The following is a 285,324-nucleotide window of genomic DNA, read 5'->3' as shown; positions in this document are numbered from 1 at the left end:
TTAACCAATTAATTATGCAATCTTTCTAACATGATTCTATACTTGTATCTTGCATGAAACTTGACAATTTGACTCACATGCTTCATAATCGAGTCGTAACGAGCCATAGGACTAATTGAACATCTTTGACCGTTTGTGTTTACCGTTATTGATATAACCTATATGTTTAGGTCAAGACTAGCGTTGTCTTTGCACGCATTTACTTGTTGAAGTACTTTTATAACTCTCGCTCTCAAGGTGAGATCATAGTCCCACTTTTACTCTTTTTGAACTTATATTTGGGATGAGAAAACATAAACGATTCTTTTGAACTAAGTGAACACAAGAACGGGAAAACAAACATTCTACATACGAGTTTAGAACAAAAATCCTCAATTCGATTATCATTAGTTACACTTGCCGGGTGTAAGCGAGAACTTATGTTATATGGCCATATGGGTTGACAACCCTCATCTTTGACGGTTCGCTACCGTCTACGGATGAAATATATTTTCGAGAATCAGTGTTTGTTCTAGCACTATGGATGGGGTATACAATGGATGGAATGTTAAGCTTTGATAATTGGGTGCTCGTGAATATTAACTTTTAGAATGTGTTACTATTATTTCAACTTTGCAAACCTTGTGGTTCGACTTACTTACTTTTACTCACTTACTTACTTAAACCTATGATTTCACCAACGTTTTCGTTGACAGATTTCTATGTTTTTCTCAGGTCTTACACGATATGTGAAACATGCTTCCGCTCACTATTTGATACTTGCATTGGATGTCGAGTATACATGCATTACTTGGAGCGTCTTTGACTTTACTTTAAACCGTGTCGCCTAGATTTCAAATGTACTTATAACCTTGTAACTTAACTTTTGGTTGAACAATTCTTGAAAACTTTGGGAACAATCTTTATTTTGAAATGAAGGCGACATATTTTGGTCAAACTTTGTCTTAAAGACTTATGACCATGCAATGGGACCTACGTAGACGACGCCGTCACTTGACGATTTGTCGGGGTCGCTACAAGTGGTATCAGAGCTTTGGTTGTAGGGATTTAGAGTTCATTTGTGTCCACCCCGAGTCATAGGGTACATAGGTGAATCTAGACTACAACCGGCATATAGACTGAAGTAGGAATTACTTGACTATTTGTGCATTTATACTCGAACTCTTCAATCATATCTAACTCGTATTCGATCTTGATCTTACGTTGATAAATTTTGTTGACGCGCCACCTTGACTTTATGAAGTAATGTTAAATGCACATGAGAATCAGGGTAATATAATTTCCGAGATTATATTACGGTGATTCACATGGACGTTCCGACATTATGACATAAAAGAATTTAAGGCGAGTCAAGGAAAATTCTCTCTCTATCCTTATTCCATACTGCGGTTAGTATTGTTGAAAATACTAACCAACGATATTCTTGTGTCATGAAGGAACAATGGCTCACCAAGGTCAACACAATACCCCTCTCGAAACTCTAGAACAAGCTCTTCAACGAATGATAACCACCGCCGTGGGTACGGCCGTGGCCGATCACTTTTCCAACAACACCAATCGTGGAGCCGGTAATTCAAGCGAAGGTTGCTCCTACAAGAACTTCATGAAGTACAACCCTCCCACTTTCGATGGAACCGGAGGACCGGTTACTCTCACCCGATGGTTTGAACAAATGGAGACCGTTTTTAACACAAGCGGCTGTCGAGACCAAGATAAGGTCAAGTTTTCCACCCTCACTTTCACCGGCATTGCTCTCTCGTGGTGGAACAAGTACGTACAATCAGTGGGTATCGATGAAGCCCTTACACTCTCTTGGGCCGAATTAAGAGAAAGAATGATCACCGAATACTTCCCGCGCGACGAGACTCGAAGGCTCGAGCAAGGGCTAAGGAATTTGAAAACGGTCGGGAATGACCTCGGAGCTTATAATCAACGGTTTACCGAACTAGTCTCAATGTGTCCGAATCTCATGACTCCCGAATCACTAAGAGTCGAACTTTACATGGATGGCCTCCCTAAGAGCATTCAACACGGGGTAATGGCATCCCAACCCACTAACCTACAAGAGGCTTTAGCAAAGGCCCACCAAACTTTAGAAACGGTAACTGAAATGGGAGCACCGGCACCAATGATCGAGAACCAATCGAGCGGCAATAAAAGAACATGGGAAGCCTCTCAATCAAGCAACCACAACAATAACAACAACCCCGCCAAGAAGCCTTTCACCTCCAACGACAAGAAAGGCTATGCCGGAAAACTACCTTTTTGTAACGAATGCCACAAGCATCACTTTGAAGGATGTGGCAGGTTTCGCCACCGGCGCCAAGGAAGTGGTCACATCGCCAAACATTGTGGAAGTGCCACCCCCGTCACTCGGAAGGGACCCAACACACAAAAGTCGGTCACTTGTTACGCATGTGGCCAATCGGGTCATTTTAGGAATGAATGCCCAAAGAATAAAGCAAAAACCAACGCGCGCCGTTGAACTTACAACATCGACACCTAGGATGCCCGAGACGATGATGGACTAGTCACGGGTACGTTTCTTCACAACAAACCGTATATTTCATACTTATTCGATTCGAGTACCGTTAGACGTTTTATAACCAAGGATTTGACTCGTGCTCTTTATATTCCACCTTTTTCCCCTAGACACTACTTAGGCAATTTAAGTGACCAACGAAAAATATTGTGTGCCTATAAATTTTATTGGAGGATATACGTTAAGACTTTTGACTTGACACCTATAGAACTAGGGAGCTCGGAACCTATTCGTTTAAAAAAAAAAAAAAAAAAAAAATGTTTCCCCATCATCTTGTATAGATTATTGTGAACTGAGTAATTTTCGGTTGGAAACCGATACCCTCTCCCTCGCATCCATGACCTCATGATTTCTTGCATGAATTCCGTGTGTATTCCAAAACGACCTCCGTTCCGGTTATCACCAATTGGGGGTTAAGGGAGACGATGTCTCCTAAGCCATCTTCCGAACTCGCAACGTTAGTTGTAAATCTCTCTTAGTACCGTTTGATTTATTTAGGACTCCGTCCGTATTCATGAACCTCCTAAACCACGTATGCAACTTATCTAGACAAATCTGTTATCGTATTTATGGATGACATCTTAACTTATTTAAGTAAAGAAGGAAAACGAACAACATCACCATCTTACGCTCGAACTTTTGAAAAAAGAGCAACTCTATACCAAATTCTCCGAGTGAGAATTTCTGTTGAACGAAGTCCAATTTTCTAGACCATGATGTTAATGGTCAAGGCATTACAATCAATCTCGAAATCAAGCCACATGTAATCAGGAAACTCTACCAACTCGGACTTGTATTCGTAAAAAAAAAAAAAAAAAAAAAAAAAAAAAAAAAAAAAATCTTAGATCTCGTCTGTTATTACCAAAGATTCATTTCTGACTTTTCTCGTGTTACCCGACTTTTAAACTCGTTAACTCACTAAGGGAAAACTTTAAACCTCTCCGTGTTCGAACCTTGAGCGTGATTCTTCACACCAACATTTCTAGCTAAATTCGTACAACACCAGATGAGACTCAAATATGGAAATATTTCTAGTTGGACGCCGAAAGGCATACTCCCTCGACTCGAAATCAACGGAACGGAAATTCGTTATTTTGCACGAAGGATTCAAATACTAAATTGTGGATCCGATCAATATTCTCGTCATCACGTACCACACTACATACCTCTGTTATTTCACCGTTACCGTCTGATATTACTGGAATTTAAGATAACACACAATCCAACGATACTTCACTCTTCTTTGACTTAACGCCCTTGTGAATTCTGATAATCGGCCAACTAATATTCAACCCCGAACTATACAACTACGTGTACTACCTCGTTTCTCTTTCAGACTTCAACTTTTGACAACTAGAGGCACGTTATGGCAACCTCGAGATGTAAACTCATCCTATTCTAAGTCCTCATTTCACTTCTATATTTATCGCTCGCACTCCCGTATAAGGAAACTTTTTGTAAAATTTCTCATTGGATAGAGAAACTCCTCATATTACATTAGTATTCGCCACGAGGGTGAATAGTCCTAACGAACATTTTTTTTTCGAACCCTAACTGACTTGTTCAAACATATCTCAAGAGATTCTATTCCAACACGGTGTATCTTTGTCAATTATCCCGTATCGAAATACTCGTTTCACTTCTAGTTTTGCAAGAAACCTTGGAGACCCGCTTAGACATGAGTACCGCGTACCACCCACAAACCGACGAACCGAGCAAACGAACGATTTACGTCTTGGAAAGACATGTCACAAACTCGTATTGTCACCTTTAGTAGATCACTCTTACAACAGTAGTCACCACTCGTGTGTTCACACGCGCTTTCCGAAACCCTATATGACCGCTAATGTCATACCCCTGCTCATTTAACCAAAGCATCAACCACCGAAATCTGAACTCCATCAAGAAACAATAATTGAGATCGTTCAAGTCCGAGAAGGGCTCGAGACAACCCATTGTCGCCAGAAGAGTTATACCAAACTTAGAGGAGAACCTCACCAAACCCAGTGTGTAACCGCGTAATATTGGGAAACCGCACCTTGGAAGGGTGTAATCCATTTTGGAAAATCGAGAAAGGCTATATCCGCAATATCGAACCTTTTGAAACCTTGGGGCGTATTGGAACCGCTTCCTATCGTTTATAACTTCCGACTAAATTAAGTTTCCGTTTACCCTACATTTCGTGTAACAAACTTAGAAACGTGTCCTGCGGAACAGGAACGTGCAATCCTTCTAGATGCACCAACTATTGATGACAAACTCCTCCTCGTAGGGAAAACCGGCTGAACTTGTGGATCGTAAAACCAAGCCCTAATACAACGTAACACCCCGACTATCCGGATTCGTGGAATGTCCAAGAAAGTACCTTCAATCATTCGTAGAGTTACTACACTAGGTCTCGAGTAAGAGACATCGACTATTACTTCCAACTAAATTTCGGGACGAAATTTCTTTTGAGGTGTGGATAATGTAACATCCCGCATTTTTTCCATTAAATTTATTTTAACACCGTCTTTTTTTTAATAAAATCTTTCGTCATTTAATTTGGTATCTTTCGTTAACTAACGTTCATAATATCCTCGTTATTTAATTATAACGTCACCCGTTTACTCGAGCGTTTTAAAATATTCGTTTGGTTATTTTCCGCACCCGACTACAAACTCGAGGGACTAAAATTGACACGGGGCAAACTAGTTGACTAGGTCACCTAGTCTACCCCAATCACCACCATTCAATCACCTCCATCTCTCTCTCTTTCTCTCTAGCAAGAACACACACACAAACACCCAATTCAAACATTCATCATCTAAATTCGGATCGGGAAGCAAACTTCAAAACAAATTACATATTCGTGATCCTCTCATCATTCTCTACGATTTGATACTAACTACACCGAGTTTGGGTAACTTTCTAAAAACACTAAATTTCTCTAAATTCGTTTTATATACTTGAAATTGTGTTAGTTAGTGTCTATGGCTCGTGTCTAGCATGAATATATGAATTACTTGCTCGATTTGTTGTTTTGAGTAACTAGTTTGAACATTCGAAATGGGTTTGCTTAATCTTGCATTTTGGAAGATTAAATGTTGTTTGATTGTTAAAGTTCATGTTTTAATTGTGTTACTAGTATCACTAGCTTCGTTTTGATGTGTAGGTTGATTTGTAAAACTTCATAAACTTGATTAGTGATTTTGGTGATTTTGGATTAGGGTTTGATAAGCTTTATATGAACTTTTGGTGCATCAAATGCTATGAATTGTTGTTGATAAGTGTTTAGTTTCAATGTGTGTTTGATTACCTTCGAAACGGCATATCATACATGTAAATTGGTTGCCCGAATCATGAAATGCGTTTTTAGAACTTGAAACTTTGATTATGAACGTTTAATGCGGTTTTTGGTTGTTTAAAGTGAAAGTTTGATTGATGATATGTGTTTAGTTGCATTCCTCGTCAAAATACCTTTCCAACGATGTATGATAGGCGTTATAAGCGTTTGCGGGTCAAGTGTTGTGTTAGAATAGGTTTTGGCTCGTGTACACTTTTGAAAAACAGAAAATGCCTGCACAGAGGGTGGCGCGGCGCGCCCCTTCCCCGCGCGGCGCGCAATCTGGCCTGGCCAGATTCTGCCCACTTTGTCCCTTTTCACGTAAAATGTTTGACTAGCTATCGACCTCCGGTTCACATGAAACTTGTTTTAATATACTTGTATATGAATATTTAGCATAGAAAAATAGTCCGGGACCCGACCCGAACATGTTGACTTTTTCGTTGACTTTGACCAAGTTTGACTTTTTGTCAAACTTAACCAATTAATTATGCAATCTTTCTAACATGATTCTATACTTGTATCTTGCATGAAACTTGACAATTTGACTCACATGCTTCATAATCGAGTCGTAACGAGCCATAGGACTAATTGAACATCTTTGACCGTTTGTGTTTACCGTTATTGATATAACCTATATGTTTAGGTCAAGACTAGCGTTGTCTTTGCACGCATTTACTTGTTGAAGTACTTTTATAACTCTCGCTCTCAAGGTGAGATCATAGTCCCACTTTTACTCTTTTTGAACTTATATTTGGGATGAGAAAACATAAACGATTCTTTTGAACTAAGTGAACACAAGAACGGGAAAACAAACATTCTACATACGAGTTTAGAACAAAAATCCTCAATTCGATTATCATTAGTTACACTTGCCGGGTGTAAGCGAGAACTTATGTTATATGGCCATATGGGTTGACAACCCTCATCTTTGACGGTTCGCTACCGTCTACGGATGAAATATATTTTCGAGAATCAGTGTTTGTTCTAGCACTATGGATGGGGTATACAATGGATGGAATGTTAAGCTTTGATAATTGGGTGCTCGTGAATATTAACTTTTAGAATGTGTTACTATTATTTCAACTTTGCAAACCTTGTGGTTCGACTTACTTACTTTTACTCACTTACTTACTTAAACCTATGATTTCACCAACGTTTTCGTTGACAGATTTCTATGTTTTTCTCAGGTCTTACACGATATGTGAAACATGCTTCCGCTCACTATTTGATACTTGCATTGGATGTCGAGTATACATGCATTACTTGGAGCGTCTTTGACTTTACTTTAAACCGTGTCGCCTAGATTTCAAATGTACTTATAACCTTGTAACTTAACTTTTGGTTGAACAATTCTTGAAAACTTTGGGAACAATCTTTATTTTGAAATGAAGGCGACATATTTTGGTCAAACTTTGTCTTAAAGACTTATGACCATGCAATGGGACCTACGTAGACGACGCCGTCACTTGACGATTTTTTCGGGGTCGCTACACTGTTGCTGTACATAAACACGTTATATACATACCTCCTAACCTAATTCATGAGGAAAAACAGAAAGAAAATCTCTGAAACAAACCAAACACCCTGTACGCGTTTTCATTTTTACAAAAGATCGAATTCAAACGAATTTTAAAAATCTAAAATTGCAGTTATGTTAAAAATCTCCTAACCAAACTTTCTGCAAAGTTTCATTATCCAATTCCTTATTTTGATTGAGAATTTTGGAGTCAAAGTAAATGTTCAAAAAGTCAACTGATTTGTTCTTTGGGAAATTCAAGGTCGTGTTTATGTTTCAGGCTAAATTGGGATTACATAAAGTTTATAAGTTCAATTTGAAACCATGTTCATGTAGAAACTTCGAGCTAAAACATTCGAAATCTTTGAATTTGATTTTGAGTTTATAAAATAAATAACGGGTTATGTAAGTCGAAATATTTATGTTCTTTATCTGTTTTAATTGGTTACAGAACCTAATAAATTTCGTTTATATATCAGTTAAATGTTTTAAAACAAGTTTAATGATTTATTGAAACACAAAATCACTCTGTCGATTTGGGTTGTGAGTGGGAAGAAGATGACACAGTATTGCGGTTTATATATATATTCGGGTGTAACATATATCAGAAAAACAAAAGTGCCTGAGTGGTTTGAGGTATTGTGGTGTGAGCGAGGGGTCTCGGGTTCAATCCCGGCTTTGGGCATTTTTCTTTTTAAAGGATTCTTAAGGTAGTTTTTATTTCTAATTTTGATATTATTATTATTATTATTATTATTATTATTATTATTATTATTATTATTATTATTATTATTGTTAATATTATTATTATTAAATATTATTATTGTATTCATAACCCTAATTGCAAACATAAATATTATTAATAGTGATATTACCAACATTATTATCAAAATAAGTATTATTATTAAGTTGTATTATTATTAATATTATAATTATAATTAGTAATAAGATTGTTATTGTTAGTAGATATTAGGAATTATTATCAAAAGTATTATTATCACAATTCTTAAACTTTTCTTTTTATTAATAATTTCTATTATTAACATTATTATTATTATAAGTATTATTATTATTGTTAATATTATTATCACTACTATTAGTAAAAGAGTTAATATTATAGATACTACAATTATTACTATGATTACTGTTGTCATTAAAATTATTAAGATCAATATCATAACTATCAGTAACTGTAAAATTAATATTTTTACAAGTATTATTATTAATATCCTCGTTATTATCAATAATAGAGTTATTATTAACATAAGTATATTATCAACGTTATTATCATTATTTTTATTAATATTAACTTAGTATAATTAGAACTACTGTTTTGTTAAACAAATGAAATACATAAATATATATATTTAACACATATAACATAATAAAATTTAATATTTTATATACAAAATAAGCATATAAAACATATATATATTATTAACATAAAAATGATATAACTAATACATATATATATATATATATATATATATATATATATATATATATATATATATATATATATATATATATATATATATAAATATATGTGTGTGTGTGTGTGTGTGTGTTCAATTACAAATATGAATATTAAAAAATATATAAATGTTTTAGGTTCGTGAATCCGAGGCCAACCCTGCATTGTTCAGTTGTTTAATGTCGTTATATGTATTTTTACTACAAAATATATTAGGTGAGTTTCATTTGCTCCCTTTTTTAAATGCTTTTGCAATATATATTTTGGGACTGAGAATACATGCGCTGCTTTTATAAATGTTTTACGAAATAGACACAAGTACTTAAAACTACATTCTATGGCTGGATTATTAAACCGAATATGCCCCTTTTTAGTCTGGTAATCTAAGAATTAGGGAACAGACACCCTAATTAACGCGAATCCTAAAGATAGATCTATTGGGCCCAACAAGCCCCATCCAAAGTACCGAATGCTTTAGTACTTCGAAATTTATATCATGTCCGAAGGAGGATCCCGGAATGATGGGGATATTCTTATATGCATATTGTGAATGTCGGTTACCAGGTGTTCAATCCATATGAATGATTTTTATCTCTATGCAGTTTGCGAAATGCCTGATATGAGAATGATGTTTATGAAATATGAAAATCTTGTGGTATATTAAAATGATGGAAATGATTATTTATGTTAAACTAATGAATTCACCAACCTTTTGGTTGACACTTGAAAGCATGTTTATTCTCGGGTATGAAAGAATCTTCCGCTGTGCATTTGCTCATTTTACTTGGAGTCATTCATGACATATTTCAAAAGACGTTGCATTCGAGTCGTCGAGTTCTTCAAGATTATTATTAAGTCAATTATAGTTGGATATACTATGAAATGGTATGCATGCCGTCAACTTTCGATGTAAAGCAAGTTTGTCTTTTAAAAACGAATGCAATGTTTGTAAAATGTATCATATAGAGGTCAAGTAACTCGCGATGTAATCAAATATTATGAATCGTTTGTAATCGATATGGACTTCGTCCGGATGGATTAGGACGGGTCATGAAAACCAGCCCCCTCTTATTTTATTTTTATAGTAAAAGAACGAAAACTTTAGAAAAACCTTTCACGAAAAGAAAAAAATAAACGCGTACATGGCTTGAAGACAACATAATCCAAAATATAATTTGCAATCAACTAATCAATAAATGTATATTTAATTTCTTTTAACTTTTTTATCAGTATTAGATTTTTTCTTTAACATCAAACATACACACTCATTTTTGTCCACGACGAAATTCAAACTCATAACCTTAAAATTAATGAGATTTCTTGATACTGACCATTCGGTTCTTATTAGATATTTTTGTATTAGTTACAAATGAAATGGATAAATTAATAAAGTCTTTTGGATAGACTCTCTCTAATTCAACTAAGCTTAAAAGAACTGAATGTGAACGTCTCGTTCGCCTTCTTTCTTGACCTCCAAACGACTTCACCAATTAGAATTTTTGAAACATTTCTATTCAATACGTACCACGATTTACAAAAGCCTTTCCAAGATGGGACCTCGCAATCACAATGAATTCTACCACTACAACCAACCAACACCGATAATGACCTATCTTCATTCGACTCCTTGCTTACGTAAGTTATAAGGTTTTTTATGTCTGGGTTACCCGGAAGGCAATAACGTTAATAATCTAACCTCATACTCTATTGTACGCAGTCTATCAAGATTATTCATTATCTGTTTCTAACCTTTACTTGATTGCCACAAGTTTCAAACTTTAAATCTCTTACAAGGATATTATAGTCCTAACCAATGGACTATCTTGTATCTTTATTATCCAAAAAAAAAAGAAGTTGGTCCACTCTTTTCGGTCTCCCTCACTATTTCTACAAATTCTTGCTTCTCATACCATCGAACTAAAATTGTAGACAAAAGTGTTGGGAATTTAGAGTGTCTAACAAGAACTTGATAACCCTAGTTATCACCTCTCTAAATTCCCAACACTTTCGTCTACAATTTTAGTTCGATGGTATGAGAACCAAGAATTTGTAGAAATAGTGAGGGAGACCGAAAAGAGTGGACCAATTTTGAGACTTAGTGACGAAATAAAATAGTTTTATTAATATGAAAATATTAATGGGAGATTAATTCGTAAAGTGCTATATAATATTAACAAAAATTAATATCAAGAAAGTACGAATATTTTCATAAAATATCATATAATATAAAAAAATTATTATTAATTCAAGGTTTAATAAGAAAGACTTTCATAATGCAATAGAGAAAAATTATTTTTAGATGATGAGACGGAGATAGTGAAATAAGACCCGCCACCCAACAATTATTGTTATTGTTTCATTTTTTATATTATTTTTTTATCTACTTATTATTTCGTTAAAATAAATATACAATTTCGTAGTATCGCGAGGACCTACTTACTAGTGCCTTAAAAAACAGTAAAGTAATGAGTATCATGTGGAAATAGAAAAATGAAGCACTTGAAAGAGACTCGGCCTTAACCGTTAATAAATGATATTTGCTTAAACGTGACAGCTTTTAGGAAAGTTCGAGAACGACTTTAGAAAGCTAAAATAAATATTTTTTAATGATTGAATATGCAAATTCTACTTTTAATTAAATGGCTAATGGCTAATTAAACATCCATTTAGAGAAGAAACCTGTACATCTACAAACACAAATGATTGTTACACCCGACGCATGTGTTTTATGACTTTTGATAAACATAATTTTCTGGGTTATGATCAGTGTTGCAGATCTCGGAATTTCTCGGCGAGATCTCGGGGAGATCTCGGTTCAAAACTCAGCCGAGAATATTTTCTCATCTCGTTGAGATTTCTCGGTCAACGGTTAAAATCTCGGTCAACGGCACGATTTCTCGGATTTTCTCGGTGAGATCTCGGATTTTCTCGTAATTTCTCGGATTTTCTCGCAATTTCTCGGATTTTCTTCTAATTTTTCGCTCATTTCTCAAATTTTCTCGTCAAAATCCATATAAATATACATATATTTATATATTTATACATATTTATATTAAAAAAAACTAGAAAGTCAACACAAGTCAACGTCCGAGATCTCCCCGAGATTTTTCCGAGATGCCGAGATCTCCTCAAAAATGTCCAAACGAGATCTCCCCGAGATCCGAGTTCTCCAACCTTGGTTATGATTAAAACGAGACTCTTACAACCCTTCAATTATTAAATGATTACGATCTCTAATGGTTAACTCTACAAACGTGGATGTCATAAACATTGGTTAATCGTGACAAGATGAAACTGTTTACTACAACTACGAGTAACTGTACACATAAACAAAGCACGGTAATGTAACAAAAAACTATGTAAAAGAACATGATTAGAAAAATCATCTCAGTATTTGAATTCTAGATGACAAATTTGCTTTCAAGGAGTTAAAATAGTCAACATCAATTGTTCCGTAAAACCTTAATAATAAAAGAGTTTACTCGAAAAGTATAATAGATCGGTAGAAGGATGAAGTTTTCTCCGAGAATAACAAACATTTATACTAAAATATATGAGGTCTAATCGGGTTATCTCATAGATTATTTATGAACGATCTCTAAGCACCCCAAATCCCCAATATGTGTTGCTAGGAAAATCCGAACCCAAACTTCTTGTGAGAATATGATCGCTCATTGTGTCCTCTTGTCATAGTTAACTTAAGAGTATGATACAATTAGTAACTCAACTAGAAAAGCCACATGACAAAAAAAAAAAAAAAAAAAAAAAAAAAAAATTAAAAATTAATAAAAGTATACAACTATACAAGAGCTTAACTAAATCATCAATTTTCTAACCCAAACAAAGTGCAATTGTAACGACCCGAAATTTTTCGATCATTCTATACTTATGAGATTAATATTTACATAAATTAAACCTTACCAACATGATAAGAAATCCAAACTGTTGAGATTTATATTTTTGAAAAGAGTTTTACACAACGTTTGACCGTCCAATTTGACCGATGATATCACGAACTATATAACACACGATAATTATACGATTATGTATATGTACATATCTATACATATTTAACATGATTTAAGGATGGTTTAACATTTCATTGTGAACTAACAACAATGAGTTATAAGTATACTTTGAAACCACTAACTTAAGTTTTCAAAACGATAACTATATGTAACGTTCTTTGACATATATACTTACAATCTATAATGTGTTGTGATTTATGTCACCAATATGATTTAAGTGTAATGGGATTAATTTGTAACCAAAATAGTCTTGATAAATATCGAACAAGTTTGGGGAAGTGTGGAGTGCACACTTGTTTGAACTTATCTTGATTATGACGGGGGTTCGGGGGCAGCGCCCCCGATAAGCGGGGTCCAAGGGGCAGAGCCCCTGGCTGGGGTCGAGCTGCCAGGTCAGCTTGGAAATTTTTTTTTGGGCTAACATTGCTTTATTAAAAATGTCTTAAAATTTTATTTTTGACCCGGTTGGACCCAAAATAAAAGCCCGATTTTGAGCTTCTTTTACCGTATCATACCCATCATCCATACGTATTTACTATTGGTAAATACACATCAAATCAATATCCTTATCAGCTTTAGATCTGCCCTAGATAAGAGGGAATCTTATTTGTAAGCTAGCATACATTATTACCCAAAAATTCAACACAATAATTTGTCCTTGTTCCCTCAACAACCAGACTGTCCTATAAGTATCACCATCACCTTGGTTTTTCATTTCATTCTTACAACCATCTTTCTCTAACAAAAAAAAAAACACACTCTTAGGAACTCTAAGTGTTCTTCACAATCTCAGCAAATACTCATGAAGAACTAGCTTCATGAACAACCTATAATCATCATAAGAAAGTTTGATCAAGATTATTTTCTATCTTTTCCAGTAGCTTTATCCAAGTAACTTGAGGTAGTAACCTTATTCATAATCTTATTTGATTCATATTTATATAGCTATCTTATTTTGTGTTATAAAATTTTTAACAACAAGAACATAGTTTGAATGATTTCAAACCTGTTCGCAAACTAAATAGATCATTCTAATTTGATTTTTAAAACACTTCAAAACCTGTAATATATCATATTATGACAAAATCGGATTAATCATATCTTGGCTAATTAACATAATATTTAATATATATTTACTTATGATTTGATTTTATATATTCCAGGACCACCCGTAAACAACACGAGAAGATTAATCATAAGACCTCATGATTGTACGCAACATGTCATCTGACAACACGGTACTTTATGTACGCAACACGTCATTTGACAACATGGTACCATGGGTCGAGATTAATTCTGATCAATACGAATACGATGGGGTCTTTATTTATTTTATTGAGCAACTAATTATGGACCATTAACAACAGACTGCTAACTACGGACTAAGAAAATATTAAAAGTATTATAAGTATATATATATATATATATATATATATATATATATATATATATATATATATATATATATATATATATATATATATATATATATATGTAACGATTACTTGAAAAGAAAATATGTTGATATATTATATATATGGTTAGGTTCGTGATATCTATCGGAGACCAAGTCGAGTTAAATACCTTGAAGGAAAAGGTGAGTATATAGTCCCACTTTTAAACTCTAAATATTTCGGGATGAGAATACATGCATTTTATGATTTACGTTATGGACACAAGTGATTAAAAATATATATTCTACGTTGAGTTGTACCACTGGCATACTTCCCTGTAACTTGGTAACTATTATTTACATGAGGTATTGTAAACGAGAATCCTGTTGATAGATCTATCGGGCCTGACAACCCCAACCGGACTGGACGACCAGTATTCAACGGTTGCACAGTACTTCGTTTCGGTAACTACACTTGGTACGGTGTAGTAAGATTTCATAATAAAGGGAATATGCGACGTTGATTAAATGTTAAGTATGGTTATCAAGTGCTCAACAACTTAGAATATTTTTATTAAAACGTTTATATATGAAATCTTGTGGTCTATATTTATAACGCTGCCGGCATTAAACCTATATCTCACCAACTTTATGTTGACGTTTTAAGCATGTTTATTCTCAGGTGATAACTAAAAGCTTCCGCTGCAACATGTTGAATTTAAGCAAGATCTTGAGTATGCATATTTGTGTCAAAAATAAAACTGCATATCGGAGGATTTGTAATGTAAAATATGTTGGAGGTCGTATTGTTATTATCACATGTAAAGTTTGTAAGTCTAAGATTATCGCTAAACGATAATCATTATTAAGTTGTTTAAACCTTGTATTTGTAATAAAAGCTATGGTTTGTATTGTAAAAACGAATGCAGTTTTTGAAAAATGTCGCATATAGAGGTCAATACCTCGCGATGAAATCATATGTTATTGTATCCGTCCTTATGGTTAAGGTCGGGTTATGACATGTGGTATCAGAGCGTTGGTCTTAGAGAACCAGAGAATTTGCATTAGTGTGTCTTATCGAGTTTGTTAGGATGCATTAGTGAGTCTGGACTTTGACCGTGTTTGATTTCGAAAACTATCGCTTATCCTTGTTGGTTAAAAATTAATATGTAAATATTATGTAGTATTAACGTGCTAGTTGTTATGTGATAGATGTCTGGCTTAGAACTTATTATCACATTCAGCGACTCCGAACCAGACTTTTCAGATGGTGTTCCAGTCATTAATCTATCCGATGATGAAAACGACACCTTTGGGGAAGACTCACAAGTTCCGGATGAATCAATTGAAGAGGAACCGGAAAGTGATCCTGAGGAGGAAGAAATACAGGAAATTACGAAAGATAAGTTCGAATGAGGAAAGAAACGAAAGGCTACTGAAATGGAAAATCTAAATCCCGAGTCTAGAGAGGATGTTGTGGAACCAACTCCACCAGATACTTCCACACCTATTCCCGCTATTCCTATTAGTTCTATCCCGACATCCAGTTCTTCGGTTCCTCAGCCAAAACGCAGGGAGACAACCAGGATAACCTTTAAGCGATTTCTTTGAACACAAACGCTTTGGGTTAAATGATGCGCTGTTGTTTTAAACCATGAGATTATATAATGTTTTGTATAATATTACTAGTGTGGTTTGCTTAATGTTTGATGTAAGATAAGCATATGTAAAATAGTGAAGTGTGAAATGCAATAATTTTCCATGGTTAAGTATTATTTGGGTGGTAGTAATTGATTTTCGTACTAAGCTATTAAGTATGAACTTTAACGGGTAGGTACTACCCTAGATATAATTATTAAACGCTAATAAGAAGAAAAGGCTTTTATAATAATAACTGGTTCATATTATTAATAAGCTACGATGTACTGTAAATACATACTACATCTATAATATTCCATGTGAATAATTATTTTTTTCATTCTTACTGAAGATTATGGCGCGATTGAACCGAATGACGGAACAAGAAATCCAGGAACTCATCAATCAGCGAGTGAACGACAGAATGTTATGGGTCGAGGCTACAAGAGGTGCTGCAGTTAACCCAAATCCTCGTGTGGGGTGCACTTACAAAACTTTTCAAGGTTGCAAGCCCTCATCATTCAGTGGAACAGAAGGACCGGTCGGTTTAACCCGGTGGATCGAAAGAATTGAGTCTGTGTTTAAAATCAGTGGTTGTATTGAGAAGGACATGACCAAGTATGCATCGTGCACCCTACAAGATAGTGCACTCACGTGGTGAAAAAACTATGTGAAGGCCGTAGGAGGAGATGTAGCTTATGATACTCCTTGGGAAGAATTCAAAACAATGCTAATCAACGAATATTGTCCAAGGAACGAGGTTAGGAAGTTGGAAGCTGAATTAAGAAGCCTGAAAGCTGTTGGTACTGAACTCACCAACTACAATCAGCGATTCATGGAATTAGCTTTGCTATGTCCCGAATTGGTACCAACCGAAGAACGAAAGATTGAACTGTACAAAGACGGTTTGCCTAAAAAGGTCAAGGCAAATGTTACAGCATCCAAACCCAAGACTATTCATGAAGCTATCACCATGGCGAATGAATTGATGGACCAGATTATTCTGGATAAGAACACTGATGTCAAGACATCGGGAAACAAAAGAAAGTGGGAAGGTAATCATCAACAATTCAACAAGAAACAAGAAACCACGCAAGGTGTGGGTAGCGGTTCAAACTCAGGTTACAAAGGACGAAATCCTTTATGTAACAGATGCCACAAACATCACTCTGGTTATTGTAATGTGGTGTGCAACAATTGTAATCGAAAAGGTCATCTTGCTGAAGATTGTAGGGTTCCTGCTACAAATACAAACGGTACCAAGACTCCTACCACCAATGCAAATAGAACTGTCTTGGCCACTGTTACTTGTTATGGGTGTGGGAAACAGGGTCATTATAAGAGCCAGTGTCCGAATCCAGAGAAGAATAATGGATCTGCACGTGGAAGAGCATTTGTTATTAATGCTAGAGAGGCGTGTGAAGACCCGAAGCTTGTTACGGGTACGTTTACTATTAATAACTTATCTGCATCTATTATATTTGATACTGGTGCCGATAGAAGTTACGTGAGTAGAGACTTTTACGCTAAATTGAATTGTTCATCATTACCTCTAGATGCTAAGTACATGATTGAGTTAGCTAATGGTAAACTAATTAAAGCCGATAAAATTTGCCGTGATTGTAAAATAAATTTAGCCGGAGAAATATTTAAGATTGATTTGATACCCGTAGAATTAGGAAGTTTTGATGTAATAGTCGGCATGGACTGGATGTCCAAAATAGGAGCTGAAGTTGTGTGCGCCAAGAAGGCAATTCGCATTCCTCGTAAGGATAAAACGCCAGTAATGATTTATGGAGAGAAGGGTAACTCAAAGCTAAAACTCATTAGTTATTTGAAAGCTCAAAAGTGCTTGAAGAAAGGGTGCTATGCTATCTTAGCATATGTTAATAAAGTCGAAACGAAGGAAAAAGTGAAGAGCATCAACGACGTGCCTGTGGCAAGAGATTTTCCTGAAGTATTTCCGGAAGAGTTACCAGGATTACCTCCATTTAGATCTGTAGAATTTCAAATAGATCTAGTACCGGGAGCTGCACCAGTGGCTCGTGCTCCATATAGACTTGCACCATCTGAGATGAAAGAGTTACAAAGCCAATTACAAGAATTACTGGACCGTGGTTTCATTCGACCGAGCACTTCACCGTGGGGAGCTCCGATTTTATTCGTCAAGAAGAAAGACGGATCTTTCCGAATGTGTATAGATTATCGTGAATTAAATAAGTTAACTATCAAGAATCGGTATCCACTACCGAGAATTGATGACTTATTTGATCAATTGCAAGGATCATGTGTTTACTCGAAAATCGACCTAAGGTCGGGCTATCATCAACTACGCGTCAAAGAAGAAGATATTCCGAAAACTGCTTTTCGGACACGCTACGGTCATTATGAATTTTTGGTCATGCCGTTTGGATTAACGAATGCGCCAGCTGTATTCATGGACCTCATGAATCGAGTTTGTAGTCCGTATTTAGATAAGTTTGTTATCGTTTTCATTGACGATATTCTTATCTATTCCAAGAGTGAGCAAGAGCATGAGCAGCATTTAAGATTGGTATTAGAATTGTTAAGAAAAGAACAATTATACGCCAAATTTTCTAAGTGTGCGTTTTGGTTGAAAGAAGTGCAATTTCTTGGCCATGTTGTTAGTAGCAAAGGAATTCAGGTTGACCCAGCTAAAATTGAGGCCATTGAAAAATGGGAGACTCCTAAGACACCAACGCAGATACGCCAATTTTTGGGTTTAACTGGTTATTATAGAAGGTTTATTCAAGATTTTTCCCGAATAGCTAAACCATTAACAGCGTTAACACAAAAAGGGAAGAAGTACGAATGGACTTCTGAGCAGGAGAGTGCATTTCAATTACTGAAGAAGAAGTTGACTACTGCACCTATTTTATCGTTACCTGAAGGGAACGATGATTTTGAGATATATTGTGACGCTTCATGACAAGGTTTTGGTTGCGTCCTTATGCAACGGAAGAAAGTTATAGCATACGCATCCCGACAATTGAAGATTCATGAGCGGAATTATACGACACATGATTTAGAACTGGGAGCAGTAGTGTTTGCATTGAAGATATGGAGACACTACTTATATGGGGTTAAATGCAATGTGTTTACCGATCATAAAAGCCTTCAACATATCTTCGATCAGAAACAGCTGAACATGAGGCAACGTAGGTGGGTCGAGCTTATAAACGACTATGATTGTGAGATTCGCTATCATCCTGGGAAAGCGAATGTAGTGGCCGACGCTCTAAGCAGAAAGGAACGGGAACCAATTCGAGTACGAGCAATGAACATAAAAATTCGCATGAATCTCAACTCACAAATCAAAGAGGCTCAACGAGAAGCTCTTACTAAAGAAAACATAGGAAATGAAATAATGAAGAAGTATGGGAAACAGCTCGTTATACGGGAAGATGGAATTCGATATTTTGCAAACCGTATTTGGGTACCAAAGTTGGGTGGATTAAGGAAGTTGATATTGAATGAGGCACATAAGACAAGATACTCGATACATCCTGGAGTTGGAAAAATGTATCAAGATCTTAAGATGCATTATTGGTGGCCTAATTTGAAGACAGACGTTGCAACATATGTTGGGGAATGTTTAACTTGTTCCAAAGTCAAAGCAGAACACCAGAAGCCGTCAGGATTACTTCAACAACCAGAAATCCCAGAATGGAAATGGGACGGTATTACCATGGATTTCATCACAAAATTACCTAAGACTGCCTGGGGTTATGACACCATTTGGGTAATAGTTGATCGTCTCACCAAATCTGCACATTTCTTGCCTATAAAGGAAACGGATAGAATGGAGAAACTATTACGATTATACATAAAGGAAATTGTTTCAAGGCATGGAATACCTATTTCCATTATATCCGATCGTGATAGTAGATTTACATCAAAGTTTTGGCAATCACTACAGGAGGCCCTGGGAACTCGTTTGGATATGAGCACCGCATATCATCCACAAACTGACGGGCAGAGTGAAAGAACAATTCAGACTCTTGAAGACATGCTCAGGGCATGTGTGATCGATTTTGGAAACGGATGGGATAAATATCTACCATTAGCAGAATTCTCGTATAATAACAGTTATCATGCGAGCATTAAAGCTGCACCATTCGAAGCACTGTATGGAAGGAAGTGTAGATCCCCTATCTGTTGGAATGAAGTAGGAGATCGACAGTTAACTGGTCCCGAGATCATACACAAAACGACTGAGAAGATAGTACAAATCAAGGAGAGATTGAAAACAGCCCGTAGTCGCCAAAAGAGCTACGCCGATGTCCGAAGGAAACCATTAGAGTTTCAGATCGGTGACATGGTTATGTTGAAGGTGTCACCTTGGAAAGGTGTAATACGTTTTGGAAAAAGAGGTAAACTGAACCCAAGGTATGTAGGCCCGTTCAAGATCATCGAACGCATTGGACCGGTAGCTTATCGACTCGAATTACCACAACAACTCGCCGGAGTACATAATACATTTCACGTTTCAAACCTTAAGAAGTGTCTTGCAAAGGAAGACCTCACCATTCCTCTTGAAGAAATCCAAGTCGACGAGAAACTACAATTCATAGAAGAACCGGTCGAAATCATGGACCGTGAAGTTAAACAACTCAAGCAGAGCAACATACCAATCGTTAAGGTTTGTTGGAATGCTCGAAGGGGTCCCGAGTTTACTTGGGAACGAGAGGATCAGATGAAACAAAAGTACCCACATTTGTTTCCCGAGAACGCAAAATAGGTACAATTTTAAAATTTCGGGACGAAATTTATTTAACGGGTAGGTACTGTAACGACCCGGAATTTTCCGATCATTCTATACTTATGAGATTAATATTTACATAAATTAAACCTTACCAACATGATAAGAAATCCAAACTGTTGAGATTTATATTTTTGAAAAGAGTTTTACACAACGTTTGACCGTCCAATTTGACCGATGATATCACGAACTATATAACACACGATAATTATACGATTATGTATATGTACATATCTATACATATTTAACATGATTTAAGGATGGTTTAACATTTCATTGTGAACTAACAACAATGAGTTATAAGTATACTTTGAGACCACTAACTTAAGTTTTCAAAACGATAACTATATGTAACGTTCTTTGACATATATACTTACAATCTATAATGTGTTGTGATTTATGTCACCAATATGATTTAAGTGTAATGGGATTAATTTGTAACCAAAATAGTCTTGATAAATATCGAACAAGTTTGGGGAAGTGTGGAGTGCACACTTGTTTGAACTTATCTTGATTATGACGGGAGTTCGGGGGCAGCGCCCCCGATAAGCGGGGTCCAAGGGGCAGAGCCCCTGGTTGGGCTAACATTGCTTTATTAAAAATGTCTTAAAATTTTATATTTGGCCCGGTTGGACCCAAAATAAAAGCCCGATTTTGAGCTTCTTTTACCGTATCATACCCATCATCCATACGTATTTACTATTGGTAAATACACATCAAATCAATATCCTTATCAGCTTTAGATCTGCCCTAGATAAGAGGGAATCTTATTTGTAAGCTAGCATACATTATTACCCAAAAATTCAACACAATAATTTGTCCTTGTTCCCTCAACAACCAGACTGTCCTATAAGTATCACCATCACCTTGGTTTTTCATTTCATTCTTACAACCATCTTTCTCTAACCAAAAAAAAAAACACACTCTTAGGAACTCTAAGTGTTCTTCACAATCTCAGCAAATACTCATGAAGAACTAGCTTCATGAACAACCTATAATCATCATAAGAAAGTTTGATCAAGATTATTTTCTATCTTTTCCAGTAGCTTTATCCAAGTAACTTGAGGTAGTAACCTTATTCATAATCTTACTTGTTTCATATTTATATAGCTATCTTATTTTGTGTTATAAAATTTTTAACAACAAGAACATAGTTTGAATGATTTCAAACCTGTTCGCAAACTAAATAGATCCTTCTAATTTGATTTTTAAAACACTTCAAAACCTGTAATATATCATATTATGACAAAATCGGATTAATCATATCTAGGCTAATTAACATAATATTTAATATATATTTACTTATGATTTGATTTTATATATTCCAGGACCACCCGTAAACAACACGAGAAGATTAATCATAAGACCTCATGATTGTACGCAACACGTCATCTGACAACACGGTACTTTATGTACGCAACACGTCATTTGACAACATGGTACCATGGGTCGAGATTAATTCTGATCAATACGAATACGATGGGGTCTTTATTTATTTTATTGAGCAACTAATTATGGACCATTAACAACAGACTGCTAACTACGGACTAAGAAAATATTAAAAGTATTATAAGTATATATATATATATATATATATATATATATATATATATATATATATATATATATATATATATATATATATATATATATATATGTAACGATTACTTGAAAAGAAAATATGTTGATATATTATATATATGGTTAGGTTCGTGATATCTATCGGAGACCAAGTCGAGTTAAATACCTTGAAGGAAAAGGTGAGTATATAGTCCCACTTTTAAACTCTAAATATTTCGGGATGAGAATACATGCATTTTATGATTTACGTTATGGACACAAGTGATTAAAAATATATATTCTACGTTGAGTTGTACCACTGGCATACTACCCTGTAACTTGGTAACTATTATTTACATGAGGTATTGTAAACGCGAATCCTGTTGATAGATCTATCGGGCCTGACAACCCCAACCGGACTGGACGACCAGTATTCAACGGTTGCACAGTACTTCGTTTCGGTAACTACACTTGGTACGGTGTAGTAAGATTTCATAATAAAGGGAATATGCGACGTTGATTAAATGTTAAGTATGGTTATCAAGTGCTCAACAACTTAGAATATTTTTATTAAAACGTTTATATATGAAATCTTGTGGTCTATATTTATAACGCTGCCGGCATTAAACCTATATCTCACCAACTTTATGTTGACGTTTTAAGCATGTTTATTCTCAGGTGATAACTAAAAGCTTCCGCTGCAACATGTTGAATTTAAGCAAGATCTTGAGTATGCATATTTGTGTCAAAAATAAAACTGCATATCGGAGGATTTGTAATGTAAAATATGTTGGAGGTCGTATTGTTATTATCACATGTAAAGTTTGTAAGTCTAAGATTATCGCTAAACGATAATCATTATTAAGTTGTTTAAACCTTGTATTTGTAATAAAAGCTATGGTTTGTATTGTAAAAACGAATGCAGTTTTTAAAAAATGTCGCATATAGAGGTCAATACCTCGCGATGAAATCATATGTTATTGTATCCGTCCTTATGGTTAAGGTCGGGTTATGACAGCAATACAGGCTTGCCACTACTAAAAATATGGGAACGGGTGACGAAGTTTTTTACGGCGCTCAAATATCGCCGCAAAAATGGTACTAGACGAAAAAAATTTCACCTTTTTGACCAACAATTGGGTCCACCGAGCAATTGCAGCGAGATATCGTCAGGGTGTCACTGCAATTGAGTAATTGTTTTCTATTCATTTTCTTTCCATTTACTTTTAGTTAAACGTTGAAAAAATTCATACCCAGCCTTTTGCGGTGAGGTGGTCGCCGCAAATAGTAAACGCAAAAAGAGATTTTATTTAATTTTCATTTTAATTTTCACTCCAATCTTAATAATTATCCATGGTGAGTGGCGGAGCCAACAAATCTGATGACTGGTGGCACAAATAATAATTAACTTTTTCTTTTGTTAAATTGTGAATATCTTTTATATCATTGTTTTTAAATATTATTATTATGTTGCTTTTAAGATACCGTAATTCTTTTGGTGTAAATCTATATCCTAATATACATTTCATCACATCCTTAATAACTATTGGTCTATTTTAACAATGGGGGCTGATTCGTGAAATGTCCCGTTCTTATTGATTAAAAACGTTCCATATTAATTGATTTCGTTGCGAGGTTTTGACCTCTATATGAGACGTTTTTCAAAGACTGCATTCATTTTTAAAACAAACCATAACCTTTATTTCATAAATAAAGGTTTAAAAAGCTTTACGTAGATTATCAAATAATGATAATCTAAAATATCCTGTTTACACACGACCATTACATAATGGTTTACAATACAAATATGTTACATCGAAATCAGTTTCTTGAATGCAGTTTTTACACAATATCATACAAACATGGACTCCAAATCTTGTCCTTATTTTAGTATGCAACAGCGGAAGCTCTTAATATTCACCTGAGAATAAACATGCTTTAAACGTCAACAAAAATGTTGGTGAGTTATAGGTTTAACCTATATATATCAAATCGTAACAATAGACCACAAGATTTCATATTTCAATACACATCCCATACATAGAGATAAAAATCATTCATATGGTGAACACCTGGTAACCGACATTAACAAGATGCATATATAAGAATATCCCCATCATTCCGGGACACCCTTCGGATATGATATAAATTTCGAAGTACTAAAGCATCCGGTACTTTGGATGGGGTTTGTTAGGCCCAATAGATCTATCTTTAGGATTCGCGTCAATTAGGGTGTCTGTTCCCTAATTCTTAGATTACCAGACTTAATAAAAAGGGGCATATTCGATTTCGATAATTCAACCATAGAATGTAGTTTCACGTACTTGTGTCTATTTTGTAAATCATTTATAAAACCTGCATGTATTCTCATCCCAAAAATATTAGATTTTAAAAGTGGGACTATAACTCACTTTCACAGATTTTTACTTCGTCGGGAAGTAAGACTTGGCCACTGGTTGATTCACGAACCTATAACAATATATACATATATATCAAAATATGTTCAAAATATATTTACAACACTTTTAATATATTTTGATGTTTTAAGTTTATTAAGTCAGCTGTCCTCGTTAGTAACCTACAACTAGTTGTCCACAGTTAGATGTACAGAAATAAATCGATAAATATTATCTTGAATCAATCCACGACCCAGTGTATACGTATCTCAGTATTGATCACAACTCAAACTATATATATTTTGGAATCAACTTCAACCCTGTATAGCTAACTCCAACATTCACATATAGAGTGTCTATGGTTGTTCCGAAATATATATAGATGTGTCGACATGATAGGTCGAAACATTGTATACGTGTCTATGGTATCTCAAGATTACATAATATACAATACAAGTTGATTAAGTTATGGTTGGAATAGATTTGTTACCAATTTTCACGTAGCTAAAATGAGAAAAATTATCCAATCTTGTTTTACCCATAACTTCTTCATTTTAAATCCGTTTTGAGTGAATCAAATTGCTATAGTTTCATATTGAACTCTATTTTATGAATCTAAACAGAAAAGTATAGGTTTATAGTCGGAAAAATAAGTTACAAGTCGTTTTTGTAAAGGTAGTCATTTCAGTCGAAAGAACGACGTCTAGATGACCATTTTAGAAAACATACTTCCACTTTGAGTTTAATCATAATTTTTGGATATAGTTTCATGTTCATAATAAAAATCATTTTCTCAGAATAACAACTTTAAAATTAAAGTTTATCATAGTTTTTAATTAACTAACCCAAAGAAGCCCGCGGTGTTACTACGACGGCGTAAATCCGGTTTTGCGGTGTTTTTCGTGTTTCCAGGTTTTAAATCATTAAGTTAGCATATCATATAGATATAGAACATGTGTTTAGTTGATTTTAAAAGTCAAGTTAGAAGGATTAACTTTTGTTTGCAAACAAGTTTAGAATTAACTAAACTATGTTCTAGTGATTACAAGTTTAAACCTTCGAATAAGATAGCTTTATATGTATGAATTGAATGATGTTATGAACATCATTACTACCTTAAGTTCCTTGGATAAACCTACTGGAAAAGAGAAAAATGGATCTAGCTTCAATGGATCCTTGGATGGCTCGAAGTTCTTGAAGCAGAATCATGACACGAAAACAAGTTCAAGTAAGATCATCACTTGAAATAAGATTGTTATAGTTATAGAAATTGAACCAAAGTTTGAATATGATTATTAACTTGTATTAGAATGATAACCTACTGTAAGAAACAAAAATTTCTTGAGGTTGGATGATCACCTTACAAGATTGGAAGTGAGCTAGCAAACTTGAAAGTATTCTTGATTTTATGAAACTAGAACTTTTGGAATTTATGAAGAACACTTAGAACTTGAAGATAGAACTTGAGAGAGATCAATTAGATGAATAAAATTGAAGAATGAAAGTGTTTGTAGGTGTTTTTGGTCGTTGGTGTATGGATTAGATATAAAGGATATGTAATTTTGTTTTCATGTAAATAAGTCATGAATGATTACTCATATTTTTGTAATTTTATGAGATATTTCATGCTAGTTGCCAAATGATGGTTCCCACATGTGTTAGGTGACTCACATGGGCTGCTAAGAGCTGATCATTGGAGTGTATATACCAATAGTACATACATCTAAAAGCTGTGTATTGTACGAGTACGAATACGGGTGCATACGAGTAGAATTGTTGATGAAACTGAACGAGGATGTAATTGTAAGCATTTTTGTTAAGTAGAAGTATTTTGATAAGTGTATTGAAGTCTTTCAAAAGTGTATAAATACATATTAAAACACTACATGTATATACATTTTAACTGAGTCGTTAAGTCATCGTTAGTCGTTACATGTAAGTGTTGTTTTGAAACCTTTAGGTTAACGATCTTGTTAAATGTTGTTAACCCAATGTTTATAATATCAAATGAGATTTTAAATTATTATATTATCATGATATTATCATGTATGAATATCTCTTAATATGATATATATACATTAAATGTCTTTACAACGATAATCGTTACATATATGTCTCGTTTAAAAATCATTAAGTTAGTAGTCTTGTTTTTACATATGTAGTTCATTGTTAATATACTTAATGATATGTTTACTTATCATAGTATCATGTTAACTATATATATATCCATATATATGTCATCATATAGTTTTTACAAGTTTTAACGTTCGTGAATCACCGGTCAACTTGGGTGGTCAATTGTCTATATGAAACATATTTCAATTAATCAAGTCTTAACAAGTTTGATTGCTTAACATGTTGGAAACATTTAATCATGTAAATATCAATCTCAATTAATATATATAAACATGGAAAAGTTCGGGTCACTACAGTACCTACCCGTTAAATAAATTTCGTCCCGAAATTTTAAGCTGTTGAAGGTGTTGACGAATCTTCTGGAAATAGATGCGGGTATTTCTTCTTCATCTGATCTTCACGCTCCCAGGTGAACTCGGGTCCTCTACGAGCATTCCATCGAACCTTAACAATTGGTATCTTGTTTTGCTTAAATCTTTTAACCTCACGATCCATTATTTCGACGGGTTCTTCGATGAATTGAAGTTTTTCGTTGATTTGGATTTCATCTAACGGAATAGTGAGATCTTCTTTAGCAAAACATTTCTTTAAATTCGAGACGTGGAAAGTGTTATGTACAGCTGCGAGTTGTTGAGGTAACTCTAGTCGGTAAGCTACTGGTCCGATACGATTAATAATCTTGAATGGTCCAATATACCTTGGATTTAATTTCCCTCGTTTACCAAATCTAACAACGCCTTTCCAAGGTGCAACTTTAAGCATGACCATCTCTCCAATTTCAAATTCTATATCTTTTCTTTAAATGTCAGCGTAGCTCTTTTGTCGACTTTGGGAGGTTTTCAACCGTTGTTGAATTTGGATGATCTTCTCGGTAGTTTCTTGTATAATCTCCGGACCCGTAATCTGTCTATCCCCCACTTCACTCCAACAAATTGGAGACCTGCACTTTCTACCATAAAGTGCTTCAAACGGCGCCATCTCAATGCTTGAATGGTAGCTGTTGTTGTAGGAAAATTCTGCTAACGGTAGATGTCGATCCCAACTGTTTCCAAAATCAATAACACATGCTCGTAGCATGTCTTCAAGCGTTTGTATCGTCCTTTCGCTCTGCCCATCAGTTTGTGGATGATAGGCAGTACTCATGTCTAGACGAGTTCCTAATGCTTGCTGTAATGTCTGCCAGAATCTTGAAATAAATCTGCCATCCCTATCAGAGATAATAGAGATTGGTATTCCATGTCTGGAGATGACTTCCTTCAAATACAGTCGTGCTAACTTCTCCATCTTGTCATCTTCTCTTATTGGCAAGAAGTGTGCTGATTTGGTGAGACGGTCAACTATTACCCAAATAGTATCAAAACCACTTGCAGTCCTTGGCAATTTAGTGATGAAATCCATGGTAATGTTTTCCCATTTCCATTCCGGGATTTCGGGTTGTTGAAGTAGACCTGATGGTTTCTGATGCTCAGCTTTGACCTTAGAACACGTCAAACATTCTCCTAAGTATTTAGCAACATCGGCTTTCATACCCGGCCACCCAAAATGTTTCTTGAGATCCTTGTACATCTTCCCCGTTCCAGGATGTATTGAGTATCTGGTTTTATGAGTTTCTCTAAGTACCATTTCTCTCATATCTCCAAATTTTGGTACCCAAATCCTTTCAGCCCTATACCGGGTTCCGTCTTCCCGAATATTAAGATGCTTCTCCGATCCTTTGGGTATTTCATCCTTTAAATTTCCCTCTTTTAAAACTCCTTGTTGCGCCTCCTTTATTTGAGTAGTAATGTTATTATGAATCATTATATTCATAGATTTTACTCGAATGGGTTCTCTGTCCTTCCTGCTCAAGGCATCGGCTACCACATTTGCCTTCCCCGGGTGGTAACGAATCTCAAAGTCGTAATCATTCAATAATTCAATCCACCTACGCTGCCTCATATTCAGTTGTTTCTGATTAAATATGTGTTGAAGACTTTTGTGGTCGGTATATATAATACTTTTGACCCCATATAAGTAGTGCCTCCAAGTCTTTAATGCAAAAACAACCGCGCCTAATTCCAAATCATGCGTCGTATAATTTTGTTCGTGAATCTTCAATTGTCTAGACGCATAAGCAATCACCTTCGTTCGTTGCATTAATACACAACCGAGACCTTGCTTTGATGCATCACAATAAATCACAAAATCATCATTCCCTTCAGGCAATGACAATATAGGTGCCGTAGTTAGCTTTTTCTTCAATAACTGAAACGCTTTCTCTTGTTCATCATTCCATTCAAATTTCTTCCCTTTATGCGTTAATGCAGTCAAGGGTTTTGCTATTCTGGAAAAGTCTTGGATGAACCTTCTGTAGTAACCAGCTAGTCCTAAAAACTGGCGTATGTGTTTCGGAGTTTTCGGGGTTTCCCACTTTTCAACAGTTTCTATCTTTGCCGGATCCACCTTAATACCTTCTTTGTTCACTATGTGACCGAGGAATTGAACTTCTTCCAACCAAAATGCACACTTTGAAAACTTAGCGTACAATTCTTCCTTCCTCAATACTTCTAACACCTTTCTCAAATGTTCACCGTGTTCTTGGTCATTCTTTGAGTAAATAAGTATGTCATCAATGAAAACAATGACAAACTTATCAAGGTATGGTCCACACACTCGGTTCATAAGGTCCATGAACACAGCTGGTGCATTAGTTAAACCAAACGGCATGACCATAAACTCGTAATGACCGTAACGTGTTCTGAAAGCAGTCTTTGGAATATCATCTTCTTTCACCCGCATTTGATGATACCCGGAACGTAAGTCAATCTTTGAATAAACAGACGAGCCTTGTAGTTGATCAAATAAGTCATCGATTCTCGGTAGTGGGTAGCGGTTCTTGATGGTAAGTTTGTTCAACTCTCGGTAGTCGATACACAACCTGAATGTACCATCTTTCTTCTTGACAAACAAAACAGGAGCTCCCCACGGTGATGTGCTTGGTCGAATGAAACCACGCTCTAAAAGTTCTTGTAATTGGCTTTGTAGTTCTTTCATCTCGCTGGGTGCGAGTCTGTAAGGAGCACGAGCTATTGGTGCAGCTCCTGGTACAAGATCTATTTGAAATTCAACGGATCGATGTGGGGGTAATCCCGGTAATTCTTTCGGAAATACATCAGGAAATTCTTTTGCGACGGGAACATCATTGATGCTCTTTTCTTCAGTTTGTACTTTCTCGACGTGTGCTAGAATAGCATAGCAACCTTTTCTTATTAGTTTTTGTGCCTTCAAATTACTAATAAGATGTAGCTTCGTGTTGCCCTTTTCTCCGTACACCATTAAGGGTTTTCCTTTTTCTCGTATAATGCGAATTGCATTTTTGTAACAAACGATCTCCGCTTTCACTTCTTTCAACCAGTCCATACCGATTATCACATCAAAACTCCCTAACTCTACTGGTATCAAATCAATCTTAAATGTTTCGCTAACCAGTTTAATTTCTCGATTCCGACATATATTATCTGCTGAAATTAATTTACCATTTGCTAATTCGAGTAAAAATTTACTATCCAAAGGCGTCAATGGACAACTTAATTTAGCACAAAAATCTCTACTCATATAGCTTCTATCCGCACCCGAATCAAATAAAACGTAAGCAGATTTATTGTCAATAAGAAACGTACCCGTAACAAGCTCCGGGTCTTCCTGTGCCTCTGCCGCATTAATATTGAAAACTCTTCCACAGCCTTGTCCATTCGTGTTCTCCTGGTTCGGGCAATTTCTAATAATGTGGCCCGGTTTTCCACATTTATAACAAACTACATTGGCATAACTTGCTCCGACACTACTTGCTCCGTCATTACTCGTTTCGACACCATTTGTTCCTTTCGTTTTATTAACCCCTGGTCCGTAGACCTCACACTTCGCCGCGCTATGACCATTTCTTTTACACTTGTTGCAAAATTTGGTGCAGAACCCCGAGTGATTCTTTTCACACCTTTGGCATAGCTGCTTCTGATTGTTGTTGTTGTTGCGGTTATTATTGTTGTTGGGATGATTGTTGTAGTTGCTGTTGTTGTTGTTGTTGTTGTTGTTGGGCCGTTTGTTGTAGTTGCGATTGATGTTGCGATTGTTGGGATAATTGTTGCGATTATTGTTGTAATTGCTGTTGTTGTATTGGTGATTCTTATCACCGTTTTCCTCCCACTTTCTTTTGACTTGCTTCACATTGGCCTCTTCAGCAGTCTGTTCTTTAATTCTTTCTTCAATTTGGTTCACGAGTTTGTGAGCCATTCTACATGCCTGTTGTATGGAGGCGGGCTCGTGTGAACTTCTATCTTCTTGGATTCTTTCCGGTAATCCTTTCACAAACGCGTCGATCTTCTCTTCCTCATCTTCGAATGCTCCCGGACACAATAGGCACAATTCTGTGAATCGTCTTTCGTACGTGGTAATATCAAATCCTTGGGTTCGTAACCCTCTAAGTTCTGTCTTGAGCTTATTGACCTCGGTTCTGGGACGGTACTTCTCGTTCATCAAGTGCTTGAATGCTGACCACGGTAGTGCGTACGCATCGTCTTGTCCCACTTGCTCTAGATAGGTATTCCACCATGTTAACGCAGAACCTGTGAAGGTATGCGTAGCGTACTTTACTTTGTCCTCTTCAGTACACTTACTTATGGCAAACACCGATTCGACCTTCTCGGTCCACCGTTTCAATCCGATCGGTCCTTCGGTTCCATCAAATTCCAAAGGTTTGCAGGCAGTGAATTCTTTGTAGGTGCATCCTACACGATTTCCTGTACTGCTAGATCCAAGGTTATTGTTGGTATGTAGCGCAGCCTGTACTGCGGCTATGTTTGAAGCTAGAAAAGTACGGAATTCCTCTTCATTCATATTCACGGTGTGTCGAGTAGTCGGTGCCATTTCCTTCAAAATAGTTAAATGGAACAAGTTAATCATACAGAATATTAAGAGTAGTTAATAGTATTTCGTAGCATAATATGAACTCATTTATAAAAGCTTTTTCTTCATATTAGCGTTTTATAAGTTTAAATTCGGGTAGTACCTACCCGTTAAGTTCATACTTAGTAGCTAATATACAATTCAACTACTACAATTCTATATGAAAAACTGATTATAATAATATTTCGCGTTCAAACTTTTATACAATATTTTACAAACTTACAATACCGCTTATTTTACATAAAGCATGAAATATAGCACACAATAACTTTGATACAAGATAGTTGTGAAGATAATTCTAGCTAGTACACAAGTCGTTCAGCAAAGGCAATAAAGACACGTAATTCATACGTCCAGAAACAAGTCATGCATTCTGGTTTTACTAGGACTACTTCCCATCCTTGGTCTTGTGCAACATAACCGTTATGGCCGTTGATAAGACAGCGTGTTGTAACGTTATCAAAGGGACGAGGGTTACGTAATGTCCAACAGTCCCGTAATAATCTAAAAACCTCATTTCTTACCCCAATTACCGACTCCGTCACTTGTGGAAATGTTTTGTTTAATAGTTGTAGCCCGATGTTCTTGTTCTCACTTTGGTGAGAAGCGAACATTACTAATCCGTAAGCATAACATGCTTCTTTATGTTGCATGTTAGCCGCTTTTTCTAAATCACGAAGTCCAATATTCGGATATATTGAGTCAAAATAATTTCTTAACCCGTTACGTAAAATAGCATTTGGGTTCCCCGCAATATATGCGTCAAAGTAAACACATCGTAACTTATGGGTTTCCCAATGTGATATCCCCCATCTTTCAAACGAATGTCTCTTATAAACCAAGACATTCTTGGAACGTTCTTCGAATGTCTTACAAACTGATCTCGCCTTAAATAGTTGTGCCGAGGAATTCTGGCCGACTCTAGACAAGATTTCATCAATCATGTCTCCGGGTAGGTCTCTTAAAATATTGGGTTGTCTATCCATTTTGTGTTTTTAAACTGTAAAATAGACAAGAGTTAGATTCATAAAAAAAATACTTATTAATACAAGCAATTTTTACATATATCATAAAGCATAAGAACACTATATTACATATATTACACCACACGAATACAACTATCTTATTCCGACTCGCTCGTTTCTTCTTCTTCAGTTTTGGTTCGTTTTGCCAAGTTTCTAGGGATATATGATGTTCCCCTAATACGAGCCGTCGTTGTCCACATTGGTTTAGAAAAACCTGGTGGTTTAGAGGTTCCCGGGTCATTGTTACAACTTAAGGACTTCGGGCGTTGACGATACATATAAAGTTCATCGGGGTTGGAATTAGATTTCTCTATTTTTATGCCCTTTCCCTTATTATTTTCTTTTGCCTTTTTAAATTCAGTTGGGGTAATTTCTATAACATCATCGGAATTCTCGTCGGAATCCGATTCATCGGAGAATTGGTAATCCTCCCAATATTTTGCTTCCTTGGCGGAAACACCATTGACCATAATTAACCTTGGTCGGTTGGTTGAGAATTTTCTTTTACTTAACCGTTTTATTATTTCCCCCACCGGTTCTATTTCTTCATCCGGTTCCGATTCTTCTTCCGGTTCCGACTCTTCTTCCGGTTCCTCTTCGGGAACTTGTGAATCAGTCCACGAATCATTCCAATTTACATTTGACTCTTCATTATTATTAGGTGAGTCAATGGGACTTGTTCTAGAGGTAGACATCTATCACATAATATCAAACGCGTTAAGAGATTAATATATCACATAATATTCACATGTTAAAAATATATAGTTTCCAACAAAATTTGTTAAGCAATCATTTTTCAAGTAAACACGGTCGAAGTCCAGACTCACTAATGCATCCTAACAAACTCGATAAGACACACTAATGAAAAATTCTGGTTCTCTAAGACCAACGCTCGGATACCAACTGAAATGTCCCGTTCTTATTGATTAAAAACGTTCCATATTAATTGATTTCGTTGCGAGGTTTTGACCTCTATATGAGACGTTTTTCAAAGACTGCATTCATTTTTAAAACAAACCATAACCTTTATTTCATAAATAAAGGTTTAAAAAGCTTTACGTAGATTATCAAATAATGATAATCTAAAATATCCTGTTTACACACGACCATTACATAATGGTTTACAATACAAATATGTTACATCGAAATCAGTTTCTTGAATGCAGTTTTTACACAATATCATACAAACATGGACTCCAAATCTTGTCCTTATTTTAGTATGCAACAGCGGAAGCTCTTAATATTCACCTGAGAATAAACATGCTTTAAACGTCAACAAAAATGTTGGTGAGTTATAGGTTTAACCTATATATATCAAATCGTAACAATAGACCACAAGATTTCATATTTCAATACACATCCCATACATAGAGATAAAAATCATTCATATGGTGAACACCTGGTAACCGACATTAACAAGATGCATATATAAGAATATCCCCATCATTCCGGGACACCCTTCGGATATGATATAAATTTCGAAGTACTAAAGCATCCGGTACTTTGGATGGGGTTTGTTAGGCCCAATAGATCTATCTTTAGGATTCGCGTCAATTAGGGTGTCTGTTCCCTAATTCTTAGATTACCAGACTTAATAAAAAGGGGCATATTCGATTTCGATAATTCAACCATAGAATGTAGTTTCACGTACTTGTGTCTATTTTGTAAATCATTTATAAAACCTGCATGTATTCTCATCCCAAAAATATTAGATTTTAAAAGTGGGACTATAACTCACTTTCACAGATTTTTACTTCGTCGGGAAGTAAGACTTGGCCACTGGTTGATTCACGAACCTATAACAATATATACATATATATCAAAGTATGTTCAAAATATATTTACAACACTTTTAATATATTTTGATGTTTTAAGTTTATTAAGTCAGCTGTCCTCGTTAGTAACCTACAACTAGTTGTCCACAGTTAGATGTACAGAAATAAATCGATAAATATTATCTTGAATCAATCCACGACCCAGTGTATACGTATCTCAGTATTGATCACAACTCAAACTATATATATTTTGGAATCAACTTCAACCCTGTATAGCTAACTCCAACATTCACATATAGAGTGTCTATGGTTGTTCCGAAATATATATAGATGTGTCGACATGATAGGTCGAAACATTGTATACGTGTCTATGGTATCTCAAGATTACATAATATACAATACAAGTTGATTAAGTTATGGTTGGAATAGATTTGTTACCAATTTTCACGTAGCTAAAATGAGAAAAATTATCCAATCTTGTTTTACCCATAACTTCTTCATTTTAAATCCGTTTTGAGTGAATCAAATTACTATGGTTTCATATTGAACTATATTTTATGAATCTAAACAGAAAAGTATAGGTTTATAGTCGGAAAAATAAGTTACAAGTCGTTTTTGTAAAGGTAGTCATTTCAGTCGAAAGAACGACGTCTAGATGACCATTTTAGAAAACATACTTCCACTTTGAGTTTAATCATAATTTTTGGATATAGTTTCATGTTCATAATAAAAATCATTTTCTCAGAATAACAACTTTAAAATCAAAGTTTATCATAGTTTTTAATTAACTAACCCAAAGAAGCCCGCGGTGTTACTACGACGGCGTAAATCCGGTTTTACGGTGTTTTTCGTGTTTCCAGGTTTTAAATCATTAAGTTAGCATATCATATAGATATAGAACATGTGTTTAGTTGATTTTAAAAGTCAAGTTAGAAGGATTAACTTTTGTTTGCGAACAAGTTTAGAATTAACTAAACTATGTTCTAGTGATTACAAGTTTAAACCTTCGAATAAGATAGCTTTATATGTATGAATCGAATGATGTTATGAACATCATTACTACCTTAAGTTCCTTGGATAAACCTACTGGAAAAGAGAAAAATGGATCTAGCTTCAATGGATCCTTGGATGGCTCGAAGTTCTTGAAGCAGAATCATGACACGAAAACAAGTTCAAGTAAGATCATCACTTGAAATAAGATTGTTATAGTTATAGAAATTGAACCAAAGTTTGAATATGATTATTACCTTGTATTAGAATGATAACCTACTGTAAGAAACAAAGATTTCTTGAGGTTGGATGATCACCTTACAAGATTGGAAGTGAGCTAGCAAACTTGAAAGTATTCTTGATTTTATGAAACTAGAACTTTTGGAATTTATGAAGAACACTTAGAACTTGAAGATAGAACTTGAGAGAGATCAATTAGATGAAGAAAATTGAAGAATGAAAGTGTTTGTAGGTGTTTTTGGTCGTTGGTGTATGGATTAGATATAAAGGATATGTAATTTTGTTTTCATGTAAATAAGTCATGAATGATTACTCATATTTTTGTAATTTTATGAGATATTTCATGCTAGTTGCCAAATGATGGTTCCCACATGTGTTAGGTGACTCACATGGGCTGCTAAGAGCTGATCATTGGAGTGTATATACCAATAGTACATACATCTAAAAGCTGTGTATTGTACGAGTACGAATACGGGTGCATACGAGTAGAATTGTTGATGAAACTGAACGAGGATGTAATTGTAAGCATTTTTGTTAAGTAGAAGTATTTTGATAAGTGTATTGAAGTCTTTCAAAAGTGTATAAATACATATTAAAACACTACATGTATATACATTTTAACTGAGTCGTTAAGTCATCGTTAGTCGTTACATGTAAGTGTTGTTTTGAAACCTTTAGGTTAACGATCTTGTTAAATGTTGTTAACCCAATGTTTATAATATCAAATGAGATTTTAAATTATTATATTATCATGATATTATCATGTATGAATATCTCTTAATATGATATATATACATTAAATGTCTTTACAACGATAATCGTTACATATATGTCTCGTTTAAAAATCATTAAGTTAGTAGTCTTGTTTTTACATATGTAGTTCATTGTTAATATACTTAATGATATGTTTACTTATCATAGTATCATGTTAACTATATATATATCCATATATATGTCATCATATAGTTTTTACAAGTTTTAACGTTCGTGAATCACCGGTCAACTTGGGTGGTCAATTGTCTATATGAAACATATTTCAATTAATCAAGTCTTAACAAGTTTGATTGCTTAACATGTTGGAAACATTTAATCATGTAAATATCAATCTCAATTAATATATATAAACATGGAAAAGTTCGGGTCACTACAATTCGTACACCATAAAATTTAGCCATACACTAAATATGCATTACAGTGTTGTACAGTACAATATTTATATACACCTTTGGTGGTATATGGCTAAAATCTAGTGGTGTATGAATCAGCTCCCTTTAACAATAGTGTACAAAAATTTAAAAATTTGTTATGTTCCCTGTTGAGTTACTTGGTATAATTTCTATAATCGGATAAACAAAGTACAAAAGAATATATGTACAAAGCTCTAACATATAAGCATAAAAAATCAAAGCTATTAACATAGAGCATAAACACTATATATGTTTCTTAACATTACATCACAATCGAAGCCGTTCAATAAAAAAAATTATAACAAAAAATCACAATTGAATCATATAAACAATAAAGTACTTCCCTTCTTTTTCTTTTTGTTTTTATGTGGCCGACAACACAAAGTACGAGTGTAGACTCTATTGTTAAGTCACGTTTCAAACATGTCTATTCATATTTGAACTACCACGTGTAATGAATAATCTAGAACAATATATTCAGCCAATAGTTTATCTAATGGACCTTAATGGCCTGGTAGCAAAGTAGCACAGAAAAAATTTAATGGATGCACTGGTTATAAAAGCCCAACTATAACCTCAACTTAACCCATTGAATAATCATTTGGACTGGGCTGACTGGTGGCACGGGCCACCATAACATATATGAGTATTGATGAAAATACACTTTTTTAAGGCTTTAAACAAAATACACTTTTTTAAAAAAAAATTGCCTTTTTACACCATTCGGTAGACGGGATTTCTGTCTACCACCTTTATCTGTCGTCTACTATTATTTTTACAAAGTAGTAGACAGCTTTTTCGTCGACTACTTAATAAATGTGGTCTACTACGTAGTAGACGAAGTTATAAGGTAGTAGACGTAACCCTGGTCTACTACGTAGTAGACGAAGTTATAAGGCAGGGTTACGTCTACTGCCTTATAACTTCGTCTACTGTCGTCTACTATTATTTTTACAAAGTAGTAGACAGCTTGTTCGTCGACTACTTAATAAATGTGGTCTACTAGTAGACGTAACCCTGATCTACTACGTAGTAGACGAAGTTATAAGGCAGTAGATGTAACCCTGATCTACTACGTAGTAGACGAAGTTATAAGGCAGGGTTACGTCTACTGCCTTATAACTTCGTCTAATACGTAGTAGACCACATTTATTAAGTAGTCGATGAAAAAGCTGTCTACTACTTTGTAAAAATAATAGTAGACGACAGTAGAAGGTGGTAGACAGAAATCCCGTCTACCGAATGGTGTAAAAAGACAATTTTTTTAAAAAAAAAGTGTATTTTGTTTGAAGCCTTAAAAAAGTGTATTTTGAATAATTTCCCCATATATAGTGGCTCCGCCTCTGCCCATGGTATATTTTGCGGTCAGCGTCGCCGCAATTGGTCAACGCAAAAAAGTTCCTGTTATATTTTTCCCTCGAAGAGAGTGAGTTCACGCTAAATTTTTCCCTCCAAGAGAATAAATTTTCCATTTTATCTGATATAAAATACAAAGAGAATCACCTAGTTGTTAAAATTCTTCATCTATAGCTTACTGAGTAATGATGTTTTCCTTTTTATTATTATTATTTTTTTTTTGAAAGGCAAGATATTCAATAAGAAGAACACGAGCAAACAACACGGGAAAGCTACAGAACGGAGCTAACCCAAGAACGGAAACGAAGAAACAACATGGGAGCCTAGAAAGCAACCCAACACGAGAAAATTAAATATTACATATTACAATACACAGATGGATTTGAGAGCCACGAGAGCCAATCTATACTATTCTTCTTTAGTTTTCTCGAGACCCAATCGAAGGACATGACTTGAATGTCGTTGAAAATCACCGAAGCACACGAAGATTGATTCTTGAAGACCTTTGCGTTACGATTCTTCCAAAGCAAGTAGGCACTCACCAATTCTACGGCTTGCCAAATTTGAATGCCAAGCGAAGAAGAAGTGAAAGGAATAATACCATGAAGAATATCATTGAAGCCACGATTTATGCCATTTCCAATACCCCACCAATTGTAAATCCTTAACCAAACTTCTCTGGAAAGCTTGCACCCTATAACCGCATGGTCAACCGATTCAATATCATCGTCACATACGGGGCATCGAACCGAATGAAGGTCAATTCCCCTTTTGTCAAGTTCCACACGAACCGGTAATCTTTTTTTCATAACCCTCCAAGTGAACACTTCAAGTTTTGTTGGAACGAGATTGTTTTTCAAAGTTTTTTGAACTACACCCGATTGACTTGGAAACATAGCCGAAGTAATGATATTTGAAAGTTTTTTAACGGAGAAAATACAGTTATTAGCTAGATTCCAACTCCAAGATGTCGGACGCGTGAAATCAAAAGAAATCATCGATAGAAGATTGCTGAGTTCGACCAATTCATCGTGGGTCCGTCCGGTTGGATTACGCACCCAAGACCACTCGAATTGAAGATGATCCGCTGGCATAGACTGATTTTGATTGGCGTTAGCACCCTGACCTGCAGCAGCAAATTGAACCAAATAATTCTGACCTGCACCCGCTGGATGGCCCAAACCGAACAGATCTGCAGCAGCTGCATTCCCGGACCCATTTTGACCTGCAGCAGCCCTCTGATCCGCACCAAACTGACCAGCAGCAGCCCTCTGACCCGCAGCAAACTGACCTGCAACAATTGGACCTGCAACACCTTGCTGATCCGTAACAATCTGACCTGCAGCAACTGTTTTGATCTTTTCATTCACGTGAACTGAAGGATTCGATTCCAACCGAAATAGCCGCTGAAACATATCACAGAAGCGCACCGACCCACACCACGTTTCTTCCCAAAAAGATGTTGTACTGCCTTCACCCAGAGATTTCTGAAATGAATTTTTAAAAGGTATATGCAACTCTTCAATGTGATTTCCTGCAAGAATAATGTTACTCCAAATGCCCGCGGACGGAAGATGGGCAAGCCCATTATCCGCCCGAAGGCCACCGTCAATTCCATAAATACTTTTGATAATTTTAGTCCAAAGACAGTCGGTTTCGGTTTCGGTTTTCCTTTTTATTATGCATTGGTACTTCATAAATTCACACATCGTGATATAAGCTGTATGAATTATATATTGTGAAGAGTTAATTTGTCGCTAACTTATATTATTGATTATACCGTGTATCGAATTAGTAGTTGTGAAGTATGATTACTCTACTTATACGTATTTCAACATTAAGGTAATAGATGATTAAGGAAATTTTATCTTTCATGAATATGAAAAGTGAAATTTGGTGACCGCTAACACATCTGAACCATTCCCTATCACTTTTGATTTCTATTAGTATACGGTATCCTGAATGGGCTTGCACGTTCGTAAATGGGTCTATATTGCCACCTTCAATTCTATAATGTTCTTCGGTGATGGATTATAAGCTAAAACTTTTCTGTGGATGGAGGACTTGGTGCTAGGCGATTAATGTGGCAAAATTCACCAGGTGACTGTGTATTTATACGAACATGCAAGTTTTGATGTATTCGTCGAGCGTACATTTGTAATATATAGTTTCCATGATGTTTTTTGCACATTCCAATGTATAAATGGTATCTACTTTCTTTCATTTTGTGGTTCTGATGTTGTTCAATGATGTACAAAAGCTTAGTTTTCAGGAAGATACTACGAGCATCAATGAGAAAAACTGTGCAATCCCTTGGTTACACGAAAGTCCTTGTCCCCCAAAGGTGGTTATAGATTTAAAAATTAATTTTAAAATAATTTTATATTGATCTTAAAAGGTCCAACTGATGTTAATTCTTTTAGGTAAGATTCGTGATAAATACTAAGAAAACTGTGCAACCACTATCTTTTGTTTCAACTTTGAACAAACTTGGTGTTACATAAAAAGTTACATAGAAGACTTGCGATGGTTTAATATTATTCACATCTAACTTTTGCTACCTTTTGTATGATCTATTATAAGTTTTGCATCTATTAATCGATTCAATAACAAACGTCGATTTATTAACGACTTGACTGTCACATATATATAGCCTAAATTGAAATTTAGACAGATTTAAAACCCATGAAAATTTGATTCTATCATTTCCATGACATCTCATATTTTTTTTCTTTTTTTCCAAACCTACCTATTGACCGGAGGTCCATTAAGAAGCAATCTCTATCCATAAAACATTGAGAAGGGGATTTTTGCTATTCTTGGAGTGTTTCACTATTATTGAATAAATGACTTATCTAGAGAAATGATTGTCAACATTTTACTTTCCTCACACCTCATTTTTGTGGAATTGAAATTTTTGTTGTTGTTGTTGTTGTTGTTGTTTTATTATATTTTGTTAACGTCTCAACTAAAATGTGTTACCCCGTGGCCCTTATAGCCTTGTGTGAATTTACTTAATAATTTTTATTCTATAACGTCTAAACTTAAATGTGTTACCCCTTCTAGCCTCGTGTGAATAAATTATTATAACTCACAAAAGTCATCTTAAATAATTTTGCATCCAAGAGAGATTATGCTAGATTTTTTTCACCAAATTAACACTCACGCTAGTTGCTCGCCACAAAAGACTCGCCACAAACTGGTACGAAACATGTTGCGAAAAAACGCCCAGAATTCCGGGCGGGGAGCTGCAAATACAGCAAAAAGGTGTTGTAAATTACCAGGCCTTTTGCAGCGAGCGTCGTCGCAATAAGTGGAAACAAAATTAAGTTTTGATGACCAGTTATTGCGGCGACGCGCTTCGCAATTAGTCGACTCTAAGAAACAGCCCAAAAAACTGGCCAAGAGATAGGATTTTCTATCGCGGCGACGTGCGTCGTAAAAGGTCGACACCAAAAAAGAAAGCCAGAAAAGTTCGTTTAAAATTTGGCTCTTTTTTTTTTGCGGCAATGAATCCCACTACATCGCCACAAAAAGTCGGGAAAAGTTAGTTTGTTTTTTTAAAGAATGGGCCCCATGTGAGTGCGTCGTAATTAATCGTCACAAATGACATAACACGGTGAACCTTTAGAGACACGGACTTAATCTCGTCACATAAAGTTTTTGTGGCGAGAAACGAGCCTTTTTGTAGCGCGTTTTTTTTTCTTCTTCACAAAAGGTGTTTTTCCTATAGTGTGCATATGTCAAATACAAAATGGAAGTAGTAACCATTAGTTTATGAAACATTATCGTTTATGACTCGTACATAACAAACACATATAAGATTTATGGTAATTAATAATTAATATCTCAATATGCCTTATTGTTTAAGGTAATCAAAACAGTCTTGTCCTCGTAATCCTGTTGCAAATGAAGGTGTTTCCGAGAGTGATTCACACTAATCCTGTTGCAAATGAAGGTGTTTCCGAGAGTGATTCACACGCTCCCGGGTTCACTAAATTTAAAGGATTTTATAACACTAATAATACTGGCGGCTTGAATTGTCACACATCTTTAACTGTTGATGATCTCGGGAACATAAATTTACAAGCCGATTACCTTCGGCTCGGCTTTGATAATTGTTTTAACGTTGGTGATTTACTCGGTCTCAATCTTAATGGTAATAAGTTTGAAGGGGGTTGCGCACGTGATTACTACAGTTTCTCATGAAGATCATCTCCATCAATAGTTGCGGATCCAAAGTTTTTTCGAAACGGAAATGGATCAAAGATTTATGTGTCACGGAAAACGTACAGTTTCTTGCTCTTCAAGAATCGAAGATGACCCGACTTCAATTGTTTCGTCTTGAGTCCATGTGGGGTAACAATCAATTCGATTATGCTTTATCGTTGGCTCGTGGTTTCTCGGGGGGTATCATTTCTATGTGGAACCCTCATTCGTTTGTTAAAGAAAATGTGTGGTGCTTTAACCACTATCTCATCGTTAAAGTTCTATGGGTGCGAGAGAATATTGATGTGTACATGATAAATGTTTATGCTCCACAACGTCTCTCGGACAAAGTTTGTGTATGGAATTCGATTACAAACTTTATGGCTTCGAATAATGGTGATTATATTCTTTTTGGAGATTGGAATTCGGTCCGAGAGGAAAGTGAACGATGTGGTACTGAGTTTTCGGCCCGAGATGCTCATTTTTTTAATGATTTCATCGAAAGATCCTCTCTTCATGAAGTTGTTCTTGGCGGCCTTAAATATACTTGGAGGCTTAAAGATGGAAGTAAATTTAGCAAATTGGACCGTTTTTTCGTTACTAATAACATCATGTCTTCTTTAGAAGACCTTAAGGGCAAGGTTCTCCCGAGGGGTTTTTCAGATCATTCTCCTATCATGCTCTTTCAAGACAAGATCGATTTTAGCCCTACTTACTTCAAAGTGTTCGATTCTTGGTTCGAAAGACATGATTTTGATTCAAAGGTTCGTGAGGAATGAAACTTTATTAACTCAAGTTCTAATAGAGATATTATCGCTAAACTTAGATCTTTAAAGCAATCACTTAAAAGCTAGATACATCATTCGAGAAGCACTGAATTCACCCATTTACGTGATCTAAAACAAAGTATTATTGATCTTGACTTGATCATTGACACAGGTACTGCTACCGCTGCTGAGATCGAATCACGCCATAATTTTTTTAAGGAACAGGAAGATCTTACACGTCTTGCCTCACTTTATGCTCTCCAAAAGTCGAGGGTAAAATGGGACGTAGAAGGTGACGAGAATTCTAAATATTTTCATTGCTACTTAAAACGTAAACAAAAACAACAACACATTCACGGGCTTATGATTAACGGCACATGGGTCACCGATCCTACTACTATTAAAGATATGTTCTTTGACCTTTTTAGCGCCAAATTTGAACAGGCCCAATCGGCTGTTTTTTTTGAACCTGTCAGCCCAATTCGTTCATTAACAGCAGATGATGCTTCGTTGTTGGAAGCTGACTTTGATGGGGATGAAATTGAAAAAGCCGTGTGGGATTGCGGGAGTTCCAAGTCTCCTGGTCCAGACGGGTATTCATTTCGCTTTATAAAACATTTCTGGGACATCCTTGTGATAACCCGGAAAATTTCCGATTAAATTTAAACTAACTTCGACTGTTTCCAACGATTCACGAACAACCGGCTATAAAAAGATATTTAAATATATATGTGTGTATATATATATCATTTACCATCATTATTATTATCAGTATTATTATTAATATTATTAATATTAATAATTATCATTATCACAATTAATAATATTATTAGTATTATCACTTTGACTAAAATTATTAAAATTATTATAAATATCATTATTGTTAAATTAATACAACTTATTATTAATAATATTGTTATGATTAATAATTATCATTAACCTTGTATTTAACATTATTATTATTATAAGTATTATTATTATTAATACTACAATCTATTATTATTATTATTATTATTATTATTATTATTATTATTATTATTATTATTATTATTATTATTATTATTATTATTATTATTATTATTATTATTATTATTATTAATATCATTATTATTACCATTAATGAAATCATAAACATTATTATCATTATTGAGTATTATTATTATTATTATTATTATTTTTATTAATTATATTAAAAGTAATATTATTATTATTATTATTAATATAATAATAATAATAATTATTATTAATATTATTATTAATAATATTATTATTAATTATTAATATTAATTAAATTAAATGATTCAGACATTTACCTAATTAGGTATCGGCTTTTGGGATTATTTTTTCCTTAGTGATCGAGCTTTAATTTTTTTATCCCAACTGAGTAATTCCATTGTCGACCACATTCATTAAACAAACATATGTACATCTTAAATCATTCATCATTATCATGTATATATGTTACTACTGCAATTCATAAACAAAACACAGAAATTTTGAGAAACAGAAGCTCGATACCTCTGTTCTTAAACTCTTGAGCCAAAAAACGATTTTGTATTGATTTTCAAAATCCATAAATGCAGATGTGTTAGAAATCATTTACTTAAACTACCTGTAAAGTTTCAGAATCAAATTCTTTGATTTGAATCATAATTTTCGAGTCAAACCTTTGGAGTAAAAAGTCAACAAATTTGTTCTTCACGAAATTCGTTTTTATCTTGATGTTTCTGTTGAAATTAAGGGTTCACAAAGATTCTAGGAAGGATTTAGAACTTATTTCGTTTAAAAATCGTGGCCTAAAACATCCTTAAATCCAAAATCAAGTTTGAGTATTTTTTTTTTCGACGAACAGCAGGTATATATATATATATATATATATATATATATATATATATATATATATTGTTCCTGTTTAACAAAGATTACTCACTACAGGATCATTTTTAATTCAATTTCAAGTCTAAATTCAATTTAATAATACGCTGTTGTGATTATATTGGTTTATGGTCGATTGATATATAAGAAGAAGATGAAGAAGGAAACATAAAAGTAATACGGGTTTATATGTAAATAAAGATAGATTAATAATAGAAAAATAGAGATGGGTCGATGGTTAAGTTGTTGTTCGGGTGGGCGAGAGGTCGCGAGTTCGAGCCCCGTCTTGGGCATTTGTTTTTAGAAAAGCTTGTCAAGGTAGTTTCCTTTATCAAAGTTTTTATTTTAATTATTATTGTTATTATTATTAGCATTATAATAATAATAATAATAATAATAATTATTATTATTATTATTATTATTATTATTATTATTATTATTATTATTATTATTATTTTGACTATTATTATTACTAATAAAAGTTACCAAGTATTATTAACATAATTAAAATTAAAATTAAAATTACTATTATTACTACTACTAAAATTATTATTACTAGTATTATTAGTAAGTATTATTAATATTATCATTAGTATTATTAAAAAGTATTATCATTATTATCATTTTCACAAAAATTATAATTTTTGCTATCATTAACACTATAATATTATTATTTTTATTACTAGTATCACTATGAATAATACCATTATCATTATGAATATTAATATTATTATTATTACAAAATAATACAACTATTTATTCATTATTATTATTAAAATCATTTTATCAAACAAATACTTATACATATAATATATATATATATATATATATATATATATATATATATATATATAACAAATGAAATAATATATATAAACTTATTCGATTATAAGTATATGTGTTAATATATATACTTGATATAGGTTCGTGATTTCGTGGGCAACTCTACACTTGTTCAGTGCCATCCTATGCATATTTACTACAAATTATCGTATCGTATCATGAGTTTTCATAGCTCCTTTTTTATCTATATTTTTGGGCTGAGAATACATGTACTATTTTTATAAATGATAGATACAAGTACAAACTATTATGCGACCAACATGAGTATTTTTATTGTGTTCATTTGAAACATACAAAACCCTGCTTTGTAATATCATTAATTGCTAGATAATGAAGAGGCAAACGGAATTATTATAAATAGCGCTATTGGGAGTAATGTGACGACCTGGAAATTTCCGACCAAATTTAAACTTAATCTTTATATGATTTCGACACGATAAGCAAAGGCTATAATCTCAAGTCTTAAAATTTTTGAACGGTTATCATGAAATCATTTGACCTTCGACAATTTCCGACGATTCACGAACAATTGTGTGTAAATAAATATATAAATATATATATATATATATATATATATATATATATATATATATATATATATATATATATATATATATATATATATATATATATATATATATATATATATATATATATATATATAGAAAAATAAAAATGTATATATAATTGTGAATTTATAAAGTACACTTTAAAAATGAAAAAAAAAATATAAGAATAATTAAATTAATACTAGAATGAATATATAAATATATGATATTATTTTTTAATCTACATATATATGAATAATATATATAAGTAATAATATATATATTGTAAAATACATAAAATGTATAAATATTGAATATTTAATATATGTAACCTATAATTATTAATGATTACTAAATTATAATATTAATATATTTAATTACAATCTAAAATATGAATGTTATATTATTTACTTTCATTATTAATATTAGTATATAATTATTTAATATAATTGATACATCTAATTTGTGATATCATTATAATTAGTGATAAAATTATACTTGTAAGTTATTATTATTATTATCTTTATCAATATTATTATCATCGTAATTATTATTATAAAATAATACAAATTATTAATAGTATTACTAATAATAACATTATAAACACTATTATAACTATTAGTATTATTATTACCTTAAATATTATGATAATTATTATTATCTGTATTAATATGTTATTATTATTAATAATAATTTAGTATTTTTATTTTATTATTAATAGAACTATTATTAACACTAAACAAATATATAAAAGATTATATACAGAGAATTGGAATCAAATCTGTTACATGTAACTATCTAACTGTGTTTAATTTGTCCTTCATTCACTAAACTAGTACAAATTACGAATTCAATCACCAGATCAATCCAAAATCAAGTTGCATATCATAATCAAACTTTATGTAGTTTTGTTTTCTGCCTCTCTGATCTTGTTACATATCAAAATCATTTCACAATACGTACATAATTTGTTTCCAGTCATTTTCTGCTTCATATTTTTTTTTGTTTCTTCCTTCTTGGCTGGAATATTTTTTGTCGACACCACAATCATATAAGTGTGATTCTTACTCTTGCTCTCTACCTATATAACCACATATACATGCATCTTAAACAAGAGCATCTAAATGATTATATCACAAAACCACCTAACCTGATCACCTTAGGATGACCATGAATCGCCATTGTAACGACCCTGGATTTTCTAACGTTTATTTATTAATAATTGTTATTATTAATACTTGTGATTAAACGAATGTATGTTATTACATTTACATGTTGCCATGATTAACCGTACTTGACTTTTAAATGCCCGAAATGTCTCTGTGACACACGAAACTTTCACGCATAATATTTTTAGATATTATTTGCATTCATGATTAAGTTTTATTAATCATTTTAATTAACTAAAGTTATTAGTTAATTACTTGGGCCTTTATTAGTGTTAATGGACTTTTACTTGGATTAATTTGTTAATTAATACATACTTGGGCTTTATGATTGAACATGGGCTTATAAAGCCCACCCTACCCATATTAATGGACTTAGTTAGACCACTAACACTTGTAAGTATCACTTTTTAAAATGAACTAGTTAGTTTAAGAGACTTGGAATCTTGTTACTACACAATCCCCATGAAATCAACTCCATTAACCAACTTTTAATACCTTTACCATGCATGAACTAGTGGTTTTTTTGCCTCCCCCTTTGTTGAGCTGCAGGCCGTTGGCCTTGGGGACCCTTTAAGGGTGTTTTGGTTCAAATTTTCTTATTACAAACTCACTAGTTTTCTCTCATTCCATAACACACATACTTGCTTTTATTTTCTCTCTTTTCTCTCATAGATTTGTAAGTAACTTGAACACTTTTCTCTCTTTTCTCCTTGCTTAAAACCGAACCATAACAACCCTTAAACATCATCATCATTTGTTGTTCAATGTTGTTTTGTTACATGTTCTTGTTTAATGTACAAGTACTTACTTGTTGTTGTAGTTATTCTTTACTAATTTCAAGAATCAAACTTACTAGTTTGTTCTTCATTTATCTTGTTCATAACAAGAACACACAAGAACTAACTTACTAGTTATGTTCTACAATTATTGTTTTAAAAAGATTGTAAGTTCATGGTTGTAAATCATACTTGAAGCTCATGAAGTAAACTTAAAGTTTTCTTTCTAAAGATCAAACTTTGGTTTGAATCTTTAAAGTATGCAACCCATGAACTTATTAACTTGTTTACCTAGCTTATTTACTTCATTTACTTGCACTTTAATTTCATGATTTATGTTCTTGTTGGTCAAGTGTTACTAGTTAACATTGATCTCATTAATCTTGAACTAAAAGTTAACTTTAAAAGTTCAAGAACATGTAAGTAAGTTTTCTTTAATTATAACTTTGTACACTTATGTTAGATCTAGACTTTTGAGTCTTAGATCTTCAAGATCAAACTAAGAACTATGTTCTACAACTTAAGATCTTGATTTTATAAGTTTATTTTCAAGTTGTAACTTATTATTAGTTTTAAAGTTCATGTATGTGTTAGATCTAAGACTTTGATGTAACTTTGGTTCATCAAAACACTTGCAACACTTAAGTGAGTTGTGCTTCATGTCTTAGACTTACACTTGGGTTATGATGGTCAAACCTTGGTGAAAATGATGCAAACAAATCAACGAGTTGTACACTTGAAGCTATATGCATCAAGGATGAGAACCATGATAAGCATCGAGCACCAAGAACCACCGGAACCTACTGACCCTACTGTTTTACTATTTCTGTGTCTGACCCGTACAACCTGGGCTACTGTAAAGATGATTTTCAGATAGCTCTGTTCGAGTAGATAACTTTTCATATAGGACTCGTCTTAATCCGAGTTACGGTTTAGGATTTATGGCCCTCCGATCGTCACTATGTCCATTTAACGTTGTGCTAAAAATTCTGACCTACTCGCACTTAGACCGTCGCCACGGTCAAACGAAGACGATTTTGCTTCTGTAATTTTTACCATAACTAAAGGACTCATATACGGAGCCACGGCCACTGGTCTCACCTTATTTCAGTAGGTATAGAGGCCGTGGTGACTGACCGAACTCAACCTTTGTTTTAAACTACTTTCATAAACGAAACCTACTTTACACCTTTTGTTTGATGATGAATGATGATGACCCTTAAGACCTTATTTACATATTTTTAAACCTATTTGGATAATTTACTGACTTAGTACTATTTAACTTAGGTTGAGGACCCGTTTGGACAACCTTCATTACTTGCTTACTTTCCGAGTCATACTTTACCGCTACTTTATCATTGTGAGTTATAGCATTCCCTTTTTACTTTAACTTATTTTGGGAACTGAGAATACATGCGGATTTTATGTTTTACATACTAGGCACGAGTACTTAAACTTATATATGTGTGGGTTATACAACAGCATAAACATTCCCTTTAGCTCGGTAACGTTTAATCATTGGTTTTTGAACCGTGAACGCGAATCTTAGATATGGATCCATAGGGTTTGACCTCCCCACTCGGGCTAGTAGCGCTAGCATTTAACGAGTGTTTAATACTTCGTAAACATAAGCACTTGCCAAGTGTACTTTCAGGGAAACGTTAAGTTAGTTACCAAGTGCCCACGGTTAACATATACTTTATCATACTGTTTTGAAACGCTCTTTGTAGCACTGAAATCTCGTGGCCTACCTTACTTACTGTTATACTTAAACTATATCTCACCAACCTTTGTGTTGACGTTTTTAAGCATGTTTTTCTCAGGTGCTTAAGGTTATTTGCTTCCGTTGTCGTGCTAGTCTTGCTGTAGACACCCGCTGCTCTAGAGTTATCACTGCATGAACTGTTTATATTGCATTCGAACTTTAATACATTTGAAACTATGTTTTGTAACGACCTAAGGGTCACATACATTTATTCATGCTTGCTATTTGTGGAAGCATACTGTTGGTGTAAAACAATTGACGTCGGTTATGACGTCATCTTTTTATCGTGAATGCAACTTCTTTTATTATAGCATATAGTACTTAACCTTGTAATGATCCTGTTGTTGATGATTCGTACACGATGGTTTTGTACGGGGCATCACATTTGGTATCAGAGCATTGGTTGTAGGGAATTAGGTTGTATTAGTGAGTCTGAGACCGACCCGAGTAGGATTCACTAATAGGACTAATCTACAACTTGCTAGTTTACGTGTTTTTGCTGAACTTACTGCATGCTGCTGCTTACTTTTACTGCTACATGCTGTATGCTACTACATGATTTCACTACTGCCTGATATTACTTGCTTTCGATTGCATGCTACTTCTGTACGATTCGTTATTATTGCCATGCTACTTATTGTTATACATGATTTAAACTGTTGGCCTAATACGTGCTTGCTTTATGACTTACTGACATGAAAAAATTTATTTTTCCTTGTTCAGATGTCGAATACTCCACCTGCTATAATTTTGGGTAGTTCAAACTCGTCAGCCACCCCACCTGCTAATGCTGCCGACACACCGATCCCGCTACCCACGAGTGACTCCGGCGCTTCATCTTCCGGGACTAGCAGCCAGGCGCCTACCCCAGTGGTTACTTCTAGCGGAGCCCAGGACCCTTCGGAGATTACAGCTCCATCTGCCCCCGGACCTTCAGGATCACAGCCCCGCTCCGGCGAGATTGTGATTCCCGCAGAGTTCGGGGAAGGTCCATTCCGTAACCGGTATCGCCATTGGTGCCGACGCGCCCCTGATGGACGTCTCATTCCGATCGGACCTGCTCGTTACCAACAGATGATGGCTGCTCAAGGACGACCAGTTCAGCCACCCGTACAACCACCACATGATTCGGACGACCCGTCATCCACTGATGCATCATCCGACGACACCTACTCAGACGACTCCAGTGATGATGAGGACCCTGCTGATGTACCTATACAGGCACCCTCCACCCCGCCGAAGAAGCGGTACCATTTTGATGGCACCGTCATCCCAGGGGTGAATGGAGGTCGTGCTTTCACTGACCCATTTGGTCGGCATCGTAGGGTTATTGCTCGTAAGCGGCTTGTGTCGTACCCTGCCGACCCACAAGTGCATAAGGCACCCCGTTACGTACTGACTATTTATGGAGCCGGAACATCTGCACCCCATTATGTAATGTCTGCACCACCGGCACCGCCCGCACCGCCAGCACCGCCAGCACCGCCTGCCCTACCATCTCCCACTGTCGAGGAATTGATAAGGGAGGTGGAGATCCTCCGAGCTCGAGTTGCTGAGCTAGAGGACCAGATGGCCCATGTATGGACATCCTTCACCCACCTTCACCGTAGAGTTTTTGTATTTTAGATTTCATTATGTAATCTAGTTGTAGTTTTATGTTTCACTTATGTATTGTACGGACTTATTCAGATGTATGAAACTTATTATTATTAATGGAACTTTGCGTTATTAAATTCTTGCACGATGTTCTATTTACATTACTGTACGATGATTCTGTGGTATTTGTACCTAGATGCGTTATTTAAATAACATGTGATGTTTTGATTCCATGTTGGTTACTATATATACTGTATTATTACTATTTGAATACTGGATTTTGACTTGAGTCAAAATTTTTGTTTAGAACATCATGGCTAACGGTCGATCCACACCTACTGCTGCTCAAATTGAAGAGATGATCCAAGAACGTGTAGCCGCAGCCATTGCGGAAATGCAACCCCAAGCTCCACCGCCACCGCCACCACCACCGGTTATTCAACCCATTCGAAATGGGTGTACTTACAAGGAATTCCAGAGCTGTAAACCACATAACTTCAGCGGCACTGAGGGACCGGTTGGTCTCACTAGATGGTTTGAGAAACTTGAATCAGTATTCCGAGTTAGCAACTGTTCGGAGGACAACAAAACCAAATTTGCTTCTTGCACGCTGTCTGACAGCGCGCTCACATGGTGGAACACAATGGCACAGGCACAAGGCATTGATGAGGCGTATGCTACGCCATGGGAAGAATTTAAGTGTGCCATGATTGAGGAGTATTGTCCGAGAACCGAGATACAAAAGATGGAAATGGAATTCATGCAGTTAAAGGCCGTTGGGAACGACCTTGATGGTTACAACAGGAGATTTTTGGAACTAGCCCTGATGTGTCCGACAATGGTCACCCCAGAATTCAAACGAATGGAAAGGTACTTCTGGGGACTCCCTAAGAGCATTAAGGGAAACGTCACCTCGTCCAAATCACCAAATGTTCCTGAAGCGATGTGCATGGCGCATACTTTAATGAATCAAATAACCATTGATGAACCGGAGAAAACTAAGTCTGAAGCGGGTACTAGTGAGAAGCGCAAATGGGATAACAACAACAACAACAACAACAACAACAACAACAACAGGGGAAGGAACTATGATCAAAACCCTGCGAAACGACATGAGGGTTTTAGGGGAAACAACAACGGTGGAAACCCCAATCCGAACACCAACATGAACCCAAACTACAAGGTAACCCTACCTCAATGCAAGAGGTGTTACAAACACCACACTGGGTATTGCAATGTTGTCTGCGAGAAGTGTCAACGGTCTGGGCATGTTGGAAAAGACTGCAAGGTCACCACTTTGAATGGGAAGCCGAACACCAACGGGCCGAAGAAGTGTTACGAATGCGCGCAGACGTGCCATTTCAGAAATGCGTGTACAAATAAGCGAAAAGATGGCGGACCACCGCGCGCTAGAGCTTTCAATGTTAATGCAAGAGACGCACGCGAAAACCCCAACTTGGTGACAGGTATATTCAAAATCAATAATCTTTTAGCTTCTGTCTTGTTTGATACTGGTGCGGATAGGAGTTATGTATGTAGACATTTTTGCGATAAGATAAATTGGTCATTAGTCCCATTAAAAGAGAGTATGCTTGTCGAGGTCGCAAATGGAAAACTTGAGAAAGTTGGCCATATCAGTCGAGGAGCTATTATCAACATAGCTGGTGCAGATTTCAAAATCGATTTGATACCCATCAAACTGTAAAGTTTTGACGTGACAGTCGGTATGGATTGGTTGAGCAAGATAAAGGCTGACATTATCTGTGGAGATAAAGCTCTTCGTATACCACAAGGAGACGGTGAGCCACTGGTTATTTACGGAGAGAGATGTACCTCGAAGTTGAACCTCATTAGTTGCGTGAAAGCGCAAAAGATTATGGAGAAGGGACGTCGTGCTGTCCTAGCGCATGTGAAAACAGTAGAAACTGAGGTGAAGAGCGTGACGACGTTCGAATTGTGAACGAATTTTTCGATGTCTTCCCTGAAGAATTGCCTGGATTACCGCCGCCGAGAGCAGTAGAGTTTCAAATTGATTTGGTACCAGGAGCTGCACCTGTAGCTCGCGCACCTTATAGACTTGCACCTTCCGAGATGCAAGAATTATAGAGTCAACTACAAGAACTGTTAGACCGTGGATTTATCCAACCAAGTTTCTCGCCTTGGGGGCGCACCTGTGTTTTTTGTGAAGAAGAAGGATGGATCCTTCCGTATGTGTATCGACTACCGTGAACTCAACAAATTGACAATCAAGAATCGGTATCCTCTTCCCCGAATTGACGATCTTTTTGATCAACTACAAGGATCGCTCGTTTACTCAAAGATCGATTTGCGATCCGGTTATCACCAGTTGAGAGTAAAGGAAAGTGACGTAATGAAAATCGCATTCAGGACCCGTTATGGTCATTATGAGTTTCTCGTGATGCCATTCGGTTTGACAAATGCACCTGCCGTGTTCATGGATCTCATGAATCGTGTCTGCAAGCCGTACTTGGATAAGTTTGTTATCGTCTTCATAGATGATATCCTTGTGATGACCCGGGAATTTCCGACCAAATTTAAACTTGAATCTTATATTTCCGACCAAATTTAAACTTGAATCTTATATGGTTTCGACACGATAAGCAAAGTCTGTAATGTTGAGTCTCGAAAACTTTAGAACAATTTACATGAATGCATTTGCCCATTCGACCATTCCCGACGATTCACGAACCGTTGTTTGTAACTAATTATGTATATACATATATATATATATATATATATATATATATATATATATATATATATATATATATCTATATATATATATAAATTAAAGTATATATATATAATAATTTGAAAGTTTAAAATATAAATTAAACATTAAAAATTAAAAATGTAAAGTAGGACATAAAATAATTAAGTTATACTTAGATTAAACCTATATTTAAATATATGATTTCTATAAGTAATTATCATTATATGTATATTGTACTATATATAAAGTTTATAAATAATAAAGAATCAATAAAAGTTGTTATATAATATAATAAATGATTATTAAATATTACGTAATTGATAATATATATAATGTTAATGTATGTAAGTACAAGTGAAAAATGTAGTTGTTATACTTTGTTATTACTCTCAATATTAATATTAATATCTGTATTAGTTATATTATTAGTCTTAACATATAATTTATATAGATATGAAAATTTATACATTTAAATTGTTATATCACTAATATTATTGTTACCATAATTAGTAGGTAAATTATGAATTTAACTATCATTATGATTATCTTTATTATTATTAATATTATCGTTTTTATCAGTAAAACCATTATTAATATTATAAATATTTATATAAAAATAACACAATTTATTATTATATTATCATTAGTAATATCACTTATAATATTGTTATTATCATTTGTTAGTAAGATTATTATTATTATTATTCATATAATTATTATTATTAGTATTAGTATTATTAATATAATTATTAATATTAATTATATATATAGAATAAAATACAGATGTATAACCCTTATATTAAGGAATTCAGTTTCATTTCATTATCATGCTTTATCTAAATCCTACTTCTGTCCAAGATTGATTACATATCAAAAATCAAATTAGTACGATTGTGTTTAAAGGGGTTATTTTTTTAAATATAATTTGGTACGATTGCAAAATCTGTCGATAATTAATCTGCTATCAAACAAAGGATGACACTGATATACTTTGACATTCAATGAACTTGGCATACTCACTTTTAATTATCAACTCTTTCATCCCTATAATATCGAATTAAATGAAAACTGAGGAAGAAAAAGCAGTTTACTGCTCTGTTCGTTTTATTTTTTAATTCCATCGAATTATCAACAATTTCAAAAATCTATTAATACAATTCAGTTAGAAATCCTTTATTAAAACTATCTGGAAAGTTTTAGCTTCCAATTCCGTTTATCGAGTTGTAATTTCGAAGTCAAGGGTTTTGAAATAAAAAGTCAAAGATTGTTCATCAGTGAAATTCGAGTTTTCTGTTTTGATTTAAGTTTAATTGATAACCCAGATAGTTTCTATTAGTTATTTGGAACCTTTTTCATGTTATAATCATAACTTGTAACAGCCTCTATTTCCAAAATGGATTTTGAGTTTTTAATATTTTTTTTAACGAACAGCTACTGCTGTTCTTATTTTTTTTTTTTTTTACTTTCTTCGCTTCTGTTAATTTAAAAATAACCAATACATTTATGTTTCAAATCTATGGCATAACTTGTAAACATTGTGTGAATTGATTTTGGTCTGTCGATTTGGGATTTGAAGAAGATGAATATGATCACAGAAGAGTACGAGTTATATAGTTTTGGGTTTCTTATAAATCAGAAAAAAGCTGGGCAGCCCAGCTGGTCTAACGTGTAACAGGTTTATGAAGGGTCGCGGGTTCGAGTCCCGACTTGGACGGTTTGCTATATTTTTTTGAGCCTTTAATGACTTTAAGGTAGTAATCAATTTCTGTTTATTAAAATTATTAGTATTATTATCATTGCTATTATAAATTTTATTATTATTATTATTATTATTATTATTATTATTAAAATTATTAGTATTATTATCATTGCTATTATAAATTTTATTATTATTATTATTATTATTATTATTATTATTATTATTATTATTATTATTATTATTATTATTATTATTATTATTATTATTATTATTATTATTATTATTATTATTATTATTATTATTATTATTGTCATTGTTATTGTTATTATTGTTAGTGTTACAAATATTATTATTTTTATTATTATTACTAATAAGTAATAGTTATCATTTATCACTATTATTATTACAATTAGAGTTATAACTAAAAATAATGTTATTACTACTATTATTATTATATTTATTAACTACTAATAGATGTATTATTATTATTATTATCATTATGTTAACGTAAATACTATGCCTAACATTATTATCATTTAGATTAAGTAAAGTCATTAATATTATTAATGACATTATTAGTAATCTTCATATCAATATAATTAGATACAACTATTTATATATAGCAAACATTATTATCTATGTAAAATATATTTATAAGTATACTACATGTAAGTATAAACTAATAAGATTACCAATCCTTATATGAATATCCATATATAATAAATTAAGTATTTTTAATATATATATATATATATATATAAATATATATATATATATATATATATATATATATATATATATATATATATATATATATATATATATATATATATATATATATATATATATATATATATATAGACATATATAACTAAATAGATAATAATCATTATCAAAAATATATACAAATAAATTACATAAAGTTATAATTATTTGATTATGAGTATATGTTTTAATATATATATGAATGATATAGGTTCGTGAATCCGAGACCAACCTTACTTTTGTACAATGTGGTTATATGTATTTTTACTACAAAATACATTAGGTGAGTTTCATTATTCCCTTTTTATATATATTTTTGGGACTGAGAATACATGCGCTGCTTTTATAAATGTTTTACGATATAGACACAAGTAATCGAAACTACATTCTATGGTTAAATTATCGAAGTCGAATATGCCCCTTTTTATTAAGTCTGGTAATCTAAGAATTAGGGAACAGACACCCTAATTGACGCGAACTCTAAAGATAGATCTATCGGGCCCAACAAGCCCCATCCAAAGTACCGGATGCTTTAGAACTTCGAAATTTATATCATGTCTGAAGGAGGATCCCGGAATGATGGGGATATTCTTATATGTATATTGTAAATGTCGGTTACCAGGTGTTCAGTCCATATGAATGATATTTTTGTCTCTATGTATGGGACGTATGTTTATGAGAAATGAAAATCTTGTGGTCTATTAAAATGATGGAAATGATTATTTATGTTAAATTAATGAACTCACCAACCTTTTGGTTGACACTTTAAAGCATGTTTATTCTCAGGTATGAAAGAAATCTTCAGCTGTGCATTTGCTCATTTTAGAGATACTACTTGGAGTCATTCATGACATAATTCAAAAGACGTTGCATTCGCGTTATCGAGTTCATCAAGATCATTGTTAAGTTAATTATAATTGGATGTATTATGAAATGGTATGCATGTCATCAATTTTCAATGAAATGAAAGTTTGTCTTTTAAAACGAATGCAATGTTTGTAAAATGTATCATATAGAGGTCAAGTACCTCGCGATGTAACTAACTATTGTGAATCGTTTGTAATCGATGTGGACTTTTTCGGAATGGATTAGGACGGGTCCTTTCAGTTGGTATCAGAGCGGAGGTCTTAGTGAACCAGGTCTGCATTAGTGTGTCTAACTGATAAGTCGTTAGGATGCATTAGTAAGTCTGGACTTCGATCGCGTCTGCATGTCAAAAAGTTTTGCTTATCATTTTTGTCAGAAATCACCTGCTTATCATCCTTAGGAAATTACCTACTCATTATTCTTAGTCTAGACACGTTTTACTGCATTGACTGCATGAATAGTGTATAGACAAAATTCATATCTTAGAGTATCTGACAATTCATATCTTGGTGTATCTGTTACTGTAGACCTTGCCTGATATCTCTCGTAAATTTCTCCTTAATTTAAGGGATCCTGGTACTATATATATCTATGTAAATTATGCAATGAGAATACCATTCAACTATCAATTACTGTCACTAAACTCTTCATATCAAAAATCTTTCCTGAGATCGCGTAAGATGGCCTCTACGAATCGACCAAGTTCCTCTGACTCCAAAGACAGTGTGACAGGAGCACATCAATCAATCAACTATCATGATTACTGCAGAAAATGGGGGTGGGTTCGCGACATACTCACCCTATGGAGAAGGGAAGAAGGTACTCCATATCATGAATCGAATCTACCACCTAACCTTGGAGTACTCGACCCGCTCACCGGCGAACCTGTTCGCAACACCGTTTATACCCTTTTTGCCAGAATTTTTGGTCTTGAGACTACCATTAACGGAACTAGAGAAGATATCCAATCTCTACCTCACACTGATAACCAACCCGGGTTAGTAGAAGAAGTTAAAGAACTCCGAGCTCGAGTGTTAACTTTAGAGAGCACGGTACACAGTTTGCAAGCACCAGCAGTATCATCAACACCAGTTACATCACCAACCTTAGCACCAACAGCACTAGTACCACCAACAACAACATCCGCATCACCAGCTTCGACATCTCATTCTGTACCTCGAGTATAATCATCGTTCTACGTATCGTTCTATCTATTTTATTTTCGTTCGACATGGTGATTCTGTAATCTCTAATGTTTTAGAGATTATATATTCTTGTTCTAATGGTAAATCAAATGAGATTAATATCACATTAACTCATTAAATTCATGATTACATCTGAAGAAAATATATACGTATATATGTTTCCATAAAGATTGTAATTAAAAATTCTTTTGTACAAACTGTTAATGGTGAAAATATTTTAACGGGTAGGTAATACCCGAGGAGTATTTAGATTTCACATTAATAAGTTACACTGTACATTCTTCGGATTTGATTCAACGATCATTTACTATCTTATTTACAACCACCGATTTACGTATCCGTTCACCAAAGAATAACTATTTTTATTCAAATTCAATTTCATATTTGGATTTTGATCTATCAGAATCCAAAAAGTGGCATAATGAAGAAATATTGGACACAATAAAAATTGATTAGAAACAGACTAATTAACAATATGAAATTTTGTTAAGAATCCACGCTAACAAAATCCTAGCTAACTGTTCCTAGCTAACTGTTAATTCTGTATTACATTTTAATTATCGCAATTTATATATCGCAATTTATATTCTCGTAATTTTATTTATCGTCATTTAATTTGTGTTATTTACTTTACTCATTTAATTTATTATCATTTAATTTCTGTTATTTATTTTACGCACTTTAAATATCGGGACACGTATACAAGGTTTTGACATATCATATTGACGTATCTATATATATTATTTGGAATCACCATAGACACTCTATATGCAGTAATGATCGAGTTCTCTATACAGGGTTGAGGTTGATTCTATAATAATATATATACTTTGAGTTGTGATCGAGTCTGAGACATGTACACGGGTCACGATACGTATTAATTAATTTGAATATTATATATTAAATTATATATGAAAATGAATTATTGTACTATCAACTGTGGACTATCGACTGTAGACTAATAACATTGGACAATTAAAATGAATTAAAATATTGATTATAATATATAAAACTAAACAATTCTTCAAGTTTGCCACTTGATTTCATCTTAAACCTCATTTGTATCTTGACGATTCCAATCTGCGTTCAAACATTTCATAATTCTTGAAAATACCTCAATCGAGAGGATGAACCAACCACACATCATCTACAGAAAGAAAAGATTGATGCGTATAGTAATGAACCTGAAAACACTCAGAACCTGAGTAAACGTTTAACACATATCTATGCTAGCTCCTTTGGCATTGTTATTACCGAAAATAACATTGCAACTATTTTTTTTCAAATTAGCCAATTTTGTCACAGATTCAGCAAATCAACTCTGACTTCCATTCGGATTAGTCTTATCATAACCTTGATATATAAGTTTATTTTTCATCATCGTTATCGGAGAACCGTTTATATTCCATCACATTAGTAGTAAACTTACCAGCAACTTTATTACTCATTGGATTACATCTCCCCGACAAATCACTATATTTATCCATTGAAGTCTTATCATATACTCATCCGCATCCGGTAATGAGAACTGCCATACCAATTACCGGGAATCAACAATCAGTACTTTGAAAACTCACAGCATATCTACATCAACAGTTATATGTATAACAGTTATCTCTTAGAATTATGATCTTTTATTTTGAAATTCTGAAAAGCACTCAGTCTACAAATCAATACTCTGAATGTTGAAAAAGCTGAATTGTGACGATCGCTCCAAATCCATATGGACGAACACGTCATTCATTGATTTCATTGCGAGGTATTTGACCTCTATATGATACGTTTTGTAAACATTGCATTCTTTTGAAAAGGCACACCATAAATGTATATTTAAATCAAAGGTATTCGACATCTGATGATTTCTACATATAGACAATCACCGTATATAATAGTTTACAATAGTACTTTCGTTGACAATGCAGTCAAAATAAGGTACATGGTGATGATTTGGTGAATGCAACGTTTTCTTGAAAAATATGCCATGTAAGACTCCATGCACATAGCTTGTATATCATAATGGCAAACAGCGGAAGACTTTTAGGGAACCTGAGAATAAACATGCTAACAAGTGTCAACACAAAGGTTGGTGAGTTCATAGTTTGTATGTTTCGCATAATCTGTATATAAAGATGGATCACAAGATTTCAGCTGTTTCATCCAGAAACGTTTATCAAAATATTCTACGAAATTGAGCACCCTGGTAACTAAACTTAACGTATATATAATTTGTACCCTTTGTATAATCATCTTAATAATACACGCAAACCAACGTGTAGGCTTCTCAAATAGCATACGTCCGTTAAAAGGCTAGTGCTCTAGCTCGGACAGGGATATCAAGCCCTATGGATCCATATACTACTACTTGCGCCCACCAGTTCTTATAACCGGCATTTACTAGTTACCAAAGCTAAGGAATTTTCGGTTCAAACTCGGTGTAGAATTAAGTATGTACTTGTATCCATTGCGTTTAAAATAAATTGCATGTATTCTAAGCCCAAAAATATATATTGCAAAAGCAATTAAAAAGGGAGCAATGAAACTCACCTTAGCAGCACATAAAGTTGTTCATCGTAATGTGACCGAAACTCGGAATATCAAATAATCGTAGATCTCAACCAAGAGAACATATGTTGGTCAATAAATGTCTATCAAGCTAGGTCAGGTCATAGTGTATCACAATCCTAATGCTCGAGATCGACATATAAAAGTTATCCAAAGTCTTTTCAAAAAGTCAATTTTGACAATAGTTCAATAAAACGAGATGTACCTTGTATAAGGATTCATTTACTCGGTTGGTAATATTCAAAAATCCATTTTATCAATCTCGTAAACAAGTTGTTTAAATCTTAATTATAGATTCAAAAGCAATTTCAATTAACGTCAGTCATAATTCAGTTGATCATATCTTTTAATTCGTTCATCGAAACTATTCGATATCTAAATAAAAAGTGATTGATTTTTCGTTAGCTTTCCAAAAACATGCATATCATATACCTTTTACCAGTAATATATGTATTTAATTCATGATTCATTATAAACTGTTTAACGACGAAATTTAGCATACTAGCATGTATAAATATATAAACTCGAGCACTAGACATGGATACACTATTAATTTATAAAAGATAAAATATAAATGCTTACGTATCAGTATTGAGATTCAATATTTCAGAAAAGTACGTAGACGTAACAGAGATGATAAACACTAGGTTTGATTCATAAATATACCCCCGAACATTACCTATAACCTCCTTGGCAATAACCCATAATTTCCTTAGCTCTATCCCGCTCGTAAAACTCATTTTTAAAATGACACGCTCATGACCTCGTCGTAGTATTTTATGTATATATACTACTAATAATAATATTAGGATTAATAATAATATTAATCTTAATAATAATAATAATAATAATAATAATAATAATAATAATAATATAAATTATAAGTTACAGAGAAAAGAAAAAGAAATGTGGAAGTGTGTGAGAGTGTCGAGCAAACTGGCCAATTTATAGTATCTTTCTGAATCCTGACTGCCATGCGATCGCATGGGTTTTATGCCTATTTCTCATGCGCTCGTATGGCCCCAAAATCCAGCTCACAAATTTTTGTTGTTTTGTTTGTCGACATAATTAATAATAATATATATAATATATATAATTTAAATAATTAATTATATATTATATTAAATTCATGTGCATAGTTGACTTGTAATTTTTGTTCCGATAAGTCGTATGTCGTCACTCGACTTACGTCCCGGTTCCGGTTTTTCGAACGTCCTTTCGTACGCTGAGAAAACTTGCATTTTACGTTTTGGGATACGTACCTTTGTCAAAATATAGCCTTAAATTATCCCTAAACTATATCACTCGAAATATAATTTATACATTTGAGTGTTTTGGTCATTTACTTCTATAAATCATTGTCTCGTTATTTATTAATATAATAATATTTATCAAACGTTTCATAACCAAGTTAATATCTATTCTCAATATTTATAAACACGTTTTAAAATACATATCGCAAGTTATTCATATAATTAATTCTTAACAATTAATATTCTAATTATTGTATGTGTCCAAATTACGTTATTTAAACAAACACTTTATCATTTATTCCGAATACCGTTAAAAAGGAATAATTTCTCAAATCAGTGTGGTCCTCACAACAGAGACCCGTAACAATATCATAATCATTAAGAGACTTAATAAATATCTTTTCATTCAATCGTTTGGCATTATCTTTTACTTCGTAGTTAAATATATCAATCAGATAATCAAACCAATACGGTTAATGCACATTATCGTTTTCATAACACTTTGTTACGTTTTCAAGTTATAATATATGTATCTATTTACATATAATTGTTCGTGCATCATCGTGAATAAACGAAGGGTAATTGAATATTTTAAAAGTTTGAGATTTAACTTCATAGACTTTGTTTATCGTGTCGGAAACGTTAATCATACAAGATTAAGTTTAAATTTGGTCAGAAATTTCAGGGTCATCACAGTACCTACCCGTTAAAGAAATTTCGTCCCGAAATTTGAGTGAGGTCGTCATGGCTAACAATAAAAATGTTTTAATGATGAATATGAGTTGGTAATAGAGTTTTATCTATGTTTGAATAATATGGATAAAATAATCCAATTACTCGAAGCGTATGAGAGAATTTATCGTAATCAAGTGAAATAGAGAATAGAGATGCGTCTTATCTCTTGATGTAGTAACGATTGATTTCTGGATTTTAAGGAATAGAAAATCTTCATAATTTAAATAAGATTTGATTTTTCGGAATTTGCGGAAATTAGGATTTTCTTTGATTAAATGCGTAATCTGCCTCTATTGCTGCGTCCGATATTTTGCTATAAATTGACCTCTTCCGTTTCATTATTTTCACTACTCCTACATCTTCTTCCTCATTTCATACTTTCAAAAGATTGTGAAATGCTTCATCCAGTTCTGATTCTTAATATACTCCTAACTTTCATATCTGTCATTCTTCTTTTTCATCTACCACCAGAGGAAGTTATTTTCTTCTACCATTACCTTAGGGTTATAGTGTTTTTCATTCTCCCGTGTCTTTATATTGCTATACGCATTGATATACACGGTTTGTAATTTATGTGTTGTCATCAGACTTTATATCTTTCCTTATTTTTCAGAGTCCCTACTTCTGTCTTTTTATAATCATTGACATCCACAATTAATGCTCCCTCCTATTTGCTGCGATTTATACTCCAATTTCTATTTTGGAGCTTTGTCCCTTCGTTTCTTCTTCTTGCGATTAGACATCTCTTGTAATGGTCCAGAATTCGTAGGTATGGAGTTTTGGATGAACATAGTTAATGTTCTGAGAAGGTAATCGTAATGGCACGATCTTGATTTGTCAAATTACCAGAATATCCGAAAAACACCGAATCATTAAGAAAAATATTTTCTTGATATGTTTAGAGGTTAAATAGAATAAAAGAGTTATGTAACATGGGTCATGATGAGGGTGTGATCTGCAAACATTTATCAAGTTCCATTAGAAACTCAGCATGACTTACTGTAATATAATCACGTTGATCAAGTGTCATTATATTATACTAATTCATGCTTCAGTTCCCAACATTACTTTAAAACATTCATAATTTGAGTTCAAATTTTTCTGAATTTAGAAACTAAAACAGTTTCTTTTATGACGTAATACAGATAGCGTGAAGGAATGAATAATTTCAGATAGTTACGAAATTATCCTCAGAAACATTGAGGATATTTATAATGAAAAATATGATGATATCTTAGAATATTTAAGATAATGATGATGATGAAGAATATTGTCCGTAGAGGTTTAGGAGTAAGGAGCAAGGTATTTGCTAAAGATTTCAGCAGATACTGAATTATTTGGATTCTTTGAAGGTAGGTTCAGTCTTTGTGATTTATCCACAGCCTCCTTCATACTTTGCTCAATCCGTTTTCCAGTTCCAAACCTTCTCTTTTTCTCAGCTTTACCACCATACCATTCTTTATCATCAAACTTTTGATTGTTAAAGTCGTTTACAGTTTTTGCTGCTTCATCAGCATTTTTCCAAAATTCGGAGGGCTAGTTCACAGTTTGGGATGTTTTTCAGAAACTTCACATTCAAAGTATGTAAGTCTGGGAGATAGACATTATATGTGTATATATAACTGTTGGCGTAGAATTGCTGCGAAATTCGAAATACTGATTGCTAATTCCCGGTGGTTGGTATGACAATTATTGTTACAAGATATGGATGAGTACATGATAGGGTTTCAATGAGTATAAGGATTTTTTGAAAGGTCAAAGATCAATGGAGTTGTTGGTAAATTTACTGCTAATGTGGTGGAACATAAAAGGTTCCCCAGTAACAAGAACGTATATGTCAAGGTTACAATAAGGCTAATCTGAAAAGTCAAAGTTGACTAGACTGGATACTTTGAAAAGGAATTGCAAGATTATTTTCGATATTAACAACGCTAAAGGATCTTGCACAGTTTTGAAGTCAAAGTATAGCTTTGAAAGATGTAGAGATCTAAGAATGATGTTACTGGTTCAGAGTTATGACTTGGATTCTGATTCGTCAATATCAGAATATGTAATTGAACTTGTATGAAAATGATTGTATATCGTTGTAAAGATAGTGAGTATAGTTAATGATTTTTGAATCAAAATTGAAGAATGTACAATGTAACATATTAATTGTGAACTTATATATTTTACGAGTATTACCTACCCGTTAAAGATTTCACAATTAATATTTTGTACAAAAGAATTTTCATTACAGTCTTTATGAAAATATCTGTATGTATATTTTCTTCGGATGTAATTCGGATTTAATGAGTTAATATCATATTAAGCTCATTTGATTTTTGGCTTGAATTAGAAATGAATAATCTCTAAGACATTAGAGATTACATAATCTTCGCGGAGTATTTCCCTAATGAAATCAATACTTCATTATTTATTCTTATTGATATTCCTTGGTAAAGGATGTTGTTGCTCGTGGAATTCTTGCGAACTTTGCAAGGTACAAATGATATTTTCTGGAAAGTTTCGAGTATATCGAAAACGAAAATGTAAAATCAATTATGTAATTGAATAATATACTTGATTTATTATGAAATGAAATTCATTGAATTGAAATAGAGATTGTAGTTAACGATGATTAAGTTGCTAACGAAGAATGTACATCATAGCATATTAGTAATATGAATTAACAGAGTAGTTAAATTCCATACATAATAGCTTAGTACAGAAAGATTTATTATGGTTTAAAAATTTATATATATAAGATATACATATAAATTCTTCAGAGGGAATGAGTTAATATTTCAAAACTCGTTGATACAAATATACGCGTTGTTGACTTGTAATAATATCCACGGTTCTTTCTTGAACTGACGGAGTTTGTGATGTTAGAGATGCTGACGATTCTAACGATGTTTACAGCACTGATTGTGTTGGTGAAGCTAAGGGTACTGATGATGCTGTTGGTAGAACAAGTCTAGCTTGTACATCATACACCATTCTGATCAGGGTTTATAATTTATCTGATTTATGGTTAGAACTGGGATAAATAATCTCTAGACTTTAGAAATTACATAATCGCCGTAGAATGTTTCTCCGATGAAGTTATGAATTAATACTTCATCATTTGTTGTTGTTGATAATCCTTGGTATCTATGGTGTGTATGATGTTGATATCCGAGGTACAAATTGTGATATTGAGGCGTGTGATGCTGATGTGGTTGTTGGTAGTGGTAATGATCCTGTTGGTGTTGATGATGATGGTACTGGTTATGCTGCTGGTGCCGCTGCTGATTTTTGTAACCTTCGCACCATATTCTCCAAAGCCACTACCCGAGCACGAAGCTCGTTGACTTCTTCTATTATACCGGGATGATCGGTGGTTCGGACGATCGGGTAAATAAGATCCGAAATTTGAGATAGTATATAGTCATGATGAGAAACTCTAGAAATGAGAGAGAAAATGGTATTACGAACAGGTTCACCGGTAAGTGCTTCAGGTTCTTCGCCAAAAGGGAAATTTGGTGGATGGAAAGGATCACCTTCTTCTTCTCTCCAATGATTAAGTAGGCTACGAACTCATCCCCAATTCATCCAGAATAGATGATGGCTAATTGGTTGATCCATTCCGGTTACGCTGTTTCCGGAGCTTGAGTGGAAATCCATATCGGAATAGCTGTCGGCATTTGAGGAATTCGAACTAGATGCGGAATTCATCTTACACGGTTTGGATAAAGGATTTTTGATATGAAATAATTTTTGGATATCGGATGATATTCTAATTACATAGAATACTTATATAGAACAAGGAATCCGCAAATTACGGAGGAACTTTCGAAAGCTGTCAGGAAAAGTTTATAGTAACAGATATGCTAAGATATGAATTTTGTCTATACACTATCTATGCAATCAATGCAGTAAAACGTGTCTTGACTAGAAATGATAAGCAGGTAATTTCCAACAAGAAATAATAAGTAAAACTTATGACATGCAGACACAGTCGAAGTCCAGACTTACGAATGCATCCTAACATCTATCAGTTAGACACATTAATGCAAGACCTGATTCACTAAGACCAATGCTCTGATACCAACTGTGACGATTGCTCCAAATCCATATGGACGAACACGTCATTCATTGATTTCATTGCGAGGTATTTGACCTCTATATGATACGTTTAGTAAACATTGCATTCTTTTGAAAAGGCACACCATAAATGTATATTTAAATCAAAGTTATTCGACATCTGATGATTTCTACATATAGACAATCATCGTATATAATAGTTTACAATAGTACTTTCGTTGACAATGCAGTCAAAATAAGGTACATGGTGATGATTTGGTGAATGCAACGTTTTCTTGAAAAATATGCCATGTAAGACTCCATGCACATAGCTTGTATATCATAATGGCAAACAGCGGAAGACTTTTAGGGAACCTGAGAATAAACATGCTAACAAGTGTCAACACAAAGGTTGGTGAGTTCATAGTTTGTATGTTTCGCATAATCTGTATATAAAGATGGATCACAAGATTTCAGTTGTTTCATCCAGAAACGTTTATCAAAATATTCTACGAAATTGAGCACCCTGGTAACTAAAATTAACGTATATATAATTTGTACCCTTTGTATAATCATCTTAATAATACACGCAAACCAACGTGTACGCTTCTCAAATAGCATACGTCCGTTAAAAGGCTAGTGCTCTAGCTCGGACGGGGATATCAAGCCCTATGGATCCATATACTACTACTCGCCCCCACCAGTTCTTATAACCGGCAGTTACTAGTTACCAAAGCTAAGGGATTTTCGGTTCAAACTCGGTGTAGAATTAAGTATGTACTTGTATCCATTGCGTTTAAAATAAATTGCATGTATTCTCAGCCCAAAAATATATATTGCAAAAGCAATTAAAAAGGGAGCAATGAAACTCACCTTAGCAGCACATAAAGTTGTTCATCGTAATGTGACCGAAACTCGAAATATCAAATAATCGTAGATCTCAACCTAGAGAACATATGTTGGTCAATAAATGTCTCAGGTCATAGTGTATCACAATCCTAATGCTCGAGATCGACATACAAAAGTTATCCAAAGTCGTTTCAAAAAGTCAATTTTTACAATAGTTCAATAAAATGAGATGTACCTTGTATAAGGATTCATTTACTCGGTTGGTAATATTCAAAAATCCATTTTATCAATCTCGTAAACAAGTTGTTTAAATCTTAATTGTAGATTCAAAAGCAATTTCAATTAACGTCAGTCATAATTCAGTTGATCATATCTTTTAATTCGTTCATCGAAACTATTCGATATCTAAATAAAAAGTTATTGATTTTTCGTTAGCTTTCCAAAAACATGCATATCATATACCTTTTACCAGTAATATATGTATTTAATTCATGATTCATTATAAAATGTTTAACGACGAAATTTAGCATACTAGCATGTATAAATATATAAACTCGAGCACTAGACATGGATACACTATTAATTTATAAAAGATAAAATATAAATGCTTACGTATCAGTATTGAGATTCAATATTTCAGAAAAGTACGTAGACGCAACAGAGATGATAAACACTAGGTTTGATTCATAAATATACCCCCGAACATTACCCATAACCTCCTTGGCAATAACCCATAATTTCCTTAGCTCTATCCCGCTCGTAAAACTCATTTTTAAAATGACACGCTCATGACCTCATCGTAGTATTTTATGTATATATACTACTAATAATAATATTATGATTAATAATAATATTAATCTTAATAATAATAATAATAATAATAATAATAATAATATAAATTATAAGTTACAGAGAAAAGAAAAAGAAATGTGGAAGTGTGTGAGAGTGTCGAGCAAACTGGCCAATTTATAGTATCTTTCTGAATCCTGACTGCCATGCGATCGCATGGGTTTTATGCCTATTTCTCATGCGATCGCATGGCCCCAAAATCCAGCTCACAAATTTTTGTTGTTTTGTTTGTCGACATAATTAATAATAATATATATATATAATATATATAATTTAAATAATTAATTATATATTATATTAAATTCATGTGCATAGTTGACTTGTAATTTTTGTTCCGATAAGTCGTATGTCGTCACTCGACTTACGTCCCGGTTCTGGTTTTTCGAACGTCCTTTCGTACGCTGAGAAAACTTGCATTTTACGTTTTGGGATACGTACCTTTGTCAAAATATAGCCTTAAATTATCCCTAAACTATATCACTCGAAATATAATTTATACATTTGAGTGTTTTGGTCATTTACTTCTATAAATCATTGTCTCGTTATTTATTAATATAATAATATTTATCAAACGTTTCATAACCAAGTTAATATCTATTCTCAATATTTATAAACACGTTTTAAAATACATATCGCAAGTTATTCATATAATTAATTCTTAACAATTAATATTCTAATTATTGTATGTGTCCAAATTACGTTATTTAAACAAACACTTTATCATTTATTCCGAATACCGTTAAAAAGGAATAATTTCTCAAATCAGTGTGGTCCTCACAACAGAGACCCGTAACAATATCATAATCATTAAGAGACTTAATAAATATCTTTTCATTCAATCGTTTGGCATAATCTTTTACTCCGTAGTTAAATATATCAATCAGATAATCAAACCAATAAGGTTAATGCACAGTATCGTTTTCATAACACTTTGTTACGTTTTCAAGTTATAGTATATGTATATATTTACATATAATTGTTCGTGCATCATCGTGAATAAACAAAGGGTAATTGAATATTTCAAAAGTTTGAGATTTAACTTCATAGATTTTGTTTATCGTGTCGAAAACGTTAATCATACAAGATTAAGTTTAAATTTGGTCAGAAATTTCCGGGTCATCACATGAATGAAGCAGCCGAAACCGTAGACAGCCGTAAATGACCTTAATCATCGGAAATTGATGATAAAGAATAGTATGTTGGAAAAACTCAGAAAAGTTGGAACCAGAAAACAGATTGAGCTAACCACGAAGTAGACCAAGGACAAATACAAGGACCAACCCTATATTCAAAGAATTTAGGTAATTCTGGATCCGATGAAACCTTCAGCGAATATCTTGCTCTGTATTCATGTTAAAATCTTGCGAAAAATCTTTCTCCATCAACCATCAAACTTAGAAATTCCAAAATATCATCATCAATATCTTCAATATTTCTGAGGATATTTTCATACATATTCTCGTCCGAAATTATATACCTCCTCGTGCTTCCTGTGTATCATTATATTGGAAACATTCAATAGAAAATTTAGTACCGAAAAGCAGATTATGCGAAACTATGAAGAAAGCCGTGGACAAATCACAAAGAATAAGTTTGACTTCAAAGAATCTAAATGATTCAATGTCTGCTGAAGTCTTTAGCGAATATCTTGTTTGTTACTCTAAACCCTTGCAGACAATAGTCTCTATCATTCTCTGATCTTAGATATTCAAAGATATTATCGTATCTTTCATTATAAATATCCTCCATATTTCTGAAGATTATTTTTATAATTATTCTTATCTGAAATCATTAATCTCTTCGTACTATCAGTGTTACATCATATAGAAACTGTTAGTTTCTATATTCTGTAAACTTTCGAGTCTAAAATATGAATGTATTGAAATAATGTTGGGAACTGATGCATGAGTTAGTATAATATAATGACACTTGATCAACGTGATTATATTACAGTAAGTCATGCTGAGTTTCTAAATGGAACATGATGATTTACAGATTATAACGTCATCATGTGCCATGTTACATAACTCTTTCATTCTGCTTAATTTCTGAACATATCAAGAAAATATATTCTTGATAGTTCTATTCTCAGTGATACAGGTAATTTGACAAAACAAATCATGATACTACCTTTCCTTTCTACCTTGTATATTATGATAATTCGAAACTCCATACCTATGAATTCTGGACCGTTACTTGCGAAAATTAAACAAAAGCATGAAGCTCTGAAATAGAAAGGGGGCATAAATCGCAGCAAATTAGAGAGCGCATTAACTGTGGATGACAATAATTATTGGAGACAGAAGCAAGGACATTGAAATATAAGGGAAGATATAAAATCCAATAACAACACAGAAGTTATAAACCGTGGATTTTGATACAAATAGTAACATAAAGACACGGTATAATTAAGAATAGTATTCCCCCCAGGGCACTAGTAGAAGTAAACAGATTTTCTGGTGGAAGATTGAAAAGAAGGATGATAGATACATAGATAGGAAAATATCAAGAATCAGAACTGGATGGAGCATTTCCACAATATTTTAGAAGTAGGAATAGAGGAAGAAAGTATAAGAATGGTGAAAGTAATAGAACGGAAGAAGTTCATTTATAGTGAGCATACCAGACAAAGAAATCAAGGCAGATTTCCGCATTAATTATAGAAATCTTAATTTTCTTATTCGCCGGAGAATCAAATCTTTTAGATTTTGAAGATTTTCTTTAAATCCCTTGAATTCCGGAATTCAACCCTGACTCTGTCAAAAGTTAAGATGAATCTTTACTTTCTTATTTCACTTTTTGGTGATAGCTTCATTCGTGCTCTTCGAATAATCGAATTATTTTACCTATATTATTCATTAATGATAAAACTCTGTTTATCAACTCATATTCGTCAGGAAAGCATTCTAATTTGTTAGCCATGACGACCTCACTCAAATTTCGGGACGAAATTTCTTTAACGGGTAGGTACTGTGATGACCCGGGAATTTCCGACCAAATTTAAACTTGAATCTTATATTTCCGACCAAATTTAAACTTGAATCTTATATGGTTTTGACAAGATAAGCAAAGTCTGTAATGTTGAGTCTCGAAAACTTTAGAACAATTTACATGAATGCATTTGCCCATTCGACCATTCCCGATGATTCACGAACCGTTGTTTGTAACTAATTATGTATATACATATATATATATATATATATATATATATATATATATATAAATTAAAGTATATATATATAATAATTTGAAAGTTTAAAATATAAATTAAACATTAAAAATTAAAAATGTAAAGTAGGACATAAAATAATTAAGTTATACTTAGATTAAACCTATATTTAAATATATGATTTCTATAAGTAATTATCATTATATGTATATTGTACTATATATAAAATTTATAAATAATAAAGAATCAATAAAAGTTGTTATATAATATAATAAATGATTATTAAATATTACGTAGTTGATAATATATATAATGTTAATGTATGTAAGTACAAGTGAAAAATGTAGTTGTTATACTTTGTTATTACTCTCAATATTAATATTAATATCTGTATTAGTTATATTATTAGTCTTAACATATAATTTATAGAGATATGAAAATTTATACATTTAAATTGTTATATCACTAATATTATTGTTACCATAATTAGTAGGTAAATTATGAATTTAACTATCATTATGATTATCTTTATTATTATTAATATTATCGTTTTTATCAGTAAAACCATTATTAATATTATAAATATTTATATAAAAATAACACAATTTATTATTATATTATCATTAGTAATATCACTTATAATATTGTTATTATCATTTGTTAGTAAGATTATTATTATTATTATTCATATAATTATTATTATTAGTATTAGTATTATTAATATAATTATTAATATTAATTATATATATAGAATAAAATACAGATGTATAACCCTTATATTAAGGAATTTAGTTTCATTTCATTATCATGCTTTATCTAAATCCTACTTCTGTCCAAGATTGATTACATATCAAAAATCAAATTAGTACGATTGTGTTTAAAGGGGTTATTTTTTTAAATATAATTTGGTACGATTGCAAAATCTGTCGACAATTAAACTGCTATCAAACAAAGGATGACACTGATATACTTTGACATTCAATGAACTTGGCATACTCACTTTCAATTATCAACTCTTTCATCCCTATAATATCGAATTAAATGAAAACTGAGGAAGAAAAAGCAGTTTACTGCTCTGTTCGTTTTATTTTTTTAATTACATCGAATTATCAACAATTTCAAAAATCTATTAATACAATTCAGTTAGAAATCCTTTATTAAAACTATCTGGAAAGTTTTAGCTTCCAATTCCGTTTATCGAGTTGTAATTTCGAAGTCAAGGGTTTTAAAATAAAAAGTCAAAGATTGTTCATCAGTGAAATTCGAGTTTTCTGTTTTGATTTAAGTTTAATTGATAACCCAGATAGTTTCTATTAGTTATTTGGAACCTTTTTCATGTTATAATCATAACTTGTAACAGCCTCTATTTCCAAAATCGATTTTGAGTTTTTAATATTTTTTTTAACGAACAGCTACTGCTGTTCTTAATTTTTTTTTTACTTTCTTCGCTTCTGTTAATTTAAAAATAACCAATACGTTTATGTTTCAAATCTATGGCATAACTTAAACCTGTAAACATTGTGTGAATTGATTTTGGTCTGTCGATTTGGGATTTGAAGAAGATGAATATGATCACAGAAGAGTACGAGTTATATAGTTTTGGGTTTCTTATAAATCAGAAAAAAGCTGGGCAGCCCAGCTGGTCTAACGTGTAACGGGTTTATGAAGGGCCGCGGGTTCGAGTCCCGGCTTGGACGGTTTGCTATATTTTTTTGAGCCTTTAATGACTTTAAGGTAGTAATCAATTTCTTTTTATTAAAATTATTAGTATTATTATCATTGCTATTATAAATTTTATTATTATTATTATTATTATTATTATTATTATTATTATAATTATTATTATTGCTATAGTTATTAATATTGTTATTGTAATTATTATTGTCATTGTTATTGTTATTATTGTTAGTGTTACAAATATTATTATTTTTATTATTATTACTAATAAGTAATAGTTATCATTTATCACTATTATTATTACAATTAGAGTTATAATTAAAAATAATGTTATTACTACTATTATTATTATATTTATTAACTACTAATAGATGTATTATTATTATTATCATTATGTTAACGTAAATACTATGCCTAACATTATTATCATTTAGATTAAGTAAAGTCATTAATATTATTAACGACATTATTAGTAATCTTCATATCAATATAATTAGATACAACTATTTATATATAGCAAACATTATTATCTATGTAAAATATATTTATAAGTATACTACATGTAAGTATAAACTAATAAGATTACCAATCCTTATATGAATATCCATATATAATAAATTAAGTATTTTTAATATATATATATATATATATATATATATATATATATATATATATATATATATATATAAATAGATAATAATCATTATCAAAAATATATACAAATAAATTACATAAAGTTATAATTATTCGATTATGAGTATATGTTTTAATATATATACGAATGATATAGGTTCGTGAATCCGAGACCAACCTTACTTTTGTACAATGTGGTTATATGTATTTTTACTACAAAATACATTAGGTGAGTTTCATTATTCCCTTTTTATATATATTTTTGGGACTGAGAATACATGCGCTGCTTTTATAAATGTTTTACGATATAGACACAAGTAATCGAAACTACATTCTATGGTTGAATTATCAAAGTCGAATATGCCCCTTTTTATTAAGTCTGGTAATCTAAGAATTAGGGAACAGACACCCTAATTGACGCGAACTCTAAAGATAGATCTATCGGGCCCAACAAGCCCCAACCAAAGTACCGGATGCTTTAGTATTTCGATATTTATATCATGTCCGAAGGAGGATCCCGGAATGATGGGGATATTCTTATATGTATATTGTGAATGTCGGTTACCAGGTGTTCAGTCCATATGAATGATATTTTTGTCTCTATGTATGGGACGTATGTTTATGAGAAATGAAAATCTTGTGGTCTATTAAAATGATGGAAATGATTATTTATGTTAAATTAATGAACTCACCAACCTTTTGGTTGACACTTTAAAGCATGTTTATTCTCAGGTATGAAAGAAATCTTCCGCTGTGCATTTGCTCATTTTAGAGATACTACTTGGAGTCATTCATGCCATAATTCAAAAGACGTTGCATTCGAGTTATCGAGTTCATCAAGATCATTGTTAAGTTAATTATAATTGGATGTATTATGAAATGGTATGCATGTCGTCAATTTTCAATGAAATGAAAGTTTGTCTTTTAAAACGAATGCAATGTTTGTAAAATGTATCATATAGAGGTCAAGTACCTCGCGATGTAAATAACTATTGTGAATCGTTTGTAATCGATGTGGAATTTGTCCGGATGGATTAGGACGGGTCCTTTCAATCCTCATCTACTCTAAGAGCGAAGAAGAGCATGAGCAACACCTCCGACTAGTACTTGAACTCTTGAGACAAGAGCAACTTTACGCCGAATTCTCCAAGTGTGAATTTTGGTTGAAGGAAGTTCAATTTCTGGGTCATATTGTGAGCAACCAGGGTATCAAAGTTGACCCCGTCAAGATTGAAGCTATCAGCAAGTGGGAGACCCCCACTACTCCGACGCATATTCGCCAATTCCTAGGTCTCGCCAGTTATTATCGAAGGTTTATTGAAGGATTTTCTCTGATTGCGCGTCCTCTGACCGCACTGACTCACAAGGGCAAGAAGTTCATTTGGGAACCCGCACATGAATCAGTATTTCAAACTTTGAAGAAGAAGTTAACCACCGCACCTATCCTATCACTTCCTGAGGGCAGTGACGACTTTGTTGTTTATTGTGATGCATCGAAAAATGGTTTTGGTTGTGTACTGATGCAACGATCAAAGGTTATCGCTTATGCCTCTCGACAACTGAAGATTCACGAGCAGAACTACACTACTCACGATCTTGAACTTGGAGCCATTGTCTTTGCACTCAAATTGTGGAGACATTATTTGTATGGAACTAAGAGCACTATCTTCACCGATCACAAGAGTCTCCAGCACATCTTTGACCAGAAACAACTGAATATGAGACAGCGTCGATGGATCGAGACGCTCAACGACTACAATTGTGAACTTCGCTATCACCCTGGAAAGGCCAATGTTGTAGCTGACGCTTTAAGCCGAAAGGAGAGGACGGCACCTCTTCGTGTTAGGGCTCTGAACATCACCATTCATTTGAAATCTCAACAGCCAGATCAGAGTAGCCCAAGATGAGGCTCTCAAGAAGGAGAATATATCTCACGAACATTTGAACATACTTGTCTCTCGATTCGAGGTTAGGGAGTCTGGACTCCGATGTTATGCCGGAAGAATTTGGGTACCTTATTATGGAGATCTACGGAACCTTATACTTGATGAAGCCCACAAGTCGAGATATTCGATTCATCCCGGCACTGGCAAGATGTACCACGATCTTAAAGAACAGTATTGGTGGCCGAATCTTAAGAAAGACGTTGCGACTTATGTTGGTAAGTGTTTGACTTGTTCGAAGGTTAAAGTTGAGCATCAGAGACCTTCTGGGTTACTTCAGCAACCGAAAATCCCACAATGGAAGTGGGAAAGGATCACAATGGATTTCATTACTAAGCTACCAAAGACGGTGGGCGGATACGATACTATTTGGGTTATTGTTGACCGCCTTACCAAATCTGCACACTTTCTAGCGATGAAGGAGACGGATACAATGGAGAGACTTGCTCAACTATACATTAAGGAGGTTGTATCTCGTCATGGTGTACCTTTATCGATCATCTCCGATCGCGATCCCCGTTTTGCTTCTAGATTTTGGCGTTCTTTGCAAGAAGCCATGGGAACTCGTATTGACATGAGTACTGCTTATCACCGTTAGACTGACGGGAAAAGTGAACGAACGATTCAGACATTGAAAGACATGTTGCGTGCATGTGTCATTGATTTCGGAAAGGCCTGGGAAAGGCATTTGCCACTCGCCGAATTTTCTTACAACAACAGTTATCACTCGAGCATTAATGCTGCACCTTTTGAAGCATTGTATAGCCGTAAGTGCCGATCTCCTATTTGTTGAGCCGAAGTAGGCGAAAAGAAAATCACCGGACCCGAGGTAGTCCATGAAACAACGGAGAAGATTGCTCAGATTCAAGCTAGACTTAAGACTGCCCGTGATCGTCAAAAAAGTTATGCTGATCTTAAACGTAAGGACTTTGAATTCAACGTGGGCGACCGTGTAATGTTAAAGGTTGCACCTTGGAAAGGTGTGATCCGTTTTGGAAAACGCGGAAAGTTAAACCTGCGATACATTGGCCCTTTCGAAATTTTGGAACGTGTTGGACCCGTTGCTTACCGTTTGGATCTACCAGCACAATTGAGCTCAGTTCATCCTACCTTCCACGTGTCAAACCTGAAGAAGTGTCTTGCTGCACCCGAACTTATCATACAATTGGAAGAACTTACGATTGACGACAAACTCCACTTCGTGGAAGAGCCTGTTGAAATTATGGATCGTGAGGTCAAAACTTTGAAACGCAACAAGATTCCGATCGTCCGAGTACGATGGAATGCCAAACGAGGACCTGAGTTTACCTGGGAGCGAGAGGATCAAATGATGCGGAAGTATCCTCACTTTTCCCGACTCCTCCATCTACCTCAGCTTAAAATTTCGGGACGAAATTTTCTTTAACAGGTGGGTAATGTAACGACCCTGGATTTTCTAACGTTTATTTATTAATAATTGTTATTATTAATACTTGTGATTAAACGAATGTATGTTATTACATTTACATGTTGCCATGATTAACCGTACTTGACTTTTAAATGCCCGAAACGTCTCTGTGACACACGAAACTTTCACGAATAATATTTTTAGATATTATTTGCATTCATGATTAAGTTTTATTAATCATTTTAATTAACTAAAGTTATTAGTTAATTACTTGGGCCTTTATTAGTGTTAATGGACTTTTACTTGGATTAATTTGTTAATTAATACATACTTGGACTTTATGATTGAACATGGGCTTATAAAGCCCACCCTACCCATATTAATGGACTTAGTTAGCCCACTAACACTTGTAAGTATCACTTTTTAAAATGAACTAGTTAGTTTAAGAGACTTGGAATCTAGTTACTACACAATCCCCATGAAATCAACTCCATTAACCAACTTTTAATACCTGTACCATGCATGAACTAGTGGTTTTTTTGCCTCCCCCTTTGTTGAGCTGCAGGCCGTCGGCCTTGGGGACCCTTTAGGTGTAACATCCCGTTTTCCTGTACGTGTCTTAAGGTACTTATTTTATTGATTTAGAACATTATATATTGCTCGTATATGTGTTTAAACGCTTCAAAGTGTTAATTGTTATATTACGCATGAGAATGTATAGGTGTACGAGTATACACATGGTTTAGGTGAGGTATTAAGCCTTGTGGGGCTTAAAGTTGGAATTTAGTGTATAAGAGAAGCGTGAACGAAGCTTAAAAGTCGTATAAATTGATATTTGGTTTTTCATAGTCGAAGTGGTCAGGTGACGGCTAATGCCGCACCGCGGAGGCCTTTATCGCGCCGCGACAAACAACGCTAACCAATTTCAGAAAAAGTATTAAGACAGCTCGAAAACTTAGTTAAATGCCGCGCCGCGGCATAGAAGGCCGCGCCGCGACACATAAAGCAAATCAAGATCAGAAGTTGGGTTAAGAAGGGTTCATTTTCCTTCGATATGTCGCGCCGCGACATTTGTGGCCGCGCCGCGGCAATTCTGCTGGACAGATTCGGATTTTAGCTCAATTTAAGGGATTTTAAGGGGTAAAATGGTAAATTCATATGTGGATCTGATGGGAGCTTTAACTCTCAACCACATACTCATTTATTTCATTTTCTTTTCTATTTTCTTTCCTATTTCTCTCCCAAAACACAAAACCCACCTAGCTTGATCTTGAGATTTGAAGTTGGAGATTTGTGAATCGAACCTAGGAGCGAGATTTAAAGTTGTTCTCCTTGTTACTAGCTACAAGAAGATAGTCTCGGTAAGTTCTAACTCTAAGTTTTGAGTTTTAATTGGTTAATGACTAGGGTTTGGGTACTAGAGATTTGTAAGACCCATTTGGTGGTAAAATGGGCGAGTTTGGGTTATGTTGTTGCAATGAAACCCTAATAGCCATAATCTAGGGTTTTAGCCTTGTGATTCGAGGTTGTAAGTGCCAATTGGTGTGTTAGTCACTAATGCACTTTAAGATTTATGAAAGAAGTGTAAATGGGTAAGTTTGACTTGATTATGAGTCTAAGTAATGTAAAATGGGTCAAAATGTACTAGTTGACCTAATTAGATGAAATGGGTATGGATTACCCTAAGTTTTATGTTAATTGAAGTTAATAGACCTTGATTCACTAGTTTTAGTGATTTAAGTCGAGACTTGGCCATTTATGGGCGGTTGTGAGTAGTTGAGTCATTTAATGCAATTTGGGTCATTAAATGCTCAAGTGGGAGTATTGTGGTTAATCCCACTAGTTGTGAAATTGAATGTGCACTTAATGATTTAGGTACATTGCGTTGAAGCTCGGAAGTACTAGATCATCATCCTTGTGACAAGGTGAGTGGAATAATTATATATGTATATATATGATTTATTTATTTGTGGGGTAAGGGTTTAAAGTTCGTTGTTGACGATACCGTACCCTAGAGTATATATGTGGGTTTAAAGTTCGTTGTTGACGATACCACATTAATATAAACGTATGGAATTTAAGTTCGATGTTGACGATGCCATACGACTATAGTAGTGACGTTGGATGAGGGTTTAAAGTTCGATGTTGACGATACCTCATATGTGGGTTTAAAGTTCGGTGTTGACGATACCACATTATTATAGGCGAATGAGTTTTAAGTTCGATGTTGACGATACCATTCGTTAGGCTAGCCTTGAGATTTTGAGTACTATAGATATTGTGAACATCATCGTTATACTTGTATTATAGCATATTGTATTGTTGTGTTATATGCTATTGTTATACTAGCCTTGTTGTCGTGGTACTTAGCGTTATACATGTGAAAGGTATGCTAATTACGTAACTAGTATGTATGCGGATTTGGTAAGTGTTTGCAAGTAAGTAGGTTATATATATGTATGTATAATTGTTGCACTCACTAAGCCTTGCTTACCCTCTCGTTGTTTACCATTTTTTAGGTTCCGGCTTGGACAAGGGTAAGGGCATACGTTTGGACTAGTGGTCTCCCGCTTATGTTGTCGGGGAGTGCTTGTGGTGTTGGCTTTTTGATGTTGGCCTAACGTTTTGGGTAGTTTAGTCCCAAACCATGCTCATGTGTCGTTTGGATTATAAACTATCATTTGTAGTAGGTCAAACTTGTATCACATTTATTAATGGCCTTCGTGCCTTTTGTAAACACTAAACTTGATGTATGTTTTAACGAAATGTGTGAAATGGTTTACACATTTAATTGGCGCGTAAATGTGTATTATTATTATAAAAAAAAAAAAATTATCGTATGGAATACGGGTTGGGTTGTTTCAAGTGGTATCAGAGCATGGTCTAAGGGATTTAGGCGACTTGAGATAGGTGCCTAGACTTAGACTTTATTGTGTATGCGCTTTATGCGGGACTTGTAGGAGGCGGGTCGGACCGGGGATCGGTTAGTGCTTAGGTTTATGTGAACTAACCTTGCACTAATTGTTTTGTGTTGTGTTTAGCAAATCATCAAGCGAGATAGACGTTGTACTAGCAAGTTAATGCGACGTGCTCGCGTAACAATGATTAGCTACCATTGTTACGGGTTCAAATCGTGTCAAACAAGCGATGTACGATGATTTTTGAGCAAGATGGGGTAGTGTGGTGTATATGTATATACTTATGTGTTAAGTCCTATCGATTCGTTGTTTAATCTTTTCCATCTTATAGAATGAAGATGAGAAACGGACATGATATTAACGGCGGAGGTACTAGTGAAGACGCCGGGTTCACGGCCAAGGTTGAGGCCATTATTAAAAGGCAAAGAGTGGAATTCCTTGAGGATGTCCGAAAGGTTTTTCAAGAATCGGTTGATGGGCAAGTAACCGAAATGATAAATGAGCGAATGAATCCGCAATCGAGGAGGCATTAGAAGCTAGAAACATTCATCCTCGTGGTGAAGGGGGTGATGGTAATGGTGGTCATGGAAGGCGAGATTTCCACTACAAAAACTTCAAGGATGCTCAACCTCCGATGTTTAATGGAGTACGAGATCCGTTGAAAAACACATGTTGGATTTCCGATATCGAGGGAGCTTTCCGTACCGCAGAATGTCCTCCCGAGAAAAAGGCAAGGTATGGTTCTAGCATGTTACGAGAAGAGGCGAAGTTGTGGTGGGATGATAAAATCCAATTATATGGTGAGGAACAATGCATGAGCTTGACGTGGGAGGAGTTTAAGAAGGAATTCTTCAAAGAATAACGAACTTCTTCCGACCTCGATAGAATCCGGGACGAGTTGCACAATTTGCAACAAGGTTCAATGGACTTGGTTACTCTCAAGTCTACCTTCTTGGCAAAGACTCGTTTTTGCCCGGAATATGTTGGTGATGATCACAAGCTAATGAAGGATTTTTATCGTACTTTGAATGACGAGTTCAAGGGTAAGATTAGTCGGGGGATGGCTAAGACTTTTGAAGAGCTATACGAGTTGGCTCGGGGTTTTGAGCCGGAGGTTCCAAGAAAAAGCGATTTCATTTTTTCAAAAAGAAAGTTTGAAGGTTCGAGTCATTCGAATTTTTCAAATAAGAAGAACAAGAACAAAAAGGGTTCCGAAAGTGTCAATAGTGTGAAGAAGGGCGCTACCGGTGGTTTTGGGAACTTTGTCCCTACTTGCTACAATTGTGGGGTACGTGGACATATGGCTCGAGATTGTTCGAAGCCAAATTCAACAAACAAGCTCACTTGTTTTAATTGCAACAAAGAAGGACACCGAAAGTCAGAGTGTCCCGATTTGAACAACGATAATGTTAAAAGGCTAGAGAAGTCGGCGGGTACGGCTCGAGGGCGAAACTATTTGATGACGAATGACGAAGCCAAACAATCCCACGATGTTGTCTCAGGTACTTTTATGGTTAACTCTAATCCAGCAAGGATTTTATTTGATAGCGGTGCAAATTTGTCGTTTGTATCTCCAAAATTTGTGCCTAAACTTGATAGACCGTTAGCTAAGTTAAGTCGTCCGGTAGAAGTCGAAATAGCGGACGGCAAGACGGTGCTAGTGGTTGATGTGTGCAAGAACTGTGACGTTGTTTTTGGTGCCGAAAACTTTAAAATTGATCTTATCCCTATGATGTTGGGCGATTTTGATATCGTTGTTGGCATGGATTGGCTCGATCAGAATAGAGCCGATATTTCATGCCATGATAAATTTATCCGCGTGAAGACCCCAAGTGGGGGAGAGTTAGTTATTCACGGCGATAAACGAAGAAGACTTGTGCCGATATGTTCTTTTGCACGGGCACGTCGTTTTCTTGTTAGTGGTGGCATGGCTTTTCTTGCCCATGTTGTTGATACTCGTGATGAGCCACCACCTATTCGTGAAATTCCGGTTGTTAGTGAATTCGAAGACGTTTTTCCGGACGAATTACCGGGTGTTCCGGCGGAAAGACATGTTGAGTTTCGTATTGAGTTGGTTCCGGGAGCTACTCCCATTGCTAAAACTCCTTATTGTTTAGCACCAACGGAAATGCAAGAGTTGTTAAATCAAACCCAAGAGTTGCTCGAGAAGGGTTTTATTCGACCAAGTGCTTCGCCATGGGGTGCTCCGGTGTTATTTGTGAAGAACAAAGATGGTAGTATGCGTATGTGCATTGATTACCGTGAGTTGAATAAAGTGACGATCAAGAATCATTATCCATTACCTAGGATTGACGATTTATTTGATCAACTTCAAGGTGCAACGTATTTCTCTAAGATCGACCTACGGTCCGGCTATCACCAAATGCGGGTCCGTGAGGAAGACATAGAGAAGACGGCTTTTCGAACGCGTTACGGGCATTACGAGTTTGTAGTTATGCCCTTTGGTCTTACGAATGCACCGGCGGCATTCATGGATCTTATGAACCGAGTATGCCAACCTATGTTGGACAAGTCGGTAATAGTGTTCATTGACGACATACTAGTCTACTCGAAAAGTATGAACGAACATGAACATCATTTGCGTGAAGTATTGAAGACGCTACGAAAGGAGAAGTTGTATGCAAAGTTCTCCAAATGTGAATTTTGGCTAAGGGAAGTTCAATTCCTTGGTCATATTGTGAATGAGAATGGTATTCAAGTAGATCCGGGGAAGATCGAGACGGTGAAGATTTGGGGATGACCGACTACGCCTACGGAAATCCGAAGTTTTCTCGGATTGGCCGGTTATTATCGTCGGTTTATCCAAGACTTTTCTAAGATTGCTTCTCCATTGACGAAGTTGACGAGAAAGAACACGAGATTTAATTGGGAGAACGAGCAAGAAATTGCTTTTTAATTGTTAAAAGAGAAGTTGTGTCAAGCTCCGGTGTTAGTGTTGCCGGAAGGTGTAGAAGACATGACGGTCTATTGTGATGCGTCTTTAAATGGACTCGGGTGTGTTCTAATGCGAAGAGGTAAAGTCATCGCTTATGCCTCTCGACAATTAAAAGAACACGAAATGAGATATCCGACTCATGATCTTGAGTTGGCGGCGGTAGTGCATGCGTTGAAAATTTGGCGCCATTACTTGTATGGTGTCAAGTGTACGATTTATTCGGATCATAAGAGTTTGAAACATCTCTTTAATCAACGAGATTTGAATTATCGCCAACGTAGGTGGATGGATGTGGTGAAAGACTACGATTGTGAGATACTTTATCTTCCGGGTAAGGCGAATGTGGTCGCGGATGCGTTGAGTCGAAAGAGTCAACATCCGCCGATAAAAGTGGGGTCGTTACGTTTGATTATTACCAACGATTTTCTTGAAAAGCTTGGTGAGATTCAAATAGAGGCTTATGTTCACAACAAGCATACGGAGCGAATCGTGGGCCAAACGGAGTTTATTACTATGGGTCCGCGTGGTTTGTTGTCCTTCCAAGGAAGGGTGTGGGTGCCTAAGATGGGTGATTACCGACGAGTGCTACTTGATGAAGCATATAAGTCAAAATACTCCATTCATCCGGGCGCGACGAAAATGTATCTTGACTTGAAGAAAGATTATTGGTGGCCGGGCATGAAGCGTGATGTTGTGAAGTATGTTGAGCAATGCGTCACGTGTTTGCAAGTAAAAGCCGAACACCAAAAGCCGTATGGTAAATTACAACCGTTAGAAATCCCGAAATGGAAATGGGAGCACATTACCATGGATTTCATTACAAAGTTACCTAAAACGGCGAGAACCCAATTCGATTCGATTTGGGTTATAGTTGACCGATTGACAAAAAGCGCTTTGTTTCTTCCCATTAAAGAAGCGATATCGTCGGAGACCTTGGCTAAGTTGTTTATCAAGGAAGTGGTCTCTCGACATGGGGTTCCTATATCTATTATTTCGGATCGAGATACCCGTTTTACATCTCGGTTTTGGGAAAAGTTTCATGAAGATATGGGTACGCAATTGAAGTTGAGCACGGCATATCATCCTCAAACGGACGGTCAAACCGAACGTACAAATCAAACATTGGAAGATATGTTACGGGCGTGTATTATTGATTTCGGTGGTAGTTGGGACGAGCATTTACCTTTGGTGGAATTCTCGTACAATAATAGTTATCATATTAGTATCGGGATGCCACCGTATGAGATGCTTTATGGGCGAAGGTGTCGAACTCCGATTTGTTGGGGTGAAGTGGGACAAAAGGAAATCGGGAGTACCGATTTGGTCTTAGAGATGAATAGTAATATTGCCGTGATTCGAGAGCATTTGAAAAAGGCTCAAGATAGGCAAAAGTCGTATGCCGATAAACGTAGACGAACGATCGAATTCCAAGAAGGTGACATGGTGATGCTTAAGGTTTCGCCATGGAAAGGTATTATTCGATTCCAGAAACGAGGAAAGTTAGCTCCTCGGTTTATTGGACCGTTTAAGGTTTTAGCTCGTGTTGGTGAAGTCGCGTATCGTTTGGAATTACCCGAAGAGCTTGCGGGGATCCATAATACATTTCATGTTTCCCACCTCCATAAGTGTCTTGTGGATGATTCATCTTGGGTGCCTTTAGACGAGATCGAGCTAAACAATAAGTTAGAATATATTGAGGAACCGATTGCCATACTTGATGAGAAGGTCAAAAGGTTGAGACATAAAGAGGTAAGGACTTTTAAAGTTCAATGGCGTCGTAGTAAGGGTTCCGAGTTCACTTGGGAGCCCGAAGAGTTTGTTTTGGTTTATCTTCCTTCTTGTCACGCGGCTTGGATCGCGAGGACGCGCTCCGATTCAAGTGGGGGAGAGTTGTAACATCCCGTTTTCCTGTACGTGTCTTAAGGTACTTATTTTATTGATTTAGAACATTATATATTGCTCGTATATGTGTTTAAACGCTTCAAAGTGTTAATTGTTATATTACGCATGAGAATGTATAGGTGTACGAGTATACACATGGTTTAGGTGAGGTATTAAGCCTTGTGGGGCTTAAAGTTGGAATTTAGTGTATAAGAGAAGCGTGAACGAAGCTTAAAAGTCGTATAAATTGATATTTGGTTTTTCATAGTCGAAGTGGTCAGGTGACGGCTAATGCCTCGCCGCGGAGGCCTTTGTCGCGCCGCGACAAACAACGCTAACCAATTTCAGAAAAAGTATTAAGACAGCTCGAAAACTTAGTTAAATGCCGCGCCGCGGCATAGAAAGCCGCGCCGCGACACATAAAGCAAATCAAGATCAGAAGTTGGGTTAAGAAGGGTTCATTTTCCTTCGATATGTCGCGCCGCGACATTTGGGGCCGCGCCGCGGTAATTCTGCTGGACAGATTCGGATTTTAGCTCAATTTAAGGGATTTTAAGGGGTAAAATGGTAAATTCATATGTGGATCTGATGGGAGCTTTAACTCTCAACCACATACTCATTTATTTCATTTTCTTTTCTATTTTATTTCCTATTTCTCTCCCAAAACACAAAACCCACCTAGCTTGATCTTGAGATTTGAAGTTGGAGATTTGTGAATCGAACCTAGGAGCGAGATTTAAAGTTGTTCTCCTTGTTACTAGCTACAAGAAGATAGTCTCGGTAAGTTCTAACTCTAAGTTTTGAGTTTTAATTGGTTAATGACTAGGGTTTGGGTACTAGAGATTTGTAAGACCCATTTGGTGGTAAAATGGGCGAGTTTGGGTTATGTTGTTGCAATGAAACCCTAATAGCCATAATCTAGGGTTTTGGCCTTGTGATTTGAGGTTGTAAGTGCCAATTGGTGTGTTAGTCACTAATGCACTTTAAGATTTATGAAAGAAGTGTAAATGGGTAAGTTTGACTTGATTATGAGTCTAAGTAATGTAAAATGGGTCAAAATGTACTAGTTGACCTAATTAGATGAAATGGGTATGGATTACCCTAAGTTTTATGTTAATTGAAGTTAATAGACCTTGATTCACTAGTTTTAGTGATTTAAGTCGAGACTTGGCCATTTATGGGCGGTTGTGAGTAGTTGAGTCATTTAATGCAATTTGGGTCATTAAATGCTCAAGTGGGAGTATTGTGGTTAATCCCACTAGTTGTGAAATTGAATGTGCACTTAATGATTTAGGTACATTGCGTTGAAGCTCGGAAGTACTAGATCATCATCCTTGTGACAAGGTGAGTGGAATAATTATATATGTATATATATGATTTATTTATTTGTGGGGTAAGGGTTTAAAGTTCGTTGTTGACGATACCGTACCCTAGAGTATATATGTGGGTTTAAAGTTCGTTGTTGATGATACCACATTAATATAAACGTATGGAATTTAAGTTCGATGTTGACGATGCCATACGACTATAGTAGTGACGTTGGATGAGGGTTTAAAGTTCGATGTTGACGATACCTCATATGTGGGTTTAAAGTTCGGTGTTGACGATACCACATTATTATAGGCGAATGGGTTTTAAGTTCGATGTTGACGATACCATTCGTTAGGCTAGCCTTGAGATTTTGAGTACTATAGATGTTGTGAACATCATCGTTATACTTGTATTATAGCATATTGTATTGTTGTGTTATATGCTATTGTTATACTAGCCTTGTTGTCGTGGTACTTAGCGTTATACATGTGAAAGGTATGCTAATTACGTAACTAGTATGTATGCGGATTTGGTAAGTGTTTGCAAGTAAGTAGGTTATATATATGTATGTATAATTGTTGCACTCACTAAGCCTTGCTTACCCTCTCGTTGTTTACCATTTTTTAGGTTCCGGCTTGGACAAGGGTAAGGGCATACGTTTGGACTAGTGGTCTCCCGCTTATGTTGTCGGGGAGTGCTTGTGGTGTTGGCTTTTTGATGTTGGCCTAACGTTTTGGGTAGTTTAGTCCCAAACCATGCTCATGTGTCGTTTGGATTATAAACTATCATTTGTAGTAGGTCAAACTTGTATCACATTTATTAATGGCCTTCGTGCCTTTTGTAAACACTAAACTTGATGTATGTTTTAACGAAACGTGTGAAATGGTTTACACATTTAATTGGCGCGTAAATGTGTATTATTATTATAAAAAAAAAAAATTATCGTATGGAATACGGGTTGGGTTGTTTCATTAGGGGTGTTTTGGTTCAAATTTTCTTATTACAAACTCACTAGTTTTCTCTCATTCCATAACACACACATACTTGCTTTTATTTTCTCTCTTTTCTCTCATAGATTTGTAAGTAACTTGAACACTTTTCTCTCTTTTCTCCTTGCTTAAAACCGAACCATAACAACCCTTAAACATCATCATCATTTGTTGTTCAATGTTGTTTTGTTACATGTTCTTGTTTAATGTTCAAGTACTTACTTGTTGTTGTAGTTATTCTTTACTAATTTAAAGAATCAAACTTACTAGTTTGTTCTTCATTTATCTTGTTCATAACAAGAACACACAAGAACTAACTTACTAGTTATGTTCTACAATTATTATTTTAAAAAGATTGTAAGTTCATGGTTGTAAATCATACTTGAAGCTCATGAAGTAAACTTAAAGTTTACTTTCTAAAGATCAAACTTTGGTTTGAATCTTTAAAGTATGCAACCCATGAACTTATTAACTTGTTTACCTAGCTTATTTACTTCATTTACTTGCACTTTAATTTCATGATTTATGTTCTTGTTGGTCAAGTGTTACTAGTTAACATTGATCTCATTAATCTTGAACTAAAAGTTAACTTTAAAAGTTCAAGAACATGTAAGTAAGTTTTCTTTAATTATAACTTTGTACACTTATGTTAGATCTAGACTTTTGAGTCTTGGATCTTCATGATCAAACTAAGAACTATGTTCTACAACTTAAGATCTTGATTTTATAAGTTTATTTTCAAGTTGTAACTTATTATTAGTTTTAAAGTTCATGTATGTGTTAGATCTAAGACTTTGATGTAACTTTGGTTCATCAAAACACTTGCAACACTTAAGTGAGTTGTGCTTCATGTCTTAGAATTAAACTTGGGTTATGATGGTCAAACCTTTGTGAAAATGATGCAAACACATCAACGAGTTATACACTTGAAGCTATATGCATCAAGGATGAGAACCATGATAAGCATCGAGCACCAAGAACCACCGGAACCTACTGACCCTACTGTTTTACTATTTCCGTGTCTGACTCGTACGACCTGGGCTACTGTAAAGATGATTTTCAGATAGCTCTGTTCGATTAGATAACTTTTCATATAGGACTCGTCTTAATCCGAGTTACGGTTTAGGATTTATGGTCCTCCGATCGTCACTATGTCCATTTAACGTTGTGCTAAAAATTCTGACCTACTCGCACTTAGACCGTCGCCACGGTCAAATGAAGAAGAGTTTGCTTATGTAATTTTTACCACAACTAAAGGACTCATATACGGAGCCATGAACACTGGTCTCACCTTATTTCAGTAGGTATAGAGGCCGTGGTGACTGACCGAACTCAGCCTTTGTTTTAAACTACTTTCATAAACGAAACCTACTTTACACCTTTTGTTTGATGATGAATGATGATGACCCTTAAGACCTTATTTACATATTTTTAAACCTATTCAGACGATTTACTGACTTAGTACTATTTGACTTAGGTTGAGGACCCGTTTGGACAACCTTCATTACTTGCTTACTTTCCGAGTCATACTTTACCGCTACTTTATCATTGTGAGTTATAGCATTCCCTTTTTACTTTAACTTATTTTGGGAACTGAGAATACATGCGGATTTTATGTTTTACATACTAGGAACGAGTACTTAAACTTATATATGTGTGGGTTATACAACGGCATAAACATTCCCTTTAGCTCGGTAACGTTTAATCATTGGTTTTTGAACCGTGAACGATCCCCACTCGGGCTAGTAGCGCTAGCATTTAACGAGTATTTAATACTTCATAAACATACGCACTTGCCAAGTGTACTTTCAGGGGGTATAAACGTTAAGTTAGTTACCAAGTGCCCACGGTTAACATATACTTTATCATACTGTTTTGAAACGCTCTTTGTAGCACTGAAATCTCGTGGCCTACCTTACTTACTGTTATACTTAAACTATAGCTCACCAACCTTTGTGTTGACGTTTTTAATTATGTTTTTCTCAGGTGCTTAAGGTTATTTGCTTCCGCTGTCGTGCTAGTCTTGCTGTAGACACCCGCTGCTATAGAGTTATCACTGCATGAACTGATTATATTGCATTCAAACTTTAATACATTTGAAACTATGTTTTGTAATGACCTAAGGGTCACATACATTTATTCATGCTTGCTATTTGTAGAAGCATACTGTTGGTGTAAAACAATTGACGTCGATTATGACGTCATCTTTTTATCGTGAATGCAACTTCTTTTATTACAGCATATAGTACTTAACCTTGTAATGATCCTGTTGTTGATGATTCGTACACGATGGTTTTGTACGGGGTATCACAGCCATGACCTCGAACCACCATTTTAAACCGCCACCCTACAACATTTTGCAACACCACCACAACTACCACCGTAAGCCACCCCCTCTTCACTCATCTCTCTCTTAAATTTATAAACCATCATAACCGATACCAAAGAACCTAGCTACTATTCTGTTATTGATCCCGTCTGAGCCACAACAACAACAACCCATCGTTCTATTTCTTTTTGATCGAACACCAATCAACCCGACAACCACCTTCTGATAACCGTTACATATTTCTATTTTTCAATTACTGTTGTACCACCGTAACACATAAACCTTCACCCACAACCCCATCATCGAATACTTACACCATAAACCTCCTGTTCCTGTCCGGTTTATAATACGATAAAACCACCATTCCACCACTTTAAACCCATAATCATGATCACAAAATGGCTACAATATTCTGTTTTACTGTTAGATGCAACAGTTCGGTTGTTTTCTATTTCAGTCCAAGAATGACCCAAACAAACACCACCTGCAACTCTTAGATTGCTGCTACTATTTCATTATCAAACCGCAACCATAACACCACCGTTTGAACACCAACATCACTGCTGCTATTGAGCTCTTGTTACGACTAAAAAGAACAGTGTATACCCACGAAACCTACTGCAGAAACTCACTTCTATTTCTATTCAGCGAACAAAGTGAATGAATAATGATGACCTGTGATGAAAGGAATTGATGATGAAGAGATTCCATGATGAATTATACATGAAAACGATAATTATAATAACTATGATTTTATGTGGATGTTGGTGATGAAATCACGATGAGTTAGATGATTATATACTTTGATACAATACAAAGGCTGAGGATAAACTGATCGGTGGAATAATAGTGGAATCGTGATTTTAAAGTAAGATTCTTGGCAAAAAGTAATGATAATGATGTAAAAGCACTGAAAGAGTTTTGATTGATTGCCATACGTATACAGCAGGAACCCCACCAGCTCCTTATTGAATTAAATTAAAACGACTCTTGGGCTGGTATATGCTGGGCTTGAGTATTCGTAGTTGGGCCGAAAAGATGAAAGGGGAAAAGAGAAACCGAAATATTACGGGTTATAAATATAGGTGTGTGAAACAAAACAAATATATTGGAACAGAGGAATGGATAAGGAGCGTAGGGTGTAACCGAGAGGTCGCGGGTTCGAACCTGGGCATGAACATTTATTTTTTTAGGCTTGATACATTAAGGTAGTATTATTATTTTATTATTATTATTATTATTACTATTTTTAACATTAATATTATTATTTTTACATTATTAATATTATTATCATTTTTAGTATTAATAGTATCATTATTATTTTTATAACAACCATATTACAATTATTATTATTATTATTATTATTATTATTATTATTATTATTATTATTATTATTATTATTATTATTATTATTATTATTATTATTATTATTAGTATTATTATTATTATTATTATTATTATTATTATTATTATTATTATTATTATTATTAATATTACTACTAATATTAGTATTATTACTACAATAAAAATTAGTCATATAGAAATATACTTAACTAAACTATATTAACATTTTTTTAATGTAAAGTATATATAAGGTAAATACATTTAATTAAGTGATTAATGAAACACATAATTTATTAAAATAACAAGTATATCACTAATAATATATAAATTCATTCGATTACAATTATATGTGTTAATATATATATAAATGATATAGGTTCGTGAATTTGAGGCCAATCTTGCATTGTTCAGTTTCGCCGTATGCATATTTTTACTACAAATATCGTATTGTGAGTTTCATTTGATTCCCTTTTACTCTTTACATTTTTAGGACTGAGAATACATGCGCTGTTTTTATTACTGCTTTATTAAATGCTTTTGAAATATATTTTGAACTGAGTGTAGCGACCCGACCAAACCATGTTTGACGGCGCCGACTACTTAGGTCCCGTTACGTGGTCATAAGTCTTTAACATGACGTTTGACCGAAATATGCCGCATTCATTTCATAAGTAAAAGGATGTTTCAAGTTTACAAAAGTAGTTCAAAGACTAGTTACATTACAATGTTTAACATACAAATGAAACCTATGCGACACAATTTAAAAGTTGTCAAAAGACGCTCCAACTATGCATGTATACTCGACATCCAAGCAAGTATCAAAAAGAGTGCGGAAGCATGCATCAAGTAGCGCTCAAGGACCTGAGAAAACATATAGAAAAACTGTCAACGAAAACGTTGGTGAAATCATAGGTGTTTTAGTAAACGTTGCATTTGAACCACAAGATTTAATATAATATGATTATCAAAATCATTTGCATTCCAAAGTTGTTATTTGTTTCGCGGGCACCCAATTATCAAACTTAACTGTTTTGCACCCTTTGCGTAGTGTTAGAACATACACTAGACCCGAAAATATATTTCATCCGCTAACGGTAGCGAACCGTCTGAATGAGGCTCGTCAAGCCCATGTGATCACATAATATAAGTTCACGTTTACACCCTGCAAGTGTAACTAATGATAATTGAATTGAGGATTTTTGTTCAAACCCGTACGTGGAATGTTCGTTTTTGTACTTGTGTTCAAAGTGTAAAAGCATGATACGTATATGTTTCTCATCCCATAGTTTAAAGCATAAAAGTTGTTTGAAAGATGGGACTATGATCTCACCTTGAGTGCACGTATGAAAAGTACTTCACAAAGTAACGTGTGAAAAGAACAATGCTAGTCTTGACCTAAACAAATAGGTCGTATCAATAACGGTAAACGCGATAGGTCAAAGATGTTCAATTAGTCCTATGGCTCGTTACGACTCGATTATGTAGCATGTGAATCAAATTGTCTAAGTTTCATGCAAGATACAAGTATAGAAACAAGTTAGAAAGATTGCATAATCATTTGGTTAAGTTTGACAAAAAGTCAAACTTTGGTCGGTCAAAGTCAACGAAAAAGTCAACACGTTCGGGTCGGGTCCCGAACTATTTTTCTGAGGTTTTTATTCATATATAAGCATGTTAGAACAAGTTACATGTGAATTGGAGGTCCAAAGCATGCCACACATTTTTCGTATATTGGACAAGGTGGTCAGAAGCTGGACACGCCTTATGTCGCGCCGCGATAAAGGCTGGCCGCGCCGCGGCATTACACGCGAGCTGGTACCTGGCCAGTTTCAGTTTTCTAAGTCTCAAATCCAAAACTCTTTCAAGTATAAATCACAAACCGCTAACACTTAGAAATCGTATCTTATATCGTTGGAAAGCTCTTTTGACAAGGAAAACAACTAAGCACATTTCAACAACCAAAAACATCATTTGTAACAATCGGCTTTTCAAAATAAATGATCAATTAATGTTCACCATAAATGCTCAAGTTCATAAATGCACAAAATAGGATTCGGGAATTAAATGCATCCATATAACGTGCCGTTTCGTAGGTTATCAAGCATACAATACAACTAACTACTTACTAACAACAATTCATGGCATTCAATACATCAAAAGTTCATTTCAAGTTCATCAAACCCTAACCCTAATTCACCAAAATCACTAATCGAGTTTATGAAGTTTTTTAAAACAACCTACACATCAAATTGAAGCTAGTGATGTTACGAACACATTTAATACATGCATTTATAACATTTAACAACATTTAAGCAACCAAATCATCAATCAAACACATCAAACTTTCAAGTTCATGCTAATTATCAAAAATAACAAGATCGAACCTATAAATCATATATTCATGTTAGACTTGAGCCATAGACACTAATTAACAACTTTATAAGTTTAAAACATCAAGAACACAAAATCTAGTGAGTTTAGAAAGTTACCCAAATGAGATGTAATCGGTATGGAATCGAAGAGGAAGTTGCAAGGAGTTCAAATATGTAATTTGTTTTGATTGAAGCTTGCTCGGTTGGAATTAGATTATGATTCTTTGAAATGAAGATTGAGAGAAATTTGGAAAGTATTAAATGAAAATGGAAATGAAATGAAAAAGGAAATGGGGAGGTGGGGTTGACTAGTCAAAGCTAGTCACCTCTTTGGCACCTTGGCAAAATTAGTCCCTCAAGTTCGGTTGCGGGTGCGTGTGTTACCTAAACAAGATGTTTTAAAACGCGTATTAACGAAGGATGTTATAATCATATAACGGACTTTAAATAATTAAACAGAAAGTAAACGGAAAAAGGCGGGATGTTACATTACCTACTCCTTAAAATAAATTTCATCCCGAAATTTAAGTAGGCGTAGTAGTCGTTGTTTTTTCCTCGGAATCTTGCGTTTCCGAAACCGGGAACAGATGAGGGTATTTCTTTTGCATTTGATCTTGTCTTTCCCAAGTAAACTTGGGTCCCCTTTTGGCGTTCCAACGGACTTTGACAATCGAGATTCGGCTTTGTTTTAACGTCTTGACGGAGGTGTCCACAATCTCAACCGGTTCCTCCACAAAATGGAGTTTGTCATCAATAGTAAGCTCCTCGAGAGGGATGACGATATCGGGTTCGGCAAGGCACTTTTTCAAGTTAGATACATGGAAGGTAGGATGAACGGAACTCAATTGAGGCGGAAGATCTAAACGATAAGCAACGGTTCCAATACGCTCCAAGATTTTGAAAGGACCAATATACCTTGGATTTAGCTTCCCGCGTTTCCCAAAATTGATTACACCTTTCCAAGGCGCGACTTTTAACATTACTTGGTCACCGACTTAAAATTCGAGGTCTTTGCATCTTTTGTCGGTATAGCACTTTTGACGACTCCGGGCCGTCCGAAACCTATCTCGGATTTGTACGATCTTCTCGGTGGTTTCGTGAATGAGTTCGGGTTCGGTGATTTGCACGTCGCCTACCTCGGCCCAACAAAGAGGTGAACGACATTTTCGGCCATATAGCGCTTCAAAAGGTGCGACTTTAATACTCGCGTGATAACTATTGTTGTAAGAGAACTCGGCGAGAGGTAAGTGCTTGTCCTAAGCTTTTCCAAAATCAACCACGCAAGGTCATAATATGTCCTCCAAGGTTTGAATTATGCGTTCACTTTGTCCATCAGTTTGAGGGTGATATGCGGTGCTCATGTCTAAACGCGTTCCCAACGCTTCTTGCAAGGTACGCCAAAATCTAGAAACAAAACGGCCATCTCGGTCGGAGATAATCGATAAAGGTACACCGTGTCGGGCTACGATCTTCTTGATGTAAAGTTGTGCAAGTTTCTCCATTTTGTCGGTCTCCTTCATGGCGAGAAAGTCTGCGGAATTTGGTGAGACGGTCAACAATAACCCAAATGGTATCATAACCGCCCGTCGTTTTTGGTAGTTTGGTGATAAAATCCATTGTTATTCTTTCCCACTTCCATTGCGGGATTTCAGGTTGTTGAAGTAACCCGGACGGTCTTTGGTGTTCGGCTTTTGACTTTGGAACATGTCAAACACTTGGCAACATAAGTAGCTACGTCCCTTTTGATGTTCGGCCACCAATATTGTTCTTTAAGGTCGTGGTACATCTTATTTGCACCGGGGTGAATCGAGTATCGTGACTTATGGGCTTCATCTAAAATAAGGCTTCGTAGGTCCCCATATCTAGGCACCCAAATCCTTCCGGCGAAATATCGGAGTCCGGTCTCCCTAATTTTGAATCGAGAGACGAGAATGTTCAAGAGCTCGTGTGAAACGTTTTCATCCTTGAGAGCCTCATCTTGGGCTACCCGAATTTGGCTATTAAGGTTTGTGTGAATGGTGATGTTTAAAGCTCGGACACGAAGAGGCACCGCTCTTTCCTTTCGACTTAAGGCATCGGCTACTACGTTTGCCTTTCCGGGATGGTAACGAAGCTCACAATCATAATCGTTTAAAGTTTCAATCCACCGTCGTTGTCTCATGTTTAGTTGCTTTTGATTAAAGATGTGTTGGAGGCTTTTGTGATCGGTGAAGATAGTACTCTTGGTTCCATAAAGATAGTGTCTCCACATTTTAAGTGCGAAGACAACAGCTCCGAGTTCGAGATCATGTGTCGTGTAGTTTCGTTCATGAATTTTGAGTTGTCGAGAAGCATAAGAAATGACTTTCGTTCGTTGCATCAACACACACCCAAAACCATGTTTCGAGGCGTCGCAATACACAACAAAATCGTCATTGCCTTCGAGAAGTGACAAGATAGGAGCGGTGGTTAGCTTTGTTTTCAAGATTTGAAATGCGGATTCTTGTTCGGTCGCCCAAATGAATTTCTTTCCCTTGTGAGTTAACGCGGTTAGAGGACGAGCAACCAAAGAGAAATCTTTGATGAATCTACGATAGTATCCGGCGAGACCCAAGAATTGACGAATGTGAGTAGGAGTAGTAGGAGTCTCCCATCTACTAATGGCTTCGATTTTTGATGGATTGACTTTAATACCTTGATCAATTACAACGTGACCAAGAAATTGAACTACCTTTAACCAAAATTCACACTTGGAGAATTTGGCATAGAGTCGTTCTTGTCTTAAAAGTTCAAGCACAAGTCGGAGGTGTTCCTCGTGTTCTTCTTCGCTTTTAGAATAAACCAAAATATCATCGATGAACACGATAACGAATTTGTCAAGATACGGTTTGCACACGCGGTACATAAGATCCATGAACACCGCCGGTGCGTTAGTGAGACTAAATGGCATGACAAGGAATTCATAACTACCATAACGAGTTCGGAAAGAGGTTTTGGAGACATCTTCCCCCTTAAACCTTAATTGATGATAACCCGAGCAGAGATCGATTTTTGAATATACACAAGACCCTTGTAGTTGATCAAAGAGGTCATCGATGCAAGGAAGAGGATATCGGTTTTTAACCGTCAATTTGTTTAGTTCACGATAATCAATGCACATTCGTAGGGATCCATCTTTCTTTTTAACAAACAAAATCGGAGCGCCCCAAGGTGAATGGCTAGGTTGGATAAAACCACGATCAAGTAGTTCTTGGATTTGACTTTGCAATTCTTGCATTTTGGATGGAGCGAGTCTATATGGTGCACGTGCTACGGGTGCGGCTCCCGGAATAAGATCGATTTAGAATTCAACCGGTCGATGAGATGGAAGACCCGGCAATTCGTCGGGAAATACATCAGAATAGTCACTAACAATTGGCACATCATCGATGTGCTTCTCATCGGACTCGACTTTCTTAACATGAGCAAGGATCGTAAAACAACCCTTACGGAGTAGTTTTCTAACTTTAATGCATGAAACGAGGTTGAGTCCGGTGCAACTCTTATCGCCATACACGATCAAAGGTTCGCCCTTTCTCGATAGGAATCCGGATTGCGTTAAGATCACAAAGGATGTGAGATTTCGTTTTGGCTAGCCAATTCATACCGATTATTACATCGAAGCTTCCTAGTTCCATGGGTATCAAGTCAATTTCAAACTCATTACCCAAAATATTTAACGTACACCCCCGGTAATATGTGTCGGCACTCAATAGTTTCCCGTTGGCCACTTCAATGGTATAAGTGGTATCTAGTGGAAGTGGTGGACTGCTAAAAGAATGAGTCAAAGTCTTGGATACAAAACTCTTATCGGCACCCGAATCGAATAAACAAGTAACATAAGTGTTGTTGAGGAGAAACGTACCCGTGACTAATTCATGGTCATCTCGGGCTTCCTCGGTGTTGATGTTGAAAGCTCGGCCGCGTGTGTTGGGGTTGGCTTTCTTCTTCGGACATGTATTTCTAAAATGACCCGTTTGGCCACATTCATAACAAGTACCCGATTTTGGTGCATTGGGCACCTTTTGAGTGACGGGGGCGGCACTTCTACAATCGTTGGCCACATGACCACCCCTTTGGCACCGGTGGCAAAATAGATTGCTACATTCACCATAGTGGTGTTTGTGGCATTTGTTGCAAAAGGGTTTATTTCCGCCATAACTTTTCTTGGCGTCGGAGGTGTAAGGCTTTTTGATGAAGTAATTATTGTAGTTGTTGCTTGATTGGGGGGCTTCCCATTTTCTTTTGTTGCCGCCCGTTTTATCCTCGGCCTTAGGTGCCGGAACTACGATTTCGTCAACCGTTTCGATCAATTGGCGGGCCATGTTTAAGGCTTGTTGTAGGTTAGCGGGTTTGGATGACATCACTCCTTGTTTGATGCTCTTTGGAAGACCATCCATATAGAGTTCAACCCTTTGAGATTCGGGGTTCACGAGGTTGGGACACATCAAGGATAGCTCGGCGAATCGTTGATTGTAGGCCTTGAGATCGTTTTCGACCGCCTTTAAAGTTCTTAGCTCTTGTTCGAGCTTTCGAGTTTCTTCACGAGGGAAAAATTCGACGATCAACCTTTCCCTTAAATCGGCCCAAGAGAGGGCGTGAGCTTCATCGGTATCCACCGATTGTACATACGTGTTCCACCATGTGAGGGCGATACTGGCAAAGGTGTGGGTGGAATATTTGACTTTATCTTGATCCCGACAACCGCTTATGCTAAAAACGGCTTCCGTTTGTTCGAACCATCGAGTGAGTACAACTGGTCCCCCGGTCTCATCAAAAGTATGAGGTTTACACCCCATGAAAGCTTTATAGGAGCACCCTTCGCTTGAGTTACCGGCCCCTTGATTGTTGTTGTTGTGGTTGTTGTTATTGTTGTTGTTGGAGGAGTGTCCGGCCATGGCCGTATCCACGGCGGTGGCTATCATTCGTTGTAGAGCTTGTTCAGGAGTCTCATGGCGTGGCACACGACGAGGAGGCATTGTTCCTTCAAAACACATGAATACCACTGATTAGTATTTTTAATAATACTAACCATGATATGGAATAAGGATAGAGACAAATTTTCCTTGACTCGCCTTAAATTCTTTATGCCATAATGTCAGAACGTTCATATGAGTCACCGTAATATAATCTCGGAAATTATATTACCCTAATTCACATGTGCATTCGACATTATTTCACTAAGTCAAGGTGGCGTGTCAATTAAATTAAACAACGTGAGGTTAAGATGAAATAAGAGTAGATATGAGTGGAAACGTTCGAGTATAAATGCACAAGTAGTCAAGTAATTCCTACTTCAAGTCTATATGCCGATTGTAGTCTAGATTCACTAATGTACCCTACGACTCGGGGTTGACACCAATGAACTCCAAATCCCTACAACCAACGCTCTGATACCATCTGTAGCGACCCGACCAAATCATGTTTGACGGCGCCGACTACTTAGGTCCCGTACATGGTCATAAGTCTTTAACATGACGTTTGACCGAAATATGTCGCATTCATTTCATAAGTAAAAAGATGTTTCAAGTTTACAAAAGTAGTTCAAAGACTAGTTACATTACAATGTTTAACATACGAATGAAACCTATGCGACACAATTTAAAAGTTGTCAAAAGACGCTCCAACTATGCATGTATACTCGACATCCAAGCAAGTATCAAAAAGAGTGCGGAAGCATGTATCAAGTAGCGCTCAAGGACCTAAGAAAACATATAGAAAAACTGTCAACGAAAACGTTGGTGAAATCATAGGTGTTTTAGTAAACGTTGCATTTGAACCACAAGATTTAATATAATATGATTATCAAAATCATTTGCATTCCAAAGTTGTTATTTGTTTCGCGGGCACCCAATTATCAAACTTAACTGTTTTGCACCCTTTGCATAGTGTTAGAACATACACTAGACTCGAAAATATATTTCATCTGCTAACGGTAGCGAACCGTCCGAATGAGGCTCGTCAAGCCCATGTGATCACATAATATAAGTTCACGTTTACACCCTGTAAGTGTAACTAATGATAATTGAATTGAGGATTTTTGTTCAAACCCGTACGTGGAATGTTCGTTTTCGTACTTGTGTTCAAAGTGTAAAAGCATGATACGTATATGTTTCTCATCCCATAGTTTAAAGCATAAAAGTTGTTTAAAAGATGGGACTATGATATCACCTTGAGTGAACGTATGAAAAGTACTTCACAAAGTAACGTGTGCAAAGAACAATGCTAGTCTTGACCTAAACAAATAGGTCATATCAATAACGGTAAACGCGATAGGTCAAAGATGTTCAATTAGTCCTATGGCTCGTTACGACTCGATTATGTAGCATGTGAATCAAATTGTCCAAGTTTCATGCAAGATACAAGTATAGAAACAAGTTAGAAAGATTGCATAATCATTTGGTTAAGTTTGACAAAAAGTCAAACTTTGCCGGTCAAAGTCAACGAAAAAGTCAACACATTCGGGTCGGGTCCCGAACTATTTTTCTGAGGTTTTTATTCATATATAAGCATGTTAGAACAAGTTACATGTGAATCGGAGGTCCATAGTGAGACGACCCGTCCTAATCCTCCTGGACGAAGTCATCAACATTTGGTTCCATTGCGATGATCGACTCCAAGTAATGTCTTTAAAGTGAGCAAATGCACAGCGGAAGACTTAATTCGTACCTGAGAATAACATGCTTTAAAAAGTCAACATAAAGTTGGTGAGATATATAGGTTTGATGCTAGCAGTGTTATAACTATGGACCACAAGATTTCATATATAAAAAAAAATATAATACACTCGCAAGTGTATAAAATCATTCTGCTTATGTTGAGGCCTCAGTAACCAACCTTAACAATAATATAATAAGTCATCTTCGCAAAGATGGATATGTACACTCGCAAGTGTATAAATAATCCTCGAAGTACTAAACATCCGCCCACTAGTTCTTATGTCTAGTGCAGCCTACTGGATGGGGGTGTTAAACCCGATAGATCTATCTTTAGGATTCGCGCTTACATGCTATTATAACATATAACTAAATTACCTAGCACATCAATCCGCAGAATATCATTTTTAATCACTTTTGTCCATAACGTAAATCATTTATAAAAACAGCGCATGTATTCTCAGCCCAAAAATATTTAAAGTTTAAAAAGGGACTATATACTCACCATACAGTACTTTGTAGTAAAAATACATATATCATCATCGAACAAGTGTAGGTTTGGCCTCCGATTCACGAACCTATATTATTTATATATTTATTAAAACATATACTTGTATTCAAACAATACATAAAATCGTTAATTATATACTTTGTATAATAATAATATATATATGTGTTTCTTATATATATTTTGTTATATAAAATATTACTTTTCATTATGTTATATATATTAATTTTATTTTTATATATGTGTATATGATTTGTTTGTAAAAAAAAATAATAATTTTTTTTTTAGAAATTACTACAATAAAAATGATAATGATCATAATACTTAGTATTACTAATTAAGATATTATTTTTAATGATTATATTAATGATATTAATAATAATGTTTATAATAATAGTAATAATGATAGTACTTATACTAGTAATAATAATAATGATATTATTTATATTTATAATAATAATAACAATAATAATATTAATAAGATTTTTGAGTAAAGAAATCTACCTCCTTAAGACTTTTAATAAAAAGATTGTCTCGAACCAGGATTGAACTCATGACCCCTCGCCCACACACTAACACTCTTAACCGTTTCACCATTTCTGTTTTCTGATTGAAAGTGGAATTTAATGTATCTAACCCGTTTTCCCTTAGCCTCCCTGCCTCATCCCTTTTCTTCAGCCCACACATTTTCGGCCCACTGCACAAAGCTTCCACGGCCCAAACACGTTTTATTCAATCCCACTGATTAGTTATAACAGCTCGATCTAAGTAAGAATGGGATTTTGAGTTTGGAAATTCAATTTAGCTGTAGGAGTAAATAAATAAAAAAAAAACGTATCACTTTCCTTACCACCTAACCATTAACTTTTCATTCATCACCAATCTTTAATAACACAAGTGGGGTTTCGGTTTGTTTAAAATAAATCAATCGACATCATCACTTCTCCTTTGGTCGGCCATACATCTATCTTCAAGTCCCACTTGTATAATTTAAAGGAAACTTTGAATTATAAATACTTTAAATCCATGTTGTCACCTTTATGAGTTTATATTAATTGGTAGAAGTTTTGGTGAGGGGTGACGGTTTGCAACGAACAGAAACAAGGACAAAAGGAGTTTAAGAATAGTAGCGGTTTGTTGTGTTCAAGATAAGAGAAACAGAAGAAATTTAGAAGCGTAGGTGGTGGTTTCATGGATGGGTCGTGGTGTTTCAAAGGAGGTGGCGGTTGGTGATTGAGATGGTGATTCTTGTGTGGTTCTCGATCAAGGATTTACGAGGAGAGGGAGAAGAGAGAGAACGAGTGAGTGAGGAGAGGGTTTACGATGGTTTGTGACTGTAACGATTGCAGGTGATGGTTACTTCTCGGGTTGAAGGTAGTTTAGTGTTTTCGGTTAATAACGGTATCCTATACAAGTAACAAGACTAACGAGTGGTTACGTTGTTTGTGTTTATGTGGTCGAACAACAACATAAAATAACTAGTAGCATTCGTTAACAAGGATAATGGTTGTGGTGTGGCTGTTTAATACGAATAGAAACAGAAATATAGACTGCAATAGCAGTAGTCGATCAACCACCTTTATTTTCTTAAATGGGTTTCGATTTGGTGAATGATGAAAGGGGTCGATGGTTGTTATGGTGTTTCGATGGTGATCATGGGTGTTCAATGGTGATTTGGAGGTGTTGAGTCATGGTGGTAGTTATGATGATTGATGAAAGAAAATAAATCTATTTTATTTTAAATTTTGCAGTTATCTGATGTGGGAATCTTTGGTGAGGTTCGAATGATTTAATCACAAAAAAATAAATAACGTTCAAAGTCATGTGTAGGGTTGCTGTCTAGTTGTTTCACGGGTGTACAGAAGGTAGAAGACAAGTAAATCTGATAATGATATATATGTATATATCCTACGCGTATATCTATATATCTTTTTTTTATATTAATTAATTAATCTTATTTATTAACAAAAATAATAATAATATTACTAATTCTAATAAATATTCTAATAATGATATTAACTAACAATTGATAATTTTAAAAAAAAAATAATAATAATACTAGTAATAACACCATTTAATATATCATTGATGTTATTAATAATATTAATATTTAACATTATAATTATATTAATAATTATAAATAAAAAAAATGATACTAACAATATTTAAGGTAACAAATAATAATTTGTATTATTTAGTAATATCAATATAGCAATTTAAATGTTTCGAATTCCTATCTATATATTAGTAAAATTAATAATATTGATTTTAATATCAATCAAAATAATAACACTTATCTTTTAACTGGTAATCAAATATATTGATATTACAATCATGTATTTAATATTTAATACATATATTTACATATATATATATATTCATCTATAAACTATTGTTCGTGAATCGTCGGGAAAGATCAAAGGGTAATTGAATATATAACTACAGTTTTAAAGTTTTTGAGACTCAACGTTACAGATTTTGCTTATCGTGTCGGAAAATATAAAGATTAAGGTTTAAATTCGGTCGGAAATTTCCGGGTCATTACATTACCCACCCGTTAAAGAAATTTCGTCCCCAAAATTTGATAGAGGTCGTCATAGATAACAATAGGAATGTTTTCATGACGAATATGGGATAATAATGGAGTTTTATCATCATTGAATAATGTAGATAAAACGATTCGATTACACGAAGAACAAAAGTGAAGCTATCGCAAAAGAGTGAAGTGAGTAAATATGGAATCGTTTTAACCGATGACGTGGTTATGATTGATTTTTTTTTTTTTTTTTTTAGAATTTAAGGAATTCAAAGAAATCTTCTAATCATAAAGAAATTATAAGAGCACGAATTATTGTTGGAGTTACGGAAGAACAGAAATATCAAAGATAATATTTCCGTGATATGCTTAGAGATTAAGTAGAATGAAAGAGTTATGTAACATGGCACATGATGATGGTATTGTGAATCATCACCTTCCATTAGAAACTTAACATGACTTACTGTAATATAATGAAGTTGATCAAGTTTCATTATATCATACTAATTCATGTATCAGTTCCCAACACTACTTCAAAACATTCCTATTTTAAACTCGAAGGTTTCAGAATTTAGAAACTAACACAGCTTCTTTTATATTGTAACGCAAATATTACAGAGGGATAAATGATCGCAGATAGGAATAGTTGTGAAAATATCTCCAGAAATATGGAGAATATGTATAACAGAAGATATAAAGATATCTTATAGTATCTAAGATAAGATGATGATGATGAATATCATCTGGAAAGGTTTAGAATAAGGATTAGGGTTCTTACTAACGGTTTTCAGCAGGCACTAAATCATTTGGATTCTTTGAAAACAGGTTCAGTTCTTGTGATTTATCCACAGCCTCTTTCATACTTTGCTCAATCCATTTTCCAATTCCAACCTTCTATTTTTCTGAGCTTTACCAACACACTATACTTTATCATCAAACTTTTGACTGTTATAGTCGTTTAGAGTTTTTGCTGCTTCTTCAGCATTTCAAGAACCACTTCATAGTTCAAGGTATTTTTCAGAAACTTCACATTCGAAGTATGAAATTCTTAGGGATAGACGTCGTAGGTATAACTGGAGAAGTTCTGCGAAATTTTCAAAATACTGATTGCTGATTTCGCCAAAGGGATGATGATCTTTGTTACATCTGTTGATGAGGTTGTGGAATATAAAAGGTTCTCCGGGAACGATGATGAAAGGACAAGGTATAAATATCGAGGCTATAATAAGAGTAGTCTCACTGAGAAGTCGAAGTAGAGCTGTGACAAAATTAGCTTTTTGAAAAGGAATCGTATGGTTGTTTTTGCTATTGAATGATAAAGAATTCGTCGCGGATATGTTTTAACTATAATTTCGGTTTCGAAATTTTTTCAGGTGCATAACTGTATGCATAAATCTTTCTTCCGTAGACGAGGTGCGGCTGGTTCAACTTCTCGATCGAAGTGTTTTCAAGAACCATGAAAGGTTTGAACGCGAATTGTAATTGTCGAGGTACAAATGAGGTTTAAGATGAAATCAAGTGGCAAGCTTGAAGAATTATTTAGTTTCATATGTTATAATCAATATTTTAATTTAATTCATTTTAATTGTCCAAAGTTAGCAGTCCAATAGTCCGATGGTTCAATGATTCATATATAATTTAATATATAATATTCGAATTAAATAATACGTATCGTGACCCGTGTACCGGTCTCGGTGTCGATCACAACTCAAAGTATATATATATTTTGGAATCAACTCCGACCCTGTATAGCCAACTCCCACCTTCACATATAGAGTGTCTACGGTTGTTTCGAAATATATATATAGATGGGTCGATATGATAAGTCGAAACCTTGCATACGTGTCCCGTTATTTAAAGTGCGTAAAAGTAAATAACAGAAATTAAATGACGATAAATAAAATTGCGAGAATGTAAATTGCGATAAATTAAATGTTAATCAGTTAGCTGGGAACAGTTAGCCGGAACAGTTAGCGTGAAATCCTATCACAATTCCAATTAATTAATTCGTTTGTTTCTAACACTTTTTATTTTTGTCCAATGTTTTCTTCGTTATGCCACTTGTTGGATTCTGATAGGTCAAAATCCAAATATGAAATTTGAATAGAAATGGTTATTCTATGGTGAACAGATTCGTATATCGGTAGTTGTAAGTAGGATAGTAAATGATCGTTGAATCAGATTCGAAGAATATACAGTGTAACTTATTAATGTGAAATCTAAATATTTCTCGGGTACTACCCACCCGTTAAAATATTTTCATCATTAACAGTTTGTACGAAAGAATTTTTAATTACAATCTTTATGAAAATATACTTGCATATATATTTTCTTCAGATGTAATCACGGATCTAATGAGTCTATAAGGTATTAAACTCATTTGATTTATTGTTAATACTGGATTACATGATCTCTAAGACATTAGAGATTACATAATCACCATGTCGAACGAAGATAAATGAGGTAGAACAATACGTAGAACGAAATTAATAGATGTAGAACGATATGTAGAACGAAGATCATACTCTAAATACAGATGGTAATATTGAGGCATGTGATGTTGATATTCGAGGTACAGATTGTGATGTTGAGAGTTACGGCGCGGTTATGGTTTAGGGATGATAAGGGTACTGTCGACGTCGATGATGGTGGTACTGATTATGCTGCTGGTGCTGCTGCTGGTGTTAGTAACCTTCGCACCAGTTTCTCCAAAGTCGTCACACGAGCGCGTAGTTTGTTAACTTCTTCTAGTACTATAGGATGAATGACGGTTGAAGCGAGCGAATGAATTAGATTCGAGATATGGGATAGTATGTAATCGTGGTGAAATACTTGGAAAAAGGGGAGAGAAAATGGTTTCTCGAACAGGTTCGCCGGTAAGCGCTCCAGGTTGAAAAGGGCAATTTGGTGGATGGAAGAGATCTTCGATGTGAAATGATTTTTCGGATATCGAATGATATTCTAGCTATATAGGATATCCATATATATAATACTAAAGATTTCGTAGACTACAAAGGAACCTACGGCATACGTCAGGCAAGTCTACAGATATGCTAAGATATGGAGTTTTGTCTATACACTATCGATGCACTAAATGCAGTAAGACGTGTCTAGACTTAAGAATAATAAGTAGGAAATTCCCTAAGGATGATAAGCAGATGATTTCCGACTAAATATGATAAGAAAAACTTTTGACATATAGACACGGTCAAAGTCCAGACTCATTAATGTATTCTAACAACTACTAGTCAGAGACACTAATGCAAGACCTGGTTCACTAAGACCAACGCTCTGATACCACCTGAGACGACCCGTCCTAATCCTCCTGGACGAAGTCATCAACATTTGGTTCCATTGCGATGATCGACTCCAAGTAATGTCTTTAAAGTGAGCAAATGCACAGCGGAAGACTTAATTCGTACCTGAGAATAACATGCTTTAAAAAGTCAACATAAAGTTGGTGAGATATATAGGTTTGATGCTAGCAGTGTTATAACTATGGACCACAAGATTTCATATATAAAAAAAAATATAATACACTCGCAAGTGTATAAAATCATTCTGCTTATGTTGAGGCCTCAGTAACCAACCTTAACAATAATATAATAAGTCATCTTCGCAAAGATGGATATGTACACTCGCAAGTGTATAAATAATCCTCGAAGTACTAAACATCCGCCCACTAGTTCTTATGTCTAGTGCAGCCTACTGGATGGGGGTGTTAAACCCGATAGATCTATCTTTAGGATTCGCGCTTACATGCTATTATAACATATAACTAAATTACCTAGCACATCAATCCGCAGAATATCATTTTTAATCACTTGTGTCCATAACGTAAATCATTTATAAAAACAGCGCATGTATTCTCAGCCCAAAAATATTTAAAGTTTAAAAAGGGACTATATACTCACCATACAGTACTTTGTAGTAAAAATACATATATCATCATCGAACAAGTGTAGGTTTGGCCTCCGATTCACGAACCTATATTATTTATATATTTATTAAAACATATACTTGTATTCAAACAATACATAAAATCGTTAATTATATACTTTGAATAATAATAATATATATATGTGTTTCTTATATATATTTTGTTATATAAAATATTACTTTTCATTATGTTATATATATTAATTTTATTTTTATATATGTGTATATGATTTGTTTGTAAAAAAAAATAATAATTTTTTTTTAGAAATTACTACAATAAAAATGATAATGATCATAATACTTAGTATTACTAATTAAGATATTATTTTTAATGATTATATTAATGATATTAATAATAATGTTTATAATAATAGTAATAATGATAGTACTTATACTAGTAATAATAATAATGATATTATTTATATTTATAATAATAATAACAATAATAATATTAATAAGATTTTTGAGTAAAGAAATCTACCTCCTTAAGACTTTTAATAAAAAGATTGTCTCGAACCAGGATTGAACTCATGACCCCTCGCCCACACACTAACACTCTTAACCGTTTCACCATTTCTGTTTTCTGATTGAAAGTGGAATTTAATGTATCTAACCCGTTTTCCCTTAGCCTCCCTGCCTCATCCCTTTTCTTCGGCCCACACATTTTCGGCCCACTGCACAAAGCTTCCACGGCCCAAACACGTTTTATTCAATCCCACTGATTAGTTATAACAGCTCGATCTAAGTAAGAATGGGATTTTGAGTTTGGAAATTCAATTTAGCTGTAGGAGTAAATAAATAAAAAAAAAAAACGTATCACTTTCCTTACCACCTAACCATTAACTTTTCATTCATCACCAATCTTTAATAACACAAGTGGGGTTTCGGTTTGTTTAAAAAAAATCAATCGACATCATCACTTCTCCTTTGGTCGGCCATACATCTATCTTCAAGTCCCACTTGTATAATTTAAAGGAAACTTTGAATTATAAATACTTTAAATCCATGTTGTCACCTTTATGAGTTTATATTAATTGGTAGAAGTTTTGGTGAGGGGTGACGGTTTGCAACGAACAGAAACAAGGACAAAAGGAGTTTAAGAATAGTAGCGGTTTGTTGTGTTCAAGATAAGAGAAACAGAAGAAATTTAGAAGCGTAGGTGGTGGTTTCATGGATGGGTCGTGGTGTTTCAAAGGAGGTGGCGGTTGGTGATTGAGATGGTGATTCTTGTGTGGTTCTCGATCAAGGATTTACGAGGAGAGGGAGAAGAGAGAGAACGAGTGAGTGAGGAGAGGGTTTATGATGGTTTGTGACTGTAACGATTGCAGGTGATGGTTACTTCTCGGGTTGAAGGTAGTTTAGTGTTTTCGGTTAATAACGGTATCCTATACAAGTAACAAGACTAACGAGTGGTTACGTTGTTTGTGTTTATGTGGTCGAACAACAACATAAAATAACTAGTAGCATTCGTTAACAAGGATAATGGTTGCGGTGTGGCTGTTTAATACGAATAGAAACAGAAATATAGACTGCAATAGCAGTAGTCGATCAACCACCTTTATTTTCTTAAATGGGTTTCGATTTGGTGAATGATGAAAGGGGTCGATGGTTGTTATGGTGTTTCGATGGTGATCATGGGTGTTCAATGGTGATTTGGAGGTGTTGAGTCATGGTGGTAGTTATGATGATTGATGAAAGAAAATAAATCTATTTTATTTTAAATTTTGCAGTTATCTGATGTGGGAATCTTTGGTGAGGTTCGAATGATTTAATCACAAAAAAATAAATAACGTTCAAAGTCATGTGTAGGGTTGCTGTCTAGTTGTTTCACGGGTGTACAGAAGGTAGAAGACAAGTAAATCTGATAATGATATATATGTATATATCCTACGCGTATATCTATATATCTTTTTTTTATATTAATTAATTAATCTTATTTATTAACAAAAATAATAATAATATTACTAATTCTAATAAATATTCTAATAATGATATTAACTAACAATTGATAATTTTAAAAAAATAATAATAATAATACTAGTAATAACACCATTTAATATATCATTGATGTTATTAATAATATTAATATTTAACATTATAATTATATTAATAATTATAAATAAAAAAAATGATACTAACAATATTTAAGGTAACAAATAATAATTTGTATTATTTAGTAATATCAATATAGCAATTTAAATGTTTCGAATTCCTATCTATATATTAGTAAAATTAATAATATTGATTTTAATATCAATCAAAATAATAACACTTATCTTTTAACTGGTAATCAAATATATTGATATTACAATCATGTATTTAATATTTAATACATATATTTACATATATATATATTCATCTATAAACTATTGTTCGTGAATCGTCGGGAAAGATCAAAGGGTAATTGAATATATAACTACAGTTTTAAAGTTTTTGAGACTCAACGTTACAGATTTTGCTTATCGTGTCGGAAAATATAAAGATTAAGGTTTAAATTCGGTCGGAAATTTCCGGGTCGTTACACATAGCATGCCACACATTTTTCGTATATTGGACAAGGTGGTCAGAAGCTGGACATGCCTTATGTCGCACCGCGACAAAGGCTGGTCGCGCTACGGCATTACACGCGAGCTGGTACCTGGCCAGTTTCAGTTTTCTAAGTCTCAAATCCAAAACTCTTTCAAGCATAAATCACAAACCGCTAAAACTTAGAACTCGTATCTTATATCGTTGGAAAGCTCTTTTGACAACGAAAACAACTAAGCACATTTCAACAACCAAAAACATCATTTGTAACAATCGACTTTTCAAAATAAATGATCAATTAATGTTCACCATAAATGCTCAAGTTCATAAATGCACAAAATAGGATTCAGGAATTAAATGCATCCATATAATGCGCCGTTTCGTAGGTAATCAAGCATACAATACAACTAACTACTTACTAACAACAATTCATGGCATTCAATACATCAAAAGTTCATTTCAAGTTCATCAAACCCTAACCCAAATTCACCAAAATCACTAATCGAGTTTATGAAGTTTTTAAAACAACCTACACATTAAATTGAAGCTAGTGATGTTAGGAACACATTTAATACATGCATTTATAACATTTAACAACATTTAAGCAACCAAATCATCAATCAAACACACCAAACTTTCAAGTTCATGCTAGTTATCAAAAATAACAAGATTGAACCTATAAATCATATATTCATGTTAGACTTGAGTCATAGACAATAATTAACAACTTTATAAGTTTAAAACATCAAGAACACAAAATCTAGTGACTTTAGAAATTTACTCAAATGAGATGTAATCGGTATGGAATCGAAGAGGAAGTTGCAAGGAGTTCAAATATGTAATTTGTTTTGATAGAAGCTTGCTCGGTTGGAATTAGATGATGATTCTTTGAAATGAAGATTGAGAGAAATTTGGAAAGTATTAAATGAAAACGGAAATGAAATGAAATGTAAAAGGAAATGAGGAGGTGGGGTTGACTAGTCAAAGCTAGTCACCTCTTTGGCACCTTGGCAAAATTAGTCCCTCAAGTTCGGTTGCTGGTGCGTAAGTTACCTAAACAAGATGTTTTAAAACGCGTATTAACGAAGGATGTTATAATCATATAACGGACTTTAAATAATTAAACGGAAAGTAAACGGAAAAAGGCGGGATGTTACACTGAGAATACATGAAATGATTTTATAAATGTTTGACGAGATAGACACAAGCAAAACATTCCTCGAATGAATTATTATGCAGACAGAAGTTCTGTGGATTATTATTAAATTAGTTGGACGTGATAATTGTCACTAATTGTTGTGAATATTTTCCCCTGATTATTATTGCTTGGTAACCTAAGAATTAGAATCGGGTATGGCCCTAATTCACGTGAATCCTAAAGGTAGCTACCGGATTTAACACCCCCACCCAGAATGTTCACTAGACGGAAGAGCTAGTGGGCGTGGTGTTTAGTACTTCGAGGTTTATATATTATACAGACGAGATGTTCTATTTTTGGGGATATTATTTATGCACATTATTTGTTAAGGTCGGTTACCAAGCCTAGCAATGAATGGAAAGTGAATGTTATGTATCGAGAGAATAATTTTATACACAGGTTATGTGTATGATATTTTTGTACACGAGATATGTGTACGGTTACTAAGATTTATGAAAATGGTTTCGTACACGAGATAGGTGTACTGTATTTGAATCTTGTGGTCTATCAAAATGATGAATTTTATTGTTTACGATAAACTTATGAACTCACCAACCTTTTGGTTGACACTTTAAAGCATGTTTATTCTCAGGTATTAAAGAAATCTTCCGCTGTGCATTTTCTCATATTAGAGATATTACTTGGAGTCATTCATAACATATTTCAAAAGACGTTGCATTCGAGTCGTCGAGTTTATCAAGATTATCATTAAGTCAATTATAGTTGGATATATTATGAAATGGTATGCATGCCGTCAATTTTCGATGTAATGAAAGTTTGTCTTTTAAAAACGAATGCAATGTTTGTAAAATGTATCATCTAGAGGTCAAGTACCTCGCGATGTAACCAAATGTAATGTATTCATCCAGATGGATTAGGACGGGTCCTTTCAGGTGGTATCAGAGTGGTGGTCTTAGCGAACCAGGTCTTGCATTAGTCTGTCTAACTGATAGTTGTTTAGATGCATTAGTGGCCTGGACTTCGACCGTGTCTGCATGTCAAAAGTTTTGCTTATCATTTAGTGTCGAAAATTATTTGCTTATCATCCTTAAGGTCTAAACACGTCTTACTGCCTCTATTGCATAGACAGTGTATATATAAATTCATATCTTAGCGTATTTGTTATTGTTACCTTTGCCTGACAGCTTCCGTAGATTCCTCCATAACTTATGGGATTTTAGTATTATATATGCATATGTAAATTATGTATTGCAGGGTACTAATCTACATCTTATAATCCATTTCTTATCGAAAATCCTTCATCTGATCGTACAAGATGAATTCCTCAACCAGTTCGAGTCCCTCAGATTTCGAGATCTATTCTGATAGTTATTCCGACAGCTATTTCGACATGGATGTTCACCTAAGTTCCGGAGGCAGCGTCACCAGAATGAATCAACTAATCAACCATCCCCAATTCATCTGATGGGTTCGTAGTCTACTTAATCACCGGAGACAAGAAGAAGGTGATCCTTTCCACCCACCTTATTACCCTCTCAACGAGGAACCTGAAGCACTTACCGGCGAACCTGTCCGAAACACCATTTTCACCCTCATTTCCCGAATATCTCGCCATGATTATATACGATCTCAAATTCAAAATCTTATTCACTCATTCGTTCCTACCGACAATCATCCCGGAGTAATAAGTCAACGAGCTTCGAGCCCGAGTTGTAGCCTTGGAAATATAGTGCAAAACGTACCAGCTTCAGCAACATCAACGGCATCAACAGTACCACCAGCAACAACACACGCCTCAACATCACAATCTGTACCTCAAGCATAATCATCGTTCTACATGACGTTTACGACATGACGATTATGTAATCTCTAATGTTCTAGAAATTATATATTCTTGTTCTAACGATAAATCAAATGAGTTTAATATCATATTGACTCATTAAATCCATGATTACATCTGAAGAAAATATATATGTATATATGTTTTCATAAAGATTGTAATTTAAAAATTCTTTTGTGCAAACTGTTAATGGTGAAAATATTTTAACGGGTAGGTAATACCCGAGGAATATTCAGATTTCACATTAACAAGTTACACTGTACATTCTTCGAATCTGATTCAACGGTCATTTACTATCCTACTTACATCCACAGATATACAAATCCGTTCACCACAAGTAACCATTTTTATTCAATTTCATATTTGGATTTTGACTTATCAGAATCCAACAAGTGGCATAATGAAGAAAACATTTAACAAAATAAAATTTGTTAGAAACAAACAAATTAACTATGAGAAATTTTGTTAAGAATCCACGCTAGCTGTTCCTAGCTAACTGTTCCTAGCTAACTGATTACATTTTATTTATCGCAATTTAATTATCACAATTTATATTCTCGCAATTTTATTTATCGTCATTTAATTTCTGTTATTTATTTTACGCACTTTAAATATCGGGACACGTATACAAGGTTTTGACATATCATATCGACGCATCTATATATATTATTTGGAATAACCATAGACACTCTATATGCAGTAATGACCGAGTTAGCTATACAGGGTTGAGGTTGATTCTAAATAATATATATACTTTGAGTTGTGATCGAGTCTGAGACATGTACACGGGTCACGATACGTATTAATTAATTCGAATATTATATATTGAACTATATATGAATTATTGGACTGTTAACTGTGGACTATCGACTGCCAATATTGGACAATTAAAATGAATTAAATTATTGATTATAACATATGAAACTAAACAATTCTTCAAGTTTGCCACTTGATGTCATCTTAAACCTCATTTGTATCTTGACGATTACAATCCACATTCAAACCTTTCATGATTCTTGAAAACACCTCAATCGAGAGGATGAACCAACCGCACTTCATCTACGGAAGAAAAGATTGATGCATATAGTTATGCACCTGAAAACTCTCAAAAACTGAGTAAATGTTTAACACGATGTGCTAATTCATATAGCGTTATTATTACCGAAAATAACTTTACAACTCCTGTTCGAAATAGCCAATTTTGTCACAGCTCCAACAAGTCAACTTCGACTTTTCGTTCGAAACAACCTTATTATAACCTTAATATATATGCGTGCTCTTTTATTATTACCAGAGAACCTTTTATATTCCACCATATTACCAGCAGACATATCAGCAACCTTGTTACTCTTTGGCATAAATCTCTCCGACAAATCACTATATTTATCTATTAAAGTCTTATCATGAACTCATCGACATCTTGTATCGATAATTACCATACCAAATACCGGGAGGCATCAATCGATAATCTCGAATTTCTCAGCGATTCTACCACAACAATTATATATATAACTTCTATCTCCTGGATTTACGAACTTCAATTCTGAATTTTTGAAAAGCGCTTTAACCTATGAATCAGTTTTCTGAGTTTTAAAAAAGCTGATGAAGCAGTGAAAACTGGAGACTACCTTAACAGTCAAAAGTTTGATAATAACGAATTGAGAAAACCATGAAGGAGACTCTGAACAAATCACAAAGACTAAATCTGCCTCCAAAGAATTCAAATAATTCAGTATCTGCTGAAGTCATTATCGAATACCTTACTCCTGACTCTAAACCTTTATGGACAAATCTTCGTCATAATCCTTGATATTAGAAATTCTAAAACATTATCGTAGTTTTCATTATAAATATCCACAATATTTCTGAAGATATCTTCATAAATATTCTCGTCCAATATTAATTATCTCTCTGCGCTATCTGTGTTATTTCATAAAAGGAAACTGTTTTATTTTCTATATTCTGAAAAGTTTGAATTTAAAAATTTGAATGTTTTTGAAGTAGTGTTGGGAACTGAAGCATAAGTTAGTATAATATAATGACACTTGATCAACGTGATTATATTACAGTAAGTCATGGTGAGTTTCTAATGAGACATGATGATTCACAGACCATAACGTCATCATGTGCCATGTTACACGACTCTTACATTCTTTCTAATCTATAAGCACATCAAGAACATATTTTTTTGATAGTCCTATCTTATCCCTTGAATTCCGAAATTCAATCGTGACTACGTCAAAAGTTAAATCTCTATCTCAATCTTTTGTGACAGCTTCACTTCACATAATCGAATCGTTTTGTCTATATTAATCAATAACGATAAAATTCTATTTATAAACTCATATTCGTCATGAAAACATTTCTATTGTTAACCATGACGACCACATTCAAATTTCGGGACGAAATTTCTTTAGCGGGTAGGTACTGTGATGACCCGGAAATTTCCGACCAAATTTAAACTTAATCCTTATATGATTTCGACACGATAAGCAAAGGCTATAATCTCGAGTCTTAAAATTTTTGAACTGTTATCATGAAATTATTTGACCTTCGACAATTCCCGACAATTCACGAACAATTGTGTGTAAATAAATATGTAAATATATAGATATATATATATATATATATATATATATATATATATATATATATATATATATATATATATATATATAGAAATAAAAATGTATATATAATTGTGAATTTATAAAGTACACTTTAAAAATGAAAAAAAAATATAAGAATAATTAAATTAATACAAGAATGAATATATAAATATATTATATTATTTTTAATCTACATATATATGAATACTATATATAAGTAAAAATACATATATTGTAAAATACATAAAATGTATAAATATTAAATATTTAATATATGTAACCTATAATTATTAATGATTACTAAATTATAATATTAATATATTTAATTACAATCTAAAATATGAATGTTATATTATTTACTTTCATTATTAATATTAGTATTAAAATTAATGTTAATATTAGTATAAAATTATTTAATATAATTGATACATCTAATTTGTGATATCATTATAATTAATGGTAAAATTATAATTGTAAGTTATTATTATTATTATTATTATTATTATTATCTTTATCAATATTATTATCATAATTATTATTATAAAATAATACAAATTATTAATAGTATTACTAATAATAACATTATAAACACTATTATAACTATTAGTATTATTACCTTAAATATTATGATAATTATTATTATCTGTATTAATATGTTATTATTATTAATAATAATTCAGTATTTTTATTTTATTATTAATAAAACTATTATTAACACTAAACAAATATATAAAAGATTATATACATAGAATTGGAATCAAATCTGTTACATGTAACTATATAACTGTGTTTAATTTGTCCTTCATTCACTAAACTAGTACAAATTACGAATTCAATCACCAGATCAATCCAAAATCAAGTTGCATATCACAATCAAACTTTATGTAGTTTTGTTTTCTGCCTCTCTGATCTTGTTACATATCAAAATCATTTCACAATACATACAGAATTTGTTTCCAGTCATTTTCTGCTTCATATTTTTTTTGTTTCTTCCTTCTTGGCTGGAATATTTTTTGTCGACACCACAATCATATAAGTGTGATTCTTACTCTTGCTCTCTACCTATATAACCACATATACATGCATCTTAAACAAGAGCATCTAAATGATTATATCACAAAACCACCTAACCTGATCACCTTAGGATGACCATTAATCGCCATAACCTCGAACCACCATTTTAAACCGCCACCCTACAACATTTTGCAACACCACCACAACTACCACCGTAAGCCACCCCCTCTTCACTCATCTCTCTCTTAAATTTAAAAACCATCATAACCGATACCAAAGAACCCAGCTACTATTCTGTTATTGATCCCGTCTGAGCCACAACAACAATAACCCATCGTTCTATTTCTTTTTGATCGAATACCAATTAACCCGACAACCACCTTCTGATAACCGTTACATATTTCTATTTTTCAATTACTGTTGTACCACCGTAACACATAAACCTTCACCCACAACCCCATCATTGAATACTTACACCATAAACCTCATGTTCCTGTCCGGTTTATAATACGATAAAACCACCACTCCACCACTTTAAACCCATAATCATGATCACAAAATGGCTACAATATTATGTTTTACTGTTAGATGCAACAGTACGGTTGTTTTCTATTTCAGTCCAAGAATGACCCAAACAAACACTACCTGCAACTTTTGGATTGCTGCTACTGTTTCATTATCAAACCGCAACCATAACACCACCGTTTGAACACCAACATCACTGCTGCTATTGAGCTCCTGTTACGACTGAAAAGAATAGTGTATACCTACAAAACCTACTGCATCAACACACTTCTATTTCTGTTCAGTGAACAAAGTGAATGAATAATGATGACCTGTGATGAAAGTAATTGATGATGAAGAGATTCCACGATGAATTATACATGAAAACGATAATTATAATAACTATGATTTTATGTGGATGTTGGTGATGAAATCACGATGAGTTAGATGATTATATACTTTGATACAATACAAAGGCTGAGGATAAACTGATCGGTGGAATAATAGTGGAATCGTGATTTTAAAGTAGGATTCTTAGCAAAAAGTAATGATAATGATGTTAAAGCACCGAAAGGGTTTTGATTGATTGCCATACGTATACAACAGGAACCCCACCAGCTCCTTATTGAATTAAATTAAAACGACTCTTGGGCTGGTATATGCTGGGCTTGAGTATTCGTAGTTGGGCCGAAAAGATGAAAGGGGAAAAGAGAAACCGAAATATTACGGGTTATAAATATAGGTGTGTGAAACAAAACAGATATATTGGAACGGAGGAATGGATAAGGAGCATAGGGTGTAACCGAGAGGTCGCAGGTTCGAACCTGGGCATGGACATTTATTTTTTTAGGCTTGATACATTAAGGTAGTATTATTATTTTATTATTATTATTATTACTATTACTATTTTTAACATTAATATTATTATTTTTACATTATTAATATTATTATCATTTTTAGTGTTAATAGTATCATTATTATTTTTATAACAACCATATTATTATTATTATTATTATTATTATTATTATTATTATTATTATTATTATTAATTTTATTATTATCAATATTACTACTAATATTAGTATTATTACTACAATAAAAATTAGTCATATAGAAATATACTTAACTAAACTATATTAACATTTTTTTTAATGTAAAGTATATATAAGGTAAATACATTTAATTAAGTTATTAATGAAACACATAATTTATTAAAATAACAAGTATATTACTAATAATATATAAATTTGTTCGATTACAATTATATGTGTTAATATATATATAAATGATATAGGTTCGTGAATCCGAGGCCAATCTTGCATTGTTCAGTTTCGCCGTATGCATATTTTTACTACAAAATATCATATTGTGAGTTTCATTTGATTCCCTTTTACTCTTTACATTTTTGGGACTGAGAATACATGCGCTGTTTTTATAATTGATTTATTAAATGATTTTGAAATATATTTTGAACTGAGAATACATGGAATGCTTTTATAAATGTTTGACGAGATAGACACAAGCAAAACATTCCTTGAATGAATTATTATGTAGACAGAAGTTCTGTGGATTATTATTGAATTAGTTGGACGTGATAATTTCCACTAATTGTTGTGAATATTTTCCCCTGATTATTATTGCTTGGTAACCTAAGAATTAGAATCGGGTATGGCCCTAATTCATGCGAATCCTAAAGGTAGCTACCGCGTTTAACACCCCCACCCAGAATGTTCACTAGACGGAAGAGCTAGTGGGCGTGATGTTTAGTACTTCGAGGTTTATATATTATACAGACGAGATGTTCTGTTTTTGGAGATATTATTTATGCACATTATATGTTAAGGTCGGTTACCAAGCCAAGCAATGAATGAAAGGTGAATGTTATGTATCGAGAGAATGATTTTATACACAGGTTATGTGTATGATATTTTTATATACGAGATATGTGTACGGTTACTAAGATTTATGAAAATAGTTTCGTACACGAGATAGGTGTACTATATTTTAATCTTGTGGTCTATCAAAATGATGAACTTTATTGTTTATGATAAACTTATGAACTCACCAACCTTTTGGTTGACACTTTAAAGCATGTTTATTCTCAGGTATTAAAGAAATCTTCCGCTGTGCATTTTCTCATATTAGAGATATTACTTGGAGTCATTCATAACATATTTCAAAAGACGTTGCATTCGAGTCGTCGAGTTCATCAAGATTATCATTAAGTCAATTATAGTTGGATATATTATGAAATGGTACGCATGCCGTCAATTTTCGATGTAATGAAAGTTTGTATTTTAAAAACGAATGCAATGTTTGTAAAATGTATCATATAGAGGTCAAGTACCTCACGATGTAACCAAATGTAATGTATTCGTCCAGATGGATTAGGACGGGTCCTTTCAAGTAACGTCCCGCACTGTTGACCTCAGGTCAATTGGTGGTATAATAATGATCTCGACAATTACATATGTATTGTTACGGGGTAAAATCATTTAGTTTTGATATTATACGCTCATGGCATACTTTTGATATACATGATATATCGTCTTTTATTAAATCTTGTGATCTATTACTGAAATCATTATTTATGACAAACCTATGAATTCACTCAACCTCGTGTTGACTTTTTAAAGCATGTTTATTCTCAGGTACTTAAATATTGCTTCCGCTGTATATCTGCTGCTTTGATGATGATTTCTTGCCATGCTTGGAGTCTTCATGCATTACTTACCAATTCATCTAAAAACATTTAATGCTTTAAATACAATGTAATATATTTATCTTCCGCTGCAAAACTCAATAAAACGTCTCATATAGAGTCGTTCTCGTTTATACAACTGTGATTTGATATAATTAGTCACAAAATACCCCAGGCCCTATTTGGGGGTGTGACAGAAATGGTATCAGAGCAGTATTGTTGTAGAGAACCAGGATTGCATTTTATGTGTGCCTTATACAATTAGGTACCTTAGCAATGTAGGACTACAACTTTCCTTGACCATAGTGCCTTTAATTGTTGCCTTTAATTGTTAAATGCTACACTATACTTTAGAAACTTTATTTATATTAGAATGTCGAGCCAATCTAAGAACTCTGCTCACTTTCCTAAGTACTATCCAATTCTGCCACCACATTTAAATGTGACACCATGATTTCTGAAATTCTCGACATTCCTTTGCCATCTATCATGGTTTTGTGTATAACATATGTATTACATGAAATGTTATCCATGATTCTTGAAATCACTACTATTCATATTCATTACTTTCAAAATCTTTACTTTCTCGTTATTTTTGATCATTGAATTTTCTTGACGAGTAGCGTCTACGAAACTCTAGAATGGAAGGGTTTGGATTACCGAGTTAAAGGATCCTATAGCTCAAGCCCCTAGACCTGAATAGGCCATTACGAATTGAAAGTCTTTAATCGAAAGTTTATCTGATTACATACTTATCATTTTTAAATCTCGACATGTCATACTGCCATTATTGCATAAATGGAGTATAGACACATCATATCTTATCATATCTATCCCAATAGACTTTGTCTAATACTTTTCCTAAATTTCCTCCGTAAATTACGGAAATCTTTTGCTATATATACGTATTCAAGGAGACGAATATATCATTCAATATTCAACACCCATTTCATATCAAACCCTATTCCAAACACATAATATGGATTTCTCACCTAATTCCTCAAGTTCTTCTAGCTCCGAAGATAGCGTGACGGGAGCACACCCACCGATCAATTACCGTGATTTCTTCAGAAAATGGGGATGGGTTCACGAAATACTCACCCTATGGAGAAATGAAGAAGGTACTCCTTATCACGAGCCAAACTTACCACCAAACGTCGGAGTACTCGATCCGCTTACCGGTGAACCTGTTCGCAATACCGTTTTCACCCTTTTCGCAAGGATTTTTCGCCTCGAATGTCGTCTCACCGTAGTCAAAGACAGTATTCGTCCCCTACTTCCGAATTCTAACCAGATAGGGTTATTAGAAGAAGTTAGAAGACTTCGAACTAAATATCAAGAATTGACAAACCTTACGGAGGAATGGGTAGAACAAATCCATAGACTCGAGCATAAAGTAGAAACCCTGGAGGAAACGGTGCACGATTTAGAAGCTAGGCTCACACCTACTACCCAAGTACCACAAGCAACACCAGCAGCATAACCAGTACCACCAGTACCAGCAATACCGCCAACATCACCAACACCGCAAGCACTGAAGGCACCAGTATCAGCAACAGCAACACCAGTACCATCGGCACCATCAGCATCACCACCAACACCATCAGCTTCACCAACAACAACATCAGCATTCCATGCCTCAACATCACACTCGTTACCTCAAGCATCAATATCATATGCCCCATAGATACCGAAGTATATCAATAACCATGAACGATGAAGTATTGATTCATAACTTCATTAAAGAAATATTCCGCGACGATTATGTACTCTCAAGTTTTGAAGATTATATATTCTCGTTTCAACCGTAAATCAAATGAGCTTAATATTATATTAACTCATTAAATCCATTATTACATCTGAAGGAAAATGTATATGTACGTATATTTTCATAAAGATTGTAATTAAAAATTCTTTTGTATAAACTGTTGATTGTGAAAATATTTTAACGGGTAGGTAATACCCGAGAAATATTTATATCTCACATTAATATGTTACATTGTACATTCTTCAATTCTGATTCAATAAGTCAGTAACTATACTACTTACATTCTCAAGATATATGTATCTGTTCACTAAAGAACAACCACTACATATTTTGACATATCAGAATCCAATCAAATCTTTAGCAAGTGTTATCTTCCTAAAGATCACTATATTCCTGAATTATATTCATTCGTATTCTGCAATGAATTATCACATCAAACCACCGAACTTACCATTCATTACTTTTGAAATTTACAACATTTCTTCGTCAAGCGTTAGATCCATTGATGAATACATCCTACGCATAAACACTTCAACTCCAAATTCTTGAAAACACCTCAGAACTATAACCAACGATTCAGATTCGTTAACCTTATGAATGCTGATGAAGCCGCAAAAGCTGTAGATGGTCTTAATGACCAGAAGCTTGATAATAAGTAATTGTGTGTTGGAAAAGCTCAAAAGAAAATCTGGTATTGAAAAACGGATTGAGCAAAACATAAAAGAAGCTGTGGATAAATCACAAAGACTAAACCTATATTCAAAGAATCTAGATGATTCAGTGTCTGCTGAAATCATTAGCAATTACCCTGCTCCTTACTTATCTTAAATCCTTACGGAAGAATTTTCTTCATTATTCATCGATCTTAGAAATTCTAAGATATCATCGTATCTTTCGTTATAAATATCCTCTATATTTCTGAAGATATCTTCATAACAATTCTTGTCCGTAATTAATTATCTCTTTGCGATATCTTTATCACATCATAAAGGAAACTGTTTTAGTTTCTATATTCTGTAAAATTCAAGTTTAAATTATAAATGTTTTGAAGAAGTGTTGGGAATTGAAGCATGAGTTAATATAATATAATGACTTCAGGCCAACGTGATTATATTACAGTAAGTCATGCTAAATTTTAATGGAAGATGATGATTCATAGACTTTATAATCATCATTTGCCATGTTACACGACTCTTACATTCTACTTAATCTCTGTACATATCAAGAACATATATTCTTGATAGTTCTATCCTCAGTAATTCTAGTAATTTAACAAATCAAATCATGATATTACGTTCCTTTCTGCTTAGAATAGTAGGTCCATTCCGAAATTCACATCTACGAATTCTGGACCATTATTTGCTTTACAAAAGCATGAAGCTTCGACATATAAGGGAAAATATAAAGCCCGATAACAACACTGAAATTACAAACCGTGTATATCAATGTGTATAGAAATATAAAGACACGGGAGAACTAAAAACACAATAAATCCTAGAGCATAATAGAAGTAAACAGACTCCTCTGGTGGGACTTGGAAAAGAAAGAAGATTGTGGCGATAACCAATATAAAGTCAAGAACAAGAACTGGATTGAGCATATTAACAAATCTTTTGGAAGTATGAATTGAGAAAGAAAGTATAGAAGTGGTGAAGATAATGAAATGGAAGAAGCTAATTTATAGCAAAAATTCCAGACACATCAATAAAGTAATTCACCGCATTTAATTCAAGAAAATCCTAATTTCCTTAATTACCGGAGAATCAAATCTTATAAAGATTATGAAGATTTCTTTAAATCCCTTGAATTCCGAAAATCAACTTTAACTATGTCAAAAGTTAAGACGAACATTTAATTTTCTCATTTCACTCTTTTACGATAGCTTCGCTTATACTCGTCCTATAATCGAATCATTTTATCCATATTATTTAAAGGAGATAAAACTCTATTTTTCAACTCATATTCATCATTAAAATATTCTTGTTGTCAATAATGACCATCTATATCAAATTTCATGACTATGATTTTCATGAACTCCTCTCTATTTTGTCTACCCTAATATTGTGGCATAAACGCTCAAGGTTTAAATAAGTTCACTATTATTCATAACCCATTTCACGTGTATTGAAATGCTTGTATAGCGTCATCATCTCTTTCTGAGAAAATCTAATCAATGACACTCTTGTTAAATCCTTTATATAACCTCCGCATTAATAATAAAATGCACTTCGTAGAATTAATGGATCGTAAGATTTAAACGCTCGAAACAAAACAATATTCTATCCGTTGAAATTCATGCAAGACCCCGAGTATACCTGGGAACGTGAAGACCAAATAATATGAAAATATCCTCACTTGTTTACAAACAACACCGATTGATGGCAACAACTAAATTTCGGGACGAAATTTCTTTTAACGGGTAGGTACTGTGATAACTTGGAAAATTTCCGATTAAATTTAAACTTACTTCGACTGTTTCCAATGATTCACGAATAATCGGCTATAAAAAGATATGTAAATATATATGTGTGTATATATATATATATATCATTTACAATCATTATTATTATCAGTATTATTATTAATATTATTATAATTATTATTATTAATATTAATAATTATCATTATCACAATTAATAATATTATTAGTATTATCACTTTGACTAAAATTATTAAATTTATTATAAATATCATTATTGTTAAATTAATACAACTTATTATTAATAATATTGTTATGATTAATAATTATCATTAACCTTGTATTTAACATTATTATTATTATAAGTATTATTATTATTATCAATACTACAATATATTATTATTATTAATATCATTATTATTACCATTAATGAAATCATAAACATTATTATTATTATTATTATTATTATTATTATTATTATTATTATTATTTTTATTAATAATATTAAAAGTATTATTATTATTAATATAATTATTATTATTATTATTATTATTATTATTATTATTATTATTAATATTAATTAAATTAAATGAATCAGACATTTACCTAATTAGGTGAGACGACCCGTCCTAATCCATAAGGATGAATGCAATAACATATGATTACATTGCGAGATATTTGACCTCTATATGATACATTTTACAAACATTGCATTCGTTTTAAAAGACAAACTTTCATTACATCGAAAGTTGACAGGCATGCATACCATTTCATAATATCCAACTATAAATGACCTAATCTGTCATTTACTTAATCATAATCTTTATTGAACTCAACGACTTAAATGCAACGTCTTTTGAAATATGCCATGAATGACTCCAAGTAATATCTTTGAAATGAGCAAATGCACAGCGGAAGATTTCTTTCATTCCTGAGAATAAACATGCTTTCAAGTGTCAACCAAAAGGTTGGTGAGTTCATTAGTTTATCATAAACAATCATTTCCATTATTTTAATAGACCACAAAATTTTTATTAAACATAATTCCAATAGCAGAACCCTCTCGTCTGCATAAAGGTAAAATCATTTCCAATAATATAATAGACCACAAGATTTTCATTTTTCATAAACATAATCCTCAAGCAGAATCCTCTCGTCTCCATTAAGGTAAAATCATTCATATGGTGAACATCTGGTAACCGACAGTAACAAGATGCATATAGAATATCCCCAAAACAGAATCCTCTCGTATGTATAAAAATTGAAGTACTAAAGCATCCGTACCTCGGATGGGGTTTGTTAGACCCAGAGATCTATCTTTAGGATTCGCGTCAATTAGGGGTACTATTCCCTAATTCTTAGGTTACCAAGCTAAAAGGGTGATATTCGGTCTAATAATCCAACCATAGAATGTAGTTTTGAGTACTTGTGTCTATTTCGTCAAACATTTATAAATCCGCGCATGTATTCTCAGTCTCAAAAATATATATTACAAAAGCATTTAAAAAGGGAGCAAATGAAACTCACGCATATAAATATTGTAAAATAGTTAATAAAGTATTTGCATGTATTCTCAGCCCAAAAATGTAAAGAGAAAAGGGGCAAATGAAACTGACAATACTGTATTTCGTAGTAAAAATACATATGACGGCATTGAACAAGTGCAAGGTTGGCCTCGGATTCACGAACCTATATCATGTATATATATTAACATGTATAATTGTAATCGAACAAATTTATATAGTATTAGTGACATAATTTTTATTTTAATAAAAATGTTAACTTTAATACTAATGATAATTTTACTAATAATGATATTTTTAAATATAATGATAGTTTTAATAAAAATAATAATTAATAATAATGATAATTTTAATGATAATAAAAAAGATAATTTTTAATAATACTTTTAATAAAAATAATACTTTAAATAATAATGATAATAATTCATTTAATCATGATTTCATTATAATTATATTTATAAAATATCTTATATTTTCATAAACATAAACACCTCATAATCCTATTAAATATATGAATTATAATCTTCATATCATTAAAATTTTAATTATATCCATTATTATATTCAATATGTTTTAAGTATTAATAATAGCAATAATAGTACTTGTATTAATAATAATATTAATAGTAATAATAATAACAATACTCATAATAATAAAGATTATACCCTTATCATCATCATTGTTATACACTCGTCATCATCATCATCATCGTACATCTCTAATATCGTCTTCATCTTTATATCAAACCGTTATCATCATCACATCTTTCATAAATCAAGTACCATCATCTTCATCATCACCGAACCATTTCATCATGATCATCATCAAGTTTAACATCATCATCATCATCATGTAATCATCATCATCCTAACTTCATGATCATCATCATCTTTTATCATATCCGATCATCATCATCATTATTAATATTATCAAATCACCATCAGCAATTTCATCATCGTGATAATCTAATAAAGTTTGGTTTCGGCCCAAATAGCAAAACCGAAACATAAGGCCCAACAACAATAGTCTATAATGCATAACCACTTCAAACATAAATATACCAGCAGGAAACAGGAGCTAGATCACGGCCCAATACATAGCATAACAGGACCACGGCCCTAGTTGGTGAGTTCAAAAAGTATGTGTAACAGAAAAATAATATAGCAGGCTCATCTGGTTACATTTGGAGCAAACAGAAGATTCACAGCAATTGTTGGTGGTTATTGGCTTTGGTGGTCTATTGGATGGTGGTTAAAACAGACAGGGTCGAGCAACAACAATAGGGTTTCGGTTTAGATATTGCTTGAACATAATAACAGCAATGAAACAGTGTCTGTTCTTCATGAAGAACAGATTATATCAAAATCAATAACAGCTTGAATTAAGCCACGAAAATGGTTCTAACTTATTCGATAAGTGACAATTAAAGTATTCTGTGAAGAATCCTTGGCCAAAAACATCAATTAAAACAAAAATCAGACATGAACAGCATCGACCTTCATCATATGAATATGAACAATGATTTTGAGATTCGGATGTTTTGAGACCTCGATATCTTCACGAAATATCTTCTAAATCATCATCATCATAATACTCGAGAATCATCAATTTTATCAGAAATAACATCCAGGTCACGAATTCGAATTATAAAGAGACGATTGAATTTTTATTTATAAACTTTGACCTCAAAATTCAACATCAATCGAAGGAATTAAAGATTAAAAACTTGCAGGTAGCTTGACTGGATGATTCCTGGTGTTATGCAAGGTAGGTACAAAATAGTTATATTTTTACTACAAAATACTATTAAATACGATACAATTTTACACAAGTTATTTATTTATTTATAGAGTGGATATACCTAAACCTTGCTACAACACTTATAGGTAGTGTACCTAATCGTACAGTAGTGTAGTTTTTAGTAAGTTCAGTTCGTCCACAGGGAACTCGCCAAGTTAAACGCTATATTTTTAAAAACTATATTTGTAAAAATATAAATATATATAAGTAGTATTATTATTATAAAAAGGGGTTTTTTACCGTTTAATGACCGGTTTGTCGATTTTAAAACTTTATTCGCAGTTAAAACCTAATGTAAAATATTAAAAATAAATATAACTTAATTTAAAGCGTAAAGTAAATAACGATAATGAAATTGCGATAAATAAAAGTTTGATAAATAAAATGACAATAAATTAAAGTGCGATAATTAAAAGTGTAATTAAATATAAAATGACAGTAAATAAAAGTGCGATAATTAAAAGTGCAATTAAATATGAAATAAAGGAATTATGCTTATTTAAACTTTCGTAATCATGATGTTTGACGTGTTGATTTTAGTTTATTCCCATCTGTTAATTGTCCTTTGTCCTGGATTATTCAATATGTCCGTCTGGTTTTTGTCCATAACAGTCCATCAGTCATAAATATAAAGTGCGAGTGTCCTCGTCAAATTATCCTTATATATGAAGTCAAATATTCTAACTAATTGGGGATTTAAACTATAATTACACCAAGTGTCCTTGTATATAATTCACCCCTGTTTTAATAAGTCCATTAACTATTAATCCATTCCCGTGTCCGGTTAAATGAACGATTATTAGTACTTATAAATATCCCGCCCATCGTGTCCGATCGAGTGTATATGGTTATTTATAGGTATGTCCAATTGTAAATCTTTATATTAAATTAACAAACTATCATTTAATTAAACAAATATAAAGCCCATCAATAGCCCATAGTCTAATTTCCACAAGTGTCGTTCTTTTGTCCAAACCTCAATTATGGTACAAAGCCCAATTACCCCGTCTTTAATATTTTAGCCCAATATCACGATTACTTCGGCTTAAATAAGCATAATAATAACTTAGCTACGAGACATTAATTTAAAAAGGTTGAACATAACTTACAATGATTAATAATAGCGTTGCGTTACACGGACAGAATTTCGACTTACACCCTTACAACATTCGCTAACATACCCTTATTATTAGAATTTAAAATTAAAATTTAAAATATATATATATATATATATATATATATATATATATATATATATATATATATATATACGTTGAGAGTAACAGAGGAAAGAAAAAGATGTTTTTGTTCGATCACCAAACTGCTTTTTATAGGGATGTGGCCAGATACTGTTCACCATGCGATCACATGGAAATATATCCTCCAGGCCATGCGATCGCATGGCCTGCTTTTCCAGCTCACATGAGTTTGTTTGCTTTCTTGCCGACGGTATTTAATAATAATATAATATATAAATAATTTATAGAATTATTTAAATATTATATTATATTCGTGTGCATAGTTGACTTGTAATTTTTAGTTCGTTGTGTCGAACTTTGAGAGTTGACTCTAGTCCCGGTTCTGGATTTTCGAACGTCCTTGCGTACAATTTAATATCTTGTATTTTGCGTTTTGCGTCTTGTACTCTTGTAATTTTGAGACGTTTCTCATCAATAATTTGAACCACTTTGATTGTACTTTGTACTTTTGAGCTTTTTGGTCGTTTGCGTCTTCAATTCGTCAAATATGTCTTTTGTCTTCACCTTTTGTTATTTAAACGAATATCACTAGTAAATATAACAATTGCAACTAAAAGCTTGTCTTTCTTGAGGGATAATGCTGTGAAATATATGTTCGTTTTTAGCATTATCAAATATTCCCACACTTGAGCATTGCTTGTCCTCAAGCAATATAGTCTTGAAATAAAAATACTAGAATCACTTCTTTATTCTTCACACTTTGTACATCAGTGATTTCTATACGGCGGTATGAACAATGGTAGTAACGTTGTGGTTTACAGTCCCACATGACTATAAAAATTTAGATCCTTTAGAAAATTGGATCTTTATGAAAACATTTGATCTTGAAAATTCAATATAGCTTATACCCTAGATAAGTTTTCCGGAATAACCCTTCACCGGTGTTTGCAAAATTATTTTTGTGGGTTTTGTGGGTTTCAGATTTGAAATTTTTAGCTCAAAACTTGCGGTTTTGTGTCACCCACTTGCTAACCTTGTATTGGGAAAGTAACACATCCAGTTTACTTGCTCCGTATATTACCTTTCGGTAAACTACCGTCCGGTTGTAAAGGAAAGCGTTGAACATGCAACTATTAAGGCAATGTCCCATGACATGCTTTTAATTATGGTCTATATCACGTCGGATGCAATTACTATCCTTTGTAGGAGCAATAGTAAAGCTCACCCTTATGGTTTTTTGATCTGGCATAAGGTCCTGTCTTTGACCATGCTATGCAACCACCGTTCTTATGGTTGACACCTGATATGGTTCAGGTGACCTAATGAATTCCAGGTGAATTCCTAGGATTTTACGTTCAATGGTAATGAACGCATTGAAAATAGATTTTCAGAAAACAAATCAGTTTTAATTTGATCAAAATATTTTCTCGTTCAAGCTCGAGTTTAGATATCATTGAATTTCATGAGTTTGTAATTCTCAATCTTTAAGGTCAATCTCAAGGATTGAGTAATATCAGGCTTAAAAGCTGATTTTTTAATCTTTAAGGAGATTATCCTTTTATGGGGGTCTGATTCATTAGTCTTATCAAGCTAATTTGCACGGCACCCTCCCCATTTTACGAGACAGATCCTCTCATGGTTAGAATAAGTCTGACCACATGGCGACCCTGTTTGATGCTAAGGTCCGTGGATTTCCTGCTGATTTTAGAGTTGACTTTTCTAGATTTTTCGTCAACCTACAGCTGGTCTGGACGACAACTTCCTGACCTAAATCAAGAAGCGCGTGTCTTTTTCGGAAGACTTTACTTCCTTTTAATGATGGAATTGATTCATCGTGTAGATCCATCTTTTCTGTCAAATATATTATAAGAAATTGGGAAAAACTGATAAAATTGTCCAAAACAAAAGTATCTTCAGTTAATTGTACAAAAATATGTGATATATGTTTTAAATAACTTGGTAAATTTTTCCCATACTTGGCTTTTATTTTCCTTTCTTTGCCTTTTTATTGTCCTCTATTCCATTTTAAATGAATTCTAACATTTTGGGTTGTTTCTCAATTTATGTTCTTTCCGAGGTAACAATAATTTCGGTGTTTAACACCTAGTTTTATCGTTCATAAATATGCATAAACATGATTTTGAATTCATTTATTTGAAAATTTTGAAAAATTTTACTAGAATTGGGTAGTCAGTATATAAGACTAGGGCTGTTCTTTATTATCAGAGAGCACTAGATTCTAATACAACTACTGCGTTACTAGTATTTTTAATGGTAACCAAGTGTATAAGTTTAAAATTTTAAAAATCCGAAAGAATTTAACCCCTTCCCACACTTAAGATCTTGCAATGCCCTCATTTGCAAGAAATCAGTAACAATTTAAATTATTGAGGGTGATTAGCGTAGAAAAATGATTAAATTTTACCAAAGTTTCCAAACATATTGGCGTTTGTTTGCTGAATGAAAAATGGTGCACATCATTAGTTCATTCCATCTTGTTGTTACATTACATTTGTTTTTCGTTTTGTCGTCAAAATTAGTAGCTTTTGCTGAACTTAATGCCAGTCTTTGAAAATGCGCTGTTTTACCCTGTTGTGTACATGAAATAAAATACATACAATACAAATATAAACATGCATGGTAATTTGAAATGGGACTTAAAATCCCACTTTCAAATCAAATATAAAACATTAGTATAACATAATAAAAATATTAAACAATACATTAATGTATCACAATATCATATGTTTAAACATAAATAAATAATAAAAAGATAAAAATTACCAACGGGAACTATATCAATCTGGATAGGGGTTCCAGTTCATGTCGTCGGTCGGGTTCCATGGTTGGTGATAAGTGTACTGGTAGGCCTGGTTAGGATCGTAGAGAGTATATGGTGGTCTCATCTCGGGCTGGTGTGGAGGATAGTAAGCGGGTCGGGTCGGTACGTAGTGATCCTGAGGTGATAGCCGACTCATGATCTGACGCTGATGATAGTCCCATCTATCATGCTGTCGTTGCCTCGTACTCATTTCGGGCTTGCCACTGCTCGTACCGTCTATGTCTCTCCTCGTTTGTCATTTCTACCTCATATACACGCTGGTAGACGTCAGTCATAGCCTCCCTAATGACATCTCTAATGTCATCTGCTTCCTCCATTTCCTCATCTGAACCTCTCTCTCTACCTGAGGATGATTACCAACATATGGTATTGCCTGATTGCATCTGCTCTTTAATACCTTAGCACCCTGATAGACCCTCAATCCTAAAGGCTCAACCTGTTCCCTACATACCAAAAGTGGACCCCCTTAATCCCTATCTACACCCAAATACTCTCCAATGAGAGTATCAAAAATACCTCCTCCTATTATTCCCCCTTCCTGTATTCCTTCCACCATCTTAGACAAATAAAAACCAACACAGTGAGGGATATTAACAAAGCCTCTTGGGTCTCGAATACACTTTAGGTAAAATAAATCATGTAAGGTCATTTTCTCCTTGTTGTGACCTCTCTGTGTAATCGAGTTAGACAGAAATCTATGAATTATACGAAGTTTGGCTTTGTTAATATGTAAGTAGGTATGTGTTCCTGCCCGCCCAAAAACATTAAAATCTGACATACGCCTCCAGACGGCGTTAGCATCAAAATTCATATCTACCCTTTCACCATGATAAATCAAGTTTGTACAATCGGGTAATAGTAATTTAGTGGGCGTATATATCTGTAAAGCCCTGGCCATGTCCAGCATGGACATCCTGTACATCCTACGGCTAAGTATAAATCTAAGAAAACTTCTATCATCTAACCTATCTACATTCACATTTAACGCTATAATACTCATAAGCTCAATACACCATTCCTTATATACAGGTCTACGAATGGTGAATAAACATTCCCAATCGGGAAAATAAGAGCTGCCATACCTTTGGATCAAATGCTGTCTAACTGAGTTAACTAGTTGGACCCTTTCCAAAGGCTCCCAATCGATTACCCTTGGCACTTCTACATTTTTCGGTACCAGTTTGAATTTGTTACTTTGATATGTTGGGTAATCTTTCCAGCTTCGATCAAATCTTAGATTGGGATGCAACTGTTCTTCATGAATCGTTGGGTGAGCTACTATCGGATGCATCGAAAATACTACGTAAGCATCAACATATTCTTGATGAGGATCATAATAAGGTACGTTTTGATCAGGTTGTTGTTGTTATTCCTGTTGTTGCTCCGGTTCATATTGCATTTCCGGTTCAGGTTCTGAAGCAGGTTGTCTAGATGATGATGATGCACCATCAGTATTAGTAAATCTTTGCAAAACACATTAAACACAAATTTTGTGCATCTAAATATGTATTAGTGTTAGCAAAATAATAACTTGAAACAATTGCAATAACATGTTTAATCAAAATTAAACTTATACACATTTTCACAATTTTAACAATTCTACATTTTTTCAAATAAGCATATATGAAAATGTTTACAAAGTTCATAAGCATTCAACTCAAATAACATGTTAAAACAACTATTACTAGCAATTAAACAAGTTTCAAATGACATTTACATCAATTTAATCAAGTTCATGAATTTTATACCTAAAAAGTCCACTTTAATTCTCAAAAATCATATTTAGGATCAAAGTTTGGATCATTTAGCTACCTACACATGTTACACTACTTAATTTAGCAATAATTCATGACAAAAATCGGCCATAACCTGTTTATATCAAAAAGTCCCAAATTGCTCAAGAACATAAACCCTAGATTCCTAAAAATTTTGAAGTTTTTGACTTCAAATCATGTTAAATAGCATCAATCTAGGTTATACATGCATAATATACTAACAATTTAACTCTAATTACACTAGAAATTAACAAAATTAAATTAGAAAAATTATAGCTCAAGAACACTAAAAATCAAATTTAAAGAGGTTTAGGGTGAAATTGTTACCCTTCTTGATAAACTTCTTATCAAATTCATGATTAGAGCGGATTGTAGCAAGAAATTTGGTGAATTTTGGTGAAAAAATGATGAAATTTGAGAGGGTATATGTGTGTGTTCGTATGTGTTTGTGTGTGTGAAGTGGAAGATTAGAACAGACTCGCTGGAGATTTGTTCCTGACCTGATTTTTGCCTCCATGCGATCGCATGGAGGTGTAGTATAAATCCCATGCGATCGCATGGGTCTCGGGGTACTGGTTTTTTTTTTTTTTTTTTTTATTTTATAAAAACCTTATAACTTTTAACACAAAATGATTAATTAAATTTTAAAAATTTTGTTTTCCTTTTTATTTAGGACGAGGTCGTTTCGGATCGTTGTCCTAGTCCGTCCCTCGACAAAATTTTAAAATTTGTCATTTTAAGCGCGGTTTTAAAAGCAAAGATTTTTGGGTTTTTTTAATGTTTTTGGCATTTTTTAATTCAATAAGATTAAAAATAATGATAATAAAAATTCTCGTCCCTCCCTTGGGTAGAGCAATTTCGGTTCAACGACCTAGCTTTCAACTCACGACGAATTTTAAAAATCCTAATTTCCTTAATTACCGGAGAATCAAATCTTATAAAGATTATGAAGATTTCTTTAAATCCCTTGAATTCCGAAAATCAACTTTAACTATGTCAAAAGTTAAGACGAACATTTAATTTTCTCATTTCACTCTTTTACGATAGCTTCGCTTATACTCGTCCTATAATCGAATCATTTTATCCATATTATTTAAAGGAGATAAAACTCTATTTTTCAACTCATATTCATCATTAAAATATTCTTGTTGTCAATAATGACCATCTATATCAAATTTCATGACTATGATTTTCATGAACTCCTATCTATTTTGTCTACCCTAATATTGTGGCATAAACGCTCAAGGTTTAAATAAGTTCACTATTATTCATAACCCATTTCACGTGTATTGAAATGATTGTATAGCGTCATCATCTCTTTCTGAGAAAATCTAATCAATGACACTCTTGTTAAATCCTTTATATAACCTCCACATTAATAATAAAATGCACTTCGTAGAATTAATGGATCGTAAGATTTAAACGCTCGAAACAAAACAATATTCTATCCGTTGAAATTCATGCAAGACCCCGAGTATACCTGGGAACGTGAAGACCAAATAAAATGAAAATATCCTCACTTGTTTACAAACAACACCGATTGATGGCAACAACTAAATTTCGGGACGAAATTTCTTTTAACGGGTAGGTACTGTGATAACCTGGAAAATTTCCGATTAAATTTAAACTTACTTCGACTGTTTCCAATGATTCACGAATAATCGGCTATAAAAAGATATGTAAATATATATGTGTGTATATATATATATCATTTACAATCATTATTATTATCAGTATTATTATTAATATTATTATAATTATTATTATTAATATTAATAATTATCATTATCACAATTAATAATATTATTAGTATTATCACTTTGACTAAAATTATTAAAATTATTATAAATATCATTATTGTTAAATTAATACAACTTATTATTAATAATATTGTTATGATTAATAATTATCATTAACCTTGTATTTAACATTATTATTATTATAAGTATTATTATTATTATCAATACTACAATATATTATTATTATTAATATCATTATTATTACCATTAATGAAATCATAAACATTATTATTATTATTATTATTATTATTATTATTATTATTATTATTATTATTATTATTATTATTATTATTATTATTATTATTATTATTATTATTATTATTATTATTATTATTATTATTATTATTATTATTTTTATTAATAATATTAAAAGTATTATTATTATTAATATAATAATAATAATAATTATTATTATTATTATTATTATTATTATTATTATTATTATTAATATTAATTAAATTAAATGAATCAGACATTTACCTAATTAGGTGAGACGACCCGTCCTAATCCATAAGGATGAATGCAATAACATATGATTACATTGCGAGATATTTGACCTCTATATGATACATTTTACAAACATTGCATTCGTTTTAAAAGACAAACTTTCATTACATCGAAAGTTGACAGGCATGCATACCATTTCATAATATCCAACTATAAATGACCTAATCTGTCATTTACTTAATCATAATCTTTATTGAACTCAACGACTTAAATGCAACGTCTTTTGAAATATGCCATGAATGACTCCAAGTAATATCTTTGAAATGAGCAAATGCACAGCGGAAGATTTCTTTCATTCCTGAGAATAAACATGCTTTCAAGTGTCAACCAAAAGGTTGGTGAGTTCATTAGTTTATCATAAACAATCATTTCCATTATTTTAATAGACCACAAAATTTTTATTAAACATAATTCCAATAGCAGAACCCTCTCGTCTGCATAAAGGTAAAATCATTTCCAATAATATAATAGACCACAAGATTTTCATTTTTCATAAACATAATCCTCAAGCAGAATCCTCTCGTCTCCATTAAGGTAAAATCATTCATATGGTGAACATCTGGTAACCGACAGTAACAAGATGCATATAGAATATCCCCAAAACAGAATCCTCTCGTATGTATAAAAATTGAAGTACTAAAGCATCCGTACCTCGGATGGGGTTTGTTAGACCCAGAGATCTATCTTTAGGATTCGCGTCAATTAGGGGTACTGTTCCCTAATTCTTAGGTTACCAAGCTAAAAGGGTGATATTCGGTCTAATAATCCAACCATAGAATGTAGTTTTGAGTACTTGTGTCTATTTCGTCAAACATTTATAAATCCGCGCATGTATTCTCAGTCTCAAAAATATATATTACAAAAGCATTTAAAAAGGGAGCAAATGAAACTCACGCATATAAATATTGTAAAATAGTTAATAAAGCATTTGCATGTATTCTCAGCCCAAAAATGTAAAGAGAAAAGGGGCAAATGAAACTCACAATACTGTATTTCGTAGTAAAAATACATATGACGGCATTGAACAAGTGCAAGGTTGGCCTCGGATTCACGAACCTATATCATGTATATATATTAACATGTATAATTGTAATCGAACAAATTTATATAGTATTAGTGACATAATTTTTATTTTAATAAAAATGTTAACTTTAATACTAATGATAATTTTACTAATAATGATATTTTTAAATATAATGATAGTTTTAATAAAAATAATAATTAATAATAATGATAATTTTAATGATAATAAAAAAGATAATTTTTAATAATACTTTTAATAAAAATAATACTTTAAATAATAATGATAATAATTCATTTAATCATGATTTCATTATAATTATATTTATAAAATATCTTATATTTTCATAAACATAAACACCTCATAATCCTATTAAATATATGAATTATAATCTTCATATCATTAAAATTTTAATTATATCCATTATTATATTCAATATGTTTTAAGTATTAATAATAGCAATAATAGTACTTGTATTAATAATAATATTAATAGTAATAATAATAACAATACTCATAATAATAAAGATTATACCCTTATCATCATCATTGTTATACACTCGTCATCATCATCATCATCATCGTACATCTCTAATATCGTCTTCATCTTTATATCAAACCGTTATCATCATCACATCTTTCATAAATCAAGTACCATCATCTTCATCATCACCGAACCATTTCATCATGATCATCATCAAGTTTAACATCATCATCATCATCATGTAATCATCATCATCCTAACTTCATGATCATCATCATCTTTTATCATATCCGATCATCATCATCATTATTAATATTATCAAATCACCATCAGCAATTTCATCATCGTGATAATCTAATAAAGTTTGGTTTCGGCCCAAATAGCAAAACCGAAACATAAGGCCCAACAACAATAGTCAATAATGCATAACCACTTCAAACATAAATATACCAGCAGGAAACAGGAGCTAGATCAAGGCCCAATACATAGCATAACAGGACCACGGCCCTAGTTGGTGAGTTCAAAAAGTATGTGTAACAGAAAATAATATAGCAGGCTCATCTGGTTACATTTGGAGCAAACAGAAGATTCACAGCAATTGTTGGTGGTTATTGGCTTTGGTGGTCTATTGGATGGTGGTTAAAACAGACAGGGTCGAGCAACAACAATAGGGTTCCGGTTTAGATATTGCTTGAACATAATAACAGCAATGAAACAGTGTCTGTTCTTCATGAAGAACAGATTATATCAAAATCAATAACAGCTTGAATTAAGCCACGAAAATGGTTCTAACTTATTCGATAAGTGACAATTAAAGTATTCTGTGAAGAATCCTTGGCCAAAAACATCAATTAAAACAAAAATCAGACATGAACAGCATCGACCTTCATCATATGAATATGAACAATGATTTTGAGATTCGGATGTTTTGAGACCTCGATATCTTCACGAAATATCTTCTAAATCATCATCATCATAATACTCGAGAATCATTAATTTTATCAGAAATAACATCCAGGTCACGAATTCGAATTATAAAGAGACGATTGAATTTTTATTTATAAACTTTGACCTCAAAATTCAACATCAATCGAAGGAATTAAAGATTAAAAACTTGCAGGTAGCTTGACTGGATGATTCCTGGTGTTATGCGAGGTAGGTACAAAATAGTTATATTTTTACTACAAAATACTATTAAATACGATACAATTTTACACAAGTTATTTATTTATTTATAGAGTGGATATACCTAAACCTTGCTACAACACTTATAGGTAGTGTACCTAATCGTACAGTAGTGTAGTTTTTAGTAAGTTCAGTTCGTCCACAGGGAACTCGCCAAGTTAAACGCTATATTTTTAAAAACTATATTTGTAAAAATATAAATATATATAAGTAGTATTATTATTATAAAAAGGGGTTTTTTACCGTTTAATGACCGGTTTGTCGATTTTAAAACTTTATTCGCAGTTAAAACCTAATGTAAAATATTAAAAATAAATATAACTTAATTTAAAGCGTCAAGTAAATAACGATAATGAAATTGCGATAAATAAAAGTTTGATAAATAAAATGACAATAAATTAAAGTGCGATAATTAAAAGTGTAATTAAATATAAAATGACAGTAAATAAAAGTGCGATAATTAAAATTGCAATTAAATATGAAATAAAGGAATTATGCTTATTTAAACTTTCGTAATCATGATGTTTGACGTGTTGATTTTAGTTTATTCCCATCTGTTAATTGTCCTTTATCCTGGATTATTCAATATGTCCGTCTGGTTTTTGTCCATAACAGTCCATCAGTCATAAATATAAAGTGCGAGTGTCCTCGTCAAATTATCCTTATATATGAAGTCAAATATTCTAACTAATTGGGGATTTAAACTATAATTACACCAAGTGTCCTTGTATATAATTCACCCCTGTTTTAATAAGTCCATTAACTATTAATCCATTCCCGTGTCCGGTTAAATGAACGATTATTAGTACTTATAAATATCCCGCCCATCGTGTCCGATCGAGTGTATATGGTTATTTATAGGTATGTCCAATTGTAAATCTTTATATTAAATTAACAAACTATCATTTAATTAAACAAATATAAAGCCCATCAATAGCCCATAGTCTAATTTCCACAAGTGTCGTTCTTTTGTCCAAACCCCAATTATGGTACAAAGCCCAATTACCCCGTCTTTAATATTTTAGCCCAACATCACGATTACTTCGGCTTAAATAAGCATAATAATAACTTAGCTACGAGACATTAATTTAAAAAGGTTGAACATAACTTACAATGATTAATAATAGCGTTGCGTTACACGGACAGAATTTCGACTTACACCCTTACAACATTCGCTAACATACCCTTATTATTAGAATTTAAAATTAAAATTTAAAATATATATATATATATATATATATATATATATATATATATATATATATATATATATATATACGTTGAGAGTAACAGAGGAAAGAAAAAGATGTTTTTGTTCGATCACCAAACTGCTTTTTATAGGGATGTGGCCAGATACTGTTCACCATGCGATCACATGGAAATATAGCCTCCAGGCCATGCGATCGCATGGCCTGCTTTTCCAGCTCACATGAGTTTGTTTGCTTTCTTGCCGACGGTATTTAATAATAATATAATATATAAATAATTTATAGAATTATTTAAATATTATATTATATTCGTGTGCATAGTTGACTTGTAATTTTTAGTTCGTTGTGTCGAACTTTGAGAGTTGACTCTAGTCCCGGTTCTGGATTTTCGAACGTCCTTGCGTACAATTTAATATCTTGTATTTTGCGTTTTGCGTCTTGTACTCTTGTAATTTTGAGACGTTTCTCATCAATAATTTGAACCACTTTGATTGTACTTTGTACTTTTGAGCTTTTTGGTCGTTTGCGTCTTCAATTCGTCGAATATGTCTTTTGTCTTCACCTTTTGTTATTTAAACGAATATCACTAGTAAATAGAACAATTGCAACTAAAAGCTTGTCTTTCTTGAGGGATAATGCTGTGAAATATATGTTCGTTTTTAGCATTATCAAATATTCCCACACTTGAGCATTGCTTGTCCTCAAGCAATATAGTCTTGAAATAAAAATACTAGAATCACTTCTTTATTCTTCACACTTTGTACATCAGTGATTTCTATACGGCGGTATGAACAATGGTAGTAACGTTGTGGTTTACAGTCCCACATGACTATAAAAATTTAGATCCTTTAGAAAATTGGATCTTTATGAAAACATTTGATCTTGAAAATTCAATATAGCTTATACCCTAGATAAGTTTTCCGGAATAACCCTTCACCGGTGTTTGCAAAATTATTTTTGTGGGTTTTGTGGGTTTCAGATTTGAAATTTTTAGCTCAAAACTTGCGGTTTTGTGTCACCCACTTGCTAACCTTGTATTGGGAAAGTAACACATCCAGTTTACTTGCTCCGTATATTACCTTTCGGTAAACTACCGTCCGGTTGTAAAGGAAAGCGTTGAACATGCAACTATTAAGGCAATGTCCCATGACATGCTTTTAATTATGGTCTATATCACGTCGGATGCAATTACTATCCTTTGTAGGAGCAATAGTAAAGCTCACCCTTATGGTTTTTTGATCTGGCATAAGGTCCTGTCTTTGACCATGCTATGCAACCACCGTTCTTATGGTTGACACCCGATATGGTTCAGGTGACCTAATGAATTCCAGGTGAATTCCTAGGATTTTACGTTCAATGGTAATGAACGCATTGAAAATAGGTTTTCAGAAAACAAATCAGTTTTAATTTGATCAAAATATTTTCTCGTTCAAGCTCGAGTTTAGATATCATTGAATTTCATGAGTTTGTAATTCTCAATCTTTAAGGTCAATCTCAAGGATTGAGTAATATCAGGCTTAAAAGCTGATTTTTTAATCTTTAAGGAGATTATCCTTTTATGGGGGTCTGATTCATTAGTCTTATCAAGCTAATTTGCACGGCACCCTCCCCATTTTACGAGACAGATCCTCTCATGGTTAGAATAAGTTTGACCACATGGCGACCCTGTTTGATGCTAAGGTCCGTGGATTTCCTGCTGATTTTAGAGTTGACTTTTCTAGATTTTTCGTCAACCTACAGCTGGTCTGGACGACAACTTCCTGACCTAAATCAAGAAGCGCGTGTCTTTTTCGGAAGACTTTACTTCCTTTTAATGATGGAATTGATTCATCGTGTAGATCCATCTTTTCTGTCAAATATATTATAAGAAATTGGGAAAAACTGATAAAATTGTCCAAAACAAAAGTATCTTCAGTTAATTGTACAAAAATATGTGATATATGTTTTAAATAACTTGGTAAATTTTTCCCATACTTGGCTTTTATTTTCCTTTCTTTGCCTTTTTATTGTCCTCTATTCCATTTTAAATGAATTCTAACATTTTGGGTTGTTTCTCAATTTATGTTCTTTCCGAGGTAACAATAATTTCGGTGTTTAACACCTAGTTTTATCGTTCATAAATATGCATAAACATGATTTTGAATTCATTTATTTGAAAATTTTGAAAAATTTTACTAGAATTGGGTAGTCAGTATATAAGACTAGGGCTGTTCTTTATTATCAGAGAGCACTAGATTCTAATACAACTACTGCGTTACTAGTATTTTTAATGGTAACCAAGTGTATAAGTTTAAAATTTTAAAAATCCGAAAGAATTTAACCCCTTCCCACACTTAAGATCTTGCAATGCCCTCATTTGCAAGAAATCAGTAACAATTTAAATTATTGAGGGTGATTAGCGTAGAAAAATGATTAAATTTTACCAAAGTTTCCAAACATATTGGCGTTTGTTTGCTGAATGAAAAATGGTGCACATCATTAGTTCATTCCATCTTGTTGTTACATTACATTTGTTTTTCGTTTTGTCGTCAAAATTAGTAGCTTTTGCTGAACTTAATGCCAGTCTTTGAAAATGCGCTGTTTTACCCTGTTGTGTACATGAAATAAAATACATACAATACAAATATAAACATGCATGGTAATTTGAAATGGGACTTAAAATCCCACTTTCAAATCAAATATAAAACATTAGTACAACATAATAAAAATATTAAACAATACATTAATGTATCACAATATCATATGTTTAAACATAAATAAATAATAAAAAGATAAAAATTACCAACGGGAACTATATCAATCTGGATAGGGGTTCCAGTTCATGTCGTCGGTCGGGTTCCATGGTTGGTGATAAGTGTACTGGTAGGCCTGGTTAGGATCGTAGAGAGTATATGGTGGTCTCATCTCGGGCTGGTGTGGAGGATAGTAAGCGGGTCGGGTCGGTACGTAGTGATCCTGAGGTGATAGCCGACTCATGATCTGACGCTGATGATAGTCCCATCTATCATGCTGTCGTTGCCTCGTACTCATTTCGGGCTTGCCACTGCTCGTACCGTCTATGTCTCTCCTCGTTTGTCATTTCTACCTCATATACACGCTGGTAGACATCAGTCATAGCCTCCCTAATGACATCTCTAATGTCATCTGCTTCCTCCATTTCCTCATCTGAACCTCTCTCTACCTGAGGATGATTACCAACATATGGTATTGCCTGATTGCATCTGCTCTTTAATACCTTAGCACCCTGATAGACCCTCAATCCTAAAGGCTCAACCTGTTCCCTACATACCAAAAGTGGACCCCCTTAATCCCTATCTACACCCAAATACCCTCCAATGAGAGTATCAAAAATACCTCCTCCTATTATTCCCCCTTCCTGTATTCCTTCCACCATCTTAGACAAATAAAAACCAACACAGTAAGGGATATTAACAAAGCCTCTTGGGTCTCGAATACACTTTAGGTAAAATAAATCATGTAAGGTCATTTTCTCCTTGTTGTGACCTCTCTGTGTAATCGAGTTAGACAGAAATCTATGAATTATACGAAGTTTGGCTTTGTTAATATGTAAGTAGGTATGTGTTCCTGCCCGCCCAAAAACATTAAAATCTGACATACGCCTCCAGACGGCGTTAGCATCAAAATTCATATCTACCCTTTCACCATGATAAATCAAGTTTGTACAATCGGGTAATAGTAATTTAGTGGGCGTATATATCTGTAAAGCCCTGGCCATGTCCAGCATGGACATCCTGTACATCCTACGGCTAAGTATAAATCTAAGAAAACTTCTATCATCTAAACTATCTACATTCACATTTAACGCTATAATACTCATAAGCTCAATACACCATTCCTTATATACAGGTCTACGAATGGTGAATAAACATTCCCAATCGGGAAAATAAGAGCTGCCATACCTTTGGATCAAATGCTGTCTAACTGAGTTAACTAGTTGGACCCTTTCCAAAGGCTCCCAATCGATTACCCTTGGCACTTCTACATTTTTTGGTACCAGTTTGAATTTGTTACTTTGATATGTTGGGTAATCTTTCCAGCTTCGATCAAATCTTAGATTGGGATGCAACTGTTCTTCATGAATCGTTGGGTGAGCTACTATCGGATGCATCGAAAATACTACGTAAGCATCAACATATTCTTGATGCGGATCATAATAAGGTACGTTTTGATCAGGTTGTTGTTGTTATTCCTGTTGTTGCTCCGGTTCATATTGCATTTCCGGTTCAGGTTCTGAAGCAGGTTGTCTAGATGATGATGATGCACCATCAGTATTAGTAAATCTCTGCAAAACACATTAAACACAAATTTTGTGCATCTAAATATGTATTAGTGTTAGCAAAATAATAACTTGAAACAATTGCAATAACATGTTTAATCAAAATTAAACTTATACACATTTTCACAATTTTAACAATTCTACATTTTTTCAAATAAGCATATATGAAAATGTTTACAAAGTTCATAAGCATTCAACTCAAATAACATGTTAAAACAACTATTACTAGCAATTAAACAAGTTTCAAATGACATTTACATCAATTTAATCAAGTTCATGAATTTTATACCTAAAAAGTCCACTTTAATTCTCAAAAATCATATTTAGGATCAAAGTTTGGATCATTTAGCTACCTACACATGTTACACTACTTAATTTAGCAATAATTCATGACAAAAATCGGCCATAACCTGTTTATATCAAAAAGTCCCAAATTGCTCAAGAACATAAACCCTAGATTCCTAAAAATTTTGAAGTTTTTGACTTCAAATCATGTTAAATAGCATCAATCTAGGTTATACATGCATAATATACTAACAATTTAACTCTAATTACACTAGAAATTAACAAAATTAAATTAGAAAAATTATAGCTCAAGAACACTAAAAATCAAATTTAAAGAGGTTTAGGGTGAAATTGTTACCCTTCTTGATAAACTTCTTATCAAATTCATGATTAGAGCGGATTGTAGCAAGAAATTTGGTGAATTTTGGTGAAAAAATGATGAAATTTGAGAGGGTATATGTGTGTGTTCGTATGTGTTTGTGTGTGTGAAGTGGAAGATTAGAACAGACTCGCTGGAGTTTTGTTCCTGACCTGATTTTTGCCTCCATGCGATCGCATGGAGGTGTAGTATAAATCCCATGCGATCGCATGGGTCTCGGGGTACTGGTTTTTTTTATTTTTTTTTATTTTATAAAAACCTTATAACTTTTAACACAAAATGATTAATTAAATTTTAAAAATTTTGTTTTCCTTTTTATTTAGGACGAGGTCGTTTCGGATCGTTGTCCTAGTCCGTCCCTCGACAAAATTTTAAAATTTGTCATTTTAAGCGCGGTTTTAAAAGCAAAGATTTTTGGGTTTTTTTAATGTTTTTGGCATTTTTTAATTCAATAAGATTAAAAATAATGATAATAAAAATTCTCGTCCCTCCCTTGGGTAGAGCAATTTCGGTTCAACGACCTAGCTTTCAACTCACGACGAATTTTAAAAATCAAATTTTTAACTTAGTGAAATAAAGTAAATTTTTGTTTTTAAATTCACACCAAACTTAAATTTAAAATGCATAAAATTAAAAATTCATATAAATATCATTAATATTTTTATACATTAATTTTACAAACTTATATTAAAAATATTAATTTTAAAAATATTTAAAAACTTAAATATATTGATTTTAAAAAGGTTACAATATTAATTTAATATTTATATATTAATTTTAAAAACATGGTAAAAATTAAAAATTAAAAATCTTTTTGGTCTTTTATCCCACTTTAATCAATCAAATATTATCAAAAATATACGCCCCTCTTTTCGGTAAAGTAATTTCGGTTCAACGACCTAGTTTTACTCCTGACGAATTTCTGAAATATTTTGGGTTGATTGATTAAAGATATTTATACCTTAAGAATAAACGGTAAATTTCGCAGTGATGTAATAAATTTTTGTATGATATTAATAATTTCGGTTACGCATACTTAATTTTATTGAATACCAATTTAATACTTTATAGCGAACGATTCAGCGTTTATTATCAAAAGGTTAAAAGCAATAAAAATAAAAATAAAAACTGTACATACTTATCTGTGAGAAAGAATTCTCAGAGACCTGCTTTAGCCGACTCATAGGAGAGTCGTGTGATTTGGTTCTCCATAGCTACATAAGCATAACCTCGAATCTTCAATATCTTTTCTTCTAAACATATAAACGGTCCTTCTCTGCATAGAGTAACAAATTTGGTATTTGAATATGTTTGATTATTTGAACATTTACCTTCATGTGACCATTTTCCGCATTTATAACATCTTTCAAGGTGTCGTGCTCTTCTTTTTGTTGCGGATTTTGATTTTCCTTTACCAAAATGTATCTTATGATGATCTTTTCTGAGTTCTTTTCTTACTCCGTCCATTTTGCCTCTTATGAATGATACCAGTTCACTCGGAAGTGTGTCATTATTACGTTTAGTAATCATAGCGTGTAGCATTAGACCATGGTTCAGATCAAAGGAATTCTTCATCTCGTAAAACCTAAAAAAATTAAAAATTCATAATGGGGGGAGAAGACTAGTTCTTTAGGGTCTGCTAGGGAAAGACCATTCGGATTCCATTCTCGAGAACTACACGAAAACAGAATATCTAACTCTAACAGAAATATATACTACCCTAAAAAGATTCGAACTTTCCCACACTTAGTTAGCTGTGGTGTCAAAATTGTGATTAACTTCATCTTCAACTTCCATTGGATTATCTATGTAATGTTTAACTCTGTGACCATTAACTTTAAATTCAAACCCATTTGAATTTATTAATTCTACTGTTTCGTATGGGAAAACTCTTTTGACTATGAATGGTCCAGACCATCTTGATTTCAATTTTCCAGGAAATAGCTTGAATCGTGAATTGAAAAGAAGAACTCTGTCTCCTTCCTTAAATTCTTTTGAACTTCTGATTCTTTTATCACGCCATTTCTTCGTTCTTTCCTTATAGATTAACGAATTTTCGTATGCTTCATGTCTTAATTCTTCTAATTCGTTTAGTTGACTTAACCATAGACGTCCAGCTTCATGTAAATCGAGATTACATGTCTTCAAAGCCCAAAATGCTTTGTGTTCAATTTCTACTGGAAGATGACATGCTTTTCCGTAAACGAGTTTGAAAGGTGTGGTTTCAATTGGAGTTTTGTAGGCTGTTCTAAAATCCCAGAGTGCATCCTCCAATTTCATGGACCATTCCTTCGGATTTGATCCTACGATTTTCTCTAGAATACGTTTTAAAGCTCGGTTGGTATTTTCAACTTGTCCACTTGTTTGTGGATGATAAGCGGTTGAGATTTTATGAGTTACTCCATATCTTTTGAGAACTTTCTCAAGTTGATTATTACAGAAATGAGTACCCCGATCACTTATTAAAGCTTTCGGTGTTCCAAACCTTGCAAAAAGACATTTTAAGAAGTTGACTACAACTCGTGCATCGTTAGTCGGGAGAGCTTGTGCTTCCGCCCATTTAGATACATAATCAATGGCAACAAGAATGTAGAGATTATTATGAGATTTTGGAAATGGACCCATAAAGTCAATACCCCAAATGTCAAATACTTCACATACTTGAATGACATTTTGTGGCATTTCATCACGTTGACTTATTTTTCCGGCCCTTTGACAAGCATCACAGGATTTGCAAAGAAGGTGTGCGTCTTTGAAAATTGTAAGCCAATAGAATCCAGCATCGTAAACTTTTCTTGCTGTGAGTTGAGGCCCATAATGCCCTCCTGTTGGTCCTGTGTGACAATGGTTTAAGATTTGACTAGCTTCATCTCCGAATACACATCGGCGTATTATTCCATCAGGACAACTTTTAAATAAATGTGGATCTTCCCAGAAATAGTGTTTTATATCACTAAAGAATTTCTTTCGTTTTTGGTACGACAACCCTTTTTCAAGGAATCCACATACTAAGTAGTTTGCATAGTCTGCAAACCATGGAATTTCATTATAATCTATATTTAATAGATATTCATCAGGAAAGTTATCTTGTATGGCCGATTCATTTAGAACTTCTAATTCGGGATTTTCAAGACGAGAAAGATGATCAGCGGCGAGATTTTCTGCTCCCTTTTTATCTCGGATTTCAATATCGAACTCTTGTAAGAGTAAGATCCAACGGATTAATCTTGGTTTAGCATCTTGTTTTGAAAATAGGTATCTAAGAGCAGAATGGTCAGTATAGACCACCGTTTTTGCTAGAACGAGATATGAACGAAATTTGTCAAAAGCAAAGACAATAGCAAGGAGTTCTTTTTCAGTAGTTGTGTAATTTATTTATGCTCCTTGTAACGTCTTACTAGCATAATAAATAGGTTGAAATCGTTTTTCAATCCTTTGTCCTAAAACGGCTCCCATTGCAAAATCACTTGCATCGCACATTAGTTCAAATGGTAGATTCTAATTTGGAGTTATCATGATCGGCGCATTAGTGAGTTTTTCTTTAAGAATATTAAAAAATTTGATGCATTCATCTAAAAAGATGAATGGAGCATCCTTTTCGAGGAGTTTATTCATAGGAGTGACAATTTTAGAAAAATCTTTTATGAAACGTCGGTAAAAACCGGCATGCCCTAGAAAACTCCTAACTCCTCTAACATTGGTGGGATGTGGAAGTTTAGCAATTACATCTACTTTAGCTCTATCCACTTCAATTCCTTCCTTTGAAATTTTATGACCAAGAACGATGCCTTCTTTAACCATGAAATGGCATTTCTCCTAATTAAGTACTAGATTTGATTGTTCGCATCTAATAAGCATTCGTTCAAGATTAACTAGACATGATTCAAATGTATCACCGAAGACTGAAAAGTCATCCATGAAAACTTCCATGCATTCTTCTATCATGTCGTGAAAAATCGCCATCATGCACCTTTGAAAGGTTGCAGGGGTGTTGCAAAGTCCAAATGGCATGCGTTTGTAAGTAAAAGTACCATAAGGGTACGTGAACATGGTTTTCTCTTGGTCCTCGGGTGCTATTGGAATTTGAAAGTATCCGAAAAAACCATCAAGAAAACAATAGTAACTATTTCCGGCTAATCTTTCCAACATTTGATCAATGAAAGGTAAGGGAAAGTGATCTTTTCTGGTGGCGTCATTTAATTTTCTATAATCAATACAAACACATCATCTTGTTACAGTCCTAGTAGGAATAAGCTCATTTTTCTCATTTGTTATGACAGTCATGCCACCCTTCTTAGGTACGCATTGAACTGGGCTTACCCATGGACTATCAGAGATTGGATAAATTAAACCTGCATCTAGTAGTTTAATTATTTCTTTCTTAACAACATCTTGCATATTAGGATTTAGTCTTCATTGGCGTTGCACATACGTTTTATGACCTTCTTCCATAAGGATTTTATGTGTACAATACGAAGGACTTATGCCTTTAATATCATGAATCTTCCATGCAATAGCTGGTTTATGAGCTCTTAGCACAGAAAGGAGTTGAGATTTTTCATTTTCAGTAAGAGAAGACAATATTATTACAGGTAATTCAGATTCACCATGTAAATAAGCATATTCCAAATAGTTTGGAAGTGGCTTTAACTCTAATGTCGGTGGTTCTTCTATCGATAATTTGTATCGATATATGTCTTCCTCTTTTAGCATTTGAATTTCTTCGGTTGTTGGTTCATATCCATTAGCCATAAGTGTAGCTAACATTTCAGTTTCATCAATTGGTTCAGTTCCTTCTCCTAACGAACATTCTCTTGTTCTTTGTAATTCTGGAAATTCTTCTAACAATTCTGCATGTGAATCTATAGTTTGAATGTAATAACATGTATCATCTGCAGATTGCGGTTGTTGCATTGCTCTATCAACTGAAAAGGTAACACTCTCGTCCTCTATACTTAGGGTCAGTTTCTTACCGAACACATCTATTATTGCTTTGGCCGTGTTTAAGAATGGTCTTCCTAATATGAGAGGAACTCGAGAATCTTCTTCCATATCCAGAATAACAAAATCTACTGAAAATACTAAAGTACCAACTTTAACTAGCATGTTCTCCATTATCCCTCTAGGATATTTTACTGATCGATCGGCTAGTTGTATGCCTATTCGTGCTGGTTTCAATTCTCCAAGGTCTAGTTTAGCGTATAGTGAATATGGAATTAGATTTATACTAGCACCTAAATCTGCCAATGCTTCTATTGAACTAAGACGACCCAGAAAACATGGAATCGTGAAACTTCCTGGATCAGATAATTTTTCTGGTATCTTATTCAACAGCACTGCAGAACAATTAGCATTCATAGTAATAGCTGAGAGTTCTTCCATTTTCTTTTTATTTGTGATTAGATCTTTCAAGAATTTAGCATATCTAGGCATTCCTGAAATCACATCAATGAAAGGAAGATTTACATTTATCTGTTTAAACATATCCAAAAATTTGGATTGCTCGGCTTCAAGTCTTTCTTTTCTCATTTTACTCGGGTAAGGAAGTGGTGGTTGGTATGGTTTAACATAAGGTTTAGCCTTAATTGTGTTATCTTCATTAACCTTTTCAACTACCGGTTATGTTTCCTTATCTTGCTAAGGTTGTGGTTCTTGTGGAGTAGGAATAGCGTCATTAGAAATTACAGGTATTTCTGGTGGTTTAAGTGTAATACCACTTCTTGTGGTAATGGCTTTAGCTGTTTCATTCCGGGGGTTAGCATTTGTATCACTAGGTAGACTTCCCGGTTTTCTTTCACCTATCAACCTTTCTAGGTTGCTTACTTCTTGTTCCAAATTTTGAATATACGCTTGTTGATTTCCAAATGCTTGAGCATTTTGTTCATTGGTTTGTTTCTGAGATGTGAAAAACTGCGTTTGAGATTCAACTAGCTTTGACATTATATCTTTTAAATTTGGCTTTTTATCATCGGTTTGTGGTGGTTTATTTTGAAAAATAGGTCTTTGCTGGTTGTAAGTATTGTTGGATACTTGTTGATTACTAGGACCTTGTTGGTTGTTGTATGGAACATTTCGGTTATAATTCTGGTTTTGATTGTAGATTGGTCTTGGAGGTTGATAATTATTCTGATAATTATTTCCAGGCCTTTGGTTCATGTATGAAACATTCTCTCTTTGTTCCATTGTTTGTTCAATACTGAGACAATCTTTTGTCAAATGTGGTCCTCCACACTGCTCACAACTAATTCTTATTGAGTGAATATCCTTAGTCATCTTTTCCATTCGTCTCTCGACAGCATCTATCTTTGCAGAAATGGAATCAAAGTCATGGCTAGAATCGACTCTAGTCGCTTTAGATGATCTAACGATATCTTTTTCTTGGTGCCACTCATGTGAGTGGGAAGCAGTGTTATCAATAATTTTATAAGCGTCAGTTGCGGTTTTCTTCATAATGAAACCACCAGCTGCTATATCGATATCTTTCCTTGTAGTGATGTCGCATCCTTGGTAGAATATATGTACTATTTGACAGGTGTCTAAACCATGTTGCGGACATCCTCTTAATAACTTTCCAAATCTTGTCCACGCTTCATATAGAGTTTCATTTGGCTTTTATGTGAACGTAATAATTTCTCCTTGAAGTCTTACGGCTTTAGATGCCAGAAAGAATTGTTTAAGAAATTTTTCAACTAAAACATCCCATACATCAATCGCCCCTTCAGGTAACGATTCTAACCAATCTTTGGCTTCTCCCTTTAAAGTCCAAGGAAATAACATGAGATATATATGTTGATCCTCAACTTCTCTTATTTTAAATAGTGTACAGATCCTATTAAAAGTACGAAGATGTTCATTTGGATCTTCCTTCGGCGCACCACTAAATTGGCATTGATTAGTTACCATGTGTAGGATTTGTCCTTTGATTTCATAATCTGGCGCATTAATGTCAGGTTGGGTAATTGCATGACTTTGGCCAGTGCGTTTAGCTCGCATTCGGTCTTCCATACTTAGAGGTTCCAGATTTTCCATGATTGAATTTATTGAATCTGAATCACTAGAGGATTCTGATTTAATGGGTTGTTCCTCGACAATCTCCGTTTGAATGATTGGTGGTTCCGGAGGGAAGATTAGCGGTTCAGGATCTCTGAATTGTCCCTGAATATCCTCCGGATTCTCAATTGTGAGGTCGGGTTCAAAAAATGGATTATCGGAAATTTGAATTGGAGTACTTGGTCGAATGGATGACGATTCTAAAGAAAAATCAACGGCGACAATATTGGCTAGATGTCTTGATCTAGTTACAGGTAGTGAACGTATAAAAGGTGGTGAACGTTTTGCTCGGTGCATTCACTGAATATCCTATTAGTTCTAAAAGATAAAAATTATATAAGTTATCAAATTAATAGACTTTTCTATTTTTGCCCACGTTTTGAATAGCCAATAGATGCAGCAGGGAGCCAGAACCCTTTAAATCGGAAGCTCACAACTCAGCCACTAACAAATCCAACTATTACTACGAACCAGAAAATTTTGGATGTCTATCAATTTAACTACTTAAAATAATTTTTTGTTTAAAGAGATTTTAGAGAAGAAATAGAAAATTCTATGTCCTAAAAACTAGAGAGTCGAGAAATAAGAAAGAAAAAGAGCGCGTCGAAAAATGTCGAAAAATAAAAGGTCGAAAAATAATAAAAAGAACGTAGCGCGTCGAAACTTAAAAGTTGCGTCTAAAAATATTAAAGCTTAGAGAAATTCTAAATCCAAAACGGTATAAACTTAAAAAGGTACTAAAATCTTATAAAACGGCGTCGATAAATTCTAAAGCGCCTAAATCTTAGTCTAAAGAAAAAGCACTTAAGAGATTTTACGGCAAAGCCTAAAAATCTAGAAATAAAAATAACTATGGCAAAAACTATGACTTAAAATTAAATACGAACGAAAAATACAAATATTACGCTAAAACAAATAAAAAGATACAAAATATAAAAATAAACTTAAAGTTGTAAAAAGTACAATTTTTATAAAAATATTATTTTTATATTATTTATATAAAAGTATTAGTATAAATATGTAAATAATAATAACTAAAACTTAAAATACAAATTATATTAAAACTATATAATAATTAAACCCTAATAATAATAATAATTAAATAGTTTAACCTAATTTCGTAATTAATGCTCGGGTCAGAGCTGTCAGGTTAACCCATGCGATCGCATGGGTTTATAGCCTTTCTTTCATGCGGTCGCATGAACTATAAAACCGGGCCAGATATTGGGCTGCTACAGTACCGGGCCGATTACTTATTTTATTTTTTTATTTTTTCTGTTTTCTGTTTTATATTTATACAAAATATTTATATAACTTAAATAAAACTTATAGAAAAAAATACTTTATAATTTTATATATTTTGAACAACTCTTAAAAATATATATTTTGTTTTTCTTTTTATATTTTTGTATTTTAATAATTAAAACGTATTTTTACAAAAGCGTATTTTTTCAAAAGTAAATTAAAAATCTTTTTTTTATATATATAGCGTTTCGCTTCCGGCGTTTAAGCAAAGTTCCCCGGCAGCGGCGCCAAAAATACTTGGTGTTTATGCGAGGTGGGTACAAAATAGTTATATTTTTACTACAAAATACTATTAAATACGTTACAATTTTACACAAGTTATTTATTTATTTATAGAGTGGATATACCTAAACCTTGCTACAACACTTATAGGCAGTGTACCTAATCGTACAGTAGTGTAGTTTTTAGTAAGTCCGGTTCGTCCACAGGGAACTCACCAAGTTAAACGCTATATTTTTAAAAACTATATTTGTAAAAATATAATATATATATATATATATATATATATATATATATATATATATATATATATATATATATATATATATATATATAAGTAGTATTATTATTATAAAAAGGGGTTTTTTACTATTTAATGACCGGTTTGTCGATTTTAAAACTTTAGTCGCAGTTAAAACCTAATGTAAAATATTAAAAATAAATATAACTTAATTTAAAGCGTAAAGTAAATAACGATAATGAAATTGTGATTAATAAAAGTGCGATAAATAAAATGACAATAAATTAAAGTGCGATAATTAAAAGTGTAATTAAATATGAAATAATAGTAAATAAAAGTGCGATAATTAAAATGCAATTAAATATGAAATAAAGGAATTATGCTTATTTAAACTTTCGTAATCATGATGTTTGCCGTGTTGATTTTAGTTTATTCCCATGGGTTAATTGTCCTTTGTCCTGGATTATTCAATATGTCCATCTGGTTTTTGTCCATAACAGTCCATCAGTCATAAATATAAAGTGCGAGTGTCCTCGTCAAATTATCCTTATATCTGAAGTCAAATATTCCAACTAATTGGGGATTTAAACTATAATTACACCAAGTGTCCTTGTATATAATTCACCCCTGTTTTAATAAGTCCATTAACTATTAATCCATTACCGTGTCCGGTTAAATGAACGATTATTAGTACTTATAAATGTGATGCCCCGTACAAAACCATCGTGTACGAATCATCAACAACAGGATCACTACAAGGTTAAGTACTATATGCGATTTCAAAAAGAGTTTGCATTCATAAATAAAGTGATGTCTAACCCAACATCGAATGTTTTACAATCCAAAAGCATGCTTCACTAAGTAGAAGCAAATAATAAGTGTATGTGACCACAATGGTCGTTACAAGTCATAGTTCAAAAGTACGAATGTTTGAATGCAAAATAAAGTAGTTCATGCGATAGCAACTCTAAGCAGCGGGTGTCTACAGCACGACTAGTACACAGCGGAAGCTAACCTCAAACACCTGAGAAAAACATGCTTGAAAATGTCAACACAAAGGTTGGTGAGCTATAGTTTAAGTATAACAGTATGTAAGGTAGGCCACGAGATTTCAGTGCTACAAAGAGCGTTTCAAAACAGTATGATAAAGTATATGTTAACCGTGGGCACTTGGTAACTAACTTAACGTTTATACCCCCTGAAAGTACACTTGGCAAATGCGTATGTCTACTAAGTATTAAACACTCGTTAAATGCTAGCGCTACTAGCCCGAGTGGGGATGTCAAACCCTATGGATCCATATCTAAGATTCGCGTTCACGGTTCAAAAACCAATGATTAAACGTTACCGAGCTAAAGGGAATGTTTATGCCGTTGTATAACACACACATATATAAGTTTAAGTACTCGTGCCTAGTATGTAAAACATAAAATCCGCATGTATTCTCAGTTCCCAAAATAAGTTAAAGTAAAAAGAGAATGCTATAACTCACAATGATAATGTAGTCGTAAAGTCGGTTCGGAAAAGGTGTGCAAGTAATCGGTCCGAAGGTCCTCAACCTAAGTCAAATAGTACTAAGTCAGTAAATCGTCTTAATAGGTTTAAAAGTATGTAAATAAGGTCTTAAGGGTCATCATCATTCATCATTAAACAAAAGGCGTAAAGTAGGTTTCGTTTATGAAAGTAGTTTAAAAACAAAGGCTGACTTCAATCAGTCACCACGGACTCTAACCTTACTGAATTAAGGTGAGACCAGTGGCCATGGCTCCGTCTATGAGTCCTTTAGTTGTGGTAAAATTTACAGAAGCAAACTCGTCTTGGTTTGACCGTGGCGACGGTCTAAGTGCGAGTAGGTCAGAAATTTCTGCACAACGTTAAAGGACATAGTGACGATCGGAGGGCCATAAATTCTAAACCGTAACTCGGATTAAGACGAGTCCTATATGAAAAGTTATCTAATCGAAAAAGTTATATCTAAAAATCATGGTCTCAGTAGCCCAGGTCTACTGGTCTGTTACAGAAACAGCAGGTCAGTAGGGTTTGGACAGAAACAGTAAGTTTAAGTGAGTTCCGGTGGTCTTGGTGCTTGATGTTCATCACGGTTCTCATACTTGATGCATATAGCTTCAAGTGTACAACTCATTAATGTGTCTACATCATCTTGACCAAGATTTGACCATCATAACCCAAGTGCAAGTCTAAGACATGAAGCACAACTCACTTAAGAGTTGTATGAAGTTTGATGAACCAAAGTTACATCAAAGTCTTAGATCTAACACATACATGAACTTTAAAGCTAATAACAAGTTACAAACTTGAAAGTAAACTAACTAATCAAGATCTTAAGATGTAGAACATAGTTCTTAGTTAGATCTTGAAGATCCAAGACCCAAAAGTCTAGATCAAGCATAAGTATACAAAGTTATATTTAAAGAAAACTTATTTATATGTTCTTGGACTTTTAAGTTAACTTTTAGTTCCAAGAGATATGAGATCAAGACTAACTTGTAGTACTTGACCATTTAAACTAATTACATGAAAGTAAAGTGCAAGAAGAATTAAACTAAGTAAACAAGTAAATTATTCATGGTTGTTCATACTTTAAAGATTCAAACCAAAGTTTGATCTTTAGAAAGTAAACTTTAAAGTTTACTTCATGAACTTCAAGTATGAGTTTAATCAACACATGAACTTGCAATCTTTTAAGAAAGTATATGTAGAACCATAACTAGTAAGTTATGTTCTTGAGTATTCTTGATAAATACAAGATATTATGAAGAATCAAACTAGTAAGTTTGATCTTGTAACTAGTAAAGAACAACTAACAATTACATGTAACAACTAACAACAACAAGTAACAAAAGATGATGATGATTGTGGGTTGTTGGGCCACGGTTTTGGCAAGAAAGAAAGAAGGAAGAGATGCTCAAGTTACTTACCAAAACTAGAGAGAAAAGAGAGAAAACAGTTGAGAGAAATTACAAGTAATTGTGTGTGTGTGAAATGAGAGTGTTCTAGTGAATAAGATAATGGAAAATTTGAAACAAAAACACCCCTAAAGGGCCACTAAGCTGGCGGTTAGCAGCATGGGAGGGAGATGGGGAGTGTTTGTAGGTTATTAGCATGAAAAGCTTACAAAAGATGGATATTAGATGTGGTCTCATGGGGATTATAAGGTAACTAGATTCTTAATGAAGTAACTAACTAGTTTCCATGTACAAGTACTACTTACAAGTCTTATGGGCTAATTAAGTCCATTTAAAATGTAGGGTGGGCTTGGAAGCCCAATATCAAGAGTCCACAACATTAATCAAAGCCCAAGTTCAATAAATTAACAAATAAGTCCAATAAAAGCCCATGTAATTAACTAATAACTTTAGTTAATTAAAATGATTAATAAACTTAATCATGAATGTAAATAATATCTAAAAATATTATTCGTGAAGTTTCGTGTGTCACAAAGACGTTTCGGGCACTTAAAAGTCAAGTACGGGCAATCATGGCAACATGTAAATGTAATTACATACATTCGTTTAATCACACGTATTAATAATAATAATTATTAATAAATAAACGTTGGAAAATCCAGGGTCGTTACAATAAATATCCCGCCCATCGTGTCCGATCGAGTGTATATGGTTATTTATAGGTATGTCCAATTGTAAATCTTTATATTAAATTAACAAACTATCATTTAATTAAACAAATATAAAGCCCATCAATAGCCCATAGTCTAATTTCCACAAGTGTCGTTCTTTAGTCCAAACCCCAATTATAGTACAAAGCCCAATTACCCCGTCTTTAATATTTTAGCCCAACATTACGATTACTTCGGATTAAATAAGCATAATAATAACTTAGCTACGAGACATTAATTTAAAAAGGTTGAACATAACTTACAATGATTAATAATAGCGTTGCGTTACACGGACATAATTTCGACTTACACCCTTACAACATTCGCTAACATACCCTTATTATTAGAATTTAAAATTAAAATTTAATATATATATATATATATATATATATATATATATATATATATATATACGTTGAGAGTAACAGAGGAAAGAAAAAGATGTTTTTGTTCGATCACCAAACTGCTTTTTATAGGGATGTGGCCAGATACTGTTCACCATACGATTGCATGGAAATATAGCCTCCAGGCCATGCCATCGCATGGCCTGCTTTTTCAGCTCACATGAGTTTGTTTGCTTTCTTGCCGACGGTATTTAATAATAATATAATATATAAATAATTTATAGAATTATTTAAATATTATATTATATTCGTGTGCATAGTTGACTTGTAATTTTTAGTCCGTTGCGTCAAGCGTTGAGAGTTGACTCTAGTCCCGGTTCCGGATTTTCGAACGTCCTTGCGTACAATTTAATATCTTGTATTTTGCGTTTTGCGTCTTGTACTCTTGTAATTTTGAGACGTTTCTCATCAATAATTTGAACCACTTTGATTGTACTTTGTACTTTTGAGCTTTTTGGTCGTTTGCGTCTTCAATTCGTCGAATCTATCTTTTGTCTTCACCTTTTATTATTTAAACGAATATCACTTGTAAATAGAACAATTGCAACTAAAAGCTTGTCTTTCTTGAGGGATAATGCTATGAAATATATGTTCGTTTTTAGCATTATCAATTCCTAACACATCTGTATTTTCAGATTTTGGGGATTGATTCGAAATTGACCTATTGTTTAAAATACTTCACGAACAGGGGCTGAGCTCGCTCCCTTGAAGAATATCTGTTTGATTTTTCTTTCGAATAGCAGCAAATAATCTATAGTATACAATTGGATGATTGATGCATAAACATGAATTGATCGAGAGTTGTTTTGTAGCGATGAAGATGGTCACGAGCATAACAGAAAAAAATGAACTGATGGTGATATATACGCGTCATTATCTGTTACTATATATTATATTTAATATCAGTTATTAATAAATAAATATCTTAATAATAATAATACTATTAATTATTAATAATAATAATAAAAATACTAATATAATAATAATAATAATTTTATTAGGAATAATGATAATTAATTGTATTGTAATAGCAATAACAATATTTATAATAATTTTAATAATAATTTTAATAATAATTTTAGTAATAATGATATTACTAATAGTATTAATAATAAGATTATTAATTATATTAATGATAATAATAATTAATAATGATAATAATGATAATAATAATAATAATAATAATAATAATAATAATAATAATAATAATAATAATAATAATAATAATAATAATAATAATAATAATAATAATAATATAACAAATCATATATATCAAATTATCAAATTATTATATCTATATGTTATATATTGATATAATAATATTACTACTATTGTTATTACTATTAATATTAGTATTAATAATAATGAAAGTAACTATAACAACTATATTCTAAACTTGTAATTAAATTTAATCTATTAATATTACATATTATTAATCATGTATTATTTAATAATTATATTTATATAATAACATATAATATCTATAACTTTAATATATATTCCAATACCAATATCATAATAATTATTAATAGAAGTCATATGTATTTATATATATAGCTTTATTTTAATACTCACTTTATTATCTTGTATATTATTTTATATACTTAATCTTAATGATCAAATTGTATTTTATTATTTTAATTTATTAGATATACTTATATATATATATATATATATATATATATATATATATATATATATATATATATATATATATATATATATATATATATATATATATATATATATATATATATATATATATATATATATATATATATATATATATATATATATATATAGGTTTTAATTATAACATAAAACGTTTTAATTTAATACAGTAAAATCATATAGTATGTAAATCATAACGGTTTCCAGTTTTTAACTTACAGTTCATTCATGAATCGTAGGGTTGAGTCCAATGGATAAATAAACGTATGAAATCATCTTAAAGTAACACGTCAAATGGGTTTAATCTGTCAACAATCATAATCACAATTATTTATTCAACATGATTTCACTTTTTCATTAAGTATTATGAAAGTTAAATAATTAACTTACCAAGAGACACGAGGCAATTATCGTAAAGCATGTATTGAAAATTAAGCAGGAATCTCTACTGACTTTTGTCTAGTTTCCCTTAAATGACACTTTTGTTCTTACTTGTAAATCACTTTATCAATTATTCTGAATAATGTTAAAAAGAAACAATTTCTCAAATCAGCGTGGACCTCACAACAGAGACCCATAACAATATCAAGGGACTTGATAAATATCTTTTAATTCAATCGTTTGACATTATCTTTTAACTTGGATAGTTCAATATATCAACTAGATATGGAATACAATAAGTTTAATGTACGGTGTCATACACGTAATACTTTGTTAATGTTTTCAATATATATATATATATATATATATATATATATATATATATATATATATATATATATATATATATATATATATATATATATATATATATATATATATATATATATATGCACATCAAGTTAAATATAATTGTTCGTAAATCGTTGGAGATAGTCGGAGGGTAACTAAATACATGAACACAGTTTCAAATTTTTGAGACTCAACATTACAAACTTTGCTTATCGTGTCGAAATCATATAAAGATTGAGTTTAAATTTGGTCGGAAATTTCCGGGTCATCACAGTACCTACCCGTTAAAGAAATTTCGTCCCGAAATTTGATTAGGATCGTCATGATTGATAATAAGTATGTTTTCATGACTCATACAAGCTGAAAATTAGAGTTTTATCATTAACGAGTAATATGGATAAAACAATTTGTTTATGTGAAGTGTACGAGTGAAGTTATCACGATAGTGTGAAATGAGTAAATGAAGGTTCGTTTTAACCGGTGACTTAGTCACGGTTGATTTCCGGAATTCAAGGGATTTAGAGAAAATTCTTCGTAATAAGATTTGGTTGTTCGGTAATTAAGGAAATTAGAATCCTCCTTGGTTAAATGCGATGATCTGTCTCGATTGCTCTGTCTGATATTTCACTATAAATTCACCCTCTTCACTTCCTTATTTCTATACTCTTCTCTTCTATGCTTTCTTTCCCAATTCATACATCTAAAACATCCATCAATATGCTCCATCCGGTTCTGATTCTTGATATACTCCTAACTTTTATATCTGTCTTTCTTCTTTTTCATCTGCAGCCGGAGGAATCTATTTACTTCTACTATACTCTTGGGTTTATAGTGTTTTTAGTTCTCCCATGTCTTTGTATTGCTATATGCATCGATATACACGGTTTGTAATTTCTGGGTTGTTGTTGGACTTTATATCCTCCCTTATATTTTGGAGTCTCTGCTTCTGTAATTTTTTATTTTTTTTTATCATTGTCATCCACAATTACTGCTTTCTCCTATTTGCTGCGATTTATACTCCCATTTCTATTTCGGAGCTTCATTCTTTTATTTTCTCCTCTTGCCATTAAGTACCGCAAATAATGGTCCAGAATTCATAGATATGGAGTTTCGAATGAACATGACTAATGTTCTAAGAGAGAAATCGTGGTAGCACGATCTTGATTGGTTAAATTACCAGGATTCAAGAGAAAAGATTGAACTATCAAGAAATTATGTTCTTGATATATTTATATATTAGATAGAATGTAAGAGTCGTGTAACATGGCACATGATGACGTTATGGTCTGTGAATCATCACGTTCTATTTAGAAACTCAGCATGACTTACTGTGATATAATCACGTTGAACAAGTGTCATTATATTATACTAACTCATGCTTCAGTTCCCAACACTACTTCAATTACATTCATATTTTATACTTGAAGGTTTCAGAATTTAGAAACTAAAATAGTTTCTTTTATGATAGCACGAAGAGGTAAATGATTTCGGATAACAATAATTATGCAGATATCTTCAGAAATATCGAAGATATTTATAATGAAAGATATGATGATATCTTAGAATTTCCAATATCGATGGATGATGAAGAAGATTTGTTCGTAAAGGTTTAGAGTCAGGAGTAAGGTATTTGTTAATAACTTCAGTAGATACTGAATCATTTGGATTATTTGAAGGCAGGTTTAGTCTTTGTGATTTGTCCACAGTCTCCTTCATGGTTTGCTCAATCCGTTTTTCAGTTCCAAACCTTCTCTTTTTCTGAGCTTTTCCAACACATTATTCTTTATCATGAAACTTTTGACAGTTACGGTTGTCTATAGTTTCTGCTGTTCCATTCAGCTTTTTCAAAATTCAGAAAAATAGTTCGCAGTTTAGGGCATTTTTCAGAAACTTCACATTCGAAGTATGTAAATCTAGGAGATAGACATTAAATTCAGAAATAATGATTGAAGATTTTCGGTAGTTGGTATGGCAATTATTGTTACAAGATGCGGATGAGTAAATGATGGGGTTTCGATAAATATAATGATTTTTTGAAAAGTCAAAGATCGGTGAAGTTGCTGGTAAGTTTATTGCTAATGTGGTGAGACATAAAAGGTTCTCCGGTAACGATGACGAAAGGGCAACGTCTATATCAAGGTTATAATAAGACTGTTTTGACTGAAATGCCGAAGTTAACTTGTTGGAGTTGTGACAAAACTGTCCATTTTGAAAAAGGAATTGCAAAGTTATTTTTACGAATAAATGCCAAAGGATCTGACACGAATATGTGTTAAACTATGACTTTGGTTTCGAGAGTTTTTCAGGTGCATGACTGTGAGTAACATGTGGTTGGATCATCATCTTGATTGTTCATTGTTTGAAGTGTCTTCAGGAATTTCGGGGGGTTTGAATACTGATTGTAATCGTTAATATACATATGATGTTCTAACACAGTTTTGAAGTCAAAGTATAACTTTGAAATATTTAGGAATTTAAGAGGGATTATACCGATTATATCTCGAATTAAACTCTGCGATTTCAAAATCAGAATATGTAATTAAATTTAAATGAGTATGGTTATTTTGATTTTTATAAAATAATGTGTATCGTTGAGAAAATAGTGAGTATAGTTGATGATTGTTGAATCAGATTTGAAGAATGTAACATATTAATTGTGAATTTATATATTTCTCGAGTATTACATACCCGTTAAAAAATAATTTCACCATTAATATTTTGTACAAAAGAATTTTTATTACAGTCTTTATGAAAATATATAGGTATGTATATTTTCTTCAGATGTAATATAGATTTAATAAGTTAACATTAATTTAAACTCATTTGATTTACGGCTGAAACTAGAATTGAATAATTCCTAAAACTTTAGAAATTACGTAATCTTCGTGAATTATTTCTTTAACATAAATGAAATCATGAATCAATACTTCATTATTCATTTTTATTGATATTTCTTCGGTTAATGGTGTTAGTGTTCGTGGAATTTTGTGAACTTCGCAAGGTACGAATGGTGTTGTCTGAAAAATTTCGGGTGCATCGATAATGAAGGTGTAAAATCAAACATATATTTGAATTATACACTTGATTTATTATGAAATGGAATTCATTGAATTGAAACAGAGATTGTAGTTAACGATGATTAAGTTGCTGACGAAGGACGTACATCATAGCATATTAGTAATATGAATTAACCGAGTAGTATCTACCCTTATTCAATTCATACATAATAGCTTAGTACGAAAAGATACATTGTGGTTTTAAAAATTCATATATATAAAATATACATATAAATTCTTTAGAGGAAATGAGTTAATACTTCATAACTTGTTGATACAATATATCCGTTGATGATTGTGGTGTCGATATCTGAGGTGGTTATAGAGTTTACGGAATTTATGGTGTAGTAGGTGTTGCTGATGCCGGTAATACTGTTAGTGATGTTGACGGTACTGCTAATGCTGGTGGTGTTGACGGTACTGCTGATGCTGATGATGCCGACGGTACTGATGTTAATGCTTGTGTAACTTGTGACATTTGTAAATCACGTACTATTCCTGTCAGGGTTTCTACTCTATCTGATTTATGGTTAAGGCTAGAATAGATAATCTCTAAACTTTAGAAATTACATAATTGTCGTAGAATGTTTCGTCGATGAAGTTATGAATCATCACTTCATCATGTGTTGTCGTTGGTATTTCTTGGCATTTGACGTCGATGCTCGTGGGACAGATTGTAAAGTTGAGGTTTACGACGCGGTTGTGGTTGGGGGTGGTAATGGTACTGTTGGCTTTGATGATGGTGGTACTTGTTATGCTGCTGGTGCTGCTGCTGGTGTTTGTAACCTTTGCACCACATTCTCCAAAGCCCCTACCCGAGCGCGAAGCTTGATGACTTCCTCTATTACACCGGGGTGATTGTCGGTTCGGATGAGCGGATAAATAAAATCTAAAATTTGATGTAGTATATAATCGTGACGAGATACTCTGGAAATTATAGAGAAAGTGGTGTTTCGAACAGGTTCACCGGTAAGTGCTTCAGGTTCATCGTCAAGAGGACAATGTGGTGGATGGAAGGGATCACCTTCTTCTTGTCTCCAATGATTGAAGAGGCTACGAACCCATCCCCAATTCATCCAGAATAGATGATGACTGATTGGTTGATCCATTCCGGTCACACTGCTTTCGGAGCTTGAGTGGGATTCCATATCGGAATTCGAGGGACTTGAACTAATGACGAATTCCATTTCGTTCGATTGAATAAAGGATTTTTCGATATGAAATAATTTTCCGGCTATCGGGTGGTATTCTAATTGCATTGAATATCTATATATATAGAGCAAAAGATTTCATAGATTACGGAGGAATTTACGGAATATGTCAGGCAAAGTTTACAGTAATAGATACGATAAGATATGGTTTAGCAGATACGCTAAGATATGAATTTTGTCTATACACTATTCATGCAATCAATGCAGTAAAACGTGTCTAGACTAAGAATGATAAGCATGTAATTTTTCCTAAGGATGATAAGTAGATGATTTTCGACACAATAATGATAAGCAAAACTTTTGACATGCAAACACGGTCGAAGTCCAGACTCACTAATGCATCCTAACGACTTGTCAGTTAGACATACTAATGCAGACCTGGTTCGCTAAGACCACCCCTCGGATACCACATGAGACGACCCATCCTAATCCATAAGGACGAATGCAATAACATATGATTACATTGCGAGGTATTTGACCTCTATATAATACATTTTACAAACATTGCATTCGTTTTAAAAGACAAACTTTCATTACATCGAAAGTTGACAGGCATGCATACCATTTCATAATATCCAACTATAAATGACCTATTCTATCATTTACTTAATCATAATCTATATTGAACTCAACGACTTGAATGCAACGTCTTTTGAAATATGCCATGAATGACTCCAAGTAATATCTTTAAAATGAGCAAATGCACAGTGGAAGATTTCTTTCATTCCTGAGAATAAACATGCTTTCAAGTGTCAACCAAAAGGTTGGTGAGTTCATTAGTTTATCATAAACAATCATTTCCATTATTTTAATAGACTACAAGATTTTTATTAAATATAATTCCAATAGCAGAATCCTCTCGTCTGCATAAAGGTAAAATCATTTCCAATAATATAATAGACCACAAGATTTTCATTTTTCATAAACATAATCCTCAAGCAGAATCCTCTCGTCTGCATTAAGGTAAAATCATTCATATGGTGAACACCTGGTAACCAACATTAACAAGATGCATATAGAATATCCCCAAAACATAATCCTCTCGTCTGTATAACAGAATCCTCTCGTCTGTATAAAAATTGAAGTACTAAAGTGAAATGTCCCGTTTATATTGATTATAAACGTTCCATATTAATTGATTTCGTTGCGAGGTTTTGACCTCTATATGAGACGTTTTTCAAAGACTACATTCATTTTTAAAACAACCATAACCTTTATTTTATCAATAAAGGTTTCAAAAGTATTACGTAGATTATCAAATAATGATAATCTAAAATATATTGTTTACACACGACCATTACATAATGGTTTACAATAGAAATATATTACATCGATACATGTTTCTTAAATGCAGTTTTTACACAATATCATACAAACATGGACTCCAAATCTTGTCCTTATTTTAGTATGAAACAGCGGAAGCTCTAAGTATTCACCTGAGAATAAACATGTTTTAAACGTCAACAAAAATGTTGGTGAGTTATAGGTTTAACCTATATATATATATATATATATATATATATATATATATATATATATATATATATATATATATATATATATATATATATATATATCAAATCGTAACAATAGACCACAAGATTTCATATTTCAATACGCATCCCATACATAGAGATAAAAATCATTCATATGGTGAACACCTGGTAACCGACATTAACAAGATGCATATATAAGAATATCCCCATCATTCCGGGACACCCTTCGGATATGATATAAATTTCGAAGTACTAAAGCATCCGGTACTTTGAATGGGGTTTGTTAGGCCCAATTGATCTATCTTTAGGATTCGCGTCAATTAGGGTGTCTGTTCCCTAATTCTTAGATTACCAGACTTAATAAAAAGGGGCATATTCGATTTCGATAATTCAACCATAGAATGTAGTTTCACGTACTTGTGTCTATTTTGTAAATCATTTATAAAACCTGCATGTATTCTCATCCCAAAAATATTAGATTTTAAAAGTGGGACTATAACTCACTTTCACAGATTTTTACTTCGTCGGGAAGTAAGACTTGGCCACTGGTCGATTCACAAACCTATAACAAATATGTACATATATCAAAATATATTCAAAATATATTTACAACACTTTTAATACATTTTTATGTTTTAAGTTTATTAAGTCAGCTGTCCTCGTTAGTAACCTACAACTAATTGTCCAACGTTAGATGTACAGAAAAAATTGATATATATTATCTTGAATCAATCCACGACCCAGTGTATACACATCTCAGGCTAGATCACAACTCAAAGTATATATATTTTTAGAATCAACCTCAACCCTGTATAGCTAACTCCCACATTACTGCATATAGAGTGTCTATGGTTGTTCCAAATAATATATACACATGGGTCGATATGATATGTCAAAACATTTGCATACGTGTCTATGGTATCCCAAGATTACATAATATATTAGAATACATGTATAATACAATATAAGTTAGCTAGGATATGATTAATATAGATTTGTTACCAATTTTCACGTTGCTACAACAAGAAAAATTATCCAATCTTGTTTTACCCATAACTTCTTCATTTTAAATCCGTCTTGAGTGAATCAAATTGCTATGGTTTCATATTGAACTCTATTTTATGAATATAAACAGAAAAAGTATAGGTTTATAGTAGGAAATATAAGTTATAAGTCGTTTTTGTAAAGGTGGTCATTTCAGTCGAAAGAACGACGTCTAGATGACCATTTTAGAAAACATAATTCCACTTTGAGTTTAATCATGATTTTTGGATATAGTTTCATGTTTATAAGAAAAATCATTTTCTCAGAAGAAAAACTTTTAAATCAAAGTTTATCATAGTTTTTAATTAACTAACCCAAAACAGCCTGCGGTGTTACTACGACGGCGTATGTCCGGTTTTACAGTGTTCTTCGTGTTTCCAGGTTTTAAATCATTAAGTTAGCATATCATATAGATATATAACATGTGTTTAGTTGATTTTAAAATCAAGTTAGAAGGATTAACTTTTGTTTGCGAACAAGTTTAGAATTAACTAAACTATGTTCTAGTGATTACAAGTTTAAACCTTCGAATAAGATAGCTTTATATGTATGAATCGAATGATGTTATGAACATCATTACTATCTCAAGTTTTCTGGATAAAGCTACTGGAAATAAGAAAAATAGATCTAGCTTCAAAGGATTCTTGGAAGGCTTGAAAGTTCTTGAACAGAATCATGACACGAAAACAAGTTCAAGTAAGATTTCCACTCGAAATAAGATTGTTATAGTTATAGAAATTGAATCAAAGTTTGAATATGAGTATTACCTTGTATTAGAAAGATATATTACTATAAATAAGAAAGATTTCTTGAGGTTGGATGATCACTCTACAAGATTGGAAGTAAGCTAGCAAACTTGGAAGTATTCTTGATTTTATGAAACTAGAACTTGTAGAATTTATGAAGAACACTTAGAACTTGAAGATAAAACTTAAGAGAGATTAATTAGATGAAGAAAATTGAAGAATGAAAGTGTTTGTAGGTGTTTTTGGTCGTTGGTGTATGGATTAGATATAAAGGATATGTAATTTTGTTTTCATGTAAATAAGTCATGAATGATTACTCATATTTTTGTAATTTTATGAGATATTTCATGCTAGTTGCCAAATGATGGTTCCCACATGTGTTAGGTGACTCACATGGGCTACTAAGAGATGATAATTGGAGTGTATATACCAATAGTACATATATCTAAAAGCTGTGTATTGTACGAGTACGAATACGGGTGCATACGAGTAGAATTGTTGATGAAACTGAACGAGGATGTAATTGTAAGCATTTTTGTTAAGTAGAAGTATTTTGATAAGTGTCTTGAAGTCTTTCTAAAGTGTATGAATACATATTAAAACACTACATGTATATACATTTTAACTGAGTCGTTAAGTCATCGTTAGTCGTTACATGTAAGTGTTGTTTTGAAACCTTTAGGTTAACGATCTTGTTAAATGTTGTTAACCCATTGTTTATTAAATCAAATGAGATGTTAAATTATTACATTATCATGATATAATGATGTATTAATATATCTTAATATGATATATATACATTAAATGTCGTTACAACGATAATCGTTACATATATGTCTCGTTTCAAAATCATTAAGTTAGTAGTCTTATTTTTACATATGTAGTTCATTGTTAATATACTTAATGATATGTTTACTTATTATAATATCATTTTAACTATATATATATATCCATATATATGTCATCATATAGTTTTTACAAGTTTTAACGTTCGTGAATCGTCGGTCAACTTGGGTGGTCAATTGTCTATATGAAACCTATTTCAATTAATCAAGTCTTAACAAGTTTGATTGCTTAACATGTTGGAAACACTTAATCATGTAAATAAAAATTTCATTTAATATATATATAAACATGGAAAAGTTCGGGTCACTACATAAAGCATCCGTACCTCGGATGGGGTTTGTTAGGCCCATAGATCTATCTTTAGGATTCGCGTCAATTAGGGGTACTGTTCCCTAATTCTTAGGTTACCAAGCTAAAAGGGTGATATTCGGTCTAATAATCCAACCATAGAATGTAGTTTTGAGTACTTGTGTCTATTTCGTCAAACATTTATAAAACCGCGCATGTATTCTTAGTCCCAAAAATATATATTGCAAAAGCATTTAAAAAGGGAGCAAATGAAACTCACGCATATAAATATTGTAAAACAATTAATAAAGCATTTGTATGTATTCTCAGCCCAAAAATGTAAAGAGAAAAGGGGCAAATGAAACTCACAATACTGTATTTCGTAGTAAAAATACATATGACGGCATTGAACAAGTGCAAGGTTGGCCTCGGATTCACGAACCTATATCATGTATATATATTAACATGTATAATTGTAATCGAACAAATTTATATAGTATTAGTGATATAATTTTTATTTTAATAAAAAATTTAACTTTAATACTAATGAAAATTTTACTAATAATGATATTTTTAAATATAATGATAGTTTTAATAAAAATGATAATTAATAATAATGATAATTTTAATGATAATAAAAATGATAATTTTTAATAATACTTTTAATAAAAATAATACTTTTAATAATAATGATAATAATTCATTTAATCATGATGTAATTATAATTATATTTATAACCATATCTTATATTTTCATAAACATAAACACCTCATAATCCTATTAAATATATGAATTATAATCTTCATATCATTAAAATTTTAATTATATCCATAATTATATTCAATATGTTTTAAGTATTAATAATAGCAATAATAGTACTTGTATTAATAATAATATTAATAGTTAATAGTAATAATAATAACAATACTCATAATAATAAAGATTATACCCTTATCATCATCATCATTGTTATACACTCGTCGTCATCATCATCATCATCATCATCATCATCATCGTACATCTCTAATATCGTCTTCATCTTTATATCAAACCGTTATCATCATCACATCTTTCATAAATCAAGTACCATCATCTTCATCATCACCGAATCATTTCATCATGATCATCATCAAGTTTAACATCATCATCATCATCATGTAATCATCATCATCCTAACTTCATGATCATCATCATCTTTTATCATATCTGATCATCATCATCATTATTAATATTATCAAATCACCATCAGCAATTTCATCATCGTGATAATCTAATAAAGTTTGGTTTCGACCCAAATAGAAAAACCGAAACATAAGGCCCAACAACAATAGTCTATAATGCATAACCACTTCAAACATAAATGGACCAGTAGGAAACAGGAGCTAGATCACGGCTCAATACATAGCATAATAGGATCACGGCCCTAGTTGGTGGGTTCAAAAAGTATGTGTAACAGAAAAATAATATAGCAGGCTCATCTAGTTACGTTTGGAGCAAATAGAAGATTCACAGCAATTGTTGGTGGTTTTTGGCTTTGGTGGTCTATTGGATGGTGGTTAAAATAGACAGGGTCGAGCAACAACAATAGGGTTCCGGTTTAGATATTGCTTGAACATAATAAAAGCAATGAAACATTGTCTGTCCTTCATGAAGAATAGATTATATCAAAATCAATAACAGCTTGAATTAAGCCACGAAAATGGTTCTAACTTATTCGATAGGTGACAATTAAAGTATTCTGTGAAGAATCCTTGGCCAACAACACCTTTCCAAGGTGCAACCTTAAGCATGACCATCTCTCCAATTTCAAATTCTATATCTTTTCTTTTAATGTCGGCGTAGCTCTTTTGTCGACTTTGGGCAGTTTTCAACCGTTGTTGAATTTGGATGATCTTCTCGGTAGTTTCTTGTATTATCTCTGGACCCGTAATCTGTCTATCCCCCACTTCACTCCAACAAATTGGAGACCTGCACTTTCTACCATAAAGTGCTTCAAACGGCGCCATCTCAATGCTTGAATGATAGCTTTTGTTGTAGGAAAATTCTGCTAACGGTAGATGTCGATCCCAACTGTTTTTGAAATCAATAACACATGCTCGTAGCATGTCTTCAAGCATTTGTATCGTCCTTTCGCTCTGCCCATCAGTTTGTGGATGATAGGCAGTACTCATGTCTAGACGAGTTCCTAATGCTTGCTGTAATGTCTGCCAGAATCTTGAAATAAATCTGCCATCCCTATCAGAGATAATAGAGATTGGTATTCCACGTCTGGAGACGACTTCCTTCAAATACAGTCGTGCTAACTTCTCCATCTTGTCATCTTCTCTTATTGGCAGGAAGTGTGCTGATTTGGTGAGACGATCAACTATTACCCAAATAGTATCAAAACCACTTGCAGTCCTTGGCAATTTAGTGATGAAATCCATGGTAATGTTTTCCCATTTCCATTCCGGGATTTCAGGTTGTTGTAGTAGACCTGATGGTTTCTGATGTTCAGCTTTGACCTTAGAACACGTCAAACATTCTCCTACATATTTAGCAATATCGGCTTTCATACCTAGCCACCAAAAATGTTTCTTAAGATCCTTGTACATCTTCCTCGTTCCAGGATGTATTGAGTATCTGGTTTTATGAGCTTCTCTAAGTACCATTTCTCTCATATCTCCAAATTTTGGTACCCAAATTCTTTCAGCCCTATACCGGGTTCCGTCTTCCCGAATATTAAGATGCTTCTCCGATCCTTTGGGTATTTCATCCTTTAAATTTCCCTCTTTTAAAACTCTTTGTTGCGCCTCCTTTATTTGAGTAGTAAGGTTAGTGTGAATCATTATATTCATAGCTTTTACTCGAATGGGTTCTCTGTCCTTTCTACTCAAGGCGTCGGCTACCACATTTGCCTTCCCCGGGTGGTAACGAATCTCAAAGTCGCAATCATTCAACAATTCAATCCACCTACGCTGCCTCATATTCAGTTGTTTCTGATTAAATATGTGTTGAAGACTTTTATGGTCGGTATATATAATACTTTTGACCCCATATAAGTAGTGCCTCCAAGTATTTAATGCAAAAACAACCGCGCCTAATTCCAAATCATGCGTCGTATAATTTTGTTCGTGAATCTTTAATTGTCTAGATGCATAAGCAATCACCTTCGTTCGTTGCATTAATACACAACCGAGACCTTGCTTTGATGCGTCACAATAAATCACAAAATCATCATTCCCTTCAGGCAATGACAATATAGGTGTCGTAGTTAGCTTTTTCTTCAATAATTGAAACGCCTTCTCTTGTTCATCCTTCCATTCAAATTTCTTCCCTTTATGCGTTAATGCAGTCAAGGGTTTTGCTATTTTGGAGAAATCTTGGATGAATCTTCTGTAGTAACCAGCCAATCCTAAAAATTAACGTATATGCTTCGGAGTTTTTGGGGTTTCCCACTTTTCAACGATTTCAATCTTTGCCGGGTCCACCTGGATACCTTCTTTGTTCACTATGTGACAGAGGAATTAAACTTCTTCCAACCAAAATGCACACTTTGAAAACTTAGCGTACAGTTTTTCTTTCCTCAATACTTCTAGCACTTTTCTCAAATGTTCTTCGTGCTCTTGATCATTCTTTGAGTAAATAAGTATGTCATCAATGAAAACAATGACAAACTTGTCAAGATATGGCCCACACACTCGGTTCATAAGGTCCATGAACACAGCTGGTGCGTTAGTCAATCCAAACGGCATAACCATAAACTCGTAATGACCATAACGCGTCCTAAAAGCAGTTTTTGGAATATCATCCTCCTTTACTCGCATTTGATGATATCCAGCACGTAAATCGAACTTCGAATAAACTGGCGAGCCTTGTAGTTGATCAAATAAGTCGTCAATTCTCGGCAGTGGATAACGGTTTTTGATGGTAAGTTTGTTCAACTCTCTGTTGTCAATACACAACCTAAATGTACCATCCTTCTTCTTGACAAACAAAACAGGAGCTCCCCATGGTGATGTGCTTGGTCGAATGAAACCACGTTCTAATAGTTCTTGAAGTTGGCTTTGCAGTTCTTTCATCTCGTTGGGTGCGAGTCTATAAGGAGCACGAGCTATTGGTGCAGCTCCTGGTACAAGATCTATTTGAAATTCAACAGATCGATGTGGAGGTAGTCCCGGTAATTCTTTTGGAAATACATCGGGAAATTCTTTTACGACGGGAACATCATTGATGCTCTTTTCTTCAGTTTGTACTTTCTCGACGTGTGCTAGAACAGCATAGCAACCTTTTCTTATCAGTTTTTGTGCCTTCAAATTACTAATAAGATGTAGCTTCGTGTTGCCCTTTTCTCCGTACACCATTAAGGGTTCTCCTTCTTCTCGTACAATGCGAATTGCATTTTTATAACATACGATCTCTGCTTTCACCTTCTTCAGCCAGTCCATGCCAACTATTACATCAAAACTCCCTAACTCTACTGGTATCAAATCAATCTTAAATATTTCGCTACCCAGTTTAATTTCTCGATTCCGACATATATAATCTGCTGAAATTAATTTACCGTTTGCTAAGTCGAGTAAAAATTTACTATCCAACGGCGTCAATGGATAACTTAATTTAGCACAAAAATCACTACTCATATAGCTTCTATCCGCACCCGAATCAAATAAAACGTAAGCAGATTTATTATCAATAAGAAACGTACCCGTAACAAGCTCTGGGTCTTCCTGTGCCTTTGCCGCATTAATATTGAAAACTCTTCCGCGGCCTTGTCCATTCGTGTTCTCCTGGTTCGGACAATTTATAATAATGTGGCCCGTTTTTCCACATTTATAACAAACTACATTGGCATAACTTGCTCCGACACTACTCGTTCCGCCATTACTCGTTCCGACACCATTTGTTCCTTTCGTTCTGCTAACCCTTGGTCCGTAGACCTCACACTTCGCCGTGCTATGACCATTTCTTTTACACTTGTTGCAAAATTTGGTGCAGAACCCCGAGTGATACTTTTCACACCTTTGGCATAGCTGCTTCTGATTGTTGTTGTTGTTGCGGTTGTTATTGTTGTTGGGATGATTGTTGTAGTTGTTGTTGTTATTGTTGTTGTTTTTATTGTTGGGCCGTTTGTTGTAGTTACGATTGATGTTGCGATTGTTGGGATAGTTGTTGCGATTATTGTTGTAATTGCTGTTGTTATTGTATTGGTGATTCTTATCACCGTTTTCCTCCCACTTTCTTTTGACTTGCTTCACATTGGCCTCTTCAGCCGCCTGTTCTTTAATTCTTTCCTCAATCTGGTTCACTAGTTTGTGAGCCATTCTACATGCCTATTGTATAGAGGCGGGCTCGTGTGAACTTATATCTTCTTGGATTCTTTCCGGTAATCCTTTCATAAACGCGTCGATCTTCTCTTCCTCATCTTCGAATGCTCTCGGACACAATAGGCACAATTCTGTGAATCGTCTTTCGTACGTGGTAATATCAAATCCTTGGGTTCGTAACCCTCTAAGTTCTGTCTTGAGCTTATTGACCTCGGTTCTGGGACGGTACTTCTCATTCATCAAGTGCTTGAATGTTGACAACGGTAGTGCGTAAGCATCATCTTGTCCCACTTGCTCTAGATAGGTATTCCACCATGTTAACGCAGTACCTATGAAGGTATGCGTAGCGTACTTCACTTTGTCCTCTTCAGTACACTTACTTATGGCAAACACCGATTCGACCTTCTCGGTCCACCGTTTCAATCCGATCGGTCCTTCGGTTCCATCAAATTCTAAAGGTTTGCAGGCAGTGAATTCTTTGTAGGTGCATCCTACACGATTTCTTGTGCCGTTAGCTGCATTGCTAGATTCGGAGTTATTGTTGGTATGTAGCGCAGCCTGTACTGCGGCTATGTTTGCAGCAAGAAAGGTACGAAATTCCTCTTCGCTCATATTCATGGTTTGTCGAGTAGTCGGTGCCATTTCCTTCAAATAGTCAAATGAAACAAGTTAATCATACAGAATATTAAGAGTAGTCAATAGTATCTCGTAGCATAATATGAACTCATTTATAAAAGCTTTTTCTTCATATTAGCGTTTTATAAGCTTAAATTCGGGTAGTACCTACCCGTTAAGTTCATACTTAGTAGCTAATATACAATTCAACTACTACAATTCTATATGAAAAACTGATTATAATAATATTTCGCGTTCAAACTTTTACACAATATTTTACAAACTTACAATACTGCTTATTTTACATATAGCACGAAATATAGCACACAATAACTTTGATACAAGATAGTTGTGAAGATAATTTTAGCTAGTACACAAGTCGTTCAGCAATGGCAATAAAGACACGTAATTCATACGTCCAGAAACAAGTCATGCATTCTGGTTTTACTAGGACTACTTCCCATCCTTGGTCTTGTGGAACATAACCATTATGGTCATTGATAAGACAACGTGTTGTAACGTCGTCAAAGGTACGAGGGTTACGTAATGTCCAACAGTCCCGTAACAATCTAAAAACCTCATTTCTTACCCCAATTACCGACTCCGCCACTTGTGGGAACGTTTTGTTTAATAGTTGTAGCCCGATGTTCTTGTTCTCACTTTGGTGAGAAGCGAACATTACTAATCCGTAAGCATAACATGCTTCTTTATGTTGCATGTTAGCCGCTTTTTCTAAATCATGAAGTCCTATATTCGGATATATTGAGTCAAAATAATTTCTTAACCCGTTGCGTAAAATAGCATTTGGGTTCCCCGCAATATATGCGTCAAAGTAAACACATCGTAACTTATGGATTTCCCAATGTGGTATCCCCCATCTTTCGAACGAAAGCCTTTTATAAACCAAGGCATTCTTGGAACGTTCTTCGAATGTCTTACAAACTGATCTCGCCTTAAATAGTTGTGCCGAGGAATTCTGGCCGACTCTAGACAAGATTTCATCAATCATGTCTCCGGGTAGGTCTCTTAAAATATTGGGTTGTCTATCCATTTTGTGTTTTTATACTGTAAAATAGACAAGAGTTAGATTCATAAAAAAATACTTATTAATACAAGAAATTTTTACATATATCATAAAGCATAAGCACACTATATTACATATATTACACCACACGAATACAACTATCTTATTCCGACTCGCTCGTTTCTTATTCTTCGGTTTTGGTTCGTTTTGTAAAAGTTTCTAGGGATATATGATGTTCCCCTAATACGAGCCGTCGTTTTCCACATTGGTTTAGAAGAACCTGGTGGTTTAGAGGTTCCCGGGTTATTGTCACAACTTAAGAAATACGGGTGTTGATGATACATATAAAGTTCATCGGGTTTGGAATCAAATTTCTCTATTTTTATGCCCTTTCCCTTATTGTTCTCTTTTGCCTTATTAAATTGTGTTGGGGTAATTTCTATAACATCATCGGAATCCTTGTCGGGATCCGATTCATCGGAGAATTAGTAATCCTCCCAATACTTTGCTTCCTTGGCGGAAACACCATTGACCATAATTAACTTTGGTCGGTTGGTTGAGGATTTTCTTCTACTTAACCGTTTTATTATTTCCCCCACTAGTTCTATTTCTTCTTCCGGTTCCGATTCATCTTCCGGTTCCGATTCTTCTTCCGGTTCCGACTCTTCTTCCGGTTCCTCTTCGGGAACTTGTGAATCAGTTCACGAATCATTCCAATTTACATTTGACTCTTCATTATTATTAGGTGAGTCAATGGGACATGTTCTAGAGGTAGACATCTATCACATAATATCAAACACGTTAAGAGATTAATATATCACATAATATTCACATGTTAAAAATATATAGTTTCCAACAAAATTTGTTAAGCAATCATTTTTCAAGTAAACACGGTCGAAGTCCAGACTCACTAATGCATCCTAACAAAATCGAGAAGATACACTAATGCAAAATTCTGGTTCTCTAAGTCTAACGCTCGGATACCAACTGAAATGTCCCGTTCATATTGATTATAAACGTTCCATATTAATTGATTTCGTTGCGAGGTTTTGACCTCTATATGAGACGTTTTTCAAAGACTGCATTCATTTTTAAAACAACCATAACCTTTATTTTATCAATAAAGGTTTCAAAAGCATTACGTAGATTATCAAATAATGATAATCTAAAATATATTGTTTACACACGACCATTACATAATGGTTTACAATAGAAATATATTACATCGACATATGTTTCTTAAATGCAGTTTTTACACAATATCATACAAACATGGACTCCAAATCTTGTCCTTATTTTAGTATGCAACAGCGGAAGCTCTTAGTATTCACCTGAGAATAAACATGCTTTAAACGTCAACAAAAATGTTGGTGAGTTATAGGTTTAACCTATATATATATCAAATCGTAACAATAGACCACAAGATTTCATATTTCAATACGCATCCCATACATAGAGATAAAAATCATTCATATGGTGAACACCTGGTAACCGACATTAACAAGATGCATAAATAAGAATATCCCCATCATTCCGGGACACCCTTCGTGTGATGACCCGAAAATTTTTGACCAAATTTAAACTTAATCTTTAACGTTTCCGACACGATAAGCAAAGTCTGTAAAGTTGAATCTCAAAATTTTTGAACTATTCAATTACCTTTCGATTGTTCTCAACGATTCGCGAACAATTATAGGTAAATAGATACATATATATATACCATAACTTGAAAACGTAACAAAGTGTTGAGTATATGATACTGTGCATTAAACTTATTGGTTTGATTATCTGATTGATATATTTAGATACAGAGTTAAAAGATTATGCCAAACGATTGAATTAAAAGATAATTATTGAGTCCCTTAAGGATTATGATATTATTACTGTAGTGACCCGAACTTTTCCATGTTTATATATATTAATTGAGATTGATATTTACATGATTAAATGTTTCCAACATGTTAAGCAATCAAACTTGTTAAGACTTGATTAATTGAAATATGTTTCATATAGACAATTGACCACCCAAGTTGACCGGTGATTCACGAACGTTAAAACTTGTAAAAACTATATGATGACATATATATGGATATATATATATATATATATATATATATATATATATATATATATATATATATATATATATATATATATATATATATATATAGTTAACATGATACTATGATAAGTAAACATATCATTAAGTATATTAACAATGAACTACATATGTAAAAACAAGACTACTAACTTAATGATTTTTAAACGAGACATATATGTAACGATTATCGTTGTAAAGACATTTAATGTATATATATCATACTAAGAGATATTCATACATGATAATATCATGATAATATAATAATTTAAAATCTCATTTGATATTATAAACATTGGGTTAACAACATTTAACAAGATCGTTAACCTAAAGGTTTCAAAACAACATTTACATGTAAAGACTAACGATGACTTAACGACTCAGTTAAAATGTATATACATGTAGTGTTTTAATATGTATTTATACACTTTTGAAAGACTTCAATACACTTATCAAAATACTTCTACTTAACAAAAATGCTTACAATTACATCCTCGTTCAGTTTCATCAACAATTCTACTCGTATGCACCCGTATTCGTACTCGTACAATACACAGCTTTTAGATGTATGTACTATTGGTATATACACTCCAATGATCAGCTCTTAGCAGCCCATGTGAGTCACCTAACACATGTGGGAACCATCATTTGGCAACTAGCATGAAATATCTCATAAAATTACAAAAATATGAGTAATCATTCATGACTTATTTACATGAAAACAAAATTACATATCCTTTATATCTAATCCATACACCAACGACCAAAAACACCTACAAACACTTCCATTCTTCAATTTTCTTCATCTAATTGATCTCTCTCAAGTTCTATCTTCAAGTTCTAAGTGTTCTTCATATATTCTACAAGTTCTAGTTACATAAAATCAAGAATACTTTCAAGTTTGCTAGCTCACTTCCAATCTTGTAAGGTGATCATCCAACATCAAGAAATCTTTGTTTCTTACAGTAGGTTATCATTCTAATACAAGGTAATAATCATATTCAAACTTTGGTTCAATTTCTATAACTATAACAATCTTATTTCAAGTGATGATCTTACTTGAATTTGTTTTCGTGTCATGATTCTGCTTCAAGAACTTCGAGCCATCCAAGGATCCGTTGAAGCTAGATCCATTTTTCTCTTTTCCAGTAGGTTTATCCAAGGAACTTAAGGTAGTAATGATGTTCATAACATCATTCGATTCATACATATAAAGCTATCTTATTCGAAGGTTTAAACTTGTAATCACTAGAACATAGTTTAGTTAATTCTAAACTTGTTCGCAAACAAAAGTTAATCCTTCTAACTTGACTTTTAAAATCAACTAAACACATGTTCTATATCTATATGGTATGCTAACTTAATGATTTAAAACCTGGAAACACGAAAAACACCGTAAAACCGGATTTACGCCGTCGTAGTAACACCGCGGGCTGTTTTGGGTTAGTTAATTAAAAACTATGATAAACTTTGATTTAAAAGTTGTTATTATCAGAAAATTATTTTTATTATGAACATGAAACTATATCCAAAAATTATGGTTAAACTCAAAGTGGAAGTATGTTTTCTAAAATGGTCATCTAGACGTCGTTCTTTCGACTGAAATGACTACCTTTACAAAAACGACTTGTAACTTATTTTTCCGACTATAAACCTATACTTTTTCTGTTTAGATTCATAAAATAGAGTTCAATATGAAACCATAGCAATTTGATTCACTCAAAACGGATTTAAAATGAAGAAGTTATGGGTAAAACAAGATTGGATAATTTTTCTCATTTTAGCTACGTGAAAATTGGTAACAAATCTATTCCAACCATAACTTAATCAACTTGTATTGTATATTATGTAATCTTGAGATACCATAGACACGTATACAATGTTTCGACCTATCATATCGACACATCTATATATATTTCGGAACAACCATAGACACTCTATATGTGAATGTTGGAGTTAGCTATACAGGGTTGAGGTTGATTCCAAAATATATATAGTTTGAGTTGTGATCAATACTGAGATACGTATACACTGGGTCGTGGATTGATTCAAGATAATATTTATTGATTTATTTCTGTACATCTAACTGTGGACAACTAGTTGTAGGTTACTAACGAGGACAGCTGACTTAATAAACTTAAAACATCAAAATATATTAAAAGTGTTGTAAATATATTTTGAACATACTTTGATATATATGTATATATTGTTATAGGTTCGTGAATCAACCAGTGGCCAAGTCTTACTTCCTGACGAAGTAAAAATCTGTGAAAGTGAGTTATAGTCCCACTTTTAAAATCTAATATTTTTTGGGATGAGAATACATGCAGGTTTTATAAATGATTTACAAAATAGACACAAGTACGTGAAACTACATTCTATGGTTGAATTATTGAAATCGAATATGCCCCTTTTTATTAAGTCTGGTAATCTAAGAATTAGGGAACAGACACCCTAATTGACGCGAATCCTAAAGATAGATCTCTTGGGCCTAACAAACCCCATCCAAAGTACCGGATGCTTTAGTACTTCGAAATTTATATCATGTTCGAAGGAGGATCCCAGAATGATGGGGATATTTTTATATATGCATCTTGTTAATGTCGGTTACCAGGTGTTCACCATATGAATGATTTTTATCTCTATGTATGGGATGTATATTGAAATATGAAATCTTGTGGTCTATTGTTACGATTTGATATATATAGGTTAAACCTATAACTCACCAACATTTTTGTTGACGTTTAAAGCATGTTTATTCTCAGGTGAATATTAAGAGCTTCCGCTGTTGCATACTAAAATAAGGACAAGATTTGGAGTCCATGTTTGTATGATATTATGTAAAAACTGCATTCAAGAAACATGTGTCGATGTAATATATTTCTATTGTAAACCATTATGTAATGGTCGTGTGTAAACAGTATATTTTAGATTATCATTATTTGATAATCTACGTAATGCTTTTGAAACCTTTATTGATAAAATAAAGGTTATGGTTGTTTTAAAAATGAATGCAGTCTTTGAAAAACGTCTCATATAGAGGTCAAAACCTCGCAACGAAATCAATTAATATGGAACGTTTGTAATCAATATGAACGGGACATTTCAGTTGGTATCCGAGCGTTGGTCTTAGAGAACCAGAAAATTTGCATTAGTGTGTCTTATCGAGTTTGTTAGGATGCATTAGTGAGTCTGGACTTCGACCGTGTTTTCTTTAAAAATGATTGCTTAACATTTTTGTTGAAAACTATATATTATTAACATGTATATATTATGTGATATATTAATCTCTTAACATGTTTGATATTGTGTGATAGATGTCTACCTATAGCACAAATCCCATTGACTCACCTAATAATAACGAAGAGTCGAATATATATTGGACTGATTCACAAGTTCCCGAAGAAGAACCGGAAGAAGAATCAGAACCGAAAGAAGAATCAGAACCGGAAGAGGAGGAACCGGAGGAGGAAATAGAACCAGTGGGGGAAATAATAAAACGGTTAAGTAAAAGAAAATCCTCAACCAACCGACCAAGGTTAATTATGGTCAATGGTGTTTCCGCCAAGGAAGCAAAATATTGGGAGGATTACCAATTCTCCGATGAATCGGATTCCGACGAGAATTCCGATGATGTTATAGAAATTACCCCAACTGAATTTAAAAAGGCAAAAGAAAATAATAAGGGAAAGGGCATAAAAATAGAGAAATCTAATTCCAACCCTGATGAACTTTATATGTATCGTCAACCCCCGAAGTCCTTAAGTTGTAACAATGACCCGGGAACCTCTAAACCACCAGGTTTTTCTAAACCAATGTGGAAAACGACAGCTCGTATTAGGGGAACATCATATATCCTTAGAAACTTGGAAAAACGAACCAAAACCGAAGAAGAAGAAACAAGCGAGTCGGAATAAGATAGTTGTATTCGTGTGGTGTAATATATGTAATATAGTGTGCTTATGCTTTATGATATATGTAAAAATTGCTTGTATTAATAAGTATATTTTTTTATGAATCTAACTCTTGTCTATTTTACAGTATAAAAAACACAAAATGGATAGACAACCCAATATTTTAAGAGACCTACCCGGAGACATGATTGATGAAATCTTGTCTAGAGTCGGTCAGAATTCTTCGGCACAACTATTTAAGGCGAGATCAGTTTGTAAGACATTCGAAGAACGTTCCAAGAATGCCTTGGTTTATAAAAGGCTTTCGTTCGAAAGATGGGGGATATCACATTGGGAAATCCATAAGTTACGATGTGTTTACTTTGATGCATATATTGCGGGGAACCCAAATGCTATTTTACGCAATGGGTTAAGAAATTATTTTGACTCAATATATCCGAATATTGGACTTCGAGATTTAGAAAAAGCGGCTAACATGCAACATAAAGAAGCATGTTATGCTTACGGATTAGTAATGTTCGCTTCTCACCAAAGTGAGAACAAGAACATCGGGCTACAACTATTAAACAAAACGTTTCCACAAGTGACGGAGTCGGTAATTGGGGTAAGAAATGAGGTTTTAAGATTGTTACGGGACTGTTGGACATTACGTAACCCTCGTCCCTTTGATGACGTTACAACACGCTGTCTTATCAACGGCCATAACGGTTATGTTCCACAAGACCAAGGATGGGAAGTAATCCTAGTAAAACCAGAATGCATGACTTGTTTCTGGACGTATGAATTACGTGTCTTTATTGCCTTTGCTGAACGACTTGTGTACTAGCTACAATTATCTTCACAACCATCTTGTATCAAATTTATTGTGTGCTATATTTCATGCTATATGTAAAATAAGCGGTATTGTAAGTTTGTAAAATATTGTGTAAAAGTTTGAACGCGAAATATTATTATAATCAGTTTTTCATATAGAATTGTAGTAGTTGAATTGTATATTAGCTACTAAGTATGAACTTAACGGGTAGGTACTACCCGAATTTAAACTTATAAAATGCTAATATGAAGAAAAAGCTTTTATAAATGAGTTCATATTATGCTACGAAATACTATTAACTACTCTTAATATTCTGTATGATTAACTTGTTCCATTTGACTATTTTGAAGGAAATGGCACCGACTACTCGACACACCGTGAATATGAATGAAGAGGAATTCCGTACTTTTCTAGCTTCAAACATAGCCGCAGTACAGGCTGCGCTACATACCAACAATAATCTTGGATCTAGCAGTACAGGAAATCGTGTAGGATGCACCTACAAAGAATTCATTGCCTGCAAACCTTTGGAATTTGATGGAACTGAAGGACCGATCGGATTGAAACGGTGGACCGAGAAGGTCGAATCGGTGTTTGCCATAAGTAAGTGTACTGAAGAGGACAAAGTGAAGTACGCTACGCATACCTTCACAGGTTTTGCGTTAACATGGTGGAATACCTATCTAGAGCAAGTGGGACAAGATGATGCGTACGCACTACCGTGGTCTGCATTCAAGCACTTGATGAACGAGAAGTACCGTCCCAGAACCGAGGTCAATAAGCTCAAGACAGAACTTAGAGGGTTACGAACCCAAGGATTTGATATTACCACGTACGAAAGACGATTCATAGAATTGTGCCTATTGTGTCCGGGAGCATTCGAAGATGAGGAAGAGAAGATCGACGCGTTTGTGAAAGGATTACCGAAAAGAATCCAAGAAGATATAAGTTCACACGAGCCCGCCTCCATACAACAGGCATGTAGAATGGCTCACAAACTAGTGAACCAGATTGAAAAAGAATTAAAGAACAGACTGCTGAAAAGGCCAATGTGAAGCAAGTCAAAAGAAAGTGGGAGGAAAACGGTGATAAGAATCACCAATACAACAACAACAGCAATTACAACAATAATCGCAACAATTATCCCAACAATCGCAACATCAATCGCAACTACAACAAACGGCCCAACAACAACAACAACAACAACAACAATAACAACAGCAACTACAACAATCATCCCAACAACAATAATGTAACGACCCTACTTTTTCCGTTATCTTTTGCCGTTAATTTTTTAACGACCGTTAATTATTTTTCGTGCCACGTCATTTCTATGACCTATATTATTATTTTTGTAATAATATATTAATTATTATGTGTTATATGAATATTTGTATTCATATCTTTAATTGTACGTTTCTACGTGTCGCGGATTTCTATCCGGCGAATCTTTTCGGTTTTCAAACCAACGGTCGAGTTTTTGGGATTTTTAAGTCCTAATTATTTTAAATATGATATTTTGATGTCATATGATTATATATAGTGTTTATATATTTTATTCGTCGCGTATTTATTATCTCTCCGAAAAATCAATCGTGTAGCGGTGTTTTCGCGTTTCGGGTTTCGTTCGGGCGTTCGGGCCACTAGGATTTTGTAATTTATCAAATTGGGTCACTATGGGGCCCACCCCATTCAGTTCTTGGCCGAAATTGTCAAGGGGAGGGGGTATTTTTGCCAAACTTTGTAAATTGTGATACATGTTGATCAAAACTCCACAATACTTCTCATTTCAACCTAATTCATTTTTTTTTTTTTTTGCAAACCCTCTCCTCTCCTCTCATCCTTGCCGTCACCACCACCACTAAACATCATCATCATCTTTCAATTTTTGCTTTAAAGGTTTAGAGCTTTCATCATAATCGGGTTCACCGCATCGTTCTCTACACGTTCATATCCTTCAATTCTTGATTAGGGTATAAACCCTAACCCTAGCTTTTCAATTTTTCATTTATTTTACTGATTTTATATGTTATATTGATAGTATGATGATTACATGTTATTGTATTGATGATTGTATGCGTAGAATTGCTCGATTATACATGTTTTCGGTTTGATTTAATTGGGACAGCAGCTTTTTCGTGTGTTTCTGACTTTGTAACTGATATAAAAGTTAAAATAAAATATATAAATGAGTTCCTCTCATCAATACATTAATTTTAGACTCCGGATTCATGTCGTTTCGATTCCCGGAGCCCTAGATATGCTTAATTTGATTTTTGGTAAAGATTGAAAGGTGTTATGGGCAAGAACAAGGTATGGTCCGACTTTGTGATCATCCTTGGTGTCTTTATGGTGTGTCATTTGGTTAGGACTGATGGTGGGATGAATTTTCATGTTCGGCTCACCTAAATCCGAGCCACGGTTCACCCGTTGTGCCTAAATCACTGTTTTGAGTAAATTGAATTCCCAAGTGTTGTCATGGCTGATATCCACGACCTAGGGACTGTTCTTGGAGTGTTCTTGAGTACATAATTGTGTTGGGTGGTTTGAGTAGGCGGAGATGCATATGTGGCTCGCCCGAAACCGACACCCGGGGCTCAAGATACGACCCGATGAACTTTTAAACTTAAAACTTATGGTTAATGATTAAACTTATGTTAAAATGAATGGCTTTCATTATTAATAAATTACTTATGATAAAATAAGTAATTATTATTATTTAAGACTTATGATATAAATATTTATTATATCATTTAATTATTAATTATGATTTAATTAACATTTTAATTAAACTTATGATTAATAATACTTTTATTATTAAAGAAAAATACTTATGATAAGTATTAAATTTATTTTTGAGAAATTATTATAAGACTTATAATAAAGATTAAATAATTATTTAATTATTGTAAGACTTAATTATTATTTAATTATGATTTAATTATTAAATACTTATGATTTAATAATTTTAATTAGAAACTTGTGATATAATTAATAATTCATTATTAATTTATAATACTTATGATATGAATTAAAATTCATTATTAATTAATAAAACTTATATAATGATTAATATTTAATTAATTAATTAAATACTTATGTTATACTAATTATAACATTTCAACTTATATTAACTTTAATAATTCATTTTATTTAATTAAACTTATGTTATGACATAACTTTACACTTTTGACTTTAATAAACATTATAACCTATGTTATTATTATAACTTACACTTTTCAAATTAATGTTGACTATGTTTGACCAAGGTTGACTTTTGAGTTGACTTTCGGTTGACTTTGACTTTCAGTTGACTTCAGTTGACTTTCTAAATAAGGAAACTTTCCTAACTTCAAAACTTTCTAAAAATAGAACTTTCTAAATTTGGAAACTTTCCAAAAATAGAAACTTTCCAAAAATAGAAACTTTCCAAAAATAGAAACTTTCCTAAAATAGAAAACTTTCCAAAAATGGAAACCTGCTAAAAATAGAAACTTTCTAAAAATAGAAAGTGTGTGTCCGTATGCTGTTCCAGTCAAACCGATGCTTGCCGAGTGTTATTCTATGTCTACTTGCAACATGTACAATAGCTATCATACTAAGACTTGACCTAAGTTAGTTATTTATTTCGACCTACTTTATTTATAGGTCGGCGTTGTGATCTTTCTTGATCACTTTACTTTACTTGCTGTTCGCTTGTTTGTGAGATTTCTTCAGTTGCTATTTAAGGTGAGTTATAGTCCCATTTTTCTATTTAAATCTTTTGGGATGAGAATACATGCAATTTATTTTATATTTTGGACAAGTGGAAGTTGGTTTAAATTATTCATTGTGAGTTGAACAAAAATATTCCCTAGTCTGGTAACTGTAATCACTGGTTTCTACTGGTGAACGCGAATCCTATGGATAGATCTATCGGGTTTGACAACCCCATTTCGAGCTAGTCGCGCTAGCAATTTATAATCGGAATGTTTAGTACTTCGTATTTAGTTGTAGATACACTTGTTCGGTGTATATTATTTATTGTGTTTGGCAAGGGTAAATAAATGGTTAAGTGGTTACCAGGTGGCTCACGGAAAATGGAATAATGTTTTATTATATGTTTTCTAGCATATAATTTGGTGGTTCAAAAAGGAGTTTTTATGTTTTCAAACATAAATTTTTATTGTTTAAATTAAATATTGTTTGCAATATTAAACCTATAATTCACTCAACATTTTTGTTGACAGTTACTCGCATGTTTTATTCTCAGGTTCATGATTGATTGCTTCCGCTGTGCTTAGAGAGTCTGCATATTTATGATGGCAGCTTTTGTTAAACATTAACTTGCATTCTATTTTGTTACATTAAAAAGTGGTTGTTTGTTGACTTTATTTTGGTCAACTTTTGGTTAAAGTATTATTGTATTGTTTTTCTAAACTTATACATTTTAGTAGATTTCCTTTATAGGAAATCATTTTTAAATAAAGAATGCAAGGTTGTTTTATTAAATTCATATAGATTTTCGATCAAGCTGTGGGACCAAGTGACGGAGCCGTTAAGTGTTTTGACGGAGTCGTCACAGTTGGTATCAGAGCGTTGGTTGTAGGGAATTAGGCTGCATTGATGTCGTTACCCGAGTCAATAGGGTGCATTAGTGAGTCTAGTCTACAGCCCGGCCTATTATATATTATTATATGTGATTATTTGTATCGTATTGGTATGTATATGGTTATCACACATACATTTCTATTATGTTCTGAATCCGGGAGGAACTCCCATTCTGATTTAAACGTATTCTCCGACTCATGCGAGTTCATCTTTTATAGGAACGCCTCGGTTAGTGAAACCGAGGGGGTGTCATTCTTGACTTCTGAAATTCTCGACATTTCTATGTCATAATTTGTGTTTATTGATATAACGTTTAAGTTACATTACGTGTTCTAGAATTCTCGGCATTTCTATGTCATCTATTATGGTTATGTATATAACGTTTGAGTTATATTACGCGAGATGTCATTCTTGACTTCTAAATGCTCGGCATTTCAATGTCAGCTATTATGTTTAGGTATATAACATTTTTATTATATTACGTGCATTTGTGCCGCTGTGCCTATGTGCTTTGGTTGTTGAAACGGAAAACGTCATTCTTACTTTTAGAGATTCTTGGTACTTCGAAGATATTTTTATGTCATCGTTACTCCTATTCATTACTTTCGATGTCTTTGTCTCTTGTGCTATCCTTAGCACATTGTTAAGAAATTGTTTTAGGGAAATTGTGTTGAAATTCGAGGTTGACCACATGTCCTGACCTTATGTAGTGATATTGGAATGGAACTATGAGTTAGTGAAATATAATGGCGTCAGGCCAACGTGATTATATTACGTTAATTCATAAAAAGTCCCAATATTGTGACATGAGGAATAGAAAGCGAGTCAGAGAAAATTTATACACCACTCATTCGGAAATTCTAACGTTGTTACATGAGTAAGGAAGATACTCATTATCTTATTTGTTGATATACGAGAGACTCATCTTAACCGAACTACTTACCCTATGTTTTGTCATTCATAACTCGCTTGTTAGTGACAGCTTCGCACGTGAAGAGTTTTGGCCCAAGGACTTGTGTTCTGATAAAAGTCAAGACATTATTTAACTCATTGGTTTTCATGACCTCGTAGCATTTATTGAAGAGATGTCGCAAGACGATTCAAGTCCATCACCCGAGCTTTAACGATCTTACTTCAACTCGTAACCTCTGTGATGCGGATACCCTGCTTTTCATTAAAAATTTTACACATTTGTGTAATTGGGCGGTTCTCACGAGATTTATGGGCGAATAGAAGTAATGAAATATTTTGTCATGTATACTATTTATAAAATCATATATGTACGTATGAATTCAAATGGACAAATTTACCCTTACCTATTTTGGCTAGTATACACTAATTTATACCTTCAAAATTATTTTAAAACCACTCTTATTGAGTTGTCTAGTTAACTCAAATTGATTTACGTAAAATGGTACACGTTGTACATACTTCTAAATTTACTAAGAGCTTCGTTCCATTTATGGGGTTACATTAGACGTTTAAAGCTTTTTCAAAACTTCTTTGATTGATTACATTAGAATTTTTGCATTACTCTACAGAGTGTTTGGATCACATTTCTTCTCATCCTCCGTTTAAGGATGAAAATTTACCATTAAGTCCATTGATAGAAATTCTTACACCAGTTTGGATGCCGGTTTTATAAAATTTGTTGGAAAGTCTTTGCGCTCATAGAATTTTCCCTCTTATGGTTGGACATGGCCGAAACGCAGACCGATAAATCAAGTTTCTGGGGTACACTCGATGGTCACCTTATTGTAGAAAAGGCGCTAGGTGGGTTTCTACCCCAACTGTTGTTATAATGGGTATCATGGATATATATTACTCTAGACCGTTTGAGGAGTTTCTACTCTCAATTTTCGCTGTCAACCGCAACACCCTCGTAAACATCAATCCTAGGATTCGATACTTTAGGGTGCACGAAATTATTTTTGGAGATTCATCTCACCTGGAGTCGGCCATTCTTTATAACCCATGATTCGCGTTCTTTTCATCCGCACATAAATTTAAGAATATGGATGAATCCTAGACTTCCTCGCTCATTGTACAAGGAAGTTCACTCTCGTTGAATTATCACACCTTTCATACGTCTTCCTTTCGGAAATATAATGAAAATTTACTTTGGAGTCTATGATCCTCGTTAACTCCTTTGAGAGAATTGCCTTAAATATCTATGCCACCGATGTGACTACTCCATATTTATTTCTTCCTTCATTATTGCAACTTTATTTCATCCGTCCCAGTTCGTCCCCTTGGGGAGCTCCCGTTTTGTTCGTTGAGAAGAAAGATGGTTCATTTCGTTTGTGTATTGATTATCGTGAATTGAACGAGCTTACTGTTAAAAAAAAAACCGTTACCCTCTTTCGAGAATTGATGATCTGTTCGATCAACTTCAAGGTTCATCCGTTTATTATAAGATTGATCTTCGTTCCGGTTATCACCAATTACGCGCTAAAGAAACTGATATTCTGAAAACCGCTTTCTGTACCCGTTATAGTCACTTTGAATTCCTTGTTATGCCGTTCAGATTGACAAATGCACCTGTTGTGTTCATGGACCTGATGAACCGTGTGTGTAGACCCTATCTGGACAAATTCGTTACTGTTTTCATCGACCACATCCTTATTTATTCTAAGAGTGATGAAGGGCGAAGAACATTTGAAGTTAGTGCTTGATCTGTTGAGGAAAGAAGAGTTGTACGCTAAGTTCTCTAAGTGTGCTTTCTGGTTAAGAGAAGTTCAATTTCCTCGGACATATTGTTAGTAAATAGGGAATACAAGTTGATTCTGCTAAGATTGAGGCGATTGAAAAGTGGGAAGTTCCGAAAACTCCTACTCAGATTCGCCAGTTTCTAGGATTAGCAGGCTATTATAGAAGGTTCATTCAAGATTTTTCACGAGTAGCGAAACCTCTGACTGCTTTAACGCATAAGGGGAAGAAGTACGAGTGGAAGAGTGAACAAGAGTCTGTTTTCCAAACTCTGAAGAAGAAGTTAACTTCTGCACCGATATTATCACTACCTGAGGGTAATGATGATTTTGTTATCTATTGTGATGCTTCGTGTCAAGACTTTGGTTGTGTTTTGATGCAACGAAAGAAAGTTATTGCGTACGCGTCACGTCAGTTGAAGATTCACGAGCAGAATTACGTAACCCATGATTTAGAGTTGAGAGCTGTTGTGTTTGCGCTTAAGATTTGCAGACATTATCTATATGGGGTCAAAGGTACATTGTACACTGATCACAAAAGTCTTCAACATATTCTTGATCAGAAACAGTTAAATATGAGGCAACGAAGATGGGTTGAGACGTTAAATGATTATGATTGCGAACTTTTATATCATCCGGGAAAGGCCAATGATGTGGCTGATGCTTTGAGTCGAAAGGAGAGAGTTGAACCTCGTAGGTTTAGGGCCTTGAATATGACCATTCGAACAAACCTCGCAAGGCAGATTCTTGCAGCTCAACAAGAAGCCTTGAGAGAGGAAAATTTTGTAACGGGAAGGTCCGAGGCTTAAGTAAACAGTTTGAGGTACGAACCTATGGCACTCGGTATTTTTGCGGGATGCCTTTGGGTTCCGAAGTTTGGTGATCTACGACAACTTGTTTTAGATAAGGCTCATAAGTCTAGGTACTCTATTCATCCTGGTTCAGGAAAGATGTATCATGATCTTAAGGAGCTGTATTGGTGGCCTAATTTGAAAGCTGATGTGGCTACGTATGTGGCTAAGTGTTTGACCTGTGCTAAGGTTAAAACTGAACATCAGAAACCGCCTGGACTTTTGGTGCAACCTGAGATTCCCGAGTGGAAGTAGGAAGGTATTACAATGGATTTTATTACGAAGTTACCAAGAGTTGTGGGTGGTTATGATACCATTTGGGTGATTGTTGACCGACTCGCTAAGTCAACTCATTCCTTGCCAATTAAGGAAACAGATTCGATAGAAAAGCTTACCCGTTTATATTTGAAGGAGATTGTTTCTAGACATGGTGTTCCCGTATCTATTATTTCGGACCGAGACAGTCGATTTACATCGAGGTTTTGGAAGGTCATAGTGAAAGGACCATTCAAACGTTGGAAGACATGTTACGAGCATGAATCATTGATTTTGGTAAGGGTTGGGATAAGTACTTGCCACTGGTCGAATTTTCTTATAATAATAGTTATCATGGAAGTATTAAAGCCGCACTGTTTGAACTCTGTATGGTAGAAAGTGTAGGTCTCCTGTCTGTTGGAATGAGGTTGGGGATGCTCAACTCACATGACCAGAGATCATTCACAAGACTACCGAGAAGATTGCACAGATTAAGGAAAGATTGAGAACTGCCAGGAGTAGGCAAAAGAGTTATGCTGATAAGAGAAGGAACGATATCGACTTTCAGGTCGGTGATCGTGTTATGTTGAAAGTTTCACCTTGGAAGGGTGTGGTACGTTTTGGTAAAAGGGGAAAGTTGAATCCTCGATTTGTTGGACCTTTTGGGATTATTGAGAGAGTTGGACCAGTGGCTTATCGTTTGAAATTGCCACAAGAACTCAGTGCTATTCGTGACGTTTTTCATGTATCGAATTTAAAGAAGTGTTTGGCCGAGGCCAATGAAACTATTCTTTTTGATGAACTTCATGTTGATAAGCAACTTTATTTTATTGAAGAACCTGTTGAAATTATGGACCGAGAGGTAAAGACTCTTAAGCAGAGTAAAATTCCTATTGTTCGAGTTAGATGGAACACCGGACGCGGTCCCGAGTTCACTTGGGAGCGTGAAGGTCAGATGAAGCAGAAGTAACCGCATTTGTTCCCAGATGCCGAGGAAACCCCTGCACCTGCTTAAATTTCGGGACGAAATTTCCGTAACGGGAAGGTACTGTAACGACCCTACTTTTTCCGTTATCTTTTGCCGTTAATTTTTTAACGACCGTTAATTATTTTTCGTGCCACGTCATTTCTATGACCTATATTATTATTTTTGTAATAATATATTAATTATTATGTGTTATATGAATATTTGTATTCATATCTTTAATTGTACGTTTCTACGTGTCGCGGATTTCTATCCGGCGAATCTTTTCGGTTTTCAAACCAACGGTCGAGTTTTTGGGATTTTTAAGTCCTAATTATTTTAAATATGATATTTTGATGTCATATGATTATATATAGTGTTTATATATTTTATTCGTCGCGTATTTATTATCTCTCCGAAAAATCAATCGCGTAGCGGTGTTTTCGCGTTTCGGGTTTCGTTCGGGCGTTCGGGCCACTAGGATTTTGTAATTTATCAAATTGGGTCACTATGGGGCCCACCCCATTCAGTTCTTGGCCGAAATTGTCAAGGGGAGGGGGTATTTTTGCCAAACTTTGTAAATTGTGATACATGTTGATCAAAACTCCACAATACTTCTCATTTCAACCTAATTCATTTTTTTTTTTTTTTTGCAAACCCTCTCCTCTCCTCTCATCCTTGCCGTCACCACCACCACTAAACATCATCATCATCTTTCAATTTTTGCTTTAAAGGTTTAGAGCTTTCATCATAATCGGGTTCACCGCATCGTTCTCTACACGTTCATATCCTTCAATTCTTGATTAGGGTATAAACCCTAACCCTAGCTTTTCAATTTTTCATTTATTTTACTGATTTTATATGTTATATTGATAGTATGATGATTACATGTTATTGTATTGATGATTGTATGCGTAGAATTGCTCGATTATACATGTTTTCGGTTTGATTTAATTGGGACAGCAGCTTTTTCGTGTGTTTCTGACTTTGTAACTGATATAAAAGTTAAAATAAAATATATAAATGAGTTCCTCTCATCAATACATTAATTTTAGACTCCGGATTCATGTCGTTTCGATTCCCGGAGCCCTAGATATGCTTAATTTGATTTTTGGTAAAGATTGAAAGGTGTTATGGGCAAGAACAAGGTATGGTCCGACTTTGTGATCATCCTTGGTGTCTTTATGGTGTGTCATTTGGTTAGGACTGATGGTGGGATGAATTTTCATGTTCGGCTCACCTAAATCCGAGCCACGGTTCACCCGTTGTGCCTAAATCACTGTTTTGAGTAAATTGAATTCCCAAGTGTTGTCATGGCTGATATCCACGACCTAGGGACTGTTCTTGGAGTGTTCTTGAGTACATAATTGTGTTGGGTGGTTTGAGTAGGCGGAGATGCATATGTGGCTCGCCCGAAACCGACACCCGGGGCTCAAGATACGACCCGATGAACTTTTAAACTTAAAACTTATGGTTAATGATTAAACTTATGTTAAAATGAATGGCTTTCATTATTAATAAATTACTTATGATAAAATAAGTAATTATTATTATTTAAGACTTATGATATAAATATTTATTATATCATTTAATTATTAATTATGATTTAATTAACATTTTAATTAAACTTATGATTAATAATACTTTTATTATTAAAGAAAAATACTTATGATAAGTATTAAATTTATTTTTGAGAAATTATTATAAGACTTATAATAAAGATTAAATAATTATTTAATTATTGTAAGACTTAATTATTATTTAATTATGATTTAATTATTAAATACTTATGATTTAATAATTTTAATTAGAAACTTGTGATATAATTAATAATTCATTATTAATTTATAATACTTATGATATGAATTAAAATTCATTATTAATTAATAAAACTTATATAATGATTAATATTTAATTAATTAATTAAATACTTATGTTATACTAATTATAACATTTCAACTTATATTAACTTTAATAATTCATTTTATTTAATTAAACTTATGTTATGACATAACTTTACACTTTTGACTTTAATAAACATTATAACCTATGTTATTATTATAACTTACACTTTTCAAATTAATGTTGACTATGTTTGACCAAGGTTGACTTTTGAGTTGACTTTCGGTTGACTTTGACTTTCAGTTGACTTCAGTTGACTTTCTAAATAAGGAAACTTTCCTAACTTCAAAACTTTCTAAAAATAGAACTTTCTAAATTTGGAAACTTTCCAAAAATAGAAACTTTCCAAAAATAGAAACTTTCCTAAAATAGAAAACTTTCCAAAAATAGAAACCTGCTAAAAATAGAAACTTTCTAAAAATAGAAAGTGTGTGTCCGTATGCTGTTCCAGTCAAACCGATGCTTGCCGAGTGTTATTCTATGTCTACTTGCAACATGTACAATAGCTATCATACTAAGACTTGACCTAAGTTAGTTATTTATTTCGACCTACTTTATTTATAGGTCGGCGTTGTGATCTTTCTTGATCACTTTACTTTACTTGCTGTTCGCTTGTTTGTGAGATTTCTTCAGTTGCTATTTAAGGTGAGTTATAGTCCCATTTTTCTATTTAAATCTTTTGGGATGAGAATACATGCAATTTATTTTATATTTTGGACAAGTGGAAGTTGGTTTAAATTATTCATTGTGAGTTGAACAAAAATATTCCCTAGTCTGGTAACTGTAATCACTGGTTTCTACTGGTGAACGCGAATCCTATGGATAGATCTATCGGGTTTGACAACCCCATTTCGAGCTAGTCGCGCTAGCAATTTATAATCGGAATGTTTAGTACTTCGTATTTAGTTGTAGATACACTTGTTCGGTGTATATTATTTATTGTGTTTGGCAAGGGTAAATAAATGGTTAAGTGGTTACCAGGTGGCTCACGGAAAATGGAATAATGTTTTATTATATGTTTTCTAGCATATAATTTGGTGGTTCAAAAAGGAGTTTTTATGTTTTCAAACATAAATTTTTATTGTTTAAATTAAATATTGTTTGCAATATTAAACCTATAATTCACTCAACATTTTTGTTGACAGTTACTCGCATGTTTTATTCTCAGGTTCATGATTGATTGCTTCCGCTGTGCTTAGAGAGTCTGCATATTTATGATGGCAGCTTTTGTTAAACATTAACTTGCATTCTATTTTGTTACATTAAAAAGTGGTTGTTTGTTGACTTTATTTTGGTCAACTTTTGGTTAAAGTATTATTGTATTGTTTTTCTAAACTTATACATTTTAGTAGATTTCCTTTATAGGAAATCATTTTTAAATAAAGAATGCAAGGTTGTTTTATTAAATTCATATAGATTTTCGATCAAGCTGTGGGACCAAGTGACGGAGCCGTTAAGTGTTTTGACGGAGTCGTCACAAATAATAACCGCAACAACAACAACAATCAGAAGCAGCTATGCCAAAGGTGTGAAAAGTATCACTCGGGGTTCTGCACCAAATTTTGCAACAAGTGTAAAAGAAATGGTCATAGCGCGGCGAAGTGTGAGGTCTACGGGCCAGGGGTTAATAGAACGAAAGGAACAAATGGTGTCGGAATGAGTAATGGCGGAGCAAGTAGTGTCGGAGCAAGTTATGCCAATGTAGTTTGTTATAAATGTGGAAAACCGGGCCACATTATTAGAAATTGCCCGAACCAGGAGAACACGAATGGACAAGGCCGCGGAAGAGTTTTCAATATTAATGCGGCAGAGGCACAGGAAGACTCGGAGCTTGTTACGGGTACGTTTCTTATTGACAATAAATCTGCTTACGTTTTATTTTATTCGGGTGCGGATAGAAGCTATATGAGTAGAGATTTTTGTGCTAAATTAAGTTGTCCATTGACGCCTTTGGATAGTAAATTTTTACTCGAATTAGCAAATGGTAAATTAATTTTAGCAGATAATATATGTCGGAATCGAGAAATTAAACTGGTTAGCGAAACATTTAAGATTGATTTGATACCAGTAGAGTTAGGGAGTTTTGATGTGATAATCGGTATGGACTGGTTGAAAGAAGTGAAAGCAGAGATCGTTTGTTACAAAAATGCAATTCGCATTATACGAGAAAAAGGAAAACCCTTAATGGTGTACGGAGAAAAGGGCAACACGAAGCTACATCTTATTAGTAATTTGAAGGCACAAAAACTAATAAGAAAAGGTTGCTATGCTATTCTAGCACACGTCGAGAAAGTATAAACTGAAGAAAAGAGCATCAATGATATTTCCGTCGCAAAAGAATTTCCTGATGTATTTCCGAAAGAATTACCGGGACTACCTCCACATCGATCTGTTGAATTTCAAATAGATCTTGTACCAGGAGCTGCACCAATAGCTCGTGCTCCTTATAGACTCGCACCCAGCGAGATGAAAGAACTGCAAAGCCAACTGCAAGAACTATTAGAACGTGGTTTCATTCGACCAAGCACATCACCATGGGGAGCTCCTGTTTTGTTTGTCAAGAAGAAGGATGGTACATTTAGGTTGTGTATTAACTACAGAGAGTTGAACAAACTTACCATCAAAAACCGTTATCCACTGCCGAGAATTGATGACTTATTTGATCAACTACAAGGCTCATCGGTTTATTCGAAGATCGATTTACGTTCTGGATATCATCAAATGCGAGTAAAGGAGGATGATATTTCCAAAAACTGCTTTTAGGACGCGTTATGGTCATTACGAGTTTATGGTTATGCCGTTTGGATTGACTAACGCACCAGCTGTGTTCATGGACCTTATGAACCGAGTGTGTGGGCCATATCTTGACAAGTTTGTCATTGTTTTCATCGATGACATACTTATTTACTCAAAGAATGATCAAGAGCACGAAGAACATTTGAGAAAAGTGCTAGAAGTATTGAGGAAAGAAAAACTGTACGCTAAGTTTTCAAAGTGTGCATTTTGGTTGGAAGAAGTTCAATTCCTCGGTCACATAGTGAACAAAGAAGGTATCCAGGTGGACCCGGAAAAGATCAAAACCGTTGAAAAGTGGGAAACTCCAAAAACTCCGAAGCATATACGTCAATTTTTAGGACTAGCTGGTTACTACAGAAGGTTCATCCAAGACTTTTCCAGAATAGCAAAACCCTTGACTGCATTAATGCATAAAGGGAAGAAATTTGAATGGAATGATGAACAAGAGAAAGCGTTTCAGTTATTGAAGAAAAAGCTAACTACGGCACCTATATTGTCATTGCCTGAAGGGAATGATGATTTTGTGATTTATTGTGACGCATCAAAGCAAGGTCTCGGTTATGTATTAATGCAACGAACGAAGGTGATTGCTTATGCGTCTAGACAATTGAAGATTCACGAACAAAATTATACGACGCATGATTTGGAATTAGGCGCGGTTGTTTTTGCATTAAAGACTTGGAGGCACTACTTATATGGTGTCAAAAGTATTATATATACCGACCACAAAAGTCTTCAACACATATTTAATCAGAAACAACTGAATATGAGGCAGCGTAGGTGGATTGAATTGTTGAATGATTATGACTTTGAGATTCGTTACCACTCGGGGAAGGCAAATGTGGTAGCCGACACCTTGAGCAAAAAGGACAGAGAACCCATTCGAGTAAAATCTATGAATATAATGATTCACACTAACCTTACTACTCAAATAAAGGAGGCGCAACAAGGAGTTTTAAAAGAGGGAAATTTAAAGGATGAAATACCCAAAGGATCGGAGAAGCATCTTAATATTCGGAAAGACGGAACCCGGTATAGGGCTGAAAGAATTTGGGTACCAAAATTTGGAGATATGAGAGAAATGGTACTTAGAGAAGCTCATAAAACCAGATACTCAATACATCCTGGAACGGGGAAAATGTACAAGGATCTTAAGAAACATTTTTGGTGGCCAGGTATGAAAGCCGATGTTGCTAAATACGTAGGAGAATGTTTGACGTGTTCTAAGGTCAAAGCTGAGCATCATAAACCATCAGGTCTACTTCAATAACCCGAAATCCCGGAGTGGAAATGGGAAAACATTACCATGGATTTCATCACTAAATTGCCAAGGACTGCAAGTGGTTTTGATACTATTTGGGTAATAGTTGATCGTCTCACCAAATCAGCACACTTCCTGCCAATAAGAGAAGATGACAAGATGGAGAAGTTAGCACGACTGTATTTGAAGGAAGTCGTCTCCAGACATGGAATACCAATCTCTATTATCTCTGATAGGGATGGCAGATTTATTTCAAGATTCTGGCAGACATTACAGCAAGCATTAGGAACTCGTCTAGACATGAGTACTGCCTATCATCCACAAACTGATGGGCAGAGCGAAAGGATGATACAAATGCTTGAAGACATGCTATGAGCATGTGTTATTGATTTCGGAAACAGTTGGAATCGACATCTACCGTTAGCAGAATTTTCCTACAACAACAGCTACCATTCAAGCATTGAGATGGCGCCGTTTGAAGCACTTTATGGTAGAAAGTGCAGGTCTCCGATTTGTTGGAGTGAAGTGGGGGATAGACAGATTACGGGTCCGGAGATTATACAAGAAACTACCGAGAAGATCATCCAAATTCAACAACGGTTGAAAACCGCCCAAAGTCGACAAAAGAGCTACGCTGACATTAAAAGAAAAGATATAGAATTTGAAATTGGAGAGATGGTCATGCTTAAAGTTGCACCTTGGAAAGGCATTGTTCGATTTGGTAAACGAGGGAAATTAAATCCAAGGTATATTGGACCATTCAAGATTATTGATCGTGTCGGACCAGTAGCTTACCGACTTGAGTTACCTCAACAACTCGCGGCTGTACATAACACTTTCCACGTCTCGAATTTGAAGAAATGTTTTGCTAAAGAAGATCTCACTATTCCGTTAGATGAAATCCAAATCAACGAAAAACTTCAATTCATCGAAGAACCCGTCGAAATAATGGATCGTGAGGTTAAAAGACTTAAGCAAAATAAGATACCAATTGTTAAGATTCGATGGAATGCTCGTAGAGGACTCGAGTTCACCTGGGAGATCAGATGAAGAAGAAATACCCGCATCTATTTCCAGAATATTCGTCAACACCTTCAACAGCTTAAAATTTTGGGACGAAATTTATTTAACGGGTAGGTACTGTAGTGACCCGAACTTTTCCATGTTTATATATATTAATTGAGATTGATATTTACATGATTAAATGTTTCCAACATGTTAAGCAATCAAACTTGTTAAGACTTGATTAATTGAAATATGTTTCATATAGACAATTGACCACCCAAGTTGACCGGTGATTCACGAACGTTAAAACTTGTAAAAACTATATGATGACATATATATGGATATATATATATAGTTAACATGATACTATGATAAGTAAACATATCATTAAGTATATTAACAATGAACTACATATGTAAAAACAAGACTACTAACTTAATGATTTTTAAACGAGACATATATGTAACGATTATCGTTGTAAAGACATTTAATGTATATATATCATATTAAGAGATATTCATACATGATAATATCATGATAATATAATAATTTAAAATCTCATTTGATATTATAAACATTGGGTTAACAACATTTAACAAGATTGTTAACCTAAAGGTTTCAAAACAACACTTACATGTAACGACTAACGATGACTTAACGACTCAGTTAAAATGTATATACATGTAGTGTTTTAATATGTATTTATACACTTTTGAAAGACTTCAATACACTTATCAAAATACTTCTACTTAACAAAAAATGCTTACAATTACATCCTCGTTCAGTTTCATCAACAATTCTACTCGTATGCACCCGTATTCGTACTCGTACAATACACAGCTTTTAGATGTATGTACTATTGGTATATACACTCCAATGATCAGCTCTTAGCAGACCATTTGAGTCACCTAACACATGTGGGAACCATCATTTGGTAACTAGCATGAAATATCTCATAAAATTACAAAAATATGAGTAATCATTCATGACTTATTTACATGAAAACAAAATTACATATCCTTTATATCTAATCCATACACCAACGACCAAAAACACCTACAAACACTTCCATTCTTCAATTTTCTTCATCTAATTGATCTCTCTCAAGTTCTATCTTCAAGTTCTAAGTGTTCTTCATATATTCTACAAGTTCTAGTTACATAAAATCAAGAATACTTTCAAGTTTGCTAGCTCACTTCCAATCTTGTAAGGTGATCATCCAACCTCAAGAAATCTTTGTTTCTTACAGTAGGTTATCATTCTAATACAAGGTAATAATCATATTCAAACTTTGGTTCAATTTCTATAACTATAACAATCTTATTTCAAGTGATGATCTTACTTGAACTTGTTTTCGTGTCATGATTCTGCTTCAAGAACTTCGAGCCATCCAAGGATTCGTTGAAGCTAGATCCATTTTTCTCTTTTCCAGTAGGTTTATCCAAGGAACTTAAGGTAGTAATGATGTTCATAACATCATTCGATTCATACATATAAAGCTATCTTATTCGAAGGTTTAAACTTGTAATCACTAGAACATAGTTTAGTTAATTCTAAACTTGTTCGCAAACAAAAGTTAATCCTTCTAACTTGACTTTTAAAATAAACTAAACACATGTTCTATATCTATATGATATGCTAACTTAATGATTTAAAACCTGGAAACACGAAAAACACCGTAAAACCGGATTTACGCCGTCGTAGTAACACCGCGGGCTGTTTTGGGTTAGTTAATTAAAAACTATGATAAACTTTGATTTAAAAGTTGTTATTCTGAGAAAATAATTTTTATTATGAACATGAAACTATTTCCAAAAATTATGGTTAAACTCAAAGTGGAAGTATGTTTTCTAAAATGGTCATCTAGACGTCGTTCTTTCGACCGAAATGACTACCTTTACAAAAATGACTTGTAACTTATTTTTCCGACTATAAACCTATACTTTTTCTGTTTAGATTCATAAAATAGAGTTCAATATGAAACCATAGCAATTTGATTCACTCAAAACGGATTTAAAATGAAGAAGTTATGGGTAAAACAAGATTGGATAATTTTTCTCATTTTAGCTACGTGAAAATTGGTAACAAATCTATTCCAACCATAACTTAATCAACTTGTATTGTATATTATGTAATCTTGAGATACCATAGACACGTATACAATGTTTCGACCTATCATATCGACACATCTATATATATTTCGGAACAACCATAGACACTCTATATGTGAATGTTGGAGTTAGCTATACAGGGTTGAGGTTGATTCCAAAATATATATAGTTTGAGTTGTGATCAATACTGAGATACGTATACACTGGGTCGTGGATTGATTCAAGATAATATTTATCGATTTATTTCTGTACATCTAACTGTGGACAACTAGTTGTAGGTTACTAACGAGGACAGCTGACTTAATAAACTTAAAACATCAAAATATATTAAAAGTGTTGTAAACATATTTTGAACATACTTTGATATATATGTATATATAGTTATAGGTTCGTGAACATACTTTGCGATTATTGTTGTAATTGTTGTTGTTGTTGTATTGGTGATTCTTATCACCGTTTTCCTCCCACTTTCTTTTGACTTGCTTTACATTGGCCTCTTCAGCAGTCTGTTCTTTAATTCTTTCTTCAATCTGGTTCACTAGTTTGTGAGCCATTCTACATGCCTGTTGTATGGAGGCGGGCTCGTGTGAACTTATATCTTCTTGGATTCTTTCCGGTAATCCTTTCACAAACGCGTCGATCTTCTCTTCCTCATCTTCGAATGCTCCCGTACACAATAGGCACAATTCTGTGAATCGTCTTTCGTACGTGGTAATATCAAATCCTTGGGTTCGTAACCCTCTAAGTTCTGTCTTGAGCTTATTGACCTCGGTTCTGGGACGGTACTTCTCGTTCATCAAGTGCTTGAATATTGACCACGGTAGTGCGTACGCATCGTCTTGTCCCACTTGCTCTAGATAGGTATTCCACCATGTTAACGCAGAACCTGTGAAGGTATGCGTAGCGTACTTCACTTTGTCCTCTTCAGTACACTTACTTATGGCAAACACCGATTCGACCTTCTCGGTCCACCGTTTCAATCCGATCGGTCCTTCGGTTCCATCAAATTCCAAAGGTTTGCAGGCAGTGAATTCTTTGTAGGTGCATCCTACACGATTTCCTGTACTGCTAGATCCAAGGTTATTGTTGGTATGTAGCGCAGCCTATACTGCGGCTATGTTTGAAGCTAGAAAAGTACGGAATTCCTCTTCATTCATATTCACGGTGTGTCGAGTAGTCGGTGCCATTTCCTTCAAAATAGTCAAATGGAACAAGTTAATCATACAGAATATTAAGAGTAGTTAATAGTATTTCGTAGCATAATATGAACTCATTTATAAAAGCTTTTTCTTCATATTAGCATTTTATAAGTTTAAATTCGGGTAGTACCTACCCGTTAAGTTCATACTTAGTAGCTAATATACAATTCAACTACTACAATTCTATATGAAAAACTGATTATAATAATATTTCGCGTTCAAACTTTTATACAATATTTTACAAACTTACAATACCGCTTATTTTACATAAAGCATGAAATATAGCACACAATAACTTTGATACAAGATAGTTGTGAAGATAATTCTAGCTAGTACACAAGTCGTTCAGCAAAGGCAATAAAGACACGTAATTCATACGTCCAGAAACAAGTCATGCATTCTGGTTTTACTAGGACTACTTCCCATCCTTGGTCTTGTGGAACATAACCGTTATGGCCGTTGATAAGACAGCGTGTTGTAACGTCGTCAAAGGGACGAGGGTTACGTAATGACCAACAGTCTCGTAATAACCTAAAAACCTCATTTCTTACCCCAATTACCGACTCCGTCACTTGTGGGAACGTTTTTTTTAATAGTTGTAGCCCGATGTTCTTGTTCTCACTTTGGTGAGAAGCGAACATTACTAACCCGTAAGCATAACATGCTTCTTTATGTTGCATGTTAGCCGCTTTTTCTAAATCACGAAGTCCTATATTCGGATATACTGAGTCAAAATAATTTCTTAACCCGTTCCGTAAAATAGCATTTGGGTTCCCCGCAATATATGCGTCAAAGTAAACACATCGTAACTTATGGATTTCCCAATGTGATATTCCCCATCTTCCGAACGAAAGCCTTTTATAAACCAAGGCATTCTTGGAACGTTCTTCGAATGTCTTACAAACTGATCTCGCCTTAAATAGTTGTGCCGAGGAATTCTGACCGACTCTAGACAAGATTTCTTCAATCATGTCTCCGGGTAGGTCTCTTAAAATATTGGGTTGTCTATCCATTTTGTGTTTTTATACTGTAAAATAGACAAGAGTTAGATTCATAAAAAAATACTTATTAATACAAGCAATTTTTACATATATCATAAAGCATAAGCACACTATATTACATATATTACACCACACGAATACAACTATCTTATTCCGACTCGCTCGTTTCTTCTTCTTCAGTTTTGGTTCGTTTTGACAAGTTTCTAGGGATATATGATGTTCCCCTAATACGAGCCGTCGTTTTTCACATTGGTTTAGAAAAACCTGGTGGTTTAGAGGTTCCCGGGTTATTGTCACAACTTAAGAAATACGGGTGTTGATGATACATATAAAGTTCATCGGGTTTGGAATCAAATTTCTCTATTTTTATGCCCTTTCCCTTATTGTTCTCTTTTGCCTTATTAAATTGTGTTGGGGTAATTTCTATAACATCATCGGATTCCTTGTCGGGATCCGATTCATCAGAGAATTGGTAATCCTCCCAATACTTTGCTTCCTTGGCGGAAACACCATTGACCATAATTAACTTTGGTCGGTTGGTTGAGGATTTTCTTCTACTTAACCGTTTTATTATTTCCCCCACTGGTTCTATTTCTTCTTCCGGTTCCGATTCTTCTTCCGGTTCCGATTCTTCTTCCGGTTCCGACTCTTCTTCCGGTTCCTCTTCGAGAACTTGTGAATCAGTCCACGAATTATTCCAATTTACATTTGACTCTTCATTATTATTAGGTGAGTCAATGGGACTTGTTCTAGAGGTAGACATCTATCACATAATATCAAACACGTTAAGAGATTAATATATCACATAATATTCATATGTTAAAAATATATAGTTTCCAACAAAAATGTTAAGCAATACTTTTTAAAGAAAACACGGTCGAAGTCCAGACTCACTAATGCATCCTAACAAACTCGATAAGACACACTAATGCAAATTTTCTGGTTCTCTAAGACCAACGCTCGGATACCAACTGAAATGTCCCGTTCTTATTGATTAAAAACGTTCCATATTAATTGATTTCGTTGCGAGGTTTTGACCTCTATATGAGACGTTTTTCAAAGACTGCATTCATTTTAAAACAAACCATAACCTTTATTTCATCAATAAAGGTTTAAAAGGCTTTACGTAGATTATCAAATAATGATAATCTAAAATATCCTGTTTACACACGACAATTACATAATGGTTTACAATACAAATATGTTACAACAAAATAAGTTTCTTGAATGCAGTTTTTACACAATATCATACAAGCATGGACTCCAAATCTCGTCCTTATTTAAGTATGCGACAGCGGAAGCTCTTAATAATCACCTGAGAATAAACATGCTTAAAACGTCAACAAAAATGTTGGTGAGTTATAGGTTTAACCTATATATATCAAATCATAATAATAGACCACAAGATTTCATATTTCAATACACATCCCATACATAGAGATAAAAATCATTCATATGGTGAACACCTGGTAACCGACATTAACAAGATGCATATATAAGAATATCCCCATCATTTCGGGACACCCTTCGGATATGATATAAATTTCGAAGTACTAAAGCATCCGGTACTTTGGATGGGGTTTGTTAAGCCCAATAGATCTATCTTTAGGATTCGCGTCAATTAGGGTGTCTGTTCCCTAATTCTTAGATTACCAGACTTAATAAAAAGGGGCATATTCGATTTCGATAATTCAACCATAGAATGTAGTTTCACGTACTTGTGTCTATTTTGTAAATCATTTATAAAACCTGTATGTATTCTCATCCCAAAAATATTAGATTTTAAAAGTGGGACTATAACTCACTATCACAGATTTTTACTTCGTCGGGAAGTAAGACTTGGCCACTGGTTGATTCACGAACCTATAACAATATATACATGTATATCAAAGTATGTTCAAAATATATTTACAACACTTTTAATATATTTTGATGTTTTAAATTTATTAAGTCAGCTGTCCTCGTTAATAACCTACAACTAGTTGTCCACAGTTAGATGTACAGAAATAAATCGATAAATATTATCTTGAATCAATCCACGACCCAGTGTATACGTATCTCAGTATTGATCACAACTCAAACTATATATATTTTGGAATCAACCTCAACCCTGTATAGCTAACTCCAACATTCACATATAGAGTGTCTATGGTTGTTCCGAAATATATATAGATGTGTCGACATGATAGGTCGAAACATTGTATACGTGTCTATGGTATCTCAAGATTACATAATATACAATACAAGTTGATTAAGTTATGGTTGGAATAGATTTGTTACCAATTTTCACGTAGCTAAAATGAGAAAAATTATCCAATCTTGTTTTACCCATAACTTCTTCATTTTAAATCCATTTTGAGTGAATCAAATTGCTATGGTTTCATATTGAACTCTATTTTATGAATCTAAACAGAAAAAGTATAGGTTTATAGTCGGAAAAGTAAGTTACAAGTCGTTTTTGTAAAGGTAGTCATTTTAGTCGAAAGAACGACGTCTAGATGACCATTTTAGAAAACATACTTCCACTTTGAGTTTAACCATAATTTTTGGATATAGTTTCATGTTCATAATAAAAATCATTTTCTCAGAATAACAACTTTTAATTCAAAGTTTATCATAGTTTTTAATTAACTAACCCAAAACAGCCCGCGGTGTTACTACGACGGCGTAAATCCGGTTTTACGTTGTTTTTCGTGTTTCCAGGTTTTAAATCATTAAGTTAGCATATCATATAGATATAGAACATGTGTTTAGTTGATTTTAAAAGTCAAGTTAGAAGGATTAACTTTTGTTTGCGAACAAGTTTAGAATTAACGAAACTATGTTCTAGTGATTACAAGTTTAAACCTTCGAATAAGATAGCTTTATATGTATGAATCGAATGATGTTATGAACATCATTACTACCTTAAGTTCCTTGGATAAACCTACTGAAAAAGAGAAAAATGGATCTAGCTTCAACGGATCCTTGGATGGCTCGAAGTTCTTGAAGCAGAATCATGACACGAAAACAAGTTCAAGTAAGATCATCACTTGAAATAAGATTGTTATAGTTATAGAAATTGAACCAAAGTTTGAATATGATTATTACCTTGTATTAGAATGATAACCTACTGTAAGAAACAAAGATTTCTTGAGGTTGGATGATCACCTTACAAGATTGGAAGTGAGCTAGCAAACTTGAAAGTATTCTTGATTTTATGAAACTAGAACTTTTGGAATTTATGAAGAACACTTAGAACTTGAAGATAGAACTTGAGAGAGATCAATTAGATGAAGAAAATTGAAGAATGAAAGTGTTTGTAGGTGTTTTTGATCGTTGGTGTATGGATTAGATATAAAGGATATGAAATTTTGTTTTCATGTAAATAAGTCATGAATGATTACTCATATTTTTGTAATTTTATGAGATATTTCATGCTAGTTGCCAAATGATGGTTCCCATATGTGTTAGGTGACTCACATGGGCTGCTAAGAGCTGATCATTGGAGTGTATATACCAATAGTACATACATCTAAAAGCTGTGTATTGTACGAGTACGAATATGGGTGCATACGAGTAGAATTGTTGATGAAACTGAACGAGGATGTAATTGTAAGCATTTTTGTTAAGTAGAAGTATTTTGATAAGTGTATTGAAGTCTTTCAAAAGTGTATAAATACATATTAAAACACTACATGTATATACATTTTAACTGAGTCGTTAAGTCATCGTTAGTCGTTACATGTAAGTGTTGTTTTGAAACCTTTAGGTTAACGATCTTGTTAAATGTTGTTAACCCAATGTTTATAATATCAAATGAGATTTTAAATTATTATGTTATCATGATATTATCATGTATGAATATCTCTTAATATGATATATATACATTAAATGTCTTTACAACGATAATCGTTACATATATGTCTCGTTTAAAAATCATTAAGTTAGTAGTCTTGTTTTTACATATGTAGTTCATTGTTAATATACTTAATGATATATTTACTTATCATAGTATCATGTTAACTATATATATATCCATATATATGTCATCATATAGTTTTTACAAGTTTTAACGTTCGTGAATCACCGGTCAACTTGGGTGGTCAATTGTCTATATGAAACATATTTCAATTAATCAAGTCTTAACAAGTTTGATTGCTTAACATGTTGGAAACATTTAATCATGTAAATATCAATCTCAATTAATATATATAAATATGGAAAAGTTCGGGTCACTACAAAAGTGTTTGTTTAAATAACGTAATTTGGACACATACAATAATAAGGAATATCAACTGTTGGAATTAGATATATGAATAACTTGCGATATGTATTTTAAAACGTGTTTATTAATATCGAAAATATATATTTAACAATACGATAAAATATAATATTAACTTGGTCATAAAAACGAATTGTTATTATATATATATTAACAAATAGCCAGACGATGATTTATAGAAGTAAATGATCAAAATACTCGAAAGTTTAAGATATACTTTGAGTGGTATAGTTTAGGGATAATTTAAGGCTATATTTTGACAAAGGTACGTGACACAAAATGTAAAATACAAGTTTTCTCAGCGTACGAAAGGACATTTGAAAAACTAAAACCGGGACATAAGTCGAGTGATGACGTACGACTTATCGCAACAAAAATTACAAGTCAACTATGCATGTGAATTTAATATAATATATAATTAATTATATAAATTAAATATATTATATATATTATATAAAATTATGTCAACAAGCAAAAAGTTAAAAGTTTGTGAGCTGGATCACAGGGCCATGCGATCGCATGGCCTTGAAGCACAAATCCCATGCGATCGCATGGGGTGCTTTTTCAGAAAAGGTTCTATAAATTGCACGATTTCAGTTCTCACACCCTTAATATTACTCCTAAGTATTTATTTATATTATTATTATTATTATTATTATTATTATTATTATTACTATTACTATTATTATTATTATTATTATTATTATTATTATTATTATTATTATTATTATTATTATTATTATTATTAAGATTAATATTATTATTAATCTTATTATTATTAGTATTATTAATTAGTATTATACATAAAATACTACGACGAGGTTATGAGCGTGTCACCTTCAAAATGGGTTTTCGAGCGGGATAGAGCTAAGGAAATTATGGGTAATGTTCGGGGGTATATTTATGAATCAAACCTAGTGTTTATCATCTCCGTTACGTCTACGTACTTTTGTACAATATTGAATCTCAATATTAATACGTAAGCATTTATATTTTATATTTTATAAATTAATAGTGTATACATACTAGTGCTCGAGTGTATATATTTATACATGCTTGTATGCTAAATTTCGTCGTTAAACAGTTTATAATAAATCACGAATTAAATACATATATTACGGGTAAAAGGTATATGATATACATGTTTCGGAAAGCTGGCAAAAAATCAATAACTTTTCATTTAGATATCGAATAGTTTCGAGGAACGAATCAAAAGATATGGTCAACTGAATTATAATTGACATTAATTGGAATTGCTTTTTGAATCTGCAATTATTACTTAAACAACTTGTTTACGAGATTGATAAAATAGATTTTTGAATATTATCAACCGAGTAAATGAATCCTTATATAAGGTATGTCTCGTTTGTTGAACTATTGTCAAAATCGACTTTTTGAAACAACTTGAATAACTTTTGTATGTCAATTTCGAGCATTAGGATTGTGATACACTATGACCTGACCAAGGTTTATAGACATTTATTGACCAATATATGTTCTCTGGGTTGAGATCTACGATTATTTGATATACCGAGTTTCGGTCACATTACGATGAACAACTTTATGTGCTGCTAAGGTGAGTTTCATAAGATCCCTTTTACTCCTTACATTTTTGGGCTGAGAATACATGCAATATTTTATTAACTGCTTTACAATATTTATATGCGTGAGTTTCATTTACTCCCTTTTTAATTGCTTTTGCAATATATATTTTTGGGCTGAGAATACATGCACTTTATTTTAAACGCAATGGATACAAGTACATACTAAATTCTACACTGAGTTTGAACTGAAAATCCCTTAGCTTTGGTAACTAGTAACTGCCAGTTATAAGAACTGGTGGGCGCGAGTAGTAGTATATGGATCCATAGGGCTTGATATCCCCGTCCGAGCTAGAGCACTAGCCTTTTAACGGACGTATGCTATTTGAGAAGCGTACACGTTGGTTTGCGTGTATTATTAAGATGATTATACAAAGGGTACAAATTATATATACGTTAAGTTTAGTTACCAGGGTGCTCAATTTCGTAGAATATTTTGATAAACGTTTCTGGATGAAACTACTGAAATCTTGTGATCCATCTTTATATACAGATTATGTGAAACATACAAACTATGAACTCACCAACCTTTGTGTTGACACTTATTAGCATGTTTATTCTCAGGTTCCCTAGAAGTCTTCCGCTGTTTGCTTATATGATAGACAAGCTATGTGCATGGAGTCTTATATGGCATATTTTTCAAGAAAACGTTGCATTCACCAATTCATCATCATGTACCTTATTTTGACTGCATTGTCAACGGAAGTACTATTGTAAACTATTATATACGGTGATTGTCTATATGTAGAAATCGTCAGATGTCGAAAACCTTTGATTTAAATATTCATTTATGGTGTGCCTTTTCAAAAGAATGCAATGTTTACAAAACGTATCATATAGAGGTCAAATACCTCGCAATGAAATCAATGAATGACGTGTTCGTCCATATGGATTTGGAGCGATCATCACAGTTGGTATCAGAGCATTGGTCCTAGTGAACCAGGTCTTGCATAAGTGTGTCTAACTGATAGTTGTTAGGATGCATTAGTAAGTCTGGACTTCGACTGTGTCTGCATGTCAAAAGTTTTGCTTATCATTTCTTGTCAGAAATTACCTGTCTATCATCTTAAGTCTAAATGCGTCTTATTGCATTGATTGCATAGATAGTATATAGACAAAATTCATATCTTGGCATATCTATTACAGTAAACTTTGACTGCCATCTTCCGAAAATTTCTCCGTAAATTACGGGATTTTGGTATTATATATACATATGTAAATTATGTATTGAAGAGTACCAATCTAAATTCTATAATCTATTTCATATCAAAAATCATCTCTCTAATTATACAAGATGGATCCCGTACCTAGTTCAAATTCCTTAAATTCCGACAGCTATTCCGATATGGATATTCAACTGAATTCCGAAGACAGTGTAACCGGAATGGATCAACCAATTAGCCATCATCTATTCTGGATGAATTGGGGATGGGTTCGTAGCTAACTTAATTATTGGAGATAAGAAGAAGGCGATCCCTTCCATCCACCACATTGCCCTCTTGGCGAAGAACCTGAAGCACTTACCGGCGAACCTGTTCGAGACACCATTTTCTCTCTGATTTCCAGAGTATCTCGTCATGACCATATACTATCTCAAATTCTGGATCTTATTCATCCGCTCGTCCGAACCGCCAATCATCCCGGTGTAGTAGAAGAAGTCAACGAGCTTCGTGCTCGGGTAGTGGCTTTGGAGAATATGGTGCAAAGGTTACAAACACCAGCAGCATCACCGGCATCAACAGTACCACCGACAACAACACCAACAGTACCATTACCACCACCAACAACATCCACATCGCAAACCTCAACTTCACAATCTGTTCCACGAGCATCAACGTCATACGCACCGTAGTTACCAAGAAATACCAGCAACAATAACCGATGAAGTATTAACTCATTTCCCCTGAAGAAATTTTATGTATATTTAATATATATAAATTTTAAAACCATCATAAATCTTTTCGTACTAAGCTATTATGTATGAATTGAAAAAGGGTAAATACTACTCGGTTAAATTCATATTATTAATGTGCTATGATGTACATCCTTCGATAACAACTTAACCTTGTTAACTACAATCTCTGTTTCAACGCAATGAATTCCATTTCCTAATAAATCAAGTGTATTATTCAATTACATAATTGATTCTACATTTTCATTTTCGATGTACTCGAAACTTTCCAGAAAACATCATCTGTGCCTTGTAAGGTTCACAAAAATTCCCCGAACATCAACATCCTTCACCAAGGAATAAGAATAAATAATGAAGTATTGATTTCATTAGTGAGATACTCCGCGAAGATTATGTAATCTCTAATATTTTAGAGATCATTTATTTGTAAGTCAAGCCGAAAATCAAATGAGCTTAATATGATATTAACTCATTAAATCTGTATTACATCTGAAGAAAATATACATACATATATTTTCATAAAGACGGTAATAAAAATTCTTTTGTACAAAATATTAATTGTGAAATCTTTAACAGGTAGGTAATACTCGGGAAATATATAAGTTCACAATTAATATATTACACTGTACATTCTTCAACTTTGATTAAAAAAAAATTATTAACAATGCTCACAATGATATACAATCATTTTCATACAAATTCAATTACATATTCTGATATTGACGGATCAGAATCCAAGTCATAACTCTGAACCGGTGAAATCATTCTTAGATCTCTACATCTTTCAAAGCTATACTTTGACTTCAAAACTGTGAAAGATCCTTTAGTATTGTTTTTACCAAAAATAACCTTGCAGTTCCTTTTCAAAGTATCCAGTATTATCAACCATTCAACCAGTCAACGACAACCTTTCAGACTTGAAACTTTGGTGTATACGTTTTTGTTACCGGGGAACCTTTTATGTTCCACCACATTAGCAGTAAATTTACCAACAACTTCATTTATCCTTGACCTTTCGAAAAACCCATATACTCATTGAAACCCTATCATGTACTCATCCACATCTTGTAACAATAATTGTCATACCAACTACCGGGAATTAGCAATCAGTATTTCGAATTTCGCAGCAATTCTACGCCAATAGATATATATATACATATAATGTCTATCTTCTAAACTTACATACTTCGAATGTGAAGTTTCTGAAAAACATCCCAAACTATGAACTAGCCCTCCGAATTTTGGAAAAATGCTGATGAAGCAGCAAAAACTGTAAACGGCCTTAACAGTCAAAAGTTTGATGATAAATAATAGTATGGTGGTAAAGCTAAGAAAAAGAGAAGGTTTGGAACTGGAAAACGGATTGAGTAGACTATGAAGGAGGCTGTAGACAAATCACAAAGACAAAATCTACCTTCAAAGAATACAAATGATTCAGTGTCTGCAAAAATCCTTAGCAAATACCTTGCTCCTTACTCTAAAACCTTTGCGGACAATATTTTTCATCATCATCTTATCTTAAATATTCTAAGATATCATCGTATCTTCCATTATAAATATCATCCATATTTCTGAAGATATTTTTATAATTATTCTTATCTGAAATCATTCATCTCTTCGCGCTATCTGTGTTACATTATAAAAGAAACTATTTTAGTTTCTAAAATCTGAAAAATTCGAAAAATGGATGTTTGAAGTAGTGTTGGGAACTGAAGCATGAATTAGTATAATATAATGACACTTGATCAACGTGATTATATTACAGTAAGTCATGCTGAGTTTCTAATGGAACATGATAAAGGTTCACAGATCATACCCTCATCATGAACCATGTTACATAACTCTTTCATTCTATTTAACCTCTAAACATATTAAAAAAATATTTTTCTTGATGATTCGATCTTTTTCGAGGTATTCTGGTAATTTGACAAGTCAGATTGTGCCATTACCGTTTCTTTCTTAGAACATTAATTATGTTCATTTCAAAATCCATACCTACGAATTTTGGACCATTATTCGCTTGACTTAAAGTCGGGAAGAGAAAATGAAAGCATGAAGCTCCGAAATATAATGGAAAATATAAAGCCCGAAAACAACCCCGAAATTACAAACCGTGTATATCAATGCGTATAGCAATATAAAGACACGGGAGAATGAAAAACAATATAACCCTAAGGTAATAGTAGAAGAAAATAACCTCCTCTGGTGGCAGATGAAAAAGAAGAATGAATGATATGATAGCCAAGAAAATATCAAGAATCAGAACTAGATGAAGCATTTTCACAAATCTTTTGTAAGTATGAAATAAGAAAGAAGATTATAGGAGTGGTGAAAATAAATGAAATGGAAGAGGTTAATTTATAGCAAAATATCAGACATAGCAATCGAGGCAGATTACACATTTAATCAAAGGAAATCCTAATTTCCTTAAATTCCGAAGAATCAAATCTTATTTAAATTATGAAGATTTTCTATTCCTTAAATTCCGGTAATCAATCGTTACTACATCAAGAGATAAGACGAATCTCTATTCTCTATTTCACTCTATTACGATAACTTCTCTCATACGCTTCGAGTAATCGGATTGTTTTATCCGTATTATTCAATTGTGATAAAATTCTATTTACCAACTCATATTCGTCATGAAAATATTTTTATTGTCAGCCATGACGACCTCACTCAAATTTCGGGACGAAATTTCTTTAACGGGTAGGTACTTTGATTACCCGGAAATTTTTGACCAAATTTAAACTTAATCTTTAACGTTTCCGACACGATAAGCAAAGTCTGTAAAGTTGAATCTCAAAATTTTTGAACTATTCAATTACCTTTCGATTGTTCTCAACGATTCGCGAACAATTATAGGTAAATAGATACATATATATACCATAACTTGAAAACGTAACAAAGTGTTGAGTATATGATACTGTGCATTAAACTTATATTGATTATCTGATTGATATATTTAGATACAGAGTTAAAAGATTATGCCAAACGATTGAATTAAAAGATAATTATTGAGTCCCTTAAAGATTATGATATTATTACGGGTCTCTGTTGTAAGGTCCACGTTGATTTGGGAAATCATTCATTCTTAACGGTATTCGGAATAAATGGTAAAGTGTTTGTTTAAATAACGTAATTTGGACACATACAATAATAAGGAATATCAACTGTTGGAATTAGATATATGAATAACTTGCGATATGTATTTTAAAACGTGTTTATTAATATCGAAAATATATATTTAACAATACGATAAAATATAATATTAACTTGGTCATAAAAACGAATTGTTATTATATATATTAACAAATAGCGAGACGATGATTTATAGAAGTAAATGATCAAAATACTCGAAAGTTTAAGATATACTTTGAGTGGTATAGTTTAGGGATAATTTAAGGCTATATTTTGACAAATGTACGTGACACGAAATGTAAAATACAAGTTTTCTCAGCGTACGAAAGGACATTTGAAAAACCGGAACCGGGACATAAGTCGAGTGATGACGTACGACTTATCGGAACAAAAATTACAAGTCAACTATGCATGTAAATTTAATATAATATATAATTAATTATATAAATTAAATATATTATATATATTATATAAAATTATGTCGACAAATAAAAAGTTAAAAGTTTTTGAGCTGGATCAGAGGGCCATGCGATCGCATGGCCTTGTCGCACAAATCCCATGCGATCGCATGGGGTGCTTTTTCAGAAAAGGTTCTATAAATTACACGATTTCAGTTCTCACACTCTTAATATTACTCCTAAGTATTTATTTATTTATATTATTATTATTATTATTATTATTATTATTATTATTATTATTATTATTATTATTACTATTATTATTATTATTATTATTATTATTAAGATAAATATTATTATTAATCTTATTATTATTAGTATTATTAATTAGTATTATACATAAAATACTACGACGAGGTTATGAGCGTGTCACCTTCAAAATGGGTTTTCGAGCGGGATAGAGCTAAGGAAATTATGGGTAATGTTCGGGGGTATATTTATGAATCAAACCTAGTGTTTATCATCTCCGTTACGTCTACGTACTTTTGTACAATATTGAATCTCAATATTAATACGTAAGCATTTATATTTTATATTTTATAAATTAATAGTGTATACATACTAGTGCTCGAGTGTATATATTTATACATGCTTGTATGCTAAATTTCGTCGTTAAACAGTTTATAATAAATCACGAATTAAATACATATATTACGGGTAAAAGGTATATGATATACATGTTTCGGAAAGCTGGCGAAAAATCAATAACTTTTCATTTAGATATCGAATAGTTTCGAGGAACGAATCAAAAGATATGGTCAACTGAATTATAATTGACATTAATTGGAATTGCTTTTTGAATCTGCAATTAATACTTAAACAACTTGTTTACGAGATTGATAAAATAGATTTTTGAATATTATCAACCGAGTAAATGAATCCTTATATAAGGTATGTCTCGTTTGTTGAACTATTGTCAAAATTGACTTTTTGAAACAACTTGAATAACTTTTGTATGTCAATTTCGAGCATTAGGATTGTGATACACTATGACCTGACCAAGCTTGATAGACATTTATTGACCAATATATGTTCTCTAGGTTGAGATCTACGATTATTTGATATACCGAGTTTCGGTCACATTACGATGAACAACTTTATGTGCTGCTAAGGTGAGTTTCATAAGATCCCTTTTACTCCTTACATTTTTGGGCTGAGAATACATGCAATATTTTATTAACTGCTTTACAATATTTATATGCGTGAGTTTCATTTGCCCCCTTTTTAATTGCTTTTGCAATATATATTTTTGGGTTGAGAATACATGCACTTTATTTTAAACGTAATGGATACAAGTACATACTAAATTCTACACTGAGTTTGAACCAAAAATCCCTTAGCTTTGGTAACTAGTAACTGCCAGTTATAAGAACTGGTGGGCGCGAGTAGTAGTATATGGATCCATAGGGCTTGATATCCCCGTCCGAGCTAGAGCACTAGCCTTTTAACGAACGTATGCTATTTGAGAAGCGTACACGTTGGTTTGCGTATATTATTAAGATGATTATACAAAGGGTACAAATTATATATACGTTAAGTTTAGTTACCAGGGTGCTCAATTTCGTAGAATATTTTGATAAACGTTTCTGGATGAAACAACTGAAATCTTGTGATCCATCTTTATATACAGATTATGTGAAACATACAAACTATGAACTCACCAACCTTTGTGTTGACACTTGTTAGCATGTTTATTCTCAGGTTCTCTAGAAGTCTTCCGCTGTTTGCTTATATGATAGACAAGCTATGTGCATGGAGTCTTATATGGCATATTTTTCAAGAAAACGTTGCATTCACCAATTCATCATCATGTACCTTATTTTGACTGCATTGTCAACAGAAGTACTATTGTAAACTATTATATACGGTGATTGTCTATATGTAGAAATCATCATATGTCGAAAACCTTTGATTTAAATATTCATTTATGGTGTGCCTTTTCAAAAGAATGCAATGTTTACAAAACGTATCATATAGAGGTTAAATACCTCGCAATGAAATCAATGAATGACGAGTTTGTCCATATGGATTTGGAGCTATCGTCACAGTTGGTATCAGAGCGTTGGTCCTAGTGAACCAGGTCCTGCATAAGTGTGTCTAACTGATAGTTGTTAGGATGCATTAGTAAGTCTGGACTTCGAATGTGTCTGCATGTCAAAAGTTTTGCTTATCATTTCTTGTCAGAAATTACCTGTCTATCATCTTAAGTCTAAACGCGTCTTATTGCATTGATTACATAGATAGTATATAGACAAAATTCATATCTTGGCATATCTATTACAGTAAACTTTGACTGCCATCTTTCGAAAATTTCTCCGTAATTTACGGAATTTTGGTATTATATATACATATGTAAATTATGTATTGAAGAGTATCAATCTAAATTCTATAATCTATTTCATATCAAAAATCATCTCTCTAATTATACAAGATGGATCACGTACCTAGTTCAAATTCCTTAAATTCCTACAGCTATTCCGATATGGATATTCAACTGAATTCCGAAGACAGTGTAACCGAAATGGATCAACCAATTAGCCATCATCTATTCTGGATGAATTGGGGATGGGTTCGTAGCTAACTTAATTATTAGAGACAAGAAGAAGGCGATCCCTTCCATCCACCACATTGCCCTCTTGGCGAAGAACCTGAAGCACTTACCGGCGAACCTGTTCGAGACACCATTTTCTCTCTGATTTCCAGAGTATCTCGTCATGACCATATACTATCTCAAATTCTGGATCTTATTCATCCGCTCGTCCGAACCGCCAATCATCCCGGTGTAGTAGAAGAAGTCAACGAGCTTCGTGCTCGGGTAGTGGCTTTGGAGAATGTAAGACCCTAATCTTCATTGTACAGCAGAGTATATAGAGTACATAAAGTGTGGGAATGATTGTGCAGTTAAACAGAAGTCATAGAGCAATCTGAGCTTAGTGAGCACCGCGCACACCAAAGGGAGCGCGCCGCGCACTCCCTACTGTAGCCGGGTTTTTGCTGTTTTAATGAGATATTTTGAGGGCAATTGTGTAATTTCACTTTGGGGCCGAATTTAATATCCTAGATCAGTTTTGGGGAGCTCATTTACTACTCCCACAACAACCTCATCTTCTCCAATTAAACACTAGAGAGAGAGTGCAATCCTTGAGAGAGAAAGCTCCATTAAAGGGTGAAAGAGGTTGAATCGGGTCTTGCTGCAAGTTTTAAAGTCGTTCATCTAGTCGATAGCTACGTGGTGATTGTGTTGGTAAGTTATGAAACCCAGTTTCTTACTTCAATTGCTTTAAGGGTTAGGTTTTGGGCTAGTGATGAACCAAAGACCCATTTTGTTAGTATTTTGGGGATTTTGGGTGAATATGGGTTATGAAGGCTCGTTGATGACTAACCTAGGGTTTGAATGTGTTAATTGGACTTTTGAGTCTTAAATTTAGTTAGTTAGTGCTAGAACACTTTAATAATATGTAAATAGGTGTTATTGGGTATGGATGACCCAAATGGGTGTGTTGACCTTGAAATGGGTCAAATGAGTCTTTAATGACCTAAGTGGCCTAGCAACTATGAAAACGAGTTAGCCTTGTGACCTAAATGTGTTTTAAACCCATCTTGACGAATGATTAGGGTTTTGGTGGGTGTTGACCCAAATTAGGGTTAAGGGTGCAAATGGGTTGAAATTGCACCTTGGGTCAAAATGGCTTAGAATGGTGAAAGGGTTTGGTTGACCGACTTGAGTTTGCGTTTAATGAGGTGTATAATATGATAGGTACGTTACTTTGAGGTCTTGCAAGCTCGGGTATCTTTTCACAAGACTTTGAGGTGAGTGGAATAATTATATGCGTATGTATATAATGTATCTATTTGTTGTAGCGTGAAAGGTGTAGTGTCGAGGTGTTAAGACACCACGTTTCACGTGAAGGGTGTAGCATCGAGGTGTTAAGATGCCACTCGGGTGTAGCATCGAGGTGTTAAGATGCCACCTAGGAGTGTAGTGTCGAGGTGTTAAGACACCACTCCGTAAAATAATGAGTGTTGCATCGAGGTGTTAAGATGCCACTCGGAGTAATGTGCCGAGGTGTTAAGATGCCACCCTAGGGGTTAGTGGTGCGAGGTGTTAAGTGCCCTAATGGATGTTATGAACACCGATGGCGTTTTCGCGAGCGTCGTTCCCTTGTACTATTGGTCGACCATGGTTACTTGTGTTGTAAGCATATTATATCATTTCGAGTTATATTATTATGCGGTTGTTGCTAGCTTGTGGTATTGGAGATTATCGCTTGTTAATGTGACGATAAGCTAATTGTGTTGCTAGCATGTTTGCGGTTTGTGTAAGTTATGCAAGTAGGTATAATTATATATGTATTCGTATAATTATTGCATTCACTAAGCTTTGCTTACCCTCTCGTTGTTTACCATTTTATAGGTTCAGTTTTGGACAAGGGTAAGGGCATCGTATTGGACTAGAGATCCCGCTTGATACTAGGGGACGCTTTTGGCTTTAGTAGCTCTTGGAGTTTGACCGGTAGTTGGGTAGTTTAATCCCAAACGCCATGCTCATTGTGTAGTTTGGAACTTAAACTTTTTGGTGGTCGAAACTCTAAACTTGTATTAAACTTGTATTTTGGGTCGTGTGGGCCCCGCTTGTAAAATATCATTTTTATGTTTGATTCGTGTTAGTTTTACATATATAAGTTTGTTGTGAAAAGCGTTCGGTCTAAAAGTGTCGGGAAGTCGAAGATCTTTTCGCGAAAAATGGACATTTTGATCAGAACTGTCTCAGGCCTTGTGTGCGCCGCGCATAGGCAGTGGTGCGCGCCGCGCACCCTCCAGATCAGTTTTAAAATTTTTTTATTCCGCGTTTTTGGTTGGTTAACGGGTTGGGTTGTTACAAGTGGTATCAGAGCATGGTCTAAGGGATTTAGGCGACTTGAGATAGGTGCCTAGACTTAGACCTTATTGTGTGAGCGCTTTATGCGGGACTTGTAGGACTTTGGGTCTAATCGGGAATTGTTAGTGCATTGGTTTATGAGAATTAACCTTGTGCTAATTGTTTGTGTTGTGTTTAGAAAGCATCAAGCGAGATAGGCGTTGTACTAGCGAGTTAATGTGACGTGCTCGCGTAGTAATGACTAGCTACCATTGTTACGGGCGCAAATCGTGTTAAACAAGCAATGTACGACGATTGTTGAGCGAGATGGAGTAGTGTGGCATATATGTATATACACATGTAATTGTCCTTTCGTTTTTGTGGTTTAACCTATTTCGTTTGATAGAATGAAGACGAGAAACGGTCCTGATCATGATAACGGAAGTACAAGTGAGGACGCCGAGTTTTCGGCCAAGGTTGAGGCCGTCTTTAAAAAGTTAAAAGCGGATTTTCTTACGAACGTCCGAAAGGTCTTTCAAGATTCGGTTGATGAGCAAATAACCGATCTAATTAATGAACGAATGAAGGCCACTATCGAAGAGGCCCTTGACGCTAGGAATATCTATCCTCGCGGTGAAGGAGGCGAAGGAAGGCCGGACTTCCACTACAAGAACTTCAAGGATGCTCAACCCCCGATGTTTAATGGGGTGCGGGATCCTTTAAAAAGTACATGTTGGATCTCCGATATTGAGGGAGCTTTTCGTACCGCGGAATTTCCTCCCGAAAAGAAGACGAGGTATGGTTCTAGCATGTTACGCGAAGAAGCTAAGTTGTGGTGGGACGATAAAGTCAACTTGTATGGTGAAGAACAATGTATGGGTTTGACTTGGGAAGACTTCAAGAAAGAGTTTTTCAAAGAATACCGAACTTCTTCCGACCTCGATAGAATCCGGGACGAGTTGCACCATTTGCAACAAGGTTCCATGGATTTGGTTACCCTCAAGTCTACATTCTTGGCAAAGACTCGTTTTTGCCCGGAATATGTTGGTGATGATCATAAGCTCATGAAGGATTTCTACCGTACTTTGAATGATGAGTACAAGGGGAAGATTAGTCGGGGTATGGCTAAGACTTTTGATGAATTGTTTGAGTTGGCTCGGGGTTTTGAACCGGAGGTTCCAAGAAAGAGTGATTTCATGTTTTCCAAAAGAAAGTTTGAAGGTTTTAGTTACTCTAACGCCTCAAGCAAGAAGAGCAAGAGCAAGAGGGGGGCCGAAAGTGTCAATAGTGTAAAGAAGGGCACTACCGGTGGGTTTTCTTATACGTGCTACAATTGTGGGCAACCGGGTCATATGGCTCGTGAGTGTCTGAAACCATCTTCCGGAAACAAAGTCACTTGTTTTAATTGCGGCAAAGAAGGGCATAAGAAGCCGGAGTGTCCCGACTTGCGAAACAACAATGTGAAGCGGTTAGAGAAGGCGGCAGGTACGGCTAGGGGTCGAAATTATTTGATGACTAATGATGAAGCCAAACAAGCGAACGAAGTTGTCTCAGGTACTTTCATGGTTAATTCTAATCCGGCGAGGATTCTTTTCGATAGCGGTGCAAATTTGTCGTTTGTGCCTCCTAAATTTGTGCCTAAACTTAATAGACCGTTAGCTAAGTTAAGTCGTCCGATAGAAGTCGAAATAGCAGACGGCAAGACGGTGCTAGTGGTTGATGTGTGTGAAAATTGTGATGTTGTTTTTGGTGCCGAAACCTTTAAAATTGATCTTATTCCAATGACCTTGGGCGACTTTGATATTGTCGTTGGTATGGATTAGCTCGATCGTTATAGAGCCGATATTGCATGCCATGATAAGTTTATTCGTGTGACGACCCTAAGTGGGGGAGAGTTAATTATTCATGGTGATAAGCGAAGGAGACCGGTGCCGATATGCACTTTTACACGGGCACGTCGTTTTGTTGTTACCGGTGGCATGGCTTTCCTTGCTCATGTTGTTGATACTCGCAATGAGCCACCACCTATTCGTGAAATTCCGGTTGTTAGTGAATTCGAAGACGTTTTTCCGGACGAATTACCGGGAGTTCCGACGGAAAGACAAGTTGAATTTCGCATTGAGTTGGTTCCGGGGGCTACCCCCATTGCTAAAACTCCTTATCGTTTAGTGCCGACGGAAATGCAAGAGTTGTTAAATCAAACCCAAGAGCTACTTGAAAAGGGTTTCATTCGTGAAATGCTCCGGTTTTATTCGTGAAAAAGAAGGATGGTAGTATGCGGATGGTCCGTGAGTAAGACATTGAGAAAACGGCCTTTCGAACGCGTTATGGGCATTTTGAGTTTGTTGTGATGCCTTTCGGTCTTACGAATGCACCGGCGGCATTCATGGATCTTATGAACCGAGTGTGCCAACCTATGTTGGACAAGTCGGTAATAGTGTTCATTGACGACATACTAGTCTACTCAAAAAGTATGAACGAACATGAACATCATTTGCGTGAAGTATTGAAGACGCTACGAAAGGAGAAGTTGTATGCAAAGTTCTCCAAATGTGAATTTTGGCTAAGGGAAGTTCAATTCCTTGGTCATATTGTGAACGAAAACGGTATTCAAGAAGATCCGGGGAAGATCGAGACGGTGAAGAGTTGGGGACGACCGACTACGCCTACGGAAATCCGAAGTTTTCTCGGATTGGCCGGTTATTATCGTCGGTTTATCCAAGATTTTTCTAAGATCGCTTCTTCGTTGACGAAATTGACAAGGAAGAATGCGAGGTTTGTTTGGGAGAATGAGCAAGAAATTGCTTTTCAATTGTTAAAAGAGAAGTTGTGTCAAGCTCTGGTGTTAGTGTTACCGGAAGGTGTTGAAGACATGGTGGTTTATTGTGATGCTTCCTTAAATGGTCTCGGGTGTGTTCTAATGCAAAGAGGTAAAGTCATCGCTTATGCCTCTCGACAATTAAAGGAACATGAAACGAGGTATCCGACTCATGATCTTGAGTTGGCGGCGGTTGTGCATGCGTTGAAAATTTGGCGCCATTACTTGTATGGTGTCAAGTGTACGATTTATTCGGATCATAAGAGTTTGAAACATCTCTTTAATCAACGAGATTTGAATTATCGCCAACGTAGGTGGGTGGATGTGGTGAAAGACTACGATTGTGAAATACTTTATCATCCGGGTAAGGCGAATGTGGTCGCGGATACGTTGAGTCGAAAGAGTCAACATCCGGCGATAAAAGTGGGATCGTTACGTTTGATTATTACCAACGATTTTCTTGAAAAGCTTGGTGAGATTCAAATAGAGGCTTGTGTTCACAATAAGCATGTGGAATGAATCGTGGGCCAATCGGAGTTCATTACTATAGGCCCGCGTGGTTTGTTGTATTTTCAAGGAAGGGTGTGGGTGCCTAAGATGGGTGATTACCGATGAGTGCTACTTGATGAAGCACATAACTCAAAATATTCCATTCATCCGGGCGCGACGAAAATGTATCTTGACTTGAAGAAAGATTATTGGTGGCCAGGCATGAAGCGTGATGTTGTGAAGTATGTTGAGCAATGCGTCACGTGTTTGCAAGTAAAAGCCGAACACCGAAAGCCGTATGGTAAATTTCAACCGTTAGAAATTCCAAAATGGAAATGGGAGCACATTACCATGGATTTCATAACAAAGTTACCTAAGACGGCGAGAACCCAATTTGATACGATTTGGGTGATAGTTGACCGGTTGACGAAAAGTGCTTTGTTTCTTCCCATTAAAGAAGCGATATCGTCGGAGACCTTGGCTAAGTTGTTTATCAAGGAAGTGGTCGCTCGACATGGGGTTCCTATATCTATTATTTCGGATTGAGATACCCGTTTTACATCTCGATTTTGGGAAAAGTTTCATGAGGATATGGGTACACAATTGAAGTTGAGCACGGCGTATCATCCTCAAATGGACGGTCAAACCGAACGTACGAATCAAACTTTGGAAGATATGTTACGGGCGTGCATTATTGATTTCGGTGGTAGTTGGGACGAGCATTTGCCTTTGGTGGAATTCTCGTACAATAATAGTTAACACACTAGTATCGGGATGCCACCTTATGAGATGCTATATGGGCGGAGGTGTCGAACTCCCATTTGTTGGGGAGAAGTGGGTCAAAGAGAAATCGGGAGTACCGATTTGGTTTTAGAGACGAATAATAAGATTGATATTATTCGGGAACATTTGAGAAAGGCTCAAGATAGACAAAAGTCGTATGCCAAAAAATGTAGACGAACGATCGAATTTCAAGAAGGCGATATGGTGATGCTTAAGGTTTCCCCATGGAAGGGTATTATTCGATTTCGAAAACGGGGAAAGTTAGCTCCTCGGTTTATTGGTCCCTTTAAAGTTTTAGCTCGTGTTGGTGAAGTCGCGTATCGTTTGGAATTACCCAAAGAGCTTGCGGGGATTCATAATACATTTCATGTTTCCCATCTCCGTAAGTGTCTTGCGGATGATTCATCATGGGTGCCGTTAGACGAAATTGAGCTAAATAACAAGTTGGAGTATGTTGAGGAGTTGGTTGCCATACTCGATGAGAAGGTCAAAAGGTTGAGGCATAAAGAGGTTAGGACTTTTAAAGTTCAATGGCGTCGTAGTAAGGGTTCCGAGTTTACTTGGGAGCCCGAAGAATTCGTGTTGGTTTATCTTCCCTCTTGTCATGCGGCTTGGATCGAGAGGACGCGCTCCGATTCAAGTAGGGGAGAGTTGTAAGACCCTAATCTTCATTGTACAGCAGAGTATATAGAGTACATAAAGTGTGGGAATGATTGTGCAGTTAAACAGAAGTCAGAGAGCAATCTGAGCTTAGTGAGCGCCGCGCACACCAAAGGGAGCGCGCCGCGCACTCCCTACTGTAGCCGGGTTTTTGCTTTTTTAATGAGATATTTTGAGGGCAATTGTGTAATTTCACTTTGGGGCTGAATTTAATATCCTAGATCAGTTTTGGGGAGCTCATTTACTACTCCCACAACAACCTCATCTTCTCCAATTAAACACTAGAGAGAGAGTGCAATCCTTGAGAGAGAAAGCTCCATTAAAGGGTGAAAGAGGTTGAATCGGGTCTTGGTGCAAGTTTTAAAGTCGTTCGTCTAGTCGATAGCTACGTGGTGATTGTGTTGGTAAGTTATAAAACCCAATATCTTACTTCAATTGCTTTAAGGGTTAGGTTTTGGGCTAGTGATGAACCAAAGACCCATTTTGTTAGTATTTTGGGGATTTTGGGTGAATATGGGTTATGAAGGCTCATTGATGACTAACCTAGAGTTTGAATGTGTTAATTGGACTTTTGAGTCTTAAATTTAGTTAGTTAGTGCTAGAACACTTTAATAATATGTAAATAGGTGTTATTGGGTATGGATGACCCAAATGGGTGTGTTGACCTTGAAATGGGTCAAATGAGTCTTTAATGACCTAAGTGGCCTAGCAACTATGAAAACGAGTTAGCCTTGTGACCTAAATGTGTTTTAAACCCATCTTGACGAATGATTAGGGTTTTGGTGGGTGTTGACCCAAATTAGGGTTAAGGGTGCAAATGGGTTGAAATTGCACCTTGGGTCAAAATGGCTTAGAATGGTGAAAGGGTTTGGTTGACCGACTTGAGTTTGCGTTTAATGAGGTGTATAATATGATAGGTACGTTACTTTGAGGTCTTGCAAGCTCGGGTATCTTTTCACAAGACTTTGAGGTGAGTGGAATAATTATATGCGTATGTATATAATGTATCTATTTGTTGTAGCGTGAAAGGTGTAGTGTCGAGGTGTTAAGACACCACGTTTCACGTGAAGGGTGTAGCATCGAGGTGTTAAGATGCCACTCGGGTGTAGCATCGAGGTGTTAAGATGCCACCTAGGAGTGTAGTGTCGAGGTGTTAAGACACCACTCCGTAAAATAATGAGTGTTGCATCGAGGTGTTAAGATGCCACTCGGAGTAATGTGCCGAGGTGTTAAGATGCCACCCTAGGGGTTAGTGGTGCGAGGTGTTAAGTGCCCTAATGGATGTTATGAACACCGATGGCGTTTTCGCGAGCGCCGTTCCCTTGTACTATTGGTCGACCATGGTTACTTGTGTTGTAGCATATTATATCATTTCGAGTTATATTATTATGCGGTTGTTGCTAGCTTGTGGTATTGGAGATTATAGCTTGTTAATGTGACGATAAGCTAATTGTGTTGCTAGCATGTTTGTGGTTTGTGTAAGTGTATGCAAGTAGGTATAATTATATATGTATTCGTATAATTATTGCATTCACTAAGCTTTGCTTACCCTCTCGTTGTTTACCATTTTATAGGTTCGGTTTTGGACAAGGGTAAGGGCATCGTATTGGACTAGAGATCCCGCTTGATACTAGGGGATGCTTTTGGCTTTAGTAGCTCTTGGAGTTTGACCGGTAGTTGGGTAGTTTAATCCCAAACGCCATGCTCATTGTGTAGTTTGGAACTTAAACTTTTTTGTGGTCGAAATTCTAAACTTCTATTAAACTTGTATTTTGGGTCGTGTGGGCCCCGCTTGTAAAATATCATTTTTATGTTTGATTCGTGTTAGTTTTACATATATAAGTTTGTTGTGAAAAGCGTTCGGTCTAAAAGTGTCGGGAAGTCGAAGATCTTTTCGCGAAAAATGGACATTTTGATCAGAACTATCTCAGGCCTTGTGCGCGCCGCGCATAGGCAGTGGTGCGCGCCGCGCACCCTCCAGATCAGTTTTAAATTTTTTTTATTCCGCGTTTTTGGTTGGTTAACGGGTTGGGTTATTACAGAGAATATGGTGCAAAGGTTACAAACACCAGCAGCATCACCGACATCAACAGTACCATCGACAACAACACCAACAGTACCATTACCACCACCAACAACATCCGCATCGCAAACCTCAACTTCACAATCTGTTCCACGAGCATCAACGTCATACGCACCGTAGTTACCAAGAAATACCAGCAACAATAACCGATGAAGTATTAACTCATTTCCCCTGAAGAAATTTTATGTATATTTAATATATATAAATTTTAAAACCATCATAAATCTTTTCGTACTAAGCTATTATGTATGAATTGAAAAAGGGTAAATACTACTCGGTTAAATTCATATTATTAATGTGCTATGATGTACATCCTTCGATAACAACTTAACCTTGTTAACTACAATCTCTGTTTCAACGTAATGAATTCCATTTCCTAATAAACCAAGTGTATTATTCAATTACATAATTTATTCTACATTTTCATTTTCGATGTACTCGAAACTTTCCAGAAAACATCATCTGTGCCTTGTAAGGTTCACAAAAATTCCCCGAGCATCAACATCCTTCACCAAGGAATAAGAATAAATAATGAAGTATTGATTTCATTAGTGAGTTACTCCGCGAAGATTATGTAATCTCTAATATTTTAGAGATCATTTATTTCTAAGTCAAGCCGAAAATCAAATGAGCTTAATATGATATTAACTCATTAAATCTGTATTACATCTGAAGAAAATATACATACATATATTTTCATAAAGACGGTAATAAAAATTCTTTTGTACAAAATATTAATTGTGAAATCTTTAACAGGTAGGTAATACTCGGGAAATATATAAGTTCACAATTAATATGTTACACTGTACATTCTTCAACTTTGATTAAAAAAAAAATTATTAACAATGCTCACAATGATATACAATCATTTTCATACAAATTCAATTACATATTCTGATATTGACGGATCAAAATCCAAGTCATAACTCTGAACCGGTGAAATCATTCTTAGATCTCTACATCTTTCAAAGCTATACTTTGACTTCAAAACTGTGAAAGATCCTTTAGTATTGTTTTTACCAAAAATAACCTTGCAGTTCCTTTTCAAAGTATCCAGTATTATCAACCATTCAACCAGTCAACGACAACCTTTCAGACTTGAAACTTTGGTATATACGTTTTTGTTACCGGGGAACCTTTTATGTTCCACCACATTAGCAGTAAATTTACCAACAACTTCATTTATCCTTGACCTTTCGAAAAACCCATATACTCATTGAAACCCTATCATGTACTCATCCACATCTTGTAACAATAATTGTCATACCAACTACCGGGAATTAGCAATCAGTATTTCAAATTTTGCAGCAATTCTACGCCAACAGATATATATATATACATATAATGTCTATCTTCTAGACTTACATACTTCGAATGTGAAGTTTCTGAAAAACATCCCAAACTATGAACTAGCCCTCCGAATTTTGGAAAAATGCTGATGAAGCAGCAAAAACTGTAAACGACCTTAACAGTCAAAAGTTTGATGATAAATAATAGTATGGTGGTAAAGCTGATAAAAAGAGAAGGTTTGGTACTGGAAAACGGATTGAGCAGACTATGAAGGAGGCTGTAGACAAATCACAAAGACGAAATCTACCTTCAAAGAATACAAATGATTCAGTGTCTGCAAAAATCCTTAGCAAATACCTTGCTCCTTACTCTAAAACCTTTGCGGACAATATTTTTCATCATCATCTTATCTTAAATATTCTAAGATATCATCGTATCTTCCATTATAAATATGATCCATATTTCTGAAGATATTTTTATAATTATTCTTATCTGAAATCATTCATCTCTTCGCGCTATCTGTATTACATTATAAAAGAAACTATTTTAGTTTCTAAAATCTGAAAAATTCGAAAAATGGATGTTTGAAGTATTGTTGGGAACTGAAGCATGAATTAGTATAATATAATGACACTTGATCAACGTGATTATATTACAGTAAGTCATGCTGAGTTTCTAATGGAACGTGATAAAGGTTCATAGATCATACCCTCATCATGAACCATGTTACATAACTCTTTCATTCTATTTAACCTCTAAACATATTAAGAAAATATTTTTCTTGATGATTCGGTCTTTTTCGAGGTATTCTGGTAATTTGACAAGTCAGATTGTGCCATTACCATTTCTTTCTTAGAACATTAATTATGTTCATTTCAAAATCCATACCTACAAATTTTAGACCATTATTCGCTTGACTTAAAGTCGGGAAGAGAAAACGAAAGCATGAAGCTCCGAAATATAATGGAAAATATAAATCCCAAAAAAAACCCCGAAATTACAAACCGTGTATATCAATGCGTATAGCAATATAAAGACACGGGAGAATGAAAAACAATATAACCCTAAGGTAATAGTAGAAGAAAATAACCTTCTCTGGTGGCAGATGAAAAAGAAGAATGAATGATATGATAGCCAAGAAAATATCAAGAATCAGAACTAGATGAAGCATTTCACAAATCTTTTGTAAGTATGAAATAAGAAAGAAGATTATAGGAGTGGTGAAAATAAATGAAACGGAAGAGGTTAATTTATAGCAAAATATCAGACAAAGGAAATCCTAATTTCCTTAAATTCTGAAGAATCAAATCTTATTTAAATTATGAAGATTTTCTATTCCTTAAATTCCGGTAATCAATCGTTACTACATCAAGAGATAAGACGAATCTCTATTCTCTATTTCACTCTATTACGATAACTTCTCTCATACGCTTCGAGTAATCGGATTGTTTTATCCGTATTATTCAATGGTGATAAAATTCTATTTACCAACTCATATTCGTCATGAAAATATTTTTATTGTCAGCCATGACGACCTCACTCAAATTTCGGGACGAAATTTCTTTAACGGGTAGGTACTGTGATGACCCAGAAATTTTTAACCAAATTTAAACTTAATCTTTAACGTTTCTGACACGATAAGCAAAGTCTGTAAAGTTGAATCTCAAAATTTTTGAACTATTCAATTACCTTTCGATTGTTCTCAACGATTCGCGAACAATTATAGGTAAATAGATACATATATATACCATAACTTGAAAACGTAACAAAGTGTTGAGTATATGATACTGTGCATTAAACTTATTGATTTGATTATCTGATTGATATATTTAGATACAGAGTTAAAAGATTATGCCAAACGATTGAATTAAAAGATAATTATTGAGTCCCTTAAGGATTATGATATTATTACGGGTCTCTGTTGTAAGGTCCACGTTGATTTGGGAAATCATTCATTCTTAACGGTATTCGGAATAAATGGTAAAGTGTTTGTTTAAATAATGTAATTTGGACACATACAATAATAAGGAATATCAACTGTTGGAATTAGATATATGAATAACTTGCGATATGTATTTTAAAACGTGTTTATTAATATCGAAAATATATATTTAACAATACGATAAAATATAATATTAACTTGGTCATAAAAACGAATTGTTATTATATATATATTAACAAATAGCGAGACGATGATTTATAGAAGTAAATGATCAAAATACTCGAAAGTTTAAGATATACTTTGAGTGGTATAGTTTAGGGATAATTTAAGGCTATATTTTGACAAAGGTACGTGACACGAAATGTAAAATACAAGTTTTCTCAGCTTACGAAAGGACATTTGAAAAACCGGAACCGGGACATAAGTCGAGTGATGACGTACGACTTATCGGAACAAAAATTACAAGTCAACTATGCATGTGAATTTAATATAATATATAATTAATTATATAAATTAAATATATTATATATATTATATAAAATTATGTCGACAAACAAAAAGTTAAAAGTTTGTGAGCTGGATCAGAGGGCCATGCGATCGCATGGCCTTGAAGCACAAATCCCATGCGATCGCATGGGGTGCTTTTTCAAAAAAGGTTCTATAAATTGCACGATTTCAGTTCTCACACTCTTAATATTACTCCTAAGTATTTATTTATATTATTATTATTATTATTATTATTATTATTATTATTATTATTATTATTATTATTACAATTATTATTATTATTATTATTATTATTATTATTATTAAGATTAATATTATTATTAATCTTATTATTATTAGTATTATTAATTAGTATTATACATAAAATACTACGACGAGGTTATGAGCGTGTCACCTTCAAAATGGGTTTTCGAGCGGGATAGAGCTAAGGAAATTATGGGTAATGTTCGGGGGTATATTTATGAATCAAACCTAGTGTTTATCATCTCCGTTACGTCTACGTACTTTTCTACAATATTGAATCTCAATATTAATACGTAAGCATTTATATTTTATATTTTATAAATTAATAGTGTATACATACTAGTGCTCGAGTGTATATATTTATACATGCTTGTATGCTAAATTTCGTCGTTAAACAGTTTATAATAAATCACGAATTAAATACATATATTACGGGTAAAAGGTATATGATATACATGTTTTCGGAAAGCTGGCGAAAAATTAATAACTTTTCATTTAGATATCGAATAGTTTCGAGGAACGAATCAAAAGATATGGTCAACTGAATTATAATTGACATTAATTGGAATTGCTTTTTGAATCTGCAATTAATACTTAAACAACTTGTTTACGAGATTGATAAAATAGATTTTTGAATATTATCAACCGAGTAAATGAATCCTTATATAAGGTATGTCTCGTTTGTTGAACTATTGTCAAAATTGACTTTTTGAAACAACTTGAATAACTTTTGTATGTCAATTTCGAGCATTAGGATTGTGATACACTATGACCTGACCAAGCTTGATAGACATTTATTGACCAATATATGTTCTCTAGGTTGAGATCTACGATTATTTGATATACCGAGTTTCGGTCACATTACGATGAACAACTTTATGTGCTGCTAAGGTGAGTTTCATAAGATCCCTTTTACTCCTTACATTTTTGGGTTGAGAATACATGCAATATTTTATTAACTACTTTACAATATTTATATGCGTGAGTTTCATTTGCTCCCTTTTTAATTGCTTTTGCAATATATATTTTTGGGCTGAGAATACATGCACTTTATTTTAAACGCAATGGATACAAGTACATACTAAATTCTACACTGAGTTTGAACCGAAAATCCCTTAGCTTTGGTAACTAGTAACTGCCAGTTATAAGAACTGGTGGGCGCGAGTAGTAGTATATGGATCCATAGGGCTTGATATCGCCGTCCGAGCTAGAGCACTAGCCTTTTAACGGACGTATGCTATTTGAGAAGCGTACACGTTGGTTTGCGTGTATTATTAAGATGATTATACAAAGGGTACAAATTATATATACGTTAAGTTTAGTTACCAGGGTGCTCAATTTCGTAGAATATTTTGATAAACGTTTCTGGATGAAACAACTGAAATCTTGTGATCCATCTTTATATACAGATTATGTGAAACATACAAACTATAAACTCACCAACCTTTGTGTTGACACTTGTTAGCATGTTTATTCTCAGGTTCCCTAGAAGTCTTCCGCTGTTTGCTTATATGATAGACAAGCTATGTGTATGGAGTCTTATATGGCATATTTTTCAAGAAAACGTTGCATTCACCAATTCATCATCATGTACCTTATTTTGACTGCATTGTCAACGGAAGTACTATTGTAAACTATTATATACGGTGATTGTCTATATGTAGAAATCATCAGATGTCGAAAACCTTTGATTTAAATATTCATTTATGGTGTGCCTTTTCAAAAGAATGCAATGTTTACAAAACGTATCATATAGAGGTTAAATACCTCGCAATGAAATCAATGAATGACGTGTTCGTCCATATGGATTTGGTGTGATTGTCACACTTCGGATATGATATAAATTTCGAAGTACTAAAGCATCCGATACTCTGGATGGGGTTTGTTAGGCCCAATAGATCTATCTTTAGGATTCGCGTCAATTAGGGTGTCTGTTCCCTAATTCTTAGATTACCAGACTTAATAAAAAGGGGCATATTCGATTTCGATAATTCAACCATAGAATGTAGTTTCACGTACTTGTGTCTATTTTGTAAATCATTTATAAAACCTGCATGTATTCTCATCCCAAAAATATTAGATTTTAAAAGTGGAACTATAACTCACTTTCATAGATTTTTACTTCGTCGGGAAGTAAGACTTGGCCACTGGTCGATTCATGAACCTATAACAAATATGTACATATATCAAAGTATATTCAAAATATATTTACAACACTTTTAATATATTTTGATGTTTTAAGTTTATTAAGTCAGCTGTCCTCGTTAGTAACCTACAACTAGTTGTCCAACGTTAGATGTACAGAAAAAAATTGATATATATTATCTTGAATCAATCCACGACCCAGTGTATACACGTCTCAGGCTAGATCACAACTCAAAGTATATATATTTTTGGAATCAACCTCAACCCTGTATAGCTAACTCCCACATTACTGCATATAGAGTGTCTATGGTTGTTCCAAATAATATATACACATGGGTCGATATGATATGTCAAAACATTTGCATACGTGTCTATGGTATCCCAAGATTACATAATATATTAGAATACATGTATAATACAATATAAGTTAGCTAGGATATGATTAATATAGATTTGTTACCAATTTTCACGTTGTTACAAGAAGAAAAATTATCCAATCTTGTTTTACCCATAACTTCTTCATTTTAAATCCGTTTTGAGTGAATCAAATTGCTATGGTTTCATATTGAACTCTATTTTATGAATCTAAACATAAAAGGTATAGGTTTATAGTCAGAAATATAATTTATAAGTTATTTTTGTAAAGATAGTCATTTCAGTCGAAAGAACGACGTCTAGATGACCATTTTAGAAAACATACTTCCACTTTGAGTTTAATCATGATTTTTGGATATAGTTTCATGTTCATAAGAAAAATCATTTTTCCAGAAGAACAACTTTTAAATCAAAGTTTATCATAGTTTTTGATTAACTAACCCAAAACAGCCCGCGGTGTTACTACGACGGCGTATGTCCGGTTTTACAGTGTTCTTCATGTTTTCAGGTTTTAAATCATTAAGTTAGCATATCATATAGATATAGAACATGTGTTTAGTTGATTTTAAAAGTCAAGTTAGAAGGATTAACTTTTGTTTGCGAACAAGTTTAGAATTAACTAAACTATGTTCTAGTGATTACAAGTTTAAACCTTCGAATAAGATAGCTTTATATGTATGAATCGAATGATGTTATGAACATCATTACTACCTCAAGTTTTCTGGATAAAGATACTAGAAATTATAAAAATGGATCTAGCTTCAAAGGATCCGTGGATGGCTTGAAAGTTCTTGAAGCAGAATCATGACACGAAAACAAGTTCAAGTAAGATTTTCACTCGAAATAAGATTGTTATTGTTATAGAAATTGAATCAAAGTTTGAATATGAGTATTACCTTGTATTAGAAAGATATCTTACTGTAAATAAGAAAGATTTCTTGATGTTGGATGATCACTCTACAAGATTGGAAGTAAGCTAGCAAACTTGGAAGTATTCTTGATTTTATGAAACTAGAACTTGTAGAATTTATGAAGAACACTTAGAACTTGAAGATAGAACTTGAGAGAGATCAATTAGATGAAGAAAATTGAAGAATTAAAGTGTTTGTAGGTGTTTTTGATCGTTGGTGTATGGATTAGATATAAAGAATATGTAATTTTGTTTTCATGTAAATAAGTCATGAATGATTACTCATATTTTTGTAATTTTATGAGATATTTCATGCTAGTTGCCAAATGATGGTTCCCACATGTGTTAGGTGACTCAAATGGGCTGCTAAGAGCTGATCATTGGAGTGTATATACCAATAGTACATACATCTAAAAGCTGTGTATTGTACGAGTATGAATACGGGTGCATACGAGTAGAATTGTTGATGAAACTGAACGAGGATGTAATTGTAAGCATTTTTGTTAAGTAGAAGTATTTTGATAAGTGTCTTGAAGTCTTTCAAAAGTGTATGAATATATATTAAAACTCTACATGTATATACATTTTAACTGAGTCGTTAAGTCATCGTTAGTCGTTACATGTAAGTGTTATTTTGAAACCTTTAGGTTAACGATCTTGTTAAATGTTGTTAACCCATTGTTTATTAAATCAAATGAGATGTTAAATTATTACATTATCATGATATCATGATGTATTAATATATCTTAATATGATATATATACATTAAATGTCGTTACAATGATAATCGTTACATATATGTCTCGTTTCAAAATCATTAAGTTAGTAGTCTTGTTTTACATATGTAGTTCATTGTTAATATACTTAATGATATGTTTACTTATCATAATATCATGTTAACTATATATATATCCATATATATGTCATCATATAGTTTTTACAAGTTTTAACGTTCGTGAATCGCCAGTCAACTTGGGTGGTCAATTGTCTATATGAAACCTATTTCAATTAATCAAGTCTTAACAAGTTTGATTGCTTAACATGTTGAAAACACTTAATCATGTAAATAACAATTTCATTTAATATATATATAAACATGAAAAAGTTCGGGTCACTACATAAAGCATCCGTACCTCGGATGGGGTTTGTTAGGCCCATAGATCTATCTTTAGGATTCGCATCAATTAGGGGTACTATTCCCTAATTCTTAGGTTACCAAGCTAAAAGGGTGATATTCGGTCTAATAATCCAACCATAGAATGTAGTTTTGAGTACTTGTGTCTATTTCGTCAAACATTTATAAAACCGCGCATGTATTCTCACTCCCAAAAATATATATTGCAAAAGCATTTAAAAATGGAGCAAATGAAACTCACGCATATAAATATTGTAAAACAATTAATAAAGCATTTGCATGTATTCTCAGCCCAAAAATGTAAAGAGAAAAGGGGCAAATGAAACTCACAATACTGTATTTCGTAGTAAAAATACATATGACGGCATTGAACAAGTGCAAGGTTGGCCTCGGATTCACGAACCTATATCATGTATATATATTAACATGTATAATTGTAATCGAACAAATTTATATAGTATTAGTGATATAATTTTTATTTTAATAAAAATGTTAAGTTTAATACTAATGAAAATTTTACTAATAATGATATTTTTAAATATAATGATAGTTTTAATAAAAATAATAATTAATAATAATGATAATTTTAATGATAATAAAAATGATAATTTTTAATAATACTTTTAATAAAAATAATACTTTTAATAATAATGATAATAATTCATTTAATCATGATTTAATTATAATTATATTTATAACCATATCTTATATTTTCATAAACATAAACACCTCATAATCCTATTAAATATATGAATTATAATCTTCATATCATTAAAATTTTAATTATATCCATAATTATATTCAATATGTTTTAAGTATTAATAATAGCAATAATAGTACTTGTATTAATAATAATATTAATAGTTAATAGTAATAATAATAACAATACTCATAATAATAAAGATTATACCCTTATCATCATCATCATTGTTATACACTCGTCATCATCATCATCATCGTACATCTCTAATATCGTCTTCATCTTTATATCAAACCGTTATCATCATCACATCTTTCATAAATCAAGTACCATCATCTTCATCATCACCGAATCATTTCATCATGATCATCATCAAGTTTAACATCATCATCATCATCATCATGTAATTATCATCATCCTAACTTCATGATCATCATCATCTTTTATCATATCTGATCATCATCATCATTATTAATATTATCAAATCACCATCAGCAATTTCATCATCATGATAATCTAATAAAGTTTGGTTTCGACCCAAATAGCAAAACCGAAACATAAGGACCAACAACAATAGTCTATAATGCATAACCACTTCAAACATAAATGGACCAGCAGGAAACAGGAGCTAGATCGCGGCTCAATACATAGCATAATAGGATCACGGCCCTAGTTGGTGGGTTCAAAAAGTATGTGTAATAGAAAAATAATATAGCAGGCTCATCTGGTTACGTTTGGAGCAAACAGAAGATTCACAGCAATTGTTGGCGGTTTTTGGCTTTGGTGGTCTATTGGATGGTGGTTAAAATAGACAGGGTCGAGCAACAACAATAGGGTTCCGGTTTAGTTATTGCTTGAACATAATAACAGCAATGAAACATTGTCTGTTCTTCATGAAGAATAGATTATATCAAAATCAATAACAGCTTGAATTAAGCCAAGAAAATGGTTCTAACTTATTCGATAGGTGACAATTAAAGTATTCTGTGAAGAATCCTTGGCCAAAAACATCAATTAAAACAAAAATCAGACATGAACAGCATCAACCTTCATCATATGAATATGAACAATGATTTTGAGATTCAGATGTTTTGAGACCTCGATATCTTCACGAAATATCTTCTAAATCATCATCATAATACTCGGGAATCATCAATTTTATCAGAAATAACATCCAGGTCACGAATTCGAATTATAAAGAGACGATTGACTTTTTATTTATAAACTTTGACCTCGAAATTCAACATCAATCGAAGGAATTAAAGATTAAAAACTTGCAGGTAGCTTGACATGATGATTCCTAACACATCTGTATTTTCAGATTTTGGGGATTGATTCGAAATTTACCTATTGTTTAAAACATTTAAAGAACAGGGGCTGAGCTCGTTCCCTTGAATATCTGTTTGATTTTTCTTTCGAATAGCAGCAAATAATCTATAGTATACAATTGGATGATTGATGCATAAACATGAATTGATCGAGAGTTGTCTTGTAGCGAAGAAGATGGTCACGAGCATAACAGAAAAAAAAAATGAACTGATTGTGATATATACGCGTCATTATCTATTTCTATATATTATATTTAATATCAGTTATTAATAAATAAATATCTTAATAATAATAATACTATTAATTATTAATAATAATAATAATAATAATAATACTAATATACTAATAATAATAATTTTATTAGGAATAATGATAATTAATTGTATTGTAATAGCAATAACAATATTTATAATAATTTTAATAATAATTTTAGTAATAATGATATTATTAATAGTATTAATAATAAGATTAGTAATTATATTAATGATAATAATAATTAATAATGAAAATAATGATATTAATAATAATAATAATAATAATAATAATAATAATAATAATAATATAACAAATCATATATATCAAATTATTATATCTATATGTTATATATTAAAATAATAATATTACTAGTATTGTTATTACTATTAATATTAGTATTAATAATAATGAAAGTAACTATAACAACTATATTCTAAACTTGTAATTAAATTTAATCTATTAATATTACATATTATTAATCATGTATTATTTAATAATTATATTTATATAATAACATATAATATCTATAACTTCGATATATATTCCATTACCACTATCATAATAATTATTAATAGAAGTCATATGTATTTATATATATAGCTTTATTTTAATACTCACTTTATTATCTTGTATATTATTTTATATACTTAATCTTAATGATCAAATTGTATTTTATTATTTTACTTTATCTATATATATATATATATATATATATATATATATATATATATATATATATATATATATATATATATATATATATATAAGGTTTTAATTATAACATAAAACGTTTTCATTTAATACAGTAAAATCATATAGTATGTAAATCATAACGATTTCCAATTTTTAACTTACAGTTCATTCGTGAATCGTAGGGTTGAGTCCAATGGATAAATAAACGTATGAAATCATCTTAAAGTAACACGTCAAATGGGTTTAATCTGTCGACAATCATAATCACAATTATTTATTCTACATGATTTCACTTTTTCATTAAGTATTATGAAAGTTAAATAATTAACTTACCAAGAGACAGAGGCAATTATCGTAAAACATGTATTGAAAATTAAGCAGGAATCTCTACTGACTGTTGTCTAGTTTCCCTTAATTGACACTTTTGTTCTTACTTGTAAATCACTTTATCAATTATTCTGAATATTGTTAAAAAGGAACGATTTCTCAAATCAGCATGGACCTCACAACAGAGACCCATAACAATATCAAGGGACTTGATAAATATCTTTTAATTCAATCGTTTGACATTATCTTTTAACTTGGATAGTTCAATATATCAACTAGATATGGAAACCAATAAGTTTAATGTACGGTATCATACACATAATACTTCGTTAATGTTTTCAATTAATATTTATATATATATATATATATATATATATATATATATATATAATTATATATGCACATCAAGTTAAATATAATTGTTCGTAAATCGTTGGAAATAGTCGGAGGGTAACTGAATACGTGAACACAGTTTCAAAAATTTTGAGACTCAACATTACAAACTTTGCTTATCGTGTCGAAATCATATAAAGATTGAGTTTAAATTTGGTCGGAAATTTCTGAGTCATCACATTATGTATCGGCTTTTGGGATTATTTTTTCCTTAGTGATCGAGCTTTAATTTTTTTATCCCAACTGATTAATTCCATTGTCAGCCACATTCATTAAACAAACATATGTACATTTTAAATCATTCATCATTATCATGTATATATGTTACTACTGCAATTCGTAAACAAAATTGATATGGCCGAAACGAACGGTTTTTATTCGCATGGTGTCGTCAGGCCGCGGCTCGCCAGGATCAGCCACTCGTGGGAGGAAGGTACTGTTTTAAATTTATATTTAGCGGGGCCTAAATCTTACTACTCCTTATAAGTAAGGGAAGTATGACCTAGAGTCATATTTTTGAGATATCAGTAGAATCGAACCTATATTTAAGCCTAAGATAGTTAGGGAGTAGTGATTATTTATTTTTGGATTTTCTAATTTATAAGACAGATAAAGTAAATGCGATAAAATGCGTAATTCATATAAGGTTAAAGTGAGTGCATACTATGACTTCATCAGTTATTCTACCGAGATTATGGAATGCTGGCTCATGAATAGGCAGAGACCTTGTATTCATTACACTTGTCCTAAACGCCCCTGTCATAAGATATGTCACTGGGTACTGTGTTAGGCTTGAAGATTCTGAATAGACAGCAACGTCCCTTACCCCCGACGCCCGTGCAGTCTGACTACAGGCATACACGTTCAGACGGCTCATCCAATTGAGTGACTCGGTTGGGTGACGTATTAACATTCCGAAATGGTCTAAACTTTTTTAAGCATAATAGAATACATGGTTTAACATATCCGAGAGACGTGATGCGTTTCAATGCTTTCGTTAATGATTGGTAAAAGATAGTTAAGCCCTTAAAAAGAGTTCAACCATAAAGAACACCATGGCCAAGTCAAGCTGACTTCCATGAACACGTTCGGTTATCCTAACAGTCCAATCCATTATGTGTCTAAACAAACAGTTCCTTAATTAACAAAGAATCCCTCAAGTGGGGTGCAATGCTTGAGACCGCGTTATGATGCAGTGTACTGGTCAACACTAACCGGGTTCCATGGCCTTACTTAGCAGAGGTACAGCTTACAACAACCGTTGTGCTTCAGCGTGCACGTACGAAGTTTATATGCTTGGTGACTACACTAGCATGGTCTAGGACCGACAATGTACTAAGGGTCTAGTCAGATGTTTCACTACGAAAGAGTCCTCAGTCGGAATCCAAAGGTCGATAGACTTACTATAACCGGTATGCCTCGGTCGATCTTACGTTGTATCTGATAGACTTCTCTTACCAAGGGGTGACACAGATAGTGTACTCTGAATCGGGGTTCGCGACTTCCCAATAACAGAGCCTATAACTACGTTCTATTAGTTGGAAAAGCGATTGAGTTTAAAGCATAATCAGAAAGCATTTCAACAGCATACACAAACCATAATATTATTTCGGCATTATAACTGCTTACATCATAGCAAACACTAAAGATAACTACTCGCTAATCATGACAACAATATCATAAAATATTATATAAGATAAAGGATAGAAGTACCAGTAGATTAAACGAGTTCCGAATACAAAAGTGACAACTTCAAGACTCCAGACCGCTCCTAATACAATCTTCAGCGTTCTTCTCCGGGTACTAGGTTTCCCGCACGGAGTCGAAGGCCTTGAGAGTATGACTAATATTGTACAAGAGAGAGAAAGAAGTGAATTGAAGTGTGTGTTGGAATGAATGACAAAGCCTCTTTAAATAGACTAGGAATTTGCCAAAATACGGCTGGCAGGCCGTATGGCAGGCGGTTTGGTGGCCCGTATTTGGCAGGCCATTTTCCTGGCAGGACGCTTGGTGAGCCGTATTTGGCAGGCCATTTACATACTGGCAGGCCGTATGGCAGGCCGTTTGGCAGGCCGTTTTTATGCTGGTTAGCCTTGATTCACTGGATCGTAACTTGATTTCTTGTCTTTCACCGTTTTCGCTCTAGAATCTTCGTTTTAGCTCCGATTCTCTTGATTATTTTTGCACCGCCTTCGTAATTACTTGTTCTTCAATTCTAACCGACGAAGTGGGTATTTTGCCCATAAAGTTCGAATCTTTGTTGTTTTTGGGCCTTAATACCGGGGTGAAAACGTGACTTTTTAGCCAATATCAAATATCCCACACTTAGACTTTGCTTGTCCTCAAGCAAACTCTCATTTCCTTAAGAATCTTTTCGGCATTTCTTTTCTAATAGCCTAAGCGGTTTGCTTTTATTATAAGAGTAAAAGATAAGATGAGTCATCTATGTTAGGATTGAAATTATCTCTGCAAGCATGCGAGGAGGTTACATGACATAGGCTAGCTTTCACGGGTCACTCAAATTACTCAAGTGTTTAGGGTTCCTTATAGATCTAAGAAATGAATACACTCATGGCCAGTCATGCTGCACCCATCGTCATAGGCTTGATAAAGACTCAAATCCTTGCTGCTAATGCGAGAACGGTAGTAATCTCAGCTTTTAGGTCATTTGTCAATGATGGGAAAGGAATTTTGGAGTGGTAGTGAAGTTGTTTTTGAGGGGTGAGATGAAAGGGTAATGCAGTCTTTATACAGACTTTTATTTGGATAGATAGGAGTGTTGAAGTGTTTTGAGAAGCACTTTTGAACTTTTCTTCATTTGATAATCATTTTCGATCGAGTTCTCTTTGGCGTTTCTCTTTATATAGTTCTGCTCCTTTTCTCATAACTAAATTTTTTTTTTTTTGGAGACTTCATCTCGAGAAACTTTTTGCCGGTAAACTTTTTCAAGACCTTTGACATGATACTTGAGAGGTTTATAACATCGGGTTTTCGGAAGAAATCTCATTTTCTGGATTTTTCGAGGAATAGTAAAGGTGATGTGGATGTGGTGGTGGAGTAGAAGTAGTGGAGGTGCGGAAGATTTATGTTTGACAAATGGATAGCTATTTTGATTACAACCGAATCACGTTTCGCTGCTTGGAGATGTAGATCTAAAGCAAGTTCTGATTCTGAGCACAGACATCGGCACTCTCAACGGAAAATAGTGAAGTATTAAAGATGAATGCTGGTCTTATTTGGGGTGCCTCACCATAATCAAATTAGGTCGATAATGCCTTAGTCATGCAATGCTCTATTAGAGGTTTCAATCTAACAAGATTTCCCCCTTACTTAAGCCTTATTTTTATTGACAAATGTTTTAGGTTTTCAAAAATACTCTTTCGAAAAGGGTTTCTTTTGCAAAAATTTTGAAATTTGGCTTAAGGACTTGGAATCTTCATAATGGGTTATTATAATACAGCATAAAAAGATTATACCAACATCCCACACTTAGACGAACATTGTCCTCAATGTTCCTAGTGTATCCCACACTTGGAGATTTGGGAGTATTTGTCTAGTGCTTTAATTGGGTGTTATACCACACTTAGTGATAAGCTAGGATGTGACATAGCTTGAATCTTGAGCTAGTAGCAAAAAGAAAGAAATACCCCTAGCAGATGCGGCTGGTTTCCAATCCTTGCGTCTTTATCGGCTCATTTGTCGTTCTTTATTCTTCTACTCTACTTTATGCACGGGTTGCCTCCCGAGAAGCGCTTTTGTTTAAGGTCGTTGGCTCGACCGTAGTGATGCTTCAAAAAGCAAACATTCCTCGCTGATGGTTGTGATCTTGGTCTTCTCGAGGGAATGTGAGTCTTGGCGGATAAATCCTGAGAAAGTGTCGGACCAATAGTGGTAGAAGATCCGGTACTCCTCTTGAAGATCTTCTGAATGATAAGTAGTGCGCAGTTTTGGCTCATAATAAATCTTGAAGTCCGATGAGGATATGATCCACAGCTCTGCTGGTTAACCCATAAATGTCAATCATAGAAGCAGTGCTGGTGGTGATTATTTCTCTGGTGGGGTGCTCATTTCGGAGGTCTTCAAACAATGTCAGAAACTGTATCTTTAGAATTTTGAAGTCTTTTGAACGGTGATCTCCACAGTAAGAGTCAGTAGCTTTGCATAGATTTACTAAGAGGTGAAGCTGAAAAGAAGTGAAGAGCAACCCTGACCCGAGTATTAATGTCACTGTCTTTGAGTATATCTCCCTAAATCCAGCTTTAAATGTGAAACTAGGATCCGTGGATTCTTGGAAGATACGTGTTATCTGCTTAGTAACGTAGGTGGCAATGTTGTCTCGGTCTGGTTCAAGATGAGAGAATGAATTGTTTCTCCTTGCTTCTTCCATAACAATGTCTCGTAGCTCTTTGATAATCAGATCGGCGTGGTGATCAATGGTTACGTAAATTACTAGCCTCTCTTGTTGCTTTCGAAATTATGTCTTTCAAAAGAGCGAAAAAGCTGTGAATATCCTCGATCATTTGCAAGTCGGAGTGATAAGTCGGGCATCCGGTGAAAAGATCCATATGCTTCCGGATGAGAGTCAGTAGTGCTCATTGGTTTCGTGAGAATGGAAGTGCAGATCCGGCTAAGGTATTATAAACCTTAGAGTAAATGATCTTCTGATCTCTACAGAATCTTGTCTTGAGAATAGTGCGAACCACTGAATTATGCTCTCGTTGCCTTTCTTCGTGATAGACATGATCGTGAAGAGAATTGATAAAGTCTTGAATGCGTTCTTCTAGGATTTCAACAACATTGTCTTCTCTTTGGAGATAGAGGTGGTGTTCTTCTCTGATAGCCATAATTTCTTCTGTTAAGCGTAGCAAAAAATCCATGGTTGATTTTCAGATGGCTTCGAGAATGTCTTCAAATTCATCAGTATTGTTGATGAAGGTTATCATGTCTGCGTGTGTGGATATGACTGGAATTCGATCTGAAGAAGAGTTCGGCTCCCCTTGATCTGGTTCGGTTGGAGAGTGTGAGTTATACAGAATGTCTTCATGTTGCTCTTCCTCATCATCATCGGTGTATTGTTCTTCTGAGGATGCGTCTGATGAACGGGTTTCTTCAGTATTCTGATTCTCCACTTTGATACTTGCAGGATCAATTTCTATATCCTTAACCTCGGCCTTATCGGTCTTCTTCTTGAAGCGAATGATTAAACTTTGATTTACCGTCTCAAGCCTCATTATTTCTTCATGATGCTCAATGCTTGGAGCGGGTATTGTCGCAGTTTCTTTTACGTCTTCCATTTCCTCTTCCTCTTCAGATTCCTCCTCTTCCTCTATTTCTTCACTGGGATCCTCTTCTTCCATTTCTGGGTCGTCTGCAGACTGTGATTCGACACCCATCTCGACATCATCGGCTGGTGGTGAAGACTCGTCATTGGAAGTGATCCGTCTGGTGGAAATAGCAAACATCTCTGCCTGTTCAGAAAGATCAGTTGGTCGGTCAATTTTGAAGGTAACGCTCTCCCCATGTGATCGTAAGATCAAGGTTTGATTGTACACATCAATGACAGTCCTAGCCGTATTCATGAAAGGTCTTCCTAACACTATTGGTGTGTGTAGGTCTTCCTTAATATCCATCACTACGAAATCCGTAAGGCCGTCCTATGCATATTTACTACAAACTATCGTATCGTGAGTTTTCATAGCTCCCTTTTTATCTATATTTTTGGGCTGAGAATACATGTACTATTTTTATAAATGATAGACACAAGTACAAACTATTATGCAACCAACATGAGTATTTTTATTGTGTTCATTTGAAACATGCAAAACCATGCTTTGTAATATCATTAATTGCTAGATAATGAAGAGGCAAACGGAATTATTATGAATAGTGCTATTGGGAGTAACGTCCCGCACTGTTGACCTCAGGTCAATTGGTGGTATAATAATGATCTCGACAATTACATATGTATTGTTACGGGGTAAAATCGTTTAGTTTTGATATTATACGCTCATGGCATACTTTTGATATACATGATACATCGTCTTTTATTAAATCTTGTGATCTATTACTGAAATCATTATTTATGACAAACCTATGAACTCACTCAACCTCGTGTTGACTTTTTAAAGCATGTTTATTCTCAGGTACTTAAATATTGCTTCCGCTGTATATCTGCTGCTTTGATGATGATTTCTTGCTATGCTTGGAGTCTGCATGCATTACTTACCAATTCATCTAAAAACATTTAATGCTTTAAATACAATGTAATCTATTTATCTTCTGCTGCAAAACTCAATAAAACGTCTCATATAGAGTCGTTCTCGATTACAACTGTGATTTGTTATAATTAGTCACAAATACCCCAAGCCCTATTTGGGAGTGTGACAATCCTTCAAGTTGACATTATTAGAGATGTTCAGAATTTTTTCACTTCGAGAGTTATGCCTATCAGTGCGAATTCGGCTTTCTTTTCTCTCATCCTGAAGGTAACTAATCCGGTGCTTGTAAGTGATTTTCGCCCCATTTCTCTTGTGAGTTTTTTCTACAAAATTATCACTAAGTTGCTTATGAATAGACTTGCTTGTGTTATTGATAAGATTATCTCCCCGAAACAATCCGCTTTTATTGCGGGTCGTCAGACTTTAGATGGTCCTTTAATGCTTAGCGAAATTATTTCTTGGTACAAGAAAAAGAATCAGAAAGCTTTATTCTTCAAAGTAGATTTTGAGAAAACGTATGACTCCGTGAATTGAGACTATTTATTTTGTATGCTTAACACTTTAGGTAGGGATGGCGCCCGCGGGTAACGGGCACGGGTTACATATACCCACGACCCGCCCATCGGGTTTCTTTTTTGCACGTTGAGACCCGTTACCCGCCCACGGGTAAAAACTTTTCACCCATGCCCGTGACCCGCGGACACCCGTGACCCGCGGACACCCGTGACCTGCGGATAACCCGCGGGTAATAATAATATACAACTTTTTTATTAGGAAATTCAAATAAACCTGAATTTATTTCGAGTCTAAACCTGAAGCCACCATCCCCGCCAATGAAACCCAAACAATTTCAGATCTAAAACTGAAGCCGCCGCCATCCCCGTCAATGAAACCCTAACGATTTCAGATCTAAACATTCGTCATGTTGATTCCGAGATATAAAACCCATCGATTTGTGACTTACTATTCGTTCAATCACGACCGAGGGTTTCCAGCGAGGATGAAGGCTTTTAAATTGGTGGTAGTTTATTCTCTCCCAACCTAAAAATAACTCTTCATCTAGAAAAAAAAAATCGAAAGGGTGATGGTATTGAATTTTGATGAACCCATTTCAATTAATGTGTGAATTTGAACTTAAATCTTGAATTTAATGGTGGTTAAGTATAAGTTTGAATTTATTTCTTTGTTACGGATCTGACATGAATTTGTGTATATATATTTTGTTATTGAATTGGACATAATAATGAAATTTAGTGGTTCATGATGGATGGGTCTTTTCAAAATAAGTGATTCACGATGGGAGGAGTTTGGATAAAAGAGAAGGTGTTTGTGTGCATATGTGTCATTGTCGATTTCAACATATGAAGGTGTTTGATACAGGTGAGATACAGAATAAAAAAGGAGAAAAGGAAATTCAAGAAAATAAAAATAAAAATATTCAAATAAAATGACAAATATACCCTCATGTGCTAAGCATGTGAGGTGAATTAACGGTATAAATTAACGTGTGTTAGAAGGAATGACCAAACTTGCAAGATTTTGGAACTCCAGTGACTAAACTTGCAAAAAAAAAACCATAGTGACTAAAGTTGCAAAATTTGACAAACCACAGTGACCATTCGTGTAATTAAGTCATTATAAAACCATATGTATAAGTTATATGTATAATGACGTAAAAATTAAGTTTTTTACTTGTATATAATATTATATTTTTAATCATTATTCAAATACTAGTAAAATAGCTTTTAAATTTAATAATTGTAAGTATTAATTCGTGGGTAAATTAAAAAAAAGTCTCACGTATTCACGGGTCGGGTTTTACCCGCGACGGGTAGTATATACCTGCGACCCGCCCGCGAACCGTCGGCGGGTATAAATTTTTACCCGTACCATGCCCGCGGGTAAGATTTAATGATTTTGCCCGCCCATCGCGGATCGGATACCCGCGGGTCACGGGTTTTTTCTCGCCCATTGCCATCCCTAACTTTAGGTTTCGGTCCTAAGTGGTTAAGCTGGATCAAAGCTTATTTATTTTCGGCTAGAACTTCTGTTTTAGTCAACGGTAATTTAACGACCCGTCCTAATCCATCTGGACAAATACATTACATTTGGTTACATCGCGAGGTACTTGACCTCTATATGATACATTTTACAAACACTGCATTCGTTTTTAAAAGACAAACTTTCATTACATCGAAAGTTGACGGCATGCATACCATTTCATAATATATTCAACTATAATTGACTTAGTAATAATCTTGATGAACTCAACGACTCGAATGCAACGTCTTTAGAAATATGCCATGAATGACTCCAACTAAATCTCTAAGATGAGCAAATGCATAGCGGAAGATTTCTTTCATACCTGAGAATAAACATGCTTTAAAGTGTCAACCAAAAGGTTGGTGAGTTCATAAGTTTATCGTAAACAATAAAATTCATCATTTTGATAGACCAAAAGATTCAAATACAGTACACCTATCTCGTGTACGAAACTATTTTTCATAATGCTTAGCAGAGTATGTTCGTATCCTTTTCTCCCCCTTAGGTTGCCTCGCGATTTTTAAATAATCGTGCACATATCTCGTGCACAAAACTAATACACATAACCTGTGTATAAAAATCATTCTCTCGATACATAACATTCATTTCGATTTCATTGCTCAACATGGTAACCGACCTTAACATATAATGCGCATCAATAATATCCCCAAAACAGAACATCTCGTCTGTATAAATATATAAACTTCGAAGTACTAAACACCACGCCCACTAGCTCTTCCGTCTAGTGAACATTCTGGGTGGGGGTGTTAAACCCGGTAGCTACCTTTAGGATTCGCGTGAATTAGGGCCATACCCGATTCTAATTCTTAGGTTACCAAGCAATAATAATGTCATAACCCGTCCTTAACCGTAAGAACGTGTTAGATAACGTATGATTTCATTGCGAGGTATTGACCTCTATATGCGACATTTTTAAAAGAAAAACTGCATATATTATACATTACAAACCATGATTCTTATTTTTGATACAAGCTTTGGACAAAATAAAGATGATTATCGTTTAGCGATAATCTTCGACTTACAAACTTTACAAATGATGATAACAACACGATTTCTAGCATATTTTACAACACAAGTTCTTGGATATGCAGTCTTATTTTTGACACAAATATGCGTACGCAAGATCCTGCTCAAATTCAACATAATGCAGCGGAAACTTCTAATTATCACCTGAGAATAAACATGTTTAAAACGTCAACATAAAGTTGGTGAGATATAGGTTTAGTGCCGGCAGCAATATATATATAGACCACAAGATTTCATATATAAACAGTTTAATAAAAATATTCTAAGTGGTTGAGCACTTGGTAACCATACTTCACATTTAATCACGTCGCATATTCCCTTTATTATGAAATCTTACTACACCGTACCAAGTGTAGTCACGAAACGAAGTACTGTGCAACCGTTGAATACTGGTCGTCCAGTCCGGTTGGGGTTGTCAGACCCGATAGATCTATCAACAGGATTCGCGTTTACAATACCGCTGTAAATATTAGTTACCAAGCTACAGGGAAGTATGCCAGTGGTACAACTCAACGTAGAATATATTTTTCAGTTACTTGTGTCCATAACGTAAAACATAAAATACATGTATTCTCATCCCGAAATATTTAGAGTTTAAAAGTGGGACTATATACTCACTTTCGTCTTGAAGATATGTAATTTCGACTTGGTCTCCGATTGATATCACGAACCTATCCATATATAGTTTATCAATATATTTCTATTTTAAACAATCGTCACATATATATACTTTTTATACTTTTAATAGTTTTAATAATTTCTTAGTCCGTAGTTAGCAGTCCGATGTTAGTAATTCAATTTTAATGGTTCATTTTTAGGTGTTTAATAAACCCCCAATGAAATAAATAAAAACCCCCATCGTATATGTATTGGTCGAGATTAATCTTGACCCATGGTACCGGTGTTGTCAAATGACGTGTTGCGTACATAAAGTACCGGTGTTGTCAAATGACGTGTTGCGTACAATCATGGGATCTTATGATTAATCTTCTCGTATTGTTTACGGGTGATCCTGAACCATATAAAATTAAATTATGAGTACATATATATAAAATATCATGTTATTTTAAAAAGATGTGATTTATTTAATTTTCTCCAATTATTTTCGTAGCCAAACTAGTCTTAGATATCCGATCTCGTTTTGGTCATAGTTTCTTCGTTACAACTCCGTTTTCGTTGATTCAACTTGCCACTTCCTTGGATCGAGTCCCTCTTTAAGACTATGAACTGTAAATACCTTAGTTTGTATTCGAAATCACAGGTCATAGGTCAAACTTTAGTGAAACTTATGAAGTTAATCATTTTCCATCATGTAAACAACCTTAAATGATTATTTTTCTAAAAATACTTATACTTTGAGTTAAATCATGAAATTTTTATGTGTTATCATATTCATAGTAAAAATCATTTTTCCATAAAATAAACCTCCAATTCAAAGTTTAAGATGGTTTTTAATTATCCAACCCAAAACAGCCCCCGGTTGCACTCCGACGTCGTAAAAACAGTTTTTAAGGTGTTCTTTGAAAAACCAAGTTATACCTTGTTAAATTAGCATATTTTTAAGTTATATTACAGGTCTTGAAGTATTTTAAAAGTTAAGTTATAAGAATCTATTTAGTTTGCAAACAAGTTTGAAAACATTCAAACTATGTTCTTGTTGTTAAAATTTTATACCATAAAATAAGATAGCTATACATATATGAATCGAATAAGGTTATGAACATAGTTACTACCTCAAGTTACTTGGACAAGATTGCTGTAAAAGAGGAGTAAAGACCTAGAACCAAAAGAGTGATGGAATTGGATGAAAGATTGGAAGTAAACTTGTGTTCTTGAAAGGATTCTTGAAGTGTTTTTGTAAGGTTTTTCTTATGGTGTTTAAGTGATGTTTTTATGGCTAGATCTTCATGGATACTAGCTGAATGGTTATGGAGTTTCTTAAGAGTGTGTTTTAGTTAAAGGAAATGTGTAGTAAAATGAAAATGGAATGGAGTATAAATGGTGGTGTAAAAGGTGTATAAGTTTGTAATTTTGTGAAAAAATCTTTTAATCATGTGAAATTGTCATACTAGATAACAAAAGTAGTTACCTTATACATAAGGCATTGAACAAGGGCTGGTTGGTGGTGATTTGATGTGTATATACCAATAGTAAATACATATAGAAGCTAGGTATGATACGAGTACATATACTCTAGATATACGTATAGAAAATCTTGTGAAAAATGGAATGAGAATTCAAATATAGCTATCTTTTGTGAATATACTTATATTGTTTTATGTATTTAAGTCTTTAAAAGTGATTAAATACATTACATATACGATATATGTATAAACATTATATGTTATAAGTATTTATGTCAAATAACGTTACGTATGGTTATCGTTTTGAAAACTTAAGTTAGTAGTTTCAAAATATACTTATAACTTATTGTTATTAATACAAAATGATATATTAAAACATCCTTAGATCATGTTAAATATGTATATATACATATATATACACAAACGTATAATTATCATATGTTATATAGTTCGTGATATCATCGGTCAAACTAGACGGTCAAACGTTGTGTAAAACTCATTTCAAAAACATAAGTCTCAACAATTTGGATTGCTTATCATGTTGGTAAGGTTTAATTTATGTAAATATTAATCTTATAAGTATAGAACGATCGAAAAAGTGCGGGTCATTACAGTACCTACCCGTTAAATAAATTTCGTCCCGAAATTTTAAAATTGTACCTATTTTGCGTCATCGAGAAACAAGTGTGGATACTTTTGTTTCATCTGATCCTCTCGTTCCCAAGTAAACTCGGGACCCCTTCGAGCATTCCAACGAACCTTAACGATCGGTATGTTGCTCTGCTTGAGCTGTTTAACTTCACGGTCCATGATTTCGATTGGTTCTTCGATGAATTGTAGTTTTTCGTCGACATGGATTTCTTCAAGAGGAATGGTGAGGTCTTCCTTTGCAAAACACTTCTTAAGGTTCGAGACATGAAAGGTATTATGTACTCCGGCGAGTTGTTGCAGTAACTCGAGTCGATAAGCTACCGGTCCAATGCGTTCGATGATCTTGAACGGGCCTACATATCTTGGGTTCAGTTTACCCCTTTTTCCAAAAGGTATTACACCTTTCCATGGTGACACCTTTAACATAACCATGTCACCGATCTGAAACTCTAATGGTTTCCTTCGGACATCGGCGTAGCTCTTTTGGCGACTACGGGCTGTTTTCAATCTCTCCTTGATTTGTACTATCTTTTCAGTAGTTTCATCTATGATCTCGGGACCAGTTAATTGTCGATATCCTACTTCATTCCAACAGATAGGAGATCTACACTTCCTTCCGTACAATGCTTCGAATGGCGCAGCTTTAATGCTCGCATGATAACTATTATTATACGAGAATTCTGCTAATGGTAGATATTTATCCCATCCGTTTCCAAAATCGATCACACATGCCCTGAGCATGTCTTCAAGAGTCTGAATTGTTCTTTCACTCTGCCCGTCGGTTTGCGGATGATATGCGGTACTCATATCCAAACGAGTTCCTAGTGCCTCCTGTAGTGATTGCCAGAACTTTGAGGTAAATCTACTATCACGATCAGATATAATGGAAATAGGTATTCCATGCCTTGAAACAATTTCCTTTATATACAATCGTAATAGTTTCTCCATTCTATCCGTTTCCTTTATAGGCAAGAAATGTGCAGACTTGGTGAGACGATCAACAATCACCCAAATGGTGTCGTATCCCCAGGCAGTCTTTGGTAACTTCGTGATGAAATCCATGGTAATACCATCCCATTTCCATTCTGGGATTTCTGGTTGTTGAAGTAACCCAGACAACTTCTGGTGTTCTGCTTTGACTTTGGAACAAGTTAAACACTCCCCAACATATGTTGCAATGTCTGTCTTTAAATTGGGCCACCAATAATGTGTCTTAAGATCTTGGTACATCTTTCTCACTCCAGGATGTATCGAGTATCTTGTCTTATGTGCCTCGTTCAATATCAACTTCCTTAATCCACCCAACTTCGGTACCCAAATACGATTTGCAAAATATCGAATTCCATCTTCCCATATAACGAGTTGCTTCTCATACTTCTTCATTATTTCATTTCTTATGTTTTCTTTAGTAAGTGCTTCTCGTTGAACTTCTTTGATTTGTGAGTTGAGATTCATGCGAATTTTTATGTTCATTGCTCGTACTCGAATTGGTTCTCGTTCCTTTCTGCTTAGAGCATCGGCCACCACGTTCGCCTTCCCGGGATGATAACGAATTTCACAATCATAGTCATTTATCAGCTCGACCCACCTACGTTGCCTCATGTTCAGCTGTTTCTGATCAAAAATATGTTGAAGACTTTTATGATCAGTGAACACAGTGCATTTAACCCCATACAAGTAGTGTCTCCATATCTTCAATGCAAACAATACTGCTCCCAGTTCTAAATCATGCGTCGTATAATTCCGCTCGTGAATCTTCAATTGTCGGGATGCGTATGCAATAACTTTCTTCCGTTGCATAAGAACGCAACCAAAACCTTGTCGCGAAGCGTCACAATATATTTCAAAATCATCGTTCCCTTCTGGTAACGATAAAATAGGCGCCGTAGTCAACTTCTTTTTCAGTAATTGAAATGCACTCTCCTGCTCAGAAGTCCATTCATATTTCTTCCCTTTTTGCGTTAACGCTGTCAACGGCTTAGCTATTCGGGAAAAATCTTGAATAAACCTTCTATAATAACCGGCTAAACCCAAAAATTGGCGTATCTGCGTTGGTGTCTTGGGAGTCTCCCATTTTTCAATGGCTTCAATTTTTGCTGGATCAACCTGAATTCCTTTGCTACTAACAACGTGGCCAAGAAATTGCACTTCTTTCAACCAGAAAGCACATTTAGAAAATTTAGCATATAGCTGTTCTTTTCTCAACAACTCTAATATCAACCTTAAATGCTGCTCATGCTCTTGCTCACTCTTGGAATAGATAAGAATATCATCAATGAAAACGATAACAAACTTATCTAAATATGGACTACAAACTCGATTCATGAGGTCCATGAATACAGCTGGCGCATTTGTCAACCCAAACGGCATGACCAAAAATTCGTAATGACCATAACGTGTCCGAAAAGCAGTTTTCGGAATGTCCTCTTCTTTGACACGTAATTGATGATAGCCCGACCTTAAGTCAATTTTTGAGTACACACATGATCCTTGGAGTTGATCAAATAAGTCGTCAATTCTCGGTAGTGGATACCGATTCTTGATAGTTAACTTATTTAATTCACGATAATCTATACACATCCTAAAAGATCCATCTTTCTTTTTAACAAATAGAATCGGAGCTCCCCACGGTGAAGTACTTGGTCGTATGAATCCATGATCCAGTAATTCTTTTAACTGACTCTGAAGTTCTTTTAACTCGGACGGTGCAAGTCTATATGGAGCACGAGCCACTGGTGCAGCTCCTGGTACTAAATCTATTTGAAATTCTACAGATCTAAATGGAGGTAATCCCGGCAACTTTTCCGGAAAGACTTCAGGAAAATCTCTTGCCACAGGCACGTCATTGATGCTCTTCACTTTTTCCTTTGTTTCGACTTTATTAACATGTGCTAAGATAGCATAGCACCCTTTCTTCAAGCACTTTTGAGCTTTCAAATAACTAATGAGTTTTAGCTTTGAGTTACCCTTCTCTCCATAAATCATTACTGGCATTTTATCCTTACGAGGAATGCGAATTGCCTTCTTGGCGCACACAACTTCAGCTCCTATTTTGGACATCCAGTCCATGCCGACTATTACATCAAAACTTCCTAATTCTACGGGTATCAAGTCAATTTTAAACGTTTCTCCGGCTAAATTTATTTTACAATCACGGCAAATTTTATCGGCTTTAATTAGTTTACCATTAGCTAACTCAATCATGTACTTAGCATCGAGAGGTAATGATGAACAATTCAATTTAGAGTGAAAGTCTCTACACACGTAACTTCTATCAGCGCCAGTATCAAATATAATAGATGCGGATAAGTTATTAATGGTAAACGTACCCGTAACAAGCTCCGGGTCTTCACATGCCTCTCTAGCATTAATAACAAATGCTCTCCCACGTGCAGGTCCGATATTCTTCTCTGGATTCGGGCACTGGCTCTTATAGTGACCTTGTTTTCCACACCCAAAACAAGTAATGGTAGCCAAAGCAGTTCTATTTGCATTGGTGGCAGGATTCTTGGTACCATTTGTATTTGTAACGAGAGCCCTACAATCTTCAGCAAGATGACCCTTTCGATTACATTTGTTGCATACCACATTACAGTAACCAGAGTGATGTTTGTGGCATCGGTTGCATAAAGGATTTTGTCCTTTATAACCAAAGCTTAAACCACTACCCGTACCTTGCGTGTTTTCTTGTTTCTTAAAAGATTGTTGTTGGTTACCTCGATCATAATTTCCATTCCACTTTCTTTTGTTACCTGATACCTTCACATCAGTATTGGATACTTTCTTATCCATGATGACCTGATCCATTAGCTCGTTTGCCATGGTTATAGCTTCATGAATTGTCTTAGGTTTCGATGCTGTAACATTTGCCTTGACCTTTTTGGGCAAACCATCTTTGTACATTTCAATCTTCCGTTCTTCGGTTGGAACCAATTCAGGACATAGCAAAACTAATTCCATGAATCGCTGATTGTAGTTGGTGATTTTAGTACCAACAACCTTCAGGCTTCGTAATTCATCTTCCAACTTCCTAACCTCGTTCCTTGGACAATACTCGTTGATTAACATTATTTTGAATTCTTCCCATGGGGTATCATAAGCTACATCTCCTCCCACAGCCTTCACATAATTTTTCCACCACGTGAGTGCACTATCTTGTAAAGTGCACGATGCATACTTGGTCATGTCCTTTTCAACACAACCACTGATTTTAAACACAGTCTCCATCTTTTCTATCCACCGGGTTAAACCGATCGGTCCTTCCGTTCCACTGAATGATGAGGGCTTGCAAGCTTGAAAAGTTTTGTAAGTGCACCCCACACGAGGATTTGGGTTAACTGCAGCACCTCTTGCAGCCTCGACCCATAACATTCTATCGTTCACTCGCTGATTGATGAGTTCCTGGATTTCTTGTTCCGTCATTCGGTTCAATCGCGCCATAATCTTCAATAAGAATGAAAAAAATAATTATTCACATGGAATATTATAGATGTAGTATGTATTTACAGTACATCGTAGCTTATTAATAATATGAACCAGTTATTATTATAAAAGCCTTTTCTTCTTATTAGCATTTTATAATTATATCTAGGGTAGTACCTACCCGTTAAAGTTCATACTTAATAGCTTAGTACGGAACCAATTACTACAATCTAAATAATACTTAACCATGGAAAATTATTGCATTTCACACTTCACTATTTTACATATGCTTATCTTACATCGAACATTAAGCAAACCACACTAATAATATTATACAAAACATTATATGATCCCATGGTTTAATACGGCAGCGCATCGTTTGGTCTATTTTCTAGGACGTTTAGGTTCAAAGAATCGCTTAACGCTTATCCTGGCTGTCTGCCTATATTTTGGCTGTGGGACTGAAGAACTGGATGTCGAGATAGAACGAATAGGAATAGCGGGAATAGGGGTGGTAGTGTCTAGTGGAGTTGGTGCCACATCATCCTTACTAAACTCAGGATTTGAATTTTCTAATTCATTAGCCTTTCGTTTCTTTCCTAGTTCGAACTTGTCTTTCGTAATTTCTTGTATTTCTTCCTCGGGTTCACTTTCCTCCTCGGGTTCACTTTCCGGGTTCTTTATTGTTGGTTCATCCGGAATTTGTGAGTCTTCCCCAAAGATATTATTTTCGTCATCGGATAGGTTAATGACTGAAACACCATCTGAAGATTCTGATTCGGAGTCGCTGAATGTGATAATAAGTTTTGAGCCCGACATCTATCACACAACAACTAACCCATTAGTACTACATAATATTTACATATAAATTTTAACCAACAATGATAAGCAATGGTTGTTAAATCAGATCCGGTCAAAGTCCAGACTTACTAATGTATACTAGCGACTTATCAGTTAGACACACTAATGCAAACCTGGTTCGCTAAGACCACCGCTCTGATACCACATGTCATAACCCGTCCTTAACCGTAAGAACGTGTTAGATAACGTATGATTTCATTGCGAGGTATTGACCTCTATATGCGACATTTTTAAAAGAAAAACTGCATATATTATACATTACAAACCATGATTCTTATTTTTGATACAAGCTTTGGACAAAATAAAGATGATTATCGTTTAGCGATAATCTTCGACTTACAAACTTTACAAATGATGATAACAACACGATTTCTAGCATATTTTACAACACAAGTTCTTGGATATGCAGTCTTATTTTTGACACAAATATGCGTACGCAAGATCCTGCTCAAATTCAACATAATGCAGCGGAAACTTCTAATTATCACCTGAGAATAAACATGTTTAAAACGTCAACATAAAGTTGGTGAGATATAGGTTTAGTGCCGGCAGCAATATATATATAGACCACAAGATTTCATATATAAACAGTTTAATAAAAATATTCTAAGTGGTTGAGCACTTGGTAACCATACTTCACATTTAATCACGTCGCATATTCCCTTTATTATGAAATCTTACTACACCGTACCAAGTGTAGTCACGAAACGAAGTACTGTGCAACCGTTGAATACTGGTCGTCCAGTCCGGTTGGGGTTGTCAGACCCGATAGATCTATCAACAGGATTCGCGTTTACAATACCGCTGTAAATATTAGTTACCAAGCTACAGGGAAGTATGCCAGTGGTACAACTCAACGTAGAATATATTTTTCAGTTACTTGTGTCCATAACGTAAAACATAAAATACATGTATTCTCATCCCGAAATATTTAGAGTTTAAAAGTGGGACTATATACTCACTTTCGTCTTGAAGATATGTAATTTCGACTTGGTCTCCGATTGATATCACGAACCTATCCATATATAGTTTATCAATATATTTCTATTTTAAACAATCGTCACATATATATACTTTTTATACTTTTAATAGTTTTAATAATTTCTTAGTCCGTAGTTAGCAGTCCGATGTTAGTAATTCAATTTTAATGGTTCATTTTTAGGTGTTTAATAAACCCCCAATGAAATAAATAAAAACCCCCATCGTATATGTATTGGTCGAGATTAATCTTGACCCATGGTACCGGTGTTGTCAAATGACGTGTTGCGTACATAAAGTACCGGTGTTGTCAAATGACGTGTTGCGTACAATCATGGGATCTTATGATTAATCTTCTCGTATTGTTTACGGGTGATCCTGAACCATATAAAATTAAATTATGAGTACATATATATAAAATATCATGTTATTTTAAAAAGATGTGATTTATTTAATTTTCTCCAATTATTTTCGTAGCCAAACTAGTCTTAGATATCCGATCTCGTTTTGGTCATAGTTTCTTCGTTACAACTCCGTTTTCGTTGATTCAACTTGCCACTTCCTTGGATCGAGTCCCTCTTTAAGACTATGAACTGTAAATACCTTAGTTTGTATTCGAAATCACAGGTCATAGGTCAAACTTTAGTGAAACTTATGAAGTTAATCATTTTCCATCATGTAAACAACCTTAAATGATTATTTTTCTAAAAATACTTATACTTTGAGTTAAATCATGAAATTTTTATGTGTTATCATATTCATAGTAAAAATCATTTTTCCATAAAATAAACCTCCAATTCAAAGTTTAAGATGGTTTTTAATTATCCAACCCAAAACAGCCCCCGGTTGCACTCCGACGTCGTAAAAACAGTTTTTAAGGTGTTCTTTGAAAAACCAAGTTATACCTTGTTAAATTAGCATATTTTTAAGTTATATTACAGGTCTTGAAGTATTTTAAAAGTTAAGTTATAAGAATCTATTTAGTTTGCAAACAAGTTTGAAAACATTCAAACTATGTTCTTGTTGTTAAAATTTTATACCATAAAATAAGATAGCTATACATATATGAATCGAATAAGGTTATGAACATAGTTACTACCTCAAGTTACTTGGACAAGATTGCTGTAAAAGAGGAGTAAAGACCTAGAACCAAAAGAGTGATGGAATTGGATGAAAGATTGGAAGTAAACTTGTGTTCTTGAAAGGATTCTTGAAGTGTTTTTGTAAGGTTTTTCTTATGGTGTTTAAGTGATGTTTTTATGGCTAGATCTTCATGGATACTAGCTGAATGGTTATGGAGTTTCTTAAGAGTGTGTTTTAGTTAAAGGAAATGTGTAGTAAAATGAAAATGGAATGGAGTATAAATGGTGGTGTAAAAGGTGTATAAGTTTGTAATTTTGTGAAAAAATCTTTTAATCATGTGAAATTGTCATACTAGATAACAAAAGTAGTTACCTTATACATAAGGCATTGAACAAGGGCTGGTTGGTGGTGATTTGATGTGTATATACCAATAGTAAATACGTATAGAAGCTAGGTATGATACGAGTACATATACTCTAGATATACGTATAGAAAATCTTGTGAAAAATGGAATGAGAATTCAAATATAGCTATCTTTTGTGAATATACTTATATTGTTTTATGTATTTAAGTCTTTAAAAGTGATTAAATACATTACATATACGATATATGTATAAACATTATATGTTATAAGTATTTATGTCAAATAACGTTACGTATGGTTATCGTTTTGAAAACTTAAGTTAGTAGTTTCAAAATATACTTATAACTTATTGTTATTAATACAAAATGATATATTAAAACATCCTTAGATCATGTTAAATATGTATATATACATATATATATACAAAAACGTATAATTATCATATGTTATATAGTTCGTGATATCATCGGTCAAACTAGACGGTCAAACGTTGTGTAAAACTCATTTCAAAAACATAAGTCTCAACAATTTGGATTGCTTATCATGTTGGTAAGGTTTAATTTATGTAAATATTAATCTTATAAGTATAGAACGATCGAAAAAGTGCGGGTCATTACAAATAATCAGGGGAAAATATATTCATCAATTGGTGGCAATTATCATGTCCACATAATTCAATAATAATCCACAGAACTTCTGTCTGTATAATAATTCATTCGAGGAATGTTTTGCTTGTGTCTATCTCGTCAAACATTTATAATAGCATTTCATGTATTCGCAATTCAAAATATATTTCAAAAGCATTTAATAAAGCAGTTATAAAAACAGCGCATGTATTCTCAGTCCCAAAAATGTAAAGAGTAAAAGGGAGCAAATGAACTCACTATCCAATATTTTGTAGTAAAAATATTCATACGACGAAACTGAACAATGCAGGGTTGGCCTCGGATTCACGAACCTATATCATTTGTATATCTATAAATAAATATAATGGAATTTACATTCATTCATTTATTAATATATATTACTTATATATTTGTAGTTATATAGAATTTATACTAGATTTTATTTAAAAACGTATACTTATATTACATCTTAGATTATATGTTATATATATATATATATATATATATATATATATATATATATATATATATATATATATATATATATATTTATTTATTTTTATGTATTTTTAAAATGATTAATATCTATATATTTATTTATATTATCATGTCTATATATATATTTCGTATTATATTTAAAATCAATAGTTTGTTATATGTAAGTATTTATATATAAAAAAATGTTAAAATGTTTGGTATATATTTATATGAAATATTAATATAATTATAGCATACGTAATAAATATATTTTTATATACAAAATATTTAGCTATTAAAAAAATGATAGTTTTGATAATACTGACTCTTTTAATAATAACAATAACTTAATAACAATAACTTTATTAATAATGTTAACATTAATAACAAAAATGATAATGGTAATAATAATAGTAGTAGTTATGTTAATAATAATAATAATTATAATAATAATAATAATAATAATAATAATAATAATAATAATAATAATAATAATAATAATAATAATAATAATAATAATAATAATAATAATAATAATAATAATCATAATAATAATAATAATCATAATCATAATAATGGTAATAATTCTAAAATGATAAGATTACTACTAATAATAATATGATTAATACTTATAACAATAATAATGATAATAATTATAATACTTATACATACAGTAGTAATAATAATGATTTTTACACTAATAATAACATAATAATAACAATAATAATAATAATAATAATAATAATAATAATACCTGTAATAATAATAATAATAATAATAATAATAATAATAATAATAATAATAATGATGATGATAATAATAATAATAATAAAATTTGGTGTTGAGATCTACCTCATAAAGCTTGTAAAAAAAATGTCCCGACCCGGACTCGAACCCGAGACCCCCGGTTAAACCAAACACACTGAACCATCTATCTGCCGTCTGCTTTTCTTATTTATAATACTCCCAAAATAAATATAACTCGTATTTAGTTGTTTTCTATTTTCTTCTCCATCTTCTTCAAAATTACAGTTGACTAGTGATTCAAACGAAAAATCATAACAAATTCTTTACATAGTAAAATTTAATCAGAAACGTTTCTCAGATTGTGATTTCGTTAATTTAAAACAGGAAAATAAGAAGAAAAAAAACGAGCTGTGACAGAAAAATGTTCACGATGACAACTCAAACATTGCTTTTGAAATTCACACGGTTTTAGCTCATTATCTCAACATGAAAAAGGTTGTAAATGACTCATAGAAACTTTCTGTACACTTAATTTAACTTAAAACATAAAAACAGTGTCGAATTTTGTGATGAACACACCGGTTGACTTTTTAGAAATTAAGTTTGACTCGACAATTCAAACTTGATAGATAAAATTAGACCTTGAGAATTTACAGATAGTTTAAACGAAGGTTTTCTAATCTAACTGCATTTATACATTTTAAATTTTCTTTTGAAATCGAGCTTTTTGATAATTGAAGTAAGAACAGAGTTTACATAAATAGTTTGATATATTTTTGGTTTTTAATGCCATGAATTGCAGAAGAATGTATATGTAATGTGATGCTTAATAATTACTACAGCATTAGGAATCGTTTGTTTTTGTTTTATAGCTCAGATTGTGTCGACAATCACAAATTCGATCGGTACAACAGAAATAATAAAAAAATATAAAGGTGGAACGTAATTGAATATCAATTGGTATGTTTGATATTGATGTGTAACGAATTGAAGATAGAAACAAAAATTAACACAGTTTGATTGCAACAAGGAACTGAATTGTACCATTTTCTTGATTTATAAATTATATAATAAATACTAATAATTAATAAATGTATTAGTAATAATAAAAATTATATTAATAACAATAAATAAATAATAATAATACAAATAATAATAAAATTGATAATAATCATATTATTAATGTTCAAAATAATAAAATGTATTATTTTTTAATAATCACAATTATAATAATGATAATAATAATAATTTATAAAAATAAAAATTCTTTAATAAAAATGGTAATAATAATAATTAATAATATTACTAATATTAATCATATAACCAAAATTATAACTTTACTTCTAGTTATAATAATAATGATATTTACAAATCAAATGTAATAATTTCAGTATTATAATTTTAATAATATTGGTATTAATATTATTAATAATAATAATGAGTGTAATAATAATCATATAATAATTATAATTAAACTTGTAATTACATTTAATATATTTATATTACAATTTATATCATATATTATATGAATACATCTGTTGGATATTTAATATTCATATATTTTATAAATATTTCAATATAATAGTTATTAATAGAAATCTTTTATATTTGTAACTACATAGATTTATAATAATATCATATATCTATTTATATATTTATTTTAATAACAACTTAATTATTTTGTTTATTATCTTACATTTTTAATTCTAATTTATTAAAGGGTATTTTATTAATTCCAAATATATATATATATATATATATATATATATATATATATATATATATATATATATATTCCTACACTTATTTTTATATATATCTATATGTATATATTTATTTATAATATTTGTTCGTGAATTGTCAAAAATTGGTCGAGGTTAAATGATTACATGAATACAGTTCAAAATGTCTGAGATTTAACTTAACAGACTTTGCTTATCACGTCGAAATAATATCAAGTTAAAGTTTAAATTTGGTCGGAAATTTCTGGGTCGTCACAGTACCTACCCGTTAAAGAAATTTCGTCCCGAAATTTGATCGAGGTTGCCATAGCTAACAATAAAAATGTTTTCATGGCTAATATGAGTTGATAAATAGAGTTTTATCACCAGTGAGTAGTATGGATAAAACAATTCATTTATGTGAAGAGTACGAGTGAAGCTATCACAAAAGAGTGAAATGAGTAAATGCAGGTTTGTCTTAACCGGTAACGTAGTCACAGTTGATTTACGTGATTCAATGAATTAAAGAAGATCTTCGAAATCTATAAGATTTGATTCTTCAACGAATAAGGAAATTAAGATCTCTATAATTAAATACGATGATCTGCCTCGATTACTCTGTCTGATATTCCCATTATAAATTAAACTTTTTCCGTTCCATTATTTTCACCATTCCTATACTTCCTTTCTTAGTTCATACATCCAAAAGATTGTGAAGATGCTTAATCCTGTTCTAATCCTTGATATTTTTATAATTATCATTTCTGTCATCCTTCTTTTCAATTTTCCACCAGAAAAATCTGCTTACTTCTACTATTACCTTGGGGTGATACTATTCTTAATTATACCATGTGTTTATATTTCTATCCGTATTAACATCCACGGTTTGTAACCTCCGTGTTGTTATTGGGCTTTTTATATTTTCTCTTATATTTTGGAGCTCTTTGCCTTTTTATTATCTTCTCGACCTCTAGTAAAGCGAGTAACGGTCCAGAATTCGTAAGTATGGAGTTTCGAATGAACTTAATGTTCTAAACAAGAAAGAACGTAATAGCTCGATTTGATTTGTCAAATTACCAGAATCACTGAGAATAGAACTATCAAGAATATATTTTCTTGATATGTTCAGAAGTTAAGCAGAATGAAAGAGTTATGTAACATTGCACGTGATGACGTTATGATCTGTGAATCATCACGTCCCATTAGAAACTCAGCATGACTTACTTTAATATAATCACGTTGATCAAGTGTTATTATATTATACTAACTCATGCTTCAGTTCCCAACACTACTTCAAAAATATTCATATTTTAAATTCGAATTTTTCAGAATTTAGAAACTAAAGCAGTTTTCTTTCTGATGTAACACTGATAGCGTGAAGAGATCAATGATTTCAGATAAGGATAGTTATGAAACTATCTTCAGAAATATCGCGGATATTTATAATGAAAGATACGATGATATCATAGAATTTCTAATATCGATGGATGATGAAGAAGATTTTGTCCGTAAAGGTTTAGAGTAAGGAGCAAGGTATTCGCTAAAGACTTCAGTAGACACTGAATCATTTGGATTCTTTAAAGGCAGGTTTAGTTCTTTGTGTTTTGTCCATATCCTCCTTTATGGTTTGCTCACTCCGTTTTTCAGTTCCAACTTTTCTGAGCTTTGCCAACATACTATTCTTCATCATCAACTTTTAACTGTTAAGGTAGTTTACAGTTTTCGCTGCTTCATCAGTATTTTCAAAAATTCAGAGTATTGATTCGCAGACTGGGTGCTTTTCAGAATTTTAGAATGAAAGTTCATAATTCTAAGAGATAAATGTTATATGTATATATATAACTGTTGATGTAGACATGCTGCGAGATTTTAAAATACTGATTGCTAATTCCCGGTAATTGATATGGCAATTCTAGTTAAAAGATGCGGATGAATATATGATAGGGTTTTAATGAATAACTATAGTGATTTTTCGGAAAGACTTATGCCACAGAGTAGTGGAGTTGTTGGTACGTTTACTGCTAATGTGATGGGGTATAAAAGGTTCCCCGTTAACGATGACGAAAGGGCAAACGTATATATCAAGGTTATAATAAGGCAAATCCGAATGAAAGTCGAAGTTGATTTGCTGAAGCTGTGACAAAATTGGCTAATTTGGAGAGGGATTGCAAAGTTATTTTCGGTAATAACAATGCCAAAGGAGTTAGCACAGATACGTGTTAAATGTTTACTCAGGTCCCGAGTGTTTTCAGGTGTATAACTATATGCATAAATCTTTCCTTCCATAGATGAAGTGCGGTTGGTTCATCCTCTCGATTGAGGTGTTTTCAAGAATCGTGAAAGATTTGAACGCAGATGGTAATCGTCAAGATACAAATGAGGTTTAAAATGAAATCAAGTGGCAAACTTAAAGAATTGTTTAGTTTCATATGTTATAACCAATATTTTAATTCATTTTAATTGTCCAATATTGGTAGTCCACAGTTAGCAGTCCACAATTAGTAATTCAATAATTTAGATATAGTTTAATATATAATATTCGAATTAATTAATACATATCGTGACCCATTGTATACATGTCTCAGACTCGATCACAACTTAAAGTATATATATTATTGTAGAATCAACCTCAACCCTGTATAGCTAACTCGATCATTACTGCATATAGAGTGTCTATGGTTATTCCAAATAATATATATAGATGACGTCGATATGATATGTCAAAACTTTGTATACGTGTCCCGATATTTAAATGCGTAAGTAACAGTATTTAAATGAAGATAAATAAAGTGCGTAAAATAAATAACATAAATTAAATGACGATAAATAAAATTGCGAGAATTAAAATTGCGATAATTAAATGTAATAAGGAATTATCAGTTAGCTAGGAAAAATTAGCTAGGATTTTGTTATCGTGGATTCTTAACAAAATTTCTCATAGATAATTTGTTTGTTTCTAACAAATTTTATTTTGTCAAATGTTTTCTTCATTATGCCACTTGTTGGATTCTGATAGGTCAAAATCCAATTATGAAATTGGAAGAAAAAGGTTATTCTGCGGTGAACGGATACGTATATTTGTGGATGTAAGTAGGATAACAAATGACCGTTGAATCAGATTGAAAGAATATACAATGTAACTTATTAATGTGAAACTAAATATTCCTCGGGTATTACCTACCCGTTAAAATATTTTCACCATTAACTGTTTGTACAAAAGAATTTTTTATTACAATCTTTATGAAAACATATATACATATATATTTTCTTCAGATGTAATCATAGATTTAATGAGTTAATATAATATTAATCTCATTTGCTTTTCGGTTTGAGCTAGAATAAGAAATCTCTAAAACTTTTAGAAACCACATATTCTTCGCAGAATATTTATTCAATGAAGTTATGGATCAATACTTCATCGTTCATTGTTGTTGGTTCTCCTTGGTATCTATGGTGCGTATGATGTTGATGTTCGTGGGACAGATTGTGAAATTGAGGGTTGCGGTGCGGATGTGGTTGTTGTGGATGGTGGTACTGGTTATGCTGCTGGTGCTGCTGATGCTCGTATATATTGCACCATATTCTCCAGAGTCACTATTCGAGCGCGAAGCTCGTTGACTTCTTCTACTATACCAGTATGATTGTCGGTTCGGACAAGCGGACGAATAAGATTCAGAATTTGGGATAGTATATAATTATGACGAGATACTCTAGAAATGAGAGAGAAAATGGTATTACGAACAGGTTCGCCGGTAAGTGCTTCAGGTTCTTCGCCAAGAGGGGAATGTGGTGGATGGAAGGGATCGCCTTCTTCTTGTCTCCAATGATTTAATAGACTACGAACCCATCAGATGAATTGGGGATGGCTGATTGGTTGATTCATTCTGGTGATGCTGCTTTCGGAGCTTAGATGAGCATCCATGTTGGAATAGCTGTCGAATTTCGATAAACTTGAACTAGTGGCGAGTTCCATTCCGTACGATTAAACAAAGAATTTTCGATATGAAATGATTTCCAGCTATCGGATGGTATTCTATTTACATAGAATATCTATATATATAACAAAAGATTTCATAGATTACGGAGGAATTTACGGAAGCTGTCAAGCAAAGTCTACAGTAACAGATACGCTAAGATATGAATTATCAGATACGCTAAGATATGAATTTTGTCTATACACTATTCATGCAGTCAATGCAGTAAAATGTGTCTAGACTAAAAATGATAAGCAAGTAATTTCCTAAGGATGATAAGTAGGTAATTTTCGACACGAAATGATAAGAAAAACTTTTGAAATGCAGACACGGTCGAAGTCCAGACTCACTAATGCATCTAAACAACTATCAGTTAGACACACTAATGCAAGACCTGGTTCGCTATGACCACCGCTCTGATACCAACTTTAACGACATGTCCTAATCCATCTGGACGAATACATTACATTTGGTTACATCGTGAGGTACTTGACCTCTATATGATACATTTTACAAACATTGCATTCGTTTTTAAAAGACAAACTTTCATTACATCGAAAGTTGACGGCATGCATACCATTTCATAATATATTCAACTATAATTGACTTAGTAATAATCTTGATGAACTCAACGACTCGAATGCAACGTCTTTTAAAATATGCCATGAATGACTCCAACTAAATCTCTAAGATGAGCAAATGCACAGCGGAAGATTTCTTTAATACCTGAGAATAAACATGCTTTAAAGTGTCAACGAAAAGGTTGGTGAGTTCATAAGTTTATCGTAAACAATAAAATTTATCATTTTGATAGACCACAAGATTCGAATACAGTACACATATCTCGTGTATGAAACCATTTTTCATAATGCTTAGCAGAGTAGGTTCGTATCCTTTTCTCCCCATTAGGTTACCTCGCGATTTTTAAATAATCGTGCACATATCTCGTGCACAAAACTAATACACATAACATGTGTATAAAAATCATTCTCTCGATACATAACATTCATTTCGATTTCATTGCTCAACATGGTAACCGACCTTGACATATAATGTGCATCAATAATATCCCCAAAACAGAACATCTCGTCTGTATAAATATATAAACTTCGAAGTACTAAACACCACGCCCACTAGCTCTTCCGTCTAGTGAACATTCTGGGTGAGGGTGTTAAACCCGGTAGCTACCTTTAGGATTCGCTTGAATTAGGGCCATACCTGATTCTAATTCTTAGGTTACCAAGCAATAATAATTAGGGGAAAATATATTCATCAATTGGTGGCAATTATCATGTCCACATAATTCAATAATAATCCACAGAACTTCTGTCTGTATAATAATTCATTCTAGGAATGTTTTGCTTGTGTCTATCTCATCAAACATTTATAATAGCATTTCATGTATTCGCAGATCAAAATATATTTTAAAAGCATTTAATAAAGCAATTATAAAAACAGCGCATGTACTCTCAGTCCCAAAAATGTAAAGAGTAAAAGGGAGCAAATGAACTCACTATCCAATATTTTGTAGTAAAAATATTCATAAAACGAAACTGAATAATGCAGGGTTGGCCTCGGATTCACGAACCTATATCATTTGTATATCTCTTAATAAGTATAATGGAATTTACATTCATTCATTTATTAATATATATATTACTTATATATTTGTAGTTATATAGAATTTATACTAGATTTTATTTAAAAACGTATACTTATATTACATCTTAGATTATATGTTATATATATATTTATTTGTATGTATTTTTAAAATGATTAATATCTATACATTTAGTTATATTATCATGTCTATATATATATTCCGTATTATATTTAAAATCAATAGTTTGTTATATGTAAGTATTTATATATATATATATATATATATATATATATATATATATATATATATATATATATATATATATATATATATATATATATATATAATGTTAAAATGTTTGGTATATATTTATATGAAATATTAATATAATTATAGCATACGTAATAAATATATTTTTATATACAAAATATTTATCTATTAAAAAAATGATAGTTTTGATAATACTGACTCTTTTAATAATAACAATAACTTAATAACAATAACTTTATTAATAATGTTAACATTAATAACAAAAATGATAATGGTAATAATAATAATAATAATAATAGTAGTTATGTTAATAATAATAATAATAATAATAATAATAATCATAATCATAATAATGGTAATAATACTAAAATGATAAGATTACTACTAATAATAATATGATTAATACTTATAACAATAATAATGATAATAATTATAATACTTATACATATAGTAGTAATAATAATAATTTTTACACTAATAATAACATAACAATAACAATAATAATAATAATAATAATACTTGTAATAATAATAATAATAATAATAATAATAATAATAATAATAATAATAATAATAATAATAATAATAATAATGATAATAAAAAATAATAAAATTTGGTTTTGAGATCTACCTCATAAAGCTTGTAACAAAAATGTCCAGACCCGAACTCGAACCTGAGACCCCCGGTTAAACCAAACACACTGAACCATCTATCTGCCGTCTGCTTTTCTTATTTATAATACTCCCAACATTTAATATAACTCGTATTTAGTTGTTTTCTATTTTCTTCTCCATCTTCTTCAAAATTACAGTCGACCAGTGATTCAAACGAAAAATCATAACAAATTCTTTACATAGTGAAATTTAATCAGAAATGTTTCTCAGAGAGTGATTTCCTTAATTTTAAACAGGAACATAAGAAGAAGAAAAAAACGAGCTGTGACAGAAAAATGTTCACGATGACAACTCAAACATTGCTTTTGAAATTCACACGGTTTTAGCTCATTATCTCAACATGAAAAAGGTTGTAAATGACTCATATAAACTTTTTGTACACTTAATTTAACTTAAAACATAATAACAGTGTCGAATTTTGTGATGAACACACCGGTTGACTTTTTAGAAATTAAGTTTGACTCGACAATTCAAACTTGATAAATAAAATTAGACCTTGAGAATTTACAGATAGTTTAAACGAAGGTTTTCTAATCTAACTGCATTTATACATTTTAAATTTTCTTTTGAAATCGAGCTTTTTAATAATTGAAGTAAGAACAGAGTTTACAGAAACAATTTGATATGTTTTTGGTTTTTAATGCCATGAATTGCAGAAGAATGTATATGTAATGTGATGCTTAATAATTACTACAGCATTAGGAATCGTTTGTTTTTGTTTTATAGCTCAGATTGTGTCGACAATCACAAATTCGATCGGTACAACAGAAATAATAAAAAAATATAAAGGTGGAACGTAATTGAATATCAATTGGTATGTTTGATATTGATGTGTAACGAATTGAAGATAAAAACAAAAATTAACACAGTTCGATTGCAACAAGGAACTGAATTGTACCATTTTCTTGATTTATAAATTATATAATAAATACTAATAATTAATAAATGTATTAGTAATAATAATAATTATATTATTAATAATAAATAAATAATAATAATACAAATAATAATAAAATTGATAATAATCATATTATTAATGTTCAAAATAATAAAATGTATTTTTTTAATAATCACAATTATAATAATGATAATAATAATAATAATTTATAAAAATAAAAATTCTTTAATAAAAATGGTAATAATAATAATTAATAATATTACTAATATTAATCATATAACCAAAATTATAACTTTACTTCTAGTTATAATAATAATGATATTTACAAATCAAATGTAACAATTTTAGTATTATATTTTTAATAATATTGGTATTAATATTAATAATAATAATAATGAGTGTAATAATAATCATATAATAATTATACTTAAACTTGTAATTACATTTAATATATTTATATTACAATTTATATCATATATTATATGAATACATCTATTAGATATTTAATATTTATATATTTTATAAATACTTCAATATAATAGTTATTAATAGAAATCTTTTATATCTGTAACTATATAGATTTATAATAATATCATATATCTATTTATATATTTATTTTAATAACCACTTAATTATTTTGTTTATTATCTTACATTTTTAATTCTAATTTATTAAAGGGTATTTTATTAATTCCATATATATATATATATATATATATATATATATATATATATATTCCTATACTTATTTTTATATATATCTATATGTATATATTTATTTATAATATTTGTTCGTGAATCGTCGAAAATTGGTCGAGGTTAAATGATTACATGAATACAGTTCAAAATATCTGAGATTTAACTTAACAGACTTTGCTTATCGCGTCAGAATAATATAAAGTTAAAGTTTAAATTTGGTCGGAAATTTTCGGGTCGTCACAGGTAACCCGACTCGAGAATTCTCCATTAAAAGGGGTCTACGTCAAGGAGATCCTCTAAGCCCGTTCTTATTCATCATAGTTATGGAAGGCCTTCATATTACTTTTCAACGAGTTATGGATATAGATTTTTTTCGTGGCATCAAGTTGGTAATCCTTGTTTACGTTTATCTCATTTTTTTTATGCCAATGATGTTATCATTTTTTCAGATTGGAGCAGACAGCAGTTCGATAATATTTTATGTTTACTTCATGCTTTCCATATGGTTTCCGGATTGAAAATTAACGTGTCAAAATCCCATATTTTTGGCATGGGAGTTTGTGATGCGGAGATAGATGTTTTCGCTAATGATTCAGGGTGCCTAAGGGGGTCTTTTCCAACGACCTATTTGGGTGTCCCAATTGGGTCCAATATGAAACGTAAGTCAAGTTGGTCTACTTTAATTGATAAATTTCATTCAAAAATGGCTCCTTGGAAAGTTAATTTATTATCGTCCGGGGGCTGTCTTACGTTGATCAAATCGGTTATGGGAAGCCTTGGCATTTATTGGATGTCTATTTTTAAGTGTCCCGATTCTATCCTCAAACATCTCGAATCAATTAGATCTCAATTTTTCTGGGGTAGTAGTAATAATAATAAAAAAATGGCATGGGCTAAATGGAGTTTGATTCTTGCTTCATTCGAAAAAGGAGGCCTTAATATTGGGAGTTTGAAGGCGTTCAATCTTGCCATGTTATACAAGTGGCGTTGGAGATATTTAATGAAACCGAATGACTTATGGGTTTCTCTTGTTAAGTCCATACACGGTAATGTTTTTGAAAATACTCTCGATAAGAGTTTATGGTCTTCTATTGTAGAAAATTGTTCCAAAACTATTGCCGACAAGTTACTCCCGGGCGACGTTCTCAAGATGTAAGTGGGTAACGGTCGGAACATTAGTTTTTGGCACGATGTTTGGACGGACCATGACACTCTTGCTAATCGTTTTAATCGCCTTTATCATTTGGAGCTCAATAAACATCACACGATTGCTGATAAACTTGTTACAGGGTCGTGGGTTTGGTCTTGGAATCGTTCGAAATTGACGGGCAGAACTACCACTTCGTTTATGTCCATTCAAAACGAGGTTCTAAATGTCCGGTTATCAGATGCCGAGGACTTCTGGTCCTGTTCGATCACATCATACAACATTTAATCTGTGAAGGGCGCGAGGTTTTACATGGACCGGGTTATCTTACCTTCTTCCTCTTTATCGACGAGTTGGACCAAAATTATACCTAAGAAGGTAAACATTTTTATGTGGCGTTTTATACACGATTATCTTCCTATTCTTTGAAATCTCTCCATAAGGGGATTAGATATTAATACCATTGTTTGTCCCGTATGCAATAATGGTGTTGAAGATCGCTTCCATTTATTCTTCAGGTGTTCGTTTTCTATTGACGTTTGGCGCAAAATAAAGTTATGGACCGATTGTAACATGCCATCTTTTAATTCTTGGGAAGCCTTTAAAGGTTGGATCGAGGATGCGAATTTGGCTACCAATTCAAAAATCAGACTTGAGGTTATTGTAGCTATGCTTCTATGGGCTTTATGGCGTTTTCGGAACGGGATTGTTTTTAACGAACATTTTTGTAATCGTGCTAGTATAGTTGATGTGATTTTTTTTTATTCGTTTAGATGGATTAAAAATAGAGGTCATAGAGTTTCTAATTGGAACTCATGGCGTCTATTCCCGTTGTAATTTCTCCTTTAGCATCTTGCTAAGGAGCGTTTCTTATATATAAATCATTCTTTGGCCATTAAAAAAATGATACAGTACAACGCGTCTATCTGTATGCCCATTATGGAGTAAAAAGAAGCGATTATAAACGTAATACGTGATCAAGAATCTTTTATTAGATATACATGATCAACAATCTTTTATTAAATACTGTATATAAGTAAAAATTTACCTCTGCTTAAAAAAATCCAGTGATGATGGCATACATGTCATTTTAGTTTGAAAAATCGTTTCCATCTACAACATGTTGAGTTCCATCACCATTCAGGAAGACATCCACCGAAAAAATGATGTTGATCGTTTATAAGATCAATCACATTTACACTTTTTACTCACTCTTTGTAGTATTAGAGTTATTTTCATTTTTATTTTGATTTAATTTTGATCGTAACATTTATGAATAACAAAACACGTACTGTACGTACAATAATATATACAAGATAGGCCGCAACAATGTAACAATAAATTTCATAAACCCAAAACCATAAACTCAAGATTTATGGTTTAGATTGAGTTTTTAACACGGGCGGTTTAAAATTGAGGGTTTAGAGTTTTAGGTTTAGTCCCCAATCCAAAACACTAAACCCTAAACCCTAAACTCTAAATCGGGCTAAATTTTGAAGGAAAAAAACTTCACATAAGATGAAAAATAAACGCTCGAAGAATAACACTCATCACGATGAATGTTATCAAGAATAATATTTATCGATGAATGTTATTATTTAAATGTTTTCTGGTCAAAATAATAAAATTTATCACAAAGTGTCTTTTTTTAAATGTTCATATTTTCACTTAATCTTAATAATTGTGACAAATTTAAAAAAAAAATTACTTTTTCCTTTCCCCCACATAGTCACTTATATATATATATATATATATATATATATATATATATATATATATATATATATATATATATATATATATAAATTGAAGAGAACTCTATTAAAAAATAAAGACACGTACAAGACACACACGAACCACCGAAACACACCAAAACAAAACAAACTCCAAAGGCCGCACCAAAAGTAAAATAGAATGTGGGAATATATTAACACACGGCCCAATTCCAAACCTTCTAAATCGCAAACGGCTAACGACAAACTATAATCGCAACCATGCAGGCTTGCCTGAGTGGCCATCGATTTACCAAATAAAGCACACGACTCGGGTTCAATTCCTAGCTATGCCAAATAGTTCAAAAAGGGATGTGACTAGACCGCATAATGCACAATTCACCCGGTACTAGGTCTCGCACTCGGATGACTTGATTACCCGAGGTTTTACCTTCTATGGCGGAGTCAATGTGCTCATTCATAGAATGATTTTCTCTTGCTTACCTAATAGAAAAAACTATAAACGCACCTTCTTAAAAACAAAAAACGCATCTAATTACAAGACTCAAATACCTATGACATTAGACTTAGCCAATTAGTTAATACGAGCCTTTCTATCTTAGCTCTAACTTTTCTCAGTTTGGAACTGTGACGACCCGGAAATTTCCGACCAAATTTAAACTTAATCTGATTATGATTCCGACACGATAAGCAAAGTCTGTAAAGTTGAGTCTCAAAATCTTTGAAATAGTTTACATGAATTCATTTACCCTCTACTGTGCCCGATGATTCACGAACAATTGTTTGTAAATAAATATGTATATGTATGTATATATATATATATATATATATATATATATATATATATATATATATATATATATATATATATATATATATATATATATATGATTCTTAAACATAATTAATATTATATGTATATTGTAATACGTATATAAAATGAATAAATATTAAATATTGAATATATGTTATTATATATCACATAGTTAAAAATATGTAATTGTAATATATTAATTTGAAATTATAAGTTAAAATAAATGGTATAGTAATATTATTATTTTCAATATTAACATCAAAGTTAGTACTATAAATATAATATACGAATATGAAACTTGATATATATAAATTGATATATTATTATTATTACTAATAATATTATTATCATTAATAATATAAATAGTTATTATAATTAATATAGTATTATGAGTGTTATCATTAATCATTATCATTTTTAATTATCATCATTATTGGTATTATTTTTAGTATTATTTTTATAAATATTATTATTATCAGAAATTATATATTCTTTATACATTTATATTATTATTATTAGTATTATAAATTATTATTATCATTATTATTATAGTTATTAGAAAATAACACAATTTATTATCTTAAATAATATTACTATTAGGATCATTAGTATTATTATGATTAATAATATAATAAAAATAATAATAATAATAATAATAATAATAATAATTATTATTATTATTATTATTATTATTATTATTATTACTATTATTATTATTACACTTATTTATTTAATAATAATTATTATATTATAAACGTATTTATATCAAAAAGAGAATCATAATCAGTTTCAAGTTGCAATCAATCTGTTTGTGATTTTGATTCTGTCTCTAAAACTAGTACAAATCACGAATTTAAAATTTCAGTACCATCCAAAATCAGTTGAGAGTCATTTTCTACTTTTTTTTAAACTCTTCTGATGGAATCGAATATTTATGTCGACCCTCAATCTATATTTAACAAGGGAATTGATCAGTGTTATGGGTAAAACAAAATTGGATATTTTTGCTTATTTTAGCTACGTGAAACTTTGTAACAAACCTATACTAACCATAACTTAACTAACTTATATTGTATTATACATGTATTATAACATATATTATGTAATCTTGATAGACCATAGACACGTATAGAATGTTTTGACATATCATATCGACGTCATCTATATATATTATTTGGAACAACCATAGACACTCTATATGCTGTAATGTTCGAGCTAGCTATACAGGGTTGAGGTTGATTCCAAAATAATATATATACCTTGAGTTGTGATCGAGTATGAGACTTGTATACACTGGGTCGTGGATTGATTCGAGATAATATATATCGATTTATTTCTGTACTATTAACTGCGAACTACTAATTGTGGACTACTAACGTTGGACTGCTAATTTAACAACTTAAAACGTCAACATGTAATAAAAATGTTGTGAATATATTTCGATCATATTTTGATATATATATATATATATATATATATATATATATATATATATATATATATATATATATATATATATATATATATATATATATATATATATGTTCGTGAATCAACCCGTGGCCAAGTTTAAATCTCGACGAATTGAAAATCTGTGAAAGTGAGTTATAGTCCCATTTTTACTATCTAATATTTTTGGGATGAGAATACATGCAGCTTTTTAAATGTTTTACAAAATAGACACAAGTATTCGAAACTACATTCTATGATTGGATTATTAAACCGAATATCACCCCTTTTAGCTTGGTAACCTAAGAATTAGGCAGACGAGAGGTTCTGTTCCTAATTGACGCGAATCCTAAAGATAGATCTATTGGGCCTAACAACCCCCATTCAGGTTATGGATGGCTTTATGTGACGATCGCTCCAAATCCATATGGACGAACACGTCATTCATTGATTTCATTGCGAGGTATTTGACCTCTATGTGATACGTTTTGTAACATTGCATTCGTTTGAAAAGGTATTTCATAAATGAAAATATAAATTCCAGGTTTTTTTACATCTGATGATTCCTACGTATAGACAATCACCATTTAAATGGTTTACAATAATACATCTGTTGACAATACAGTCAAAATAAGATACATGGTAATGGTTTGATGAATGCAAGTTTCTTGTATATAGCATGTATGACTCCAAGCACATAACTTGTATCACGTATGAGCAAACAGCGGAAGACTTCTAGAAACCTGAGAATAAACATGCTTCAAGTGTCAACACAAAGGTTGGTGAGTTCATAGTTTTAATGTTTCGTATAATCTGTATATAAAGGTGGATCACAAGATTTCAGTTGTTTCATCCAGAAACGTTTATCAAAATATTCTACAAGATTGAGCACCCTGGTAACTAAACTTAATGTATATATAATCTGTACCCTTTGTATAATCATCTTAATAATACACGCAAACCAACGTGTACGCTTCTCAAATAGCATACGTCCGTTAAAAGGCTAGTGCTCTAGCTCGGACGGGGATATCAAGCCCTATGGATCCATATACTACTACTCGCGCCCACCAGTTCTTATAACTGGCAGTTACTAGTTACCAAAGCTAAGGGATTTTCGGTTCAAACTCAGTGTAGAATTTAGTATGTACTTGTATCCATTGTGTTTAAAATAAAGTGCATGTATTCTCAGCCCAAAAATATAGATTGCAAAAGCAATTAAAAAGGGAGCAAATGAAACTCACGCATATAAATATTGTATATCGGTTAATAAAGCATTTGCATGTATTCTCAGCCCAAAAATGTAGAGAGTAAAAGGGATCTTATGAAACTCACTGTTTAATACTGATATACAATATTGTAGAAAAGCACGTAGACGCATCGGAGATGATAAACACGAGATTTGCTTCACAAAAATACCCCCGAACATTACCCATAACCTCCTTGGTAATAACCCATATTTTCCTTAGCTCTAGCTCGCTTGGAACTCGTTTTGAAAATTACTTGGACAGCACTCCGTCGTAATATTTTTTGTACATTATTATTTTTATATCGCAAAAATAATAACACTAATAATAATAAAAAAATAATAAGATTAATAATAATCTTATTAATAATAATAATAATAATAATAATAATAATAATAATAATAATAATAATAATAATAATAATAATAATAATAATAATAATAATAATAATAATAAATAATAAATAATATTACGGAGTATATATATATTTGTGTATGTGTGTGATTTAAATCGAGCGAAAACACTGAAATTTATAGATGTGGCCTGAAATCTGGAGTCATGCGACTCGCATGGAAATGGCCTTCTGGCCATGCGACTCGCATGAGGACCAGGGACAGCTCACATTGTTTTGGCTCCTAGCTTGTCGACATAATATAAAATAAATATAAATATATAAATAATTAATATAATTATTTATATATTATATTTTATTCTTGTGCATAGTAGACTAGATATTTTTGGTCCGTTGCGTCGGGCGTTTCTTCTTGACTCGGGTCCCGGTTCCGGATTTTCAGACGTCCTTGCGTACTATTTTATATCGTGTACTTTGCGTTCCGCAACTTGTACTCTTGTCATTTTTTTAGACGTTCTTTATCAATAATTTGAACCTTTTTAATTGTATCTTGTACATTTGAGCATTTTGGACCTTTCCGTCTTCAATTCTTCGTTTTCGCCTTTTGTCTTCGTACTTATTAAATATAAACGAATATTACTTGAATATGGAACAATTACAACTAAAATCCTGTCTTTCTTGGGGGATAATGCTATGAAATATGTGTTCCTTTTTAGCCTTATCAATAGCCTTAAATTATCCCTTAATTATATCACTCAAAGTGTATCTTAAACTTTCGAGTGTTTTGGTCATTTACTTCTATAAATCATCGTCTCGCTATTTGTTAAAATACATTTTTATAATAGCGTTTTACTGTAGCAAAGTTACTGTAGCAAAGTCAAATTTTACTGTAGCAATTCACTGTAGCAAAGTCAATTTCACTGTAGTAAATAGTGATTTTCGAAAACACTGTAGCATTTTGAGTAATGTGGCAATTTGAAAACACTGTAACAAATTAGTGTTTAACTGGTTCATCTTAAACGCTTTAGTTAACTTATCAATTGAATCAATAAACGAATGTTACTATCGTTTATTATATATATGTATATATCTTTTTAATATACATAAATCAGTTTTTAAATACACATTGGAAGTTATTTATAAATAAATTTTAATAATAAATATTTCAACTTATCATATACATTCAAATAGATATTTAAACCAATAAGTTTAATGTACGGTATCAAACAATTAATACATTGTTACCTTTTCATGTTATAGTATATATGTATCTATTTACATATAATTGTTCTCGAATCGTCGAAAATAACCGAAGGGTATTTAAATATATAAAAGTAGTTCAAAAATTTTGAGATTCAGTTTTACAGACTTTGCTTATCGTGTCGAAAATGTTAATCATACAAAGATTAAGTTTAAATTTGGTCAGAAATTTCCGGGTCATCACACTTTAGTACTTCGAAATTATTATTATACATACGAGAGGTTCTGTATGGGAATATTCTATGCATTAAAGTTAATGTCGGTTACCAGGTGTTCAATTCATATGAATGATTTTATCTTTATGCAGACGAGAGGTTCTGCTTATAAATATAAAAATCTTGTGGTCTATTATTACAATTTGATATATATATATATATATATATATATATATATATATATATATATATATATATATATATATATATATATATATATATATATATATATATATATAGGTTAAACCTATAACTCACCAACATTTTTTTTTATCTTTTAAAGCATGTTTATTCTCAGGTATTAAAGAAATCTTCCGCTGTGCATTTGCTCATTTTAGAGATATTACTTGGAGTCATTCATGACATATTTCAAAAGACGTTGCATTCGAGTCATTGAGTTCATCAAGAATATTATTAAGTCATTATAGCTTGGATATATTATGAAATGGTATGCATGCCTGTCAACTTTCGATGTAATGAAAGTTTGTCTTTTTTTAAAAACGAATGCAATGTTTGTAAAATGTATCATATAGAGGTCAAGTACCTCGCGATGTAACCAAATGTAATGTATTCGTCCAGATGGATTAGGACGGGTCGTTAAAACGTTTACTTTCAACCCGCAAATGTTCGAAGCCTTCCATAGTATTTTAAAAGAATCCTACTGTTAAAGTGTTTAAATCTAAATTTGTATTTAGATTATGACGAGTCTACAAATTTCTTCATAAATGTAAGATTAAACATTATATACTCGTAATTATTTGTATAATAATTTAAAATATTATAGTCGGTGAAACAACAAAAAACCCCATTTCAACCTCAACTTTCACGTGCTTTTGTATTATATTTATTTATTTTTTAATTTATTAGTATTTTTTTATATTTATTTTTGTAGAAAAGTAGAACACGTCCTTTTAAATATGAAAGCAATCTAAAGATAAACTAACATTGATTAATTAATTATATATTATCATTGAATTTTGTATGCATTATAATTATATAACCGCATACTATTATTGTTCACGACATTATTATATTATCTGAAGGGCATTTTTGTTTTTTTACTCTGTCTCAATTACCTAACTTTCGATTACTTGGAAGCTCCCGACACATCTTCAGCTTCCTCACACCATACATCTTCAGCTTTCTCACACATCTTCAGCTTCACACCACAGACGTGCCATCCTCGTCACTGGCACCGTCACCGGCACATCCACTAACACCCACCTACTTAACTTATCCATTGTTCCATTCTTCCCCTCATATAGCACATCTCACATTCACTCACCTCCAAACCCTAATCACATCCACCTGCATTCTATCTCACCCGACTAATCTTCTTCAAGCGCTATTCTTTTGAAAAGTTAGAGTTTAGTTTGAAAAGTTAGGGTTTTGTCTGTTTATATGATGAAATCTATTTGTTGCAACCAATGATTAAATCTATTTGTGACGAACTATCCACTACCACTACTGAATCCTTCGTCGTTGACGCCGCTATCATATATTTTTTCATCAACGTCGATGCTGCAATCGCCACCGGCGCAACTACTGTTTTTCTTTAATTTTGTAAATAATTCGTAATCGTTTTTTGGTATTTATCTCCCTTTTATTTAGCCAGTATACTTCTTTATAATTTTATTTTATTATCGTTAATATAAGTTCTTATTGTTGGTACTTGGTAGCATAAAAAGAGGTAAACACAAGTTTTACCGAATTGTTATTCATCGGGTGTGTTAAATGGTTATGGTGAATCGAATTTGTTGGCGTCGTCATATGACTTTTATACATTATAATAATTTGTTTATTTACATCAATTTAGTATTATTACACTAACTTTTTAACAAGTGCTTAAGGATCAACTCATTATGCATCAACAAAAAAAAAATTACATATAAATTGCATACAACAACAACAAAGTTCAATCTTAGCTTTGTAGGGTATGAGAAATGTGGGGTGTAGACAATACTTCCTCTATTTTAAAATAGAGAGACAGTCATTTTTCATCCCGAATAAAACACTTAAAGAGTAGAGAAAATACAAATAATTATAACTCTAATAGTATTAAACAAGATTATATTTTTGCAATCTAACCAAATCAAACTAATAAAGTTTAAATATAGAACTTTTCTGGGATATATCAATACCGGTAAAAAAAAAATAAGGTCACAATTAAACAAGATTATATAATTATAACTCTAATAGTATTAATCACGATTTATAAAACGTCATTATTTCGTATATCTACTAAAAATGTACGTATAAATCAAACAGTGGTTAACAATATTCTAAACGTACTTAGCCAAGAAGAAACAACATAAACAAGTTTTTAATAAACGAGTTTTTAATTGTAGTTCACAATTAGGTCATCATTATCATCAACTATTTTATTTATATTGTATTATCATTATATAGTAGTAGTAATTATTATATTATTTCACAAGGAAACGTGTAACGATCATGGTAAAATATGAATTTTTAGACGGTTTATAAATATTGTCTATTGCCGTCTTGTAGTCATCTTTTTATAGTCGGTCATCAAAATAATATATAACTATACTTATTCCTTGCAAGTTACTTATGCATTAATTAAATAACTATTAATTTAACTAATAGATATAAATAAATTATAAATTATATTTCTATACACCTTAAATTGTTAAGTCATGCCAAATTAACATACTCGTAATACTTAATGATAAATGATAATACAAGGTGATCGTGAATTACAAATTAAATACTCCGTATTTGTAGTTATCTAGAAATGTGAACGTAAATTGTGACAGCTAAGAGACAGCGGCAACAATCGAACAACGACACGTCAACATGTACAACTAGGTCCTCTCAAAGTTCTACCATGGCCATGTGGACACGTCTTCTCCATTTTTTTTAATTATGTTTTTATACATCAATTAATTAATAATATATTGATATATTGATATATACAGATATACAGATACAATAATATTAATATATGCTGTAATATAAATTATAGACTAATATATTGTTATTAATATTAACTTTTTTTCTAACAACTTTTTAAAGGTGTCACTATAAAAAATCTTTAATATTATTACCCTCTTTGTCTCAAATTAAATGTCTACCAACAATTTTATTTAATTTTATAATAATTTAGTAAAATAGTCCTTTTACTCTTCATTTAATAACCCACTGTATGTTAGTAGAAGTGTGTATTTTGTAATCCACCCAGCTTCTATCCTTGTACTTTACTCGATAGTATATATAAATATAGTTGCTTTTCAAAAAAATAACCCACCGTAATTATAATTAATTAACTTTCAAAACAAATAAGAAAGACATGAAATCAACATTAAAAGTTTTGACAACTTTCATGTATAAAAAAGGTAGAATTAATAATTAATAATCAATAATTTATTTTTAAGAATTATTAATTTAAAAATTAATAATTTTAAAAATTAATAATATTGAAAGTTAATATTAAAAACTAATGATAATTGATGATAACAGTTTCATTTTATTTTATCACATTTATTTTGTATTTTATATAATTACGTATATAGTGTATAAATATAAATATACTATATATATATATATATATATATATATATATATATATATATATATATATATTATTGAGTATTGATTTTGTGAATGCATTAAAGATTAAAGACGATTCTAATTTAATTGTATTAATTTAAAAATAATTGTAATTGTATGGAGATTATTTTGGTAGGTGGCCTATTTTTTAGATCGGATAATTATTTGAAGATAATTAATCGTAATTAATCGCAAAAATATTATTCTAATATTGTAAATTTGTTTTGTTTTAAGGTTACATTAGTCTTTGTTTTATGATTCTTAAACGTGATTAGTAATTAAATTTCGGTTTTTGAATCAATGGTTAAATGAGACTTGTTACTTTTAATCTAATAGTTAGGAATTGTTTTCAAGGGTTAAAATGAATGATTATTTTAATATTTGGTTCTTATTTTAATAAGTAGGGAGAAGGGAGATAGGGAGAAGGGAGATTAAAAGAATTTATTAAAGAATTGTTTTTGTAATTTAATTTAATACTCGTATATAATTTATTTTATTACTCTGTAGTACATAATACTCGTACACAGAAAATTACTGTAATACGGAGTAAAATTAACACTGTATTTATATTTATATTAAAATTAAATATTATTATTAATATTAATGTATAATGATTTTTTCGTACAGTATCTTTTTGTATTTTATTTTATGTGGATACAGTCACCGGAGCTGTGATTTTCACCTTCTCTTCCTTCTTTCTACATCCTCAAATCAAATATTTCCCACCCTTCCCTCTTTATTTATACATATCTACCGATCTATCTCTATATTTCTATTGATATATATATATATATACCTGTACCTGTATTATATCTGTATATTAATATTTGTTTCTATTTCTATGTAATGTAATTACCGGATCTGTATCTTTATCCTTCTCCGATCTACTACTCGATTAACATCACAATCTATCGAACTTACGGTATGCTTTCTATTGCAATATACTAACCCTAGGTTTGTAATATTAATTTGTCTTTTCGTAATTCTCAAGTTTTTATGCAGTTTATGATTATGATGTGTGGAACTGCAGAATGCTAAAATTAGGGTTTCCAGTGCCCTAGTTCAACTTCAAATTCGTTCGAACTTGTATGTATACCTGATATAGCCCGGGCGTAAGGCTCGGGATCCGGAATAATGACGTCAGAGAATGAGCAACATGATTGGATCACAGAAGTGCCTAGTGTTAGCATTTCGTATTTGCAAAAATTCAGACTCTACGAGACTCGCTCTGTATGATTTCGTATCTATAAACTTATTTTCAGTTGTATAGTTCTTTGGATTATATATAATCTTCTGCTTTTGTTATCAATATGTTTAAAAAAATATAGTCAAAATGTGTATACAAAATATATCTGCCTGTCAGCTGATTTAATGATCAATTATTGATGCGTGTATTCAGAGCTAATGCATAAGTTTATAGTGAGCATGTGTTTAACTTCAACTATTGCTACATTAGCTATTCCGTGCTAATAATATTGGAAGTATTTGTGGATTAATTGATTGATGTGGTTCATATCTTCATATGTATATATTTGGCACACCTTTTGTTATTGTTAATACCTGTGTGTGTTATTGGACATTAGACATGATAAAAAAGTATGATCTCGATTCTGGCTTAAAATCAATAAGATTTTTTTTTGGCCCCTACCTCAACTTTTATTCTTAGATAAAATATACAACAATTCTTGCTTCCTACAGAACTTCTATATGATTGGACGTAGTAAGAATAGATCAGCTTGGAGAGTGTTAAAGATCGACAGGTCAGAACCTTCCGAGCTAAATATTACTGAAGATCCGACGATATACACTGAAATAGAATGCTCTGAACTTCTAAAGCGTATTAATGATGGAAATAAGTCCACAGGGGGGCTTAGATTTGTATATGCTTGTTATGGAATTGTTGGTATGCTCAACTCCACTGTTTCTTCAAGTTGATGAACATCTATGATAACAATTGTTTCTTACAGTGATTTTTTTTTTTATTGTGATTTTAGGGTTCATAAAGTTTTTGGGACCTTATTACATGCTGCTTATCACAAAACGAAGGAAGATTGGTGTAATTTGTGGTCATGCAGTATATGCAATTACCAAGAGCGAGATCTTACCAATTCCCCATTCTACTGTGCAGCTCAGTGTGGCCTACTCTAAGAACGAGAACAGGTCTTTTGTCGATTCTGATTGTAAATGTAAAGTGTATTAGAAGTCAGTAGTCAGAACTATTTTTTATTCATATGTATCTATAAGCATTAACCACAATATTGGTTGTTTTTTCCCTTTTCTTTATTATTTATTTCTACACGTCCTTATGAAAGTATATACCATAACTACACCTTTCTCAACCTTAATGTTGAGTATGTGTTAAGAGTCTTTATATTGGAATTATTAATGACAGATTGTTACACATATCTAGCTCTTGATTCTATAGTTTATTCTAGCATTATGGTCTTCTCATAGTAGGTGTTACTCGTTTACATCCTACAATTTACAGATGTTAACAGAGAAAAGGTATTTTCAGGGCTTGTATCGGGGAAGCAACCATTGTGCTGTTAAACCTTTTTGTGTTATTAGTAATAGCTCGGCAGATTTTACTTAATTCTTATTTTTTTAAGTAACTTTTACTGATGGTTGAGATTGACTTTGGTTTTATGTTTAATTTCATTGAACAGGTACAAAAAGCTCCTATGCTCAGTGGATCTTACAAAAGACTTCTATTTCAGCTACTCGTATCGTGTTATGCATAGTTTTCAAAATAACTTATCTACTCAAGATCCACCAAATGAAACAATGTTTGTTTGGAACAAGTTTTTAACTACCATGATCCAGAATCAGCTTCGGAATAATCTTTGGACTGTACAACTTGTTTATGGCTACTTCAAACAGGTATAGGAGTATATCTACCATTCATTATATCAATAAACTATTCTTTTTTGTTACTCTTGATTTATCGAATGACATTGTTCTCCTTTTCTTTTTCTTCTGAAAATTAGGTTTCACTTTCAATAGCTGAAAAGGACTTCAAGCTGACCCTAATTGCTAGACGCTCACGCCATTATGCTGGAACCAGGTATAATTACTTCTGATTTATGACCAACTTAATAGTATTTATCCTGTGACTAATAGCGTGTCAATATTTGAAAAAGAAGAGATTTTTACCTAATTATATTTTAAAGCTGTTTCTATTCATCTAATCTTTTTTCTTAATAATGGTGTAGATATTTAAAACGAGGGGTAAATGAGAAGGGACGTGTGGCCAATGATGTTGAGACAGAACAGATTGTATTTGAAGATGTTCCAGAAGGATGTCCTGTGCAAATTAGCTCTGTTGTCCAACATCGGGGTTCGATACCGCTGTTTTGGTCCCAGGAAACTTCACGATTGAATATTAAACCTGATATAATCTGTAAGAGCTAACAAACTTATATTTTTAATTCACATTTCGAACTCCATTTGGTTCAACCATTGTTTCTTCATCTAGTGTCTAAGAAGGACCAGAATTATGATGCCACCCGACTTCACTTTGAGAATCTGACCAAAAGATACGGAAATCCAATTATCATACTGAATTTGATCAAGGTAAAGATAGTCTTACTGTTTGTT

General features: G+C 33.2%; 2 protein-coding genes across 2 annotated transcripts in view; both read left to right on the top strand.

The window, feature by feature from the left end:
• The first annotated feature begins 42,513 nt into the window (after nucleotides 1-42,513).
• LOC139842953 (uncharacterized) lies at nucleotides 42,514-163,752 on the top strand. Its single transcript, XM_071833048.1, has 4 exons — nucleotides 42,514-43,281; nucleotides 43,372-43,877; nucleotides 163,471-163,609; nucleotides 163,729-163,752. The coding sequence occupies exons 1-4, from the start codon at nucleotides 42,514-42,516 to the stop codon at nucleotides 163,750-163,752; spliced, it is 1,437 nt and encodes a 478-aa protein (XP_071689149.1).
• A 118,746-nt stretch (nucleotides 163,753-282,498) lies between these two features.
• LOC139903945 (phosphoinositide phosphatase SAC2-like) overlaps nucleotides 282,499-285,324 on the top strand; it is a 6,206-nt gene continuing 3,380 nt past the window's right edge. The window contains exons 1-8 of the mRNA XM_071885876.1: nucleotides 282,499-282,649; nucleotides 282,730-282,957; nucleotides 283,426-283,630; nucleotides 283,722-283,887; nucleotides 284,394-284,607; nucleotides 284,715-284,791; nucleotides 284,940-285,127; nucleotides 285,203-285,300. Of these exons, the coding sequence (XP_071741977.1) occupies nucleotides 282,862-282,957; nucleotides 283,426-283,630; nucleotides 283,722-283,887; nucleotides 284,394-284,607; nucleotides 284,715-284,791; nucleotides 284,940-285,127; nucleotides 285,203-285,300 (1,044 nt within the window). The 5' untranslated portion in view covers nucleotides 282,499-282,649; nucleotides 282,730-282,861. The remainder of the gene's footprint in view (nucleotides 282,650-282,729; nucleotides 282,958-283,425; nucleotides 283,631-283,721; nucleotides 283,888-284,393; nucleotides 284,608-284,714; nucleotides 284,792-284,939; nucleotides 285,128-285,202; nucleotides 285,301-285,324) is intronic.

The sequence above is a fragment of the Rutidosis leptorrhynchoides genome, chromosome 4 (genome assembly GCF_046630445.1).
Source record: "Rutidosis leptorrhynchoides isolate AG116_Rl617_1_P2 chromosome 4, CSIRO_AGI_Rlap_v1, whole genome shotgun sequence".
In the NCBI taxonomy this organism is placed as follows: Eukaryota; Viridiplantae; Streptophyta; class Magnoliopsida; order Asterales; family Asteraceae; genus Rutidosis; species Rutidosis leptorrhynchoides.
The sequence above is the reverse complement of the archived record's forward strand: the minus strand, read 5'-3'. Positions and strand labels throughout refer to the sequence as shown.

Coding starts and splice junctions, on each gene's coding strand:
- LOC139842953 (XM_071833048.1), top strand. CDS start 42,514: ATGAAGATCATCTCCATCAATAGTTGCGGATCCAAAGTTTTTTCGAAA. Junction 43,282..43,371: donor GACATGATTTTGATTCAAAG/GTTCGTGAGGAA, acceptor CTTAAAAGCTAG/ATACATCATTCGAGAAGCAC. Junction 163,610..163,728: donor GTACTGATGTTAATGCTTGT/GTAACTTGTGAC, acceptor TAATTGTCGTAG/AATGTTTCGTCGATGAAGTT.